At 44.6% G+C, this 288,358-nt stretch overlaps 1 protein-coding gene across 1 annotated transcript; it reads left to right on the top strand.

The window, feature by feature from the left end:
- The first annotated feature begins 86,057 nt into the window (after positions 1 to 86,057).
- On the top strand, positions 86,058 to 273,805 carry DNMT3L (DNA methyltransferase 3 like). The gene is made up of 12 exons (XM_085646967.1): positions 86,058 to 86,124; positions 104,792 to 104,884; positions 112,266 to 112,310; positions 113,990 to 114,069; positions 123,283 to 123,395; positions 123,847 to 124,018; positions 135,325 to 135,409; positions 146,186 to 146,274; positions 172,364 to 172,439; positions 247,725 to 247,867; positions 253,811 to 253,896; positions 273,477 to 273,805. Coding segments are annotated over exons 1-12 (1,134 nt in total). The 5' UTR covers positions 86,058 to 86,123; the 3' UTR covers positions 273,628 to 273,805.
- The last annotated feature ends 14,553 nt before the right edge of the window (positions 273,806 to 288,358 follow it).

The following is a 288,358-nucleotide window of genomic DNA, read 5'->3' as shown; positions in this document are numbered from 1 at the left end:
ATCAAATCTAAAGCTTGCATCACGTAAGTGTTTTTGTGTTACATCGTATTTTACCTCGAATCCTATACATGGGTTTTAGTTCGTTTTCGCTCACATTTTCTTGCTTATTAATGCACTTGTGACTTTTTTTACCCGTCTATCCACCTTTTCCCTCACATTTACAATTCTGACAGTTTATGCACTCGCTCGTAGATTAACATCCCGCACGTATCTTTAAACTCACCGTGCGCTGACGCACAACGGTTTTCATTTGTTTCTTTTTTCTCATATATCTTTTCTTGTTCTAACTGCACTTTTGAACACCTTCTCTGTTATACGTGACTACTTCCTTATTTTCATCCTACGATATTACCAAATACACACTATATACACTATTCTTTTAAAAAAAACGGCACCTTATCTTCATCACCAGCAATACCATCCTGTTTTCACTAATCATTTTATTCACTTTGAATATACCAATCCAATTTTCACTTACAGTTGTTCATTGTTGATATTTACCATATTGATTAAAGCTGCTTCCTTGTATCCTCCAATTCTAGTGCTGCCCCTGACGAAGGGCCACACTGGCCCGAAATGCATTGGGCTACATCGAGTTATGACATTTAATACACTCGTTGTGATGCTGAAACATTATGAAAACCTCTTCCTCTAAAGGATTTATTGAATGGATTTACTTGAATAAAAATTTCTTCGAATCACAGAACTTATCCTCGCTTGATTAATTTCTCCGTCGGAGTGCAATTCGAGTGACACGCTCTTGGCTAGAACGTGCTTTCGACTGATTACTATCCCTACTCAGGGGGATCTTCTCGTCTGCACCCATACCCTGTTATACTAGAACTACCCCGCTTGAACCGGAGTGCGCCTAATCTCTATTTCAATTTACTTAGGCAGTCAAGTCACCCCATCTTGGATTCCCCTGGGTGTCTAGTTTTCAAAAATGTATAGGTTTGCTAGGTTTCCTAAGGTGCCCGCAGAGCAAGGGTTCAAAAATTACAGCTAGACATTTTGCCAAAAAAGGGTCATTTTTCACTGCGAAATTGAGGTTTGACCACGTTGTGTTTTGCGCCGTTTCCTGTCGCGGGCACTAGGCCGACCCACACAAGTGAGGAACCGTTTTTCTCGTAAGACTTTGGGGAACGCGAGGTGGGTGGAAATTTGTGGATCCACGCAGATTCCAGAACTTTCCACGACAGAAATGTGGGGAAAATGTGTTTTTTTGACAATTTTTTAGGTTTGCAAGGGATTCTGGGTAACAGACCCTGGTGGGAAGCAGTCAAGTCACCCCATCCTGGATTCCCCTGGGTGTCTAGTTTTCAAAAATGTATAGGTTTGCTAGGTTTCCCAAGGTGCCCGCAGAGCTAGGGTTAAAAAACTAGAGCTAGGCACTTTGCCAAAAAAGGGTAAATTTTCACTGCAATATTAAGTTGTGACTAGGCCTGGAGCAAAGCACTACGCTACGCTCACGAAGTTTGCGAAGTTCGCGCTACTTCGCACTACGCGAATTGCACGTAGCACAGTGCGAACACGCGTAGCGTAGTCTTGCGTAGTGCTGCGGTCATTTTTTACTTGCTCGCGGTCCTCAACGTCAAGTTGGCGACCGCGAGCAAGCAAAATGACATCCCGGCGAGACTTTTTCCTTGTTCGCGATCAGCAACATCAAGTTGGCGATCGCGAACAAGGAAAATAAACCTCCCGGCGAGATTCCCAACGCGAGGAGGTCAGGTTTCTCATTGCGAGGGGTCGCGTATGCTTGCGACTGCTCGCGATGAGAAACTACCAGTTCGCGTTGAGAAAGCTGCAGCTCAAGTAAAAATCTCCTCGAGCAGCAGAAAACTACAGCTCGCACTGTGCAAGATGCCATTTTCAATGATTGCACAGTGCCGGTTGCTTGTCCGCACTGTGCAATCATTGAAAACAACATCTTGCACAGTGCGAACATGTTACTACGCAGTTCGCGAAGTGCTACGCGAAGCTCGCGTAGTGCGAACTTCACTTTGCGTAGCTTCGCAAAGTGCTACTTCGCGAACTACGCCCACCCTTAGTTGTGACCACGTGCCATTTTGCGCCGTTTCCTGTCGCGGGCACTATGCCTACACACACAAGTGAGGTACCATTTTTATCGGGAGACTTAGGGTAATTCAGATTTGTAAAGAAACTGTTATTATCTTTTGACTTTCGATGCATTTCTGCCTTCCAAATGAAAGACATTGTGTAAAAAATAAGTCATTCTAAAAAATGACTGATAATTCTCATGCTAGTATGAGTATTCCCAATTTCAGAAATGTGCAAATATCTACTGTTTCTAAACTCTATATTTTGTTCCCATTTCAGAAATACATAGGTGTCTTTCATACCGATTTTTCCATGTACACATTTTTATAGAATAATTACTATGTACCCGGTACATAATAAAAAACCATTGCAAGTTGCTGCTCAGTTTTTGGCTCTGGGCTCGTCGGGTTCTTGGTGAACCTACAAGTCCTATATATCCCCACAACCAGTAATGTCCAGCGGATGCAATGGTATATTGCTTTCAAAGAGCTGTCATAATTAGAAGAAGTTACAGGTGAAAACGTTGACACAAAAGACTGTTTTTTTCAACTAATTTTCAATTTATCCTATATATTTAACTGTTTGTTTCTATAAAAAAACCTTGATGGATCTACACAAATGACCCCTTGCTGAATTCAGAATGTTGTCTTCTTCCCGAAAATGTATAGCTTTCCAGGATCCATCATTGCTTTTGTACCCATTTCTGCCATTAACTGGAAGGAGGTCAAAAGCACAAAAAATAGCAAAAATAGGCTATGTCCCAGAAAAATGCCAAAACTGTGTAAAACATTTTGTGTTTCTGACAAAAGTCTGGCATCCCCAAAAAGCTGGGAAAATGGTGGTTTCAACCCCACAAGCCCTTTTTTGATAACATTTGCAGGGAAAAACCCAGATGCTTTCATTTGCAGCCTGTTTTTCCAATTTTTCCGAAAAAAAAAAATTAGCTGTATTTTGGCTCATTTCTGTGACCCCTCCAGGGGAATCCACAAACCCTGAGTACCTTTAGAATCCCCATGATGTTGGAAGAAAAGGACGCAAATTTGGCGTGGATACCTAATGTGGTCAAAAAGTTACAGGGGCCTAAGCGCGCACTACGCCAAATAGCCAAAAAAAGGCTTGGCACATGAGGGGGAAAAGGCCTGGCAGCGAAGGGGTTAATATATGATGATATAAACTGAAAAACGCCTAAAATGTTAAATCTCCATTACTTGAACAAAAATCACAAAGATGGAATTATCCCCAACTCGGTCTCGAACTCACGAATTTCCAAATTTTCACAATGTGTAAAACAAAGTATTCCACACCTACAATTTGCGCCACTAGTCCAACTTAGCTGATTCTCAAAAACATGCTAAATCTATTAGCTAAACTCAACTTATGTACTCAATTATTTAAAACATGTATATCGACTGCCCAGTAGCGCCCTAATTACTATACCAGTCTAGAACTCACGACCTCCAAATTTGTATTAACACCATATTATCTCAAGGAGCTAACACGCACCACATGATCTAAGCCTGCTCTTACAAAAACTATTATAACAAATGCCCGACAACAATATTCCATTCAGACTGTGATATCACATAGGCTTCTAATTCTCATGAATAAGATCTAACACATATCTTAACTACATTTTTATCATTAATTACTTTATAAAAAATATATATAGCAACTGAAATAGCACACTAGAAATAATTACTATTAGCATCTCCTTGAGATAATATGGTGTCAATACAAATTTGGAGGTCGCGAGTTCTAGACCGGCATAGTAATTGTGGCGCTACTGGGCAGTCGATATACAACGCGAGATGCTAATAGTAATTATTTCCAGTGTGTTATTTCAGTTGGTATATATATTTTTTATAAAGTAATTAATGATAAAAATTTAGTTAAGATATGTGTTAGATCTTATTCATGAGAATTAGAAGCCTATGTGATATCACGGTCTGAATGGAATATTGTTGTCGGGCCTTTGTTATAATAGATTTTTTAAGAGCATGCTTAGATTGTGTGGTGTGTGTTAGCTCCTTGAGATAATATGGTGTTAATACAAATTTGGAGGTCGTGAGTTCTAGACTGGTATAGTAATTAGGGCGCTACTGGGCAGTTGATATACATGTTTTAAATAATTGAGTACATAAGTTGAGTTTAGCTAATAGATTTAGCATGTTTTTGAGAATCAGATAAGTCGGACTAGTGGCGCAAATGGTAGGTGTGGAATACTTTGCTTGACACATTGTGAATCTTTGGAAATTCGTGAGTTCGAGACCGAGTTGGGGATAATTCCATCTTTGTGATTTTTGTTCAAGTAATGGAGATTTAACATTTTAGGTGTTTTTCAGTTTATATCATCATATATTAAAGGTTTTTTAATGTTGTAGATTGATATTAATGATGTAGTTTGTAAAAGGTATCTATTAGGCTGGTTCACGATGGCTGACCAGAATGGAAGCAGTAGTATGGTAATCAGTGGGATAGTATTCATAGAGTGTGATTGGCTCAAATTTCATTGCTTTAATGTGATTGGTCAGTAAACAGGTTTAAATAGGGAGTAGCATCCAGAGACGATTACCGCTTGGGATTTATCGGGCCCGCGGCAGGAGAGAGGATCGCTGTGAAATAAGATTGATAGGTGAGTAAGATTATGGGAAGGTCGACTGCTAGTAGTTTTTGTTAGGGGATATCTTGAACTCATAACAGCAAAATATAACATTATCTTTATTAAAAGTGGAGGGACTAATAGTCTTTCTTTGGTACTTTGTGCTTTTTTTTCGCAGAGTGAAAGATTTTGAACTTAGTGAAAGGAGGAGGACTGAAGGATTTCAGAAAAATAATTGATTATTTTCAAGGTATGTTTCGAACTCTTGACTGTCAGTTAACAGATTGAGTATGTTTTTGAGAATAAAATGTTGATGGGATATTTCAACCATGAACTGACTAGTGGATAAGTCTGATCAGTGGCGTAATTGGTAGGTGTGGAAAAATATTGTCTTACACCTTGTGAAAAATTTGGAAGTTTGGGTGTTCGAGACAGAGTTGGGGATAATTCCATTCCAGAGAAATAGTAATTGATTATTTTTAAGATATGTTTTGAAATCTCGAATGACAGTAATTGAGGTAATGGATGACTTTAGCTAAAAACAGTCTAGTTGAATAATATTTTTGGGTGGCAGTATTGTGATTAATTATCTGGTTCTTGGATTTAGATTTTTTACACAGTGATTATCTTTTGAACATAGTGAAAAGAGGAGTATTGAAGAAATTATGGGAAATAAGAATTGATGGAATTCAAGGTAGGTTTGAGCTTTCCCATTGTTCACCTCCCGATTTTAGTAAATACTGCTAGGTATTAATTCAATGGGGACCTTTTGTTTTCTTATTATTTTTTAGAGACTTAATAAGGAATTAGGTGTGAGACGTTTCTATTTCAAAGATCAATTTAGGTTAGTCCGACCTTTGTTAATATGAAAGTAAGGAGTTCTTGAGTAGCCTTAATTGGAAACTATCAATGATATTAATGTTTAAGACAGGTATTATTCCTCATCCATCACAGAGATTTGGGGGCACGCTGTTAATTAGGGACCAGTAATATTTCATTTTCAGAACAAGAAGAGGGATCTTTATAATAAGAACATAATAATTATGTATGTATTTATGTAGACATAAGTTCATATATCAGGTTACACTGGTTCAATGAGTAACTTTAGGGAATGTGATTTTCTAACATGTAAGAAAGGGAGATGGATGAATTATTTTAAAGTAAATGGAGAAGAGAATTTTCAATACATGTTTCATTTCCCATTGACTACAGATATCTGGTTGCGCGCCGCAAATTTATGACACAAAGTATTCGATGTTTAGAAAAAGAAGAGAATTCTTCTCTCTAAAATACAAGGTGTGTGAAATTTAACAATCATTACTATAGTTTATTGGAAGCTGTTAATTTATTAAGTTTATAGAAGTCACTGTTGCCTTTTTCATTTGGTGAGGGGTGCTATATATCATTAGTATAGGAAGTGTCTGTATTAGAATCAGGTAATTTAAACTAAATGTTTGTTGCATCACATGGTTTTGGTATATTGTGAAAATCCGGTGTAAATTGTATGTTTATTTGTTTAATATTACAGCCCTGATGAAGTCCTAAGGGAAGGACGAAACGCGTAGGCAGAAAGGCTGTTGATCTATAGAAAATGCAACTGTGATCTACAAATCGATTTTGTATTGTCAATTGAAGCAACTCGTTAAAGAATCAGCAAATTTGAAATAAGAAAAAAATAAAAGGTTACTGAAACCTGATGGAAAGATTTCATGGACTCTATTTTCTGATGTTCCTTCCTAACTGTACTCTCAGTTACTTAACTGCCTTTATGTCCCATGAACTTGCAAACAAACCTGAAATGATGATGTAATTCAAAGAAAATTTAAAAACTTCAGTTGGACCCATACGTTGATAGGGAACTATTTTCTAAACAATACACTCAAGCACAGGATGTGCTGCGATATTAACAGCATGATGACTCCGTTTGGTTCTGTGAGAAGAAGAATGCAGTTGTAGTTCCTGAATCACAGGAGATGGTGTAATATTTTCGGGAATGCAATTTCCACGTACCAATAATAAAATAATGCTTTTAGTTATGAGCCACACATGAACGTATATTATTGTGATTGCATCCCAGAAATTTGACAATGGCGGAGAAATATATCTGTCGTAGAACCATCAACAAGCAAGAAGCCATTTGTAACGTTGGCTCTTTGGAGGAATAACCAGCACCTTACTCTGACAAATTTGGCATACTTGGTCCATTTGGAGATGGAGGGCTTGCCAGACTCAGCAATTGCTTCAAGCAAACAGCTTCCAGCTCATCTGTGACCATCCAACTCAAGGGTGTACCTCGAGGAGGGGATCTGGTTCTGATATCTGGTCACCCAGGAGGGTGAAAAGCTGATAAGCCAGATAGCTTTCCTCCCAGTGGTCCAAGCAGAGTAGATGGAGCAGGTGGTGGTAGCCCCGGATGCTGTCTGGTGGTCTAGGACACGTATGCCATGCTGTTGCTCTTCTACACCCGGTGTATTTCGGCAGCAGCTCGGAATGATCATTTGGTGGGGGGCCCTAACCACCTAATATAATGGTGCATCTCAGCCCGAAAAGGTTGTCTGGGATGGGCACGAGTCTTCCTACACCTCCCCTGGGGGCAACTACCTGGATGATCCTTTATATGTGTGCCTCAAAGAATAAAAAAAGCACTGGGTATAATGCTTGAATAAATCTCAGCAACTGCTAATTACTAGGAGGACATTTCCGTCCATCATTATTTTTCATATCGTACCATCTCAGTTTGGACCCAGCCATATGCAAATCAGTCTTGACCTTTCTCCAATAGGAACAGACTAGCCTGAACTGACAGGTCAGGTCCTCCCAGAATCGGAACAAAAGCAACACATGAACAGTTTCGCCCTGATTTCGTCTCTTCAGTCCGGTCTAGCTTGACTCCAGTGGCAAAATGAGCACTGGACCAACATCATACCCATCCAACTTAGGGTATTGCACTGAAGTATTAAAAAAAAAAGATGGGTTGAAAGCTTGAAATATTTTCAGGCACTGGCAATTATTTGGGTTTGCATACCAGTTAATCTTTATTTTGCTCACCATGCTCTTTCAGTATGGACCCAGCCATATGCAAATCATTCTTGTCTCTGCTCCAATAGGAACAGTCCAGCCTGAACTGCTAGGCCAGGTCCTCCCTGAACCTGAACACAAAACCCCAGTACCAGTTTTGCCCTGAATGGTGCTCTTGAGTCAGGTGTAGTAACAAAGATCTATTGGAGTGCAACAAGGTGTCAAGAGCACTGTTAACTGTGACTCCAAAAGTTTGGCTTGTCGCTAAAAGTCTCCCTCCCAGCAGACCCTATTTCTGAATCCCCTTCCCTCACCTGGTCACTCGGTCTCCCCGTGCCTTAAAGGTGTATCCTCAGAGACTCAGAGTTGCCTGGAGATGGGCCCCTTTGAGCATCATGTCACTTCCAAGGATGCCACAAGCTTCACCACAACACATCATGACAGATCGGGTAGAAGATGGCTCTCTGCTTTGATGGAGAGCTTTACAGACCCTAGGCAACATTTTTGCCAGTTCCATGGGTTTAAGTGAGATTTACTGCCTTGATTCGTGTCGTTCGGAAACTGCCTGACTTCTATTGGTTGCTGCACGGATGCATAATGGGGCCCCCGGCTCTTGACACAGCAGTTGATTGTTCTAAATGCACCTCAACAGTGTTGCTCCGTTTGGTGGTTAGCATCAGGTGTCTGTGGTGCTAGCAGTTTCTCACATTTTTGGTCTTTAATAACTTACCAAGGAGTAATGAAAATATGGCCCAAGTGGGCACAGGCAGAAGCATAGAGTGCAAGACGGTCAGCTTCATGGACTGTTCTAAAGCAGTAAATCTACTACAAGATCTATCTGGTATTCAATTGATGCACCTTTACCGACGCATAAGATAGCCCATCTTTTTGACTCAGTTTTCACAAATATGCCTACTGTGATAGTCAATATATGTTTTCCGGTTACATGGTCAGACCATTTTCTGGTTGCAGTTCTATTACCATCTTATAGTACATCCAGTCCCCTCACCACCCCCCCCACAGCCATCAAGTATGGAAAGCTGTTGGTCAAGACTGTACCTGGTTGAATAGAGTGCATGTTTTCTAACACAAAACAGACATAGTCGATGACATCATAGTGGCAGAACAAAGATTCAGAGAATGGGTTACCTCTTCATCAGCTTTAAGTAAGTAAGTAACATATTTGTAAAGTGCAACGTACGCCAAGGCATCTTGGCGCTAAAAGCAATGCTTCTTAGAAACTGGCCAGGGAGAAAGTTACATAGGTTTTGAAAAAAAGAGCCAGGTTTTAAGCTTTTAAGCAATGTCCTGAAAGAAAGTCTATTGGGTTGGAATCTAAGAGAGGAAAGAAAGGTGTTCCAAAGTTTGGCAGCCAGGTAGGAGATGCATCTACCTCCCCATCTGGCATTTCTGATTCTAGCGATGGCGAACAAATAGGCATTGGGTAACCTCAAATCACGTTGGAGGACGTACCAGACAACGTGTTTCTGAAGGCCGCACAGCCCAAATCCATGCAATGCCTTGTAGGCCATGCTTGTATAAAAGCAGAGAGGGTGACAGGTACGTAATTTCCCTAAGTACACCCAAAACATTTTTTAACCCTATCAGGAAGGACCCAGAAATACAAAATAGAGAGGGTACCCTCCTCGAAGTTTTATCTTATTACTGTCTCTGCAAAGTGGATCCCTAGTGTTTTTTCAAAGCATATTTTTGTGCTCCACCCTGTCTGTTGCCCTGCAGCAGGGTGTAGTAGCGGTCCTATGATGAAGCATGCCACTATCTATTGGGTGAAGACAGCATAAACAAACCCTTAGAATTTCCTATGCTCAGACTGAGATAACCAGAATATATGGAAGCTTCCCCTTTTGTGTGTAAATAGATGTATGACATAGGGAGGACTGGGGAAAGCTTTATCCTCTCGTCCCTTTGTTCTAAGTGTGGTGGAACCATTCATAGTGACTTGAATTTTATGCTCTGTTGGACGGGCAGCCAATGGAGGGCCTTGATACTGTTCGATATGGAGCTGAATTTGGGAATTTTCAGCAGCAATTGGGTAGCAGCATTCTGCAGAGACTGAAGTTTGAACTGCAAATGTTTATCTATTCCCAGATAAAGAGCATTGAAATAATCTATTCTGGACAGCATCAAAGCGACTGTTACTGCTTTTTGTATCTCCAATGGAATGAAAGGGAAAAAGAAAATTCAACATCTTTCAAAGGAAAAAACGCGAGGATGTAAGGTAATTAATCTGTTCTGAAAAACAAAGCTGCTCATCAAACAGAACGCCCAGATTTCTCACTTTATTTACTGGGTCAGGACGTAGTTCGGCATCAACTGACCACCAGGAATCCTTTCAGAAGGAGGGCCCACTTCCGTTTTCGCTGTTTTAAGTTTTCATGATTCCAGGTGGTAATATGCACCAGACAGTTGATAAACTGGCTCGCCACGGTGTTTTTATCGGGTGTAATAGATATAACTATAACTGTGTGTCATCCGCATAAGATAAGCAAGAGAAACCGTAAGCACGGATGAGTCTGGTCAGGGAGTGACATAGATGTTGAACAATGTGGGTGATAAGGATGATCCTTGAGGAACCCCACAGGGCAAGGAAAACGTGTCAGAGGCGTACCCTCCCCAAGTCACCTTATGTTTTCTACGCAAAAGGAAAGAGGTGAGTAGGGTTAGAGCAGCGCCTTTGATGCCCACTGTCTCTAGCCGCCTGACTAACACCTGTTGGTTGATAGTTTCAAAGGCGGCCGAGAGATCAAGTAGGATAACGGCAGCTCTCCCTCCCCTATCAACATGCATGCAGCCATAACTGATGCAGACTCTGTGGAGTGAGTGGGACAAAAACCATGTTGCAAAGCATCCAGAAGATCGTTGGACTCCAAAAAAAAACACCACATCGTCATTCTTGTTTCTTTCCAAATTTTTGGCTGGGAGTGGCAGCTAGGATATAGGTCGGTAGTTCTTAATCTCAGTAGGGTCCAAGGACGTTTTATAGGATGAGACGTATGCATGCTTGTTTCCATGCTGTTGGGAAATAGCCTGAAACAAGTACCTTGTTTGAGAGTGGCACGAGACATGTGGCAAAGGTGTCTGGGACCATGTGTAGTACAAAAGGAGGGCATGGATCAGTGAGGTAACCTGACTTAGTAGTTGCAAATAGATTTAAGACTCTTCCTGGAGTTAGAGGGGAGAAATTATCCAATACATTCATAGTATTATGCGACTGATCAGCATTTAATGGTGGAGAGCCTAGTGCTGGGATAGGTGTGTGCCCAGAAAGCTCTTCATGGATGCTATGTACTTTGGACTGGAAAAAATTTGCTATGCCATCACAGAAGGCTTGGTCAGGAGAGAACTGTTTGCCATGTTCCAGCTTAGAAAGCTGAATTTTTTGCCGACCTAATTTTCCTTGAGAAATAGGTGATTTTTTACAGTTATCTTGTATTTGATCTTTTCGTCTATGCTGTAGCCTTGCCTCTAGTGGTGTTCTTGCCATCTACATTTTGACTCAATTGTTCTGAGTTCAACAGAGTACCATGGGGCTGAGGGTTTTTTCCTACGGCCTTTATAGTTTTCTCAGGGTCCAGATAGAGTCACAGCGGAATGAATCCAATGGCCGAAATTAGAAGCAGCAATGTTATTTATTTATTTATTTATTTTTCACAGGTCAATCATTAGGTTTAAAAAAATTACAAATATGTTCAAAATTACAATTGCCAAAACAAGATCAAATCCCTCATAAGAGGACCTAATACAGATTGTCAGTCCAAATCTTCTTTCCACACAATTTGTTGGAGTAGGTCACCAGCACCAAAAGTCCTGCCTATTATGGCAATCTGTGAGAGGCCCTAAAATGACATACCTGACAACAGGCTTTAGCACAGTGCTGTAAAGGTCCACCCTAAAATTCTTTTCTTTTTGTGTGGTAATTCTTTATTATATTTACACAACAAATGCACAGAGGAGATGAAGACATACAATAGGTTTCAGTCAGCTGTGCATTATCTCCAATCTACATGGGTGAGCAGAGGCCTCAGAAGTTTGGTAACTGGCTCATATGAACAGCAAACAGTGCTAACCTGGAGCAGGGGGAGAGGGGAGAGGGGTGGTGGGGGAGGGGCATTAGTGTGCCTGGGGCGTAGGTATAAGGTGGGTGTGTACCTTCTACACTGTGCTGTGTAAATCCTGCATCTGTAGGGCTAGTCTCTGCAGGCGGCGGGTCACATGTCGGAGTCTTTGGGTGCTTCTTGGTGCCTTTGGAAAAATTGTATCTTATCAGGCGAGTTATCCGCGGATGTCCTGTCCAGGCCACTGCATCCTATCAGGATCTAAGGAGAGAGAGGGCGACATCCCGGTAGGGATGAGTATGGGAGGGGGGGGCCTCTCTGAGCATGGTGTCTCACAAGCATTACAGGGGCATTACAGGGGCTACTATGAACAAATCCAGGGGTTAGCTGCCGCAGAAAAGGCTAGATGCCGTGGTACTAAGCTGAGTCAGGTGTCGCCCACAGGGAAGGAGGGTCATCGGGGGTCGGGGGGAGGTGTTCCCTGTCTCTGCCACTGGTATCCTTAGGGGTGCACTTCCACCATAGTGCCATAGTAATCTCTCTTTCCTCAGCAGTCTCCTTCAGTTTTTGGAGATGGGTGAAATAGGTCTGGTCACCATTCAAAGTACAAGAACTGTGAGTGGGGCGGGAGCAGCAATGTTATTGCCAGGGTCTAGTGTGGGGCAATGTTCGTGTAAAGCGGACTCCAGCTCTTAGATTTTTCGCCAGGGCCGAGTTTTTACGACAGTGCTGTTATTAATGGAGAATGATTCTTCAACTGGGACAGCCAGTTCAAAAAAGATACACTGTGATCAGTCCATGTTCTTTGATCAAAGTGATATCGGAGTTATTGGTGACAAATTCCATCTAACGTGTGACTGGCCTTGTGGGTAGGTACAGTTACAATCTGGTTTAGCCCAAAACAGTTAGGACTATCCACCAAGTGATTAGGGTACATTTTTGTCCAAGCTATCAAGTTGAAAATTGAAATCACCTAACAAGGTGGAAGTGGGGGAGTCCGTGCTGGACTCCAGGAAAGTTTAAGAGGACCTTACAATGGATCTCTGGAGCCTGGCGGTCGATATATGAGTCCCACCGCAAAGGTATTAATGTTGCTAAATTTAAAAGTAAACAGTAAGGCTTCTCCTTCTAAATGCGGATACAGGGGAGGGGGGCTTTGATGTAACTGCGATATATGGTCGCTAATCCGCCCCACTTTTTCCGACTCGGTTCACTGAGAATATTTCATAGCCAGATGGAACAGCTTTAATGAAGTCAGGATCAGAGGCTTTGTTTGTCCAGGTTTCTGTTAGAAATACCAGATCTGCGTTGTGGGTCTGTGTGAAGTCCGAGAATTCATATTTGTTTTTAACCAGGGATCTGGTATTTGATAGAACACACATAAGAGCATGCTTGGAGTGCATAGTATTCTGAGTGGTATTCACCTTTACAGAGGCTACGGGGATCGATGGTTCTGTGAACCGAAGCTTAGGAGCGCGTGCAATCCAGACAAAGAAATATATTGTTCTCAGTATTGCAAACAAAGGGGGAGAAACTACATTTCTCGCCTTTGTTAACAGAAAGCAACTGGTCCCTCGAGTAGGCTTGGGGGGGAAAAAAGACCAGTGGTTCTGGCTCACGGCGCATTCCTGCCACGGACGGGTGCATACGGGCTTGCCTTTGGTGTGCCAGCGGCACGCCTGCTGCGCATGTCCGCTAGGCAGTCGCGTCAGCATTTTCATTTATCTCTAGTTTTGAGAAAAGACTCGAGCGGGAGCAAAAAGATGGTGGACCTCCTTTTGCATACGGGCACCAAGAGATGGCAGGAGCAGAGTACAAGAAAAGACAGTACAACCCTTAATGGTGGCAGACAGGTAAGAAACAAAGTATGTTGGGTCCTAAAAAATTATTACCTTGAATTTGATTAAAAATTGCTAAAAATACCTCCGGAGCAGTGCAAGACTACACCCCAACTTAGCAAAGCATAACGTTGACTGCTCTGTTAAAGAAGCGTGTGAATGCCAGACCTAAGGGACCAGCACCTTGGTTCAACCGTTCAACAAGAGTTTTAAAAAAAAGTGTAAATTATTAGAAAGGAAATGGAAGAAACCATATGATACTAGCAGTAAGGGTGCTTATAGGAGAGTACTCATAAAGTATCATAACACTATTAGGAGTACGCAGGCAGCATATTATGCACAAAAAAATGCTAACGCGGCTAATTCAGCCAAAGAGGTGTTTGCAATAGTAAATTCTCTGACTGACCCAGCTGGAAAAGTTACAGTAACAACACTGTCCTTAGTTAATTTCTTCTCTACGAAAATATCGGAAAATTATGCCACCTTCCTAGACCAGATAACTGGATCGGTGCCTGCTGAATCATCATGCCAATCGTGAACTACTATGGAGATCCTTCCAGCTTTGTCTCCTACTCAAGAGGAGGATCTAGTTGCCTTAATTAATAATGTAAATTCAGGCTCACCACTGGATCCTGCTCCTCCTTATAGTTTCAACCAAGGACACAGGCCTACAAGGGATCCTGAATCTCTCCCTTTTGAGCGTAATATTTCCTAAGCCTTAGAAACATGCAGTGGTAAAACCACTATTAAAAAGATCTTCCTTTGATCCTCTACTAGGAGAAAACTACAAGCCTATTTCCCTGCTTCCTTGCCTCAGCAAGAGTTTAGAGTAACGTGAATATTCAATTATCTGGGATTTTGCAAAAGAAAGATCTTTTTCATCCTTCCCAAACTTGACTTTGCCCAGCTTTGAGACAGCTCTTCTGGCAGTCGTAGAGGACCTCAGAATGACATTGGACCAAGGGGGCTCAACGGCTCTGATTTTGCTAGATCTCAGTGCCGTGTTTGACACCGTGTCTCATGCAATCCTGCTGGAGAGATGAGGGAACTCAAGGGTAACTAACCTGGCCTGAAAGTGGTTTGCCTCTTTTCAAGAAGATCGAGGTCTCCAGGTACATAATAAACCTTTCCATTCAGACCCCCTTCCTCTTAAATGTGGAATGCCTCCGGGTTCTCTTTCAGCCCAATGCTGTTCAATCTGTACGCCCGCCCACTTGCAGATATTGTCCAATCATTCTGTCTCTCACTGGATGTCTATGTGGACGATACCCAGATTGTTATCTCTCTAGCACCAGAAGAACATTCTAAATCAGCACAACTTACACCATGTCTTAAATCAGTAGCAAAATGGATGGAAATTAGTAATACCTTAAATTGCTGGACTGCAGATTGCTGGCCAGATTCTTTGGGTTCTCCGCCCCAACCTAAATCTACTGTTAAAAAAATAGTAATGTGGCTGGACAACAAGCTTTCGTTTGAGACGCAGGTAAAGAAACTTGCAACTGGCTGATTTGGTATCTTAAGATCGCTGAGAAAAATTCTAGAAATCCTACCAAAATCTACTCGGAGGACCATTCTCCAGACCTTAGTAACCTCCTGCCTGTGCTACGGGAAAACAATGTACTTGGGAAGTCCATAATATCTACTAAACAGAGTGTGCAAAACTCAGGACGACATCTGTTATTCAGGCTGTCTAGGCATCAATATGCTTCAGGCTCTTTGATCAAACTTCACTGGCTTCCTATAAAAAAAAGATCCAATTCAAAGCACAATTAATTGCATATCAAGCTTATAATAAAAAGGGTCCGAGCCTTTTGCATTATCTGGTACACACTTACAGTCCAGCAAGATCTCTGGAATCTTCCACTTAATCCAAGCAGTGATCCCTAAGTCTCTAAAAGTAGGAGGGAGGTCGGTCCTGTTCCTTCTTGGTTTGCAAACTCTGGAATCCTTTTCCAATGACACTGCGGATGGCTGTACACAAACTCAAATTTAGGACACTGCTTAAGACGAGACTTTGTTTTTGTGTGACTTAGTTATGAGTATTCTGTCTTTTGTGTGACTTACTTATGAGTATTCTGTGTCTGACCTACTTACCCCTGCAAGGCCCAATTCCAGTAGCCATGCACATTATAAGTCGTATACGTTGTACGGAATAAATAGAAAAGAACAGAAAAATACTTTCCAAGGAGGGCTAAAAGGGTCTGGGGGGGTTAATTCTCCATAAAGCTCCATGATTTTGAGACCTGGGTTTCAGAAAATTGGAAGGCAACCCAGGTTGATCGACTGGGCTAGCAGTTCCAGTAAGGGCCAGGGTGTGACCTGTTCCTCAGTGAATGGTATGTAAAGGCTGCCCAGGTCCTTCAGCCTGATCTGCCAAGCTAGGACTCCAGGCTCAGGCAGAAGCTTCCGCAATACATAAGGCAGGCTGTGGCCAGACCAGGGAGGAGTTTCATGCTCCTGCGCAGCTACAGCTTGAATAACCTCCAGTGGGAGCCCCACAAAGGTGGCTGAACTGCCGGGACCGAGTCCCCGGACTAGGGCTCCAGGCAACATGCAGAGGCACATTTCATATCTAAGGTAAGGTGAAGTCCGGCCAACTAGGAGTCTTGTCCTCCTCTTAAGCATTCAGCTCAAAGTAATACCAGTGGGAAATCCATGAACGCTGTCTGGGTGCCTGGGTCTGAGTCACTTGGGCCAGGGTACCAGCACCACACAGGAGGTTTTCCCTACTCAGGGCAGGCTTCCTCCACTCCAGGAGGAGCCTTGCGCTCATCTGGGCGCTCATTTCAAATACGCTTCAGTGGGAACTCTGTGAAGCTTCCCTTGAAATGGACCTGCCCTGACCATAAGGGCTATATGCACCGAGTTGATCCACTTTCCCTACCCTTACCCTGGGCAGCAAACTGTTAGATTGAGGGGGTGCGCACATGCTCCACATGGGTTTTCAGCTTAAAGAGGCACCAGATAGAGCTCTGTACAGGCAGTGGCGGCTGGCATCAACAGGGGGAGGGAGGATATGAGCGCGCTCACATAAAATTAAAAAATATAAGAATAAAAGGGTGCACGCGCACATAAATTTAAAATATATTAGAAGTAAAGTTACGTTATGAGAAGAATTCCTGCTCCAGACTTCTCGCAACTGTAGCCCGGCCACCAGGAAACTCCCTTGACCATTCCTGGCACTGCTCTCATGCTGTGAGAGCAGCACCCTAATTGGAGGGAGTGGCCTCACTCGGTGCTCCACAGCGTTCTGGAAACCTGCACTTGCTCTAATCCAGCTGTCTTAAAACAGCTGGGTTAGAGGTTTCAAAGTGCGCATGTCTGGCTGGCCGTCTCAAGATGGCAGCCCAAAGGGACATGCACACTTGGAAAAGTGCACATACAGCCCACCCTCCTCCCTGCTGCTGCTCTCGCTAAGGCCTACTCCTGTCCTGACGCTCAGTTCAGGACGGGAGGATGAAAAAAGATGGCAATAAATTTCCATTTTATTTTTCATCTTGGGGCTCGGGGGCATTTAAGTGGGGCGACGCACCTTCACTCCAACGGACGAGCTGCCCCTGCCAAGGACACCCGGGTGCCTCGGGCCTGGTACCCAAGGTCAGGGCTCTGGGCACCGGACAGAGGCTTCTCTCCATGCTCAGGGCAGAGTCTCACAAGCCCTTCCAGGTTTGCAAAAATGTAAAAACATTCACCCATGAAGCTTGTCAGCCTTGAAATCATTGTTTGCCCTAAACGTCACCAGTGACGTTTAATTTTCTTGGTGAATCCAGCCAATAGTCAAGTATGAAAATGACAGCTCTTGGTCCCCCTCATGAACCATGCGTTCTTTTTGTATAGAAAACGTCACCAACCAGGAAGTCATAATACATTTCGCATAACCCTAGTGGTAAGTCAAATCTTTTGCAAGAGCAATTTCCTATGTTTCAGTAGGCAGATGGTAAACAGGGCAGCTCCCTTCCTGCACCTTTAAAACACTGAATGGCAAATCGACACATGGTGCAGAGTGCAATCCCACTAATGACAAAAGAGACACAGGTCAATGAGCAGGGAAGGCTTTAGCTAGACCTAAAACAGGACACAAGACCATTTACGCTAGTAGGGGGCTTTAATTTTCATCTGGAGTTGCCCTCGAATGCTGATACAGGCTATCTGGTCGATACTCTCAGCAGCTTCAATTTATCCCAACCGATTGTAGCACCTACACACATAGCCGACCACACGCTGGACGGTATCTGTACAAACAACGCTGAACTAGGCTTTGACAAGATCCTTCCACTCCCATGGTCGGATCACAAGGCCATTTTGTTTTTCATTCACGAATCAGTGCGCCAGAGCTGAATTGAATAGTACAGCTAGGACTATTAAATACCGGCCCTGGAAGGATGTCAAGGTAGATGCTCTCCAGGAGGCTCTTTCCAATTCTGGTCCTGTTCCTGGTACGGGTATTGACGATGCAGTTATTAACTATACCCGCTGGCTGGACACAGCATGTATTAAAGTGGTGCTGGTGAAAACGCTGAAGTGCCATAGGAAGAATCCATCAGCTCCATGGTCCTCACTAGCATTGAAAGCAGCACAGATGAAGTTCAGGCACGATGAGCGCGTTTGGAGGGTTGATTATTCTCCCGGGAAAAAAGCTACATACAAAAAATCCCTTACAGAGTACAAAGAGCTCATTGAAGCAGAGAAAACTAAATTTTTCACAGGAAAAATTAGGCTAGTAAATAATTCCTCCAGGGAACTTTTTAAAAAGGTTAAACGGCTGTCGAATTGGAACACCAGCAACTCTTTTGTCCTGGATGAATCTTTCTGCAATAAGCTGGCTGACTTTTTCCAATGCAAGGTCAACTGTATCTTTATGGTATTCTCCCAGCAGTCACCCAGTACGGACTCTATTTTTAAACTGGAAGAAGCCTCAAATTCGGGCCTTTTCATGGGTCGCGAGGCACCTCCCATTTGTGAGAAGTTCTCTCTTCTCACCTGGGATAAAACAATGACCCTTATGAGCTCCATCAAGTCTGGGGTCCCCTCTGACCCCTGCCCTCCGGGGATCTTTAATAGGCTGGCTAGCCAGGTGCCTGGGCCACTTAAAGTTCTACTGAACCAAATACTGAGTTCAGGGTATTACCCCAGCATCTGGAAGAAGGCCTCCATTCTGCCTTTGGCGAAGAAACCCTGCTTGAACCCAAGCGGGTGGACAGCTACAGGCCAATCTCCGGACTCCCGTTCCCGGCCAAGGTGCTAGAGAAGGCTATGAATGTGGAAATCTTGACATTTCTGGACACCCATCAATTGCTGGACCTCGCTCAATATGGGTTTAGAGCAAACCATTGTACGGAGTCTGCACTGGTGGCCGCATCAGAGGAAATTAGAGCTAGGGTGTTCAAGGGCAGCTGAGCTGCATTAATTTTACTTGATCTCTCGGCCGCCTTTGACACAGTCCACCATGTGCTTCTCATGAAACGCCTGCATTGCCTGGGCTTCAGGAGCACTGCACTAACTCTGCTAGGCTCTTTCCGCAGAAACAGAGAACAGTGGGTCGAGTTGGGAGATGCAAAATCCAGCTCCTTCTCCCTCCCCTGCAGGGTGCCTCAGGGATCGGCACTTAGCCCCACACTTTTCAATGTTTACATCACCTCACTGGTGAAGCTTATTCTGAGCTTCAGCCTGACTGTATTATCCTATGTGGATGACACTCAGGTAGTGGTGTCAATTTCATCCCAGTTTGAAAATGATGCCAACAACTTCTGCAGCTGTATGGCCGCAGTTGCAAGCTGGATGAAGACGAATTGTCTCAAATTAAATTCAGAAAAAACGGAGGTGCTGCTCTTTGGGAAAGAGACTTCCTTCTAGAATGGATTATAGTGGCCTCAGGAGCTGGAAGACCTGCCCAAGCCTGTGTAGACGGCAAAAAAAGTGGGACACCAAACTATGTTTCGATGCTCAGATCAATGCAGTGACCGGGGGTACTTTATGCTTTGGGTTCTCAAAAGAATTCTTCCATTCATTCCAACGGATTTACAGAAGACCATAATGTTGGCCCTTATAGGATCCAAACTGGATTACTGCAATGCCCTTTATCTGGGCACCGCAAAATATCTGGTCAAAGAATTGCAGTACCTACAGAACGTGGTGGCCAGAACCCTCTAGTTTAAACCAGTATCTCACCTGCTATACGGCCTTCATTGGATACCGGTGGAGAAGAGAATCCCTTTTAAGGCTCTATGTCTAATACATAAGGCTCTTCACTGTACCGGCCTGCTCTATTTTCAGGAACATTTCACCTAGTATGTGATCAGTAGGACACTAAAATCTATCTCAGCGCACATGTCCTAATCCCCAGAATCAAATGAGCTAACCGGGGAGGCAGAAGGCTGACCTTTCTGGGGGGAAAGTTATGGAACTCTCTTCCTCTTTCCCTCCGGTCTCAAGCTAGCTTGCAGCTTTTCAGAAAGCAGCTAAAGAACTGGCTCTTTTCCCCTGGTAACAATAAAGTGACTCAGACCTAACTCGGCTTGCTGCCGTGTCCTCTGTCCTTGATCCGCCTAGCGCTTAGACACCTCCGGGTAATGCGCGCTTTATAAATTCACCTCATTCATTCATGTTCACCGCTCCTCAAACCAGGAGCCTTGAAGATTTACACAGCCACATTATATTGAACGCTGCCTCCTTTAATAAATACTGTAGGAGACAGTGGAGATGGATGAAACACGGGGATATGTTGGTTGGCTGAAAGGTTTTTGTAATGAACATTCAACGATTGCTTGGTCAATTAGCGTTTTGTTGCAGAGCTTGTCTGCAGTTGCGGATCTCCACGTGGCACAAGTGCTCAATAGGGGATACCAGTTCACCTCCTCTCGCACCCCTTATTAAGTATACTGAAGAATGCATATTCAGAGAAATTCGTTTATTTTGTGGGGATTACTCTTTCAAATTCAGTGGTTTTTGTTCCCCCTTAAAGAAATTCAATTAATTATCCCCAGAAGAATAATTGTAAAAGAGGACCTGAATGTGAAACATTGGTTGCTTATTCTCAAGGCATTGCTTCTTGTGGTGATGTCATGTAATTAAAGAGTTGCGAGAACTCTCATATGTCATTTAGAGTGTACGGGACCACATGGTTCCAGGTGTTCCAAGAATGACAGTTTCTACCTGTGCCTTGGCTGTAACGGGGGCGATTAAACTTCATTTCAAGTGTACCTGTTTCATCAATCATTATTTCACTTCTTCATACTTCAGCGGTCTGGTATCTTTGAGGAAGCTGTTACATGCTTAACACTTGTGAGATTATTATCAGCTTCATTGGTTCAGCCTTGAACAACGTTCTTAACTTTTGATGGACCAACTCTGCTAATGTTCTTGTTTCCTTATCTCTTTCAATGGTCCGACATTGCTAGTGTTCTTGTTTCTTAATCACTTTTGATGGACCAACGCTGCTAATGTTCTTGTTTCCTAATCTCTTTCGATGGACCAACGCTGCTAATGTTCTTGTTTCCTAATCTCTTTTGATGGTCCAACACTGCTAACGTTCTTGTTTCCTAATCTCTTTCGATGGACCAACGCTGCTAATGTTCTTGTTTCCTTATCTCTTTTGATGGACCAACGCTGCTAATGTTCTTGTTTCCTAATCTCTTTCGATGGACCAACGCTGCTAATGTTCTTGTTTCCTAATCTCTTTTGATGGTCCAACACTGCTAACGTTCTTGTTTCTTTATCTCTTTTGATGGGCCAAAGCTGCTAATGTTGTTTCTTTATCTCTTTCCCAACACTGAAGCTCCTCTTGAAGGTGAAGTGCCTCTATCAGTAAACAGCTAAGTTTACGGTTCATGATTTTTCTTCATATTTTATTTATTCCTTGATTACTTTAGCACCTACCTGGACACAGCCCTTCTAAGCAGATGAGTTCTAATGTTTCCTTGCTCTTAGTTTGGGTCAATTAGAAGCTTTCTTCTCTTCATTTTCTTGTAAGGGAGTCTCACCTTGCTTGGTCAGTTAACATCATGTCACCTGGACATCACTTTTCCAGCTATAGGATTTACCACATATGAAGATGCACATGGTGTAATATGCTATTTACTTCCATGTTTAGTGGAGCTAGGGGCCATGACTCTAAAGTGGGTCATGATGCTCCTCCCCTCATCAACAATGGTAATGAAAAGCAAATTACATTCTGTCTATCAGCATATATGATTTATATTATGGATTTTTTCATCTGCATTTGCTTTCAAAAAAAGGTATATAACCAAAACCAGAGTACAGTGCAAGGGGTACATTTCAGCAGTAGGGTAAAATCATATGTGCCTTTATCAATGCAGTTGCTATAGATAACATTCAGGGCAGGTTTCTTTTTGTTGTGGAGAGCAAAGATTCCTTTTGGAGGCAAAATAGAAAATGCTGCTTTTTTGAACACCCCACGAAGTGTTCCCTCCTCAACGGTTATGCATGAAACTCAAAATATCAAGATCAACTTTATTTGCAAATGAATTATTGGTTGGTCTCTCTTTCAGCTTTGCAACCCTTCCCCAATTATATGAAACCTATGATAACTACATTGGGTTTAAGTTATTACCAGCCTTCCAAATTTCATACATATTTATTAAAGAGCCCCAAAGTTATTAGCACTCGAAACAGTTCTCATCCTTTAAATGTGCATCTCCTTGATGGATCTACCTGAAACTTGCCATACCTGCAGAACACTTAACATGCTACATGTTACCTAATGTTACGTGGATTTGTCTAACGATGTCACAATTATTAGCAATGTTATGCCCCATGACAAATCTGTACATAATTTTAAAAAAACAAGGGTAACTTAAACATTCTGTGTATCTGGCAGATTTTGTGTACATTTATAACTTATGTTATAGGTAAATCAGTAACCTTCGTTTACACTGTCAAGATGCCTCTAAAATGTAAGCTACTCATGCTCAGATTGGGACACCTTTTATGTGCTAAAGTCTTGAAATCTACTGACTGGGTGTTAGACCTGGCATCCTTGGCGTGGTTTTCCCTGACTTTTTGCCTCTACCTCCTGTGTTTTTGATGCTGTGCTGAATTTCGATTTTGCTGGCTTAGATGCTTTGGGCACTTTGCCACTGCTGATCAGTGTCAAAGTGCAAGTGTGCCCCGTGTAAATTGTTAACATGATTGGTTATCCATGATTGGCATATTTGATTTAGCAGTAGGTCCCTGGTTAAGTGCACTAAGTGTGCCAGGGCTGGTAAATCAAATGCTTCTAGTGGGCCTGCAGCACAGATTGTGCCACGTACATGAGTAGCCCTGAAAAGATGTCTCAGGTCTGCCACGCAGTGCCTGGGCGCAGTTTGTTAACTGCCATGCCGACTTGGTAAGTGCACCCATGTGCCTGGCCCTAACCTTCCATTTTCCTATATATCAGAGAGCCCTATGGAAGGCCTAAGGAACCCCCCTGGGCAGGGTGCAGTGTATGTGAAAGGTAGGTCATGTGTTGAAGTGTGTAACATGTCCTTATAGTGAATTACTGCCAATTTTGTTTTTCACTATTGCAAGACTGCCTTTTCCCATAGGACAGAATGGGGAGTTTGTTTGTAACATCATATAAATATAACTGCCCCTGGGAATAAGGTGGGAAAATAAAGTTTAGTATGCCTGAACTCAGAATGCTAAAATGCATCTTTTAGAGCGGGTGATTTGTACATTCTGTGTTTGAAAAAAACACTTTTAGAAAGTAGGTATTTTCTTGTTTAGTCATCCAGTGTGCCACTGCTAGGATGTGGATTGCCTGTCTGGGTTTGGAGTGTCAGGGGCTGGGGAGGAGCAGTAGCTCCAGAGAGCATGATGAGTCAGGGCTGGGCTGAATAGACCTGGGCTGCATTTAGAGTAGGGGGATGAGATTTCCTTTCACCTAAATGGACCTGGTCTGCTTTCCACAATACTGTCTCCACCTCCTGCCATGAAGCTGCACCAGAGAGGACAGAACTGGGCACAGGGCTTCTCTGCTAAAATAGAACAAAGACATTTTGGGGTATGAGTATTAGACCTAAAACCCCTGAACTTTAGATCATTTCTAGAGTTCAAGAGGACCCTTTTCCAAGGAAAAGAGCTGGAGAATCTGAGAAGAAGTACTGTCCTTGCTGTGTGTCTGGGGTTGGCCTGCAGTTGCTGTTTCTGCCAAGGAAAGGAAATGACTTTGCTGTGTGCTGTGTCCCCTGCTTGAACAAGATCTCCAAGGGCCTGTGTGTGCTGGCCTCCTGTTCTGAAGTCTCAGGGACACAAAGACTTCACCCCCAGCTCCTCTGAACTCTGCTGTTGTGAGTTCTGACCTGCCTAGAGGGGCATGTGCCAGTTTTGGGCCTCAGGCGGGTTGTTGCTGCTGTTTGGGAGCTGGAGGAAAGAAGAACGTGAAGAACTGCTAAAATCAATGCATCACTCTTCTTGGGGCTGTTTTTCAACGCATCTCCACTGCGCGTAAACAATTTGCATGCATCGCCGTGCCGCTGCGAGAACCGTCGCAGCGCCTGTCACCGCTGCAAGAATCGACGCATCACGGGATCATGGCTGAAGAGGGCGAAGCAGCGCCGTATCGATCACCGACGCATCCCGGAGATCCACGCATCGTACCTGTGCAGCACCCTTTCCCTACGCATCACCTGCGAACCGGAACCGGCACGAAGAATTGGCGCATCACTCCCCATACAGACTGGAACCGACACAACTCGTCCTCTGCGGACCGCACAATTGTCGCATCGCCTTCCTCAGGTCTCAGGAGTGTCAAATCGCTTAGTTTTCAGAATTTGCAGCTGTCTTTCTTGGGAACTTTTGACGCATCTACAGGTACTTTGGTGAAAAGTCACGCATCCATAGATTTTTATGGTACGAGTTCTTGAAACCTTTTGAAAGTCATATTTTTAACGGTGTATGTTGGATTTTTGTCGTTTTGGTCTTGTTAAGTTTAGATAAAGATACTTTATTTTTCTAAACTGATGTGGTGTCCATTTGTGGTATTTCAACTGTATTACTGTGAGTTTTGGTACAAATACTTTACACATTGCCTTTGGGATAAGCCTGTCTGCTCATACCAAGCTATCAAGGGGGTGAGCAGGGGTTATCTAAAGTGTGTATCCCCCTTACCCTGACTAGAAGCAAGCGTCCCTATTTGGACAAAGGTACCTACCGCTGCCAACTAGAGACCCCCATTTCTAACACTGGGTTTAAGCCAAATCAAGCAAACAGACTTTCTTGTGCAAGGACCAATTTGCTTATCAAGTTTTGTGCAATTCTGTTTAGCCTGTTTTCAGTATCATGGAGCAAAGACTCCTATGGGAGTTAAAATGGTAAATCTCATTGCCTTGCTTGATGTATCTGCACAATACCTGCCGTGAGAAACCCTACTTGGATGTACTTTTATTAAAAGTTTCATGCAGATGTGTCTGACAGGCCAGGACCTCCGTAAACCAGAACACAAGCACCACAATACTGTTTTTGCCCTGAGTGGGGCTCTTCCGTCCGGTATAGCTTAGCTCCAGTGGCATGGGACCCATGTCTGGTCATACCCATTACACTTAGAACAGCGCACTAAGGTCTACAAAAAGGTGATGGTTGGAATGCTTGAATTTATCAGAGCCACTGGTAATTAGCCATGCTGCATCCATCTATATTATATTACACACCATGCTGCCAAAATGTGGGCCTACCTGTTTGCAAATCAGTTTTGACCCACCTCCAGTAGAAACAGACCAGTCCGAACTGTCAGGCATGGTCATGGTCCTTCCTGAACTGGAACACAAGCAATCAAAGACTGGTTTCGCCCTGATTGAGGCTCTTCAGTTGGGTGTAGCTTGACTCCAATGGCACAATGAGCATGGGACCCATGCATCACACTTCAGTATATAAAAATATATAAAATAAGTGACAGGTGGAATGCTTGATGTGATCTCAGTCACCGGTAATTACTCGGGCTGCATCCCAGTCCATTGTTATGTGGCACACCATGGCATCTCAGTTTGGATCCAGTCATTCCCAAATCAGTCTTGAACTTGCTCCAGTAGGATCCACTTCTCAAAGAATAAGCCATGGCTTTGTAAATACACATGATCAGTACAGTTAAAAAGCAAATGTCTCATTAAATTACTTATGTTTTCTTTGATTGCTCAATATGTTACATTTTTAACTGTGGGAATACTCCTGTGACCAGCACCAGGTCACCTGAGAAGATGTCAATATCTGCTTCAGCAGCGAACTCATCTTGAGCCACCTCATTCGGAGCCGTTTCGTGTGAACAGTCAAGACCTTTGGAGAAGTTCAAAACTGTGCAAAAAACAGCTTTATAGTTGTAAAAAAGTGAAGATCATTAACCAACCAGGAGACCCCAATCATGTGGATGTTATTTAGAGTCTGTGTAGACAATGATAGAAAAAGGTCTGTGGCAAATGCTATGTCAGCTTGAACTTGAAATAAGGAGAATACCGGGAAAAGGGGTATGCAAGCCAAAATCCCCAGAATAGTTGAGCTGAAGCCACTATAAGTGGGTCCAAGTATAAATTGGCACCAAGCCCTGACACGCGAGCTAAGTTCTGAAGAACCTGGATCCATTGAGCATGCTCCCAGACAGACCTCTTCTTGGTGAGAAGCTGAAGGCCCCAGTCTGAAGACACTGCATCCTGCAATGAGGGAGTAAGTGAAAGAAAAGAGTTTCGGTTCACGCAGGAGTCCATGTGAGAGATCAAGGAAAGCAGAGAAATTCCAGAAAGTTGGAGGTGTAAAGCAGAGCTTCACGCAGGAGCGAACTAATACCAATGGAAAAAAGAAACGTACCCCAGTTGTTTTTAAGTCTCGCGCCTAGCGTTGCTGTGCGCAGCACTGCTCGCGTGAGACCACTTGAAAGGGCTTTCGAAAGCTAACCACACGCTAGTGCGTGTGGTTTTGCTTTCTGCTGCTGTAATTGGCTTTCGCGTGCTTTTTTTCAATAAATACAGCACACAATTGGCCAAAGGCGGGACAATGTCCCTCCTTTGAAATGCCCATTCCCATTGGTGGCCAGCACGCGCAGCAGCGCGTGTCCGCCTTGCTGTCGCTGCCGCGCTCCCCCCTCCTCTGTGGTGTGCGCGCACCACTAGTTGTTGACACTACGATCGCTTTCAGTGTCGCTTTTTTTTTTAAGAAACTGATTTTCACTGCTATGGAAAGTGCTGGAAAGCACGAGTTTCTTGGAACGCATAAAAAAATATGCTCTGTGAGTATTTTTGCAGTGGAGGAGGTCGATGGTGGGGGTTTGCTTCTGCAACACGACTGTCTCCCAGCTTTGAATACTGCAGGCGTCTGTCTTCAGGATGGCTTTCCGTGCGCCAAGTCCGGTAAGCTTCACTGAGACCAACCCAAAAATGCTCAAAAATGCCTCTGTCTGCGCCTGAGGCCAGATATATTACACAACAAGTAACGTTACATCTACAACATGCCAGAACTATTGTCTTTGTCAATGGCCGTAAATTGCAAAAGATAAATAGGCAACAACTATCACTTCGTTGTATAGGGTATTGAAAATGGTACTCGCTCTTGTGGGCGAGGTTGTGGAGTACGGATAGAGCAGACCAGCTGAGAAAACAGGTCTCGCATTTACACAATTTTAAGCTATTGGCATTGTAAATGACAATGCCTTTTATTTATGTTTTAAAAACCAAAACATAAATAAAATGCACTGTCATTTATAATGCCAATAGCTCAAACTTGCATAAATGCGAGACCTATTGTATTGCCAATGCTTGTTTTATATCAATTGAAGTGTGATCAGGAGATCAGGTGAAATCACAAGAGAAAACCTGGAGAGCTTTTCTTAAAAAGAATAGCAATAGTATTGCAAAACAGAAAAAAGGACATTGTGTGAGGTTCTGTAATGTCAGTAGTCATAGTGTAAGAGTGATCGTGCCTTTGAATGCAAAGACTTTGGTACCTGTTGTCCGTGTGCTGTAATTACACTCTAAACAGAGAGAACTATTCACGGGTATATATGAAAAAAGGAAAGAGAGTGCTTGTGTGAATGTGAAGGTTGTCAATAAGCCCTAAAGAACTGAAGATTCTAATGGGTGTTCGGTTCCTCTCATGTTAAGCCAATAGGAGTAAACACAATTTACACCGTCCCCCATCCTAAAACAACTGATTAGTGGAGAGTCGTTTTCCACAGGTTCTCTTCTTCAAGACATGCAGAGGCTATGAATATATATTTCTTAGATGTAGGAAGCAGCACACCTAATTATGTCTTGGTTTGTTGCTACAGGTCACACTCCCAGCAGACCACATTCCTAAATCCCCTTCCCTCTCTTTGTCTCTTTGTGCCATAAAGGTGTATCCTCAGAGACTCAGGGCTGCCTGGATGTGGGCCCTTTGAGCATCATATGGCAAAAATGAATCGCTAGGCAACATACAGGTGAAACAAATCTGATAACAGACCTTCAAGTTGACATTGTTAAAAGAAAAAAACTCAATGTACCAAGAGAATTCGCAAAAATAGTATTTAATTTTAATTACAAAATCATTAAAAAGGTGGCTAAACATTACAACAAACATTACTTAAAAATGGATAACATGTCGATAACTTCATTTTTCTATACACAGTTTAAATTGCAGCTCAATCATTTCATTCACTATCTGATTTGATGATATTATTCTATAAAGACTGTGTAGATCATTGTTGAATACACAGACAAAATTCAATACAGTTATTAAGACAAAGACGTAGCCACTCTAATATCGATGGACACACATCACATTGAACAAGTAAAAATGTGGTGCTGATTCTTCAAATTATCTCCCTTTGAGCATCATGTCACTTCCGAGAACATTGCATGCTTCACCGCGACACATCATGACAGAAGCCTTTCAGTTGGCATGTTGCTCTCTGCTTTGACGAACACTTTTTCAGACCCCTGGCAGCAGTTTTACCATTTTCACAGGGTTAAGTGAGATTGACCACTAGCGGACCTTTATCGATTACTGCAGGGATGCAGAATGGGGCTCTAGAAACAGATATGAATGTTCTAAATGCATCCTGACAGTGTTGTGCCTTTGGGTGGATAGCGTCACCCACAATATGAGGTGTCTGTGGTGATGTCAGTTTCTCACATTGCTCATATTGAAACACAGACCAAGGAGTAATGACCAGATGCAGATGACCATGCAGAATCACTAGAAGACAGCAGTGCTTCAGGGCCTGGGCCGTCTGGTCAGCAGCTCAAGTCAGCCTGGACACTCCGCTCAGCGGCTCCAGTGAGCCTGAATTAGCTGGTTGGAGGTTAGATGCTCATCTAAGTCAGCGGTTGTCAAAGGCCATCTGGTCAGAGGTTGGCACACCAAATCGTGGAGGTCTGACCAGTGCAGCAATCCTATCAGGTTCCCTACGACCACACTTCATGTGTGCATAATATTTTAAAAAAAATTAATTTATGGAGAGCTAAAAGGGCCTGGGGGATTAAACCTCCATGATTTCCTTGGCCTGGGCTCTAGGAAGATGGAAGGCACCCCAGGTTGTTCAACTGGGCTGGCAGTCTGTTAAAACGAAAAAAGATGAGCAGGCAAGTCTTATGGAACAGGTAGTAGATTTATTCTTAAGATTACTTCTTGGCTACAGGTTACAAGATGTTAGTCTGATCCATTAAAGTGCCCCACCAGGAGCAGCCTCCTCGCTGCTCAGCCCTTCCACACCAACTGATTCTCCCTTCAATACAAACATACTGAACATTCTATATGACCTCATCAGAGGCTGAGCAGAAAGGCAGAGAACTACTGTAGGGAGAGTGCATTGGGCAATAAGTACATTACAACACATCTCTCCCCTTATAATGATCGAAAACAATCAAAATGTATGTAGATGATAAAACACACATGTCAGCAAAGGAGGATGCATTAACGACAAAAGGATAAAACATTAAAACATCACCCCCCCTTAAAATGATCATATACAATAAAGATGCATGAAGATAGTAAAACACACATTTGACAGAAAAGGAGGATGCATAAACACAAAACATTATAACACATCCTTCCCCCTGATAATGATAAATAGACAACAAAGAATGCAAGATAAAGAGATACATTCCTAAAAACAGTGGATGCTATCCACCATAACTCACACTACAAACTGTGGGTACTAAACCACCACACCACACGGAGTACCCATTGCGCCACAAACTAAGGCACAATACTGCAGCAGAACAGGGATCTACAACCCTCTACTGCACATACCAGTCGCAGGACAAGTCTACTTCAAAGAAGAGGAATAAGACTCCACCCACACCAAAATAGGGTAATTATAATCCCAAAACACTCTAGAAGCTAATAATGGGTATCTTTAAACCCTAAATAAATCCAGGGTATCATTTAACCCAAAGTAAATCCAGGGTAACTTTAAACCCTAAGTAAATTCAGGTTATCCTTAAACACAAAACACTCACACAACATACTATGGGTATTCTTAAACCCAAGACAAATTCAGGGCAACCTTAAACCCCAAAACACTCTCGAACATACTATGGGTAACCTTAAGCCCAAGACAAATCCAGGGCATCCTTAAACCCAAAACAAATCCAGGGTATCCTTTAAACCCCAAACACTCTCGCAACATTCTATGGGTATCTTTGAACCCAAAAGAAATCGAGGGTATCTTTAACCCAAAACACTCTAAAAAGGACAGTGATAAGGGCAGAGAAAAACATTAAAGCCTATTGTTGGTAAAGTCATTTACCAACTTCCTAAAATGTCAGTGTAGGCAGAATTCTTTAGAAGTCGTTCCAAATTCCACCACCCCACAACTTTGTACTAAGGCGGAAGACCTACGATCGCACAGCAAAATACATGAGTGTACTACAGACACAGAAATATTAAAGACACAAAATAGGCACAAAAGTAGCATCAAGAAACCACCACACCACAATCAGCACACAGGTATAGGAAACAACAGCAACTGAAAGTCTTTTGCTCCGGTGAGCGATTTCTCACCCGAGATCCTCACCCATACTGAGTCCTTGTCAATGAGCTGCATGTTGCTGTGACCACACAAAATGCTGATGCACATAGTTCAATGCTGACATTTCTCCAAAAGGGCACAGCGACGACACTGAATACCTGCATATGCTTGATCAAGGTTATTGATGTACATGCGATGAGCCCGCATTCTCACGCCGCACTTGCCACATAGAAATAAGCTGGAAAAACGTGGTTGGCAATGTAAAGACTGTACAACAGCTTGGCAATAGCAGCGGCAGCCAAACACAAGATGGCTGCACGCAATGAATGCCATACCAGATGGCTCACGGCACGTTTATGCTGCAGAGTGACTTACCACAGCCGTGTGAAGCATAGAGTCAGCGAAGGTGCTGCGTCACAAGGGATCCTCGAGGAGTAACGTGTGGACAGCAAGAGGTAAGGTTGCTCGTGCTGGCCAGTTGAATTGAAAAGGCTACGCGCGCTCCCAACGGCCCGCACACCCGATCAGCACCCAACATCCAAAAATAAAACCACGGACCAAACTTGCCTCACCGTGGACACAGGGAAGCCTCAGTGTTGGCGCTCTTCAGACGGGTCATGAGCAAATGCAAAGTCACACAGTTGCTGGCACCATAATCAACAACAAACACAGTCTCCACAACTGATGATAGCAGGCTCACAATAAACTATATGTAGAGTGGTAGTAAGAGGCTCTACACTGCAAGCTGTCCAAATCTCGCGCAAATTAGGCACAACAAAAATATAGCCACAGAATGTGGACTGCTGAGTCCACATTCTCCAGTAAGATGTAGGCTGTTTAGGGTACAGCGCACGGTAGGCTGTTGAAAGAATCAAGGATTCAACAGCAGGCAAGAAAAGGGAAAGTCCAACAGCAACTGGCAGGCCCATGTTAGGGCTGACCGTTCACAGGTGATGAGGAACACCAGCAAGAAGTTGTAGGAATGTCAGGAACTTCTGTTAGTCTGGTTACTCATTCGGGGAACACTCACCCAAGTTTAGCAGGCATTGGCATGTCCACGATGGGGCCGACTGGTCTTTTGGTCACTGGTGGGGCTTCAGGAGTGCCAGCAAGCTTCTTCCAATTGCGCTTCTTCAGTTCCTTAGTTACCACTCCATTCAAGGTAGCTCATGTAGGTTCTTTCAGATCGTCGCCAGTGTTAAAACAAAAAAAGATGCACAGGCAAGTCTTAAGGAAAAGGTAGTAGATTTATTCTTAAGATTACTTTTTGGTTACAGGTTACAAGATGTTAGTGTGATCCATTAAACTGCCCCACCAGGAGCATCCTCCTCGCTGCTCAGCCCTTCCACACCAACTGATTCTCCCTTCAGTACAAACATACTGAACATTCTATATGACCTCATCATAGGCGGAGCAGCAAGGCAGAGAACCACTGTAGGGAGAGTGCATTAGGTAATAAGTACATTACAATACAATCCCAGTAATGGCCAGGGTGCGACCAGTTCCAAGAAGCCTTATTGAATGGTCCGTGAAGGCCAGGACTCTGATACCATTCAGTCTTCTTTAATTAGGGCAGGCTGGGGCCAGATCAAGGGATACAGCTTGAAGAGTCCACAGTGGGAGCTGCAGGAATGTGGCCTGGGTGTGAGGCCTGGTCTGCAGACAAGGGCTCTAGGCAACAGACAGACACAATCTCCATACCCAAGGTGATGCCAGGCCATCGTGGTGTCTTGTGCTGCTCTTTAACATTCAGAACAAAGTAAACACAGTGGGGGCTTTGTGAAGGTTGTCTCGGTGCCTGGTCTAGGTACCCTGGGCCAGGGTGCCAGGTACCAGGCAGAGGAATCTTCCCTACTAAGGGAGGCCGCCTCCATATCAGTTCAAGCCTGGTGCTCCTCTGGGGCGTTCAGTTCAAAGAAGCCGCAGTGAGAAATCTGTGAAGGCTTTTTTTGAGACTGGGTCTTACCTCAAGGCTTGAACTCCAGGCACCGAGCAGATCCACTTTCTCTACCTCTACCCAGGGCAGGGTACTGCTAGATCAGGGGGGTATTCCTCTTCTCCAGGGGTTTTCAACTTGATAAGAGCTCTGTGAAGGCAACCTGGGGGCCTCGGGCCCAGTTCTTCAAGTCAGGGATCCAGTCACCAGGCAGAGGCCTCTCTTCCTATCTAGGGAAGAGTCTAGCTAGCCCTTCCAGGTTTAAAAACTTAAAAAACATTCACTAAATGAGGCCTGTCAGCTTTGAAATCATATTTTGCCCAAAACGATACCGGTGATGTTTCATTTGCATGGTGGATTTAGCCAGTTGCCAAATATGGACTGACAACGATTTGTCTTGTTCATGAAACATGTGTTCCTTTTGTGCAGAAAATGTCACCAACAAATAAGATGTTATAAAGTTTGCACACCCTTAATGGTAAATCACTGCTTATGCAAAAGCAAGTTACTTTGTTTTAGAAAGCAGATGTTTAACAGGTGTTAGACATTGGGTTTCTGGTTGGCAGAGGTATGCGTCCTGTCAAGCCAGGGTCCACAGTCCTAGTCAGGGTAGGTCAGATACACTCCATAAATTGACCTGTGTTCACCCTCTGGCAGCTTGGCACAGAGCAGGTAGGCTGAACCTAAGAAGCAATGTGCAACACAACACACAGTAATACAATGAAAACGCCACAAAAAATACCTCACACCAAGTTAGAAAAAATAGATAGGATTTTTATTTTAAAAAAACAAGACCAAAATGACAACAATCGAATGAGTAGTAGTGACATATTCATTTTTAAAGATTAAATGAAAAAAAAACGCTTAAAAGCAATAAGAGCCTATGGGGGTTATTTGGTCGTACTGGACCGGGACAAAGTCAAGAGTTCAGGCTGACCACGATGGCACACAATCCAGATGCAGGAGCCACGAAGACCTGTTGAACAAAGTACCTTAATCCCGCTCACAACAGCGAGATGCGGGTGCCGCTGAGCGATGCATCGCTGTCGATCCCCCAGTTGAGGTAATGCTTCAATTTTCGTCACACAGGGGTGGCAAAGCCAGGTTACGAAGACGATGCGCCTAGCCAAAAGGGGTTGGTTCCATAGACAATGTGCCGGGTTTCTCCATGCAGTCGAGGGGATGCATCAATCTTCCTACACTGCAGGGGCGTGGCTTGGCTCCAGGCAAAATAACTGCAACTTAGAGGAGCCTGACACTCGAGACCCACCATCCGATACAAAATCCTGCTCAGTCGCCACAGTAGTGCCATGGACTAAACCCTTGAAGTGTCCACTGACCCCTGCAGCCCCCTTGGCAGTGCCTGACTGAGAGACAGCTGCCTGCGGAGCCAGGAGGAAAGCGGAGGCCAAGCCGGCCATCTGCGCAGAGGTGATGGATTACTGAGCGGAGGGCAAAGCAATGAGTCCGGAAGGGACCCGGGGAGCAACGGTGGTGGTGAGGTGATCTCTCTCACCCCTACCCCGGGACGACTGGACAGCGGTGGTCAGTGGACTGCACGGGAAGGGGTGCAGCTGCTTGACTTGTGGGCTTGTGAACCGCGGTCCAGAGGCAGCGCACTGTATCAATCTGCGGTCCTGGTCATAGGAGGCCAAACGACCAGGATGTGGCCGTGGAGCCGGGCGGTCACCTAGGGTGCTGCTGGAGACACTGGACAGTTCAGCTGTCCCTGAGGAGGCCTGTAGCGTAGCCTTTTTAGGTTGCGGACCTGCCAAGTACCTGAAGGGGTAGTAAGGCCCTCTGGCGAGCCTTGTGTCCAGGCCCGGGACCCGCACATAAAGTGGAGGCGCCGGCGGTTAGGAGATGCAACACCTCAGGAGGGAGATATAAAAGCAGGCCTGGTTATAGTTTGCGGAGTGACAAAAAACTCTGATGGAGTTCCGCAAGTGGCGGAGTGCAGTGCGAACTGCTGTTCGCTCTGAACTTTCTTCCGCTCCGGTAGAAATTCTACTTACCGTTCGCGAGGGCGAGCTGGGAAACAACTCTGCTGCACTACACAGAGCGGAGTTAACTGCATTACACGCGCCCCGCGAAGCACATAGTGCAGAAAACTCTGCAAACTCCGTAAACTGAGCCTACATAAAAGAAGACAGAAGGGGGCCCTGACGGCCTGTTGGTGACTAAAGGCTGGCTGAAGGAGAGCCGGCGCATGGGTGAGCCTAAGGCGTGAGTGGTAGAGCTGTGGTGGATCCGGGGGCACTCCCGATGGGCACTCCCTGCTCCCTTCGCTGTACAGAGCCAGTGGGGGACCACATTGCGCTGGTGGGGGGAGGTATCCAGGAGTGGACTCCCTGAATAGTGCCCTTGTCGGGCATTCCTGGAAAGTGGGACTGAACTGGTGCAGGGGAGGCCCTTCTGATGACTAACTGGGGGTGACCGGGTGGCGCCTGTGGCAGGGGCCCATCCAGCAGGTGGGGAGTGGAGTTGCGCCCTGGCCACTTTGACCAACTACCATACCCATTGCTATTCCTGGGGGTCATGGTGAAACTTAGGGGCCAATAACCACCTCAATCGAACAAAATGGACAAATACGCGGTTCCAAGGCTGCTTTAGACAGCTATTCGTGACCGCAAGACCTCACTGGAACCCAAAATAACTGGGTCATAATAGATGTCGGCCTTCTGCAGATGGACCTTCAGAAAAAGTAGTGATCCCTGAGTCTAATACTCACACCTTACAATCTGCATACAAGTCATTGGAAGAACAGGTTCGCAGCTTTACGAAACAGCAGGAGATTTTGGCTTCTAAAATCGAGGTCCAGGACGGCAGGGCCCGACAAAATAACATCGGGGTGGTTGGGATCCCAGAGTGGTTGGAGGAACCTAACGTCGACTTCTTTGTGGAAGACCTGATAGTCAATTTTCTTTGTCCTAAGCACCTATCAAAATTAATCTTGGTCGAACTGGCGCACAGGGCGCTGATCCCACCGCCAAAGCTGGGTGCTCCCCCACCCACTGTTATTGCCAGTGTCTACAACTACAGAGACAGCGCAGCTATACTTCAGGCAGCCCACTCACTTGGGGACTTGCAATACGAAAACACAACTTTGCTCTTTTTTCCGGACTTCACATTGCAAATGCAGTGCCGCAGTTTGAGGAGGTTAAGAGGGCACTCCGCGCTAGAGAATTGAAGTACATGATGTTCTTTCCCGCCAAGCAATGCCCTATGGTGGAGGGAAGATCTTGGTTCTATACTTTCCCAGCAGAAGCGTGGGACTAGCTGGAAGACTGTCATCCCTCGGAGAGGCAGCAACATCAGGGGGGCAGGTGAGGGCAGCCCCTAGGTCGACAGGGCAATGATCTCCCAGCACTCAGTAACAGCCAGCAAACCAACGATGTTCCCCCTAATATCTTTCTTCTATGTGCGGCAATAAAGGTTATCTGTACACAGCAGCCAGGCCTGCTTACACCGAAGGCATACAAAAACTCACTATGAAAGTGATCACAGTGCATGAGCTGCCAAAATCAGTAAGTACTTCCATTCAGTTGCATGTAAGAATCATATTTAGCTCAGACGTTTTATACACTAATATTATCATACCAGTTCTCCATAACATTTACTCTATCAGCACCTGCATAAATTGGTAGAGAAATTACAGAACTCACAGGTAGTTACCATTAAGTAAATTTACTTTGAATAGTGTGGGGCAGCATTAAACAGAGCTCTCATGTTTTCCCATGTAAGTCATAAGTTGCTGATCCAGACATGATGTTTCTTGCCATTGCATAACATGTATTTTTCCACCACATTATAACAACAAGAATATAAGCGGTAGAATGCAAAGTGAAAAATAGATTGGATGAGCTACCTATGCCCTGACATTGGACAGTGCTGGATGAGCTACCCATGCCCTGACATTGGACAGCAACAGTTATCTGCCTCTGGTGCCTAAACATACTCTGAATCATGTAAGAAGTGCAGCTTCATGCATGCAAGGAGTGGAAGTCAGAGTCCTTCATGGCAAGAATTTAGGATCACTGCCAGGCCTCCCGCTTTCTACCTTGAGTTTTCATCTCCTGGGGCTGACACTGCATAGTTTGTTGTCTTCACCCAGCTTATACTGGCTCTTTTATCCCCCAGGTTCCTCTGGTGCACCTGAAAGCCCCAAGTCCCCTTGGTGCTTCCAACTAACATTCCACCAGAGACTCTATCTCTGGCCCTGGTCTACCCTGCTCAGACTCTTTGGGACGCTGCCATCTCACTGGCCAAACCTCTTCCTCTGCCAAAGGAACTGGCAGTTCATCCACTGCCAGTGTTCCAGCCACACAGATCTGTTTCAAAATGTGGCACATTTTCAAAAGGTGAAAGCCATTTAGATATCATCCCAATGCCATGCCCAACATTTGAAGGCCTTCACCTTGTGATAAGCGCTTTGGCAGGTTTGAAGAGATATTTGGTTCTTACTCAGATCACATTCAGATGGCCAATATCTTCAACCATGATAATTGTAAAGAAATGGGTAATCTTTTTCCCCTTATTGGCACAGATGTAAGGGACAGGTTGGCTCTGCAGAAAGCAAGTGGCCTGGGCACTTTCCCTGAGGTGGATCTGCTGAGTCCATCAACACAACTCAAGATTTCTGAGGATTCTTTAATGCCTTTGCATGTGAATGAAAACAAAACTAACAACATAGAGATTACGCAGTTGGCTTTCTCTGCTTTGGATCCCCTGCTCTCTTTCAACAAGGCCTTCATAGATCTCATTTTGGTCACATGGAGTAAACAAGTTTTTGCTCAGATGGTAAATCATCAGGTCACCCAACACCTTCATCCTTCACCTCAATCTTCCATGGCTCACTCCTGAAGACTCATAGCAGAATCCTGACTCTCCTCTCTACTCCCTGAGTGGGAATCTAAGAGGATTGAGGCAATGGGGAAGAAGTTGTTCTTTTCAGGGAACCTTGCCCTTTCGCTTCATCAAAGTGACTTCTCTTCTGGCCTGCTTCTCTCATATTATTTAAGAGATTGAGCAAATGTTTTTCCTGAATCTCCCTGATCCCCTTTGGGGCCATTTTGTGAAAGTGTTTCATGATTGTCAGGACACGGCGAAAGAGAACCTCTTCTAGTCTGGCCTAATTACTGTGGAATCGTGGGGAGACCCATGGGCTTCTTTATTGCCATGCATCACTATGCCTGGATGATCTCAACTGGCTGTTTGATGACGAGCAGTTGATTCTTATGAACATTCCAGTTGATTATGCTCATGTTTTTGGAAAGGTGGCTGACTTGCCCGTAGAGCATTTTAAACAGCTTTGTGGCATTGCCCGTTTATTGGCCTGGCTTCCCCTGCTCTTCGCTTCCACAGACAATACTGTAAATTCAGGGATTATTCCCAAGGTATACCCTTCTGGCAGTGCCACCCTTCATAATCTGTGAAGTAGAAGTCCAACCAGCTCTTTCCACAATACAGAACACATGGTGGAACCAAGGGTCGCCATGGACAGCACCAACAGTCCTCCTCTCCAGAACTGTAAAATCACTTTAGATTGCCCTTGAGGGAACACATGTGGCCAGTAAGGGGGGCGGAGGGGATGCCATTTCACTTATATCCCCTAACTGTCCGTTACTATGGAACATTGGTTTCTCCAGTTGAACACACGTCCTTTCCCATTATGCGTTTCCTTTGTCCCCTCCAAGGACCATGCTTTTACTCTCTCTGTCACAATGTTTTTTCCCCTGTGGCTCTATCAGCACTTCATAGAGGTGGGCAAACCATTGGAGGCTCGAGCCAGATGCCTGGCTCTGGCTCACTTTGAGGTCCTTTTAGAATATTAAGACTAAAACGAGCTGAGCTTTTAATTTTTATGTACAACAAGTAAGATAATAAGATACCCATCTAGTGCCAGAACTGGACAATGTGAAAAATCCTGGGACCAAATCTTGGCTTCCCTGCTTGACCAAATTGTGCGATCCTAGGCAAATATTTTATTTACCTGTGCCTCTTTTTTCTTCATTATTGCATAAGAGAGCAATATGTATGATGAGGCTCTGTGTTGTACAAAACATATCTTGTGTTTGATATAATGACTATCATGTTGCTCCACTTACAATACGAATATAGGCCATATATAGGGTGTACATGACAACTAACTGACCTCTTAGTTCACTAATGGCATTGTTATCATAGCAGGAGGCATGACTGTTTCTAAATTCATATTTAAAAACTGTCAGTTTTATTAAATGCTTTTCAAAGCAGTGAAATATTTTGATTTACTAAAGCGAAATGCTTCCATATGTTAAAGAGATATGCTTTCTGTAATTTTAAAGGGACTTTCTCAGATTTTTGTATAATGTTTGTTGCATAATTTACACATCAGACATTATGAGGACTTGGCTTGTGCACAGGCAGTTAGAGCCAAGCCATACCCTTGCCTTCGACCACCCTGTTAATTCGTTGACCCTCACACCAGTTACACTTCAGGGTCAATATCTAGACAGCTGTGTGTGTGTCCTTTGTTCCAAATGGCACAAATGCGACTTTCACTCTGTGTTCTACAGAGAGGCCAAATAATGCATGAGCATGCTTTCTGAACACCATAATGACCCAGTGAGAGACACTAGGAGAAACTCACACTGCTTTCAGACACAATTTTGGAGTGCTCAATCATAACCCCATAATAAACCCCATCCACACCTTGAACTCACCCAAACACTTGGAGGAAATTCAGCTTGCATGATGCCCTGTACACGATTCATAAGCTGAATTGAAAAAATAAGTTACTGAAACACATCTAGTAAAATAAAATACTCTTAGGAAGCAGGATTGGATATACCATGCAAGAACTATCGACACAGCAGCCCCACGAAGACATCATCACAGCCCCAGGACCCGAGGCAGATGTACACACAGTGGAGTCAGCCGAGTAAGTGACAGGAGCCTCATCTGTCACTGACAGCGTGACAGGGCAGGAACAGGAGCAGCTGGAAAGAGGGCAGTGACAGAAGCAGGGCAGGGACAGTGCAGGACCAGCTGGAAGCAGGGCAGGGACAGAAGCAGGGAAAGGACAGCGTTAAGGTGCAAAGCCCAACACCTATTGGTCAACAACTTCTGTTCCCATGGAGATAGGTGTAGGTGTCCATCGAGGTCTTGGGTATATTTCGCGCCCTACAGCCATGCGTGATATTATGTTTCACACCACTACTAGCGTGATGCAGAGCCCAACCCTAGACATATATGGCAAGAACAGATTCTATAGGCGCTACAGAGCCAAACACGGTACCTGAACAACTGCAGGGGCCGGTACCGGTCAATCCTGTACTATTGGCCTATTTCCTCCTGCTCTGTGGACTCTTGAAAGCCTGGGAGCAACGCTCGAAATTCAGCTGAGCACAAGTGTGCGAAGCCGCACTGACCATAAATTTGGTCTGAAGAAGAAGAGCTTCACAAAAACAAGCATTGGCCGCGCGGCCGTGAAAGTGACGCGGCCGCGCGTCCACGAAAGTGAAAGTGATCGTGCGCTCTGGGGTGGGGGAGGGGCGAGCAAGACAGAGAGGCAGAGCAAGGCACGCGCGCGGGAGAGTGAGAGGAAAGCCAGATGGCGCCTCTGCTCGTGCCTGTACGCGTAACCGCACACAGAATGCCACACAAAAAGCTGTGGTAGGACTTTTAAAAGCCTATTAACTAAATGTCTCACCAGAGCAGCGCATGCGCTGGCTCAGGCGAGACCTAAAAAGGACCTGTCCACTCCTACTGATCACTACACAGTATGCTGCTACCACCGCACTTGTGCGGCACAGCTCTTGGTGAAGGTGGTAGTCTTCCACCAGTATGAGGGTAGTGTTTTGGGTGCTCCTCTTGGTCCACAAAGACCTTAATCTATCAGGCGCATAATCCGGGTTTGCCTATGACAACAAAAATCAGCATTAGGGATCCAGACATAGTAGAGTGGGGCACTATGGGCAGGGGTACACGTCTATAAGCTATGCAGATGATTTTTCCAACCCAACAGCTGAATACTGAAGCATGCATAGTCAGATAGGGAACACTGATTTCTACCAAATTTAGTGGGATTTGTTCCCACTAAAAACTTCAAGTTTAGAAATGCCGTTAAAACAATAACATTGATTTCCCCAGAAGAACAACCTTAAAAAGGGAACTGAATAGGAAATATTGTTTGCATATTTCCCAAGGTATTCTTTGTTCATACTTCAGCTGCCTGGTATCTTTGAGGAAGCTGTTACATGCTTCACAGTTGTGAGATAATTATCAACTTCATTGGTTCAGCCTTGAGCAACGTTCTTAACCTTCGATGGACCAACGCTGCTAATGTACTTTTTTCTTTATCTCTTTCACAACACTTAAGCTCCTCTTGAAGGTGTTGGTTTCTATCACTAAACTACCACAGATAAGTTTATACTGGTCATGATTTATCTTCATATTTTATTTATGCTATGGTTACTTTAGCACTGATCTGTATACAGCCCTTCTAAGCAGATAAGTTATAATGTTTGTTTGATCTTATGTTGATTTAATAATTAGCTTTGTTCTTTTCATTTCCTTGTAATGGAATTATAGTGTGCCCATCTCTATATATGACTTAGATTATGGCTTTTTTATCAGTATTTCTTTTTGAAAAAAGTATTTAACAAAAACCATGATTCAAAGATTACATTTCTGCAGTAAGGTCAAATCAGACCTGCCTTTATCATTATAGCTGCTACGGACAGCATTCCAGTCAGGTTTCTCTCTGTAGTGTGGAGTAAAGATTCCTATTGGAGTCAAAATTGAAAATGCAGCTTTTTTGACCACTCCATTAAGTGTTCCCCCCTCTATGGATGTGCATGAAACTCAAAATATCAAAATCAACTTTATTTGCAAATGAATTGACCCCTCCTTTAACTCTGCTACCCCCACCCATGTCATGAAACCTATGATTCCTGCACCCAAGTTCCATACACATTTATTAAAGAGCACCAAAGTTATTAGCACTTGAAACAGTTTTCCCTTTTTTAACTGTCATACACCAACTCACTCACTCACCTATACAGTCACTGACACACCCAATCACTCACTCATACAGTCAGTGACACACAAGCTCACTCACCCATACAGAAATTCACTCACCTACTCACACACCCATAGTCACTGACACAACCACTCAGTCTCCCATACAACTACTAACACACACACTTATTCTCCCATAGATGCACTCACACACCCCCTCACCCACACAGGTACTCACACACCCACTTACACACCGATATGCCAATTGAGTCATCCACTCAGCCACTTACACAGGAACTCACTCACTCATAAACTCACTTTTTTGGTAGTTTTTTTCACTTAAAATTGCAACTGGAAAAAATAAACTTTAAAACAAAATACTCAAAACTAGGGCAACAAGTGTTGTAAAAAAGACAAAATAAACACTTGTGGTTTCTAGCTGCTTCTAGAACTGCAGCAACAGACCATTCTCCAACAGTCAAGACCTTTTTAATATTGGTACAAAATGTCCCACTTTTTTCCAGTTCTGGTGCTTCTTCTATGAGTTGTTGCTGTACCTCATGTGGAAGGGTGTATCCAGGAGCAAATGGCGTTGCAGATGAAGTAGATGCTTCCACTGCATGACGCTGACTCTCCGCCCTTGCCAAGTACCTTGAATGTGTTGTTTTTAAGTGCTTCAGCATGCTTGTGGTCCCACATGGATATTTTTTAGACGTTCCTCCGGAGAGGATCTTATCACACAGGTTAGCCTTCACATGTTTGGTGATTACCTTTTTTCTCCAGAGAGGAAGGTGAAAACTCCCAGTCTATTGACTGATTCTTAGCCTGGTGTTCCTCCTATGAAAAACTGGCATCTCTCTACTCATGCTGTTGTTCTCCATTTCCTCCACCTGCCATTTTAAAGCAAAAAAATTGAAAATGTCAAATAAAGTAATATTAAGTGAAAAACTGGAGCAAAGATATCCTCCAACGTTACCAATGACAGATAAAAGAAATGAAAACTGGGTGGGGACTTCCTTTCTCGAATCATAAAAAGTATTTCATCCAATTAAACATCTTTATTCGGTAGTCATGTGGGATTTGCGAATGCCGACACAATCACGATTCCGGGAACTGTAATAAAGCAATCTTGTAACGTAAATGTACTTATCAAATCTAAGTTTTTATTAGGGGTGGGCGGAATTTGCAAAATTCACTTTCGCAAATTATCGCGAAAATGTTAAAAATCTCCGCAAACACGCGGAAATATCGCGAGGATGCGGAAGTTTTTTTCCCGCCCGTTCGCGGCATTTTCTGCATGGTCGCGGCTCGCCAACTTACCCATGTAGTTGCTCGCGGGCGCGGCCATCTTGTTTTCACTTGTCTCACGGTGCATGATCGCGAGAAGAAAGACATGATCGCGCGACGAATGACGTCACTGCAGGCGCGAACTGTCGCGAGACAGCGCAAATGGCTACCAACAATCCAACATCTCATGGAGAACGCGACCGGATCGAGAAAACCTGTCAGCGAACGCGGGGATTCAGGTAAGGCGATCGCGCGCACGTGAGAATGTAATATTTTACAGCGCGAGCAAGCAAAAAATTTCCGGTAAAATGCGGATTGCGGAAATTTTGACATTTTCGCGCTCTCCGCGGAACTCAAAAATGTCAAATTATCGCAATTTCCGCGACCGGAACGGAATTTTAGCCCAGGCCTAGTTTTTATGCCATTTTAGTAAAGCACTGACCTCGAACTATATGTGTATATATGTTTTTAACTATTCCTAAAAATCCTGACAATTTCACAAACACATGCTGTACCAGAATCGCGACTTTCCGTGATGGATTCACAAATAGAAAAAAAATAGCATCCGGCCACATCTGTTCCTTGCAAGAAAGAATGTGCCTGTAAATTACAAATGATGTTAACTTGCTGGACTTGGCAAAGGTAAAGAAAGTGTGTTTTCTCAGCAATTCCACATTAAAAGTTGATCTGAAATCCTTGGCGGACTTGACTACATCATTGATCTATTGGAGCGCAATATGTAGTGACAGTTCACAAGTGGGTTCTTTCTTGTCCTCTCCTGTTGAGAGCTGAGTCCATGGTTCTCCCCTTAAATTATTGCAAGTATGCAAATATGCAAAATCATCTGGAGGCTTTGACAATTTGGCCCCGCCCTGTCCATCTTAGTAATATACAAAGGTCTTCCCATCTTTTTCCAGGATAATGGATATCTTACAAAAAGGTCCCCAATTGCATTTCCAGCAGATTTTAGTGACGCATTCTTGATGCAGAACAATATAAGGACATCTCCACCAAACAAAGAAGCACCTTATATAGTTAAGAGGAATTACTCTTGTTTGGTGGAGATTCCCCTCTTTTTAGTCTTGTTGTCTTCTCTATGAGAAGATTCATGTTATCACAGAATTCTGGATAAAGATGCATGATGAACAGTCACATTGCGGAAGAGTACACAACGTTACTGGAGACATTTCCTCCAGGTCCATTACACTGCTGTACTGTACAATATGCACTATACATTTACCCAAAGAGGTAGCATTTATTAATTTTGCAGTAGAAAGTACTCTAGTAGGGTAGGCATTTTGTGCAAAGCTGTGGACTCTTGTTGGATAAAGGGGTAGGTGAGGTTACCTTTTGGCCCAGTCACTCACACAGCTACTGACACACCGACACTCAGACACATATTCAGCCACTATCACATCCACTTACAGACCCACAAAGCCACTCACACTCCTTCACACACCCATACCTTCACTCACATACCCACTTGCTGACCTATCCAGCCACTCACATACCAACTCTGAAAGGTTAACGATTAAAGTTAGGAAATTAAATAAAGGTTAGAAATCACTGAAAAAAACAAAGGTTACATAGACATTATAATTAGGAAATAGAAAAAAAAAAGTAGAAATTCACTAAAAAAACAAAGGTTACAGGGACATCATAGTTAGGCTAAGATTTCACTCGCACAAAACCATTGAGATTCAGCAGTTATAGTTACCTGAGCTAACAAACTTTTTCCTCCACAGTGCACTGCTTATGACCCCACATAGTACATCACTCATGACATGGTCAATGACATCACTCATGACATCTCAAATGACAACACTGATGACATCCTCAGAGAACCACTCACTCACACCCCCCTACAGCCTCTCAAACACCCACAGAACCACTCACATACCTATTCATGGACCCATACAGGCAATCACACACCCACTCAGCCATCCATAGAACCCCTCACACACCCACTCACTCACTCACTCAACCATACAGCCACTCACACTGTCACTCACTCACCCATACAGCTACTAACAGATATTCACCCACCCATACAGCCACACACACATCCATTCACTCATCCCCAAAACCACTTATATACCCATTCACACATCCATACAAGCACTCACATGCCCACTCACTCACCTATAGAGCCACTCACACAGACACTTACTGTGCAAAACAGCCTCTCACATACCCACTCACTTACCCATACACCAACTCAAGCAACCACTCACTTTCCCATACACTGATTTATACACCCAGTCAATCACCCATAGAGTCATCTAAACAGCCACTCAGTCACCCATACAGCAAATCACACACCCACTCAACTACCCATGGAGCCACTCACAGTGCTACTCCGTCACCGATACAGCACTCAAAAACACACTACCCAACCGTGCAAGCACTCACAGCCACTCAACCACCAAAACAGCAACTCACACACCCACTTATTTGCCAATACAGCCATTCACACACCAATACAGCCACACAGACAGCCACTCACACACAGATTCCGACAGTCTCTATGCCACTCAGGTGACATGTTAGAAATAGTATCACTCAGTAGTACAGAATAGAAATGTAACTTATGCTATAGCTTAGTACTTATCTTTAAGTCTCAGAAATGTTTATGAAACACCTACAGTCACTGGATTATGTCATGAATGATGTCATTTGAGATGTCACTTACCATGTCATGAGTGATCTAATAAGTGAGGTCATATGCAGTGCATTGCGGGGCGTAAGTTATAGTTAGCTCAGGTACATGTAACTGCAGAATTTCTATAGTTTCGTATGAGTGAAATCCGAGCCTAACTATAAGATCCCTGTAACATTTGTGTTTTTAGTAAATATATATATATATATATATATTCACTGAAAAAACCATAGGTTTCACACACGTTATAGTTAGGAATTAGCATTTAAAAAACCTTGCAAATTCACTGAAAAAAACCATAGGTTTCACACATGTTATAGTTAGCGGAAATTTTACTGATAAAAAACCAATGAAATTCCCCCGTTATAGTTAGTGCAGGCAACTATAACTCACGCGACCGCAATCCTCTGCTGATGCTAATACTGTATTTAGACACTTATTTGCCCATGTCTTCTTCCATACATTTTTAGCTATACATATATTACAAATATTTTTTTTTCATAAAGACACATATGTCATCAGCAGAAGATTGCGGTCGTGTGAGTTATAGTTGCCTGCACTAACTATAACGGGGGAATTTCATTGGTTTTTTATCAGTAAAATTTCCGCTAACTATAACATGTGTGAAACCTATGGTTTTTTTCAGTGAATTTGCAAGGTTTTTTAAATGCTAATTCCTAACTATAACGTGTGTGAAACCTATGGTTTTTTCAGTGAATTTGTACGGTTTTTTAATTGCTAAGTTACTTTACGCCATTCGTGGCATGCGCGCCCACTTAACGCAGTTCGTTCCGTGCGCGCACGGTGCGCTTCGCGCACCGCGCGCCCACTTTACGCAGTTAGTGCTGTGCACGCACGGTGGGAATGCGGTGCGCTATGCGCACCGCGTGCCCACGTTACGCTAGATGGGCCATGTACGCACGATGCGCTTCGCGCACCGTGCGCACATGGAGGACATATGATGCACTTCGTTTTGAAAGGTAATATTTTAATTTTTCGTATATGTTATAAGCCATGCACAAATGGTGCCCTTCGGGCACCATTTGCACACGGGGTGGAGAGAGTGTGGATAATTTTTTTTTAAATTATTTTTTGTATTAATATTTTCGTTTAACTCATCTTTAATAAGCCATGCACAATTGGTGCCCTTCGGGCACGAATTGCACACGGGGTGGGGAGAGTGTGGATAATTTTTATTTTTTTATAATATTTTACCGTACGCGTACGGTAAGCGTAATCGGCGAAATTAGCGAAAAAATAAAAATTCCGTTTTTGGCCTTGGGGGTCTTTGGGGACTCCCTCAACATTGCTATGTGTGTGGGAGCTGTCTAAACAGCCCCTTTACATGTTTTTGTGCTTTATATTTTAAACATCACTCTCAGTGCGAGAGAGAAAATGGCGGCCGCCGCTTCCTGGTTTCGGCCGATTCGAATGTTTACTAAGATCTAAGAGCCAATCAGAATCGCGCTCGCGCACGCCACCGTACGCGTACGGTAAGCGCACCGTAAGCTGGCTCAGATATATATATTGATTTAAAGGCTATTTTCTCAGAATCTACTGAACAGATTTACACCAAACCTACAAAAGGCACTTCCTTGACCTGAGGACTACCTCTCTGCCAAATTTCTAGTAATTCTGTTCAGCCGTTCGGGCTGTAGCCCTGTCTAAAGGTCCTATGGAAAAATGCATGGGAAAAACGCATTTTGGGACCCCCCTTTTATCTCAGCCCCCGCTTGACGAATCCCCCCGAGACTTTCAGGGTAGGAGCGGAGCGTAGCGCCCCACCTATTTTGAAAAATTCGCGAGGATTCGTCGACCGGCGCCAAAGTTATTCAAAATAGAATGTTGCGGATTTCCTATGGAAACGTTGTCCTAACTATAACTACCTACTGGCGACCGCCAGTAGGTAATATATATATATATTTATATATATATATATATATATATATATATATATATTATCTACTGGCGGTCGCCAGTAGATAGTTATAGTTACAACCTAGTTTCCATAGGAAATCTCAAAATTCTATTTTGAATAACTTTGGCGCCGGTTGACGAATCCTCACGAAATTTTCAAAACTAATGGGGCGCTCCGTTCAGCTCCTACCCTGAAAGTCTCGGGGTGATTCAGCAAGCTGGCGCCGAGAAAAAGGGGGGGTCCCAAAACGCGTTTTCCCCATGCATTTTTCCATAGGACCTTTAGACGCAGCTACAGCCCGAACGGCTGAACAGAATTACGTGGAATTTGGCAGAGAGGTAGCCATAAGGTCAAGGAAGTGCCTTTTGCAGGTCTGGTGTAAATCTGTTCAGTATTTCCTGAGAAAATAGCATTTAAAAGCATATCAATATCTATACGCGCGCACCGTGCGTGCACAGTGCGCGCACCCTGCCGTGCGCGAGCGCAATTCTGATTGGTTGTTAGATGTCGGTAAAAATTCGAATCGGTCGAAACCAGGAAGTGTCGGCCGCCATTTTGTCTTTCGCAGTCTGAGGGGGTGAAAAACAAAGGTGGAGAACATAATAAGGGGGCAGAGTGGACAGTTCCTGACCCCCTAGCCTTGATCAGGGGGTCACAGAAGGACCCCCAAGGGGAAAAAAAAAATTTTTTTTTTGTAAAAAAATCGCGAGGTGCGCGCACCCTGCGCGCACTGCGAACCGTGGGCGCACAGTGTAAAACCTGAAAAATAAAAAATAAAATAAAAACATAACATAGCATTTAAAAAACCGTACAAATTCACTGAAAAAACCATAGGTTTCACACACGTTATAGTTACGAATTAGCATTTAAAAAACCTTGCAAATTCACTTAAAAAACCATAGGTTTCACACATGTTATAGTTAGCTGGACATTTCACTCATAAAAAACCAATGAAATTCCCCCGTTATAGTTACTGCAGGCAACTATAACTCACGCGACCGCAATCCTCTGCTGATGACGTCAGATATTACATCACTGATGACATATGTGTCTTTCTGAAAAATAAATATTTGTAATATATGTATAGCTAAAGATTAATGGAAGAAGACATGGGTAAATAAGTGTCGAAATACAGTGATGTAATATCTGACGTCATCAGCAGAGGATTGCGGTCGCGTGAGTTATAGTTGCCTGCAGTAACTATAATGGGGGAATTTCATTGGTTTTTTACGAGTGAAATGTCCAGCTAACTATAACATGTGTGAAACCTATGGTTTTTTAAGTGAATTTGCAAGGTTTTTTAAATGCTAATTCGTAACTATAACGTGTGTGAAACCTATGGTTTTTTCAGTGAATATATATATATATAAAACATAGCAGAATCACAAGGGGGAGATTCAAAAGCAGAAAATACAACGCCAACATAGTGAATAGATGTTGGTAACATGCAAATGATAAATCCAGAGAAGAATGCTTGGCACCTAAAGAGTATAAAGAAGACAGTAATGCTCAGAGAAAAATCAGGCTAATTATGTATTTCTCTCAAGACTCAAAAGCAATGACTGCATTTTTCAGAAAGAACTGGAAGATTTTACAATTGGACAATTCAATAGGTAAATTAATGGGGAACCACCCTATTATAACCTATCGCAGAGCCAAAAATCTAAAGGACTGCCTGATAAACAGTCATTTTAAAGGAAAAGAACAAAAAGAATCTTGCCTACAAACAAAAGGTTTTGTAAAATGTTTTAATTGCAAAGTCTGTAAAATCGCAAAACCAATGACTCAGTTCCAAATGGCAAACAAAAAAAGTTGGAAGATTCAGGAATTAATCACATGTAAGAGCAAGTACACAATCTATGTGATAGAATGCCCTTGTGCCCTCAAATACATTGGAAGTACTACATGTGAGTTGAAGAAAAGAATCCTGGAGCATGTTCGGGCAACAATAAATAAAGACAGAAGCAACGCGGTTGCTAAGCATATGGAAACCACCCACAAAAGTGACAGGATGACTCTTAAATTTTATGGAATTGAAACGTATAATACAAGAGGAGGAAACAGGGAGAAAATTCTCCGGCAAAAAGAATCACAACACATCATAAACATGAGAAGCATGATGCCATTTGGTCTGAACCAATCAAACGTGCTATATATACATTTATAAATAATTGCAATCATATTTTGGCATGAGTGGACTAAAACAAAAATAAAAAGAATGAAGAAATATGGACCCTAATAAAGAACACAAGGAAACAACATTTAAAAGAATTGAAATTAACAAGTGAATCCAATATGGACGTATAATGATAAATAGAGAACTGAACTATTTTGAAAATAAGGGTTCTTTCACCATAAAAAATTGTCTGTAGAATAATGCTGCCAAATTATATAATTGCATATATTTTCTTGTGTGATAAATATAATGGCAAAGAAAAGATTACACATATGAAAAAGTGACACTATAATTTGAATCCACGTTTTCACAAACTGAGTTATTAAGATAATTACATGAAACTACAAGGCCCAAGAGGCTATGGGGTATGAATACACGTATTGGAAGGAAATTATGTAATCATTGTTTTTTCAAAACTTTAAAAAGGTTGAAATCAGTGCGAAATGTATACCGTGAGCAAGGCATTTGTAATGCCGAAACGCGTAGGAATACATCATCTGTAATGCTGAAAGTATCTACTTGATGCTAGACACATAAGGAAAATAAAAAACGTAAATGTGACCTGTGAGGAGTACGGCCCGTTTATCTGGGAAACCAGGATACTTGCAGTGATTAATAGCGGTGTGGGTTTCAACCGCGGGAGCAACGCACCGCATATGAGCGCCACATATGCTGATGTAAAGGAAACTGCTTGGTGGAATATATATATATATTCACTTAAAAAACCATAGGTTTCACACAGGTTATAATTAGGTGTACATTTCACTCGTAAAAAACCAATGAAATTCCACCGTTATAGTTAGTTCAGATAACTATACCTCGCGCGACCGCCACTCTATCAGAAGGATGATGTCATCAGTGATGTCATGAGTGATGCCACTGACCATGTCATGAGTGATGTAATATGTGACGTCATGAGCAGTGGATTGCAAGCGCGAGTTATAGTTATCTGAACTAACTATGACGGTGGAATTTCATTGGTTTTTTACGAGTGAAATGTACACCTAACTATAACCTATGTGAAACCTATGGTTTTTTAAGTGAATTTGCAAGGTTTTTTAAATGCTAATTCCTAACTGTAACGTGTGTGAAACCTATGGTTTTTTAAGTGAATTTGTACGGTTTTTTAAATGCTAAGTTATGTATGTATTATTATGTTTTTAATATATTTATTTTACAATAAACAACGTATTAAATACCTTTTTTTTTAAAAAAATTAAATTTTCACCGCGCGCTCCCCGCGATTTTTCGGGAAAAAAAGTTTTTTTTGCCCTCGGGGTCCTTCAGGGACCCCCTGACAAAGGCTAGGGGGTCAGGGACTCTCTACCCTGCCCCCTTTTCACGTTCGCCACCTCTCTTTTTTCTCTCTCGCATCGAAAACAAACAAAATGACGGCCGACACTTCCTGATTTTGACCGATTCGAACGTTGACTGACATGTAACCACCAATCAGAATTACGCTCGCGCACGTTAGGGTGCGCGCACCGTGCACGTACCGTACACGTACCGTGCGCGCATGGTGCGCGGCTATAGATATGAATGTGCTTTTAACTGCAATTTTCTCAGGAAATACTGAACAGATTGACTCCAGACCTGCAAAAGGCACTTCCCTGACCTGAGGACTACCTCTCTGCCAAATTTCAAGTAATTCTGTTCAGCCGTTCGGGCTGTACCTTCGACTAAAGGTCCTATGGAAAAATGCATGGGGAAAACACGTTTTGGGACCCCCCTCTTTTTTCGGCCCCCGCTTGACGATTCACCCCGAGACTTTCAGGGTAGGAGCTGAGCGGAGCGCCCCATTAGTTTTGACAATTTCGCGAGGATTCGTCAACCGGCGCCAAAGTTATTCAAAATAGAATTTTGAAATATATATATATATATATTATCTACTGGCGATCGCCAGTAGATAGTTATAGTTAGGACCGTGTTTCCATAGGCAATCCGCAACATTCTATTGGGAATAACTTTGGCGCCGGTGAGCAAATCTTCGCGAAATTTTCCAAACTTTTGGCCAGCTCCGCTCCGCTCCTACCCTGAAAGTTTTGTGGTGTTTCGTCAAGCGGGGGCCGAGAAAAAAGGGGGGTCCCAAAACGCGTTTTCTCCATGCAATTTCCCAAAGGATCTGTTTCCTGCAGCTACAGCCCGAACCGCTGAACGGAATGACACCAAATTTGGCAAAGAGGTAGTCCTCAGTTCAGACTCGTGCCTTTTGCATAAATGGTGTGAATCTGTTCAGTGGTTCCTGAGAAAATTAGAGTTAACCGTACATATATATCTATGGCCAGGGAGGATCCGCGCACCCTATGCGCACCCTGAGCGCACCCTCCCCGAACCGAGTGCGCACCCTCCCGATCGCGCGCTGAATGCTAATTGGCTGTCGAGTGTCTATCTACATTCGAAACCAGGAAAAGTTGGCGGCCATTTTCTGCCTCGGTAGAAGCGAGGCTGAAGAAGCAAGGGGAATAAGTGTGTAAAACATATAAAGGGGGCAGAGTGGAAATACTGTGACCCTCTAGAGGGGCTTAGGGGGTCCCAGAAGGACCCCCTGGGGCCCCCCCTTTTTTTTTTCTTAAACGGCAAAATGCGCGCAGGGTGTGCGCATCCTAACGCGTTGGGTGCACAGATTCTCTCGCGTTGGGTGCGCGGATCCAAACACATGGAAAAACAATATGTAAAATAAAGTTTTGAACATAGAGTTAAAAAAATATTTTGAAAAATATAAAAAAATATGTTTGAAAAAGCCATTAAATTCAAATAATATTTTTTAATTTTTAAAAGAATAAAATGAAAAAATAAGTTTAAAACATGGTGATAAAAAAGTATTTAAAAATAAACATAATTAATGAAATTGACACACTGAATTTGAAAAATATAGAAATCCAATCAAAATCATTAAACATGATATCTTTAGAGATAAGTTATAGATAGGAATTAGCATTTAAAAAACCTTTGAAATTCACTGAAAAAACCATAGGTTTCATGCACGTTATAGTTAGGAATTGGCATTTAAAAAACCTTTGAAATTCACTGAAAAAACCAAAGGTTTAAGGGGCGTTATAGTTAGGAATTGGCATTTAAAAAACCTTAGAAATTCACTGAAAAACCATAGGTTTCAGGGGCGTTATAATTAGCTGGACATTTCCCTCGTACAAAACCCTAGAAATTCCCCTGTTATAGTTAGTTCAGCTAACTATAACTCGTGCCATAGATACTCCAATACCAATAACTACATACCCACTCATTAACTCTTAGGTCTACAAACACCTCCACTCACTCACCTGTACAGTCACTCATACTTACAGTCACTCCGTACAAGACTACAATATGCATTTATACACCTATATAGACACTCACACACCGCCAATCATCCATTGAGGTACTGACACACCTAGTCAGTCGTGCAAATAATTAAACACAGTCCAATTTACTCACCTATACAGTTAAACACACTTAAGTTCACTTACTCATAAAAATACCAACAAATTCTGACGCTCTTATACAATTACTAATACAAGCACATACTCATCCATACAGCCACTCCCGCAATCACACACTCTCACGTATAGATAGTTATATACTCTTACACACATATACACTGCGTTTCACATATGTAGTTACTGATACATATACCACTGAGATATACATTCAATCACTAACACAACCATACACACACTCACCCACCCATGCAGTCCATCACAGATGCACTCTTAAAACCATGCACCCATAGAATCACCCCCTCACACATCTATGCACAGAGTCATACACACCCTACCCACACAAACACTCAGGCACCCGTACAGATACTCAGACAACCAATCAATAACCCATATAGACACACATATAGCTATTCTGTCACTGCAGTAAGATACGTTTAATGACTCACTTATAGAGTCAGTCACGCACCTACTAAATCATCCATTCACACACTTATACACCCACTCATTCTTCCATAGGTTTTTCCCTATATATATATTAAACATATTTAAACTTTACAGAAACACAAAGTCACTGGATGACGTCATCAGTGATGTCATCAGTGATGTCACTGACCATGTCATGAGTGATGTAATATGTGACATCATCAGCAGTGCATTGCGGGGGCGCGAGTTATAGTTAGCTGAACTAACTATAACAGGGGATTTTCTAGGGTTTTGTACAAGAAAAATGTCCAGCTAATTATACCGCCCCTGAAACCTATGGTTTTTTCAGTGAATATATATATATATATATATATATTCACTGAAAAAACCATAGGTTTCAGGGGTGTTATAGTTAGGAATTAGCATTTGAAAACTAAAAAAAAAAGGAAAATCTAAGTAAAATGGAAAGGCAAGCAATTGATACCCTCATGAAGAATGAGAAACTTATAATTAAACCCGCCGATAAAGGGGGCAATGTAGTCATCCAAAACAAAACAGACTACATTAAGGAGGCAAGAAGGCAATTGGATGATGAAAAGAACTATGTGAAATTATCTACAAATCCAATTAATGATTTAACATTGAATCTTGAGTCAAGAATCAAAAGGTGGTATGATGAAGGACTACTCACAGAAGAATGTTCCTTAAGAACGAGAGTCCTGTGATGCCTACTATGTACTTCCTACCGAAGATACATAAGACGTTGATCAATCCACCAGCAAGGCCAATTATGTCAAGTTGCAACTCATTGTATGCAAATGTGGATTTCTTTCTGGCACCCATAGTCATGGATTTAAGATCGTATATAAGAGATACAGGGGACTTTTTGAGAATCCTATCCAACACAGGATGGCAGAAAGGTTATTACCTAGCTACAATCGATGTGGTATCGTATTCCTCCATTGACCACGATGTGGGATTACAAGCAATTGGCTATTTTCTAAAACAACGAAATATACAACAACTTTAAACACACAAGAATGTTCTTAGACATGATAGAGATATGTCTTCAGAATAACATCTTCATATTTGACAGTCAAATTTACTCCCAATCGTGCGGAACCGCAATGGGAGTTTCGTTTTCTCCAAGCTACGCCAACCTCACCATGGGTTGGTGGGAAAAACTAGTAGCTTGGAGAGACGAGCACGAATTGTACACTACCAAAACAGAATTATGGCTGAGCTTCATAGACGATCTATTCCTAATCTGGAGTGGCAGCCAGAAGGAATTTGTGAAATATATGAATATTTTAAATAACAATGAAGTGGGTCTACAATTTACGTACAATATCAGCAATAAAGAAATCCAATTTCTGGATGTAGCAGTGTACATAGAAAATGATGAAATTAAGACCAAAATCTATAGAAAACCAACTGCAACTAATAGCATATTGCATGGAAGTAGTTTTCTTCCCCACTATTGAAAAGAAGTATCCCGTATGGGGAATTTTTACGGATGAGACGCAATTGCTCTGATGACACCGAAATGGAGAGAACATTTAAGGAAACAGAAACAAGGTTCCAACAAAGAGGATATCTAAAACAAGACATTAAACAAGGCCAAGAGAGAGCGAGAGCCACCCCAAGAGCTAAAACTTTGAAACGAAAAGAAAAAAAAAGAAGAAAGTGCTATAATTCGAGTGATACTAACGTATAGCAAAGAAAATTACCAAATCGTAAATATCCTCAAGAAACATTGGGACGTTCTGAAGAAAGACCCAGACATTGGGCACATAATTGGCAACAAACCAAGTATCTCCTATCAGAAGGCACCATCTTTAAAGGACAAACTAGTGAAAAGCCATATGACCATAGACAAGAAAGAGAAAACTTGGTTGCAAATCCAAAAAACAGGCTTTGTACACTGTAACACATGCAAAGCATGTAAATATGGCTTGAACATGAAAGAAGTAAAAGATTTTATGGGCAACACCTTCAATATTACAGAAAGAATTACGTGTGAATAAACATATGTTGTATACGTCATTGTCTGTCATTGTGGATTGTGGTACATAGGCAGTACCAGTTGCCCGTTAAAAATGAGAATTCTGGAACACCTACGAGCCATACAGAATGGAGACATCAATTATGCAATTGTAAAACATCTGAACACTCATAAAGATATCAAGAAACAAAATATCAAATATTTTGGATTGACAACCGTGGCCAAAAGTGAACGAGGAAGAAACAGAACAATGAAACTACATAGATTGGAGTCGAGAATGATCATAAGGTTTAAGACAAAGACCCCATTTGGTTTGAACGGAGATGAAAAACTGTACAGCCACTTGTAAATCTTCAGTGCTGCAGAAGAAATAGATAGAAGGATATGGCAACAAATGGGTATAACAAAAGGAAGAGAATCAAGGAATAATCTATAATTAACAACTTCATTGACCTTTAACAGCACTTAGCTAAAATGGATCATGGAATATACAATTTCTCATACATGCACTGAGCAAAGAAAATGCTAATGTAAATATGGCACTGCGCACTTAGCGCTAACAAACTGTAACATTGAGAAATGGCACTGCGCGTGTGGAATATCAACCATGAGTAAAATGCTTGAACAAGTAACCAGCTAACTAACTGTAACATTGAGAAATGGCACTGCGCACTTAGCGCTAACTAACTGTAACATTGAGAAATGTTCCAGCGCGTGTGGAATATCAACCACGAGTAAAATGCGTGAACAAGTAACCATACATCTTAATAATGGGTTACCCACAAAGCGCACTTAAGGAATAAACTGTGCATTGTTAATAAAGTTTTATTGATTTTTTCACCTAAATACAAAATGCCCAAAAAATAACAATAAATAATATCACCGTAGCCACGAGTGATTAATATATCGCTCTACAGAGGAATAAGTGAACTTGAGTGCCGAAAAATGGTATAAGAACTAAGAACTACATCTCCCATAATTCCTCCTAATTGGTTTCAATGGGAATAACTATAAAGAAAGACACAAAAAACGCACTCACATACTGTGAGCAAGACCTATTGTTGGTTGAAACGCTTTGGTGGTGGTTAGTGGTGATTATTTCCACGACAAAATAAACTCCAATAAATTGACGACTTCCTTGGAGTGCGGTGATTTCCTTTTTCAAAGGAACTTTGGTGAAAAATGAATTGCGAGGACTGGCCCGTCCTCGAGACCAGCACCCACTATGGAATAGAGCGCTCTCCTTGGGGCTGTTTGGTGATTATATATATATATATATATTCACTGAAAAAACCATAGGTTTCCAGGGGTGTTATAGTTAGGAATTAGCATTTGAAAAACCTTTGAAATTCACTGAAAAAACCATAGGTTTCAGGCACGTTATAGTTAGAAATTAGCATTTAAAAAACCTTAGAAATTCACTGAAAAAATCATAGGTTTTAGGGAAAGTTATAGTTAGTTGGACATTTCACTTGCACAAAACCAGTGAAATTCCCCCGTCATAGTTAGTTCGGCTAACTATAACTCGCGCCCCCGCAATGCACTGCTGATGACATCACATATTACATCACTCATGAAATGGTCAGTGACATCACTGATGACATCACTGATGACATCACTGATGACATCATCCAGGGAGTGTGTGTTTCTGTAAAGTTGAAATATGTTTAATATATATAGGGAAAGGCGTATTGAAGAATGAGAGGGTGTATAAGTGTCTGAATGGTTGATTTAGTAGGTGCGTGACTGACTCTATAAGTGAGTGATTAAACATCTTACTGAATGCATGGGTTACTGACTAAACTGTGTGAATGTCTGTATCTGTCTGTCTGTTGGTGTGTAAGCGGCTGCATGGGTTTGTGAATAGCTACATGAGTGTCTATATGAGTTATTGATTGGTTGTCTGACTATCTGTATCGGTGCCTGAGTGTTTGTGTGGGTGGGGTGTGTGTGACTCTGTGCATAGATGTGTGAGTGGGTGATTCACTGGGTGCATGGTTTCAAGAGTGCATCTGTGATGGATGAGATGGATGGTATGGGTGGGTGAGTGTGTATATGGGTGTGTTAGTGAGTGAATGTATATCTCAGTAATACATGTGTGAGTAACTACATATGTGAAAGGCAGTATATATATGTGTTAGAGTATATAAATATAAAGTGAGAGTGTGTGATTATGAGAGTAGCTGTATGGATGAGTGTGTGCTTATATCAGTGATTGTATAAGAGCGTAAGAATGTGCTAGTATTTGTATGAGTAAGTGATCTGGTGTGTGTATAACTGTATAGGTGAGTAAATGGGAGTGTGATTAATTATTTGCATGACTGACTAGGTGTGCGAGTACCTCTATGGATGAGTGGCGGTGTGCGAGTGTCTATATAGATGTATGAGTGCATATGATAGTCCTGTACTGAGTGACCGTAAGTATGAGTGATAGTACGGGTGAGTGAGTGGATGTGTGTGTAGACCTAAGAATCAGTGAGTGGGTATGTAGTTATTGGTGTTGGAGTGTCATTGGTTTTGAGAATGGCCATCTGTAATTTAGAGTGGGTGTATCAAAGGTTATATTAGGGCAGAGGTCTTCAAACTTTTGTAAGTTGAGCCCCCCCAGCTGAATTTTTTGAAATGTCGGGCCCCCCACCACCAGACAGAAATTTCTGGACACTGGTACACCACATAATCGACCGCGACCCGTATATCCCGGGCCATATCCGGCAAATAATGTTCACCACAATAAGAGTTTAGTTAACTGTAGGTTTGTGAGTGGGTGTGGTTAAATGACAGATGCTTATTACACAGCTCAAAACACAATTTTCCAAGATAAAATGTGGGCAAATCGTTTTTACTAGGATGCTTTGTTTTACACATGACAGATTGATAATAACACCAACATTAATGTGACGGGTGTGTTGTTTGGTCAATCTGTGGATGGATTTTTGCTACTGCCATCCTCAGGTTGTGCTCCACATCCGGTCTCGAACGGTACTTAGTCTTTAATACCAGAAGTGCTGAGAACCCAATCTCACATAAATAGGACGAGCTGAAAGGCAAGAGAGTTTTGATAGCAGTTTCTCTCAAAGCTGAGTATTCTGCAGACATTTTCAGCCAAAACTCTCCCAGTGAGACTTTGCTGAAATGCATCTGCAGGGTGCGGTCACTTTGGAGATCAATCAGTTCTTCCTGCATACGAATCGGGAGATGGCTTGCCACCTCTGCCAGAAATGGTTGAAAGACCCAGTCATTGAAGTGATCGTTGTACTCAGGAAAATACTTTTGCAAACTGTCCCTGAGAGACGTCAGGTGATTTTTTATTAGCTCAGCAACACTTGGATGTTCATATTCAGTCTCTGCAAGAGCATCTACTAAACATGGAAACTGGCAAACAGGCCATCTTCCACTAGTCTTCTCCATAAATCAAGCTTCTTCTTGAATGCAGTTATTCTTTTATTCATGGTAAAAGATGTCATGTCAGCTCCTTGCAGGGATAGATTCAGGGAATTTAATTTCTCAAAAATGTCAGCAAGGTATGCTAGAAGCACAAGCCAGCGGGGATTGCATAGTTGTTTTGCTTTGCAGGGATCCAAACACAGAAGAAACTGCCGTACTTCATTCCTTAATTCAAAGATGCAAGACAGCACTTTCCCCCGGGATAACCACCGCACTTCTGTATGAAACAGCAAGCCATCATGCTCAGCTCCCATTTCTGCACATAAAATTGCAAATAGACGAGCTCTTGTGGGATGGGTCTTTATAAAATTTACCATTTTTATAGCACAATTCAGCACGTCCTCTAGTTCGCTGTCCATGTTTCGAACAGCAAGGGCTTCCCGGTGTATCATACAGTGGGTCCACAGAATATGTGGAGCCACTTTCAATACGTTAGCTTTTAGGACAGCCCTAGCACCACACATTGAAGGAGCACCATCTGTGCAGATTCCAACACAGTTTTCCCATTTTAAGCCATGGATATTAAGGAAGTCATTGATAATGGCAAACAAATCGGATCCTGTTGCCCGCCCCTTGATTGGCTTGCAAAATAAAAAATCTTCTAATACTAGCATTTCAAAACAGTAACGAACATAAGCAATTAAATGAGCATCTTTGACACATCAGTTGCTTCATCCAGCTGCAAAGCAAACAAACTTGATTTCAACCGGGCTATGAGCTGTCCCTGGATATTTTCTGACATGTCAGAGATGCGGCGGCAAACTGTTGTGTCGGAGATGGGTACACTTTTGAACTTCTCTGCTGCCTTTTCACCAAGCATTGTCCCAGCTACGTAGAGCAATGCTGGGAGAATCACCTTTTCTCCATCTACAAATGGCCTTTTGTTTTTGGCAATGTGGTATGCTATTTGGTATGATGCTTTTAAAGCATTTACAGGAGTATTTGCCACATGTTTCACTGCTTCTTTCTGCTGAGTTATCTCTTGCAACTTCCTGGCAAAAAAATCTCTGCTTTTTCCTGCTAGAGGCTCATGTTTTGTTTCAAAGGGCTTTGCCGGGGCACCGGCGTATGCCAATACATCCATGGCTAAATTTGAATCAGATCATATATACAATGATACTGAATGGACTCACAATTCACTGCTATACTGCAGGTTCATAGACGATATATTCATCTTATGGACAAATACCCAGGATCTTCTTGAGAAAAAAATAAGAGAATTGAACCAAAAAGATGAACATATTTAATTCACACATTCTATCGACCGTTCTAAGATGTCGTACCTTGATGTGACTCTCATAAAAGAAGGAAATAAGTTCAAAACCGAAGTGTTTAAAAAAGAGACAGACGTCAACAGTGCGCTACATTTTCAAAGTTTTCACCCAATCAGTCTAAAACAGAACCTACCATTTTCTCAATTTTTAAGGATCAAAAGGATTTGCTCCAAACCAGAAGACACGGAGAGACATTCTTCACAACAGCAAGAGATGTTCTTGAGAAGGGGATATCCTGAGAACGTGGTAGAATATGCTAAACAACGCTCAATTAAATACACCAGAGAAAGTTTATTAAAAGTACAACCACGCAAACAGACAACGAGACAAGTTTTCGTGTCCAAATTTTCCACTGCCTCAAGCACAATAAAGAAAATAATCAATAAGCGCTGGGAAATGCTTCAAAATGAACCAGATTTCAATAACATCTTTAAAGATACACCAATGTTTGCATATCAACGTTCGAAAAATATCAAAGAAATAATCAACACACCTACTAAACAACAACATACCAACTACAAAGGAATGACCAAATGCCGAAATTGTGTTCAGTGCAATAATGTGATTGTTGGGAACACTTTACATCACCCTCTCACAGGAGAGAAGATCAACCTCCACCACAACTGTGACTGCAATTCATCGAAACTAATTTACTATATCAAATGTCCATGCAGCAAATTGTATGTTGGCAAGACCGAGCGAAAGATAAAAGTTCGAATTTCTGAACATAAGAGTACAATAAGGACACAGAATAAAAACAGCAGTTTAGCCACCCATTGGAATAAGGAGAAACACAACATTGCCCAACTCAAGTTCTCCGTGCTTGAATTAGTGGACCAACATCCAGATACAGATCTTACCAGAAGTCTCCTCCAATGAGAGACATATTGGATTAAGCGTCTGGACACCCTAATTAATAAGGGAATTAATGATAAAATTGATTTTGCATGTTATTTATAAAACATTGTATTTTTTTAGTCTTGACGCATGATCACTGAACGTGGTTTTCCTCTTGACATTTGTGTTTTCTTCTTGACATTAGTGTTCACTTTAGTACACTTCATTTTCTTTACCTATACCTATATTGTGTTTACTACCTTCAGGCTCTTCCTCATACTTTCACGTCTTTTACAGCCATTCCAAGATGGCCGCTTTTCCATCCTCCCATCCACATTTTTTAAGCTGCACACTTCTTCACGCTGTTCGTTTTTCCGTTCCCCTTTCGTGCATAGCAGCTCCCCTAGTCTGTCCTTTAAGTAGTTCCACTCGCGATGAGTTTTCATCCTTTGATCACCTAGCTCTTTATAGATGGCCGCCAAGCTTTTTTTCAGTTCTCACTTGACAGTTTCCCATTATCGCGAGATTTTTGAGCTCACGTTTGCAAACCCGGAAGTATTTCTATCCGCTTTCAGTCCAGGCCCAACATCGTCCGACGAAGACTGCTGTACAGCACCTTCGTCCAACTTCTCGAATAGATTCCAGATCTGAGATCCTGTAGAGTTTCAGCACGTTCTCCGCACGTTCTTCGTAAGTTCACCGCGACTGCTTTTCATTTATTTTCCCTGCTATGATCTCCTCTAGATATGTTCTCAACCTGATTTTTCCTTTTCAGAACGAGTTCTATTCTCCCCCAGTCTAGAACCAGGTATGCAGCTACCGTTTTTTCTTCTGCATGGACACTAACGCCCTTTTCTTTTCATCTACCCTTTCTCCTGACCACTTCTATTTGACATACACTCAGTTGAGTGATTTAACGCATAATACATTGACCAGCATTTATTAATGTATGTACTAATAATGACCCTGACAGACAGGACGCGTTTCATATTATCCATATCACTAAAGTCTATTATTATCTCTATCTTAGAATTCCAAGCCCCTGAAGAAGAGCCGAGTAGGCTCGAAATGCATTGGGCAACTAAATGAACGTATTGATTAACTAAGGAGTTCATCCATTAAAACTACAAGAAATGAACTTTTTTGATATCCAATGAATAAAATTGTGATGTATTGTATACAGAATACCGTTTATGTTTCATTTCAACCACGAATTTAAAGTTCAAGAGCCAACGAACTGAGTGAAGTTTATGATTTTGAAAAGTTGGGAACACCCAGTAGCAACAGTGCGCAGAGATAGGGTCCCATTGACCCCATATTTGTTGTGTATATATTGGCAAGTACTGACTGTCGCTTGCCTTCTCTGTAGCACGCTTTCAAAAAAAACGAACTATTTACAAATCTGAAGTTTCTACATAAAAAAGTGAGTGCCTCCTCTACCTATTTTGTTGTTTCAAAGTGATGCCTCAGTTTGGTTGGCTTCAAGCTGTCGTTAGCTAAGATCACGCCACAAACCACACACTGTGGTCTACTTTCTCCACTAACAACAATGCAGGTGAAACCAATATCCAAATAGGAGGAATCATATTTTCTTGTTTTTGCAGCTTTTCTCTCTCCATCGGTTTCTGTTTCAGCCTTTCGCTTGAGCACTCTACCATCTTTTGGGAGCAGAAAGCGATCCATGTCAAATGCTTGCTTATCCTAAGATACAAAATTTGAAGCTGCATGTTAACGAATAGTAGATGGCTGCAATTTTACAGCTGCATGAGGTACAGCAGGTTTTAAACTTTGTCGTTTAAAAAAAATCTTTTAAAAAAATCTTCTTATGTTGTAAATAAAATAAATTTGGATAAAAGAATCATTCTGTGGTAAGTGGATAAAAAGTAATTCCAGCTCATCCAGGCATTAAGTAGGTGCTCCCAAAAATTGCTACAGTATGTATATGCTGTATACGACTGATTAGGCTCAGCAAGTTACTTGTTCAAAGATTAGGGAGGGCAAACTTCAGCACTGTCCCTTTACCAATCACTCGAAAACAAATGCGTACCTTCTTATTCACTTCCTCAGATGTTTCTTCTGGTTGAACAGGAGTCCTCGGCCTAGCGATCAAGTAGCTTTTTCACTTGCAATGAAGAGAAAATGTTTAAGAAATATTACTTGCATGTTCTCAGTATGTTTTCATGAGACACCATGAAAACTCCCGAGCTCAGAATCCTAGTGATGGGCAAGGGAGTGAATGACATGCCTAGAAGTTACTTGCTGCCTTAGGGCAAATAAAATATGCAATGATCTGCAAGTTATTAGTTGAAGTCCTGATGATTGGTAAGGTAGCCATGATCTGTAAGTTAAGTTTTTGATTTCTGGCAGGGCCACATTAGCTTTCCATTCTTTACAGTTTGTTAAATTGATCTTGCATGTTCTTCCTTGCAGCTCCTTCACTTCAATATCTCCCATACACCCACTCTCCTGTAAGCACAAAGTTTCTTTTACTTCTGCCATGTTAATATTTCAACACCTGCGCAGTTCCTTTTTGCACTTTTGCACAGAATCACAACTGGCACACGTGACTAATGTAATGTGCACTCTGCAGAGAAGCGCAGGATTGGATGAGCATGCATTTGGAACAACTTTAGGACCCAGTGACTGGCCCCTTGAGAAACTTGCACTGCCTCTGATTCTCAACTTCAGAGGTCTTAATTGTTGTTTTTGGACTGTTTAAATATGGACTCATAATTTTCATGGAGTCCTGGACTTTGCTCATAGACCATTGCAATGTTACAGACGGATGGCCAGGGCAAAAAAGCACTGAAAAAAATAACTTATTCTACTGCATCAAAAAGGGCTCATACAACATGTGCAGCTGAATGGCATCTGGAACAGAACAAGGAGGGCTCCTGGGATACTCCGTACCGCCACTCTGTACCATTTGTAAAATTTGTATTCAAAATATAAATCTTTCCTGTGCCAAAGCTAAGACTCCATTGGTTAAGACACCACCTTGGTATATTGGGAAAAATATGTGTCAGTAATTTCTTTAAAAATAATCTCTTTTAACAATTTTACATTGTGCAAACTCAGTTTCCGGGCACTGGAACACTTTAAATGAGCACCAGTTGCATTACACAGGGTCATATTTATTACATTACGCACGGATAAATTAAATTATTTTGTCTAAGATCACAGGATGTAGCGCCAAGACCAGGATCCAAACACGACTCCCTAGTTATCAAGTCAGCAGCTCTGAGTATAAATCACACTCTCTACGCTTCGATGTTGCAGACCAACGTCCTACACACCCAGGTAGCTATGAAGAGTTAGCATTATATGCAAAGAAAGACTAAAATTGCCAGAAAATTTGAATTTTAAGTATGCTTTTTCAGCCCAAATCAATCTTCAAAGTGGAATCACGCTAAATACAATAATGTGTGTGTGATGCTTTGAATCTCTAACTTCTATAGCATAGGCTGGATTGCAGTGCATGTAAATGTGTCCTTTTGTCACTTGGGACGAAAACCTTGATGGGACACGACATGCCCATACTTGTGTGTTCGGGTGCGGGGGGCTAACACTTCCAGACAGGGCTGGCCCTAGCACTGGTCACACACAGTGCAACAGTCTTTTTTGGTGCCCCCTCCGCCATTTCCTCCTCCTCCATGAATTCCCTCACTACCACTCACCAACAATGCACCTCATCTCTCTATAGCACCTTTCTGAGAAACATTTCATTTTTTTTTTGCGCTGCACATAGATTACTCACACTCAGTTCTTTCATCTGCATGTATTTTGTAGCAGGCACATTAACCCTCTGCACTGTGTGGTGGCAGGAGTGCCCATGTGAGTGCATGGTGAGCCATGCGACAGTGAGAGAGTAGGGAAAGAGGAGTGACTGCAGGGTGAGTGAGGTGACCGTATGAATTTGGGTGTGGTGAGCCATGCGACAGTGAGAGAGTAGGAAAAGAGGAGTGACTGCAGGGTGAGTGAGGTGACCGTATGAATTTGGGTGCGGATGTAAGTGCAGAGTGGGACAAAATAATGTATGGTTAGTGATAGGCTTATTAAAGTGAGATTGCAGAGTGAGCAGTGAGGGGGACAGATGAGTGAAGTGTCACATGAGTGCAGGGTGAGTAGTGTGGTTGCATGACTGCAGAGTGAGGTACAAGGTGAACAGCGCAAGTGCATTTTGAGTGCAGAGTGATCACTGTGAGTGCAGGGTGAGCGGGTGACTGGTGTGAGTGCATGGGAACAGTGTGAGGGCATTGTGATCGCTGTGAGTGCAGGGTGAGCATGAAAGTGAAGGGTGTGTTGTCTGAATGTAGGGTGCATTCCCAGACACTTGAAGTATGTCAGCATGTTATTGACGGCGGCGTAGGAATTCACATATAAGTTAAACTATTTCTATTATGGCATTAACCAGGGATCGAGGGTGGAGGAAATAAATAACGTGCTGCTCCTGCAACAAAATTCCAGTTTTATGATTAGGGTTGCCAGCTCCTTATTTTGATGTCCCAGGCTGTACAAAAATAAGCAGTCACCTAAAGCTGTACTTTTAGCACTTATCTGTGCATACTTCAAACAGCAAATATAAATAGAAAGCACTTTAAATTGTGTTCTAGGGCTGCCTGAAAGATCCATGACTAAAAGGTAACAAAGACAGAAAAGTCACATTACAAATGAACATGCTCCGGCCCATTTTAGTATCTCGCAATTATCTACTGGAACCCACTCTGGTCAGATGAACCTTTTTACTTGCCCAATAGCGTGGAGGGAAAAACACAATTATCAAATTTACTGTCCGCAATTTGCCATAATCAAGGACTCGAGACTTAATCTCTTGGCTCTCTGGTTTTTATTATCAGCATAAAGATTTGCAGATACAAAGTCCTCAATACGAGGCACAACAAGTACATAGGCACTAACACAAAAGCTACTCTACGGAGAATCCGCATACGGCTAAAAATAACTAAAAGTACAATCTCTAAAAGCATGAGGTAGAACACCACCAAGCAAATGTCGATACTAGGGACACTGAACCATACCATCTCTGTCCCTACTCTGCACTAGATGACATCCCTACTTAGCAATCCCTTGAGACCCTCATCGAATAAAAGGTGTCAGAGTGAAACTTCATAAGAAGACTTCACTTAGAGAGCTTGGTCTAAGTTGCCCCCTCTATCCCTTCGCCTAGCCTTCCTCTGCTCTGGGCTGCTCTGATCTGCTCCACCCTCGGGGCGCTGTCCCTAATACAGAACCCCAAATCCCAGAACACGCCCTTTGCGCCTCCTCTTCTGCGGGGTCGTCTTTCAGTAAATTTCCACAGAGCGCTGTCCAGTTCCATCGTCCATCGCTTGGCCTTGAGTCTCAGACGCCATCCGCACTAGGAGTTACGATTGGCACATTCCAATACACTCCCATGTCTGGCTTTTACTACATAAGTCAATTTGTGAACAAAGAGCTTCTCTACTAACGAGCAACTGTCCTTGCACCTGGGGTGAGATCATGCAAAGCAGACATTCTTCACATCTTTTAAGTTGCAATTTACTACAGCCTAAAACCTCTACTGGAATAAATCCTTTTTGGCCTATTGCCCTTGGCTAACATAAGAAAATACCAGGCCTTTCGCCTCAACGATATATGCGAATTCTGGCCACTACTTCGGTTACACAAGCAGGTTTAAATCACAGTATTGACATTTACGTCTTTCTTTCATGTGTGGTCAAACTAAACAGTCTACAGACACGAATTCTAATCTACACGTTTTAACATCACATTGTTCAAAAAGGACTAAACTCTATGCATTGCTTCAATATATACATAAGATGCTTGTACATAGCTAACACTTCTATTAAAATCGATATAGGTTATACAATTCGTAATACATTGCACATAAAATACCTGAGCACACATTTGATTATATGCGGGTGCCAACTAACAGTGAATATAACGCACCCCTACAATTTTCAAACTTTTAAGCGCTACATCAGTTCCCCCCTTTGATGACATCCGTCATCACACCATTACATTTCTCTTCTTTAGAACTGATTTAGACCGCGCTAGTCATAACCTTGCCATGTCGAACTCCCTCCAGTTTCTTAAGACTCTCATATTGCTGCTCCTGGAGCTTCGCCATCCTTTTCTCGTTTGCCTTAAGAGCCCTTTCAACCTTGCCTCCTTGATACCACTTCCATGCCTTCACGCATCCCCACAAACAAATCACGCAAACCACAGCAATGATAATCGGCTTCAACACTGATCCCAGAAATCCTCTTCCCAAATTCGCAAACCAAGTTCCCACTCTTCCAAATCCTAATCCAATCTTCTCCCACACATTCTCCTCCGTCAAATCCATAATCTCCTTGTGAATAGTCGTGATGTTGTCTATGTACTTCCCTATCTCCTTCGTGTTGTCTGGAATATATGTGCAGCATTCCTGAACCTTCAATAATTTGCAGACTCCGCCCTCTTTGGCTAATAATACGTCTAAAGCAAGGCGATTCTGCATAACCATATTCCGTATCGACAACATCTCTCCAGCCACCAACAACAAAGATCTCGCCGTGTTCATAGACAACTCATCAACCACAGTCGCCAACCTCCTGATTTTCACATCATTTAACACCACACCCATACTAGGTATCATTGCTCCGTATATGTCCCCAATCACTGCACCTGCGTTCGTAGCCCTACGTTTCCTAGACTGTCGCTTCGTTTCTAACAACTCCAAGTCCTCGGTGTGATAGATCTTCGGGAATATAATGGCCAAATAGCATATGCCATACCAATTCGCAGGTAGCCTGACATAGGCATTCTTCCCACATACATAATATACTGTCGGAATTACCTCTATTGGACCTACCATAAAATTCTTAGCAGAAGCTTCCACTGTGAAGGTCTGAGAACAAGTGCTATGTCCTACTGCGACCTTATCCGTATCGGATTGAGGCCGCCCAATACACAAATTCCCTCTCTGTACCTCATCTAACGCTATTGGTCCATAACTTCCCTTGGATCTGTGAGCCCTCTCCTCGTCTGTCCAATCTACTGGACTATCTCCGGTGTGTCGTGTCTGGGTCAACTGTCTGTATCTGTCCTCTACCTGGTCTATGAATTTCTTCTCTATCTCAGATAACGCACATGTCAGGTTATTCCTGTGAGCATGCGCCGTATCCAACTTCATAGTCGGTCTAAAATACTTCAGGAGTCTGTCCTCTTTCTTGCTAGAATCATATTTGTTCAAATGCTTGATTGCTGGAACTTCAGGAAGTACCGTGTCAAAATTTGAAAAGAAATACTCGAACTGTCTCCTGTCATAAAATAAACTAAGTAATAAACTACAAGAAATCCCATATGTCAATGGGAGATGATGATACTTGATACCCTCATCCACTGAAGCAGGCAACTGCATACACACATAGCAATCCTTCACATCCATCGCATCAACATACTCATACAGCAACCTTGCATACGCGTTAAGCTTAAAATCACCCTTCGACAAATCCATGTGGAGTCTGCGATCATCCCTCAACTTCGATATTTCCTGTTCTCTGATACTGACACCTCTCTGCCCTGGGGTAATAGGTGTGGGTGCTCCCTGAACCTTCCCCTCTTGCCTGTGAGCCACCATGTATGAACTTATCACTACCGCAAATATGGTGATTATCACAACTCCTACCAATGTGCCTACTATCAATTTAGCCCTAAGATGTGGGTTTGCAGGATCTGCCATCTTCGGAATGTACTCAGTGTCCAATACAGTCTCTGAAAGGGTAAGTCTCTTTCTCATCAGTGTCTCTTTCGTGAACTTTAGGCAAACCTCCCTAACTTTTCTTCGTTCTATAACGGAAAAATCCCTAATTTTGTTCTTCTTCCGCTCGGATCTAGGTTATCTTCTTCTCTGCTTGCAACCTTCTCAAATCAATCTAACATAAGCGCTGGTCCCAACAGTTCCAGGACTCCCTGCAATATTTCGAGCTTAAGGATGATCAGTTCTTGTGGGTCTGGCACAGTCGTGAACGTCGGGAACTCCAAATTGTCCAAGATCATACCTCGAATGACACTCAGGAATGGCGGACTCAGAATATGAATCGTCAAAATTCCTTCGATCTCCAGTCCCGGAACCTTCAGCAACACTTCCACCCTCTGGAGCGGGACACTGTTGACCAATGTCATCGACCTCAACCTTCCCGTGCTCGGTAACCCTGGCATCAGTCACTTGATATGCCCACTCGGGTGAAGCGTACTTCCGACTTGGCACCCGAGTTCTCTTGGACCTTCTCACACCACCTTGAGGATTCTCCTCGTCACCTGACTCTTCTTCTGGCTCTTCCGAAACTGGTGCAAGGTCTGTGTCCGGAGCCAACCTCAGGTTTACCCGGTTCTGTCTTGCGGGCCAAACCCTTTCTGCTTCGGTAACACCTCCGGTCTTCTCTTCAATACCCGGTGCACTGACCTCCTCTTCTTCGGCAGAACTTGATTCTGTACTACCCACCGCACCTCTTGCTCTTTCGCCGGTTTCTGGGTCAGTACTCCTTTCACGCTCTTCCCCAATACGATTCAGTGCACCAGCAGCCGCTTCAGCAACCCTTACAGCTTGACTGGCCCTCTCAGGAGGCTCTGTCGGCTCACTGGGATCTTTGTTCTCGAGAGGGGCTGTATCTTCCAAGGGTGCCGGAACTCTACGGGTATGAGAAGCATGCACCCAGTTCGGTAAACCTCCACACTTGACGGCTGTGTTCGTGACAAGAATCACTTGGAAAGGGCCGCGCCACCTAGCATCCAAACAACTCTTCCTCACGTGCTTTCGGACTAGGACCCAATCGCCTGGGTCCAAGTCGTGGCACCGGTCACTCGCAGCTGGAACCGTTGCTGTCTGCACCTGCTGAGACACAGAACGGACCACGTCAGCAAGGCCTTTACAATAGTCCAGGATCATATCATCAGTGATATTTATCAGAGCAGTAGCAGGTATTGCAGGCAAACGCATCGCTCTTCCCGTGAGGATTTCATGGGGTGACAACCCAGTCCTTCTATCAGGCACACTTCGAAGGCTCATAAGGACCAAAGGTAATGCATCAGGCCATTTCAGAGACGTAGACGAACACACTTTCGCCATCCGAGCCTTCAGAGTTCCATTCACCTGCTCCACTATCCCTGAAGCTTCTGGTCTATAGCTACAGTGTAACTTCTGGTCTATATTCAAAGCAGCACAAAGCAACTTCATAACTTCGCTGTGGAAATGAGTTCCTCTGTCCGATTCAAAGGACGTCGGGAACCCGTACCTTGGAATGAGTTCTCTCAATAATAGTTTCGCTACTGTGAGTGTGTCACATCTGCGTGTAGGGTACGCCTCCACCCACCTGGAAAAGACACATACTATCACTAATATGTACCTCAACCCATTACACTTCGGCATTTCGACAAAATCCAACTGCATCCTATTGAAAGGTCCCCCTGACCTCCCTATGTGGCTCAACGTCACAGCGGTTCTTTTCCCCACATTCATCTGTTGACAAGTGACACACCTCTGGCACACAGTTTCAGCCACTGCACGAAACTTCGGGTTGTACCAAGTCTGACGAAACACTCTCATCATGGCATCCCTACCCAGATGTACAGCACCATGTATCAACCTCGCCATGGGATTCAACAAACTTTCCGGCAACACCGCTCGTCCATCATTCGAAACCCATATATCCACATCTCCCTTCTCACATCCCGCTCGTATCCAACTGTCACGTTCCTGATCCGAGACCCCTTCCTGAAGCTGTTTCAGTTCCTCCCATGAGTCTGCCATTGCTAACATCTGACCGTACACCACCTCCTCCCCAGTTTCCTCGACGTGGGTCTCAGTGAAGTTGCATCCCTGTTCTGCGCAAAATCGAGCTACTTCATCAGCGTAGTTGTTTCCCAACGAAACAAAATCACTTCCCCTCGTGTGTGCGGCACATTTAACAACAGCAATTTCATCAGGACCTTGCAATGCTTTTAACAGTTTCCGCACATGTTCACCATTTCTTATAGGAGAACCTGAAGACGTCATAAACCCTCTCTGGGACCATAGCTGTCCGAAGTCATGAACCACACCAAACCCATACTGGCTGTCCGTGTAAATAGTTACACGGATCTTGTCGGCTGCCAAACAGGCACGAGTCAGAGCAATGAGCTCAGCCACCTGCGCGGAGTGTACTCCTTCTAGACAAGCGGCTTCAACCACACCCGTGATGGTGCATACAGCAAACGCTGCTCTCAATCGACTGACACTGTCTCTTAAACATGAACCGTCCACAAAGAAAATCTCATCTGACACTGGGAGTGGTTCATCGACAATGTCAGGTCTCGGTTTGGTGCATAGTTCCGTAACGTCGAGACAATCATGGTCCGCACAATCTTCATTATCATCTATAATTGGAACAGGTAACAATGTAGCAGGATTTAAAACAGCACACCTCTTCAATGTCACATTATCGGCTGCAAGGATAACTTGCTCATAACGAGTCAGCCTATTATTCGTGAGGTGCTGTGTTTTAGTCCTAGTCATCAACAATTCAACAGAGTGTGGCACATGTACAGTAAGAGGATGACCCATCACAATGCTCTCACATCTCTCGATGCTGACACCTGTTGCCGCAACGGATCTGAGACATCCGGGCAACGCAGAAGCTACTGGATCTAAAGTAGCTGAGAAATAGGCAACTGGTCTACGGACACCTCCATGATTCTGGGTTAACACTGCTAATGCGCAACCTTCTCTTTCGCAGCAGAATAATGCAAATGCCTTGTTGTAATCCGGCATTCCCAACGCAGGAGCGCTACATAAGGCTTCTCTCAGCCTCAGAAATGATTTCAAACAGTCGTCGTCCCATGGTACCGGATCACTTACATCCTTTCGCGTCAGCCGCTGTAAAGGCTTCGCTTCAAAGGAAAAGTTTGGGATCCACTGGCGGCAATAGCCCACCATTCCCAAAAACATTCTAACTTCCCTCTGCGTCGAGGGAACTGGCATTCTCAGAATCGCATCAATGCGATCTGGAGACACTTTCCTTTTACCCTTTTCAATCCTGTGCCCCAAATACTGTACCTCAGGTAAACAGTATTGCAACTTGTTTGGAGACACCTTGTGACCATTCTCTCCCAGGAAATTCAACAACGCGATGGTATCGACCCTGCAAGCGTCTTCTGTCTCCGACGCGACAAGCAGGTCGTCAATGTATTGCACCAAAACAGAGTTTTTCGGCAACACAAGACCTTCAAGATTCTTCTTTAAGAGCTGATTAAAAATTGACGGGCTCTCCGTATACCCCTGTGGGATACGACACCATGTTAATATCCGATTCTCTAGCCTAAATGCAAAAAGAAATCTACTCTCTTCATGTAGGGGAATCGAAAAGAATGCCTGACATAAGTCAATCACTGTGAACCATCCAGCTTCGCATGGGATCTGGAACAGTATCACAGATGGATTCGGTACCACTGGACAACATGGAACAACTATGTCGTTTATTTTCCGCAGGTCTTGCACTATCCTGAACTTCCCACTTGGTTTCTGCAATCCCATAATGGGTGAGTTACATGGACTGCCCATGATCTCCACCAGTATTCCCTGCCTAATCATAGACTCAATCACAGGTTTAATCCCTGCAATTGTCTCAGGCGACAGTTTATATTGGGGTGTTCTCGGGAATTCCGAGTTCGGCTTAACCTGTATCTTCACTGGTTCCACTCCCCTGACTAAGCCGATCTCCTCTCCGCTTAGATCCCACACATCGGTCGATACGGACTCCCTCAAATCCGGTGGAAGCTCCTCCACTGTCAAAGCCGGGTACATTTCCACGCACACCCGCTGATTTGCAACCTTAAAGGTCGCGTCATCATCCCTTGTCTGTACCTCTACTCCTTTCGGGGTACAGTAGATTGTGCAATTGAGCTTACACAACAAATCTCTTCCCAACAAACAAACAGGACTAGAATCGCACACCACGAACTGATGTCGATCCCTAAAGTTTCCTATCCTGACTGGAATCGGTTCCGTTAAGGGGCTCACTAGCCTCTTGTTCGCCACTCCAACCACTTGTATGCATTCCCCCGAAAGGGCTACCCCCGGAATTACTGCTGACCTTATAGTTGACCTGGTAGCCCCCGTATCTACCAAAAAGGTAGTAGGGTGTCCATCGAGTTCTGCTTCCACAAAGGGTCCTCTCTGATCTACCTCTAGAATAGCCCTAAGTATGCAATCATCATCCTGACCTAAACTTAGCTGCGCCAGCAAATCTGCATCCCTCTCTACTCCCACTTCGAACATGGGCATCTGCAAATAAGTCCGAGCTCCCTGCTGTATGTTCTGCATCCTGGGTGGCTGGGGAACCTGCACCTGCGAGACGCCGGTCCCCCCTTGCATCATTCTCGGTACAGTCACCGTCTGTACCTGTTCTGCCCCAGGGACCTGACCCATTCCTCCCTCCATCTGCGGCTGATTATAGGGGTTCAAGGGACACTCGCGCCTCCAATGTCCCACCTGGTGACACTGGTGACAAGCTGTCGTCTTCTTCAAGATTGCTACATCTATGCCTGTCCTAGGGTCCACGGGCCTCGGCCTTCCCTGACCCTGCGCGTTCTGATTCCCTGTCTGATAGTTTCCCTGTCTCCGCACCACCGGACCCCCATTCGGCGGTCCCTGAGCAGCTTGCATCTGAATGAGCAATAGGTTGTCCTTCATCTTCTTGTGCTTGGACTCAATCTCATCCGTGCAGTACCTGGCGTACCGCAAGATCTCATCTACAGGCTTATTCTGCCAACAGATCAAATGCTGCTGTATCATAAGACTGACCTCGGGCTTCAAACCCAGCACGAACTTAGACACAAACTGTCCCATGTCCTTCGTTTCCAGCTCATCTAAACCACTGTACTGCTTAAAAGCCTTCAAAAGTCTCTCATAAAATTCATGTACTGTCTCCTTTGGCTCCTGCACTGTCCTGTCTATCTTCACCCAATCGATGTCCTGGAGTGAAACCTTCGATTTCAACCAGGTAATTACCTTATCGTACAGCCTCATTACCACGGGCGACGGACCATTTGTAACCATGTTCCTATCAGGCTCATAGTCCGGCCAATCAACAGCAATTTTACATGCGTTCCACAGATCTCCCGGAACCACGATATCGAATAAGGTGTTCAGATCTATCCACAACACCTTCGAAATTTTAACGAAACGCTCAACTTGCTTGTACCACTCTGCAGGCTTCTCCCTGAGCCTGGGAAAATCATTCGTAAATGATGCCAAATCCCCCCTGCTCCATGGTACATGCACATATCCTCCATTCGCCACCTCTCTCAAGGGAAGGATCTTTACCTCCTGCAAATCTCCTTCAGAGCTCCCTCCTTTCGCTCCCCTAGAATTCCTTTTCCTAGCCCATTTCTCTTGCCATTTGTCAAGCATCAGCCATATTCTCATGGCTACAATCAGTTCCTTAGTATGTGACCTTAGACCAACAACTCTTTTCTCTTCCAATTCCCGCTCGGTACAATGCATCCTATGGTTCCCTTGTAATGCTCTAGTCTTGGACAGATCCACCCCATATTCTCTAGCCAAACCCGCCAGTTTCTCATGTGCCGCTCGTGCTTTACGAGTCACATCTTTTGCTACAAAAAGCAATTAATCTGGAGTATATGTCACTACTCTCTCAAGAGGTAGATTTCCATATATTATTTCATCCGCCTCTGCTTTAAGTCTTACTACATCTATCATTCCTGCCTTCAAGGCCCCTTTCAACATCTGACAACTTGCTCCACGTCCCTCATCATACTCGCATTCCGGTTCCTGCTCTCTCCTTTCTTCTGGTGGTTCTATGGGAGCAGAATGGCTCGTAAAGGCAACTGGGGTTGTCCCCGCTTTGCCCATATTCCAGCTCATTTGCTTCTTTGGCGGTACCCATGACCCTAAATCTGATCTCGACTCCATCAGAGTCCTCGGCCTCACCGGTCTCTCGTCCTCTTCGCCCCTAGATGTGTCTGACACCGCTGCTAATGGTGTACTCCATTGTACAGGGCTTGGAGGTCGGGCCGTTGCCCCTTCCAACTCACTTTCCCCGCTTTCTCTCCTCGTCCTTTCTGCCACTCGTTCTGACCTCTCTCTTTCTTCTGATTCCGGACTGTATATCGACACAATCGGTCCAATGGTGACCGGTACCCTTAAGGCATCCGGTAACCTCATCTCTCTTTCAATCCTCCCACTAGCCTCAGACTGACCCTGTGAACTCGCGGTTTCAAACGAAACCAACCCTTCCACTCGGGTCTCAGGCTGGATTGTTACCCTCCTAGAGTCTCCCCTCTCACCCCACCTATCATCCGCTTCATCTGGATTATAAGGGGGTGGTCTCTCGTCTAGCAATCTTTGCAATACCCCATCATCAGAATCACTATCCTCTTCCTGTGCTTTCCCATGCCTTATCCCCGTCTCCTCCATTAGCGCGGGATACAATTTCGCTTCCTCAATTGTCTGCACTCTCCATCTTTTCTCCGCTGCGTCCCACTTGGCATCCTGAAATGCCCTAATCGACTTCCTCATCCTCTCCTGACTTCTTCCCTTTTCCTTATCATGCGCTGCTCTAATCCACGCATGTAATGCTTCGAACTGTGCTGGTCTTGGCAAAGGTCTTAAGGACCCCATCACCGTCTTCAGTTGGTACAGCACCGCTAGTCTAAATGAGCCATACCTCGGGAAAGCTAGTTCCCCTTCGCCTTGTGTCATCTTGTGCCAATTCTCAATCCAAACTATAGTATGTAACCCCACATTCTGTGCCATGTAATGTGCCGGGGTATCCTCGGGAGGGGCTTCTTCTCCCCCACGAACAACCACATGCTTATCGCCTCTACACAGCTCTCGCAAAGCCCTAAGGCACTTCATAATGAGCAAATTCGATCTCGCGCTCTATTTACTTCTTGTCCTCGAATCCTCCAATAACAGCGCGACTCACACCAACCGGCCTATCACAGCGCGACACTCTCTGACGTCACCTTCCTTCGCTCGCAGCAGTTCCCTTCTCCAAAACTCGTTTTACGCTTACTCACGTCCCATTCACACACTGAAATAACCAATTAAGTTACTTCTCTGGCTGTCCGTCCACAGCCTCTGACTGTTCGTCCACAGTCTCTCGACTTTGTTGACCTCGATTGGCGCCCGTCTGCCCCCGTCCGGCCAGACAGATCGCCTCTGATAGGTTACTAACACTCCGATCTGCACACCACAACCCACGACCAGCGTTAAGTTGCCATACACACACGCATTCGCTCCCCCTATCTCGGTCCAGGTGATCGATGGTACCTCACGATCTCCTATGGGTGGTCAACAAAATCTATCTCAGGTGTCTTCTACACCACAATTCCCGGGCTGCGCGCGCTCACAGCCTGATCTCACAATCACACGACATACACAACAACTCCGCAAGACATCACACAACAAATCAACACCGCAATCTACAACATCTCATTTTCATACTCACTCCTGGAACTGCTGCTTTCGGCCGTGCTGCTACTCGCCGTCGATGCTCATCTGCTGCCGTCTGCTGCTCGCCATCTGATGATTCAGCATCACTTATCGTCTCTTGGGCCTCAAGGGTCACTTATCCTTATCTAATCTTCCCTCGCTATCAGAAAGAAACCATCCTCGTTTGCTACCAACTGCTCCGGCCCATTTTAGTATCTCGCAATTATCTACTGGAACCCACTCTGGTCAGATGAACCTTTTTACTTGCCCAATAGCGTGGAGGGAAAAACACAATTATCAAATTTACTGTCCGCAATTTGCCATAATCAAGGACTCGAGACTTAATCTCTTGGCTCTCTGGTTTTTATTATCAGCATAAAGATTTGCAGATACAAAGTCCTCAATACGAGGCACAACAAGTACATAGGCACTAACACAAAAGCTACTCTACGGAGAATCCGCATACGGCTAAAAATAACTAAAAGTACAATCTCTAAAAGCATGAGGTAGAACACCACCAAGCAAATGTCGATACTAGGGACACTGAACCATACCATCTCTGTCCCTACTCTGCACTAGATGACATCCCTACTTAGCAATCCCTTGAGACCCTCATCGAATAAAAGGTGTCAGAGTGAAACTTCATAAGAAGACTTCACTTAGAGAGCTTGGTCTAAGTTGCCCCCTCTATCCCTTCGCCTAGCCTTCCTCTGCTCTGGGCTGCTCTGATCTGCTCCACCCTCGGGGCGCTGTCCCTAATACAGAACCCCAAATCCCAGAACACGCCCTTTGCGCCTCCTCTTCTGCGGGGTCGTCTTTCAGTAAATTTCCACAGAGCGCTGTCCAGTTCCATCGTCCATCGCTTGGCCTTGAGTCTCAGACGCCATCCGCACTAGGAGTTACGATTGGCACATTCCAATACACTCCCATGTCTGGCTTTTACTACATAAGTCAATTTGTGAACAAAGAGCTTCTCTACTAACGAGCAACTGTCCTTGCACCTGGGGTGAGATCATGCAAAGCAGACATTCTTCACATCTTTTAAGTTGCAATTTACTACAGCCTAAAACCTCTACTGGAATAAATCCTTTTTGGCCTATTGCCCTTGGCTAACATAAGAAAATACCAGGCCTTTCGCCTCAACGATATATGCGAATTCTGGCCACTACTTCGGTTACACAAGCAGGTTTAAATCACAGTATTGACATTTACGTCTTTCTTTCATGTGTGGTCAAACTAAACAGTCTACAGACACGAATTCTAATCTACACGTTTTAACATCACATTGTTCAAAAAGGACTAAACTCTATGCATTGCTTCAATATATACATAAGATGCTTGTACATAGCTAACACTTCTATTAAAATCGATATAGGTTATACAATTCGTAATACATTGCACATAAAATACCTGAGCACACATTTGATTATATGCGGGTGCCAACTAACAGTGAATATAACGCACCCCTACAATTTTCAAACTTTTAAGCGCTACATCAAACACATACTTCTTTATTTATAACCCATATTTAGTGCCAAGACAAGTAATTTGCAGGGTGTATATACACAACACATAGCTGGCATTTTTCTTTTGGCATGAAGCCCTTCTCGCCCTGTAAGTGTTGCTGCCTGCCTGTATAATTCTAAAAGAAACTACGTATTTTCCAGCTTGCCTGCTTTGCTCTTCTGAATGCAGCCTAAGTGCAACATTCCACACAATTGCCTGGGAGGCCTATGTAATAGCTGAACTCCAGTACGGGAATATTTTAAAGAAAGTTAAACATTCCCCAAATATTTACAAACTGGTTTGAAATAGTGTAACTTAGCTTCTCTGTGCAGGTCCAGGGACTGCTGCCCTAAAGGTACCTCTCAAGACAAGAGGCTAGGAATATCTCATAACTCCCCAAAGTACTTCAACCCTCACAGTGAGAAAATAAAAGCACTATATAATTGTGAGTGCAATACAGCTTAGGGAGCTAATACATACTTTACTGCCTGATACCTTTTCTCCTTTCTGGGAAAAGCGAATCCTCCCAGGACGGGGTTAAATTCCTACAGCTGAAATGCTTCAGCTGCAGTGGGAGGCAGGGAGTCTCCTCTGCTAAAACCGAAAGTGAACGAACAGACACGCTTTTGGGTTTAGCAGAGGAGATTCCTTGCTTCCCACTGCAGCTGAAGCATTTCAGCTGTAGGAATTTAACCCTGTGAAATTGCAGAAGCACTTCATGCTCGATCGATTTCTCCTCTCTCCCGCCCCCCCTCCATTATAGCCGAACCTCTGCCCAACATGTCCCCCCTCCCCCCACAGACTTTGAAAAAGCCCTCTTGCCTCCAAAGGAAAGCAGGACGAAAAGGCAGCAAAAGTGGAATGCAGGAGCTTTATGCCCCACAAGTAGCCACCCGGATCTCTTCGGGACTTTACTGGACACACTTCAATCCTCAGTAAAGGCACTCAACTTGCAATCGGATAAGTTAGACATCCAAATAGATCTAATGAATATTACAGCGCTACATATAGCAGGGATAAGCACTAAACTGGATAAACTTAACAAATTAATAACAACGGCACACGCCAAATACACACTAGAGCAAAATCATTGCGCCTGCCGCCCAATCATCGACAAATTGAGTCTTTTACCAACCCTCTTAGAACAAATAATAGCTCTTAGACATCAAAATTCATCATGCATCCAGCTCACAGGAGCTGACAACAAAACACAAACAGTCACCTTCAAACAGGTGTATAAGAAAGAGGAAGACAAAGTTAAAAAAATACAGTCCGAGAAAGAAACAACACCCACTCCAAACTTGAGAGAGAGTACTTTAATTTAGCAAATAAGAAGACAAAAAAAACGCAAAAGGAAGGCCAGTAACAAATTAACAATAAGAGACAACGAGCAAAGAACTAAAATGTACTCAATATTCAGTGCAGCTAGAGAAACAAATGACAAACTCAATGTTACAAGGTCTTCTGAGGGAACAATTGACACCTCAACTGAAAACCACAAGGAGTGGTCCATGGTGACGGTCACTCAGTAGGAAGAAGAGATCCAGGAATAAAGAGAAACTAATACCCACAGTACAGTAGTGCCCGGACCAAGTGGAAAAACAGCAGAACACAATGGGGGGGACTTAGAGCCCCACGTAATAAAAGGCCTAACAATAGGCACACAGCGCAGCGACCCAACCAAGGGAGACTCCGATTCCAGTTCTAGAAAAGGCATCATGGGAAAGCAACAAAGCAGAGTTCAATTCGAAGAGACACAGGACCACGGGAAGAAGCAACAAACAAAAAGGAAGGGCAAGTCACAAATTTGACATCGCAGTGTCATACATCCGAAGTTGAAGGACCAGACAAAAGGAATAACGAACGAGAAAGAAGTATCCAACCCACAGCCAAGCAAAGACATAAAAATTAAGGATCGGACTCTGCTAGGACCTATGGAAAAAGCCCAAGGTAGAACGGCAAACTATGAGCCAGGGTTCAGTGATGACACAGAAACATCCTCTCAAGACTAGGACCGCAAGACCACACCAACCCAGTGACTTAGAATTCTATCTCCCAGATTCACAACAAGGTGTATCCAGCTACAGGAAAAGCTTAGATTCAACATACTCAACCATGAGAACGTAAACCCTTCAGAAGGCAATCAAAGGAAATGGCCAATGGCAGTCATTCGAAAAACCGAGCCGGGATCCCAAGAGGACTTAACTGCAAGAGACATAGAGAGCTACCAGAGTAGCATGCCATTGCTAGTAACTCCAGCACAAGACATCAAAAAGAGTAGTAAGCCCAACCAGGGAAATCATAGATCAAAAAGTCTACTGCAGTGGGAAAAGACCAAGACTTTGGCACTATCTCCAACACCTGGCATTATGGACTACCATCGCAACAAATATTATTAACACCATAGTACGAGTCCCAGGGGGGGCATGACATTTTAAACAGGGGTGATATACTAAAATTACTAACCTCCAACCGCGTTTTAAAGCATCTAGAGTCAACCTACCTTTTGACAGTAGAATTTTGCCAGAAGGGAAATGGTCATCTTAACGAACAAATGCTCACAACATGGCAAACAACGGAAGTTGCCCAACTCATTATGAGTCCAAACCAGCAATTCGACATATGGGGCATAAGGCTTTCCAAACCTGCTATACCACATTACCCTGGCACGCTAGCGGAAAATTCCACCCAGAATGAAAATACAGGGCATAGCCTGGCAATAGAAAGACCACAGGCATACTCAGTCCTCCGGCATGCGAAAGGAAGTAGCCCACCAGAAAAAAAACAACGTAATGAGGCAATCTCAGAAAAAAAGCCTAACAGAGACCCCGACAACGACCACTGGAGCTGGCTCCCAGGAATCCTGAATAAAGTGAAGGCCAACTGACCACCAGGTAAACGGGTGATGAACCACCATGATGGGTCTTTACACCTTATCTCTTGGAACATAGCTGGAGCGAAACAATGGCTAGAAGATGGCAGCCCCCCACAAGATTGGACAACAGGTGACATAATTGCCCTCCAGGAGACGTGGGCACTGGAGGAGTTGCCTCTTGCAAGATTCACACATTTCAGCACACCAGCTCAGAAGCATAGGAGATATGGATGTCCAAAAGGTGGTCTAGCAGTTTATGTGTCAACAGCAATCAATATCCAATCAGAGCAGATAGCCCCCTATGGTCCTGACATTCAATTAATAAAATTTTCGCTACCAGCAAAGAGAAATATCATTACCATTAATGCCCTTTCTTACCCGGTTCGTCATCGAATTTACCACCAAAAGCGACCGCTTGTACCAACATATTTACAATATTTTAAACCTACCATAGCATCAGATCAGCCAGGAAACGGCGGAATGCATCTTCTCAATCAACTTGAAACTGTTGAAATGGACGAAAGAGAACATCGAAGAACTCCAAGCCAAACTACAGAGGCTCAAAATAGAAAGTGAAAATAAGTGGTCTTAACAAGATACAAGAATGGGTAAACTTTACAGAAAAATTAACAACACTCATGACTGGCAAATCAAAACATGCGCCGAGGTACAAAAACAACACGCCCTTACCAATTGACGTCCTCAAACTTAAACGAGAACTGAGAAAAACCCTAAGGAGTCTGAAAAGAACAGAGCTGAGCCCCACATGTTTGGAAGCCATACACAACCTTAGGAAGGAATATAAAAAGAAGATATGGGAACACAAAAGAAGATGTGAGGACAATTTTTGGGTAAACCTATTACATAACGCGAAAAATCAATTCAAGTACATTTTGGGAACCAATAAACAACCTGAATCGGCCCGTTAATTCTTTAGTGTACAAGAACAAGACTAGGAAACATTTCTTACAAAAAGATTTACAGACACCAAACTTCCTGATCTCCCAGCAGACAAGCAGGAGGAGTATGCAAACAATCAGTACCAAGTGGAACTAAAGAACAAGGACACTGTTCCCAGACAGAAAATTAACAGCACCTTGCATCAATACCCAACTACTGTGCTGACGGCAGACGAAGTACAAAGGAATGTAGCCGAGACCTGTGCTTGTGTCTTAGGGGCTAGATCTGAAAGCTTTGGCTATCAAAAGGTTGATGTAAAGAGAATAATCCTGAAAGGACGAGGAAACGGGGCACCGGGGCCAAATGGCACACCTCAAGTAATCTTCAAACTTGCACCGGACTTTTGGTGTAGGAGATTAAAGAATCTGTTCGAAGAAGTTAGGAATATAAAGCAAATTCTGTCAAGCTGGCAAGGATCAATAATCTCACCGATCTATAAAGGGGGCGAAAGAACATGCCCGTCAAATTACAGGTTAATCTCACTACTGGATGTAGACGCAAAATACTATGCTTTGCTGATACTGGAAGATCTGAATACCTGGTCAAACAAGTTCAAGCTGATACCAGTCAGACAGGTTTCAGAAAAGGAATTGGGACAATTACAAATATCTTACCACTTTCGTTGATTGCCGACAAACGGAGGACTCAACAGCTGCACCTCTGTTTTATTGACCTTAAGGCGGCATTCAACAGTGTGGATTGTCACATCCTATGGGTAAAGCTGCAATCTTGGAAAAATCCTGAGAAAATAGTTAGAGGAATATTGCTCCTTTACTCCAACACATGGATGAGAGTTAAGTTGGGAGATGGTTCAAGATTAACAAGGAAGGTGACCACCACAATAGAGCTAAAACAAGGGTGCGTGCTGGCACCACACCTTTTTAATCTCTTTATGGCGGACCTGGCACACAAGCTCAAAACATCAATTTCTACCCACCTCAATTGGGTTTCATTATCGTACCCATCATACCTGGACAATGTAGTCCTGATGAGCCTAACCAAGATCGGCCTTCGCAGGTCACTCACAGGTATGCTGGAATATATAAAAGACAACAAGCTAGAAATAAATACATCGAAAAGCAAGACAATGCTAACTAGAAGAAACCCAATGGCCAAACAGAACATACAACCAGCTAGAGGAAGTCTCTAACTATAAGTACCTGGATTTTTATATAGAGAATAGGCTGAACCATTGAGAACAAAATGCATATATGCTGCAGAGAACAAATGCCCTTTCATTTGCCTTCAGTACTCTAGCAAAAAAACTGAAGGGGCCTTCGTACAAACCCTTGTTAGCAGTAGTAACAGACAAAATGCTACCAACGTTAACATATGGCAGTATTGCGCTAACTGGGAAAGACTCCGACCTTCTAAACAAACTGCAAGTTTCAACATATAAAAGGGTTTTTCAGATACAGCAATCCACGTCTCCAGCCCAGGTGAGACTAGAATTCAGCGTAACTAACGAAACACTAGGGAGGATGTACGCAACCATTATGCAGTGGTACAGACTGAAACAAACATTGCAGATTCAGAACTGATCAAAGCTCTGGGGGCGGAACTAGAAAAGGAAAATAAATCCCCCTACAACCAATATTTACAAAAAGCTTTATTGGCAACTTGTACATTTGAGCTCTGGAACACCAACCTGTCCAACCCATCCTTCAAACAAGACATAAACAAAGCTGCAAAATTCCACTCTTTGTTAATGGACAAAAATATCTTCAGTAGGAGAAAGCATGCTTCGATGGTTATCAACAATTATAAGACCCTCGTCCCAGCACCACACCTAAATATCACATTCTCGGTCTATCGAAAGCAACAACTGATGGCCCTGCGCTTCGGCAAATTATCCTCCATCACGGACCAGCCAACATGGGTCCACAAAGAGCCGAAAGAATGCCGATTATGCGGCAGCGACAAAGAGGACTTCATCCATTTAGTCTGTGTTTGTCCCAAACTTCTAAAAGCATGAGTCACTTTATTAAGTAATACAATGAACACCAGAAGAATAAGGACCTGCAGATCTGCTATTAGAGCTGGGTTGGATCCGACTGACAGCTTAATGTACTGTCAACTGATAAAAGTCCCTTACCTTACATGAGCGGGCATTAAAAACTGAACATCTAGCCATCGCCCAGTAATGCTGAAAAGAGGTTGGCTGGAACTTGAGAGAGATCGTCTGTCAATTTAGAATTATGTCAGTAATGAATCCTTTTAATTTTACAGTGGGAAAATAGACTAACTAATGCTTAGGACCCAGTAATTGTTTACTACACATTCTTGTACATACTTGAATATTATTAATTGATAACAAAAGGTTTATATGGTCTTAAGGAAAATAACAAAAAAATGTAGTCAAACCTTTTACACAGGGGACAAATTGTTACGGTTTTAATTAACTGAAACAATAAACATTGATTGATTGATTGACCATAAGAGGGCGAGACTAGGTCACTGGCATAACCTACTCGCCACATGCCAGAGGGGTGCTGGTCTTACTGGCCCAAAGGGTTGCCATTCAAGATCCAGTACCAGCCAATAAATGATGAAGGCTTACATGAATCGTGGAGGTGAACTATGAACTCTAGAATGTGTATACGCCTCTAACTCCAATCACACAACATTTGTGGACACACTCTCTCCGGAACTCTTATCAGACCCACAGATGACTGATGAACTATATAATAGGGCGATGAACAGTATTTGGGGGATACTTTAGCGATGTGCACAGAATTCAGACCCAGGGAAGTATTTTTTCTGCTTCAGGATAGACATGTTCCTGTGTGCGCAAAAATTGGGTGAACAAATACACCACATGGTGTACCTAGGGTCTGGGCTTTAAGCGGGATAAAAGAAGCTGGGGGGGGGTCTCCCAAAGGAGACGGCCAATGTAATTAAGGGCGTGGCTTAAAAACACAAACTAAAAATCAGTGCTTGGCATAGTGTGCCGCCCGACTTGCATTTTGCTGCTTCTGTCACTGCATCCAGATATATGATACAACAAGTAACATCATACCTACAACAAGAAGTCAGGAATATTGGCTTTTTCAGTGGTTGTTAGTTGCATGAGATAAATAAGCAGGAACTATGGCTTGTATCAGAGGTGCAACTAGAACCGCATTTCAGGGAGGGGATACTAAAAATGTTTGGGGGGGCTAATTCTTCCAGCGATAGTCAGATTGGAGATGCAGGGGCTTTAAGAAGGTGTGGAAAAACATCAAAGCCTGGTTAGCAAGTAAATGGTCTGTGCGGCTGTGTGTGTGCCCGGAAGCTGCCTCAGGCTGGGCTGACACACACGATGGGCGGGGGGAGGGGGCTGAAGCCCTTTAAGCCCAACGGGCGTTGTGCGGCTGGCTTGTAACTAATATTGAAAAACCTTCCACTTAAAGACCTGGTGACTCCACCACAATGCCGCTGCTCCTGAGTTTCAAAAAGAGAAGGGAAATCCAGAGAGAGAATGACTCTCTTTAAAGGATTTCCCTTCCACTACAACGCTCACCTGGCATGACGTCATGCAAAAACAACAGTTGAGGGACAGAATGCAGAACAATGTCATACATTCACCCCAGTACAGAGATCTGGGCCTAAATCCATAGTTTTTGCTGCTCCCCATGCCATTCCAGTTTGAACCCAGCCATATGCAAATCAGTCTTGACCCTGTGCCTCATGGGAACAGTCAAATCCGAACTGCCAGGCCAGGTCCTCCCTGGACTGGAAACAAGCATCCTAGGACCGGTTTCGGGGTTTCACCACCTCATGCCGTAACTTCTCCAGTAGTGAGAAGCGTGAGCACGCGCACATCATGTGCATGCTGTCACTGCAGTCCGGAAAAAAGCGGACCTGGCACAAAACAGAGCACGTTTGAGACCTGTTTTGAGGCCCCCTTTAAAAATCCGCCGGTGCCCAGCACAGATGAGACCCGGCCCACTTAAAGCCTATATAATTGAAATACACGCACGAATATGATTAAAGCCCCTTATTACACCTACTGTGCACCCAGATAGGCTCTCTCATGGCCTCGCCCATGCTACCCTCCTCTTTGCTGTTGTTCCTACTTGCCACCTGCTCCTCCCTAACGCTCTGCTCTCCTCTTTACATTCAGGTGCGGCCTCTACCACTCTCCTCTGCTGCTACCCCTGCCCACGGGTTTCGTCTCTGCCCTCGTCAACAGCTGCTGCTCTCTCTCGCTCGGCCATCCTCCATCTATCTCGCTCTCAGGATTCACATTGAGTGGCCACAGGTGGGCGGGGTCTAGCGGGGCGTGGCATTTTCGATTACGTTCGTGGGCGGGGCCTAGCCGGGCGGGGCTGCAGGTGAGAAGTGCTGCTCTCGGAAGCATAACAGCTGGAAGAGGAGGACCTGTGACGCGGCCGGAAAAAAAGTAAGTCATTTATACAAGAGGCAAGGCTGGCAACACTTTAGGTGTCATTTTACCTTGGATATTTGCTGATGAAGGCACTTTGTAACCGCTGTTCGTTGCCGGTGGCAGTTGAGAGGTGCCGATTGGCGACATGTGAAAGAGAGGCCAAATAATGGAGGGGAGTAGATATCAGAGAGTGTGTGTACTCGAGAAGCTCAGCTAGTTAGGTGCAGCCCTTAGGTGACAGGAGCCTGAAGGCTAAAGGAAGGCCACAGGAAAGCAGTTTTGGTTTACACTCTTGGTGAGAAGAGGGAGCTATGATCACTATCAAGACATTTGCAGACCAAAGGGCCAGGCGCGAAGAGATGGACTACAGGGGCAAAGGGATGACTGGAGAAGAAAGACGCGCAGCCAAGGCCCGGGACACCATCAGCAGCGAGCAGGCCCTGGGGGCCAAGAGGCGGTGGGAGAATGGTTATGAATAATACTGTCCTAGAGCACAGACTGGCGCCATAAATGGCCTCTAGGCGCTGGCAACTGAAGGCCATCTCCGCTGTCTTGCTGCTACCAAGGCTGGAATGAAGTTATTTAAAGATTTAGCCTGTTGAGCTGATGTCCAGGTTTAACAAGTGATGCAGAGCAATGTGCATTGGCACAAATAAGGAACCCTGAGAATCAGTGCCCCACAACATGATGGATTAGCATGGACCAAAGCTCAAGCGCATGAGGGTGACTGACCTCCCAGCCAGACTTTTTATTTAATCATTGGCACTTGAATAAAAAAAAAAAACTAAATATGAGCCCAGGAGGTGTCTAACTGGTGGGTATAATTTAAAATGGTGACAAGAAGGGAAGGATCTTGTCCCGTCAGGGTCAGGCTCCAAGAAGATGCTTGGGGACCAGGCATACAAGAAGGCCAGAGAGGGTGAGGGGACCAGGAGGCAAGAGCGAGCTGTGGACCAGAGGAGAAGCAGACACCACACTGGACTCACGAGCTCTCCTTCTACAACGAGATGCCTGCAGATGATACCAAGTGCTAGAGAGAAGATCTCCAATACAATGGTTAGAGCTGGTTTCTAGGGTGCATGTTACCAGGGCAGACAAAGCAAACAAGGAGCCAACAGTAGGTATCTTAGGGAACTGCTAGTGTCAAGAACCAGCACCTGAGTACTGTAGCAGCATCGGTAGCGGGAGAAACCAGGAAGAAGCCCATGGGTGATATCCAGTTCATTAAGAAAAGCAGTGCTTGGTTTGAGCCAGTGGTTGTCGGTGGGGCCCACCAGCATTCAGTTTTGGGTACCAGCACTTATTTTTCCACATCAGACATTGATGGAGAGCAAGGGAGGGAAGAATACAGAGAGGGGAAAAACAGAGGAAGCGATAGTTGGAAAAACTTTCACAGAGGGAGAAAGCAGGAACATTTCAAGAGAGAGATAATGGGCAGGTGTGTGGTAGTGGATTAAAGAGGCCCGAGATGTATTCAAGACTTCCCAGCCTTGGTATGTGATACGCCAATGTTTAAGATCACCAGCCACGCGCGTTGAAGCAGGACTGCCATTCTTATTCTAATACAAACTAAGCACTGAAAAGATTGTAAGTAAGAGCTTCCCAGAGATAGGTGGCTATCCCTACACCAGGAAACAGTATTTGGAAGACAATACTTTTTTTTACTGTAGAAACGCTCCAATACCATTTTGGGGGAATATATTTAAAAAAATGAAATACAAACTTGCCAACTTGACACAGTAGCGGTCTGGCCAGTGGGTGTGGTGTAATGCAAGGAAGGAAAATGAGTCACAGGGCCACTCTAGCCCCTGTCCACTGGGGCCACAGTACCTGCTGCCTCAATGAGAGCAATACATTACTTACATTTCTCATTCTTCCTGTCTTTATTCTCTCCTTATCCCCATCCCGCTCTCCTCCTCTCTTCCTTTAACTCCTTCCCTTGCCTTTCCACTTGAACTCTGATGACAAGTAAGGAGGGGAGGTGTCAGATCTCCTTCCATAGGGCCACGGGGTATGCAGGAACTACTGAGCCCATCCCCGGTGGCAAAGGAATTTGTACTCCTAATATCCTGGGGCCTGACCGACTATGGACTCCGCTCAACTAGGCCAAGTAGCCCTTCTGCACTGGACGCTCAGTGGTAGCTGTGGTGGGGCAGTCAAGGTTCCCTCTGTTGGATGTGGATTAAGATTCAGCAAACCTGACTCATAACTCAAAGTGCAAACAGTATGAACAATACATTAATATCCAGCTAAATACTATAAGGAAACTAGAATTATATTTATAACTCTGCACAAGCAACGAGGTAATAATAATAATAATAATATGTTTATTGTGCAGTTAATTAAAACCATTACAAAAGTTGGCCATCTCTTATAAACAATAAAACATGAATTTAAAAGGCTGATAGCCACAGTTAAAAACACACATTAAGATTGGTGAAAAGATCCACGCCCCCGGCCTTAGTGACCCATAGTCCTGTTTCTTCATTTTTGTTTGCAGAGATTAGCAGCGGTTCGTGAGATAGAATTACCCCCCTTGTCAGAGTCTTGGCTACAAAGTGAGGGCCGGCAAATAGGTGCAAGTTTAAAGTGCATAGTGCCGCATCAACAGCCATTGATTTGTGCAAAAATATCCTATGGTTAGCCTATTGATGCTTTTCCTTGAGGCTTACATGTGCAACAATGCTTAAAACGTTGTTACGGTTGTTGCGCAAAGGGTTAACAGAACGTCTCCAACTCAGTTCCAGTCAACTTCTTTGATGATCCGGCGGTGTCTGTTTTAATCGGAGCAACGAGGTAAGACATTCAGATGCAACACAATCCCACTTGAGGTCGGGGCACTAGAGGTTGTCAGGGGAATACCTGTTTCACCCTCCTTCGTGTAACGTGTTCAGGGTTATTCCCAGGGGCGGCTCCTCCAGTAAGGCAAAGGAGCGATGCCCTACTGCTCTACGAGCAGAACAAAGTAAAAATAAAATGATAAAAAGAGAACGTTATTATCATTTTATTTTTAGTCTGCCTTTAAGCTCATGTTTGGTCGGGGCTGGGCTCGCGTGACGCCAGCAGGGGGAGGAGTGATGGCTGCACCATAAGTGCGCAAGGCGGTTTGGCCGGCCGTCTTGGGCCAGCCAAACCGTCATGTGCACTGTGCATATTCTCCACCGGCTGTATTGTACAGCCTGGGTGGAGAACATGCCCAGGCTCCCAAAACCACTCTGAGTGCCGAACCACAGCACTCAGACCAATCACAATGCTGCTGTAAGGCCATGATAATTTTATTGGGTGCCGAGAGCGTCCTCAAATTAAAAGAATGTTTGGACATTTTCAAAAACGTAAGGCTCACCGGGATGGAGCACCAAGTTGAGGCAAGCCGTGTTCGCGGCTGATACTGATGACTGCAGTTATCATTGGGACACTCGACCATTTGGCGCGGGAATCCCTTAGAAGTGGTTCACAGGTACGAAGGATGAGCGCAACCCCTTGGTTCAGTGTGATTTACAAGTGAGGTGAAGACTGGTTTCCACATCAACCCCAATGAAGTTGCAGTAAATAGGTTGGCAACGAAACATTTTGGCCTTACGTTTCTGAAAATGGCCAAATATACTCCATTCTTTTAATTTGAGGACGCTCATGGCACCCAATAAAATTATTATGGCCTCGAAAGTCACTCGATGATTATAACAATGGCAAACTGGTGAGTACCAACCAGCAGCTCCCTGGGTGATGCTTACGTGAGGTACTTTCTGACCTTTCTCACATATTTATTAATTATGTCACCAATTTTTTGTGGTTTTCAAATTTCCTTATGACGTGTATGGAATGTGGTTTATTGACGTTTTACAAAAAATTGAACAGTTGGACTTACAGGTTATTGGTAGTGGGCCTGTCCTGTAAGGGAAGTTTAATGTCTTTAAAAACTCTCCCTATGTCCTAAAAAGGAAGAAAAGAGAGTTATCTGTTCAGAGCAAGTCGGGTCCTTTTATGTCTATAAACTACTGAGGGGGGCGAACTGACTGTTTACCGCCTTGTGCTCCTCTCGTGTACTTGGTGAGAGTGACTGACTGGACTGGTGGAACGCTTCCGTGAATGATCAGATGCGTGTCAAGAGACTGCACGACCCCCCTGTGCTTGCCAGAAAGCCCTTGGGGACCCCTTTAGTGTGACCGTCTGTTGCCCTCTGCCGGTTTCTGCTTCACATCCCGAGGGTAAACTTCTCGAGTGGTTGCCAAACTTCTTTTGCCAATTGCCTCCTAATTCACCTTGCTGCCTACCCCCACCTGCTTTCCTGGCACTCTGACTAAGATTTGTTCAGCCGCGTGCGGCCTATTGCCCGGTGGGGAGGACAGGGTGTCTCCAATCCGTGGGTGTAGGATAGTTGGGGTGAGTCGGAGGGAGTCTTGGGGCCACCGGGCATGCAGTGTGTAACCAATTGACCTGCTGGGTATCAGTTGCATCGCATTAGGGTGTTGAGTGTACATGTGTGCGAGTGCTTCCATATGGACTTGTTTAATATCCTTAGCACCGCGTTCATCTGAGTGAGTGCTGTGCCAATGCTTTACGCATTGCCTCTGTGGTAAGCCTGACTGCTCAGTGCCAAGCTACCTAAGGGTGAGCGCACTTTCTTATCACTATAGATTTTACTTTTCTGATGGATCCCCAACCTTTTACTGCCGCCACAATGCCCCCTCATATGGAAATGTACTCGATATCCGTTTTCTCCCACTTCTTCCTGGCTGCCTGCTGCCATTGATTCCTCCGCCACCTCCACTTCTTCGTTGATCCAAACAACAGCACAATAGACATTGTGGAAAAATATTTTAATGTTTAGAATTCCAAGTATTAGGGATTTTCTTCAGTGTGTTGGTCATGCTTTTTGTAAAAGTTTCTGCTTACTTGAAAATCATACTAATTAACTTTTGCCAGCTGCTAACGTCAAATTGTAGGCTGCACATTCTCCTGAATGACAGTAGCCTGTGGATCATAAGTTTTTTTTTAGCAAAAAATAGATCTCAAGGATATTTTTTCCTTGATTTGACTCAGAGCATTAGCCAACTTATAACTCAGATCTGTATGTCTCGATATCTTCTGCCCCACATCATCACTTGCACAAGATCGCAGTGAGCATCATCGCTGGAACGTGTGCTTGCTTCCTTAAATATTAATACGTCTGTGTTCAGTCTCTGGGTGCCTTCTGTCCCCCTCCACCTCCTTTGTCCATCCCTTTGAACCCCCCCACAAGCAAACCTTGGTTCATCACAGTGCAGCGGTACTGGGCACAAGCACAGTGTGAGCCTTGGGGCACCCTGAGAGTCAAACCTGTTTGGTCTGCCATCCCAGCCCCTGAACCAGAGGCCGCCCTGGGGTGCACTAGGCAGGGATAGCTCATAATCAGGGATCAAGCATGGTGCCTTTGTTGCAGTAAATGCACCCGGGCCCGGGAGAGGGGTGATTGTGCGTGCAGGTGGGTGAGAGAACAGTACAGAGGAGGTGGGAGTGCAGCGCCAGGGGAACCAGCATCTGCTGTCCATCATGCGGGAGGGAGCCCGGTGCCGCAGACAGCGGGCATGTGCTGCCCATCACAGGGCCCTAGAGGGCCCGCTGCCTCCACAGGTGCAAGGATGGCCTGCTGACATTTGCAGGGGGGTGGGGCTGACATCTGCTGTTCACCATCACACGGGGAGTTTTAACTACCCTCTCATGAGGGGTGCCTGCTGTCCATCACAGGTGGGTGTGTATGCTACCCCTAACACTGCCCTATACTCAAAATACCCACCCCTACTATCATCCCAAAACTTTACCCCACCTGTATCCCATAGTGCTTACCCCAACACAGTAATGCAATAGGAAGAAGCAGGCTGCTATTCCAGCTGTACGATGCCACGTAGTGACCTGTGCACGTAAAGCCAATACAATTTCACCTTTTTTTTGCTACCTGCTGGAGATTTTATTCTTGAGCGAAAACTATAAATAATGTGGTCATCGTACTAGTCATCTGATTCCACGCTTATTTTGCGAATCGCAAAATACTGGGCAGCCTGATTGAATGTCCATGCCCCCTGTCTCTCCTGTTGTCATTCACATTCATATCTTGCCTTCACTTCTCTCTCACTGACACTCATCCCTTTATCCCATTCGTTACTGGAATGAGCTCCCCCTGCATCTACGTCAGTGCTCCAATCATTTTCAATTTAGGAAGCTGCTCAAGACCACTCTTTTCTCTTGATGATTTTGGCTGCAATTGCATTTTATCTGTGTTCCCCGTCCGAAGCGTAGAGATACTCCTTCGGGAGTCGATTCTGGCGCGATAAACATAAATAAATAAATAAATAAATACCTTGCCCTACCCTAAACCCTAATTTAGTATCCCTGCAGGACACTCCCCTGACCCCAGTCCTAACACGACCCCCGACACTACCCTAAACCCTAAAACACTACCCTACACTACACAAACACCACAACACTACCCTAAACCCTAAAACACTACCCTCAGCACAACCCTCCACCTTCCCCCAGTCCAGTCCGTACACTCAAACACTACCCTGCACGAACCCCCGTCACCACCCTAAATCCTTAAACACTACCCTACACTACACAAACAGCACAACACTACCCTAAACCCTAAAACACTACCCCCAGCAGGACATTCCCCCTTCCCTCAGTACGTTCCCTACTCTCAAACACTACCCTGCAAGACCCCCTGAAATTCCCCTAAACCCTCAAACACTACCCTGCATGACCCCGTACACTAACCTATATCCTAAAACACTACCCTACACTACACAAACACCACGACACTACCCTAAACCCTAAAAAACTACCTCCAACACAACCCTTCCCCTACCCTCATTCCGGTCACTACACTCAAACACTACCCTGCACGACCCCCCCACACTACCCTGAACCCTAAAACACTACACTACACAAACACCACAACACTACCCTAAACCCTAAAACACCACCCACAGCACGATCCTGCCCCTACCCCTGGTCCGGTGCCTACACTCAAACACTACCCTGAACGACCCCCCGACACTACCATAAACTCTAAAACACTACACTACACAAACACCACAACACTACCCTAAAAAGTAAACCCCCCACATGCCCAATCCCCCTTACTTCTCTCTCCTCGTGGTTCCTCTCTCCTGGTTCCTGCGTCTGAGGGGCGGTGCATGGTGGACGTCGTTGTGAGGAAACCGGATGTATGTCGTTACAACGCACACTTTTACAACGCATGCACTTACAACGCATTTTTTACAACGCACAATCCATTACAACGCATGACATTACAACGCATGACACTACAACGCATTTTTAAAAACTACCTTTACAACGCATTCCATTACAACGCATACTACCATTACAACGCATACCATTACAACGCATAATATTAAATTGCATTTAAGGTAAGTATTAGATAGTATAGGGGTAAAAATTACTTTTCTAACTCCAGGGGGTGCAACAGTAGGGTACGTGTTGGATAGTAAAGGGGTAAAAATTACTATTCTAACTCCAGGGGGTGCAACAGTAGGGAAATTGTTGGATAGTATAGGGGTTAAAATTACTATTCTAACTCCAGGGGGTGCAACAGTAGGGTAAGTGTTGGATAGTATAGGGGTTAAAATTACTATTCTAACTCCAGGGGGTGCAACAGTAGGGTAAGTGTTGGATAGTATAGGGGTAAAAATTACTATTCTAACTCCAGGGGGTGCAACAGTAGAGTAAGTGTTGGATAGTATAGGGGTAAAAATTACTATTCTAACTCCAGGGGGTGCAACAGTAGGGTAAGTGTTGGATAGTATAGGGGTAAAAATTACTATTCTAACTCCAGGGGGTGCAACAGTAGGGTAAGTGTTGGATAGTATAGGGGTAAAAATTACTATTCTAACTCCAGGGGGTGCAACAGTAGGGTAAGTGTTGGATAGTATAGGGGTAAAAATTACTATTCTAACTCCAGGGGGTGCAACAGTAGGGAAATTGTTGGATAGTATAGGGGTTAAAATTACTATTCTAACTCCAGGGGGTGCAACAGTAGGGTAAGTGTTGGATAGTATAGGGGTTAAAATTACTATTCTAACTCCAGGGGGTGCAACAGTAGGGTAAGTGTTGGATAGTATAGGGGTAAAAATTACTATTCTAACTCCAGGGGGTGCAACAGTAGGGTAAGTGTTGGATAGTATAGGGGTAAAAATTACTATTCTAACTCCAGGGGGTGCAACAGTAGGGTAAGTGTTAGATAGTATAGGGGTAAAAATTACTATTCTAACTCCAGGGGGTGCAACAGTAGGGTAAGTGTTGGATAGTATAGGGGTAAAAATTACTATTCTAACTCCAGGGGGTACAACAGTAGGGTAAGTGTTGGATAGTATAGGGTTAAAAATTACTATTCTAACTCCAGGGGGTGCAACAGTAGGGTAAGTGTTGCATAGTGTAGTGTAATATTATGCGTTGTAATGGTATGCATTGTAATGGTAGTATGCGTTGTAATGGAATGCGTTGTAAAGGTAGTTTTTAAAAATGCGTTGTAGTGTCATGCGTTGTAATGTCATGCGTTGTAATGGATTGTGCGTTGTAAAAAATGCGTTGTAAGTGTAGTGCGTTGTAAAAGTTGCGTTGTAAAGGTTGTTCCCCGAGGAAACCGAACAGCCTCAGTTTCCTCACAACTAGGTGGATCGCCATTACATCGCATGCGATGTAAAAGCGCATGCGATGTAATGGTATGCGTAGAAATGGCTACGCGTTGTTACATCGCATGCGTTGTAACGCATGCAATCTAATGACTTGCGGGGAAACAGCCGTGTAGTAATGGCCGTTTACCCTATTGGTGCTGTAAATGACAATGGGCCACATGTATCAACATTTGTATTAGCGATTACCTAATTGGGATTTGCATCACAATTAGGTTGTCGCTGTTACAAATGTATGAAACTCATAGAGTTTCATTTAGTGATTCCTAGGGAGTCGCAAATCAACCTACCTCATTAATTATAATGAGGTAGATTGCAATTTGTGACCCCCTAGGAATCTCTAAAATCATGGGGATGGTGGCCTGCTGGGGTCAGCAGACCACCATGTCTGTGATTGCTTTTAAAAAAAGGAATTATTTTTTAAATGCAGCCTGTTTTCCTTTAGGGAAAACAGTTGCATTAAAAAACAAATTGCAGTTTTCTTTAAATTTTTTAAGAGCAAACAGTGTCCATGGGACCACTGCGTGCTCTTAAAAAACGTTTTTACAACCATTCCCAAAGGGGGAGCGGTCCTTGGGAACCCCTTCCCATTTGCGAATGGGTTATCACCAACTTGAAGTTGGTGGTAAATTGCGAACGTTTTGCGACCGCGTTCACGGCCATAAAATATTCATACATACCGCTGCAACTCGCTATTTGGAAGGGATGCCCTAAACATGCCCCTTCCAAATAGCGGATAGCTTACCCATTTTGTGATTCCGTAATAGGTTACCGAATTGCAAAATAGCCTTTTTTGTGTTTACAAACGGGCTGATTTTGTGAATCAACCTGCTTGCGAATGCAAACTAGGTTGATACATGTGGCCCAATGTTTTTTATCCATGTGCTATGGAGTGGAGTGGATGTATGTGGTGTGGAGTGGAATTATGTGGGTTGGATTGGGTTTGTTAGTTGTGGAATTGTGTGGCGTGGAATTGTGTGTTGTGGAGTGGATGTGGGTTTTGGAATTATGTGGCATGGTGTGTAGTGGAATTATGTGGATAGTAATTATGTTGTTTTGAGTGTACTGGAATTATGTATAGTGGGATTGTGTTTCATGGAGTGTAATTATGTGGAATGGTATTTTGTATTGTGTAGTGGTATGTTGTGAAGTTTAATTATGTGATGTGCTGTTGAATTTTGTGGTATGATGTAGTATTCTGTGGTGTGGATTGGATGTATGTGGTGTGTTTTGTAAATGTGTTGTCGAATTGAATTATATGGTCTGGCGCCCAATTATGTGGTGAGGAATGAAAATGTGTTGCGTGGAACTGTGTGGCGTTGAGTGAAATTATACTGATTGGAATTATGCGGCATGAAATGTAGTGTATTTATGTGGATTGTTGCTATGTGGCAGCTGCCAGTGACCTATAGTGGAGTGGGAGGAGTAGAGTGTCATAGACTGGATTTGTTGAAGAAGAGTGTCTTTGAGCAAAGTTGGGGCAGTAGAGAGGAGCATGGTTCAGTGGCAGAGAGTGTCATAGAGTGCAGTGTCACCGAGTGGCGTGGAGTTGGGTGGAAAAGAGTGGAGGGTGTTGGAGAGGATTGAGGTAGCAGGTGGATTGAATTGGGGTAGAGTGGGTTGGATTGGAGTGGTTGGACTGGCTTGGGTCGATTGGGGTGGATTGAAATGGGGTGGGTAGATTGGAGCGTGGTGGATTGGAGTGGTGTGAATTAGATTGGTTTGGGGTGGGGTGTATTGGATTGGGGTGAGTTGGGGTGGATTGCATGAGAGTATGGTGGTTTGGAGTTGGGTGAATTAGAGTGGAGAGGGGTGGACTGAATTAGAGGGCGGTGTAATGAGTTGAAGTGGACTCGACTGAAGTGGGGTCGATTGGATCGAATTGGAGTGGAGTGGAATGGATTGGAGTTTGGTGGTCTGGATGGATTGGACTGACTGGGGTACACTAAACTGGGGTGGGGTGGACTGGAATAGAGTGGGGTGATTGCACTGCTATGGAGTGGATTGGAGTGGGTGAACTGCATGGGGGGATTAGATTGGAGTGGGGTGGATTGGGGTGGGGTGGAGTGGGGTGGAGTGGAGTAGATTGAATTGCAGTAGGGTGGTTTGGATTGAGGGGGATTGGATTGGGGTTGGGTGAACTGGATTGAGGTGGGGTGACCTGGATTGGGGCTGGGATGAATTGGATTGGGGTGGATTGGGTTGGGGTGGGGTAGGTTAGATTTGGCTGGATTGGGGTGAAGTGGTTTGGAATGGGGTGGATTGGGTTGAGGTGGATTGGATTGGGGTGAGGTGGATTGGAGTGAGGTGGTTGGATTGGAGTGGGGCGGTCGGTTTTGGATTGAAGTAGGATTAATTATTTGTGCTCTGATTCATTAGTAGGGCGAGTTGTAAGTGGATCAGTTTGTTTTGGATTGAAGTGGGACAGATTCTTTTGGATTGGATTGGGGCAGTTTGGAGTGGGACAGATTTGTTTGGATTGGAGTCTGGCAGATTGAAGTGGGCAGAATATTTTGGATTAGAGTGGGGCAGATTGGAGTAGGGAAGGCTGTTTCGGATTGGAATGGAGCGCATCTAGAGTGGGGCAGATTGGAATGGAGCGGATTGGAGTAGGACGGATTGGACTGGGCATATGGAAGTGGCAGATTGGAGTAGGGCAGAATGTTTTGGATTGCAGTGGGGCAGATTGGAGTTTGGCGGATTGGAGTAGAGCAGATTGGCATTAGCAGAATGTTTTGCATTAGATTGGGGCGGATTGTTTTGAATTGGAGTGGAACAGATTGGAGTGGGCAGATTGGATTGGGGCACATTGGACTGGAGTAGATTGGACTAGGCAGATTGAAGTGTGTATGGAGCTAAAGTGTATTTCGAAGCTTTGAAAGAACACTGTTAAATATCAAGATGATTTTACATAAAAAATAGGGATGGTGACTAAATGCAGGTTATTCTTTGTTAAACAAAAGTGTTTCTTGAGACCAACTGTTGCTAGGGTCTGTGATGTAAACCAAAGGGCTATCAATGTGTATCAAAAAGTTATGATAGAGCTGTCTGTTGGCTCTTGGACGCTTCTGTGCCTGTATGAGAAGTGTGAGTATACTCAATAAATTCTTAAGCGGACTTCTAAAATTTCAGAGTGACTTGAAGAATCTCTTCTTTCCATCACAATTGCTCTAAGATCGATTTATATAGATGTGCTGCACTTTGCAAACATCTCTAATACATAAAAATTTAATAGATTTTGGTTGTGCCAATTGTGGTTTCTCTACAGTGGAGGAGTAGTGGCAGTAGATGTTTTATGAGCAAGAACCACATCATTAATTGGATAACTCCAGTGTTGGGAAACTGACTTGGTCCATGATATCACATATCAGTGCGTCCATCAGTTATAAAAGTGACAACATGTGAAGCTGAGTGGGTAAGGTGACAAATAGGAAGGAAGTATGTAAATCCTTTAGAGTAAACAAGTAAGGAAAAAGCAACACAGAGGGCCAGCAGCAACACGGACGCCAGGGGTGGTGGAAGCAACACAAAGGACGAGAGTTAAGGGAAGCAAAAGAGATTGCAAAACTGAGTTGAAACTACACGATAAGTATGGGAAACAAGCGGCGATGACAGGTATCAATTAATTTTAATTTTGAGAGACATAAAATCCTGCAAGGTTCCCAGTTTGCAGCATAGTGACGGGACAATATTTTTTTAGTGCAGGCCCAATGACTGTTAGGTCCCAAAATGTACAGCAAGCATAGACAATGAATGCAACAGCTGTCACAGAGAAAGAAGATACCTAGGTGTTGTTGCATACCGAGAACGCCCGTACCCATTGCCCAGGCAGCCTTCAACTCATGCGTCAACAACAAAATCACAAAAGATCATTCACACTAAGAAGTGTCCATGTCACAACTACAGTCAATGAATCTTGGCTCTGCACATGCAGCGGTACCAGGTCCACAGGATATGACCAGGAGTACTACTAGGAGAACATGGGAAGTGGTTACATGGGAACTCCAAATTACTGCATGAGTCACAATGTGTGCAGAAGCCCTTACAGGATCCTGTGATGCATCCAAAGAGGGCAACGGGGGAGGGCAAAAGAGCTACAGCAAAGAGGAAAAAGAACAGAAAATGTTTAGGTGGGAAAAGAGAAGGGGACAATAGAGCAGGGATGAGATGTAGAAGAGAAAACGAGAACAACATAGGGGTGGGAGGGAAAAGGGGGGACTGCGCAAGGTGGGACGGAGAAGAGAAGGGAGAAAAGTGCAGGGGTAGGAGAGGAAAAGTGAGCAAAGGATGGGGAAAACAAGAAAGAGTGCAAGGGCCAGGGAAAGAAAAAAAGGTGTAAGTGCGGGGGAGAGAATGAAGAATGCAACGGCGGGTTAGAGAAGGAAGAGTGCAAGGGTGAGAGAAGGAAGAATGCAAGGGTGGGTGAGGGACAGAAGGGTGTAAGGGTATGCTTGAGAAGGAAGAGTGCAAGAGCGGGTGAGAAAAGGAAGAGTGCTAGGTCGAGAGAATGAAAAGTGCAAGGACGAGAGAAGAAGCTTGCAAGGGCAAAGGAAAGAAGACAAAGTGTAAGCCTGGAGACAAGGTAGACAACAAGGGTGGGGGAGAAGCAGATAGCAATCGGGAATTAGTAAGAGTTTAAGGGAGGAGAAAGGAAGACCGAAATGGTTAAAGAATAAAATAGGGATGGTAAAAAATTGAAGGCATGGGGCAACATGCACATAGTAGGGCAGTGGGAAGGTGTAGGGCAGCAGTACTCAGTGGTGCAGACTTGGTCACCAGCAAACTTTAAATACACTCGACGTCACCTGCACAATCTTCTAACAACGTGCTCGTGTACACACTTGCACCCCGCACCCTTGTGCACGCATCTTTAAGGGCAGTATCTTACTTATGTGCACACTTGTATACACAGCCCAGATGAAGAGCCCCAAGAGCATCTCTGTACGAGAGACATAATGAACCAGGAAAGTGCGTGGTTTCCGAAGGAATCGTTTTCAATACTGGAAGCACTGCTTTGAAATGTTTTCTTTGTTTTTCTAGAGTTGCCTCCTTTGTCAGTTGAAACCAAGCCCATTAGTAATGTTTTGAGTTTCAGTAAGTTCTAGGAGTTCCTCCATTTGTAACAGCCCTGATGTGCAGATGAGCTGGGTGGTGACATCCCTGTGAGTGTGGTGAACTCCTCGTGCTTGTGTGCACTGGTGGACGAAGAAGAGGGGGGAAGTGATCAGTTGCCTCCTGTTATGATGGCTGCGGCTTTGCATGGGGCAGGAAGGGATTGGTGTTTGATGGCATCGGCACTCTATTACACACAATGGAAATTATGAGTTTAACAGGCAAGCTCCTCCCAACTAAAGCGAACCTAGCCTGTGTGGTGAGCTCAGTAAGTGAAACCCATTCCCTGGAAATCTTTGGATGGTGAGAATCTGGTACTGGTTGAGGACACCACTGTCTAGTCTGCTGCTTCGGGTGTTTCTGCCTGCCTGTTAGCACCCAACTTTAGTCCCCCCCCTGGCTACGGGACTACCGAGGCGATTTGGGGCCAGTGGGGGGGCACCGAAGGTTGGGTAATCACGCCGCACTAGTTTCACTCCTCGCAGCTCACAGCTCTCACCTCGAAGATGCGTGTGACGTCACGATCAGATGCAAGCAATTCACTCCAGAGAGTCCGTCTCACATCGGTCGCTGCCACCCAGTGCTTAAGGATGAGTGACTCTTCCTCTGCCGCCTCGGGGCTTTCCGTGCAGCCCACACTCATTGAGGACTCAAAGCTGGGGTAAGTATGTGCTACCCGGGATGAAGTATGGCTGCACACAATTGCTGTTTTTTGCCTTCGCTTGTGCTATCATGGAGATGACTTTCTGATTGGTTTGCATACAGCAAGCTCTTATTGGCTGCAGCTATTGCAGACTCGAGCAAGGAAAGACGGCTCCGCTGGCCCAAAGATTGAGGTGTTTTCACAAAAGGAACGCACACGGAAAGGAAGAAGGTGGTGCAACGGCTAAAGCAGAAAAACAGGATGAGTTTGGCAGAGGGGGAAAATTCTCTCACTTTGAAGTCAGAGAAAGAAAATTAGCTCAGTGCTTGAAAGCGGTGGCGGCAGCGGATGGGGGGAGTGACGAGCACTTCGATACAGCCTCTAACATTTGATCTCGGTCTTTGACAGCACAGCAAATGTAAGGAGATAAGAACATGATTTATAGCCCTGTTTACAGAAACGGACCTCAGAGCCCTGAAAACATCAAGATCTCTGGTAAAATGCTCTTAGAGAAAAGGAAAAGTAGTCCCTAAACAGATATTACTGTGGGGCAAGCGGAAGCCTACAATTCCTGGGACAATGCTCCAGGGGAGTGAACAACTTGGAAAAAGGCAGGACCAGGAAGCCAAATAAATTACCCTTTAGCAAGCAAGGATTTTTACAAGACAGCCGACTAGACAAATCACAAACGATGGGAGGAGTCAAAGCCCACAAAGTACATACAACAGATCATCCTGACAGCGCAAGCACTGTCTAGGCTCTACATTAAAAATAAAGGGCAATGGGTCTCATAAATAAACTGCAGCTGGTGCAAGGCATGCTGGGGCCCCTTTCACACACTGGCCCCTGTGCCACTACACCGGCAGCACCACTGCGATCTATGCTTCTGTTTGGCATTACAGTCTTTACAAGGTGCCCTCACCACTTGCCCGATCCAATTGGCAGGGATCTCTAGAGAGGAACCGTCAACAAACAAATGATGCCTCAAGTTACTAATTTAATTGCATTTATTTATATATATATATATGTATATATATATATTTTTTTTATGAATTAAAATATGTTGTGTGATGTAAACAATTTTAAATAATTTACAATTATATTTATGTTTATGATTACTTTGCGTGTATTGCACACAACGCAAAACCCCATTGTTATTATTGGAGCATGGAACCAGTATAAATATTGAAAAAAGATTTAATTTGATGAGTGTCAGAATTTGGGGTTTTGGATACTTAGACCCTGTCCTGTTGGCGAGGCAAGGCATGTATGTGGGCAGGCTGGACTGTGTGTACAGTGGTCAGATATTGTTACATTTACCGAGTGAAGGCATCATGCAGGGTCTATTAATTCAAAGGGTTAGAACAGGTGTGTCTTACTTCATGTATTTTGAAGGGTTGGATTAGTCTCCAAACCTTAATCCTTAATACATTTTATTTTCCACAGTTTTTTTTTACTTACTATAAATAATTTTGCAGAAATTGTGGGTTCCGAGTTTTTTCCTCTTCATTTTCAAATTGAATTATTTACATTCTTTGTGTTCTTTCCTACATTTTTTTGTATTAAAGTAACATACATCCTTTATATTAAACATTTTAGCAAGTAATTTCACTTACTTTTTAAGTTGAGGCCCAGATTCACAGGTCATCCTGATTGCATGTAATGCAGTGACTGCCCAAGTGACATGCACAGATTGTACCAGATTTTCTCCTCCGCACGGTGATTGTCGTGGCCACATCACTTTGCTACTGAAGACGTGACACTGGCTACCTGTCCAAAAGAGGCTGACCTTGAATGCCATCTTCTTTAGGCATCATGTCTTTCTTGGTTGTAGCTCACTCTATATACCAACAAGTTTCCAAGCTGCACACTTTCTTTGCTTTTTGTCTCTGGTGCTTTCTAGTGTCTGTAAGATACACCAGGCCAGGCCTTTTCAATGATGGTAACCTCACTCTGAAACTCCTTCTCCGTAGCTGTGCACAAGTATGAAAGCCCCTGCCAATCAGAATCAGCAACACAGACTGGCTGTTTCATCAAATCTATACCCGGACTGGGACACATTGGCTTCTTCCAAGTATCCATATTTCTCTTTGATTTAACTCCTGTCTGTTAATATGTGTGCTGCTGGATCTTCCAATTTACCAGGGACCCCAAGTAATATAACTTTACCATAATGTGCAAGTCTTGTTTTGGGTGCCCTTTCCAAACGTGTCAGAAGACACAAGAACTCCATGAAGGTCATCCATAGCATCAATCACACGTCTCAGGATGCATAGCTGGAGTCGTCACAAGAACAGAAGTCTGGCTAACAAGGTTAGGAGGTGTTTTGTCTTTGAAGCATTTATGCAGCTAGACCTGGGTTGACGTCAGATAAGATAGACCCTGCTCATGTATTGTCTCTGATGGAGGCCGTGCAGCCACCTTTGAGTTCATTTGATAAAATCTTTCTCTATAACAGCACTTGGACAATAGACAACACATAAGGATCCCTTCTTAGGAAGACAACAATTGTCCAGCTTTTATTTTCGATAGGATGAGGTCTCTTACGACATGCGCAGGGGTGTAGCTTAGTCAATAAGATTCAGTGGGGTGTGAATCTAAAATTTCCCAACTGAAAAAGCAGTAGGTTGCAGGGTGGAGGGGTGAAACAACCAAGGTTCGGGATGAACTATCTGCATAAGGAACAGGGTCAGTACTGATTTGCATTAGGTGGGACTCTGTGTAGGGTGGCACACTGAGCAAAGTTTTGGAGTGCTCCCCCAAGTGATTTGCAAACATTCATTCCATCACCATTTAGGTGTTTTTATTCTCAGTAGTATGCCTGGAAACCTGAGACTGACACAGCTTTCCAACCCTACTACTGTGAATTACAAAAAAGTACATTTTCACCCATTCAAGGAGGACTTCTATAGTTGCAGATTTATTACTTATTTGATAAACTGGTCACTATCTAATATTAATATCCTGATCCAAAAAGAAACTTGTTGAAACCTGCTAGTGAAATGAGGTGAGAACAAGTAAAACCAATACAGTCATAGCAAACGCAACTCAGGGCCCCTAGACTAAACTACCAAATGAAGAATGCATGCTGTCACACCCCAAACACACACACTGAAGTTGCACCCCTGCCCGTCCCGCCTGGGCCTTGTAGTTCTCCCTGGGAACCTATCACTATGGTCTCATACAACACAAACACATGTAGTATCTGCTCTAGGATCACTTATTATAAATGTATTTTCACTGCACACACTCTTCATCATTTCAGCTACAAAAAGTCTTGATGGTAGAGTTGTTAAATCGGTGTATGTGGGCAGGGATCCATGTTTCTAGTCTTCACCTATCGAAAATCATTTATCAAGTGACTGATGGCCCTATGTTATAAGCCTCAGTCACAAATAGAGGAGGGTGTGCAGGCAAATTAATAAGGCGGGCAGAATCAGAGCTGAGCTACGGGTCTAGCTTGGCTGCATGAGTCAGTGCACAAGTTGAGCCATGAATATATTTGGTATGGATATTGTGCAAAAAACATAATTTAAAAATAAAATGATACAGTTGCTTCAAAATTTAAAAAAGTGTATTTATGGATTATGTGTAAGCATTTCACCATAGCACTTCAGATTATATCAGTAAATAGATAGAAATGTATTAAATGTGAAGTTTTTAGAAACATTCATGGCTTTACCCCCAACAACAATGCCACTGGTTAACTAAGAGGCAAGTCAGAAGTCATGTAAATCCTAAACATGGCCTGAATTCTAATTATAAATGACGCAACATTACTATATGTTAAATCAAATGTAAGAGATTCTTGTACAGCTCATATCCTGAACTCAAATATTTAAAGTGCGCTTGTATGTGATGAGAAAGAAAAAGTAATCTACGTGAAATAAAATATTTGCCAAGGATCACGCAGTTTGCAGAAACAGGGAGGCTGGTATTGATTCCAGGTTAGCTGGTTTGACATTTTGAAATTCAGCCACAAGATTTACATGAAAGGTCACTGTTTTGTCTTCCATCCTCTGCTGGTGACAAGAAAAACCAACGCAGAGATAGCAGAGTGCACACCCAACTACCAAGCAAAGAATGCATTTATTTGAGGAGTGTCAAACCCGAAACACCCCCGAAGCATCGAGCCTGGTCATGCCTTAGATAAGTGGGAGTGAGTGTGTGTTTATTACCGTACGTTTGGTCTTCGCAGCTTTAATTGACATGTTCCATTAACTGCCTTCCTGTTTTTCAGTGTTGTCGGTGGATGAGGACAGCAGCCAATCAGATGTGGTGCTGGTGGAAGTGAGTGTGACACCGGCACTTTCATCTTTGAGACGAAAGAAAGGTAAGGAGGGGTCAAAGAGAGGGAAGGGGAAAGAACCCTGCAGCATTAGGAGGTCTAACGGATACAAATATGGATGATCTTCAGAATGTATGTGGGGGCATCTGTTTGGAAATGTAGAAAAAAGGTGTCTAGATAATGTATGTTGTTATGTTAAATCTTCTGCATAATGGTCTCGTTGGCAACTTTGAAAACCAATGGCCCATGAACTGGGAGCCTCAGGCCGGGAACATCTTGAGCACAGAGCAGGTTCGTGGCCACAGCGAGAGAGACTCTGGGTCCTACATACGCCTGAAGTGTGCCAGCAGAAGGGCGGATGTAGTTCTCCTCATTGTGACACTTTAAGAGGTGTCCTACCAGATAGTTGCCACTACACCGGAGCAGCAATGTAGAGCCATGTTGGGGACTGGAGGCAGGTAATAACCTCCCTGCCGTACCAGTGTCTTCATTGCAACCTGTGATATGGTTGTATTTTTACAACTACTACATTTACTTCCAGTAAATCTTTTTCTACATCTTTACTTCTTTCATCTATCTGAAAAACTGAAAGGAAAATCACTTTATCCCTACCCAAGCCCTAAACTTTACGCTAATGCTGAGTCTTTAGTCTTATTTTCCATTTATTTTATTGACATTTACTTTCATTATTACTACACTTTATTTTAATCACAAATTGAATTAAATTGATTGAAATTATTGAAGTAAAATGGTACCTTATTCTAACACTAACCCTAACCCGAGCTCTATCCGTACCTTCTGATCCTAAATGAAACTCACTATTATTGAAATTATTTTTAACAAAAAATAAATTAAGAGCAATTCTTACCCCAGCGACGTTTCTTCTGACCTATTTAACTAAATTAATAATAATTACAAAAATGATAATGATAATAATAATAACTTATTGTCATTCTAATGCGAACCATACAATGAATTTGATGTAAATGATTAAAATCTAATTTAATGTCTTAAGTTATCACTTTCCATAATTGATTTAAATTAAATTACATATATTACGTATTATAACCCTAATGCTAACCAAGATATTGCTAACCGAAACATTTAAATGTAAGAGATCACATTCAATTGAAAATTAAAGCCATAGACAAAATACATTTACAAGCATATTATTTTGTATGCAGTTACTAATTCCTTGAGAAGCACACGAGATAAGCTCAGGTTTTAGTTTAACATTTTACTTGAAGTACATTGCGGCCATTTTCAAACCTTTAGTCAGCTAATGTTTAGTCCTCTAGAGCTGGTCAACCTCTGGCTTTCTAATGGCTGTAAATCTTATTAGAATAAGGCTCAAGTTGTGTAAAGAAAGGTCTGTCTAAAATACATTTTCTAAGGCGTCAGTGCACCTCAAGCTTCTAATATATCTATGAAGCTATTGTGTCTATGCTCTTATTTTTCAATTGCCCATTTATTTGGCCTGGCACAAGGCCATATCCACACCTAAGCTAATTTGACAAGCAGAATTTCATTGGCCTTGACTGGATGTCACCCCAGGGCAACCAAATTCTTTTACCTTAATTAATTAATTGCATTCAATTCCTTTACTACTAATACCAACCATAACTGTAAATATTACTGAAATATTGTAGATTACATATTATTAAACTGCTAGATTCAATGTTATTCTACAAGTAAATTGCACCCTCAATTGATTTAAATGATATATTTTTAGTTAATTACAGCAATACATTAATAAAAATGAGTTACTGACACTTTAATGGTTTTTTATCCTTGCTAGGAAGAAGTAAAAGGGGGGAGATAAAGATCGGAAGCCATTTGAAGAAAGCAATTGGTATGCAGTAGGCGTTCTCACTACCCTCCAATCAATAGGTGTTTGTTTGTCTACAGTGGCTTTAAAGTGCTTTGTTGTGCTATTGTTCAGGAAGTGATTGGCAAGTAGTAATTGAGAAGTGTCATTGGCAAAGGGAATAGGGGCACCTTCACCTTCCTCATCTTGTAGCATTGATAAGCTGGTCTTTACATTTTCTAGGGCTCTAGTGGACCTCTGTAAAACTGGTCTGGTAAAAGTACAAACAAAAGTATTCACTTAGAGCATAGAAGTATTTGCATTCATTAGGAAAGTGTCCAAGTGTCACAGATTAGTTCATATAGAATAGACACATGGGCTGTTAGGTTTGTTACAGAACTTATGGAGAAACACCCGTAGTGCACCTTGTTTTCCAGATGTTGTAACCTTGCCGTGAGTGAATTTCTTGACCTCAAGTGACTTTATTAATTCACTTGTACTGTGTGTCATTGTCCAACCACCAGGGTCCCAGCTTGTAGGATGCCCCTTTGGTTTGGGTTGGTGGTCAGCCTCGCAATCCAGGATCAAAGCATTATGTGTCCTGTACTTTCGGGGGCTCATGTGTGTCATTATAGGTTAAGGAATTTGCTGGAAGGGTCCTGCATACTAACCATTACCCCCCTTACTGTGGCATCGTGAGCCCAATAATAAATCCATAGGGAAAGTGTCAGCCTAGTGGTATCATTGACATATTAGTATTATTGTCTGGGACATTTCTTTGTGCCTGTCTATGGACCACCCCTTGCTATGTGGCAAAACAAGTAAGTAATGCCCTCGGCATGCTGGACGCACATACTGCCAGTCTCTAGAGCCTGAAAGGCAGCCAGATCAAGAGGTAATAGGACACACTCTGACAGAGCCTGGCAGGGAATACTGCTCCAGTAGTCCAAAGCACAGCATATTATAAATTCAGATACACATATGGTTTTCATCACTTGTCACCTTCTGAGTTGGGTCGTTACCAGTCTTGTTCAACCATTCTTTTAGAGATCACCCACCTACCATGCATGCGGTATGGTCAACTCCCACAATTCAACATTTTCACCCTGCCGAGGCAGAGGCCTGTGCATCCCCTTTGCAGGAACCTGTCATACTTCAAATCAAACATTATAGAAAGCAATTGCGTTGGCCTTTCCTAACGTTATAGCTGTAAAATATGCTGAAAAGTCTATTTGTGGGCTAAACACACATGAAAGCATTGCAATTGTAACATTTGATGTGTTTGGGTATTGCCCTTCTTTACTAGAAGGTTTGTGTTGGAGAATGCCTTGGTGACATTGAAGGGTGTGTGAGGTCTAGGGGACTGGTCGGAGTTAAAGAGACAGGTATAGCTTAAGGCCTAACGGAGGAGGTAATGCCAGAGAGGTGCAAAAAGTGTGAATTGCAGTCAGTGTAAGTGCTAAAAAGCATAAAGAAGTGTAACAGGTAAAGATAATAATGTAGATACAGGTCTAGTGAGTTAAATGGATGACAAAAGCATAGCAGGATAGTAAATGGACTGTTATCATCTAGTCTCTGACTTTACTGGGCACCATTAAGAGCCACATGATGCTGAAATCAGGAATTTAGCATGAAGGTGAATATCCTGGTGGAAATCTGCATGAGAGCAAAGAAGAGAGCAACTCAATCACGCCTCGTGAATCCCAGCCGGGAACAAGCATGAGATGTGAAATGTTTTAAAGAAACATACATGGATTCTTTACTGCCGGATCTGATAACGCTGCACAAATCCCAGCAATATGATGGAGTTTATCAGATTCAGTCAGGAAAGAAACAAAAGAACTCATTCTCTCTGGCATGCAATGCTGTGTCTGGAATTTGGAGTAGGGTTTGATGCTGCCTGTGGATGCCAGTTTGTGTTTAGCTTATTGAGTGGGGTATGCTTTCTTAGACACCGTGAAGTGCCTGCCACATGGTGCAGGGATGTGTACAAACTTCAATTTTTCAGTGGGAGCTTGTGCTGCGGGCAGTTTCTGCTCACCACACAAGCTTCAAGAGAAAAATGGAAGTATCCTACTGCACCATGTGTGGCTGAATCCTAATGGGGTTGTCAGAACCTTCCCACAACGGTGTCACCGACCGACATCATAATTAGGCCCTAAATAGTGTTGGAATAAGTAAGGTGTCCTGGTGGATCCTACATTTCAGAAGCTCGGTCTTGGAGAAAGTAGGTTTTGTCTAGACTGATTGTTCTCAGTCGGAGAGAAATTAGGTCAGCCAATCTAAGGCCACTCCCCTGACACCACAGTTAAGTAGGCATTGTAGGAGGTTGCCGTGAGGGGATAGTATCAAATGACGCTGCTAGATCAAAAAGAATGAGTACGGCATTGTGATTGTGATCTTAGGACAATTTAGGGACTCAGAGATGTCCAGCAACTCAGTTTCAGTATGTGTTGTGAATGGAAAGCTGATTGTGGGAGAGGTGCAAAGGATAGTTAGATTCCAAAAATTGAAAGCAGATGGGATTATTGAGGCATGCTGGGCAAGTGTTATGTAGTAACTTGAGAGTGTGAGTGAGGAGTTTGAATTGTGCTTATTTGTTTTTGGGGAGGCTGTAGAGCTCCACCAAGTGCGGTGTGGGAGGTTAAGAGAGATTCTGGATACAGAGTTCCAAATGGGCTGCAAACTTTGGTGAGTTTTCTGCTGATCCTGGCATAGAAGACATTTCCGTAGTCCTGCTTGCTTGTGATGAGGACATGCCTGATGGTTTTCTGGGTCCTGATTAGAGCTCATCCTGACCGTCTTCAGGGTATGGAAGCATGAGGCATTGACTGCATTGAGTTGGGCAGTCTTGTTGAAGTTGCTGTAGATGACGACCCGAGGTTCTTAGTGTGGGCAGTGGGTGTGGGTCCTAGCTCTGTTGGCCGCTGGGTGCAGTCCCGTGGTGAAGCGCTCTTCCAAAAGATCACAATTTCTGTGTTGTCGGTGTTCAACTTGCGACAGTTGGCCTTCATTCCGTGTACAATTTCAGTCATGCAGGCATGAGTTAGCTGTGTGTTGTCAGTGTAAGAGAGGATGTTGATGTCATGAGAGTGGATGATGCTGACTAGAGGGATCATGTATGTATTGAAGAGGGTTGGACTCAGGGGGGACTCTTTTGGAAATCCACAGATGTGTTTATGGGCATCCGATGTATATGGTGCCAAGATGACTGACTCGTTCCTTCGTTAGGAAGGAGTAGATCCACAATGCAAAGATGTATTTACTTCTATTGGTTCTTGCATTGATCCACTCTGCCAGAGCGGCACATTTGGTGGTGTAGATCATTTGGAGGTAGTGTCTCTAAGAGGATTTGAAAGTGCTCCTGTCTGCATTGCCCTGGCTCATTCTCCTTTTGCACTCTAAATGTTTGTAGGGGTATTTCATCTGTCTGAGTTTATGCGTGTACCAGCTGGCGTGGGGTCTAGTTCTAGATCTTGTTGTATTGATGTCTGAGTTCCTGCATGCACCAGCTGGTGTGGGGTCTAGATCTTGTTGTAGTGCTATGTTTGAGGTGGGCCAAGGAGTCAGCACAGTATGTGATCCAATTGTTGAAATTCTTGATGGATTTGGGAAGGATGTTTCTGTGTTTGGTTCAGTGGGTGTTAATAGCTGTGTTCCAATCCTTGTCAATTATGCTGCTACGGTTTTGGCAGGCTGGTCTGGTGGTGGTGCATGTGTATTGAACTGGGACAGGATTGCTGAACTTGATGAGGGCATGGTCCGTCCAAGAAACTGGTGTGGGCTGTTCAACTGAGATATTGCTAAAGGTGGCGAAAATAGAGTCCAGTAAGTGTTCAGCGATGTGGCTAGATTCCTTTATTAAATTGGTGATTCCTAGACTTCCTAGGACTTTGGTGAGTGCTTTTGAGATGAGGTGGGTGTGTTCTAGGTGAAAGTTCGTTCTCCAAATAGGATGTCATTGCTAGTGTCAAAGGCAAGTAGTGCAACGAAGTCCGAGATGGTGCCAGTGAAGTTGATCGGTGGTCCAGGTGGTCTGAAGAAGAGAATACCACCTAGGGTGAAATTGGCTGTGACATGAAGCTTGAATAAAAGGTGCTCGTAGTTGGAGGAATCAAGTGTCAATTGTGCAGCTGATGATTATGGTGATTCTGCATCTGTGCTTGTGAAGTCCGTCCTGCCTGACGGTCCAGTAACTGGTGGCGGTTTTGGGGAGGGCAGGGGCAATGACAGGTGCAGTTTTAGTGAGGACATTGTCATGCAGCAGGTGCCAGATCTCTGTGGAGTGAGACGTTGGGTGCTGTTGATGTGGATGCAATGTGTTGGATGAGGGAAAATGCATGAAAACTTGCAGGAAGCATAGGAGAACAATCCCTCGGTGTTGTGTTGTGCGATGTGACTGCATAGCGAGCTCCGGCCGGGGTTGAGTGCTCGGAGGGTTTCACCAGGTAGTGATGACAATGGAGAGGGCTGTGGTTCATGATGCTGGGCGCAGTCCAAGTTCAGACAGGCTAAGAAGGGTTTCTGTTTGGCGCAGCAGTAGCACGCCCGAATGCACCTATCCGATGAGCATCCTAGGTGCTGCTGCCATTACGGACATCCTGGGAGGGGGGTGGGGTGATATCTCTTCTTGTGCAAATGGATGACGGAAAATCCAGTAATGTTACGTTCTATGCAGGTTAATGATGTAAATGGCTTCTTCCAAAGACAGTTTGGCAGCAACTCAGTTATGTTACATTATTATTTTTTACATTTTTGTTTATATTCGTTTTTGAAAACTAATTTTAGTATTTACAATTTTTTTTATTAATTTTGTTATTAATTTTTCTTATAGTTTAAATAATGTTTTCATATTTTTAACATATACTTTATGCTTAGTTGAAATTAGTTTTTGTAGTATAATATTTAAATTCGGTTACCTATATTTCTGGTTATTATATATGTTTGTTAATTTTTACTGTTAAGTTAGTGTTAATACTAGAAATTAAGCATATTTAAGAAAAGTGTAAATATTGGTTTTGCATTTTACAATAGTATAGGTAGGTGTATATATACATATATATAAACATATATATATATATGTATATATACACATATATAAATATAATTTATTATTTTATATTATATTATTATTTAATAATTTCATATTTGGAAAAAATACTTATAATTAGATTTTTTATTAAAACACATTATTCTTATCTTTTTTGGCAATATTCTTTCCACAACAGTTTTGTAGTTTACATACAAAGAATGTAAACTCGATATTTTGGTAGCTGATATTTTCGGAATCCTTTTCTCAAATTCACGGGTGACAAGCAGCACACTGCCAATCCACCTTTCATTACAAGTTCTCTATATTTTGTCACACAACTGTTTTTTTAATTTGGTGGGGTATGCATTGTCTGGTATGCAATTCAGTAATTGGTCCTTAGATCCCATGGTCTGATTGTGCCAAAGTTGCCTGCTACTTGGGTGTGTTGGGCTATAGAGTGAGGAAGCCAACAATAAACAGTCAAAACGTCCTACTTCATGATCCATGATTTAACACAACAAATATGCTACCTCAAGCATTAGCATACCAGAAAGGTAAATGACATCTTTGTATGTTGTTTCTTGTAGCAAGTATTGCCCATGAAGTGAACTCCAATCGACGCTCTATTGAAGGTTAGTGTCCAAGAAGTTTTTTCTGGAATTTCTCTGGGGATGGTGTATCACATTTATCACAATATATTTATTCTGCTCATGCATGAATTAGATTACGCTGTAGAATAAAGTGATGGTTTTCCTTTCTGCCTGTACCTTACTTTATATGGGTCGCATTGACTATTTTGTCTTATTTGATAATATTGGGTTGTGGCTGACACAATTGGATTTTTTCTGGTTTTAAGAAAGCAGTTCAGGCTGGACTGTTCCCATGAGGAGGAGGGTCAATGCTGATTTGCATATGACTGATGTACCGCCCTAAGTGGCAAGGGTATGCCCAGACATGGGTCCTCTGACCACTGTGCCACTGTAAGCAAGCTATATCTGGCTGAAGAACCCTTATGAAAGTAAAACTGGTCCTGGCTCAACAGTTCAGGCTGGACTATTCCCATGAGGAGTAGGGTCAAGGCTGAGTTGCGCATGACTGGGTCAAACTGCGGTGGCATGGTGAGCAAAACAATGATGCTACCCCGAGCAATTGCCAGTGGTTAAGCAAATCACAAGCATTCCTCCCATCACCTTTTGTGTGATTAAATAAGCATTTGCCTGCTACAGATAATTCACACCTAATGGAATGTTTTGTTTAATCAGCACTGGGTTGACTTGCAGGCTAGACATTGATCAAGTGTGTGGACACTCTTTACCAGTGTTCAGGCCAGTCTACATAGCATTACCTCTTCTTTCATCATCTCATCAACCTATTTTACTTCAATATCATCTCCTCGTTTTGGCCATTACATTTTCACTGCTTCCTATGCCTAACCATAACCATTGTCATTACTATTAATAATAAATATGTCTTCTTGTATTCATTACGCCGTTACACAGTTCTTCACCAAAAATGTGTAATTAGTTTAATTTTATTTACACCAATTTGAATATTGTAGAACTTAAAATAAGTAAATTTTGATTTGGCTTAGATTGTGAATGTAACCCTATCTAATGATACACGTAGTGTTTTCGTTAATAACATTATATTAAACTCTTAATTTGTATAAGTACGAAACCTTTACCTTAAGCATAATGCTGTACTTGACTCTGACAGTCATTACTGAATTTGATTAATTGAATTAAGCTAAATTAGATTACATGAAAGTAATATTTGAAAAAAAGGAAATCTTATCATAATTGTAACAAAAACCCTAACTAAAATCCTAAAACTTAATTCCTACCAATAATGATTTAACCATAACCCAAACCATTAGTAATTATTGTATTGATAATTATGTTGTATTACACTATGTTAACATAGGATTGCATTCAATCAAATGAAATTCTTCAACAAGGCAACTGTAAAAAAAGGTTATTGCGTTATAAAGATCATTCTGTCTGAGGAATGGTTCAATAGAGGCAATTTTGACGAGGCAATGATATGTTACAAAGACCAACTATATTAAGTGAGGTGATGTGTTTTCATAGTAGTCTGTAAGTATTTGCCAGAGCTTCCTTAAGGCAGTATTGTGCTGTTCTGGAAGCAATCAGTTTTTAGGGAACCGTAGAGAGCCTAAAACAGTTGTCAGAGACAAAATGGCATGCTAAAGAAATGTTGGCACCCTCGGAGGTAAAATGTGCATCCATTAAGGATTAGGAGGGAGAGGTCCTTTATTTCAGTGACTCAGGCCAATGTTTGTATTTTACAGAAATCTGTCTTGGCTGTGGTTGCTTTGAGACAGATGTGCAGCACCCAGTCTTTCACGGAGGTCTCTGCGCTTCATGCAAGGTGAGGAGCTCTTTAGCAATTAATCCACCTATTGTGGGGTCAGTCACCATCTAAATGCTGTATCATAATCAATTATCTTATTACTTTTTACATTAATATTACAGTGTGCACTTGTATCTTAATCTTTACTTCCAGTACTTCTGTGTTACTACATACTCTTGCTGTATACATTTGTTGAATTAGCTTCTTCCGATTGTGGCAATTTATTTCAGTAATTTATATGACAAATGCCAGATGATGCAATAAAAAAATGGCCTCAATTTAAATCCATTTCCATCTGCAGGTCATGGTGAAGAACACAGTCCGGTTGTTACATAATTCCATCAAATGAATTGCTAACATTGAATCCCATTTATACTGTGTCAATGTGCTTCAGTTATTAAACATGGGTTCCTAGTAGGAGTCTCTCTTTGAAGTATCTGGGACTACAGTAAGTAGTGTTCCAGATCCAGTGCATTAGAAACACAACCCAGAGTCCTACAGTCTTTAGGGGGTGCTGCTAACCCGAAAGCTGTTGTTGATCACTTGGATGCCAGGTCTAACTTTTGATGGGAAGAAGAATGGCCTTCCGTTTACTGCCACGTCAGTGCACGAGGAGGTGGCAGTGTGCCTAAGAATATATGCACTGTAAAAACAAGGCAAACAAAGAAAAAAACATCTGCCTAAGCTGTAGTCGCCAAATGCTCATGGGGATCTGTGTGTCCATGGGAGTGTTTGATTACCCGGAATGATCTACAAGGGTGCTGGGGTAAGAGAAGGGCTTGAGTTAGGACAACATAAGAAAAAGAAGAGAGAAAAAACAGGATTCATAATAAAAAGTAACCCGAAAATACAAGAGGCAATCACAGAAAAAACAATCCCTTACACCTGGGATGGTCTGATTTCTTTCATTGTCAATGACAGAGGAGTAACCTTCTGTGTCTTAAAGGTTTGTTCTGCCTTTCATCAATAATCCAATGCTCATATTAAAATATTCATAAAACCTTTTGTAGTTCTATAAATAACAGGTGGAACTAATAATCAACTTAATGGCACTCAATAAAAACTTGAGTCACTAAACCTGAGTGAAACATACGGCAGAGTCGCTCCTGCTGGGATAAAAACCTGTGATCTACAAATTGCACACAGATCTCATCAGCAACTGCTCAGCTCCTTTGTGTGGCTTTACATTTAATGTAGGGTCTACCAGTAGGTATTTACTGGTTGATCATGCATTTTTGCATTCTTAATATTGTCTGAACCTTCCTTTCAAGTAGACAATCAGTTTCCTAAAGGTCAGTGTCAGAAGCTGACCTCTGTGGCTTGCAAAAGGGCCTTCTGTGCACACTTTAGAAAAATGAAAGGCCAATTTACAGATATAGTCGCAAATGTACTCCCAGGGGGTTTGCGTAGGCATGTAGTAAATTTCCCACCTTTCAGGAATTCACAAATAATTTCTTGAGTGTTCAGGGTAATATGTGTCAGCTAAAGATTCCCAGAAGTACTCAGATGCAATAAGGAAATGCAACAGGTGTACATTTTCAGTTGTGGTTACGTGACACTAAAATATATTCAAACAATTCTCTGATTTCTTCTCTGGATTTCGTAGACACCCACCCTTTTACTTACATACATTTTCCAGGTGTTCTTTTTCCATTGACATCCTGAAAATTGAAAGGATTTGCAGAGGCGAAAAGTACCAACAAAAGTTTGTTAGATACATGCATGCTTATGAGGGCTCATCAGCCTTTGCTGTTGTATTCATCCAGGAATGTCCATAAACCCGCTCCTTGCAGAACAGGTGGTCACAAAGAAATTCGATACTGGCAGAATTTATGCAATAGAAAAACCCATTTGCAATGGCAATATACTCCCATTCCTCTAATTCTGAAGTGAGATTTTGCCATTTTAAATAAAATCTTGTAACTAACAACATTTTGAGCACCATGCTCCCTAATTTTCAAAGGATATAAAAACAAGCATGGAACCACAAGGTATGTGCTATATCTTTTAAGTTAGTTATTTGCTATAGCGCCAAGAGACCTGTTGGTGAATGTGCACTCTACAAATTCTCAATAACATACCATAACATATAGGCCTTATTTGGTGGTTGTTACAAACGCATTTCAAGCATGTAGTTCTATGATGAATTCTGTAGTGTGGAATCTTGAAGGTGCCCTGGCCTGGAAGAAGATAGGTGGTTAAGTTACACATTTAATGAATTTATGGAGGAGTCATTAGCTGAACTTACTGCACTGCATCTTATGATTTGTGCCGCTTGTGATTCCGTTCTCTCAGTGTGGGATCCTGTTGTAAGCAAACCTACGTTGCTCTGTGCGGAGTGGCTGTGGTGCAGTGCCTATCATCATGCTATGTTTTACGTGGCGTGCGTCAATGTTGCCGCCATCTTTGTAGTGCCTGGATTTATCCCAGCCTATGATCAGGCAAGGGAGGTTTACGACGCGCACAAGTGGTTTATCTCTCGCGTAGCAGTTATTCACTACCGGTTTCCCTTGTTGTGTATAGAGCAAGGGAATATTGGTATAAGGAAGCCTCCAGTTAAGGTAGCCATTTATTGCTTACTAATTTGGTATATTATTATTTTCCTTGACATTATTTGGATGATATGTAAACTCGAACTGGTAGTAAAATGTTTACCCTGTGGTAGGTTGGCACAAAAGCAGTCAGGCTTAATTTAGAAGCAATGCAGTACAAAAACCATAATAAAGTAGAATCACACACAGGAAAAATCTCACACCAATATTAATAAATTTTAATAAATGATTTGGCACCAAAACAACAAAAATCCAATTAGTTGAATTGGAGTTATGAATTTTTAAAGTTTAAGGTAAAAACAAGCACCTAAAAGATCAAAGAGACAACCGTGGACATATAGTTGCACAATACTGTGTCAAAGTCAGCCATGGCCGCTGCAGGTAAGAGAGGCGGGTCCAGCTGAGGGAGGATTTCGAGAGACGACTATGAGGGAAAAATAAATAAATAATTACGTTTCCCTCATGGTCGTCTCTCGAAATCCCCCCTCACCTGGCACTACCGCTCTTACCTGCAGCAGCTGCAGCTGGTCAAAGTCGATAAATATGGCCTACATCGATGAGGCGTGAGCCAGATTACAAGAAGTGGATTAGGTCGGTTGGCACTTACCTTCAAATTTAGAAGAATGTTTTTTCGGATGTATGATGTTACAACGCATGCTTTTACAACGCATGCTGTTACAACGAAATTTTTACAACGCAAATGCAGTGACAACGCAAGTCTTTACAACGCAAGTCTTTACATCGACTTGCAGTAGATGGCGTGCTAACATTAAAAAAGTGTAATTTACTATTCTAACTCCAGTTCACGTAACAGTAGGGAAGGTGTTTGGATAGTAAACTACACTATTTTTAATGTTAGCACACCATCTAGTGCAAGTCGATGTAAAGACTTGCGTTGTAATGGCATGCGTTGTCAATGCATTTGCGTTGTAACATTTTCGTTGTAATGGTAGTGCGTTGTAAAAGTTGCGTTGTAAAGGTTGTTCCCCTGTTTTTTCTTAAATTTTCTGAGAAGGTGAAGTTCAGTGGGGAAAGGCTTTCCAAGGTTTCCAAGGAGGGAACAAAGTCGTTGGGGAGCCACTGGATGAAGTCGCAGTGAAGATTTCTATGTTCGGACTTAGGACCTGATTACGAGTTTGACGGTGTGGGAGCCTGCCTCCATGCTAACCCCCCGCTCCACTACCCCAAATTTGACTGCTGGCCACTCACCAGATTATGAGTTTCCTCGTTATCAGGCGGGCGATCCTTTGCGGGTCCCACGATGATGCCTATTAGAAAAGCACTTCAATGGGAGCACCAAATCCCGTTGCTGCACAGCATGGACAATGCAGTCCATGCCATGCAGGAAAGGGGGTGCAATCACACAGGGGGGCACAATATGTGCCCCCCTGTATGTATCTCCAGGCCCAGAGGCAAAAGGGGGCCCCGTAGAGCCCCTTAGTTTCTTCACCGCCTGCATTTTCATAGCGTGCACACCGCCATGAGACCTCTGACAGTCAGCAACCTCGTACTATGCTTGGCGGTACTGCAGCAGCACTTCCAAGTATCTTGCGGCCTCAGCCCGCTGCGCCACACCGGCGATTGTGAATCCCTGCCAGTTGTGGAAGTCATATGGTGGCTCGAGTGCCGTATTTATATTACTCCCAACCGCCACCGCACCTCCATGGGTTTGACGGTACGATGGACCGCCAAACTCATAATTAGGCCTGGAATCTCTTTTTAGGAAGTCAAAAAAATGCAGCAGGATGAAGCTGGAGGCAGTAGCCAGTGAGAGATCAAGGCGGCCAGATATCTGTTTGTCAAAGGAATGCTGTACAGGATTTGCTGCTGCTGAGAAGATATTAGCAGGAGTTGCTGCATAGTCAGGCTGACCTACAATGCACCTTGGGCAAAAAGGCAAGATAGTTGGTCTTGGTCTCCCGGCAGTTCTCAGAGCACTTTTTTAGCCAAACATGTTCTAAGTCTCAAGTTTTGGATTTTGTCTATCTGGCCACCTTTAGAAGCACCATCAAAGGTCCAGGACTGGAGGAGCACCTGTTGAGGGGTTAGGACTCGGTCTAGGCCCAGGTGTGGGTTCAAGATGGAGGAAGCCTTTTCTGTCACTGATCCTCTGAATAGTAGGCCAGCAACCTAACTTTAGTAATCCTGGGTGCAGATGATACAACAGGGCTCAAGCCGCAAGGCAAGCTTCTGAGGGTTCAGGGCATGCTCCAGGCTGCAAAGCAGTTCTTCCAGCTGCAGCAAAGCAGTTTTGTAGAGTACACAGTAGGACACAGCAGCAGGCAGTCCTCTGAGAGTCCTTCCGAGGTCCAGAAAGTGAACTGAAAAGTGGGTTTGAGGGTCCCAATTTTATACAGGGTTCTACTTTGATTTAGTAGAACTTTCTGGAGAATTCCCTTTGAAGTGCTTTAAGTTTACTGACTCCCCTGTCCTGACTACAGGCTGGCTGTAGGGGCAATGCAATGGTTATAAGTCCTTTGGGTGAAGTCAGAGCACAGCCTTTTCAGTTGCAAGTCGGGCTGTGCCCATCTCTGTCCCTCCATTCTGCCAGTTAATGGCCCATCCATGCATACCTAATCCCTCTATTGTGTGGCTGCCTGGGAGGAATAAACCTAGTCCACCTGCCAACTACACCCAGTCATGTGGCCCAAGTGAGGTTGCAGGCACCAAATAGTTAAGGATAAAAAATGTCACCTTCCTCAAAGTGACATTTTCAAAATTATAACATAAAATTAAACTTTACTATTTCAGGGAATTTTTCATTACAATTTCTCAGATACCAAACGAAAAGCCTAACTATTCCCAATCAAAAGTTATCACTTATTAAATGTAATAATGCAACCCAATGTCATCCTATGGTAGAGGTAGTCCTCACAGCAGTAAAACATGTAAGTGATTTCCACTACCGGGGCATGTAAAACTTAAAAATACATGTCCAGCCTTTTAATTACAAAGCACCCTGCCCTATGGGCTACCTATGGCCTACCATAGGAGTGACTTATATGTAATAAAAGGGGAGTGTAAGGCTTGGCAAGGGGGTTATATTTCCAAGATGAATTGGCAGTTTAAAACAGCATTCAGGCTGCAATGGCAGCCCTGAAATATGTATTAAGGGGCTACGGAAGTGGGTGGCACAATGCGTGCTGCAGGCCCACTAGTAGAATTTAATTTACAGACGCTTGTTATATGGTATATCACTCTACAAGGGATTTAGTGTAAGTCAATTGTACAATGTTTACAGGAGAGAACACAAACACTTTAGCACTAATTAGCAGTGGTACAAAGTGAACATGGATGGAGGCATAAATACGAAACTCAAGAACGAGTATTATATAAATCTGCCATGGCGAAATATAAAAATCTGCTGATCAAGGAAAAGTCAAAATACTTTACGAACCAAATAGAACAGGATAACAACTCTTATAGGGAACTTTTTAAAGTGATTAATAAACTAACAAAAGTCCCCTCAGCAAAAGGATGTATCAGCAGCCAAAATGTTTGTGATGATTTCGCCTCCTTTTTTAAGAATAAAGTAGAGCTTATCTACAATATTTTTATTTCAGTAGGTAACAGCTCCCCTATGTCATATGAAACCTCAGAAAATGCTACCCCCCTGGCTGATATGTTCAGCTTTAGTCCACTTTCTATAGTGCAAGTCTACCATCTTATCATGGCATCCAAATCTGGATCTCTGAGCGATCCATGTCGTCTTGCTGTGCTCAAACAAATGTACGAGCCCATAACTAAATGTTTAGCTAACATTTTCAATGCCATGTTCCAATCAGGAATTTTTCCTTCAAACTGGAAGAAGACGTGTATTCTTCCACTTCCTATAAAGGCAATGCTCAATCCTGATACTCCGGCCAATTATAGACCCATCTCTAGACTTCCTCTTCTGGCTAAATTTGTCGAAAATATCATGAATGTCCAACTAATGCACTTTTTGAAGGAACATAGCATACTAGACCCTACTCAGTTCAGCTTTAGATCAGAACATAATATGGAGACTGCACTAATCAAAGCTACAAATGAGCTTAAAACTATACTGGATGTGGGGGGAAATGCAGCTCTGATCCTGCTAGATTTATCGGTGGCCTTTGACATGGTGGATCACTCGATCCTTTGTCTTCGTCTCGAGACCATCAGAGTAAAGGGAGTAGCCTTAGACCTACTCAGAACATTCCTGTGTAACAGGGAAAATATTGTGATGTTAGACAAGTTTAAATTCGAACCCTTCTCTCTTCCGTGTGGAGTTCCACAGTTCCCTACTCTCTCCACTTCATGTGCAAAAACAGAACCGTGTACGGATGGGAGATTCATTTGTTTAGGGATTGATGTCGATTGATTGAACATTTTATTTATGTTTTGTACAGCACTGAAAATGTGTATTCAACCTAAGCACCTTATCCCTTCTAGATCACCTTAACACAGATTAACTTACTTTGCGTCGTATTTTAAAGCCATGTTTCTCACTGTGACAGCCTGATTATGTCATTTCTAAAGTTTAATGTATGGAAGATGAATTATTTTTATTAATACAATTTCTTTTGATCATATTAACCCAGGTGTGTTCCCGTTTGTTTCTTGTGCATTCATTCTTGATTAGTTAAAGTAATTATCGTTTCCCCCGACAGACCCTACCTTACTTTAGATTTCAGATACCCAGGTTCTGAGGGTCACAGGGTAACCCCATTATACTTGATGTATCTTAGAGAACTTAACATGGAAAATGTTAAATTTAAAATAGTTGGATTCACAACATAGTGCTTTTGAGTTCATCAAAGCAGAGATTGTTGAAGCACCAACACTGAAACCTTTTAGTATGAACAAGGAATGTATCATTACTCTAGACACTAGTATGTATGGGACAAGAGAAGTACTATCGCAAAAGTGTGGAAAGGATGTGCAGAATGTAGCTTTTGCCTCTTGGACTCTCAGTGACTCTGAAATTAGCAATGCTGTAATACTATTGTTGGTGTGTGTCTGACTATTGAGCAATTCTGGAATTCTATCTGCGGTTCCCGGTTTATTTTGGGATTTATTTTCCTACAGCTGGGAGGAATCCTAATGTCAAGGCTTCAAGAGTGTAATTTAATGGGTTAGCTTGTACCAGGTAAAAGTAATGTGATACCAGATTGTTTGTCCAGGCTGCCACGTAATGCTAACAAGTGTGTTGAGGGAAGAGTTGAAGTTGATATGATAGCCACCTTACCTGATATTGTTTCGGTTACATTTGGTGGTATCAATGAAAAAAAGTGGAAGGAATGTAAAAAGGGCTATTACAGCAGTTGTTTAAGAAGAGACAAATGACGAAGTTTGGGGAACTGGATAAAAACAATATTGGTCTGAGAATAAAGGAAAACCAAGAGAAGGTCAAACAAGCATATGATGCTAAGTGGAAAGTGAGAATACGTAACCCTGGCATTTTGGCCAATGGTATTCATAAAATTAGGAAAGCAGTAAGGGTGGTCAAGGTCTACAACAAAAGTGGGGTCACTCTGGATGGAAAAGAGTGGGATGTGAGGAGGAGTGAAGTGTAAAGGTAGGACGTTTTTTGGTGAATCTAAGTAAATCTCCAGAAAACACCCAAAAATGGGTGATGCTTAGAGCATTTCATTGAAGTTATAGTTGAAGGGAACAATGAAACAAATGATTGTTTCTGTGGCTTTGAGAATTAGAGGAACAAGTCATGATAGGCATCTGCCTGTAAAATATGAAGATTTTGTGTTACATTTTTGGCGATTGTTTGGTTTGATTATTTTTGGATTCTCTCTTATTCCTTTGTTTCATTTTTTATTTCAGGAAGGAGATGTTATATTTTTTATGTTAGTTATTTGTTACAGATCTTATTGAGTGTTTTGTTTGGAACATATTTATGCATGTGCTTCTATGATTTCTAGAATATGAATTATTTAAGGGAGCCCTGCTGAATCAATAAATCTTGCTCTCCGCCTGTGCCTGGAGTCTTATTTATAATTTGTACATGACATTGCTTACTTGGTACAACCAAGTCGTAAAATATGCACACCTGAATCTATGTTCTATAATATTTCCAGACCCTGCGCTGTTGCCTGTGCTAGTGATTCTTTCAAATAAAAATCGACAATACATTCTCCTGTACCATCCCCTCAGTCTCAGTGGAGTTCTCTCATACTGCCTAATAGATTTGATCACCCATTTAGAAACGCAGAAAGACGAATCAGTTGCTGGTTGCAATCTGCAAGTTAAATTGTGTTTGTGCACAAATGGGAGTTTATGCATAGATCTGAAATCATAGTAATGCTGCAATTATAACACCAGACACATTTCTGCTTGGAGATCCTGCTAGTAAAAACTCAGCAAAATATATTGAGGGCAAATGGCCAGAAAAAAATGCAACAAATATGTAAAGCGCTGTGGTGAATATCTGTTCTGCGTTTTATGCTTCTATTCTGAATAGTACGTAACTACTCCAGGACTACTACTATTATGGCATTGCTTTAGTAAAGAAATAAATTGCTCATGGAAAATGCTGTTAGCAAGGTTTTGATCACTCTGTATTGCCATGATCTGTTTATTATTATGTGTTTGTTTTTGTTTCTTGAATGAAAAGATTTGACTTTAAAAAAGCATAGTATTTTGTGCTTCAGTGGGATTGAAGTAAGCCAATGAAACATTTTAATACTTCCCATCTTCACAGGAAATGTTCATGGAGACTTATTTCCTATATGATGACATTGGCTCTGCATCATACTGCTTGATCTGCTCTGCGGGCAAAACAGTAATCATCTGCGATGAGCCATCCTGCAGCAGGTAAGGGCGGGTCTAGGATGCACGCCACATCTTCTGCCATGGAATCCCAGGACAAGCTGTTTCCAATGGGGATGTGCATTGGTAGTGATATGTGTGTGTATTTGTGCATTTGGTAGACATGAGAGAGAATGGGAAAAAGAGAAAGAGAGAGACCCTCATTGAGTTATGCTATAGAATTTAGAGAATAAAATAGATATGTTCATGTCTAATTCTTTATTGATTCACCACCTGGATCTCATCTAGTGAATCCAAAGTTCTACATTCCAGTCATCAGTGGTTGGGTTGGGTTGGGTAGTACTTTCTTTTATGCTGCAGCAGAACTTAATCAAGAAGTTAATGTCTTTACTTTCAGATTAGTGATTTTATATGGTGTATGCCTCATGTGTCTGCCACCGGAAGATGCTGAGTGAGGGTCCTCATCATGCCTCACGCCTCTCCTTCTTCATTCCAGGTCTTACTGCCTGGATTGCCTTGATAACCTGGTGGGTCCCGGAACATCAAGGCAGGCGATGTCCATGAAGAGCTGGCTGTGCTTTCTGTGTTGCCATAGAGCCTCGTATGGCCTGCTTTTAAGGAGGAAAAAGTGGAGATCCCGGCTGAAAGCTCTCTACGACCAGGAAAGTGTAAGTGTTATGTCTCTGTGAGTGCTCCATGGTCGTTGCGCTTTCCATGATGAGCATTGCAGGAGGAACCCTGTGAGGAAGATACAGATGTTGTTCTTAAAGTAGCAGCTTCGGGTCTGGAAGCACTGCTTAACCAGGTGTTGTGCTTATAACATCTAATTGCTGTTGCTGGATGCACTGCTAAAGTTTGGAAGGCAAGACTGTTTATGTCCCAACCTCGTCGCTAGTGTTGAAATACCAGTTCAGAATCGGTTGATGTTAGACCTGGCACCTTGGCGTGAGTTTCCCTTCCACTTTTTGATGGTGTGCCTCGATTGTTTTGCTGGTGTTGTCCGCTCAGGGCACTGCGCCACGGCTAATCCGTGCCGCAGTGCAAGTGCTCCCTCGGTAAAGTGTACCTGTAATTGATGTCCATGATTGGTTTATTGGATTCACTGTCAGTCCCCAGTAGAGTGCACCAGGGGTGCCAGGGCTTGTGAATGCCAATGCTGCTGGTGGGCTTGCAGCGCTGGTTGCGCCACCCACAGAAAGCGGCCTTGTAAAGTGTGTCTAGGGTCTGCCACCGCAGACCCTGTGCGCGGTCCGGGACCGTCGCGCTGACTGCGCAAGTGCCCCCACTTGCCAGTCCCTAAACCTTCCCTTACCTACATATTAGCCACCCCTCTGGTAGGCCCAAGGGCAGGGTGCATTGTAGGCATAAGGTAGGACATGCCCTGATGTGTGTGGCATGTCTTAGTAGTGAATTACAGCCCTTTCCGTTCTTCACTATTGAAGGCTACCTGCTCTCCATAGGCCAGAATGGGCTGCTGGGATCACGCCAACGCTGTGACCCCAGTGGACTCAGAGAGCATGGTAGAGTGTCAAGTTTGGTATGCCTGAACTCAGAATAATAAAATACTTCTTGTAGTCAAGTTTATTTTAATATCCTGGGTTTGTAAATACTACTTTTAGAAAGTTAGTATTTACTGACCTGACCATCTCAGTCCGCCTCTGCTGTGTGTATGTGTTCTGCCTGGCAACAGTAAGGAGCAGGGTTGGGGAATCCCCAGAGACAGGTTGGCTGCCAGGTGGTGGGTAGAGAGGTGACACCTGGATGGGTGGGAGGAGTACACCTTGACTCTTGAATAGACCTGTGCTCTGCCACCACAAAGCCGGCGCCACCCCCTGTGGGGCGGCTGATGTCTCTGCCCTGCTGCTGAAAGGAAAGAGCAGAGTCACCATAAAAAGTGCTCCAGAACTGGACTGAGCCAGGCCTAGGCCCCCTGGCGCTAAAGAACAAAAGAATCATGGTATAAAAGTAGGAGCCTGGCTCCTAAGAAATCAGAATCCTGTTTACCACAAAGAACCTCTGCCCGACTAGAAGGAGAAGGAGACGCTGGAGGAGCTGGCCTGCTGCCTGCCTTGCTGAGAAAGGAGAGGAAGAGACTTACTGAAAAGACTTTGCTACTTTGTGCTTGAACATTCTCCAAGGGCTTGATCTGAGCTTGCCCCCTGAACTGAACCCCAGGAACAGTGGGTTCTCTGTGCTTCTTGCTCCTCCTCCAATTCGAGCCGTGTGGGCATCCCGCTGGAAAAGAGACTGCGCCCCTCATCGCCCCTCCTAGGGCCGTGACACTCAGGAGCTCGCCTGCCGCAATCCCGTGAGAGCCCCGCTCCGTCCGGAGCCGCTCTCTGTCCCCGGGCCAGGCCGCCTGCACCCCTGTCACCGCCTGCCATTGGAGTGCGCTGAACGCGCTATCACCCCTCCTGCCGGAAGCCGTCCGACGACTGTGATCCACGCCGGGTCACCCAGCTGCACTGACCGTGCCCTGTGACCCCGCTTCGCTATCCCCGGACATCTCAGGCCGCGCCGCCCCCGCTGTGGAGACCCTCCTGCACCGCCGTGCTAAAGGGTCGCTGGCCGCGCCTGCCTACGTGCCCACACCTGCTGATTGAGGACCCAAGAACACTTCCCAAGCTGAGAGTCGCCCCGACCTGTGCCGACTCTCCACATCACGAAAGAAGTTCCAGTATCGGGCTCGGGGCCCGCAACGCCTTATTTCCCCGTTCGCAGGAACCGATCTCTGTGAGTACTGGAACTACAAGTAAAGAGACTACGAACTATCCATTTGAAACTACGAACCAAGAACATTTGCCTGCTTTACAACCTGGTGGCCTAGCGAAAACGTTATTGGTCTTGTGATAAGTCTGTTGAGATATATATACCTTATTTTTACATAAAGACTCGTATTTTTATATATATCCAAGTCTGGTGTCCGTTTCTGGGGGGATTGATGTATTTACTGTGTGTATGATTGTAAGTGCTTAACCAACAACGCCTGAGGAATCGCCTTGGCTGCTCACGCCACGCACCTAGAGGGTGAGCAAGGGTCATTCGCGAGGGGTTATCCTGCGCCCTGACGTGGAGGAGAGGGTTCCTGCTTGACACAAGGGCAACCTTGCGCCAACCAGAGATCCCCGACTCTAACATTGTTGGCAGCGGTTGGGATTTCGGATTTGCACTTATAATTTGCATACAGTGAATTATTAATCACCAGATAGTGAGAGCAGACCAAATAACGCAGCCACAGGTTTTCATTTGTTGAACTTTGTTGAGACATCTGCCATTACTGCAACCATGCCTGGCTCACACTCCGCTGGAAGAGCACTCTCTGTGATTTCTGGAATAGATGAGGTGGATTGGGAGAGACTGGAAGGCTACACGATAGAGCAATTGAAAGGCTACAGTGTAAAATTCCGAGTCCCCCATGCTGGATTCAAGAGGAGAACCCAGTACGCCAAGGCGCTGAGAGCCTGGAAGGAGTCACGAGACCCACGGAATGCGGGGGACATCGTTCCACCCGACAACCTTGAGGAGCCCAGCAGGGTCCGGTCGCCAGAGGAGCTGGCAGACAGGGCAGCAGACAGGGCGCATGCAATGGAGATGGCAAAGTTGGCAGGACAGATGGAAATGGAAAAGCAGAAGTTGGCCCTGGAGGCACAACAACGCCAAATGGATCATGATATCAGATTGAAGGAGTTGGAGCTGAAGGCGAAAAGTTTGGACACCGCTCCTTCTGGTGGCAGCACTCCACCAGCGCAGGTAGAGTCCAAGGTGTACATCCCCAAAGATGTAGTAAAGGAGTATTTTAGAAAGGATGACATAGGGCAGTGGTTTAGGGCCTACGAGGTGGCCATGTCCTCACACCGGGTCCCTGAGAAAGACTGGGGAGCGGGGTTGTGGGGAAGGTTCCTTGCTGAAGGGCGTGACACACTGTTAGATTTACCCTTAGATCTCCAAACCTCATACCCCCACATGAAGGAAGCTTTAATGACCAGGTATGGGTTAACTCCGGAGCTATATAGACAGCGGTTCAGGGAGACGAAGAAGATCCCTGAGAGTACGTATGTGGAGTATGTGACCTTTTTCTGCAGAGCGCTGGATGGTTGGGTGAAGGGTAGCAAAGTGAATGATTATCAAGGGCTGCTTGATTTAATTGCATGGGAGCACTTGTCCAGTCAATGTTTTCCTGAGCTACGCCAGCACCTGATTGATAGCAAGCTGTCCAACCCGAGGAAGCTTGCTGAGGAGGCGGACCGCTGGCTCAGCACCAGGGTCCACAAGGGTCAAGTGGGAGACTCCGCCAAAGGTGGGCAGGGTCCCCAGCAGAAGAGTGGGGGGGACAGGGGTAAACAGAAGGGGTTCCAAAAAGGCCCCCAAAGTAATTCCCAAGGGAACCAGCAGAAGGGTTCTCAGCCTCCCCCACCCCCGCAGCAGAACGGGGCCCCGACAGGTAGACCTGTTCCAAAGGGGCCCTTCAATTGTTATAAGTGTGGTGATCCGGGTCACATTGCCTCTGATCCTAAGTGTCGCCTGTTTGGTAAGACCGCACCCACTGGTGCTCCACCCCGGCAAGTAGCTAGTGTTAACTTTGGGGAGGAAGTAGCAGTCCAGGAGGGTGGGGGTCCCGGGCAGATGACCCTAGTCTCGCTAGGAGACAGTGAGATGGTCCCTGTAACCTACCTACCCTCTAACACTAAGAAATATGGGCAGGTGGTGACCATCAATGGAAAGAAGGTTGAGGCTCTTAGAGATACAGGAGCCAGCGTGACCTCGGTGAGGCAACACCTGGTGTCTCAAGAGCAGATTGTACCCAATGCCTACTGTAGGGTTGTCAATGCTGACAACGTAGAGAGTCGTTGTCCAATGGCTCAAGTTCCCTTTGAGTGGGGGGAGGTCTCTGGTACTCTACAAGTCGCTGTGAGAACTGACATGCCTGTAGACTGTCTGCTAGGGAACGACCTGGAGAGTTCCCCTTGGGAAAAGGTGGAGAAGACCACGCATCTGAGGATGGTGGGTCTACCCGACTGGGCGTGCGTGACCACCCGGTCCATGGCAGCCAGTAGGGGTGTTGAGAGGGTCCTGGAACCTGAGGGAGAGGTCCAGGGACCGGCCTTAGGGAGAAGGCGCGGGAGGCGCGGGAAACCGGCCCCCGAAGTTCCCACGGCCCAGGAGGAAGTAGACCCTGAGGGGGATGCTCTGGAGCCTACCGGGGAACAGATTGCCGAACTGGGAGATCTGCCTGAGCTGACCCATTGGCAGCAAGAAGGAGGTCCCTCCAGGGAGGAATTCTGCAGGGAGCAGAAAGAATGCCCTTCTCTCGTAGGTATGCGGCAACAGGCTGCAGACCAGGCCAATGGTGTTCAGGCCAAAACACACTACGTGTACTGGGAGAGTGACCTCCTGTATTCCGAGCCTAAGGCTGCTGAACCTGGGTCAGCCCGTGTGCTGGTGGTACCCCAGAAGTTCAGAACCTTCCTACTGGGGCTGGCTCACGATGTGCCTTTAGCAGGACATTTGGGGATGGACAAGACCTATGACAGGCTTGTCACCCACTTTTACTGGCCCCAAATGCACAAGAATTCCGATTCCTACTGCAGAACCTGTCAGACTTGCCAGGCAAGTGGTAAGAGCGGAGGGAAGCACAAGGCTCCTCTGCAACCTTTCCCTGTGGTCGGTACGCCATTCCAACGAGTGGGTATTGACATTGTGGGGCCTCTGGACCCCAAGACAGCCCTGGGCAACAGGTTCATCCTGGTCTTGGTGGACCATGCCACCCGGTACCCTGAAGCCATCCCTCTGAGGACAGTGACGGCCCCCGTGGTGGGACGGGCACTGATGGGGATTTTCTCCCGAGTGGGATTCCCTCTAGAGGTGGTGAGCGACAGGGGGACCAATTTCATATCCACATATATGAAATCCCTGTGGAAGGAGTGTGGGGTAACTTACAAGTTCACCACTCCTTACCATCCCCAAGGAAATGGGTTGGTTGAGAGATTCAACCGAACCCTCAAAGGCATGATCATGGGCCTGGACGGTCCAATGAGGCGTAAGTGGGACGTCCTCTTGCCATGCCTGCTCTTCGCTTACCGAGAGGTGCCACAGAAGTCTCTAGGGTTCAGCCCCTTTGAGCTTCTGTATGGTCACCCGGTAAGAGGACCTCTGAGTTTGGTGAAGGAAGGCTGGGAGCAATCTCCCAGGAAACCTCCCCAGAATGTATATAGTTACATGCTGGCCTTCCGAAACCAGACTCGGCGTTTCAGGCAACTTGCTGAGGCAAATCTGGAAGCCAGCCAGGAGGAGATGAAGCGGTGGTACGACCGGAATGCCACTCTGGTAGAGCTTCAACCTGGACAAAAGGTGTGGGTCTTGGCCCCAGTGGAGCCGTGTGCACTTCAGGATAAGTGGACAGGTCCATTTGAGGTTGTGGAGCGCAAAAGTCCTATCACCTACTTGGTGGACATGCAGACTCCCAGGAACCCTTTGAGGGTCCTACATGTTAACCGCCTTAAGCCCCACTTAGAGAGGACCGAAGTGGGCATGCTGCTGGCCACTGATGATGGAATAGAAGAGGAGACCGAGCCTCTTCCTGACCTCTTAGTGGCCTCTGAGAAAGATGGGTCAGTGGATGGAGTTAACCTCTCACCCACCCTGACGCCCGAACAACAGGAAGATTGCCGCCACTTGCTGGGACAGTTTTCCGACCGATTCTCCCTGGTTCCTGGTGTCACAGATTGGTGCGTCCATGATGTGGACACAGGAGACAGCTTACCTGTGAAGCACAAGGCTTACAGGGTAACTGACAGGGTCAGAGCCTGCATTAAGGAGGAGGTCTCCAAAATGCTTGCGCTAGGGGTGGTTGAGTCCTCCAGCAGTCCTTGGTCCAGCCCCGTGGTCTTGGTCCCCAAAGCTGCTGCGCCGGGAGCCACACCTGAACTCCGGTTCTGTGTGGACTACAGAGGACTCAATTCAGTCACGAAGACTGACGCGCACCCCATCCCCAGAGCTGATGAGCTCATTGATCGGCTGGGGGCTGCTGGGGTTTGATTTAACGTCTGGGTACTGGCAGATCGCCTTGACCGATGGGGCCAAAGAGAGGTCAGCATTCTCTACACCAGATGGGCACTTCCAGTTCCGAGTCATGCCATTTGGGATGAAGAATGCCCCTGCCACCTTTCAGAGGTTGGTCAACCAGGTACTGGTTGGGCTGGATGCGTTCAGTGCCGCCTACCTGGATGACATCGCAGTGTTCAGTGCCACCTGGCCTGAACACCTGCGCCACCTCTGGGAAGTGTTGATGGCGCTGCGCCGAGCAGGCCTCACGATCAAGGCAAGCAAGTGCCAGATCGGGCAGGGTTCCGTGGTGTACTTGGGACACCAAGTGGGGAGTGGCAAGGTGGCACCCTTGCAACCCAAAATCGAGACCATCCTGGCTTGGGAACCCCCCAAGACGCAGACCGCAGTGAGGGCCTTCCTGGGGCTCACTGGGTACTACAGGAGGTTTGTCAAGGGCTATGGAACGATCGTTGCCCCCTTGACAGAGCTGACTTCGAAGAAGCAGCCCAGGAACGTGATTTGGACTGACACCTGTCAGAAAGCTTTCGACACCCTGAAGACTGCCATGTGCACGGCGCCCGTGCTCTTGGCCCCCGACTTCTCCAAGGAATTCCTAGTCCAGACAGACGCTTCAGAGCATGGTGTAGGGGCTGTTCTCTCACAGATGACTGAGGAGGGCTGGGACCAACCCGTAGCCTTCATCAGTAGGAGGTTACTTCCACGGGAAAGTAGGTGGAGTGCAATTGAGCGAGAAGCATTTGCTGTGGTCTGGGCGCTGAAGAAGCTAAGACCCTACTTGTTTGGGTCTCACTTCCGGGTTCAGACGGACCACAGGCCCCTCAGATGGTTGATGCAAATGAGGGGTGAAAACCCGAAGCTGTTGAGGTGGTCCATCTCCCTACAGGGTATGGACTTTACGGTGGAACACCGTCCTGGTACAGATCACGCCAACGCTGACGGTCTGTCCAGGTATTTCCGCCTTAGTGACGAGGAACCCCCTGGGCAAGGGTAGTTCTCCCCACATTTCAGCTGGAGGGGACACGTGTTAGACCTGGCACCTTGGCGTGAGTTTCCCTTCCACTTTTTGATGGTGTGCCTCGATTGTTTTGCTGGTGTTGTCCGCTCAGGGCACTGCGCCACGGCTAATCCGTGCCGCAGTGCAAGTGCTCCCTCGGTAAAGTGTACCTGTAATTGATGTCCATGATTGGTTTATTGGATTCACTGTCAGTCCCCAGTAGAGTGCACCAGGGGTGCCAGGGCTTGTGAATGCCAATGCTGCTGGTGGGCTTGCAGCGCTGGTTGCGCCACCCACAGAAAGCGGCCTTGTAAAGTGTGTCTAGGGTCTGCCACCGCAGACCCTGTGCGCGGTCCGGGACCGTCGCGCTGACTGCGCAAGTGCCCCCACTTGCCAGTCCCTAAACCTTCCCTTACCTACATATTAGCCACCCCTCTGGTAGGCCCAAGGGCAGGGTGCATTGTAGGCATAAGGTAGGACATGCCCTGATGTGTGTGGCATGTCTTAGTAGTGAATTACAGCCCTTTCCGTTCTTCACTATTGAAGGCTACCTGCTCTCCATAGGCCAGAATGGGCTGCTGGGATCACGCCAACGCTGTGACCCCAGTGGACTCAGAGAGCATGGTAGAGTGTCAAGTTTGGTATGCCTGAACTCAGAATAATAAAATACTTCTTGTAGTCAAGTTTATTTTAATATCCTGGGTTTGTAAATACTACTTTTAGAAAGTTAGTATTTACTGACCTGACCATCTCAGTCCGCCTCTGCTGTGTGTATGTGTTCTGCCTGGCAACAGTAAGGAGCAGGGTTGGGGAATCCCCAGAGACAGGTTGGCTGCCAGGTGGTGGGTAGAGAGGTGACACCTGGATGGGTGGGAGGAGTACACCTTGACTCTTGAATAGACCTGTGCTCTGCCACCACAAAGCCGGCGCCACCCCCTGTGGGGCGGCTGATGTCTCTGCCCTGCTGCTGAAAGGAAAGAGCAGAGTCACCATAAAAAGTGCTCCAGAACTGGACTGAGCCAGGCCTAGGCCCCCTGGCGCTAAAGAACAAAAGAATCATGGTATAAAAGTAGGAGCCTGGCTCCTAAGAAATCAGAATCCTGTTTACCACAAAGAACCTCTGCCCGACTAGAAGGAGAAGGAGACGCTGGAGGAGCTGGCCTGCTGCCTGCCTTGCTGAGAAAGGAGAGGAAGAGACTTACTGAAAAGACTTTGCTACTTTGTGCTTGAACATTCTCCAAGGGCTTGATCTGAGCTTGCCCCCTGAACTGAACCCCAGGAACAGTGGGTTCTCTGTGCTTCTTGCTCCTCCTCCAATTCGAGCCGTGTGGGCATCCCGCTGGAAAAGAGACTGCGCCCCTCATCGCCCCTCCTAGGGCCGTGACACTCAGGAGCTCGCCTGCCGCAATCCCGTGAGAGCCCCGCTCCGTCCGGAGCCGCTCTCTGTCCCCGGGCCAGGCCGCCTGCACCCCTGTCACCGCCTGCCATTGGAGTGCGCTGAACGCGCTATCACCCCTCCTGCCGGAAGCCGTCCGACGACTGTGATCCACGCCGGGTCACCCAGCTGCACTGACCGTGCCCTGTGACCCCGCTTCGCTATCCCCGGACATCTCAGGCCGCGCCGCCCCCGCTGTGGAGACCCTCCTGCACCGCCGTGCTAAAGGGTCGCTGGCCGCGCCTGCCTACGTGCCCACACCTGCTGATTGAGGACCCAAGAACACTTCCCAAGCTGAGAGTCGCCCCGACCTGTGCCGACTCTCCACATCACGAAAGAAGTTCCAGTATCGGGCTCGGGGCCCGCAACGCCTTATTTCCCCGTTCGCAGGAACCGATCTCTGTGAGTACTGGAACTACAAGTAAAGAGACTACGAACTATCCATTTGAAACTACGAACCAAGAACATTTGCCTGCTTTACAACCTGGTGGCCTAGCGAAAACGTTATTGGTCTTGTGATAAGTCTGTTGAGATATATATACCTTATTTTTACATAAAGACTCGTATTTTTATATATATCCAAGTCTGGTGTCCGTTTCTGGGGGGATTGATGTATTTACTGTGTGTATGATTGTAAGTGCTTAACCAACAACGCCTGAGGAATCGCCTTGGCTGCTCACGCCACGCACCTAGAGGGTGAGCAAGGGTCATTCGCGAGGGGTTATCCTGCGCCCTGACGTGGAGGAGAGGGTTCCTGCTTGACACAAGGGCAACCTTGCGCCAACCAGAGATCCCCGACTCTAACAGTTGACTTGCGCAGCCTCTGCTACAGCTGCAGAGACGTAACCGATGGGGTGTTACAATCTCATCCCTGGTACCACCCGAGCATACGCATTAAGGGCGGACTTAACCTCAGTGCGTGACAGTGGGCATGCGCAAACCCCCGCCATTACTCAACCAGGCATCTTTTCCTAGCGATCATTGTCCTCACAAGGACACCGGAAATCGCGCACCTGGCGAGACTTACCCAATTCGCCAATCCACTTAACATCAATCACCACCATTGGCCACACTATATATAGCCTGATGACTCTCTCCTCATTCCTACATCGGCGAAGAACAGGAGCAGTCACCTAGGAGCAACGTGTGAAACTTTCCTTGAGGCAGTAAGAGTGTGTTTGAATGTATAATGACCGTGTTTTTGTCTGACGGACTACTCCAGGTGTAACTGTGATTGTTTGTTTTAAGTCAATTTCCTCAGACCACATTTTCATGCCGAACGTGGTCTATGTTTCTCTTTACAGGGTTTGACAACAGGGGTTTCCCCTCCCCTCCTCCCATGGGGCAAGTAGCTTTGGTATTTAGGATAAGAACAGTGGGATCCTATCTCACTTCATGCTTCTTTGAAATCATGTACACAGATAGAGTGTCACATGTCACACGAGTAGTCACTCACTTATTACTGAATCAGTGCATGTATTGTGTTCAGTACCTCACCGTGACCAAGGGTTGTTGTTATTTGTTCTCTCTTTCAAATTTCTATTACAGGCTTGACCTTGGAAGCCATCCAATAGTGGAGAGTGACACAGGTCACACCCGCACAGTGGCATCTTCTTGCCACCAGTTGGTAAGAACGGAGCCCCCCCCCTTTCACTTAGGTCCTGATGAATGCCCTGGACCCACCTGGGCCAACACGGCAGAAACATGTCGAACGCTTACACTACGGTTAGGGGACAATGATTTCCCCACACACCGTTTATTGGTTTTAATATCATATAGTTACCAACCACATTAAAATATAATTTGATAACTAAAATGATTTTTACTCACACTCACTTTCTCACGGGCCCCCACTTAGTTTAGAAGTGCATCCCTGTCGTTAGGTGTATGCCCGATCTCTATCAAACCAAGGTTTTAGAGGGCGAGGACTGGTCAATGATGAAGCATGACACCAGGTGGTGTGTGAGACCAGTCCGTCACATTTTGTGAGATGCCTTCACTCACAAAATAACCCAAACCCCACAGTGGTCACTATACTAGGAGCAGTTCTTATTGTGGTTAACATTTAGTGTTGGAGGCTGCTAGCTCCTAGAACCCCGCACCTCTTGTTCCCTTATCCACGCACTGTGGAGCTCACGTGTAATTATGTCTCCTAAAGGTACCAAGTACAAGTGATTACAACACATGCCTACTAAAGAGCTGAGGCTACTGCTACAGTAAACCGTCTCTTGGTCTGACACCCCATGGCTGGGGCTGAGATTGGTAGTGGAGTAGATCGGACTCTTTCAGGTTAAGGAAAGCAATGTTCCGCAGAACATGAATTCTTCATGGCAGGAGATGCAAGTGTTTCTCATAACCATTCGATGTGTGGAACCCAAGTCTTACGCAGGATGTTGCAGCTGGTCCTTACCTTGTTACTACTCTGCAGCCATTGTTGAACAGGTGTCTGACTGAGCATCTTCTCTTCTTTCTCCTGATAGAGCCATCTGGAGGTATTTAAACCAGTCGCTGCCTGGGAGCGGAAGCCTCTGCAGGTGCTCTCGCTGTTCAATGACATCTCAAGAGGTCAGTACCAGCTGCTGTCTATGCATTTTGTAGCATTTTGCATGTGTGTGTGTTTATAGGAAATATCTACTGTCCTCCCCAGGGCATCAATCTTTCCAGCACTGCATGAAAATCAGAGCACAGGGGTGGAAATACTTCTAGAATCTGGGGATTGCAATATACGAGACTGCAGTGATAGAAAACGTCTCCTCTTTCATCATCGATTTTCAGGAGCAATATTTATAAATCTTCGGTTGAGTTCAATCATTTATTTCTGAAGATATTTATAGCAGAAGATGAAATTATGAATAAAGTATTCATTTTATGTGTGTACGTCCTTTAAATATGTATTTATAAATAGTAGCAGTATATGAGTTTAGTAAGCTTAATAGTTACCAGTTGGGTTACATTACCCTTTCGTGCACCAGATTTTACAAAAAAGAGAAAATACAGCATTTGAAATAACTGACAAAGAAGTGGAAAATAAATACAAATGGATTGTGCTACTCAGCGCTTAAAAGCAAATAAAAAATAGAAGGCGTAAGACCAGAAACGAAGGAAAGAAAAATATGTCAAATGCGGTCTATAAGCAGTGGAATTTAGAAAGACTACAGTTAGCCCAGTTCATTCATTAGGTATGTTTCAGAACCAGGACTTATTAACAAGTTAATGAAAATTTACAGATTAATGTAGTGTCTTTCAGAATCTTAAATTAGTGCTGGTGCTGTGGCTTCATCATTTGTGGTGTATGATTTGTTCATGGGCAAACAATAGGTTTCAGTGCACACATTTGACTACATTTCTTGTATGCCACAGAATTCAGGGAGATTCCCAGATCAACAGTTGATGATGAAGTCTTTATGTGTCCCTTACCGAGGTATTGATTTGCCACTTAAGTCTATAGGCAAAAGTGGTGCTCTTCAAGCATCTGACAGTATGCTGTGCTGCTTTTGTCAGCAAAACACACAAGATGATGGACGGAATGTTGCACATTGGCAAAACATTCACCCCCAGATCTGGGTTTAATCCATCGTTATCTTGCTCACCACGCCACCCCAGTTCAGACATGGCCATATGCAAATCAGTCTTGACCCTGTGCCTCATGGGAACAGTCCAGCCCGAACTGCCAAGCCATGTCTTCCCTGGACCGTAATCAAGCATCCTAGGACCTGTTTCGGGGTTTCACCCCTCTTCAGCCAGGATAGCTTGACTCCAGTGGCGTAGTGAACACGGGACCTACGTCTGGGCATACCCTTCCCACATAGGGCGAACAGCAAAACACACAAGATGATGGACGGAATGTTTCACATTGGCAAAACATTCACCCCCAGTCACATATCTGGGTTTAATCTATCGTTATTTTGCTCACCACGCCACCCCAGTTCAGACATGGCCATATGCAAATCAGTCTTGACCCTGTGCCTCATGGGAACAGTCCAGCCCGAACTGCCAAGCCTTGATCGAATAGTCCACTTTAGAATACAGCTTGGCACTGGTGTGTTGTGTATCCACCCACATGGCCAAAAACACATTTAATGCTAAGCTGTTTTTATCAATTGCCTTAAAAAAGAAAAAAGAAAAATACAGATATTAATCATACTCAGAAACACATTTAATGCTAAGCTGTTTTTTTCAATTGCCTTAAAAGATAAAAAATAAAAATACAGATATTAATCACACTTAGAACAAGGGAAACATGGGATCCATAGACAGTAGAATACTTGCCAACACCAAAGACATGATAATGCACCATGAAAGTCTGAGTCTGGGGAGTGTCCTATGTTGCCGCAGATATTTCTGCCAAAGTGATCCTGCACTGACCCTGGAGAGTGAATACCCCTTGCATTATAGGCAGTAGAAATGGAAAAATGGATCCCTTTACTCAAGGTTGCAGAAGATGGCCATTTCCATGCCCAAATAAACCAAACGTCCCAAATAAAAACATGTTTTACAAAAAGATGTTCTTTCTGAGTAAATAGAGAGTATCCTATAGACATTTAAAAAGTGCAAATTTTCCTCAGCCGAAGAAGAAGAAGAGAAATACCAGGAAAAAACAAATCATGATTGCAATGAAAAACCAAGGGAATTTTGGGGCCAAAAACTGGAGAAAGGTGAAGTAGCACCCTATCAGGAAAGAACTTCAAACACTGTTATTTAAATCGCATGGCCCGCAAAGAACAATAATCCCAGGAAGGTAGAACGTGTCACAGTTCTTCACTATGAAAACGTAAAGAAAATAGATTTGCTCCAGAGCTTTAGCCATTTTATAGATTACAATGTCCTGAGTAGCTGGATTGGAAAGCCATCTGTGCAGTGAAAACTTGAAACCTCACTGACTTCGCCTAGAATCTAGGTTCTGTTGCTAAGCTTAATTGAGTGGGTTTTTGACATGATATCCACCTTTGTAAATAAAACTATGCACTTACTTCAGTCCACTTAACATTCAACTGGCATTTCACTTGGTTTCTATGAAGTCTTCTGTTTGCTATGATCATAGATATCACTTCATCCTTAACCTCTCTGAAATTTGACTCACTGGCCACCACTTTTCTCTCGGCAGCCCATGGGCCTGTTTATCCGGTCTTTGCCAAGATGTGCATGAAATCTGAGTACAATGATTACTTTTTCTGCATTGATGACAGAATATTCAATTGAACATACAGGCATTTATGCAGCATCACTGTCTTGGTCTGTGATCACTAGAGTGACGCTTGGGGAAATTACATGGTCTTACACACACATGCTTCACTTCCTGATGTGACTTCCAATGGTTCTGCGAGAGAGCTCTCAAACTCCTCTGCCCCTTCTCTGTGTAGTATTATTTGTTTTACCTCCAAAAGTGCATTAAAATGCAAGGTTGTTGGCTACCTCTTCAGTGTAATAAAATGTAGGGTTATGTGTTAACTTCTGTAGTGTAATAAAAGTGCAGGAGTTGTTTGATAACTTCTGCTTCAAATTCAAGTACAGTGCTGTGTGTATTACAGTGCACCCAATACAATGTATTATCATCTCCCTGCTGAAGTGTGATAAATTGAGTTATTACCTGCTATATGGTATTGGAGGACGATGTTTTCTCATCACGTTTAATAATCTACTAACGTGCAGGGATTGTGTAATGGGTTGTTGCCAGTCTGGGGTCTAGTGACAGTTGTGTGCTCTCTGTTCGTAGTTGGAAGTCAAACTATTCTAGGAATGTGTTGGTAAGTAGTGCCAAGTACTGTCCTTGTTAGTATACATTAAATCAGGCTCCCCGTTAGACTTGGCCCCCCCTTTCATTATGTCAGATCTTGCACCGGCCTTGTCTTACTCTGTCATGGAACTCTATAATATTTATTTAGCTACGGCTATGTTTCCTTCTAAATGGAAGAAGGGGCACATTAAGCCATTATTGAAGAAACCATCAGCTGATCCCTCAGATTTACAGAACTACAGACCTATCTCCCTTCTCCCGTGCTGCTCAAAAATTATGGAGACTCTGATTAATAAACAACTCTCGGATTACTTGGAACAAAATAACCTTCTTGATCATTCCCAGTGAGGTTTTCGTGCTTGCTATAGCACCGAGTCCGCACTGACCGAAGTAACTGACTCGATAAGGATGTCACTGGACATTGGCATTCCCACGATCTTAGTTCTCCTTGATCTGTCAGCAGCTTTTGACACCATCTCTCATAGAATCCTTCTGGATATGCTACAAGAGATTGGTGTCAGAGGAATGGCCTTGAAATGGCTGCAAAGTTTCCTGACCGATAGAACACAATGTGTCCAATTGGACACTTTTGTGTCAGAGACCACAGTAGTGGACAAGGCGGTACCTCAGGGTTCCATCTTGAGCCCCACCTTGTTCAATATCTATGTGTCCTCCTTGACAACCATTATCAAATCTTGTGGGTTTGAGACAATCTCATATGCGGACGACACTCAGGTGATAGTCCCCATAGAGACAGATCTGGCTCTGACTAGAGAAAATTTTAAGAGCTGTATGCTAAAAATAGCCACTTAGATGAGGAAGAATTTTCTACAACTGAACTCCAATAAAACGGAGATTCTGCTGTTTGGCAAAGCAGAGGAGTTATGAACCTCTGATTGGTGGCCTGTAGAACTCGGGGTAGCCCCTACACCAAAAAAGTGGGCGAAAAATCTGGGCATCGCAATTGATGACAGACTTTCCATTGAGGAGCATGTAAAAACTATCTCAGGCACTTGCTTCGGCATGATGCGAATGCTGAGAAAAATCTTCCCGTGGATTCCCCGCTCTGCCAGAAAGGCCCTCATACAGGCGCTTCTAGTCAGTAGAATAGATTATGGAAACTCGCTACTGGTAGGAATTAGGGAGGATTTATTATCAAAGTTGCAAGTTGTCCAAAATACAGCTGCGCACCTAGCCCTCAACAAACCTTCTCGAACACCTTCACTACCTCTTCTGCGTCAACTGCATTGGCTTCCTATTAGGAAAAGAGCAGTCTTTAAGCTCTTGTGCCTAGTGTTTAAATCACTTCAGTGGAAGGGCCCGCCTACCTAAGAAAGAAATTAGATCCTATATTCCCGTGCACCAACTGAGATCGAGTAGTCGTAACCTGCTCTGCACGCCGAGAATCAGGAAAGTCAAAATGGGCCGTCGTGCTTTTTCTCATCTAGCCCCTGTCCACTGGAACAGACTGCCAGATATTCGAGCCTGCCCTAATTTGGCCCAGTTCAAGAAACTGCCTCAAACCTGGCTGTTTTAATGAGCACTTTAATATGTTGCCTGCTACCCAGGCGCCGAGAGATCCCCTTGGGGATGATTCGCTGCGCCTTACAAATAATAATAATAATAATAATAAAATAATAATATTATTCCATGGGCATTATTCAGAGAGGCCTTCATCTATTTGGTCAACTCCAGCGCTGGGCACTTTCTTACCATCAAGCAGTATCCCTTGCTTTCATATGGTTAATTTGGAGAAAAGCCTACAGTGAAACCCACACACATCTGGAGGCCTGTCTTATAACCTATCTCACGGAGCCTCTTTGACACCCTCCTCCTAAGGAGCTAAGTTGAGCAGTGACTGGGAGCTCCATTCACGTCTCTGCTGTTTTGTGGGTGGTGTACCAGCATTTCGATAGTAAAGGTCCATCAGTGCTTGAGATCGGGCAGTGGAAATGGACTGCACTGGGGAGCACCAGTCCACCCGTTTCAAATGTCATTCAGGCAGATTTCATGCATTTCAAGCATCTGATTTCTCCAAGATGTTGCAAAGAGATGCAAGTGCAAGCAACACATTACACCTCACATGTGTGGGAGACATCTTCAGGCTTTGTGCTGCAGAGCATTTAGCAACATTTAATCAGAGTTACATCTAGTGCCATGTGTCTTGTTGGACAGCCATTTAGACTTAAGGCCTAATTATGAGTTTGCTTGTTCGATGGACTGCCAAACCCACAGTGGAGGTGCGACTACTGCCGCATCTGCGGTCTGACCACCCTGTTACAAGATTGGCAGTTAGACCACCATGGGACCACTGTTACCACAGGGATCCGTGATCCCTGGTGGTAACAGGGAGTGCCCGAGTGCCAGGGAGTGCCCCCGGTGCCTCGGTGCCAGGATGCATGCAGAAGGGCACATAGTGTGCCCCCCTGTATGCATGCACCCCAGGTTCTGCAGGGCAAGGACTTTATAGTCCAGACCCTGCATGACGAACGTGCAATGGTGTTCCCATTGCGGTGCCTTGCGAAGGCTCTTGTAAGAGTCTTAGTACAGCACCATCATGGGCCAGCCGCCACCAGACCGCCCAGCCTGAATTCTAGTCGGAATCCAGCAGGCGGTCTCATTATGGGTTTGGTGGTGTGGTAGCGGGGCACTGGCGTGGCAGTCCACTCCCACACCGCCACACTCATAATAAGGCCCTTAGACTTAGGTACACCTAACATTCAATTTCATTGAAGCAGTGTAGCCTGGTTGTAAAGCCATACCAAACTGTAGTGGTTTTCTATTGCGGATTGGTTGATTGATTGCTTATAGGCTTTTTCTGGGTGTCCTGGTGCTGTCATCTATGTAGAAGCAGAGCCATGCAGTCAAGGAATTAATGCGTCTTCAAGGATTTGCAAAATGTCCGAAAGTTTTCTGGTCTACAAAGTGCGAGAAGTAGAAGTTCTCATTGCTTGGGTGCATTGTGAGAGAAGGCACGGCTTCCAGTTCTGGCGTTATATATATGTGGAATGGAGAGAAGATTGAAAGAGGAGGAACGCAGAAGTATACCACCTGATTTTATTCTTGAGATAATGAGGACCCCAATAATAGTAGGCCCAATGGCAGTAATGAAGGAATATGAACAAGGCACCCTGAAAACTTGGTAGCCAATAAAGCTTGTTTAGAAACTGAAATGTTTTGTGGCAGGTTGTAAATAGGGCATTTGTGGTGTTCTGGATAATATGTAGTTGAGAAAAGAGGTTTTCAGGGAGCCCACAGTAAAAGTCATTGCCATAATCATGTCAGGAGAGGACAACTGCTTGAACCACAGTTTTTCTGAGCACAAACGGAGGAAGAGGAACAATGTTCTGATGTGCCACATGTGATGACATCAATTGGTGGATATTTTCCAAATTTGAGGATCAAGCCTGAGAGAGCACTGTCACATTTAAAGCCAAGATTGTGAACAGGAGGTGAAAGGACGATCCTAAGGAAAAAGGCCCCCCACTATCATTCCCACTATTATTTAAATGTTCAATTGAAGCAAATTGGATTTTATCGAAGTAGATACATCTGGAAGGCATTACTGGTAATTGGTTTGACAGAGCATGAGGTTATCATCAAGCTTAAGAAGAATTTGCATTCAAAACCATAGGACATTCATTTGAGACCGTAAGATTTGATGATTTTTGGTAGATGGTAACAAATTTTGAAGAGCCTAAGGGTATCAAGGACAAGGCCTGAGGTACCCGACAGGTAATGATTTTGAAAATGGTTTGATGTGGAACCAAGAAAGCAGCTTGTGTGTGGGTAGAAGGAAAAGAAACAAACCATGCCATGGCTTTTCTATGGATCCCAAGTTCAGTAAGGCAAAAGAGAAGGATAGGATCAGAGGCAGTAGTAAAGGCCACAGACAAAGCCAAAAGGATGAGGGTAGCAGAGCCACCTTGGATAAAACCAAGGTTGTCAGATAGTTAAAAAAGTGTTCCATACTGGGCCAGAATACTTGATTGAGAAGAATCATAAAGAATTGGTGTTTTTCAGAAACAAAGAAAGTTGGCTATTGTCAGGTTTCTCTAAGATTTTTGACAGGTAGCGTAGGCGAGCGAAAGGGCGGTCACTACTTAGGGTCGAAGGGTCAAGGGGTCGACAGCTGATTTTTTTTAGTAGTGTTACCACAAGAGTGGAATACCACTTGGAGGGTACCGAGGTCGCAGTGATGGAGGAATTACATAATCCAAGTGGCTGGTAAATATGGGGGTTTTGACAATGGGCAGAGCATTGAAGGGAGAAACGGATTTGATTGAAGACATGATTCTGGGAATTTGAGCCAGGGTAAAGTAAGGAAAACTGGCTATAGAAGAAAAGCTCATTAGAGAGGAGAGTAAATGATTAGCAATAGTAGGAGGTGGGAGTGTAGGAAGAGGGAAGTTGTTGCGATTTTATTGTGAAAGAAGTCAGAGAGAGCATCACAGAGGTATAGAAAGAGAGTAATGGCTGATTAATTGTAAGGGGAGAATGAGATCCCACACTGTCTTGAAAACTTCCTGGGTAGAGGTACATGCCTCTTGAATTTTAATACATTAGTAGAGAGAGCCTACCTTATGGATTTGTTTCTTATATTACCTCGGAGAAGATTCTATAGATGAAACAACAGTCTTTCTAAAGTTTTGCAGTGGTGCTGGGTGGTAGTGAGCGCAGCAGAGTATATTGTAGGAGGAAGGTGGGTGAGGAAGGAGCATTTAGGCTGATTGGGAATGGTAGCATCCAGAGCTGTTGATAACAACTGTTGTAGTTCTGAGTAAAATATCTCTGGGTCATGCTAGGAACACTGAGATGATATTTGACAGCCGCAGAGATGAGAGCAAGCTGTAAAGGGCCTCTGCATCCTGAGAGACAGATGCTGGAAGAAGGTGGGGGAGTTCACAAGACCATCGTTGACAAGAGTTCAAACTGATCGAGGAGGTGGTCCATCCAGACATGCAGATAATTATGAAGCTGTTTATGAGCAGTGGTTTGCAAAGTTGATAACATTACTTTTGTTATTGTACTGTTCTTGGTAGCATTTTTTAGGTTTATATTGCATAACAGAGCTGATTTTGTACAGCAATCCAGTTTTAGAAACAGTTAAGGAAAAGTATTTGGGTTATCATCAACATCATTACCTATTGGTACCTAATAGTACTGGTACTGATACTGTGACCATGTATATTTTTTCTGAGTTTGGCTCATTGTGTTTATTCAGCATGTAAACTATTACAGTGACAATATTCTTTATGAGACTGTGCTAGAGAACATCCACATCAAGACTAGGTCATCTATCACTGTCGTCTCTTGTCTTAGATAATGCGGAAACACAGTTGCTAATTTGCTGTCTAAAATCTGTCCTACACAGAATCATAACAAGAGTTCCTCCTATTTTTCCACCTCTCACTCCAGTGCAAGCTGGATACCAACCTCCTGTATCCTTTAAAGCTGTAAGGTTTTTCTTCCACACTGTTGTAAGATGTGGAATGCCTCTCCTTCCCATCATATTCTCTCTTAGTGCACATCAACAATGTGACTAAAGCTGCAAGTTTCTTCCTCCACTCCCTCAGAAAAGTAGAACACTGAACAATTGTAGTCCACCCATGCTGATCTACAGACTCAATTTTGACAACTTGGTTATTCTGGATTGAGGTCCTCAATCATATCTTGCTTCAATCAAACCCATTCTCTCTCTGGAGTGGGTTCCTCTTCTAAGAGATGAAGCTACATTTCCCACATTTTCCAGGAATTACACTGGCTTTTTCTAACTACAAGGATCACTTTTATGTTTTGCTGCCTCGTCTATAAAGTAATACCTATGAATAGCTATTGCTGTTACTCTGCTCTCCTACCTATCTCTGGAGAACTAATAAACCTTTGATGTTGGGTTTAGGGTCTTTCTTACCAGTCTCGAGGCATTGGGACGGTTCTCGGCTTCAGTTCTTGTAAGTCCTGGTTTGGCCGAGATAGGGGCGACCCTTTCCGGTAGCCACGGTGCTGCCAACAATGAAAGCCTAAGCAGCCAGTGCCCTCCAGAAGGAGTCCCGAGAGGAAAAACCCCGGAGAGAAAAAACCTCTGATGTTGATAATGAGACTCCAGGAATGAATGAGAAGACAAGGAGCTAGAAAACACTGGAAAACCAGTTGCCCAAAAAGGAACCAGGAGAAGCCTGGAAGACAAGTTGGAACAGAAGGCGCATTGGAAAAATAAGAGCCAACAGAAGGAAGGAATCAATCACCAAAAGAGGAGCCACGGAACCAACAGGAGCGAGGACACACCAGCAGGAACCAACAGGAGCGAGGACACACCAGCAGAAACAAGAAGTGTTGCAACGCAAGGAAGGAAAGGTTCTGATCCTTTAAATACAGAAAAAAACAGTAAGTAACATACAGGAACAGGAAGTGACATACAGGAAGTGACATACAGGAACAGGAAGTGACAAAATAGGAAGGAGAGGTGTCGCCATCTTGAATATGGAAAAGAGTGAAGTGCAATAATATGGCCCCCAAGGAAGGCAGATCATCAGACGCCCTCACCAGGTGAATGTAATGTCAAAAGGTGCCTCCGGAAGAAGATGTGCCGCTGTGCAAGTATGCGGTGTGCCCAAAAACCAACAGGCATTGCGGGTGCTTTCCGCAATGACGTTGAAATGGCAACAGCGGGCAGTGATGCTGTACCGCGGCGCCCCCGAAGAGGAGGGAGGGGCGCCGCGGGCGGCACCGCGGTTGGCGGAGAGGAAACAGGTAGCGCCGTGGATCGCGAGTCGGGCCGCGGCGTAACATTTGAAATCAGACTACCCTTTGGATTGAGGTATACAAGTCTAAAACTGTGTCTTCCCTTAATTGCTCCTGCACTGAAGAGGTGACCTCCATCTTGAACTCTCTTCCAGTTAGCATCAGAAACCAACCCTCTCCTTTCCCTCAGAAATTGGCTACTGATTTAACTTTTTTGTCCTGTCCTGGACTAATCTAAGGCCTCCCTTTGAGACATATATCTTCACTTTTTGCTGCTTTCTTTTGTCACTTCTGTCTGTCTTTCTTCCTTATTCACTGTGAATGTTGTTATACACTTCATGAAGTGGTAATCTTTGTTAAATTCCCTCTTTGTAGTTCACTCCCATCCTGACGTATGTATTTAAGTTTAGTTAGATGAAAATAACCTAATTGCTTCCTTCTGCTGGTACACTGTAAAGAGGTGAAAAAAATAAAGTTGATCATAAATATGTGGTAAGTACAGCAAGTAGGTCTCAGTCTGGTAATCCTGTTTGCAAGAGAGGTGACAAGGGAATTCAGCTTCATCAAACGAATATCCATAGATCACATTCTGTAAAAAGGTGTCCCAAGTGGAGGGATGAATATGTATTTTTTTTACTGTTATAGTTCATTGTTGTTTAAAAAAGGAAGATGTGTTATGTATTGGTGCCAGTCTGGGGCAGTCTGTGAGTTTGAGTGTTTTCAGGTATAATTAAAGCTGCTGTGGATAGGCGTCCTTTTGAATTTATGTCCCATATTCCATAGTGAGATTGAGAGCCCTGTGTCTCTTTGTTATGTTCTTGGGGTGTACTTTTATTACCATTGTCATTTGTTTTTTTCCAAAACAGAACTGACAGAGCTCGGGTTCCTGGGCCCTGGGGCTGGTGAAGGACGAATCACCTATGTACGTGAAGTCTCCGACATAAAGAGAACAGATGTAAGTGCTGTTTCATCTCCGCCGAGAATTCCTGATACACTCACTGATGACCTGATGAAAAGGCAAGCACTCGTGTAGATCTAGAAAAGACCTTGCTGTCCTTTGGCATTTGTCAGTACCATGGATAATGCTAGAAGAGTAACTAAAGTGGATTTCTACTACACAAGAATACCACTGCTGATGACACAAAATGCATGCTGGGCCGGACTGTTCTTTTTTTTTTTTAGTTCTTTTATCAGGCATTTCCCTATTAGGTCGAAGACTTTGGAGACTGGTTTTGAAGGGAGCGGGCCACTGGTGCTACCTTGATCCTGCTCCTTCGGTTAATTACAGCAGTCATTAGAGAGGAAAAAGAGGAAAGCGAGAGGGGACAAAGAAAGAATAGGAGAGGGAGATATATGAAAGAGGGGCAAAGGAGCAGGGGCTGGCTTGAACATGTTTGCCAGGGCTGCTTTTGACTGTCAGTCCTTCCCTGAGTGCATGGTGAAATTTTTTAACTATTGGGTAGGGAAGGGCTTGGATAATTTCAGAGAAGGCATGCATGATAATGATTGCAGGATGTGCCCCAACAAACTTAAACTTAACCCCTGAAGTTCTGGTTGTAGTCCATCATCTGAGAAATGGCTGTTTGACCTGCTATCTAGGCAATGCCTTTGTATTTACTCAGGTGAAGAATCTAAGGGCCAGATTTACTAATTTTCCATACAGTGTAGTGTAGCAGCTGCTAATGTTGTGCTGCGCTGCGTGAGAAGGAGATAGCAGGAGAGCCCCAATTTTACTGAAATCTGGCACTGGCCTTCTCCCTGGTGCCAGCACAGAAAAAAACTGCAGTGCAGTACACCACGGAGACGCCTTTGCACACATGCAAAGTCGGAAAATAAAGGAGAAAAAAGTGTTTCTCCTTCATAGCAGCTGGTTGAAGGCTGCGTTGTTTTCTATAGCTAAACCCAGTCTACTTTATTTAGTAATTTGTGTTTAGTGTAGGAAACCTTGGATGGTTTCATGGAAAGGCCCATGCACAACCCATGGTACACCCCATTGGCACTAAGTAATGGAAAGCAGCAATGTGCGCTGCTTCGCGTTTCTTTCATGTTATATATAGCGATAAATATGTTGAGCGCTGGAAAGCCAATCAGACAAAAAGACCCAAACAGCGTGAAATCTTTGTAAATCTACCCCTAGGTGTCCTCTTGTCCTGGAGCCATTCTTGGAACTGGGTGTCATAGTAGTAGTCTACAGTGGCCACTTTTTTTGTGTAATGGATTCTTTTTCCCTACTTTGCCTGTTGCCAAAGGATTTACTGTGTCATCATCATCATCAAAATTACTTTATTCGATTAATACAAGTTAATCATAAAAGTATATATATACATCACAGTTAAAAATGTTAAAAGAAGCAATTCATCAGTATCATTCAATAAATGATTTCCTGGATTTGAGACACATACATAAAAAAGAGGCAACACTGTAACAGGTTTGCGGATCAGGCAGCATACGTAAACAAGCATTTGCAATGCAATAGGTCTCACATTTACGCAAGTTTAAGCTATTGGCATTGTAAATGACAATGCCTTTTATTTATGTTTTAAAAACCAAAATATAAATAAAAGGCATTGTCATTTACAATGCCAATAGTTCAAACTCACGTAAATTCTAGACCTATTGCATTGCAAATGCTTGTTCCCCACGCAGGCTGGTAATGCAGAGAGACATGCCCTGCAGGTCCCAGCAGGATGATAGCCTGCCATGAACAGACACAAGAGTGTGATGCTATTGAATCGAGCACACTGGCTCCTCACCAATAGAGGCCCAGATGTCTATTGACAATTTAATGACGAAAAGTCTGTCTACCTTGGAATTATTTACTTAATATGTTTCTTGTTGTTTATCCAATGGGTTCTCGAGTTCCTACTCAATAATTTATTTTGACCCTTTGGTTCATTCAGCCGTTTTACAATTAAAATATCACCTTGACACTTGCATTTTTATTTGTATGGGAAGTGTGTGTGCATAGTGGTGCTAATGGACAGAGGAGCTATGCAGAGATCTGTGTTGGGATACAGCAGCGCGCATAGAGGCCATGTGCAAAGCTTCCTTGTACGTATAGGGGTATTTGCAGAGCGGGCAATTGTAAGAAAACGTGTAACCGGTGCCAATCGCAGCGATGTGTGTGGATGCAAGATTGGGCAGGGGACACAAACATTGCCAACAGTAATAGAGATCCTCCGGTCAGCCTGCAAGGACGCTCCCAGGGCCACATGCACTACAAACAAGGAAGACATTTAAATTACATACGCACGCCCCTCCCCCAGAAAAGCAAACACTATCGGCAGACATACCAGCCATGACCTCATTAGAAAGAACTGCGCCCGGGTGGGGGCCGAGGGTGCTTACTCTTGTCCCATACAACAGCTATGCCCGGTTCTGTTCCAATAGTTTTATTTGGGTATGAAATAAGCGTCAAAAATTCAGAAAAGTCATAACACATGAGCAAATATGAGCAGTATGGTAATGCACAATGAGAACAAAAAGTGCAGGTGCTCCATATTTAATCTGAAACATGTAAAGACTACCAGCCAGCGCTAAAATGCATTATTGACATGCACATTTCACTCTAGCCCTGGCCACCTAAAATCGGCTACAGTAAAACACAAACACCGATTACTACTTGATTTTATTTGTATGAACACTTATAGCTGGTTTCAGCTAAACAGGCAGCTTGAAACGTCAATGCAAATGAAGACCAACAGCATAAATACAACATTTTAATATTTTAGTGCAAGATTTATTATTGTCCATGTCTAAATATACTGATCCTTAACCCCTCCCCTGCTCATGACGGAGCCATTCCGTCATGAGCCACGGTTGCCGTGTGCTCATGACGGAGTGGTTCCGTCATGCCGCGACCGTTGGCGGGCGCTCCGCCCACGCGGCACTGTTTCCCCGCCTGTGCGGGGGGACAATGCAACTGGGCGGAGTCATGACGGAACCACTCCGTCATGAGCACAGCTCAACCGTGGCTCATGACGGAGTGGCTCCGTCATGAGCACAGCGCCACCGTGCTGCCCCCCAACCCCCCCCAGCGCTGCGGCGGAATTCCCGCTGCAGCGAAAGAGTTAATGGAAATAGTAAAATTATTTATGTTTTAAAAACCAAAATATAAATAAAAGGCATTGTCATTTACAATGCCAATAGTTCAGACTCGCGTAAATTCGAGACCAAAGGGTCAAAATAAATTATTGAGTAGGAACTCGAGCCCCCATTGGATAAACAACAAGAAACATATTAAGTAAATAATTCCAAGGTAGACAGACTTTTTGTCATTAAATTGTCAATAGACATCTAGGCCTCTATTGGTGAGGAGCCGGTGTGCTCGATTCAATAGCATCACACTCTTGTGTCTGTTCATGAAGACCAACAGCATACATACAACATTTCAATATTTTAGTGCAAGATTTATTATTGTCCATGCTAATTCTGTCTAAATATACTGATCCTTAATGGAAATAGTAAAACGCTTTTCACAAATCATCCGAGATGATAACATTTCGGTGTATAGGGCCTTTTTGAAGCAAATATATGACAGCTTAAAAATATCACAGAGCACACACGCGTGTATTTATCAAATCAGAATTTGAGGGTTTTTGTCATCTGGTAACTGATATCGAAATTAACATTAAAGATCTAATGAAGGAAATCAAATGAAAATGTCAAACTGTAAGCAGACAGCGTGCGTCTATCGGTGATGCCGTCAGTTGCCTGGCCTTGTAGGTGTCGCACTCTTGCTCCTGAGAACTATGTTCAGCCATTGTAAAACTTTATAAACACACACCACCAGCAACACACACCCCTGAACTCAACATATAGCAGCCTAAGGGAACTATAGGCGTGGGTGGTACACAAAATGCAAATCTGATGGGCGAGATAGTGCAGGGCGCCGAAGATGGTGGGGTTAGGTAGTGTGGGGTAAACAAGAGCCACCCAGCAGCATGTGAGCGGGAGGCACCACTTGTAGGGGTGGATGTGAAGAGAACTCGTCCCTGTGCAAGCGAAAGTGAAAGCCGCTGCCCCATCAAAAGTGTGCACATTTAAAATACATACTGCAACGAAGCAGAGCATCAAAAAGAAAAACGCAGTTGCTCTAGTACGTTGCAGTGTGTATTTTAAACGTGCACACTTTTGATGTGTAATGTATTTCAAATGCGCGCACACTTTGAGTGCCGATACCCCTGAGCATGGTGTTGTCCTGCCGCAGGCGCTTGGGGTCTTTTGGCAGGCGGAGAGCGGCTAAGCATGTGGAAGCAAGAGGGTGAGCGCCAGATAAACAGTCGAGCAGGGGGAAAAGCGTGACCCGCCGCTCTGATAAATAAAGCCTATAATTGTTTAAACAAGTAGTCCCTAAACATGACATACCAACAGCTGCAGCGCAATGAAACTGTAGTTGGTCGGTGCAGGTTCTGATAAAAACGGTAGTGATGCAGCGGACCAGCAACCAGTAGGGAGGCCGGAAATCGTAAATAAGACAATTGCAAGCAGCAGGCAAGTAGCAGATGGGATTGCCCTCGCTATACGGATTACGCGAGACCTAAAAATACAGGGCCAGACGACATTGTCTGAAATTGTGCTTACGTAAAAGCGGAATTCAAAACCTTTTCCGTTGGTTACAATAAAATTTACACACAAAAAAGATGTGCAAAACAGACTGTCGTGAAGTGTCATCACATGGGCAACACAGGAGATAGTTTGAAGAAAAGATACCAGCAGGGTGGCCCAACATGCAAGAGATATAATTGAGCCGAAACCTTAGCAAAATAAACCTGTGCCGTGGAATTGTTACAAAGTCGAGATGGGGGATATCCTGCAATGGCTTTCAATATATTCTCTAACGGTATGTTTATTACGCTGTGCATTCAATCTCCCTTCTGATACAGCGATCATAAAACAGGTCTTTAGTGCTTGTTTCGAGACAGAGCCACATTTTTCTGGCGATTCAAATAAGCGACCTAAATCAAGAGCGTATACAGTATCTTTCACATACTTTAGCCATAAAATGTTCTCCTTGTACTCAAGGAACAGGCAATCCTATATTATTTGTTGGGTCAATGACACTGTGGGGACCATTAGGATGTAGGGCGGTGGGACCACCGCGGCGCTGGCGGTGCGTAAAAATGCCTTTTTCCTTCCGCCAGCAGCGGACATCCCGCCCGCCATATTAGTATGGTCAAACATAGGCCAATTTCTGACCACCACCGTGCAACGTGCACCGCCATCAAAGTGAACCGGCCACCGCGGTGGTGGGAGCCAATGGATATCATCTGCCATGCAGAATGACGTCCGCCCTGCTCCACAAATTAGGATGACTCAAGCAAGCAGACGCACTGCAGTGGAGACACCGCCCAAGCAGAGACGGTGAAAACTCGACAGCGGAGCGCGAAAGCAGAGTCCCGGTCACGACCGCCATGGACCCAGCTCTACACGTCTTTCCGGTGCTGTACCTGCTACATCACCAGGAACTCATGGACCGCCGGGGATGACGCCGCAGGTACGCAATAACACAACACACAACCCACGGCCTGACACAGGGTCCAAATCCACATCAGACACCCTAGGGGGGACAGGGACACATCCACAAGGGCACCCACACATCACCCACCTGCCACAAAGTCACCCCGCTGCATCCTGGACACACAGCTACCGCCACCATGAAGCAATGTCCCGGTCACGTCACTGCAGCGGCGAACACAAGCAAATACATGTGCACAATGCAGAAGGCAGGGCCAGTGCCAGGCATGGGCAAGGTACAAAAACCACAGGGACACACCCACTCCCACCACACACTAGCACACCTTATGCCATGTGCCTCCACTGTGCATCCCATGCACAACAACAAGCCAGGGCAAAACATACCCTTCACCACACAACAAACAATCAACAAACAATCATGGAGACACACAATGCAGGAGTGGCTGCACAGGAACACACAACACACAGCACAGTAGCACAGGACCAGGGAAACACACACAATGCCACACTCAGGGAAAAGCCAATGAGGACAAGCAACAAATGAACACACACAAGGAATCAACATCCAAATGGACACACAGCCTGCACAGTCACACATACATATCACAGACTGACACACACACATACACACCCCACATGCCAACAGCAATGGAGCACAACAAATAGGGAAACCAAAGTGGGCTGCACACAAATGAAAGGCCATGGAGACACACAACAAGCATGTGTACATCACATCAACACAAGGAACAGAGCACAACACCCTCACACCATCAAAGCACACATGGCTGGCACAGTCAGTGAAATCAAACCACAGACAGCCCAGTGCAACAACACAGAGAGGCAGCAAGGCAAACCATGCATAGGCACAAGGATGAAAGGAAGGCCCTGAAGTCAAACTGGGAACCGCCACACATACATACAATTACTTCACAGGAGTACACCAGCAGCACTACACACAGGGACATCTACATACCTCAGGGCTGACAAACACTTGTAAGAATCTACACACATACCCCCCTCACACCAGCAGCACACAACACCAGTGCCAAACACACTGAAGGCTGGCAATACTTGACAGGCAATATACACACAAATGACCACACACCCTGGGCACAGCCACAAACATCGCACACAGACACAGGTATGCCACCACAAATGTGGAAACAAATACAACAGACAAACACATAACCCAACAGAAACAGCACAGAGCCACAACAACAAAAAACATACATGCCCTGTGCAGCTAAACTGGGGAAAGGCAATGGGAGCACAGACACAACAGGAGTGCACAACCACATCACTCAGAAACAATGCACAGACAACATACCACAACACACACAAGAAGTGCACCATCACAGAACAACACAGCCACAGCAAACAAACAACAGATGCACAGGCAGAACAATCACATAGCAAACATAGCACGACATCAGGGGATGCACACCAGGCAATCACAAGGCAACATACACACACAGCACTGCATGCACAACAAGCTGTGTGTGCACACCAAGCATACCAGACACACACAGAGATCAGTGACAGAACAGCAACCCACACAACACCATACAGCACACCATAAAGACAACAGCACACCCAGAAAGTGAAGCAATAACACAAACAACACACATACATCCAACACAACACCCAATAGATGCACACGTCTGGGACACAAAGGTGGAAACAGCTTGACCACAGGACTGGGCAGCACACACAGTTGAACTGCATATCAGCAACCATGACTGGCAAACAGGACCAGAACATTACACATGACCCATTGGCCCTGGACAAAGAACTGCACCACAAAGCACAGTGGCACAAATGAAGTCATGGGGAGGCACGCACACATACAAACCAAGGGGATAGCTCACACCAAAGTGAAGTGTACTGCATGTCAGTAGGGGACATGGCAGGAGTGTACCACACACAAAGAGAGGGAGTGCAGACCCACAATGGGTAGGCAGCTGAAGCACAGATAGGGGATGGCATGACAACACACACAACATGCCACATTGGAAGCAAGAAGGCACCATGGGACAGCAAGGCATGAGAAAACACAACCACAATGGCAGTGTGGAGCAGCAGGTCTGCACAGACCCCACAAACAGCCACCAGACACATGGATGTGCAACAAAACAAAACACTGAATTGCCAGTAACACCCTCTGCATACTCACAAGTGACAACAACAACAAGTAGGAGTTAGACAGAACTGCAAGGACACACCAACACACTGCACAGTGCACAACATACAACTCACATATGGGCATACAACCACATCCACAGGGATGAACAATCAAAACAACAGGCACACAACTCCTGGGTGACACATGTGTGCAGTTGACATTGCAGAGGCATGAACACATCAACACTCCCCACAAACTCACCCCCTTCACACTGCACACTACCCGGCCATCCAAGAGCACAAATGGAAAGTAAGCCATGAGACTAAGATGACTGACCATCACAAGATGACCACACACATACACCACTGAGCAGACATATAGGAAGAACACACACATGATGACCCTGGACAGCCTGCCTGCAATACCGTGTGCAGAAACCCACCCTGCGCTGACAGTGCCCCCCAACCTGACATGTGTACAATAGAGCCAACATGAACTAATCAAGTAAATGACTACTGCTAACCATTCGAAATTGACACCATTGCCACCACAAGTATCTGGTCCAAGAAGAACTGAAGACCCTGTCACCGCTGAAGAAAAGAGAGCAAGTGAGCTCAAAATGTGACCATGTTGCAGTGCCACACAGACCATGTGGCACAGTAAACCATTTACACACAGCAAAATAACTTTATTCAGTAAGGACACTGACAAAATAGACAACTGGAGCAACTGTCTTTATTCACACGTTGCACAGACAGGCACCATGAGAAGAGAAGAGTAAGGCACAAAATGCAGAGCATGTCCATGAGAAGCTGCACAGGCAAGGGCAAAACAGCAGTGAACAACAAGGCCAGTGGCCAGGGCAGAGTGCAGAGTATGTCCATGAGAAGCTGCACAGGCAAGGGCAAAACAGCAATGAACAGCAAGGCCAGTGGCCAGGGCAGAGTGCAGAGTATGTCCATGAGAAGATGCACAGGCAAGGGCAAAACAGCAGTGAACAACAAGGCTAGTGGACAGGGCAGAGTGCAGAGTATATCGATGAGAAGCTGCACAAGCAAGGGCAAAACAGCCGTGAACAGCAAGGCCAGTGGCCAGGGCAGAGTGCAGAGTATGTCCATGAGAAGCTGCACAGGCAAGGGCAAAGCAGCAAGGCCAGTGGCCAGGGCAGAGTGCAGAGTATGTCCATGAGAAGCTGCACAGGCAAGGGCAAAACAGCAGTGAACAACAAGGCCAGTGCAGAGTGCAGAGCATGTCCATGAGAAACTGCACAGGCAAGGGCATAACAGCAAGCCCAGTAGCCAGGGCAGAGTACAGAGCATGTCCATGAGAAGCTGCACAGGGAATGCGTGTGACTGTACCTTTCCATGGTCAGCAACACAGTCGGAGCAACAATGTGCAGTACAGGCTCACCTGTGTGAGACACAGGTGTGTGAGGGTGATTACCACTCAGACTTGGCTGTCAGGTGGACTGGGAGCTGGCTGTGTCTCGGGGACTGTCGGGGCACTTGACGGGGGAGAGAGCGGAACAGCTGAGGTAGAACTATCAGTGGCTTGGCAAGCTGGAGGGCTGTTTGGACCAGGTGGTGTAGCGGCATGTGGAGGTGGAGTCATGCAGACGGGAGTCACAGTGTGGCTGGGAGATTGTGGAGGTGTGCCCTTCCACTTCTTGGGGATCCTAAATGGCTTGCCTGACTGTGGATCAATGGGTAGTGGTGTGGGCATAACAGGCACACTCACCACCAATGCTGCAGTAGGTGCAGGCGCTGGCAGCCCCTCTGGTGATGTGCTGGACCCAGCGGAATGCTTTGCCTTGCTTCGCCTCTGCCCACCCTACCCCTGTTTACTAGGTGTTACCCCTACAGTGCCCTCCGGCCCTTGTTTCACTGGGCTTGGAATGGGAGTCGAGGTGGTTGGTGATACTGCCTTTGAGCCCTTCCTAGGTGTACCCTTGGCATGCACCAACTCCTTGGTGGGCACAGACACTGTACGAGTATCTTTGCACGATGATTTAGGAGCAGGAGAGCCCTTGGATGGGGATGCCACTGAGTCATGTGTGCCTGAGGTCTGCTGCTTTGCTAATTGTCCACTGGTGTCGCCTGACGGGCTTTTCTCCCTGCGCTCTGAGGTGCCTTTGGTCTTTTGTGGAGATGGTGTCTGTGCCCAGGACCGCTTGAGTTGCTGCTGCTGTGTGCTCCGTGTGCTGTATCGCAACTTCGATGTATGTGGACTGTGGTCACTATCGTCAGACGTGGCCACTGCCCGGGGGTGGACAAAGGAACTGGAGCTGGACTGTGAGAATGTGCCTGTTGCAGGGCAGACGTCACTGTTGATGATAAAGCCTGGACTGTCCGGTGCAGGCCACCCACGTCCGAATGTATGCCCTCCATGAAAGCAACCACCTGGGCCAATTTCTTGTCGTGGTCAATGAAGGCATTGAGGAGAGCTTTCTGGGCTACACACAGCTGGCGCAAAAGGTCCACAGACTCAGCACTGATGGCAGCAGGGGGGACAGGGGCAGCGGTGCCAGGGGTAAAGGGCACTCTTCCCCTCTTACTGAGGTGGACACGGGCAGCACCAGAGGAAGTGGCTGGGAGGGTGGGCAATGGCCGCTGCATGGAGGAAGTCGATGCAGAGTCCCTGTTCTCTGTGCCCTCCAACATGGATGCATCCCCGCTGGCATCAGATGATGTGGTGCTTTGCGTCTCAGGCTGGGACTCCTCCAGCAGACTCCTGCCGCCCTCTGAGGCACTGGTCACATCTGTGTCACTGGGCTCCTGGGCAGTGTGGTGCTAGTTTAACCCCCATTGGTGTCCGTCTCCTGTCCCTCCATAACCACAGGTGATGCTGCGTGGGAGAGAGAGATGTAGGGTCAGGTCAGTGGCAAAAACAGAACAAACATATGCAAGCAATGCATGACAAAAGTTGAGCAAATCTACATGTTGCACACCACCCTGTGCAATCACATCGTGCCAACTCACTACATAGACTCGAACAGTGGAAACTGGAAACTCAGGCATGAGTGAGCCATGTGATGACCACACAGCACAACACCCTGCTTGTGGCTCTGTTCAAACAGACACAACTAGTTCTGAGCACACCTAGGGACATGATGGGGGCACACTACTTGTTGCCAATGACAGAACTGGATGGAACAGGAGGGGACAACACAGACCCAGACTACAACATGACAGTCCACAATGGACATTAGCCCATGCCACCCACCATGTCGTACCTTGGGGACAATAGAATGCTGTACATTGCTGTAAGAAGTCTAGCCCTCCCCAAATGGGTGCATGCAATGGACGCATTGATGTACGCACAGTCAGATTGGGCACACTGCCGTTCCTTCCCATCGGATTCCCTAGACTACACCAATGCAGAAGAAACCTGAAGAGCACAACTCAAAATGTAACGTGAAGGCACAGCATCCGAATCACCTTTGTAAGTATAGGTAGTGTAAATGCAAGCCACAGGCCCCCAGGCCAGCAGCCATTTACATGCCACAGCATCACACTGCCAACATCACAGTTGCCAGTGCTGGCACAGTCTCTGTACACATGCAGCCACTCCCAGCCAAAGTCAGACTCCCCAAATGCTCACCCCTGGCTTGCTGCTGATGCTCCTTCAAACGTGCATCCAGCTCAGGCTATGTCACTGCCAAGATGCGCCCCATTAGTGGTGTCATACTGCGCCGTGCCAGACGCCCAGTGCGAGGAAGCAGCCCCAGGGTCATCTCCGCCACATTCTTTGCCAGTCGGCTGATGTCGTCCCATCTCTTGTGGCAGTGGGTGCGCCATTGGTTAGAGACCCCCCGGGCTCGCACCTTCGCTGCAATGGCCCTCCACACGGCCTTACGCTGGTGTACCTTGAGCTGCAGGCATGGGAGACAAGAGGGAGAAATGATCAGGGACACATTGTCATGTACCGACATCTATCAGTACATCAGCAAGATACAAAATCATCACATATCCAACGATAGGTCAATCAGAGACAATAGGACAGCCCACATGGGACCCCTGCATGGGAAAAGCTGATGTTAAAGCATGCAGGTGTGAGGGGGAACACAGTCCATGCACATCTCACACACATGCAGGATGCCAGCACTGAAACACTCATGTAGCCTTCCCACATCTCCAGCCCATTGTTGGCTTGAGCAACACATACATCACATGTCAACCTGTGTTTGGGGGTGGACTCACTGTGTCCAAGACTGCGCAGCCATCAATGTCTCTGTCCTGTGAATCTTTGAATGTATCATGGTGGTCACATTGATGGACATGCTATCACACATACAAAATGCCAATCACAAGGGCAGTTGTGTGCAAACTACAGTGCTGAGATGGACCATAGCTGAAGTGCAATGTGACAAGACTGATGTCCTCCTCTGTAAGTTCAGTGAGTTGTCCTTGTCTTTGTAGGCGGGGACTGTGCAGACCAGCTGGGCTCACACTGAGATGGACTACAGGGGCACACACAGCCATCCAGCCAAGCAATCACTGTCCTGACTACAGCATGAACAACCTTCTGTGTCACTGTATGGCTGACAACACAACACAGGTCACTCATACATGCAGGGAGGGAAAGCTGTGGCATTGGGTACACACACCCTCCCACTGGAGACAGCATGTCAGGCAATGCATGACACTACCCCACACTCCCATGCACATACTACATCAGACGCAATGTGATGCATCGCCTCACAAGACTCTGCATTGGAACTACAGCACAGGGCATCCTCAACGCAACACTTCACATCGCACCCCCGCAACTCATGGGAACCGCCGCTGGATGATGCAGGACCTCTCATTGCAGCCCATAGCCCCCTCGGAACATCATGAAGGATCGCAACCGCAGCACCTCGGACTCGCTGCTATGCCAAACACCTTTTTGCCAGACATCGATCCACCTACCACAGTCCATCAGAGCCTCTATTGCGCGATACATCTCCGACGCAAGGACTCTCATCATTACTGCAGTGTGACTCATCCTCAACACGGGAGTCCTCATCACTTCGCAACTAGGATTTAAGTTAGTCTGTTCAGCGGACCCAACTTGGAACTTTGTATCCAACCTTCACTCCATTGCGGGTGGCCTGAACTTGTGACTTTGAGCTGGCCCGGTGGGACCAAATAACCTCAGTTGGCACTTAGGGGCCTATTAGCATAGCGGGCGGATCACCACCGCCTGCCCTGCGGTGACGATCCGGCCGCCAAATGACCCATCTTTACCCCCCACCATATTAGCATGGCGAGGGGCACCGCGGCGGATGGAAAGACCGTCCGCCGCTTTTCCGCCGGTCGGATTCCCGGCCAGGTGGAAAACACGTTCAATATGGTGGCGGTGCCTTGCAGGCTGCGTGGTGCCTGCCAATGCACAACATGCATATATTGCATTGTGGCGGGTGCTGCTTACAGCACCGCCCGCCGCAATGCAATATATATGCAGGTTGCCACCGTGGCGGTGGCATCCTAATTTCCTTGGCGGTCAGTCCCATGTACCGTTACGGTGGCGGGCCTGCCATCGTAATGGACCCCTTAGTGTTTTTTGCCACTCTATTTACCTGCATCTTTAAAATTGTATATCCCCCTTTCTATTGATTGGATATTTGTCGTTTTGGCATTTTACTCTGTTTTTCCAAGTTGGTGTGCAATTTTTCTTGTGTTGTGTTTTCACTCTATTACTATTTGAAATGCTGCATAAATACTTTACATATTGCCTTGAAGTTAAGCCTGACTGCTTTAGTGTCAAGCTCTCAGAGAGTGAAGTACGGGTTAATATGGGGCTTGCTTTCAGTTTCAACCTAGCAGAGAATGTGTTTCCTGCCTGAGTAAGGTTTCACCCCCCTCAACTAGTAACCAATTTCCAACATTTCCATTCTTACATTTTGCATTACAGCATGCTGTCGTCCACACGCTTGTTCTGTCCTGGTTTCAGCTATTCCACTTCTCTTTATCGAGGCCTGCCCCTTAAGCTATTCTCTCGACCTCAGTGTGTTTAAAACACAGTGGTTCACCTAAGCTTTGCCCTCCTTCAGCCTTTCACCATAAATTTCAAGTCCCACCTATCTAGCATCAAAGAGGGGGAGGACGTTGCCATATTTGGCACCAAAATATTGGGACTAATTACTAGTCAATCTCTTGGGGCCAGATGTACGACCCTTACATTTTGCGACTCGCAAATTGCGGCGCTTTGCGACTTGCAATTTGCGACTCGCAAAATGCAATGTACAACAGTGTCACAGACACTGTTAGCGATTCCCAATGGGGTCGCAAATTGCACGCCTCATCAATATTCATGAGGCAAGGGCAATTTTTGACCCCATTGGAAATGGCCTGCACTCCCAGGAATGGTGGCCTGCTGGGGTCAGCAGACCACCATGTCTGGCACTGCTTTCTAAATAAAGCAGTTTTTTTTAAAAAAAATGCAGCCTGTTTTCATTAAAGGAAAACGGGATGCATTTAAATAGGAAAAATTTTACTTTTTAGTTTCATTTTTTAAGGGCGGGCCGTGGTGCCTAGGACCATTGCTTGCTCTTAAAAAATATTTTCTCACACACTCACAAAGGGGACCCCTTCCAGTTTGTGAGTGGTTTACCACCTACTGGAAGTAGGTGGTAAACTGCGGGTGTTTTGTGGCCGCAAATGCGGTCATAAAACAATAGTACATGGCAGTAAATGTCGCTAGTTGGAAGGGACGCCCCTTCCAAATAGCGAGAGTTGCAAACGCTCTTTTGCGAGTCAGTGACTCGCAAAATAGCATTTGTACATGTCATTAACCTTTTTTGCGGTCACAAACGGGTCAATCTCTCGTTTGCGAGCACAAAAATCGGTCGTACACCTGACCCTTGATTCTTAAGCTTCTGTCCTGCTTTCCTTAACTGGCCATTAGCGGCAGGATACTCTTATGGTTGATAGCCGCAATCTACACAAATGTTTAAATTCGATTAGATTGTAGTTTACATATGCCTCGAACATTAAGAACAAAACAGTTGCCAAGCATCATTCACAACATATTACAAGAGCTGCAGTTCAGAGGTCTTTCAGAGCAGGCTCAGGAGCTGCTCAAGGAGTCTTAGGCACCAGGAACTAGGAAAAGGTATGTTGGAGCATGGAAGAAATTGGTTTGTTAGTGCATGGAAAGGAGTTTGGATCCCGTGGAGGCATCTGCCATAGAATTATAAACGGTTTTATCAACTTTGTTTCAGAAGGGCTTAAGTTACAGAACTATTAATTGTTATAGGTTTGCAATTGCTGCAGGTCATGGTTTGGTAGGAGGTTGTTCTATAGGTAGAGGACCGCTAGTCTGTAGGGTTGTGAAAGGAATTGCGAACACCACCAAGACCTAGATACTATTGCTTGTGGGATGTCAACAAACTTCTTCATTTATTTGAGGGGTGGTCTATGAGTATGTTTTTGAGTCTGAAGCAGTTGTCAGGTAAGTTGGCAACGTTAATGTGTTTTATTTCTTTTAGGAGAGTTTCTGAGGTACGAGCATTGCATGTTAGTAGCGAATGTTATAATACAGATAGGGTAGTATTTAAAATGACTTGGAGGATTAAGTGCATGTCTTGCCTGATATTTTATCCTAAATTTGGGGAACATCCAAAGTTGTGTGTAGTTAGATGCATAAGATAGTATGAGAACAGATTATGCGAGTTCAGGAGGCATGGTAACAATCAGTTGTTGATTTCGTATGTGAAGCCTTTTAGACCGGTTACTTCAGCAACTATTGCTAGATGGGTAAAGTGCTGTATGCTTGAGGCAGGTGTAAGTCTGCAGGAGTATGGTGTCCATTCGGTGAGAGGTGCAATGGCAAGTAAGGTCTTCATGTCAGGTGGACGTTTAGAGGAAATTTTGCATGCAGCATATTGGTCTAATGCTGATGCGTTTGCAAAGTTTTATTTGAAACCAATGGGTGATGTGTCATCTGTGCTTTTATCACAGCTTTGAACATGCATAATGCTAGCCTCTGGTCTTGTCATGAAATGTAGATTCTCCAATTTTTTGAAGAGAGAATCTGTATTTCATTAAAAACACAGAGGCTAGCATTACCACTCCCACCCTCCCAGGTAAGAGACTGGAGGGGGAGTGGAATTATGAATTTTTGTTTTGTATATTTACAAATATTTATGAAGGAACAATTACATTTAAGATTTATTGTTTATTTCACATTGCCAATAAAAGATGGCAAGAGGATTATGTTCATCGTTTGAATAAATTAAAGGTTGCGAGTTATGGGACCGGAGCAGCTTGAAAGAGGAAGATGGCTGCTTTGACAGAGTTTATATATGTTTGGGACAGTCTAAAGTTCTGGGATTGTGTGATGGTGATGTCATTCTTTGAAGTGCTGCAAGGAGCTGGTAATAAAAGTTAATTCATAATGCTAGCCTTTGTCTTTAATGAAATCCAGATTCTCTCTACACAAACTTGGAGAATCTACATTCTCTCCTAATGTTCGGTTGGAGGAACTGGACAGCATATTGTGTATTTATTCTTTCCCCAAGGGTGCTGGTGCACTGTATTGGTGCCGTCTCTGAGAGCAGATTGCTTTTTGTGCCATTCTGTAAGAACTGCCTGACGTAAGACAGTGGTATTCAGAAAAATAAATTAGGTTTTTGGTGGACATACTCTGCTGATACTTGGTAAGTGGGACACATTTATTTCTTCATCATTGTAATGCGAGGTGCAAATTGGTATTAGATCCAAATGCATTTGCAGAATTATGTGCGCAGAGCATGCCACCTGCTACTGAAGTCTTTAGTCCTCCACTAGTTCAATGATGAGCCATGTATGTTATATATTCCTGCCTCCACAGTGGAAAACAAGCAGACCCAAGAACTCAGTTCCAGAGCCTGTCTTACCTCAGTGGGGTGAAGTGGGTCGGTTCTAAAGGGGATAGTGGTCTCTCCCTTTGTTTAATCACTAGAGCCAGATCATCAAAGACCCTGAGGTTCGCCCCTTGATCAAGTACTGACACATTGCCCCCCTACTGCTCTTCCTTCTATGACACCTATTTCTTTCACCTAGAAGAGATCTGTCACAGCTTTTATTTCCATTTTTCCAGTTGGAAAAATGAGTCATTGCATTGTTTTGAATATGTGACTCTTCAACATGTTTGACCCAAAAATTATTCTGGCACTCCCAGGTCACTCACACCGCTATACTGTGTTGTGAGTAGTCAGCAAATAAAAGTAAAGTCATACTAGATCCGTCAGGTACCTGCACCTATTTGCAACTTTTGATCTGGAGTTGCAGTTCCTTTCAGAAGAGTGGGGTCCATGATCAGCAGAAGGTCCTGCCTTTACTGCTGAATGTTGCTCACACGTTTTAAGGAGTCATGCCATTACTTGCAGCCTGCTAGAGGTGAGGTGTTATCCACACACCCTTCCTTGGTGAATGTCTAGTGATTGGTCTTCTTCCCCATGATACTCTAGACCAGTGGTTCTTAACCATGGTCCGGGGACCCATGAGGGTCTGTGAAGCCTACTCAGTGGGTCCACAACTGCTTTGAAAATTATAATATTAGCAGATGAGCCCATTGTAGTAATAGGATTTGTGGCCATACATCAGGGATTCTACCGACCGATGATCAATTGAAGCTTTTCAATTACCGATTTCTGCACGCCACTTTGAATGTTTTAGTAGTACAAAGCTTTATTTCGATAATTGATATCATAAAAGCACATTTACAGGTTGAAACACAGTTAATAAAAAAAGTCATTAAGAAATACGTCATTTAAAACCTTTCTGTTACAATAAATAGTTAAAATAGTATTAAACTTTAGGAGCTTTCTAAATGTTAAGAAAGATTTAGTAAAAATTTATCACATAGCCTTCCTCCTAATCAGCCATGCCCAACTTAAGAATTTAGCCACCCCGCAGACTGAGGTTGTACTAACGTCAGCCTTGAGTATTCTAAGTGCAACAGAGTGGTCCCTAGTTCCAAGCTGCAGACACACAGGTTTTAGCCATTTTAGTCTGGGTTTCGAATAAGCTGGGCATGCAAAAAGAAACTGGGGAATATTTTCAGTAACACCTAAGCAATTTGGGCAATCCACAGGGGTTTGATGCGGTGGCTTCCACTTACTAGTGCGATCACGAAGAGGAAGGGTGCCCAACCTAAACTGAATAAAAAGGGATCTATCCCTAGGTTTCGTAATGAAATCTAGATAGGGCTCCAGGCGGGGCGTAGACTTATGCTGCCAAAATCCCTCAGTCAACCTACCTTGATTTGGGTCCCTCTGTTCTTGGTTATCAACCCATGCCCAAAAAGCTCTCTTAATTTCTGCCTTAGATAACGGTGCCCCAGACTCCCAAGCAATTGCAAGGCCTATTGCCAGAAGAAGCTTCTTTATATTAACTAGCCATCCAATTTTGTGAGCTTCTTGGAGATTCATAACCTCTCTTAAGCCATCAGCGTATCTAGAGAGCTCTAGAGTATGCCATAACCGCGCCCAATATAAAAGAGGACGCATAGTGACTAGGTCTTTAATAGAACGCCGACCCAAGTCACTCAGGAGTGGCTTGGTTGGGGTGCCCCTCGGGAGCGATACAAGCTCCCTAAAAAACATATTTTCTGAGGTGACTAGCACATCTACACAACCAAAGCCCCAAAGTTCGTCACCATAGAGGGCGCTGCCTACAGCTTTTGCAGCGTAAATTTCCAGAGCAGGAGCAATGGGCTTGGTGGTAGAGGCACGAAGTTCCCTCCCTAATACTCCTATTAATCGCTTATGATTTAGCGCCATTTTATTAATGTGAGGCTGCCATTTAAATTTATCCGAGATTCTAATCCCCAAATAGTCAAACTCTTTGACGCGCTCTAATGGCATCCCGTCGAGAATCATAGTAGATTTAGACGATTTACTCGGGTTGAAATAAATAAGCTTAGTTTTAGAGGTATTGATGGCAAGGCCCCTCAGCTTACAAAACAGAGAGAAACGGTCCAACAGCTTCTGTAAACCTGACGGAGTTTTCGATACTAACAACGTATCGTCCGCAAAAAGTAGTGCGGGGACTTTATCACCCGCCAGGACCGGGGCGTCGGCATTGACTTCGAGCAAAAAAGAAACTACACCGTTCACAAATAGCGTGAAGAGTGTAGGAGCCAATACACATCCTTGGCGGACCCCTCTATTCACAGGAATTTTAGCAGTTTTTTGCTCCTGCGACCCCCATCTAATGCGAGCATAATTACCATCATGTATACGAACCAGGCGGTTCAAGATGGGCGGGGGGATCCCCATCTCCTGCAGGACCAGCCATAGGCGGTCACGGGGGACCAAGTCAAAGGCGGTCTTCAGGTCAATAAATGCCAAGTAAAGACCGCCCTTGCCAATGGTAACCACCTTCCAATATAAAAGCGCCAGCCTAAATACCTGGTCAATCGTGCTTGTACAGGCCCTGAAGCCCGCCTGGAACTGTGAGATAATGTTATTTTCATCCGCCCATGAGAGGACCCTCTCCAGGAGAACCCTGCCAACCAACTTCTGCCCAGCGTCTATGACACTAATTGGGCGGTAGTTGGCGGGGTCCCCCCTTGGGCCCCTCTTATAAATAGGGATTACTTCAGCCCCTTTCCAAGAATTCGGGACCGGTGAGCCTTCCAGCAGAGCATTAATGAGAATCACAAAATAAGAGGCCCATCTCTCAGTATTAGCTTTAAATAAATCACCCGGAATACCATCTTGTCCCGGAGCCTTAGCGGGTACAATCTTATTTATAGCGGCCTCCACCTCTTTCTTCTCTATCCTATTGAATGAAACCTGAGCAGGATCGGTGGCTGTGGTTCCACTAAGAGGCCCTGGGCCACCTGATTGCTCAACCCCTACATACAATTTCCTAAAGTGCTCAAACCAGTCCCTATCCGTTATATGGTTCGGAATTTGGTCCAAATCGCGGCCATTGGATCTTCTCACTATAGTCCAAAAAAGCTCGCCGTTCTTAGACTGGCTCGCAGTTTTTAGACTATCTCAATATAGTTCTTCCCATTCCCTCTTAGCATCTACGATGCCTGCCTGTATTGCAGTCTTGCCAGCCGGACATCACCCGGGATGTTAGATTTAATAGCAAGGACCAAACTGGCTTTTTTCAGTCTGCAATTCCTATTGAACCACTTATGTGGTGGCTTAGCATTTATCAAGCGTTTTTTACTAGGATCTAAAAACAGGCTACCAATCAAATCTATAGTGTCCTCATAAATTGTTACTGCAGCGACAGGCCCAGCCCTATCCTTACATGCTGCAGAAAGCCTGAGAGTCTGGTCACTAAGGATTTCTTCTAGGGTACTTAATCTTAGCTCATTCAAAATGAACTTGGGCCATTTGAGAAATCTATTGCAATTGGATGGTAAGACTGTCCTAGTTAGCATTCTTGATCCAGTAATAGAGGTGTGCTCCTTCCTATGCCACATTTCCAACATTGTAAGGGACAAGGGGTTATGATCACTACTTACTGATGGTATAATGACCATATCATCCACAAACTTCCATGCCCTCCTGTCAATCATTATATAGTCAATTCTACTTTGGCAGGGGACCCTATTATATGTAGTTGCTCCCATAGCATCGGAAGTCGTATGCCCATTTGCAGCTCTTAACCCAAACTCTAACATTAGGGCATTCAATTGAATGACAACCGGTAACCATCTCTTCACTGGCTTAAGCGACAGAGAAGGGATGCCCCATCTGGCATCCTCATCATAGATTCCCAGAGCATCATCTGCTGCTAAAGGCTCAAAAGAGCAATTAAGGTCGACAGCAACCAAAATAAAGGAATCAGAGGGACAGGAAAGGAGCATATCAGAAAGAGCAGAGATGGTAGAGGATTTTCCCCCCCTTGGGTACCTCTAGCATATATGTTAAAAAGTTCCCAGGTATTATTACTCTTCGTACCCTTAAGAGAGAGTCTCAGTACATCTAGCGTAGGACAAGAATGGTGAGTGATCTTAAGGTTAAGTTCTGCCCTAACCCATACCATAAGTCCTCCAGACGGACGTCCTTGGCCTACCGAGGTAGCTGGTACATGGAAACAGGAAAAACCAGGCTTATACAGGGGTTCTAGACTCCAGGTTTCCTGGAATAAACACAAATCGTACCCATCAATAAAGTCATTCCAGTCCGGTAGAGAAAGCTTATTTCGTAGGCCCGCCACATTCCACGAAACAAGCTTAAAATGGCAGGAAAGACCATCACGGGAGATTAAGGGACTTGGAGAATGGACCGAGTATCTGCCAGCAATGATGTTAGTTCTCTGTGGTACACTGGCAGGAGTTGATAATTCGGAACCCAAAAGCTGGAGTAGTGCAGAAGGACTAGTAATGCAACAGCCTAAGGGGAACAAGGGGGTAGTCGGTACTCCTACTCTATCCTGGAGTCAATCAACAGCCTCCAAACTGCTAAATCGATTTTGAATGGGGGTCACATCTATGGGTAGTAAGGGCCAAAGCCGACCCCCATGCGGCGGCCCCCTCCCATTCCGTTGTACTAGTGTCCACCCATCCGCTAAAGATGAAAAGTGACCTGGGGGATAAAAATAAGTCAATGGAAGGGAGCGAATAGTTGCTCCCAGGCTGGGTTGTCTCCAGTTACAAATATACTCGACTATTTTAGGGTCATTGAAGTTATTCAAAATGCAATCCCCTCTTATGTTCTTGGGCAGGTGTCCTATCCATGGGACCCTCCTAACCATAAGTATTTTACACACTATATGTGGTGCCACTGGTCTATTTTGATTTAACCAATGGACAATCCTGTTCCTCAAAGTTGCAGGAGATTCAACTTCATGCTTACTCAATTCAGGGACCCCTGCTAGGATTACCACAAACGAACAGGCTTCCGGGGGTAAATTTAAGATATTTTTCCCCCTAGGAACCTGGTCTATAGAGGCTCGACCTCCCTCACTAGGCTGGGGTGTGTTATCCTGATAAGATTTACTGCCAGCAGCCGCAGATATACTCTTATTAGCTTCGATTAGGACCTGATGATCTATGGTCAATGCTGAATGATCTTTCGGAACAGCCGGGACAGCTGGAGCATTTTCTCCTCTAACTTTATCCAGTGATTGGGAAACCCAGGAGTGAGCATCCTTTTTTAGGGAATCAATGATTCCCACAAAGTCATGCTCAATCCTTGATAAGTGCTGTTCAATTTTACTTAATCTATCCTCTACTGGACGAAGGAGAAGTCTAAATATATCACACATATGAGTCAACTCGGGGGCCATCCCTTCTGCCCTGTCAGCTTGGCATGTCCCCCCGCTTGCAGCCTGACATGGTGTTCTGATGGATGATGGGTGAGCTAAAGGTGCATTTATATTTGTTGTAGTATCCATATTAGGCTGCTCCAATATGGCAGGGATTATCCTAGTGTTTCTAGTGTGCCTCGCGGCTTTCCTTTTCTTCCCGCCATTATTGTTAGACAACCCTTACTTGTGCTTAGGAATAGCCCCTGGGTGTCTCTCCCGCAGTTGCCTGGTGTTGTTCTCCGTAACTATACTGGGATAGGACGGCAACATATGGGGAGATGTCAATAATGAATCTGAAGCCATGGAATGTTCCCCCAAGGCATCATGAGATGTACCACAGGGTGATGAATGTGTAATCAGGGGTTCTGAGACTGGTAATACAGGAATACCACTACATTGGCCTTGATGGACAGGAGACCGCACATTAGCAATGTGTCCCATTGAAGACCTCCTGGCCATCGCGAGGTCCTGGGAAACTCGACGTTCCATTATCGTGATCTCCTGATCTATGACACTATTTACCTTAGTGATAAACTGGTCCATAGTTCCTGTGAGGTTAACATTAACCGCTCTCCCTCTGGCCTCCTTTGGGGGCATGACAAGACCAGCTAATCAATAGAAAAAGTAGGATGCAATGTACTCACAAATCGATCCCCCAACCGTAACGAAAAAGGGATGGCCCGTCCCGTCCTTGCACGTTCTTGAACAGGCTTAAACGGGCCCGCTCTTGGCCCGGGCTTAGCCCGGCGCCGCCCGCGCGCGTCCCGCGATGTGGTAGGGGCGTTGTCGCTTTAAAGTTCCGGTGTGGGAGGGAGGGGCCGCTGTTGATGACGCTGCCCCTCTACCTCCTGGTACTTGAAGTCCTCCGGTGGCACGGTGATTATTTATCCCCCACTGCTGGCTCCTCTAACGCTGCGCGTCCCGCGAAGCGGGAGGTGTGAGGTTCCTTTGAAGTTCTGGTGCGGGAGGGAGGGGCCACTGTTGATGACGCTGCCCCTCTACCTCCTGGTACGTGAAGTCCTCCGGTGGCACGGTGATTATTTAGCCCCCACTGCTGGCTCCTCTAACGCTGCGCGTCCCGTGAAGTGGGAGGCGCGAGGTTCCTTTGAAGTTCCGGTGCGGGAGCGAGGGGCCGCTGTTGATGACGCTGCCCCTCTACCTCCTGGTACGTGAAGTCCTCCGGTGGCACGGTGATTATTTAGCCCCCACTGCTGGCTCCTCTAATGCCGTGCGTCCCGCGAAGCGGGAGGCGCGAGGTTCCTTTGAAGTTCCAGTGCGGGAGGGAGGGGCCGCTGTTGATGACGCTGCCCCTCTACCTCCTGGTACGTGAAGTCCTCCGGTGGCACGGTGATTATTTAGCCCCCACTGCTGGCTCCTCTAACGCTGCGCGTCCCCTTTGAATGCTTGGCAGTCTGACTTTTTTTGGAAAATATTCAACTTACATCCTCGCTAATTTGTTTTTGCTCAGAATTTCAAACGCAAACCATTCACTTTTTGTATGCTATGCGAATGGCTAATTACCTCCACTTAAAATTCTGAGATTATTCCAAGATTATCTCTCCTTTCTTTGCTTCCCAACGACAACTCTTTACTCTGTAGTTGGTGTTGGTATATAACACGACTGATCAATTTTTTCAATCTTTATCCTGATCTTTTGCATCAACCACCTGTCACTCAGAGGAAAACAGTAGAATTCTTGCGTTGTTTTGCAGTTGCTCACAGTTGTTTGTTTGTACTGAAACACACACACGACATGGCTTGTTCTGCACACATTTTCTTGTCAATACATAAATTCAAATAAATTCATTCCTGATTTATCTTTATGTTCATGATCTTTCCTAACCTTGAAAAGGCCCAAGCCTGCGCCATCACAGGGCAAAACAGGTGTTGGCTGTTATTGCGTGTTCTGAAGAAAACGGAATAAACTTATTTTACTCTCTGTCACCTATTTATCTCCCTATAGAAAATTAATGTTTCTTCTGCCAAATGCTAGACGCATGCCAGCCATTAGGTGGGATCATAGTGACAGTGAATTACATAATTGTGTGGAAACAAATCCCCGAGATTTGAAATAACCTTGTTGAATCATATTGTGAGTGGTGAGGGATCCGGCTGTCAAGGGGATTTGCACACATCTCTTAGATTACTACCCCGATACAGCATTATTTCAGTTCGAAGATCCGAAGACCCCTTATATAGGTTTTTCTCAGAAAAATAATAATAAAATGGACTTTAGGTTGTGTATGGATCTCACAGTCTGTCTGGTCCTCCAGCAGATTTATTTTCATGTGTGTTAGACACAACACAGGTAACCAGTTCTCTAAAGCTTTCTTTTCTCACTGGATTAATAACTGCAGCCTGGAGTGTCATTGGTTGTCATTCTGAATGGCCCAGAGGACACTGACTCCCCAGCAGTAAAGTCCAAGGCAGCTTTTCTTATCAATTTTATTTCAGTTGTTTTTTAATAACACGTTCATGAGAACTGCAAACAAACCATGAATGCCACGTCACAATCCTCTTGGAAACAGGGTGAAATATATTGTAGCACTGTGTACTGTGATCTGTGTACTTCTTGTCTTACAGTGCCCTTACCTCTAAAAGATATTACGTCAGATGTATGCACAACTTATCTATGGACACAGGCCAAGTCAACGATGTGAGGATCTTCCTGGTGGATCCAAGCCCTAGCTTGACTGTTCATGTTCCCAGGCTTCCAAAGTTGTGTTTACGGCTGCACCAACAAATCCTCTGGTGCTGCTTGAGTATGGAGAAGATGCCCCTCTGGTCTAGATATGGGGTGTAGGATTGGATACACATGCATTTGTAGAGCTATCTAGCTTGCACATGTTCAGAAAGATCCACAGCGTCAATAGACAAAGCACCCCTGTAGTTATGTGGCACTCAGGTCGAGGGGAAAGACGTTTGCAGCGTTTCGCCACAGCGATTACCCGAGATTTCTATACTGGAGGGATGGGTGCTGTTGTGGCACTATTTTTACCAACATTTTCAAACTTTCTTCACTTGGAAATCTTGCCCCTTTCTCCAAGTACTGTTTGCAAAAATAAGTTAGTTTATCAGTGTTCAACGGTCTGTTTAGATGCTGGCATGTTGCCCTCCAAATCTATGCTCACTGCTTAATATTCTGTGCAAAGTGCATCAATCCGCGAACCATGTAAAGTAATAAGTTACTTTCCTGCAACATCTTGTACTTTTTTTTCCTGCCAACAGCACATTTAGATGCACTTTTACAAAAACAAATGTCTATCCATACAGATACAGTTAACTTCTTAGAGGATGATGTGCCTAAATTCCATGGTTAAACTGTGGAAGCTGTTTTATTTTTTATGAAGTTCAAATACTTTTAAGCATTAAATACTGGTAGGAAGTGACTTTGACAGTAGCTACATTTGTTTCCATACACAATGGCCCAGCTATCCACTTTTCATGTCTTGGAAACAAAATAGAAGGAAAAGCATCAATTGAGATTTATAAAAGGAGACATCGGAGTACAGGGATTTAGGGCAGACTTGGAGACATAAGACTGAACTAAAAGGAGGCCAGTAATATTAAAAACAGTTGGCAACTCAGAAGGAAGGGATGTTGTATACCCACTGCATTCTGTGAGAGGTTCTGAGTTACTGGCTCTTGCTTCACCAAGGTTTCTTTCATCACTTTTTCTAAAGAAAGGCCACACCTGAAGTATCAGTTATACTTAATAATATTGAACGCACACAAAATATTTATGCGATAAAATGTTTGGCAATCCTGATTTTTAAATCATACACATGTTTGGAAGATACTCACTGAACAACTATAGTTATAGTAAGTAACCTTTTTCAGCTTTTGAGTAGTTGTATTTCTGTGTTAGGCTACATGTGTTTGCTGTAATGTATGTGTGAAGAGCTGTGCATGATGACTTTTCAGCGCATGATAAACTGTCTATGACATAGTGTGTTGAACAATATGTTCGTTTTTGTTATAAAGAATTTGGTGTCTGTGTACAGTCACTTTTATGTGATAGACTGTGCTTCCTATGGCCTAGGTGTTGTGTGTGTATTACACATGTGTGTACCCAAATCTTTCAGTAATTTTCAGCTACCTAAAATGTATAGCTAATCACTTGTGCTATACAAATACAGTGGAATGTTTATTGATTAGTCACTCAATTCCCTGATTTCTATTATGCATGTTTTTATTCACAGGTGCAACATTATGGTCCTGTGGACTTTGTCTTTGGTGCCACACCACGGAATGGCACAATCTTCCCTCACTGCTCGGGTAAGAGATGCCGGTTATTAAACCCTAAACTTACTCCACTGTCATTTACTTGCATAGACCCTTGGTGATGGACTAGACTGAGAATCCTAGATTATTCTGGTAAGTGATGCTTTGCATCACCTTGCAGACATTGGCAGTTTTCAGTCACGACAGTGGCGGCCAGAGATTCCTAAAATCAAATTCCATGCACAATTTGCAATGGAAATGCTCCAGCAGAGGGGATGTGGGCCCTTTTATTGTCCCCTCCAGGCTGATCTTTTTAGGGAGCTTGAGGGGTAAAGAGGTAGGTATTAATTCAAGATCGCAATTACAATACAAATGTCAGGTTAAGTATGTGTAGATTTATTAAACATCACATAACAATACAAAATTATCAAAGGACTTCCAGCTCTACGAACAAAGTTAATTCTCAATAACAAATAACCAATGAGAATCTCAGTTGCAATGGTACAGATCAAGAGGAAAACTGCTTGATGAGGAGCTTGAGAGTTCTGATCTTCCTGTGTTATGATGCATTTAAGTTTCTAATATCTACTCTAAAGAATACTAAACTAATCCCATAAATATTCATAAGGTGAAGAAAGGTGTCAGCTAGAAAACTTCAGTAAACGTTTTCTAAAATAAGGATTTGCACAGCATATAGCAACACAACCAAATAAAGCATAGAATGCAAAGATCTAAACATCTGCTACCCTAGAGAGTATCAGAAGGAATCAGCATCTGCCACTGTGTTAGAGTCTGCTCCTGAATCTATTCTGAGATCTGCTTTCTGAATCTGGAAACAACACCTAGTTATACCCCAGATACACTCCTAAATCAGGACCAGGGTCCCAATTAATTCTTCTACGAACAACATTCTCTCTGGTAAGTGGCCATAATTCTTCGTCCATCAAAAACAACACTATAACTCTTCGCCTTTGATGCACATTCTTGAAGGCACCCTTGAATCTTGGTCTTTCATTCCACATGGACAGCAGACTTCCCTTCGACCATTAATGTCATTCACACTTGACTCCCTGCACGTTCTTATCTATTTGAACACTAAGAGCCCTTTTTCCCATGTTAGGTCATCGTTCCAGGCACCTGGAGAGGGTAAAAGAACACTTTATCCAAGAGAACGTTTAAGTCGAAGGTTAAGGATTGTGAAATCCAGTGTTTAAAGCCTCAGGTCAAGTTAATGAAATTCAGATTTTCAATACACACAAAGGGCCCGATTCACAGAACTAACTTAAGACAAAAGCCTAAACTTACTACCATTTTGGTATTCACAGAAGGCACTTACTCATTTTGGTATTCACAGAAGGCACTTACTCATTTCGGTATTCACAGAAGTTAGGAGTCCTATCTTTAGGACTCCTAAATGCCTTCTGTGAATACCGAAAGTCTTAAAATTAGGATTTTTCTCAGTTTAGTAGTAGTATAGTTAGGACTCCTAACTTTAGGACTCCTAAATGCCTTCTGAGAATACCGAAAGTCTTAAAATTAGGATTTTTCTCAATTTAGTAGTCCTAAGTTTAGGACTCCTAACTTTAGGACTCCTAAATGCCTTCTGTGAATACCGAAAGTCTTAAAATTAGGATTTTTCTCAGTTTAGTAGTAGTATAGTTAGGACTCCTAACTTTAGGACTCCTAAATGCCTTCTGTGAATACCGAAAGTCTTAAAATTAGGATTTTTCTCAATTTAGTAGTCCTAAGTTTAGACTTAGGACTACTAAATTGAGAAAAATCCTAATTTTAAGACTTTCGGTATTCACAGAAGGCATTTAGGAGTCCTAAAGTTAGGAGTCCTAACTATACTACTACTAAACTGAGAAAAATCCTAATTTTAAGACTTTCGGTATTCACAGAAGGCATTTAGGAGTCCTAAAGTTAGGACTCCTAACTTCTGTGAATACCGAAATGAGTAAGTGCCTTCTGTGAATACCAAAATGGTTGTAAGTTTAGGATTTTGTCTTAAGTTAGTTCTGTGAATCGGGCCCAATAAATGCATAAATACTAGCACATAAATAGACATGTCATAAAAATTAAATCAACTTTCATTAATACACGTTCCATTATATATCGAAAGCAAACATTTCCATATAAATGCATACAATCTGGAACTCTTTGCTATTGAAAAATAGAAGCATAAGTAAACACATGTTTAAAATGTTGTGATTACAAAGCATGTGCACTTCGTATGTAGCTTTAAGTGCACTTTTCTCTGTTGGGTTACATTACATTTCACAAATACATAAGGCTTTAATACACATATGCAGCATCGTCAATAATAATGAAGGTAGAGCCAATTTTATGCTGCTTCAGAAACAATTATATTAGCAAATGTGAACGTGAAACCTTTCCGTCGAAAACGTAATGAAAGGTGCAAGTCCCACTTACCCACTACTTCAAGTTTCAAGATATGTTTTATTCGATTTAAAACTATTAAATCTTAAAAAGCACAATACATTACAATAAGCAAAAATATATCAATTCATGTAGATAAAATTTGACAATATATTAAAAATTACATCAGTTAAGAATTACAAAGAGAAGAACTGTAAACTGATTTCCGTGCGCAGCCATGACATACATAAAAACCAAAAACATTTAGGGGCCGATTGCGATCCGGGTCGGAAGGGCACCGAATGCGATCCGGCCGGAAAAACTACGAGCCGTATGCGTGTTTTCCGCCCGACTCGTACAGCTGTACGAGCGAGCCAGTACGATGCGAGCTACATGAAATTCACCGTTGGATTCGTTTCCGGGTCCGAACCGCTCTGTACGTCTCGGTCGTAAGCTAACTGCGGCGTGCAATGGATGCGATTCACGACCAAGCCAGTACGATGCACGCGTCAGACAGCCTGTGCGAGCAGGAGTTTCCGGGTCACGAAAGCTCCCAGAGTCGGACTTCGGGGGTCTGCGTCGGACCCCCCAACACCTGCAGACGTACGACTCGCACACAGGGGGAGACACATGGTTCTCCCCCACACAGGCATGTGCGGCGCGGATGGCACCGACGTGTACCCACTGTAGGGGGCGCACACATTCGAGACGTACCCATTCAGTCAATGGGAGCGCATGTACGCGTCGTACAACTGGCTCCCATTAACTTCTATGGAAGTTCGACAGAACCGAGTCCGACATCATACGTGCGCATCGTACTCGCTCGGATGGACTGTAGGGGTCCGACTCATTAGGAAAACACTCCGGATCCGACTCGGTCGGAGTGCTTTCCGACCCGGATCAGAATCGGCCCCTTAGTAGAAAGAGGGACCATGCATAGTTTTCCTAGTTCTAACCACCCCTATCAGATATTTTGCAATGTGGTCCGTAAATATTTCATAATCTAGAAATTGTAGCTTGATAAAAGCAGGTCAGAATAATATCAATCCTTGCATTTAAAAAAAAGACAGAATACATCTTTTCCTGATTAAAATATAAAATTTGCAGAATAAAATAATATGGATTGTAGACTGTGCAGATATTTTGTCGCATGGACATGGGCCTAGGGAGCGTGACCAGTCATTTATCTGATGGAATGTGACCAAGTTATGGAAGTTGCCTAGGTGTAGGCGCATCAATAACAACCTGGCATAGTTGCCTGGAGTGAATAGTAGATAAGGTTGTATCCCCGGTTGCGTCAAGAGCAATTGATTGGCTCTGACTGATGTTTTCATAATATTAGAGGACAATCTAATCGTCTCCAAGTGGTTGATACATAATAACTTTAATTCCTTCCTCGTAATAATAGACAGACTGTCGGGGTTGACAAAGTACTCGGAACGATCTAAATCATGCATAAAGATTTTAACGTATGCGAGCCAAGGAATACATTGTACCCGTTGCGAATTCAAGCAGTCTTTTATCACATCCCGATTGAGACCAGTAGTAACACCAAGTCCAAACCTTATGTCATAATAGAATCGGCTGGATTTTAATTAGGTCGGACAGGTATGACAGTCCCAGTTCGGCCTGACACATATACGTAGCTGTACTATTTGGGACAGCTAGAAGATATTTTAAAAACCTATTCTCGACTCGCTGGAAGGACTTTACGTTTGCATGACCCCAGATACCAGCTCCATACAGAGCAGTTGAATTGCATTTGGCTTTGTTAATTGTTGGCAAATCGTTAATAGGACGCTTTCCTAACTTCCTGGCAAAGTTGATCAAAGCTCCCATGGCTTTGGCAAACAGCAATTTTCTAGAATTGGTGGCTTTAACCCATTCTATCGAAAACAATTCCCAAATATGAAAAGTCGTTAGCAAAATCAAGTTTTTTATTGTTTATAAAGATGTCACGGCACTTGACGCTGGGCTTGCTACATTTCATAGTGAACGTTTTGGTAATATTTAAATTAAGGGCTAAGCTTGACATGTAAGATGCAAAGCACAACATAATTTTCTGCAAGCGATCGGAGTCCGGGCTAACAAGACCGCATCATCAGCGTATAACAGTGCACCAATTGGCCGTTTGAATATACTAGGTAGATCTTGGCATTCCCTCAATGAAGTGTTACCCAAACTATTTATGTAGAGGGTAAAGAGGAGTGGAGCTAGCACACACCCCTGCCTTACCCCGTTCCTGACAGGGAAGTTGTGACTAAGTTCACCAGTTCTCCCGTAGCGGACCCTAGTCCGAGCATCTAGGTACGACTGTTTTAAAAAATTGATGACCTCTAAAATGTGCAACAGCTTCTGGTGGTTGACACAGTCAAAAGCCGAGCTCAGGTCGACGAAACACAAATAAATGCTCCGCTTTTTGCCTGAGTATATTTTCCCAGTATAAGACTCAGGTTCAAACTCTGCTCCACAGTACCTAAACCTTGACGGAATCCATACTGTAACTCAGAGATGACACCTGTATCCTCTGCCCACAACTGCAGTATATTTAAAATAAAGCGCCCGGCCACTTTCACAAAGGAGTCCAGTAGTGATATAGGTCTGTTGCAGGCCGGGTTCTTGCAGTGGCCTTTCTTAAACAAGCATTTTCAATGCAATAGGTCTTGCATGTTTTTTAGAGTTAGATTTGTTGGCATTGTAAATGGCAATGTTTTTTACCTATGAGATTTGGTGGGGAGTGTAGTGGATGTATGAGTATAGATGGAACTGCAGCACTGTCTAGAGGACTTAGAATGTAGAATTACCAATGAGACCAGAGAGGCAGCTAGCGGCGCTATTGGGAGGACTTAGAACAAGGAATTACCAAGGAGACCAGAGAAGCAGCTGCAGCACTGACTAGTGGACTTAGAAGAGGAATTACCACTGGGTCCAGAGAAGTATCTGCAGCACTGTCTAGAGCACTAAGAATGAAGAATTACCAATGAGACCAGAGAAGCAGCTAGCAGCACTGTCTAGAGGACTCCTCCAAACAACCAACGGCATTGTGCTACTTTTAAGAACTGCGTCGAAGACTGCTCATTTCAAACAAAGTGCTGCACTTAAATTGTTTCACAGACTTAGACTTTAAAAGCTCCCATTTAAAGAAATCCCAATTTGCAGTTTCTCTCTAAAAGCCAGTCGTGCGGGGCTTTTAAATTCAAAGGGATCTCCGAATGCAGATTTCCTCATGCACAGTCTCTTTAACAGGAAATCGCTCCCGGCCCCTCCTATGTGATCCTTTCAAACAGACCAGCGCCTGCTGGTACTTTGGTAAAATCCTCCATAGTGTGTTCGGATTGTCTGCATCCTGCAGCCTTTTTAAAATATAAAACTGAATTCATACGCGATTCCTTAAAAACATGTGAGGGGCAAGTAAAGGTTGCTGGTCTGAGTGCGGCACAGATGGCTGCAGGGGACACCATGGAGCCACCAGGTACTCTGCGGAGGAGGCGTGCCTCTCAAGGCCCGGGGGGTGGGATCACCTCAGGGCCTGGGCCACACCTTGGGCGTACAGGGGCCAAATCCGTCCTCGCACTGGTATGTGCAAAGGAGATGAAGAACCTGCTCCCTGAGAGTTACAATGGGACAAGACGGAGCAGTGCTTCACAGCAAAGCTGGAAGGGTTAGCTAAGACCCACACCCATTTCATATTTCTGTAAACAGTTAATGGTCATTGTGTTCCTGATGGCGGCAAGCACATTTAAAATAAAATAATCATCCGGTGATGGTTTCAGATGAAGTCAGGTTAAAGACGACAACCTTCCGTTAGCAGCTGAACCGCTGTGTTCACACGTGGTCCCTTGTTCTGCAAATAACATCCGCACGGAGGGGGCGGAGCTTGGCTCGCAAAGAAGATGGCCGCTTGAGCTCGGAGCTCCGGCGAGTCACGATCAATATCCATCAATAATCCTGACCCCGATGAACCCCAGAGCACGGTCGGCCCCAGCGGAACGTACCGGGGTGCCGGACAGTTGAACGCCGCGATCTCTGGCCCGATCGGGCGACCCCTGGAGCCGGCGACACGAGCGGCGTCCTAGGCCGCGGATCCCCGACCTCGGGTGGAGGAGACAGCCGACGACGTCAGGAGGCGTGTGGCCAGCGGGCCTGAGACGCGTGGCGGAGGACAGCGGCGATTCGAGGCGGGGTCCGCCGGTGCACCCAGAGGCAACGGACGGCACTGAGAGTGAGGCGCCGATCTGCTGGGAGTGCGATCGGCACGCGGAGAGGCCCGGGTCGCATCCCACGGCGCCCGCAGCGCGGAGGATCGGTGATACCCCCATCACGCCCTAAGACAGAGAGACTGGTGGCGAGGCGCGTTTGGGGCGCTCCTGGGCGCTGGTGAGCCCTGCAGCGGAGGTGCGGAGGAGGCAACGGGTCGGGAGTCACCACGGGCGAGACGCCTCCGAGGCTGTGCTGAGCGCGGACGCCACGAACTTGGCAGCCTTGCGGCCGGGACGGGGCGGACGGCCTGCTGGACACCTGGAGCGGACGTTAGGTGATTGGTGCGCCGGGTGAGGACGGAAGGAGCTACTTGAACCCCCGAGACGCCTGAGGTGGGCTGCCTGCGACTGTGCCACGGCTGGGCGGGGACGGGGGACTTGCCAGGCCAAACAGCGGCGCGCTTAGCGGAGTGGGGGCACAAGATGGGCAAGGCTGATAAAACGCAGTCGAAATTAAAGTTCGAGCAGCGGCGCCCCCAGCCGCAAACACCCATGGAGGGTGCTACGGGAGGCGGGCCTGACCCCGCGGAAGACGACCGGGACTTGAGGGGCCTCTTGTTGTCCATGGAGAAGGGGCTGCAGAGCGGCATTACTGCCCTAGGCGCCAAAATCGACGCGCTCTCCTACCGAATGGACCGCATGGGAGAGCGCCTGGACAGGCATGCGGAGCGCCTAGACCAGGCTGACAGCCGCATATCAGAGGTGGAGGGCGCGCAGACCGCACTAGACAGCGACCACAAGAAGCTCGAGCGCCAAATGCAGATGCTGCAGGACAAGACAGAGGACTTAGAGGCCCGTTCTCGGCGCTGTAACTTGCGCATCACTGGCCTGCCGGAACCCACCGCCACAGGCCGCATGGAGACCTTTGTGGAGACATTGTTGGTTGCGCTGCTGGGGAAGGAAGTGTTCTCCGGGATGTTCGTGGTAGAGAGAGCGCACAGGTCCCTGGGCCCAAGGCCCCCGCCAGGAGCACCGCCCCGACCGGTCATAGCTAAACTTCTGAACTATAGAGACCGGGATGCGGCGCTGAGAGTGGCCCGGGAAAAGAAGACACTGTTCTACGAAGGGTCGCCCATCTCGCTCTACCCGGACTTCACGGCCCGGGTGCAGGAGGCCAGACGACAGTTTGCCCCAGCCAAAAAACAGCTTCGGGAGCTCGGAGTGGACTATGCCATGCTGTACCCGGCTAAGCTACGAGTCAACCGACAGGGCAAGTCACACATATTCCAGGACCCTAAAGCACTTCAAAAGGCGCTGAAGGACTGGGCGAAGGAGCAGCGTCGGAGCCCGGCGACGTCACCGCGAGGGGACGAGAGAGATGGCGCCCTGGACGCACAGGACTGACCAAGAGGACAGGACTCCGCCAGTTGGTATTTTGTCGGGACATGAGTGGCTGCAGGGAGGTAGGAGTTGAGGGACACGGGTGGGGAGCGGCTGGACGATATGGTGATGGGGTACTGTACAATGTGAGATGCACTCCCCACCGGCCTAGTCGCAACAGGGAGGCCCGTGGACAGTGCCTTATCCCCCTGTTGCTTAACTTCTTTATAGGATTATAGAGTATGCTGCTGGGGCCTACCACTTGAGAACGCGGTTAAGAAGTTGTATCAAAGTGCTGGGAGGGGTCGAGAGACACCGTAGTGGCTCGCTGGTCCGGGCGGCGGCTGTTGGGTGCTGGGTGCTTCCACACTAACGTGTGAGCGCAGAGCGACCTCCGCCCGCGTGTGCGTTCCACTGCGTTGAGAGTTCGATAGTTGAGGGTGGGGAGGCGGGAGGTATGGGGTGCCCAAGTTTGGGAATCTGCAAGGCCGAGTTGGGGAGGGTCTGCTGTGGGCGGGGGGGAAGGGGGGGTCTGAGTTCCGGGGGTTTGAGGTCACTAGGTTGGGGTGCGAGTTTAGCAATACTAGTATGCTCCTGCGCTTGGAGGCGCGCTCAATTGAGGGATTTGCGCCCAAGAGAAAGCTATGGCGAACACCGAAGCGGCCATGCCTGAGAAGCGCGATGCACTAAGAATCCTCTCTTGGAATGTACGGGGACTGAATGATTACCGAAAAGCCCGTAAAGTGCTGCACTACCTTAAGAGGCATGAGATAGATATTGCACTCCTGCAGGAGACGCATCTTCCCACTAACAGCCCTATCCTGCGCACCAGGGACCTGAGGGAGGCACATGCAGCGGGGTTCACTACACACTCTAGAGGGGTGCTTACATGGGTCAGCGCGCGGGTGGAACACAGATTGCAGTGCATTGCCACAGACAACGCGGGCAGGTATGCACTCACGCGCTTTCAGGGAAAGGGCATGGATTTACTACTGGTTAATTGTTATGGGCCGAATTATGACTGCCCTGAGTTTTTCACAGCGCTGGCGGGAGCGGTGGGGGATACCGGCGCGCGGCAGGTACTATGGGGAGGCGACTTTAATGTAGTGCTCGACCCGGAGCTGGATAGATCAGGAGGCCCGAGCCGAGCGCCACCTGCTGCAGCGAGGGCGATCACTCGGGGTATGCTATGTTTGGACCTGGTGGACTTGTGGCGCACTCGTAACCCGGCAAAGGGAGGCTACACGCATTACTCGGCGTACCATAACCTGCATACGCGGATAGACTACTGGTTACTATCTGCGCCCCTCACTTCGCAAATTCGCGAGTGCGCGGTACTCCCACGAACGCTTTCTGACCACTCGCCGATACTGCTCTCCCTGGCGACGCCCAGAAAGGCCCCCCCGCCGTTCCTTTGGCGATTTCCCCCTTACTCGCTGCTGGATCCTCTGTTCAAGGAGGAGCTACTGGCTGCGATCGAACAATTCTTTACCACTAATTTGGGCTCCGTGGAGGATTTCCAGACTGTCTGGGAGACCTTCAAGGTCCACATCCGCGGAGTGGCGATGGCTAAACACTCGGGGGTACTCCGGAGTATCCGGCGCCGCCTTGCGACGCAGGAGTGTAATCTGGCGGCGTTGGAGACAAAACTGCTAGAGGCGGGCGGAGATGACACTACTGAGGAGATTAAGGCTCTACTGGCAGAATATCACGAAACGGCTGATGCAGAGGTGTTACACCTGGGGAAGTACGCTACGGCCAGGGTGTATGGTGAGGGGGACAGACCGGGGTCGGTGTTAGCTAACCTGCTCAAGGCTCGCAGGCGCAGGACCGCCGTCACGCAGGTCAAGGCAGCGGATGGCTCCCTGCTCACAGAAGAGGAGGACGTGGTGGAGCGATTTCGGTCGTACTACGCTGGACTCTATGCTTCTAAACAAACCGGCATGGAGGACGACATAGGGGACTATCTGGATCATATAAAGTTGCCGTTCCTACCGAACGAACACAGGGAGTTTCTCTCACTACCTATCGAGAGGGATGAAATTCTAGAGGCCCTGGCGGGCATGAAGGCGCAGAGTGCCCCTGGAGCTGATGGCCTCACCGTCGCGTTCTACCGAGCTTTCATAGACCAGCTCTTACCACACATGTCGACGCTGTTTGACGACATGTGCACGAGGGGGCTTATGCCACCGTCCATGCGCGAAGCACTCTTAGTCGCTATACCGAAGCCAGGCAAACCGCCCGAGGAGTGCAGCTCCTATCGACCGCTGTCGCTGCTCAACGTGGATACGAAATTATTCGCCAAGATCCTTGCCACGCGGCTGGCCCTTCTCGCTCCTGAGCTAGTCGCCCCAGAGCAAGCGGGATTCATGCCGGGCAGGAACCTCACGTATAATTTGCGGACGGTGTTTGGCGTCATGCAACACGTTCGCCCAGAGGCGCGAGCGCTCGCTGTGTTTCTCGACATGGAGAAGGCATTTGACTCTGTCGAGTGGCCATTCATGCGGCAGGTCCTGACGCGCATGGGGCTCGGTCCGATCTTCCTGCAAATGATAGGAACACTATATAATGGCCCCACGGCGCGCATACGTTTGGGCGACCGAGTCACGGACCCGATAACAATTACGAGAGGAACGCGGCAGGGGTGCCCCCTGTCGCCGTTGTTGTATGCCCTGGTGGCAGAACCGCTGGCGTGCGCTATGCGGGAATACCACAGTCTTCGAGGCATAAATTTCCCTACTTACAAGATAATGATATCCACGTATGCAGACGACACCCTGCTATATGTCAGGGAACCGGAAAATAACCTAGCTCCAGTGTTGAGGGAGGTAGTCCACTTTGGGGCGCTCTCCGGGCTGACGGTGAACTGGGATAAATCGATCGTGTTCCCGCTGACGCCAGTCACGACCCCCTTTGCTATGGAGTACCCGTTGCACTGGTCTGAGGAGCCGGTTCGGTACCTGGGGATCCAGCTCCATAGGGACTCCGAGGTGGTGCTCTCTGAGAATTACGGACGGGCCATAAGTAAATTGGAAGAAGACGTGGAGACCTGGATCAAGCTGCCCCTTTCGTTATTGGGTCGCATATCCATTATGAAGATGGTGGTGCTCCCTCGGTTCCTGTTTCTTTTTATGAACATCCCCATGGTACTCTCGCGTGCTTTCTTCGCGCGGCTACAGGCGTCGTTGCTACGGCTGGCGTGGGCTGGCAAGCAGGCGCGGACCAGCTGGAAGGTACTGACGCTACCTTACCAGATGGGTGGCCTTGGGGCACCCGACATGGAGCTGTACTACCGGGTGGCACAGGGAGCTCAGGCGCATAGTTGGATACACGGGGGCGAAGCTGTCCCGTATCTCAGACTGGAAACATTGTTTGCGGCGCCGTTGCCGCTCCCAGCGGTAATTTTTGAGCACCCGGACCGCCGCACGGGATTTCTAGATTCCTTGAACTCCACTAGGCATGCCTGGAACTGTATACTACAGCGCGACTCTGGGGCACAGCTGTATTCACCGGCAATGCCCACTGCCTGGGCGGTGTGGCTGGCCCCTTGCAAAGAGGAGGGAGTGCGGAGAGCGCTTACGGAGATGGGAGTACACACCATGGGGGACATGTTTGCTGACGGCAAAGTCAAGACGTGGGCGGCGGTGGCAGCCTCGGGCGCGGAGAGCACGCAATTGCAGCGTTTTCAGTATTACAGAGTCAGGCAGGCCTGGAGACAGTTGTTAGGGAGTGATATGGAGGAGCCGGCAGAGGTTCAGGAACTGACATATATAATTAAGAATGACAGCCCCCGCGGGTTGATCTCTAAGCTGTACAGAATGGCGCAATCTCATAGGGTGCACGAGTTCGCAAAATGCAGACTGGACTGGCAGAGGGACTTAGGGATTACCATTGACGATGCAATGTGGGCATACTGCTGCACGGGGATTAGACGCATCTCTCTGCATGGCAGACACCGGCTGGTACATTTCAAATTCCTCAACAGGTACTACTACACGCCGGAGCGCTTGCATAGATACGGGCTGCGTGAAGACTCTGTATGCGAACGTTGCAGGCACCCGACGGCTGACTTCCTACACCTGGCGTGGCAATGCCCGGACATATATAAATATTGGGTGGCGGTCTGCCACCAGATAGTGGGGGTGACGGGGGTGGAGCTAGCTCCGGACCCGGCAGTGGCACTATTGGGGCATTCAAGAGGTGTACCAAGGGCGGCCAGACGCCTGGTTGATATGGGGATGCTAGTGGCGAAACGGCGAGTGGCGATGAGCTGGATGCGTGGACCTGTGCCCACGGTGGAGCAGTGGAAACGCGATGTGCTGTACTGCTGCACCCAAGCGGAGAGGTTCAGCGAGTTGCTGCCGCCGCGTAGCAGGCCTAAAAACTTCTGGGAACTGTATGAGGACTACCTGAGCGGGCGGGGGGCTGCAGCAGGAAGCCCAGATGGGAGCCCTGACACGGAGGTTGCAGAAGAGGGAGCTCCCGTAGGAAGGGTTCGGGCGGGTGACGCTAGTTGAGGACGAGTGGCGGCTGAGTGCGGGATGCGAGCGATACTGCGACTGACTTAGGACCTCAGGGGTTTGGTTGGGGAGGGTGGGTTAGGGGAGTTGGGGGGAAGCGTGAGGGGAGGGAGGGTGTTTGGAGCTCTATAGCCATAAAAAAGAGTGACTGTCCCCTAAGCTTTGGTGAAAGGAGCGCGTTAAAGCCTGACCGCAGACAGGGGGTCTGCCCCGCATGCCGGAGATGGGCTGGAGGGACACTCGGGAGGCATTAGGTGGTTACTCAGTTTAGCACGGTGATGCCCGGCCTCCGGGATGTGGGACAGCCGATATAATCGATTGCGAGATGAGACAAAAGGGTGGGCATAGGGTTGATGGCTCCTGGATTTGTATTTCACTGTTCCTTGTATGCAGTCAATAAACACATTTAAAAAAAAAAAAAAAAAAAAAACATCCGCACGGAGGAGGGCTAAGTGTCTGGCAATGTGATTCCTGCGATAACTGAGTTCCTTAATGTTGTGTCCACATAAAAGCACTGAAACTGTGAGGGCACAGCGTGTGCGTCCCCGCGGCAATTCTCCATGGAAGTTAACTTCTAAGGAAAGGTGGGGCATGAAACACCCATCAGCCATTACCGTACTCACATTTTGAAAGGACAGACAGATAAGCCAATCATAAGCAAAGGAGGAGTCAGACTCCACAAAGTAAAGATAACAGATCGCCTACAGCGCAAGGGGATGTGTGCCTGGTGTCTGTGTGTGGGGGCGGTAATTCCTACTAAGACCATTTTTTTAATGGAATTAAGTGGTTTGGTTTAACAGGATATATTTACTTCAAAATCTTGAATGAAAAGTGATCACAATGAGGCATTTTGCTGCACAAGTGCCAAGAAACATTAGAGGGATGCCAGGAAATACCCCAAGCATAAAACTGGTATGTTAGCAAAATGCTCTACGACCCCCAAAACAAGCACAACCACTCACCCGCAAAAATAGGCACCACAAGTGTTTCCTACCTGTAAAGCATCTCTGCCAAAACAGCCAAGGGCCAAACAGGGGGTGACATCATACATGCTAAATACTGAAAAAATGAAATGCCGAAACATAGATCCATCCATTGCAATTCACATTTACACTTCTGTATTAGACAAAGACATACCAATAATATTTCAGCAAAGCAAGGCCCGATCCATACCAGGGACCCTCATGATAACACTGATGTTAGGAGCTATGTTCATGCCCCTACTGCAGAGAAATATGGGTACAACTACCACGCCATGTGTTCACAACATGACCGGCTTGCTCTGCAGTGCCACAGTTGGAAATAATGCTTCAAAACAACCAATAGAGAAATTTTTTGACTCACAAATTGCCCCATGTTAATAGGGTGAGTATGAGTCAGACCTTCTGGGCCAGGCTTTGTAGTTTCATAAGTAAGGCACTACAAGTCCCACCCAGCCAAGTATGAATGGCTGAAAACGCAGAAATTGCTGAACATCAACCTCATGGAACCATTTCACAGGTACACAATTTAGTTGGTGGGAATCAAATTTGTGACCAATGAGTTAGACACACGAAAACTGCAGCAGGTGCATTAGCCCACCTCCATTGCTCTTTCATAGGGTCCACAGCACTGATTCCCTTCATTGTCCACAATTCAATTTTGTAATTACTTTTTACTGGTTCAGGAAACACATCAATTCCTGTTTCTCAGATAAGTACTTTTATTCTTGTGATTTTCCCTATTTTCTGACGTATGGTTTGCCTGATAAAACAGCAATTTTGGATACAGAATAACATGCATACATATTATGCAGTGGACTTCATATGGGCAGCATTCTTATATTTAGCCTGTTCAAATGATATAATAAATGTTGTAAAATGTTTGGAAGCATCCCTGCTGCTGCTTGGAAATCTGTAGCTATAGGACAGCCATACCGTAGTGATACTGTATTATCAGCTTAAAAAAAATATAACACATGAAAAAGCCATCTAGATTTTCACTCTGGCTTTTTGCAAACAGCTCTCATGCCGTTCTGTAGGATTCATTTCCTGTTTGTGATGTGCAGGCCTTTGCATCACAATATATGCACGCTTCAGGCTGCTTAACTGTACACAACAGGGAACTTCGAGTTCACTTTCTGAGCCTATCTTTTACTTCAAAGCTGCTTTTGCTGAGAATATGCTTATTGGAAAATTAAAAGGCACTATTTTCTTTTGCAGGTTTATATAGTCTGGGCATGTTTTATTTGTAGAGTTTGCTGCTTCGTGGTATTTTCATCCCATGCACACGTGGCAACAGTTACACACTTCCACCAATACATATTAATTGTTAACACATGTTTCATGTTTACACTCTGCCATCTTCATGTAACACATGTTCAATAAGTGAGGCATGTCCAAAAAAGGGACAGTTATCTACAGCACACATCTGAAAACAGATGTGCTTCCTAAATGCATGTTTCATGTCAGCAGCATGCCAAATGTGCTTCCTTTGTTGTGGCATATCCTTGCTCATGTTTGAGTCACTCATGTGACAGAACAAAGGTAGGCAAGAATGGTTGACTTTAATTCAAAGTAATTATACATACCGAATATTCACGTTTTCCCTGGTGCTAATTCCGACTTCATCCTGCACGTGCAGCCCCACACGCATTACAAAGGATTTAGTGAAACATGAACATTTCAATACAATATGAACGACGTCAATCTAATCAGTGTCGGTTGATATGGCCGGAAAATTATGTATGATGAAGCACAGCTCTGCGAGATGCTCACACCTGAGATTTAAGACAATGAGAGATGTCTGCTGTGCAGTGCCCAGCACCAAGGCGAGATGGTCACGAGTGCGCCGTGCAGGCAGTTTTTGTTTATTATATATAAAGCTATAGTGCAAACTCAAAGCGCTTTACACGGGGACCCTGACGGTTACAGTACACAAGGTTTGGTTGATTTCTTTTGGGGGTGAGGGTGGGGGTTACAGGAGATTAAGTGGGTGGCCAAGAATCATGGGACGTTCAGCAGCATTGATCTGTTAGTTGAACGCTTTCTCACCTCCTGCCCCGAGAACTCCCTCCCCCTCCTCCACCGATGCAGACAAGACGAAAGAGGGAAAAAAAACAACAAAAGAAAGCAGGGCTTCCTGGCCATGTACCTAGACAGCGCCCCATAAAGTAACCATTTCGGCATTTTCATTAATTAGGGAAACTAAACAAAAACAAAAATGACCTGTCAGGCGTAAAGGAGAAGTGATGCTTGTCGTGCGTACGTCATCACTACCAAAATCTTGCCCCCAGCCCATGTCATACAAAGGGTGTTTAGTGGCAGCGTGCATGTGGTGTCTTTATTCATGAGGCAGAGGGAAATAAACAAAGCCTTAATTTGCTGTGGAGTTCAGCTTGCCTGGGGTATGACTCCAGTTACAACCCGAACAGCAAAGAGGAGCAGCAGGGAGTGCACGCCGGGATGTTGCGTCCTATGGGTTCAGCTTGCCTGAGGCATGGAAGTCTTAGTGCCAAACGTAAACGCGGAGTCTGGGAGGCTCGGATCAAAAAATAAATGTGGCACCACTGACAGAAAAGTGATGGCTCCTTTAAAAGCCATCACCTAAAGGAAAACAAATGGAAAGCTGCTGCATTCAGAAAACCAGAAACCAGAAGGAGGGACAAAGACGGGGGATTGCCTATCGGGAATCAACCATTTCTAAATGACACTAACCAGGACAAATAAAAAGCAACCAGCGAGTTCATCTACTAAAGCATACACAATAGGTTGCTAAGCGACAGCGCAATCGCTGTACGCTCGACCTAAAAAGGGGACAAGAATGGACTCCATCCAAGTCGGTGTGAAACCTTGCGTACAACATGCCCTTAAAACCAAAGCTAGAAGTGGGACCCAGAGCAGAGGGCAGGATTTATATAGATCTACTGGTATGCTGTCTAGCCACGGTGCTTTTCCACCTATGCTTGCGTTAATGGCCAAGATTACTGCATCTACATCAAAATCAATGCCGATTGGGAGGTAGCTTAAGGCGCCTGATCTAAGGTCCTCATGGATGTGGGAGTCTACATTGTTACAATATAATCTGGAAAGTGGGTCACCCATTGATCCTCCCCATCCATGATTTCAATGCTGGGTGGGTTTTTGGGGCTCCAAGAACGGGGCGATGACAGCCTTCCAAAAGCCTTTTATGTCCTTTGTAACAGATGCTTTCTTAAGGGCCTGCTACAGTTCAGATCTTAAACATGTAAATAAACCTCGGCACTCCAATCAGTTCAGTATTGATTCATAAGTAAAATATTGTTTGCTGGTGTGTCCAAATTGATTTGGATAGAAAATTACTTATGAATCAATACTGAACTGATTGGAGTGCCGAGGTTTATTTACATGTTTTGACATTTACACTGGGTTCTTTTGAGCCACAGTGGGCTGACACCTTAGGTAGTGGGGTGTAGATTCTTAACCTTGAGGGGCACCAATACTGTAATGTCAATGTATAATGCACACAGAGAGTGATGTGCTACCAACAAGACCACCACTACCATTTGTAAATATTATACTGTTCCGATCTTCTGGCCTCTTTTCGTTCTTTGAGGGACGCTTTGTACGCTGCCCTAGCCCTTTCTGGAGCTTCCTGATCTCTCGTAGGCTTGTGTAGGGCGGTTTTTAAGGCTGCATGCGATTTGCTACACTTGGAGTCAAACCAGCTTAGATTACCCAATACTTATAAATACTTTAAACCAATCCTCTAACCCAATATTACCTTAGGGATACTCATACGTCTACTTCGAGTTGTAGAAAGTATCCAAGGACCCTACCCGAGCAAGACTACTCCATTTTTTCCGGGTAATTCTTTATTCTAGTTTGAGGTAGAAAGAATAAATCTGTGTAGCCAGCATAGTATCACAGAATAAGTTGCAATTAGCATTCGGCAGGCAGCTACTTAAGATATTTACTCAGTGAGTACTCAAACAAAAAGGGGAAAAACAACAAGAAGCAATGAGAAAGGCAGCAAAAAACAAAGATATAATTAGGCCACACAGTTTTCCTTTGTTACTGATTTTTACACATAAATATAGACAGAAAACTATCTGTTTTCCTGTCTGTATTTATTTTTAAATATGGAAACAAGGAAAATAGGTCTTCCTGAATGATTCTCACTATTGTCAATCATGAATGCAATGTCAGTAGGTGTGCAGACTAATAGGTAGGGAAGTTTAAAAAAACAGTAAAGAATTACCTAATGAGCTCAAATTAGTGCTGATAATAAGTTGCTTACGCTGTTCTGCACTGAAGATGTTTTCCCATTACTCTATTGCACTGTATACCACAAAAACCTGTTGGCCATTCAGATGTCAATTAAATAAACATGAAAATGTACCCATTGTAGTTTCATTTATACACTAAACATAAATTCAAAATAGATTAAAATAAGCGTAAAATAAATATGGATAAATACAGAAAGACAGGTCTAAATATTAGATACCAGAGTGCCCAGAGCCCTATATATAATTCATAAATCATTAACAGCACTGTATTCAACAAAGGGAGTACACATCGTAACTCAGCTATATAATACCATACAATGTGTGAACATTTAGTGGGACAGCACTGTTATCTCAGATATTACACATGCATGTCCTGCAGTAACTCCAGAACACTATCCTTTGCATTATGCACACTCAAGAGGAGCCTAGCCAGGGTAGCCAAAGCGTTATCATACCTCTCACGTGCAAGCCAAACTGAGTCAATCCAACATGCTTTGGGACACAACCGATATTTCTGATCTTATTGTACTCTCAATATCAATATGAGCATTCCTCACATTGGAATTTATCTCCAATGTTGCGAGGTGTCTGTCCAGTATCATGCCCACGCCCCACCCCACCCCATTTTGTATAGTTTATGTAGTGGATCCACTTCAGCGGTGGCCCATTTCCTCAAGTCTCTGAGCGATCTGACTATATCTCGAGGATTGAGTGATATCTAAGCCATGGAAATACGTTTAACCAAAATAAATGCTAGGTCTACAAATTTTGACACATATTTATTTTTCTTGGTCCTGGGCCCAGCAGATATATTGAGGTTTCAGGGGCCATTTATTGACCTGTGGTAAATAATTTAATTACCGGTACTTAATTTGATGCGGAAAATCTATAACAATAGCTCAGTAAAATAAGAGGCAGAATCCGTGGTATTAGAGGTTCGGAACGGGCTTTATTCCTATACAAGGAACATAATTCGAATTATGGGCCTTCTATTCCATCACCACGAGAGTTCAGGAAGGAAGGAGCAATACATTATTGACAGGTAATCATTTTTATAGAAAAGGCATTACAGTGAAACAGATGCAGGAGGCGTAACAGTTGATATCAGAGATAAAAGCATACATACGTAACTAAAATGGGTGTAACTAGGCGTAACTAAAGAACGTCATTAGATATGATGTCATAAATGGGTGGTTCCATGAAAGAATTTCGCAATGTCAGCAAAAATACTTGGCAGAGATGCGCGCGCAGCAGCATGACGTGTGATTGACGTGTAACTAGAGGGTGAAAGGGACTTGACATTTAGCTCTACATGTGGAGACAAAAGTCTGGGGTTATGTCAACCTAATCCCAAATCATATCTAATATTCTATGTTTAAAGAACTGTGTTATCCAAAAAGAGAGGTCTCTTAGGATAGAATCTTATTCTATACTGACTATACTGACTGTTAGTGCGTGTACAAGCGTCTAAGTGTCTACACTAGATGCGAGGGGGTAGGAATATTCCATGGTAACAGGGCTATGAATTACTTGCATGAGGGCAGCGAGGCCTGGTCCTTTGCACGGTAGCTGGAGGAATGTTTACCTAAACTACTAGACAGGAATGCATCGGATGAGGAGCGGAGCAGAGCAGATAATCTTGAAGGTGAAATACAGTTTTCGGCAGGCAGACAGGCCGAGTCAGGCACCGTTAGCCGCGCAGGGAGTAAGACAAAGTTCATGGTCACAGATGCAGGCTCAGACTGGAGCTTTCAGAGGCAGAAGGCAGAAAAAGGCTTAATGGCAGAATCAGGGCCTACTCGCCTGGACTGTAAAATGGGATAAATGAACCATATAAAGCCGGTGGCCTTTCATACTTAGGAATAGAATATCCGGCCCATTCATGGCGGATCTGAAAGAGGACATGTTGACGGTGGACGCACATGTGTTTGCGTCTTCATAACTGGAACTGGAGGGAACATACATGTACTTGTGATTTATACACGAAACCGTTGGGGTCCAAGATAGGGGACATGACCGACCATAAACATCCATATTTCCACATTCCCTCCTTGTCCCCTACTTGCCCTTAGGAGATATCAATCTTCATCAATCCATCGATCTGTTCATATAACATCATTTGTTCTTCTTTCTTCTTCCGGGATCTTGAACGAAAACTTGGATGTGGGATACACGAGGTGGCACATAGACCACAAATCGCTGGCCCACATTGTAGACATAAGCAGCAACTGAATAGTATGAGAAAGCCAATACCTAGGAAGGAGAGCATTCTCCATCCCCAGGCTGACAACACGCCCCAGAACCAACTGGACCAAGTCCAGGTGCCTGGACTCTGGTGTATCTGGCTTACAATCTTATGAAGGCGGGTTATGGCTTTATATACTGACGGTGAATTTTCTGGTATGAAAATGCAACAACTTGATCCGATGACCCTACAAGCTCCGCCCCTATCGGCCAGGATGACGTCAAGGACAAGACGATTTTGAAGCACAACAATCCGCATAGCAGACTGCTCTTCTGTTAAATTGCCTAAGGCGGAAATAGTTTCGTTCACTACTGCTTCAAGGGTTCTGGTTAATCTACGTATCAACTTACTATTAGTGACTGTACCTATATAGGGAAAGAAACCTTTATTGAAATCTGTGTATTTTTCCCATGCTGTTTCAGTGTAATCGACTATTGGGAGATCTCTCTGCTGTCTATTGTGTACTAAATGAGTATTTCTATGATAATCAGGAGGAGCTAGGAAAACAGGTGGTAGAAGGAATGCTATGTAACAGGTACCATCCCAATCTAAAGGTAGGCGTATATATGCGGTCTGTCCACATATAAAGTAGGAATGACGAGAAGCTCTAAATGTAGACTTGCCTTGATCACTGAATTTTATCACAGTGGTGCATTTACTATGGCCCATGTGTATGGAGCCATTCTTTCTTATGCATAGTTCCCCTTTAACTGGGAATACGGACATGGCGGACAAGATTGGTGTAGCTTCAGATTCAACGTTCAGGATCATGAGGTTAAGTGTAAAATTACCTAATCCATATACCTCATTTTCTAGATCAGTTCCTGTTCTTTTGGGAAGTCCCTCCTTGTTAGGGTAGCAGACTTTAAGCAAAACTAAGTTCAGGTTTCCCCATACCCAGTTGTCTTGATAAACTGCTGAGTTTGTATCTAAGGAATTAATTAAACTAAACCATGCTCCACAGGAGCCATTGTGTGTGAATGGATATGGAAAGAGAGGCAGAATTCCCTTATAGTTCTGATAGGGAGGGAGTCGGCCACATATCCAACAATTTGTAGCATTGCTAGTCTGATGGGAATGATGTAACATACTAATAAAAGTGTTGTTGCGCAGCACAAATCTATATGACAACTCATGCGGGGGTAATTCACTAAAAGAATGTTCAGCAGTAACATTGTAAACATGTTTAAAAATAGGATAATACGTGTGCAACAATATACTTGCAGCGATTATTAAAAGACATAAGAAAAACAAAATTAATAACGTCACTGTGCAATGACTACGCAGTGATTTACAGTACGCATGTTTTTTCAACTGCATTTGATTATTTCTTTCTCTATTCCGGTCCAGAGGATACATGTCAGAGACAAATTCAACCGATTCACCTTGGAGAGGACTTAAACAATCAAATTGTCTGACTTATTGGACCTCAATTTGAGTCTATATAGTTCTGAGTTCGTTTGCTCAACCAAAGGGAGCTTTGAATCTGTCTTTGAGGAAATACAGGGTTTAGTCTCTATATCGGATGGTAGTCCATGAAATTTCTTGATATGACTTGAATGTATCCAACCTTTGCGACCTTCGATCTTCACGGCTGTCCTCGTGGTGAGCAGTACAAGTTGAGGCGATTTCCACCTCGGATCCAGCTGAGTCTTCCGGTCAAAATTCCGCACTAACACCAAGTCCCCGGGAACTACGTCGTGGGGTTTCACCTCGGTGTTGTCGGGAAAGGCTGCAGCTACCTGTGAACGACAAGATTGTAGTGCAGACATCAAGGAAGCCAGGTAATCTGTCAGCATATTACAGTCAACGTCAGTGATTTTACGAGGTATAGGCGTCCCCCACATATTTGGTGGTCTACCGAAGATCACCTCATAAGGGGATAGCCCTGTTCGAGAATGTGCTACCATTCTCATGTAAAAGAGTGCAACTGGTAAGGCTACTACCCAGTCGACACCTTTCTCTCTACATATTTTGGACAATCTAATTTTCAGAGTTTGATTATGTCGTTCCACGAGACCTGCTGCCTCGGGGTGTCGGACACAGTGAAATCTCCATTGATAACCTAACAAAAGTGAAACGTGTTTCATTAGTTCGGATGAGAACGGCTGGCCGTTATCTGAGTAGACAGCACGTGGTAAACCGTACCGTGGGAAGAATTCTCGAACCAACTGTTTGGCAGTAGTCGGGGCAGTGTAATCTGAAACCGGGTATGCCTCTGTCCAACGGGAAAGAGCACAAACAACTACAAGAACATATTTGAATCCTCGACATCGTTCCATCTGGATATAATCCATCTGGAGGACTTCAAAAGGGTGATCAGGAGGCTGAAATCCACCCTGTTCTACGGGAATGCTTTTACCTGGGTTAAACTGACAACAGATCATACAGGTACGAACTTTTTGTTTAGCTGCTGCTCGTAAATGTTTGTTGAACCAAATGTGTTGAATGCTGTCTAGCATAGCTTTTTCTCCTAGGTGGGCTGGACTATGTATTGTATTAATGATAACTTGGACCATTGAGTCAGGAAGAAACCATATATATTTTTCCTTCGTCATCCATCCCTGATCGGTTTGGATCCCTCCTAATTCAGTCCATTTCTTTATTTCTTCTGGTGTAGCATGTGTCTGTATGTCAATTACGTCAAGAGCGGGATCCTTAACCATCATGCAGTGTGTTGGTGTAGGAACTATTGTCTTTGTCATGTCAGATGTGTGAGTTTGAGCAGTCTGTTTAGCTGTTCTGTCAGCTAGATCATTGCCTTGGGAAATTATATCAGTAACTTTCGTATGAGCTTTACATTTCATAATTGATATTGCAGTGGGTAGATGTATTGCATCTAATAAGGCATGAATGAGGGGTCCGTGCTGAATGTGGGCACCGTGAGAAGTTAAATAACCTCTCTCTCGCCACAGCACGCCGAAGTCATGTACAACTCCGAATGCATAACGTGAATCAGTGTATATGTTGACTTTCTTATTTGTGGCTTGAATACAGGCTTGTGTCAGAGCGATGAGCTCTGCTGCTTGAGCTGACAAGGTATCGATACAATTTGTTTCAATAATTTCAGTGTCTGTTGTGACTGCATACGCGGCCACTAGCTCTCCTGTACTTGTTCTCATACATGAACCATCTACATACAACGTCAGGTCTGGATCTGTCAATGGGACGTCTGTCAAGTCTTGTCTGGGTTTCGTCGTGATAGTAATAACTTCAATACAATCATGTGCTAGTGGGTCTGTTCCGTTTACTGGCAAAAGTGTGGCAGGATTCAATGTACTACAACGTCTGATTTCTATGTGTGGCTGAAACAATGTCAGTTCGTAACCGGTGAGTCTCGCTATAGTCAAGTGTTGTGTTTGCGTGCGGTTCAAGAGAACCTCTACTGCGTGTGGTACTTGTACTGTCAATTGATGTCCTAACACTATGGCATCGCTTTGTCTGATTGCTAAAGCTGTCGCTGCCACTGATTTCAGGCACGCAGGCAGAGCCTGAGCTACGGGATCTAATGTACTAGAAAAATAAGCACATGGTTTGTGTGATCCTGCTTGTTCCTGTGTGAGTACTGACAAGGCAGTACCTTCGCGTTCTGTAACAAAGAGTGTAAACTGTTTACTGTAACATGGTGTTGCTAGGACAGGTGCTTGACATAAAGCTTTCTTTAAACTTTCAAAGGCGTGTGTATGTTCTTGAGTCCAAGGGAGGACAGTCGATGTGGCTGCCTCCTGTGTTGTCAACTGAATGAGTGGTTTTGCTAGAAATGCATACTGAGGGATCCACTGCCTACAATATGAAGTGAGGCCTATAAAAGCCCGCACCTCCTTTTGTGTCTTGGGTACTGACATGTTATCAATTAACTGTATGCGGTCGGGTGTAAGCTGCCTTCCCTCCTTGGACAGCGAGTGCCCAAGGTAAACAACTCGCTGGACACAGAATTGCAGCTTAGTAGGGGACACCTTGTGCCCCTTTTCGGCCAAAAATTGTAAAACCGTCAGTGAAGCTTTTTCACATTCAGGTTCGCTTCTAGCGGTGATCAGCAGATCATCGACATATTGAAGCAGGGCAGTGTTGACTGGCATGTGGATACTGTCAAGTTCTCGTTTCAGTGCTTGGCTATAGATGCTGGGGCTTTCTGTGAATCCTTGAGGTGCGCGTGTGAATTTAAAGCTTCGTCCATTTAAACTAAATCCGAACAAGTATTGGCTTTCCGGATCTATTGGGACGCTGAAAAAGGCATTCTTGAGATCAATTACAGTAAAGAATGTTGCTTCGGAATCAATGGCTGTCAGTAATGAAGAAATGTCTGGAACTACGGGGTATTGTGGTACAATACATTTATTTAATTCGCGCAGATCAATAACCAATCGATATACTGGCGGGGCTTTTGGATCAGTTCGTTTAAGAATCGGAATTATCGGGGAATTACATACATTGGAGCCGGTTTCCACAACCACTCCTTGGGTAATAAGCTCGTCAATGATTTGTAGTAAAGCCACTACAGCATCTGGTGGTAACTTGTATTGTCGCATTCGTGGTAGTACCACTCCTGTCTTTAGTGTGACTCGATATGGTGTAATGTTCATGCAACCAACATCTGTAGGGCCTTGTGCCCATAAATGTGTGGGTAAAGTCTGCAGTCGGTGATCCATATCTCGGGACACGTAGTGCACTTTGAAATCACGTAAAAACAATCTTACTCCTTCCGGAGAACAACATATTATAGCTCCTAGAGCTTTCAATGTTTTTATACCTAACAGGTTTTCTGGATATGATTTAGTGAGCAATAAATCTGTAGTTCGTGTCAAGGGACCAATCGTAAGTGGAAGAGGCTGTGACACTTCGTTAATGATAGGCTTTCCTGAAAAACCAAGGGAAATATTCTGTGAGCCTGAGAGGGGTGCCCCTGGAACTTCACTACGTTTTATGGTTGTTCGGCTTGCCCCTGTATCAAGTAAAAATTTTCTATCTTGGCCTAATAGTTCACTGTGTACATAAGGTCCTTCTTGATCTATAGGGACCTCGATAAGGGGTAAGCCAACTTCCCTCTCTAGGCTGTTTCATGAGTATCGTTGATAATCAGGATAGTCATACTGTGCAGTCTGGTACATCTGTCGTGTCGTTGTTGGTGTGGCAGCAATAGGCTGCGGTGGTGGAGCTGGCATAGACTGTTGCGGAGCTGGCATGGCCTGTGCATGCTGCGGAGCTCCTTGTTGGTTCTGATCCTGTCTAAGTGGTCGTGGTCTTTCTTTTGTATTACCTATGGCGATATTATGTTTTAAAACTGGACAATCGTGTACATAATGACCTGTCTGTTTACAATAGTTGCATGTCCCCTTTACAGAACCTGCTGAAACACTGGACTGTGTCATACCCTTTTTATGACCGTCAGCTGGAACTGTCTGGGAAACTAGCATTTTCATTTTCGTGTCTTTCATGCGTCTTTGTTCATGTTCTTGTTCCTCTCTAATTCTATTGTGATGGTACTGTAGCATTTGTAACATTTGTGACGGAGTGTTACCTTGCCAGGTACTCTCGAATTTCAATACTCTATTCTTAACTTGGGGCAGGGCATTTTCAACTAATTTTGTCACAAACAGATGTGGATACGATTCGCTACTTGCTTTTATTCCACTATTTATACCAAAACATTTTTCGAATCGGGCATAAAAATCACTAGTGTCTTCATCTTGCTTTTGTTTACAGGCTGAGATTGCACCCCAGTCTTCCTTTTTCGTAGTTAATAAACGTGGCAGTACCTGTACTAGTAAACCTGGTAGTATTTTGGTCTTGTCCCCAAGCCCTAAACCTGGACCTCGAGCTGTTTCTTCGTTTTCTAATGCTGTCCAATCTATCTTTTGGTCTCCCACCTCCCAATCCTTTTCTTTCAGTTTTTCATAAATGCCCGCAGGCATTAATACCTTTAATATTTTCATAATGTCGGGATAGGTATACTCTCCCATGAGCAACATGTCTTTAATTTCACGGTGGAAACCCGCTGGGTCTTTGTCATGACTGGGTACCACTTTCTTCATTTCTAATAGTTCCATTTTAGATATGGGTGTGTATACAAACACACGTTTAAACTGATTGTCATCACCTTTTATCGGGTGGACTTCGCGTAAGGGATTCTGTCTATCCATATAATACGTCGTTCTTTCCTTGATGGGCGGTGAGACATGTTCGGGGCATACAAAAAGAATATACTGCTTTCTGGATTCTAGTATTTCTCTAATTAACTCAGTACCTGAACCTCTCCATTTATTCGTGAGTAATTCAGTCAATATATCAGGTAAGGGACCAGGATCGGAGTGTTGGCTTTTATATAATGTAAGGAGTTGTTGAATCATGTAGATACCAGCTAAACGCTGTTCATCTGGGTTGAGGTTCAAAAACGTGTGTGCTAGTGTATCATCACTATATTTTCCGGGACTGTCAACCCAGTGAACGGCTGACCTGGCTAATTCTTGTTCGTCCATAGAATCGAGTATATGATAACCCCTTCGTTCTCGGAGTAATTTGTCAGCGGCTTGGAACGAATGTTCGGGGGACCTTATATTTATTATAGGTGTTTGGAAATTTCTGTTATTATCTGGACGTATCGGACGTATCGGATCAGTAAAGCATCTAGTATTATTGCAAGATCTTCCTCTACCTACATAGGCCATTGTTTCTAACTGTCCTGTGGGCAGTTCTAATTCTTCCTCCTCTTCGGTTTGTTCAGACTGGTCTACTGCTAATCTTTCTTCGTGTATTCGTTCTACTTCTTTGCGGATTTTTCGGCACATAGCTATTATACTTAATCGTTTATCATGTCTCCCTTCTGATATATTCCGACTCCATGTGGTAAGAATTTGCATTTCTTCCGGATTTACCCCTGGTCGGTCTTGATTTCTGACCACACAATTTATGAGGAAACGTAACAGTTCTCCCTGTATCTCCACTTTCTGGTACTCCATGGCTCTATTAATACTTTCAGAATCTCGCCCTGACTGGACAAAATGATATATATTTTCTAAATGTGTAGTCATTCCTGGTAGCCTCCCTAAATATATTGCAGCTCATCGGATACGTAATGAGGCCAGCAGCATTTCATCCTTTTTGCCGGGCACAGGGTCATATCTACAATCTATTAGAAGTTCCTTAAGCGTGTCTGGAGTTACTAGTTTGGGCGTACGTTGGTGAGCTAATTCTTGAAAGGAAAGTTTATTTACTCTGGGTGGCGTGGAAAAAATGTTTGTTGTACCTCCTGTAGCACCGCCTGGGGTGCTGGGTGTGAAAGGATTCGTTGAACGTGATATAGCAACCATAGGTGTGGGTACAGCTGTAGAAACAGATGTGCTTGCCGGAACTTGTGTCGGAATTTGTTGTTGCGGAGGTACAGACGGAGGGTCTTGGCGTTGAACCCCCTCGGCAGGCGGTCTATGTGGTGCAGTATTAGCATACTCGGGAGCTGCGTCGTCTAAATAAGAGGAAAGGAAAACATCTTCTGCGGTTCTGGGATGCCCTTTGGGATGTGCTTTTATCGGAAACAATGGGGGTGGCAAGTCTTTGGGTATCTCTAGAGTAGCCTTAGGTAACCCTTCGGCCAGAAGAGGATACATACCATTCATAAGGGCATTTCTTTGTCTGTCTACTTGTTCTGCTTTTGCTCGGGTACCTTCTTCAATTAATAGATTCTCTCGAACTTTATCTGAATTCTCCTTACTCTTCTCTTCCTGTCTACGTGCTTTTTCTGTACGTCTATACGATTCTTTACGCCATAATTCAATGGCATCTTTCTGTGATTGTCTAGCTTTCTTTTTCCATAATTCTTCCTCTACTTTCATGATGCAATCTGCATCCCAGGTCCCAGCTGCGGGCCACCTCTGACTTTCTGGGAATTCCTTGGTATAGTCTACCCATAAATCAAGAAATAATATGGCGTCTAGGCCATGTTTATGATACATGAAGTACCCTGGAGTGTCCCTAGGAGGAATGGGAACAGCTTCTTCGAGTACCCCTTTTCTAGTTTTGATCTGTCTTAATTTCGAAAAGAGCGGCATATTGAAAACTGATCTGATACCTAATTCTGAACACGTTTAATACAACAAAACACAATAATGAACAGTCATTCACACCACAATATGCAGAACGTATTTAAAACATTTAACATTTAATGAACAACAATGATGGCCATTTAGGGAACTAGTCACTAAGCATGATACTCGACACTAACTAGGTAATTCTGAATTATATACTAGACATACTAGATATACTGCTAAACAGTACAGATACACTGCTGAAACAGTGCAGACCGGATTTGTGTACCCAAACCCGTCTTGACCGGCACAACCTATGTGCACGTCAGAACGCCTCCCCGACAATGGTACTCACCGGGTAGCTCGGAACGGAAGGCCTCGGAACTGAACTGAACTGGACTCGGACCAGACTGGACTCGACTCGAAACTGCGGAACTTCGGAACCTGGTGGGCCTCTGTATACCTCGGATCTTGCTCTCTCAGCTAGGCTCTGGTCGGGATACTTCGCACTTCTCACCGCCTCGTCTGGGTGTTGATCGCAGCCTCAGTTACCCCCGCTCGGCAGGAGGGAGATACAGGAAATCCTGTGGGTACGCGTTGTTGTCCGTCCAGCTGTGGCAGGAGACCGGGCCTGCAACGCACCTCCGGCGCGTGAGATGAGAAAGTGTCCCTGTTCGGGCGCCATACATGTGGTAAATAATTTAATTACCGGTACTTAATTTGATGCGGAAAATCTATAACAATAGCTCAGTAAAATAAGAGGCAGAATCCGTGGTATTAGAGGTTCGGAACGGGCTTTATTCCTATACAAGGAACATAATTCGAATTATAGGCCTTCTATTCCATCACCACGAGAGTTCAGGAAGGAAGGAGCAATACATTATTGACAGGTAATCATTTTTATAGAAAAGGCATTACAGTGAAACAGATGCAGGAGGCGTAACAGTTGATATCAGAGATAAAAGCATACATACGTAACTAAAATGGGTGTAACTAGGCGTAACTAAAGAACGTCATTAGATATGATGTCATAAATGGGTGGTTCCATGAAAGAATTTCGCAATGCCAGCAAAAATACTTGGCAGAGATGCGCGCGCAGCAGCATGACGTGTGATTGACGTGTAACTAGAGGGTGAAAGGGACTTGACATTTAGCTCTACATGTGGAGACAAAAGTCTGGGGTTATGTCAACCTAATCCCAAATCATATCTAATATCCTATGTTTAAAGAACTGTGTTATCCAAAAAGAGAGGTCTCTTAGGATAGAATCTTATTCTATACTGACTATACTGACTGTTAGTGCGTGTACAAGCGTCTGAGGGCCTCATGTAGGTAGCGAAATACCGGTCGGTAACGGCCGATTTTCGGTAAATATGCCGTTACCGACCGGTATTCAGACAAGTGAGATGTAGGAGTCCAAAAACCACTTTTCGGTAAATATGAGGCGGTAAATACCGATTCATAGTTACCGAATTCCAAAATACCGATTCATGTTTACCGAATACATAATTAACGAATCGGTAAATATGAAGTGGTAAATATGAAGTGGTAAAAATTTAAAATGACATGTAGGAGCAGGCGGTAATTAAGAAATCCAGGAAAATCGGTAAATAAGAGTCGGTAATTAACACGGATTGAAAGCAGGTGGTAACCATCAACAATGCACATAAGCAATCCCAAAATGCAACAGCGTGGACAACATGGCCGCCATGTACGTCATTGCAAGGCGCCTACGTCTACAGGCAGCAGGACTGAGGGTGTGGCGACGGGAGGAACAAATCTACAGACAGCGCATCACACTATTACAGCTGACTGATGCAGAGATACATGAGAGGTACAGGCTACACCCCGAAACCATCATGGACCTGATAAGGGACCTGCACCCACTCCTGGACCAGCCAACAAGAAGGGCGCACGCCATACCACCACATGTGCAGGTGCTCTGCAGCCTACATCTACTGGCATCCGGCAGTTATCAGGTGGTGATAGCTGCGGTGGGTGGTGTATCCCAGAGTTGCCTGTCCCGTTTCTTCAGGAAGTTTCTGGATGCCATGATGCAGAGAATGCACCACTACATAAGCTTCCCAAACACACAGGCTGCACTGCAGAAAACAAAAACAGACTTTTATCACATGGCACAGTTCCCCCATGTCATCGGCTGTATTGATGGTACACACATCCCAATCTGTCCACCAGCTGATACAGAGCACATCTACAGGAACAGGAAGTCCACCCACTCCATCAATGTGCAGGTGATCTGTGATGCAGGGAACATCATCACAGATATTGTTGCAAAGTTTCCTGGGAGCACCCACGACTCTTACATCTTCCAGAATAGTGGGATCTACACACGACTGAGTGCCGGCGAATTCGGAGAGGGATACCTGCTGGGTAAGTAACAGTGACGCCCCTTGAAACCTGCAAATCAGAGTGTATAGAGGCATGTAACTGATGGTTCCCTCTTACTCATCCAGGCGACAGTGCATATGCATGCCGTTCATTCATCCTCACTCCCTACCTACACCCAGCAACCCAGAGTGAGAGACGATACAACGTGGCCCACAAAACAACACGCAATGTGGTGGAGCGCACGTTTGGACTACTGAAGAGCAGGTTCCGCTGCCTCCACAAGAGCGGAGGCGCACGCCAGTACAAACCCATCACCTGCTGCAAGATTATTGCCACTTGTGCAATGCTGCACAACCTTGCCACGAAAAAAGGTACAGATGTGGAACTAACATATGTTGAGGACAACGAGGATGAGTCAGGCCAGCCAGAGGGCAGCGCAGCTAGAGTGCCAACTGCAATCGATGGGAGAGAGAGACGGGCAGAGATCACATGCAACTATTTCTGAGTAAGTGAGGGGACACAGCGAGTTGTGTGAATTCATGACGTAGTTTAATGTGGCACCACGCCATGAACCCATGAACAGGCCAATCTGGCAATATACCATCTATACAAGGAGTATGTCCAGGGTTACGTCACCCAATGGGAAGTGGCTAAGCAGGGCCACATCAATGTTTGCGCATACGCGCTGCAGTGGTGGATTGCACGGCCTGTGCATCCTCACTAGAGCCAACCCCAAGCCGCCTGCTGCTCCTGCGTGCTTCTGGGACGGGGGGTGTGATGCTGCTGCTGGTGTCGATGCGCTCCGCAGCATCCCCTGCAGCAGTTGTCGACGCCTGACTAGTCAATAGCACCCCTAGTGCACTTGTCACCTGCACCATCCCCCGAGACAGGTCGCTGCAGCACTGTGTTAGGCCCTCCTGCATCGTCACAGAGCGCCGGCAAAGTAGGGAAGTCGCAGTTGCCAGACGGTTGAGTGCCCTGCTGGTAGTGTCCCTTCTCTGGCGTTCCCGGCGCCGTGCTTCGATGTCAGCATCTAATTTGCTGCACAACTGCTGGATTGACTGGGACATGTCCCGAATGCCCGCAGCCATGCCGCCAATGTTTGTGTCCATGTTGACTAAGCTTGTCTTCATCACCCGCATGTGCCTCTGGACTGACATAACTGCCTTTGATTGCAGGCGCCGTTGCTTCAACATTTGGCCCTCGAGCCCCAAGAAGACACCATGGCCGTCAGTGGGTGCTGGTGGACTCTGGACACGCGACCTGCGGCGCCCTCTTGCTCCCGTCTGTGCTGCCTGTGAGGTGTGGGGCACAGTGGGATGGCTCCCTTCCTGGTGCCCGGTGCGGTCTTCTGGGCCCATGCTGTCGTCTGACGAGGTGTCGAAGGCTCGTAGCCTGGCTGCTGGACGCCTCCTCATTCTCACACCTGCAAGCGGAGATGTGGCCGGTGATTCGAACATGAGTGGCGATGCTGGCTGTGGTTGTGGTGATGCTGGCTCTCGGTGAGGTGATGCTGGCTCTGTGTGCGGCGAGGCTGGCTGTGTTGGTGGTGCGGCTGCCAGTGGGCCTGCTCCCTGGTCTGAACTCGTGCTGGCTAGAGGTGATTTTTGTGGCAGGTGTGCCGTCTCCCCTGCAGCATGCCCTGTACTGCATGATGTCACATCTGTGGACAGAAAAACAACATTGGCTCAGTGTCCCCGAAGGGCTGCATTGCAAGCGTCACAATAAATCATTTCACATTCCAATCTGTCCTCTGTCTCCTTGTGCCTCGAGTGCGTGACATGCCCTGTTGCCCTGTGACATTTACGTCATGGTTAGTGTTGCCCTGACTACATCTCCCGGAATGCATTGCCTGTCTGCACTGACACGTGTGGACTGCAGTGTGATTCTCGTTTCACAATGGGGGATGTGGGATAGGGGTAGGGGGGGCTACATTGCTGTGCTTTCGTCTTACCTTGGTGTGTTGCGGCTCTGGCAGAGCTGTCGGCGTCCCCAAGACCCACGACGCTCTCTTGCTCGATTGTGGCCGCCACCAGCTCCTCCAGTTCGGTGAGGGCAGGTGCCCTGTTGGTTCCACCTCCGGTCTGGCTGGCCTCCTTCTGGATGTCGCCCATCTTCCTCTTGGTCACAATCCTCAGGTCATACCAGCGCTTTTTGAGGACCTCAATGTCCCTGTGGGTCACTCCCACAGCATTGACCTGCGCCTGGATGGCCAGCCATATGTTGCGCTTTTCGGCCTCAGGCACTTGCAGGGATTGCCTCCCAAACAGCTTCTGGTGCTGCTTCACCACCTCCTCCACCAGCACCTGGAGTTCCTTGGGGCTGAATTTGAGCTTCCTCCTCCTTTCCCCTCCGTCTTTCTGTGTTCTCTGGCTGGACATGCTGTTCGTTTCCCGCTCGCACATGCAACTGCTCCCTGCCTCTCCTCTGCACTCCAAGCCTCTCCAGGGTCGGCTAATTATGTACACCTGCCTGGGTGTGGCCACGTCGGCTAATTGTGTACACCTGCCTGGGTGTGGGCAGTTCCTGGTTGGGTGGGCTGTCGTTGCACAGGATTAGCTGTTTCGTCAAGTCATGTGATGTTATTTACCGAATCCGTACATACCGATTCGGTATTTTCCGATTCGGTGGATACCACCTCGGTATTTTCCGAATCGGTAGATACCACCTCGGTATTTTCCGATTCGGTAATTATCACCTCGGTATTTACCGATTCGGTGAATTCCGATTCGTATTTACCGAATGTTACCGAATCGGTAACTGTTACCGAATTTTTACCTACATATAACTTACCGATTCTAATTTACCGATTCGGTACGGCTCGGTATTTAAGAACCGGTAAAATTTATTTACCTACATGAGGCCCTAAGTGTCTACACTAGATGCGAGGGGGTAGGAATATTCCATGGTAACAGGGCTATGAATTACTTGCATGAGGGCAGCGAGGCCTGGTCCTTTGCACGGTAGCTGGAGGAATGTTTACCTAAACTACTAGACAGGAATGCATCGGATGAGGAGCGGAGCAGAGCAGATAATCTTGAAGGTGAAATACAGTTTTTGGCAGGCAGACAGGCCGAGTCAGGCACCGTTAGCCGCGCAGGGAGTAAGACAAAGTTCATGGTCACAGATGCAGGCTCAGACTGGAGCTTTCAGAGGCAGAAGGCAGAAAAAGGCTTAATGGCAGAATCAGGGCCTACTCGCCTGGACTGTAAAATGGGATAAATGAACCATATAAAGCCGGTGGCCTTTCATACTTAGGAATAGAATATCCGGCCCATTCATGGCGGAACTGAAAGAGGACATGTTGACGGTGGACGCACATGTGTTTGCGTCTTCATAACTGGAACTGGAGGGAACATACATGTACTTGTGATTTATACACGAAACCGTTGGGGTCCAAGATAGGGGACATGACCGACCATAAAAATCCATATTTCCACAGACCAGTGAGTTCCAACACTTCACCCACCGTCCTGGTCCAGAATTAGGGGTGGGCAGAATTTGCGGAAGCGACTTTCGCAAATTATCGCGAAAATGTTAAAAAACTCCGCAAACAAGCGGAAATATCGCGAAGATGCGGAAGTTTTTTTCCCACCCGTTCGCGATATTTTCTGCATGGTTGCGGGTCGCTAACTTACCCCTGCGGTTGCTCGCGGGCGCGGCCATCTTGTTTTCAGTTGTCTCGCGGTGCATGATCGCGAGAAGAAAGACGTGATCGCGCGACGCATGACGTCACTGCGGACGCGAACTCTCGCGAGACAGCGCAAATGGCTAAAACAATACAACATCTCATGGAGAACGCGACCGGATCGGGAAAACTTGTCGGCGAACGCGGGGATTCAGGTAAGGCGATCGCGTGCGCGCGAGAATGTATTATTTTACAGCGCGAGCAAGAACCAAATTATCGCAAAGCTGCGGAATGCGGAAATTTTGACATTTCCGCGCTCTCCGCGGAACGCGGAAATGCCAAATTATCGCAAATTCCGCGAACGGAACGGAAATTTTGCCCAGGCCTATCCAGAATCATGCTACCTCAGACATAACCACACCATGTGATAAGAATCTGCCTCTGAATGACCACATCTGGGGTACTCTGATGAGGCACCGAAAAACATCAGCGTACACACTTTTGAGTAAGGTAAATTTGGTGGAGATAGTTGATCTTGTAAGGTACTCAGGTAGGGAACTGCTAGACCTCGCTCCCAAGATTTCTATCCCTGTTTGCTGTTACTTCAGTTTGGTCAATGATCTCTTATTAGAAAATCAGAGCTGTGCATGTGGTTTCTATCTTCCGGCAGAACAGTTGGTCAGGGCATGTCAGCCCGCATACACGAGGTCTAATGTGAATTGCCTAGATGCCGCTGTTCTGGCCGACCTATGCTGCGGTCTTATCAATGTTAGATCCCTAGCTAAACATAAATATGAAATAGCGGACCTCATCTCCCAGTATAATCTGGATGTGCTATTTCTAACTGAAACCTGGGCCGTCGCAGCGTCCGACCCGGATTTTGTGACAACGTACCTTCTGGATTTTTATCTTTCAGGGTGGACAGACCCATTAAGAGGGGAGGTGGCCTAGCTATAATCTATTGTGAGACTCTCAGAGCTACTTTTTTGTTATCTCCGAACCCTCTCTGTGAAGCACTTCATTTTGCCCTAGAAATAAATCCGAAAAAAAGCCCTTCAGAGGCATCCTCCAGTATCGCCCCCCCTCCCCCAGGATCAAGAAGCAGTTTTTTTTGTAACTTAGATTTTCTTCTTGAGTCCATTTTCATCACAAATGAGTTTAGAATTCTGGGCAATTTTAATGTCTGTTTAGAAGACTATCTTGATAAAGATGCAGTTACTCTTTTAGATACCTTAGCGCTGCTACGACTGTCACAAATACACTCATGAGGCAGGACACACGCTAGATGGTATACTACATCATAACCAACTCTGGCAGTAAAAGATATTTATCCTCTCATTTGGACAGATCACTCCATAATTCTGTTTAATCATACTATCCCAAAAACACCAGTAGTAGTAGCTGCTAGAGCACACCAAACCCTCTACAATGCCTGGAATAAAAATGATGAGAATAGCCTTCTGACTCAGCTGGATATGCCTTTTTCCATGTTAAGTGCAAATCCAGACTCGGCAGCCAGGGAATATATAAATTGGCCCAATGAAGCGTTTAATGCCATGGTTCCCATTTGTAAACACTCAGGTAACTGTAAACTACCCTCTGCTCCCTGGTTCACAAAGGCACTGCGAAAAGAAAAACAAAAGTGCTGCAGACTAGAAAGACGCTAGAGAGTAAAATTTGACAAATGGAAAAAAGCAACTATAAATCTGCAGTGGTTAAATACAAAACCATGCTAAACAATGGGAAAGGGGCTTTTTTCACCAAGCACATAGAGAGAACTAAGAACTCAACTAAAGAACTGTTTGGGGTACTTAATATGCTCACCACCCTGCGACCATAGATAGCAATCAATGCTTCTGCGACGATATTGCTAACACCTTTAGGAATAAAGTCAATAACATCTATGACCTATTTGAGGCTACCTCCTTGCATGAGTTAACTGAGGAAACCCCTAATATTGACTCTGGTAAAAATTTGCTTTTGGGCTTCTCCCAGGTATCTAGCGAGCAAGTGGAAAAATGTATTAAGGAAATTAAATCTGGGTCTCCTTTGGACCTTGGTCCTTCTGCAGTACTGAGAGGCATAGTCAATAAAGTATGTCCTATAAATTGTATGCTGGAAATCAGTAGTTGGATGAGCAAGCATTGCCTCAAACTTAATTCGGATAAACCGAGATAGTGGTTTTTGGTAACCTTCAACCTAAATGGGACGACTTCTAGTGGCCTATTGAAATGGGAGGACTACCAAAACCATTAGCAAAGGCTAAAAATCTAGGGTTACTGTTTGATAATAAGCTATCTTACTCACAGCAAACTAATGCTATTGTTTCTGCTGCTTTTCATTTGATCATGAAACTGTAGAAGGTTCTTCCGTACATTCCTACAGAGTCTAGGAGGATGGTTGTGACTGCACTTGTGCTATGAAAACTAGACTACTGCAATGGACTTTATTAGAATATGGTACAAAATGCAGCTGCAAAACTCCTATTAAATCCGCCTTAATACAAGTCAGTTTCTAGGCTCATGATGGTTTACAGGATTCGCACCTCAAGTTGGGGGGCTGTAGCATTCATTATGGTACGTCCAAACTATGGAATACGCGCCCAATACATATTAGGTCAGCAAGTCCGCTATCCTCCTTTACAAAGATTCTTGAAACCTGGCTGTTCCAGAACTAGATCTCGATCTCCTGGGCATACTTTTAGTCTCAGTGCCAAGACACCTCCAGGTATTCACACGCTCAATAAGTTAAATTAACATAAACACAACTGTGTGTATTTTAGCCTGATGTTTCTGGAGACCTTTGTGAAGAATTCCAGTGAAGCAACACACAACTTATCTGACCTACACACTTCAACCACTGACCTTTAACATCTGGGCATTTGCGTGTGTTGTGAGGCTAATTAACTATTTGATAAAGTAATTGTTTTTCTCCCACAACCATCTTTACTAGAAGGGCAGGACCTCTGACATCTGTGGTTCATTCTGAACCTGTCCCCAAACATGCCCTATTGTTCTTGGAAGGGTGTTGTACATCAAACACTGACCCGGACACATCCCATACACTTCCTGTAGGAGAGTAGGATCTGCACTTATGTTGCCCCCACTTTTTTTCTGATGTTAACAGTGGTTTCTGGCTATAGTCTGGCTGGGTCCCTGCTAATCAGGGCCCCAGTCTCTCTGTTCTCTCTAAACAACTTGGAGTGCATATTAGATGCACTAGTGGTTGGATACTGTGGTACCTTATGAGCCCCTAGTATATGGTACCTTAGGTACCAAGGGCTTCACAGGCCTACCAGGGGCTGAAGCATGTATTATGCTACCCCTGGGAAGCAGACTAAATCTGACACCACATGCCTGCTACTGCAGCCTGGGTGAGGTAGTGTTAGCACTCCTCAGTGAGGTATAGGTTCCTATATCTCACCATACACACACATATAAACCTATCAGTCACCCCTAAGGCAGGCCCTATCAATCTTGAGGGCAGGGTGCTTGGTTTACAATGTGAGGGGGTGCCTCTGCATGAGCAGGACCTCTCTGCAGCTGGCAGAGTCTATTCTCTGTGGCTGTTTGTGGATGCGGTTAAACCATATACTCTTAAGTGCATTATAACCTCCCGGTAAATGCTAACTTTGGAATGACTGCATCAAAACATGCCGTGTTTGGTGTCAAACAACTTGGAATCATACTCCCACACCAGTAACTGGTGTGGGAGTAACTGGTGTGGGAGTATGATCCAACCCTTCTAGAGGGGACGACATATACCCACTGTGGAAACACGGTAGAAATCTGAAAGAGCCCTGGCGTCACAAAATGGATGCCACCAGCACAGACACTGGGCTGCCCTCCTTCTGTTGACTGAAACTCGCAGTGGAGCAGGCCCAACAATAGGCATCCTGTCACAGGGAGGTGTCACCACCTTCCAGACAGGATTTAGTGTATTGGGGCTGGGTGGGTGCACTCCTACAGTGCTTTGAAGTCCTGCACTGGGGGAGCAGTAGGCTCCTCTGTGCATATGCCAGCTCAAACCGGTTCAGGGGCTACCTGTCCCTGCTCTGGTGCGAAACTGGACAAAGAGAAGTGGGTGTAACTACCCTCTACCCTGACCCTCCCAGAGGAGTGGTCATAGAGCCAGTCCCTCCCTTTCTTTTCATATAAGATAGGGAACCCTTGCCATTGCAAGTTAGATATTCCTGGACGATGCCTTACAAGAAGAATCCTGGTCCTTCGACGTTCCACTACCTTTGGAAGATGGAAGAATCTCCCTTGGAGTCAAGGAGTGACTCTCCTGCTTGGCAGGCACCAAAAACTTGAATCAACGGTCACAAACTTTCCCGCTCCCCCCGGAGTCCGAAGTATCTGTAGCCCTGGAAGTGGATTTCCTGACTTCTTGACGGCCATTGTGAGTCCCCAGCAGAGCTGAGGCGAGTGGACCCCACGAGTGACGAGGAACAGCAATACCCGGGTACCGTGCACTATTGTCTAGTGCAACCCTTTCACGACATTCTACGAACTTGTGCATTGGACCATTTGTGGCCCAAGCCTCCAGCAGGTTGTGTACTGAAAATCGGAGGCCTACCCCATCCCGAGTGACTGTGGGCTCCTGTAAAGCATTTCCTCACAAGGCGTCTTTGCGATCCCTTGCCCATAGACTTGTGGGTCCCCAGAAGACTTTCTTATCAAACCAAAGGGTTTCCCTGGTTGCTCCAGGCTTGCCCTCCCTCACCCTTGCTGGGTGAGTCCCTCAGACCTTGCTGGTCTGCACCACTGACTTTATTCACTTTCCACAAGACTTGTGTTGCCAAGGCTTGTTGGCTCCAATCTGGTTGCCAACACCTCAGTAAGTTGCAGACTTTGTGTTGCACTCTGAATCCAGCTGCTGGTCATCGTCGATGCCTTCTGGATCTCGTGGGTGAAGAGTCAAAACACCCTTGATCACCTGAAATCACCCAACTTCCGTGGGCATCCATCTTCCTGGCCCCGGGTCACTGGAAAGTGACTGTGAACACTGTCGCTTCTGCTTTCAAGGTCATCCTCATCTTGAATCCTGCCTTGGATTCCACCGGATACTTCTCCAGTCTTCGCAAACAGCAAATCTTCTTTGGCTTCCATAGAAAACAGCGACACGACCCGACACCAAAAGACACCTATGCACCCGGCTTCCCTGGGTGAGGTAACTCGTACACTCTGGTGCCCTAGTGTGTGTTGGCCCTCGAATTACTTACCTTGTAAGTGGCTTGCTTGTAGTAACCTAAAACTTTAAAAATCCAACCGCGACTTGCTCCATTGAAATAAATAGGGAACCGCGGCTCTGTTCTCACACTGCACGCGTCTCCCGTGGGTCTTTTACTTACCTGCCTTGGGTAGATTAGTGAAGCCCCAGCGATTCTACAGGCCCTAGGCATTGTCCCTCTGCAAGTCGACTTTCCTAAACCTCTTTTTTAGTATATGGTCTCGTACGCCCCTAGGGCCCCAGCCATATTTGTGCTTAACTTATTGTGAAACGTTGATATTTGAATGTGTTCCTGACTTCTAATCTCATAAAGAGATTATTAGAGTGTGTCTAGTAATAAATACATATATATTTGATATATACCTGTGTGGTGTCCTTTCATTTGGTGATTAAAGAGATTATAAGGTAAAACAAACTGCTTTACATTCCTCTGAGACTTAGCCTGAAGGCTGCTCTCCACAGCTAGCACTAGGATAGCTTTCATTAAAAGGTTGTCTTAAACCTATCTACCATAAGAGTCGAATTGGACTGGTGCAAGGTGGCCACTATAACTAGTGACCAGCATATGCCAGGCCAACTTCTCACACTTCCCTAATGTCCTGCAACATGCACAGAATACCATGTACAAACATATCACCAATTGAGGTCAGGGCTTCCTCCGACCATAGTTGCTTGTAATGTGACGTTTATGAATTCAGGGAGTGTCCACAATTGCCTGGTGCCTCTGCTGATTCTGAAGCCTTCAGAAATTACTTGACCTCCATGCACCTTTGCCATTGGGTCTATACATAGAAGCCGTGCCCATAGCTGAAATTCTGTGCCCATCCTTCTGTTCCTAAGAACCATCCTAAGGTACTGCCTACCTTCGGTATCCTGGGCCTTTTCAGTATCAAGAGATGCAGCTAGTATCAGTGCATCAGATGAAGTACCCTACTCCATTTGGCAAAATAAGCAACACAAATTATGGAAGGTGTTTCTACAATAGATGAATCAGTTTTGGTCCAGATATATCACAGTTTCAACTTCCGCTAGTAATCTGTTGGCCAGTATGTTCACTAGGAGGCCGATTCACAGAACTAACTTAAGACAAAATCCTAAACTTACAACTTTTGGTATTCACAAAAGTTAGGATTTTGTCTTAAGTTTGACTTAAGACAAACTTAAGACAGACTTAAGACAGACTTAAGACAGACTTAAGACAAACTTAAGGCAAACTTAAGACAAACTTAAGACAAACTTAAGACAAAATCCTAACTTCTGTGAATATCAAAAGTAGTAAGTTTAGGATTTTGTCTTAAGCTAGTTCTGTGAATCGGGTCCTAGAATCTTATAATCTAGTTTAATAATGATAAGGGCCAGTAGGAGTGCAGATTCAAAGGATCCCTTCCCTGCTTGGGAAGGAACAGTGTCAGCACCTCCCTCATTGATGTGATAGTTTTCTTACTTGCCTGCCAGCTTTATACATATTTAATCTTCAAAACTCCCTGAGGCTTCTATATTTCATAAAACTCCACAGGAAGTTCATCCGTTCCCCGAATCTTATTCTGAGCCATTTGATCTATGGTGATGCGTATTGGGTCAAATCTGGGGGCGGTAATGGCATCCATGTCGGCTTGCAATAGAGACCTTTCTGTCTCATGCAGAGGTATATACACTGTTTTGTAATATTCTGCAAAAGTAAAATTGATGCCTTCATGTGTGTTCAGTATTTCACCTTGCATTGTACTAATGGCTTTAATAGGGGCTATAGGGTATCCACGGTTAGCAGCCTGGGAAACAGTTTGCCCTTTCTATTTTTTTCAATTTTTTTTCTCAATTTATTTCTTTATTCTACAGAGTTTTATATAGTGCAAACTTGACCCGAATCGGATATCAGAGCACTTTACATAGCACCAATTGCATTGCATTATTTTTTGTTAGGCACGGGGAGATTAAGTGATTTGCCCAGAATTACAGGATTTTCAGCGTCACTGCCGAGACTCAAACCCAGTTCCCCAGATTCGAGGTCGACCGCATTAGCCATTAGGCCAACTCCTCCACCCATCTATTTCTGAATACTGAAGCACTATATAATCCCTATAGTCTACTTTATCCAACATGTCAACTAAATCAGTGTGTTTCTTCGTTAGTTCTTTGATATGCTTTGCTGATTCTGGATTACTGATGGATGAGATTTCAGTCTCAAGAAAGTTGCAAAAGGAAGCGGGCAGCAAACAGATACACCTGTAGAAATAATTCTCCGGTGGGATGATGGAGGGGATGAGGGTCATAGACGCTTGAGAGACGTACAAAGCCGAGAGCAGGAAAAACATCAATGCTTCAACTGGGAATGGCTAGCAATATCATTAAACCAGCACTCCTAATAGGGATGGAAAAGAAGGTTCTCCTACAGGCTACGCAGATAAAGTTGTTCTTTTAGAATTCATGAGGGATTTTAGGGAGGGACAATAAAAAAGGGATTTAGACAAACCAGCTGTGAACGACGTCCCCTGCCTGCAAGAGACCTGGCTGCTGTAAGCAGAGCCTCTCCAAGATTACATATACATTTGCCATCCCAAACCTGCTCCTTCTGCTTGGAGGCTGCCAGAGTAGTGGGTTGTCCTTACAAATAAAAAATGATTTGGTGGTAAATGCAATAAAAATCTGGGCATGAAAGGTTATGTTATGGTATTTTAATTTATAGCGCGCACGGATACTCACGAGTGTCCCGGCGCGAGATGATGATGATATTCTTCTTAAAATGTAACCAGTGCAGAGCCATTCCAGGGGGATACAGCAAACCTTACTCATTGGGAATATATATTTACATTCGTCTATGATGCAGAAACGTGAGTCGCTAGGACCTTGGTGGGGAAACTTGAAGGTCTAAAGATAGAGTATTCAAACGCTCTGCTACTGATTGAAGGTGACTCTAATATGAAATAACTACGGTCTAGTAACTCCGAAGAATGAAAAGACTTAGAGAATTCATATTGGAATATCCACCGAGTTAAGCGGCAACCCCAGAAAAAAGAGGTCATTGGAGAACAATTTGTAAATTTGTTTGAAGCTCTGTGAATGTGATGGCTAAATGCCAGGGTTAAAAGTGACAGCCAGGCGGACTTTACACACATTTCCCCATATAGATTGGCAAGGCTTGACTATATATATGGACCTCTATAGACCATTTTCACAGCATACAGTACTTCCACATAAGCCAAAAAATCTCAAGTGGTCATGCAGCATTGTCATGTAAGATCATCACAACTTGGAGGGACAACCCTAAATCGCTCTCATGGGCTTACAAAGTGTAATGTCCCCACTCAATCAAATGACTGGAAGAGTCTCATATAAGCAAAAGAAATGGAGTAAGTCAGTTGAATATATTAGGGGAGGAATTACAGGATAATAGTGATGGTAAGGAAAGCTGGAACATATTGATAAGCTATATATCCCAAAAGAAGAGGGACCAGGAGTTCTTATAGGTGCAGCATACGTGCTTCTAAGAATCAAGTCCATTAACAAAGGTATGCAGTTCCTTGAGGAAGGAAAGGAGAATATGTGGTCAGTTAGTTTCCAAGTAGATGGACCGGAGGTCCGTTACTTTAGTAACCGGAGCCCTCACACACCCAGATGGGTGTCATGTTTCATCAATGGGCATGCTTGTCATTGGGCAGGCGCTGCAATGCCTGACAGCAACCGGAGAAGAAGCTCTTTATCAGAGATCTTTTGTTCCAGTGCCATATGTGAAGTGTATCCGTAGGGTCTTTGGGGTAGATAGATATAGTGAAGTGTGAGTGCGTGGGGTGGTGTATTAAAATAGAGTAAGCAGTACTCTAAGTCAAGTTTTCATTAGTGAATCTACTTGTCTAATTAAAAACTGGTGGCCAACAGTAGAGGCAATGGTCTCTGGTAGTTCAGTAAAGTGAAAGGGTTGATATGTTTCTTGCCGTAATAGAAGTCAATAATGATCAGGAGGTAATTCGTCAGGACTGTCAATTTTTTATCTTCACAGTGGTTGAACCTGGGATGGTAACAAGTGTAATCCAAACACAAATAAACCTTCATCTGGTGTACCTTTAATCAGTGTATCCTAAAAAAATCGACCCAACTAGGGTAGTACTACTGCCTCCTCGAAAAGGAGCAGAGGGAGGGCTAATTTAGTATGAGAGTTGTGGTGTCACTTTCACAGGCTGACCTATCCCATCTCTGCTGCTTCAAGAGTGGGAAGAGTCTCCTATAAGGAAAAGAAATACAGTAAGTCAGTTGAATAAATTGGGAGAGGAATTGGGGTGTAACAGTGATGGTAATTCAGGATGGCATAGATTGATAAGCACCTTACAAAGCAGCGCGGAGGGAAGTCGCAACAGAGTGACTCTGGAAATTGCATATAGAGCAGAACCCTCAACCTTGTGGGGACAAGAAGCCCAGAGACTAAGGACAGAGCTAAATAAAACACTGCAAAGTCAGAGTAACAATTGTGTACCCTCAAAGCACCTGAAAGAAAAAATGAAAACCTTGAGGTGAGCGCACAGACAGCACTGATAAATGAAAAAAGTATGAGATAAACTTGGGTAAACTTTACGCGGCCTTCAAGTCAAAAGATCCTAGGAAACTCTGGGGTCTTGCAAACAAGCTTACTCAAAACGAAAAAAACGATAAACTGTAACATTTCTCTGAAGCAGTGGACTGAATATATACAACAATTTTATTATGTGGGTCTCATGACATTTTTACCAGCTTAAATAAATATGATGCGCTCAAGGTCAAACAAACCCACAGGAGCACCTGTTGAACCACAAACTGTTGACTACCTCTGAAGGTCAGTTAAAGGCAACGGGCTTTCAAGGCCACAGGACTTTCTAGTTGCATCACACATGGCAATCGAACTCTTCATTCAGCTGCAACGTTCCAAACCCTTCCAAAATGATAGCTAAATGAACAAATTGAAGTATCCTCATGGCCCAATAACTCAAGGGTAAGCAAGGCACTAAGGGCCATATGTATGAAACTTTGGTTTTGCGATTCTTAAATAGCGATTTTTAGAGAATCGCTATTTGAGAATCGCAAAATGCTATGTATGTAGGATTTGCAAATAATTTTCCGAATCCTACATATTCCTTAATTGCGAATCACAAATTGCAATTCGCAATTAAGGAATACCTCCCCATTCATTCCTATGGGCCTAGAGGCCAATAGGAATGAATGGGAAGACATTCTCAATTTGCGATTCTCAATTAGAGAATCACAAATTGAGTATGTAATTAATGTGCCTGGGTTTTAAAAGGACACCCTGTTGCACCCCTGAAATGTACATTTGTGCACATGTGGCACACATACATCCCCATAGGGCATGTATGTGTGCCAAATGGCACTTTGAAAAATGCAAAAAAGTGCAAAGAAATCGCAAATTACCACCAACTTGAAGTTGGTGGTAATTTGCGATTCCTTAAGGCCAAATTGCACTTTTTCTGGGCCTCTTACATTGCATTTAAGGAATCGCAATTTGCGATTTCTTAAATGCATTCGCAACATAAGGAATCGCAAATTTTGCGATTCCTTATTTTGCGAGGCTGTTTTCCTTTCATACATCCCACTTAGCTAAATTGCGATCGCAAACGCCGAAATTCTGCGAATTTCGGCATTTGCGATCGCAATTTTGAATGATACATATGGCCCTAAGTAAGCTAAGATGAGCATGCGTCCATGGTCCAAATAGCCTGCCAGCAGCACTACCAAAATATGAGTTCTACTTGTTGATGCCGATCTTAACCACAGTCTTCGCAGACTGTTTCCTCACCAGCTGTGTCCCAGATAGCTGGAGAGGGTCCATCTTGGTCCCAATACATAAGAAGGGAAGCAGACGGCATCTGGGAAACTTTTGAATGACAGCGTTGCTGAATATAGAAGGGAAGGGCTATGCCCATCTACTAAATGAGATGTTGGAATTTTTAGCTAAAGAGAAACAGCTGATCCCATTGTTCCAAACTGGGTTTAAAAGAAATTGTAACATTGAGATTATTTTGTTAACTTTGACCTGTTTAAGCCATGAAGCTTTTTCTTCAAAATCTCTTCCACTGTATGCAGCTTTTATCGACTGCACAAACATATTTGATCCCAAGAGGCAGGCTCTAACAAAGCTAGTTAGATGGGGAATTCCACCTCCAATACTAAATGCTATTGAGACACTTTATAGTGAGACATGGGTAAAGATCAATATAGCATCAACCTGGGCCATCTCAGAAAAGATTTCCCACCAATGTAGGATGAAAACAAAGTTGTCTTCTTGCCCCCCCCATTTATTCAATCTGTACATGACACATATGGAAAGCAGTCTGGGCATTCACCAGGAGTTTCCCCCCATGCTAGGAGCAAAATACAAATCCTCCAATATGCGGATGATATGGTCTTACTGGATTGTACTAGAATAGGCCTTTAATGGTCACTCATAGCTCTTTGTTGCTACTGCAGGGACAATGCCATCATCATTAACTTAGCTAAAACAAAAACAATGATATCTGGAAGAAAATTGATCAAAGGGCGCTTGGTATATTGAGGGATCCCGCTTAGAAAGAGCAAAACGCTTTAAATACTTGGTTGTTCACCGTGATGAAAGGGGAGGTAAACAGGTGCAAAAAGATGCTCTAAAGGCAACTGCCAAACACCTGATGTGTACGACGGGATGCCTAAAAAAAGAACTTTGCCTTTCAAAACATCAGAGCCCTACTTTTGTGTAGTTCCCACTAATCCAAAGGACCTGTGCTTTTGTTGGACAACATAAACTTTGACATATTGACAGGATATGTTGGCCTACAGACCAGCTAGCTCACAGTGCCACCTTAAGCCCCATAACCTAACCAGGTGGTTAATGGTTTCTTGCAGCTACTGAACATGACAACCCTGGCTCCTCATGGGATCGTGGTAACAGATCAGAACCCTCTCGCTCAGTAACTCTTGCTTACTTGTTCTCAGCGAAATATACAGACACTACACACCGGGGCATTTTCAATATATTTATTGAACCAACGTTATTCTTGTATAGAATACATGTGCTGCAATAAGCAGTAGACAGAAGCAGATGAAAGTGATTACATGCACCAAGAATAAATAGCATATATATTTCCACCTTGGTGCTAAGACAATGTACATTTGCAGGCATAAAATACAAGGTAGAAATCAGGCGTAATCCTACTATGCAATCCCTACTATGTCTAGAGTGTGTGTAGGTGTAGAGCCAAGAATCCACCCAAAGGATGATCCAACCCATTGCCTGGCGGGAAAGAATGTAGGATCCCGTGGACAGCCATGGCCCGTGAAGGTAAGAGCAGTGGAGCCGAGTGGAAGGGGGGGGGATTTCGGCAGAAGATGACGAGGGAAAATTAAATAATTAATTTTACCTCGTCATCGTCCGTCAAAATCCCTCACTCACACCGCTTCACCGCTCTTAACTGCAGGGGCTGCGGCTGGAACTGGACACCCCTCACGGAGAAGTCAGACTGATGCTTGGTGAAGTCTCAGCATGCAGGGACTCTCGGTGTCATCTGAAGTGCCTTCTTTGCTAATCTTTTGGGATGCTCATTATTTATAATAAAAAGCATCCTTGTGATGTACATGTAGATTTGCAATGTTATGGATATCTAGATAGCCCTGTCGCCCCGTGGATGAAGATAGAACAAAATTTGTACATTGTGTGTAAAAAGGCCTTGTACATGGTGTACGAGGCATCGTCATAATGTCGTGAAAAGCCAGATGTTGAAACAGAAGTAGTTTCAGAGAAACTAATACAACATTATCAATCACCTGAATATGAATATATGAATATGTTATTATGTGTAATTAAGACAATGTAAGAAAATGTTCAGCTTCGCTACTTGGGCCTAACTCAGGCCCATAACATTACTAGCAGTAGTCGCCTTTAAATTGATAATCCACAATCTTGTATGGAGCGATTTTGTGTAAAGATCAACTGTTTGAATAGATCGATAAACAGCAATATGCAAGTTATCGCAGACTATTTGTCCTTCCAGATTGTGCCAGCCGAGCACGGACCAGGTTGGAATTCCACCTAACCAAACAGGATCTAGTGCTCTGTGCAAAGTATGTATCATACTGTTTAAAATTAAAATATTCTGCAATGACACAATGGAACAACATGTTTTGGAGAAAATTCAGGAGCGATACTTGATGTAGGGGTCCCAATTACTAAACTTCATCAAAATCTTGAAGGCGGAGGAGATCATCATAGGAAATCTATCCAGTAAACTGACAAAAAATTGCTAATGATAAATGCAAAAAGAATATCAGTTGACTATGACTTACGGGATTAAAAGACCAAGGTACGTGGTAGTTGGGCTGTAGATCCCAGGCCCTCTCCCAGGCTACTTGAGCCAGCCTATCCTAATCAGTCCAAATACAATCTCACAAGACTTTGTTTTGGCCTGATCCCATTAAGATTATGTGATCAAGAGAATGAGACATTGATCCCATGCGTCATGTATCTGTGAAAGGCTAAAACCTCTGCAGCAGTTCTGGTTATGAACAATGTTCCGAGTATTAAATATGAGATCGTGCAAGGCTGCGGCTCTGTGCTTCCTAAAGGGGGATTTGTGGCAGCTATCAGCGTAGTTTCTAAACTTCATGAAAGTGGCAGCAGAAGAACTGCAACAGGTTGCCTACTGGGTCTGCTTGGCAGGCTTAACATTGGCCCTTAACACTTCCACCACCTTTTCCCCAAATCCCATCAATGGTACTGTCATTCTAAGTGTAGACAGTCATATGAGAGGAAAAGCGGAGGCAGTCTCGAGCCCTTTCAAGAGTATTAAAATAATTTTGGAACAGATGAACTAATCCTGTGTTTGGAGTGAGTATGCCATTAATGAAGCTATGGGGAAACAGGAGGTGAGGTATTCATGTATTTGCTGCTTTTTGGAATGCTTTCAATTAACAAAACATTAATAAATATACTTACTTACTTTACTTATTTATTTCATCCCCCTGTATTCCCTACTCTGATATCTTTAGTGCAATATTTGGTCTTAATATAGCGTCCTTGGACAGATACTTTAAATTAACACTGGATGGGGAACTCCGCTCCGACAGCAGAGTTTGTGGCGTTTTGCTACTGCTGGGAGTGCGAAGTTGACAAATAAACTCCGACTCCGCCATGTGGCAAAGTTTCCTCCTGCCACCCACCTTTAGCCCATGCCCGAGTCCTCCCCTTACCTGTATCCTGGCACGAGGCATTGTTTGTGCCCGGGCTGCCTCCTTGGCGCAGGAGGATTCTTCTTCTTCTCCAGTGGTCTCCAAAATGGAAACCCCCTCCTGCAGGACTCGCAAGGACCGCGCAGGCATGTGAATGCATCGCCACTCTCCATGCGCAAACCCACTGGAGGGGAAGAAGAATTCTCCTGCGCTGAGGAGGCAGCTCAGAGTCAAGAAGGACTGCCGGCAGAAGTAAGTTCGGTGTTGCCTAGGACGGAGTGTAATTCCACTGAGTTTTTAGGTAACTCCACTGCATTCCACGTAGTGCCGCTCAGCCAACTCCTCCCATCCTTACTTTAAATGCATCCCACTGCGGTGTCTTATCTGTGGCTATTACCTCATTTTCAGTAAAATACTGTGTATTACATTTACTGATAGTGTCTCTGAATGGGGTGTCAAGCAGGGCCTCAATGTGCACTCTCCATGTGGGAATCTGGCCACATTCCCCGCCCTACACTATTACCATTCTGAGAGGATTATGGTTGGAGAGAGTGTGACCTGAGTATTATGTGCCTATTACTTTTGAACTCAACACCACATTACAACGTAAATCCAGTCTAGTGTCCAATTGACGAACAGGAGAGTGTAATGATCATTACTTGTTAACTGTGGGGAAAGGATGTAGACTTATCGGCTCGAACTGTTGACCTCGAAGCTGGGGAACTGGGTTCGAGGCTCGGCATGGACGCTCAACATCCTGTGATTCTGGGCAAATCACTTAATATCCCCACGCCTAACAAAAATGAATGTGTCCGTCTGTAACGAAACTGGTGCTCATGTAAAGCGCTCTGATACCCAATACCTCCGGGTCAAGTTTGCGCTATATAAAACTCTAAAAATAAAATTTAAAAAAAGCATTCACACATCTTGCTAGTACCTACTGTCCAACCATTTCTTTAAGTGTTGGTGTAGACTGGTGCCTCTGGATTGTGGAACACTGCATTTGTGAGTATGTCCATGAATGTGGTATGATTGCTATTCGAGGCATAGATGGCTGTCAAGGTCATGGGTCCCTATCTAGTATTTTTCAAACACCACCTATCTGTCGTCTGGATCAATGCCCCTGTGTGGTCCAAACAGAACCCGCAAGAAACACCCACATCAGAATTTCTCTCGCATATCTGAATATGAAGGGCCTCTCCATATTTTGATCAGTTTCTGCAATTCTGTACCCATCAGGTGTAGGTAAGCTTTGTGTGTTTGCCTGCATGTCAAGTATACTTAAATCATGGGTCACCTCATAGGAATGGACATGCCCCTTTCACTCCATGGTAAAATGTTACACTTATTGCGTGTGCTTCTCCTGAAGTTTACAATAATCTATTTACATATATTCCATTTTAAAGTGTGCCATGTTTAATGGAGCCACAGCTTTAAACATGTACTCAAATGACACCAAGAATGCAGCCTTGACATGTATCCCTCTCCAAAACAAGCCCAAGGAACAACAAATACTATGCCAACACAAACCAACAATTGAGATAAGAAACATCTGCCCATTTCGGAAATCTATTCCAATACTCATGTGTCATATTTTATATTGCTTCAGATCGATCCCCACTGTTCCACTCCACCCTGTTACCCCGGCTCCCACCCAGTCCTGACTCATACACAGACAGGAAATTAATCAAGCAGAGATGCTGGCAGTGTTGTCCTTTTACTTCGAGCTAAATGATGATGTATGATGTCCCGGTGGTCAGAACAGGGTCAGATCACTGCCCCAAGTCTTAGTCACTAGAATCTGCATCCCCAGATTCTGTTGCTACTTCTTGCTCAGACATATGTGTGCTTGTATTGGGGTTGACTCTTAAGCAACACAATTGCCACCACCTGTGCTCTTTCTCTTTCTCTGCTGTTATGGATCTTTCTCGTGCATGCCTACGGGTCTGTCTGGTTTGTTGTTCTATCAACTCTCACAAGGGTTGTGTTTATCTATTTGTGTAATCTTGACTGCGCTTCTGTTTAGGTTCCAAGGTGTTTTAGTTCTGAAGATATGCATGATCAACTCCCTATCTCTGTAGTTGAAAAATGTGGCTACTATTGGCCTCGGCGCTGCCATGGTGCAGTAGAGCTCGTCGGTACTCGTTGCAACCTTTCTATGGAGAACAACTTAGAAACCTTGCCAGCCAACAATGTCATTGTGAACACTCTTAAAGGAACAATTCTACGTTTGATCATTCTGGAATGCCTATGATCACAATTTTGTAGCACCTCAAGAGGCCTTCAGCATCTTCCACTCATCTCTTCCTTCAGGGTGCTAAGTTGAGTTTGCATCTCCAATTCAGTTGTTCTCAATGATGTAAAAGCTGATACATTGTTTTCAATCCAGTTGACTAGCTTCCTGGGGTCATACTTTAGATTATTTCCTCTAGAGTATTTTTCAAATCTAGAATTGCATGGGTCGATTCTACAGAGGGCCAGTTGAGTTGGAGACATGTGTTAACATTTCCGTGGATCTTGTAGTTCGTGCCAACGTGGCATTTTTGGGTTTCACCATGGTGTGACCCTATTGCATATACTATATCCTGCAGAGCCCATTCTGCAGGGCCCCCCAGATATTCAGTTTCACTCTTCCATCCACAGGTGGGCTTGTTTAGAGACAGCGTTCACAATATAGGGTGACCCCATGACATCCAGCCAATCTGTAGCGTCTCTGTCCATATGCAGGGGCCTCGATTGCTGCAGTCCCTCCAGCAAATCACGCCCCCACAAAATCATCTCTAGAGTGAGGGCAACACAAGACCAGTGGGGTCCCAAGTGTGGGCAGTCTAGGTGTGCCCCTTCTCACTGCTTAGTGTGCATATAACTTTTGTGGAGTAAAATGCACCCCCGTGACGCCGTCTCTACGTAAACCTTCACGCAGGTTCAGTCCTCTGTTAGATGTCTCGCCATATTGAGAACTTATTATAATCTTGCGCAGATAGTCATCAATGTTGGCATTTCAGGTGGCCTCATTGGCTGATGAACCTGCACCCCCCCCCCGAAGAGAATTCTTCATGTGCAAATACACAACTGCAGACAAACTCTGCATCAAGAAGGGAGACAAGTAATATTCTTAATGGCATGATGGCAGAATAGGTACCCTGGCAGGTGCACATGAACCCTGGCAAGAATCACAGCCACTAAAATTGTCACTCTAGACTGTGAAGTCTGGGGCAAGCCTACTTGCAAAGCCTTTGCAACCAGAGCCAGGTACCTCTGAGCCCCATTGCCTTTCAATAACGCTCTGTTGGACCCAATCCTGGCAGCTTCTCAGGGCTGTTCTCATCTCAAGCAGGGATTCACCTCAATGGAATATGTCACAGACCAGCACCAGGTAACCATAAGGCTTGACACAGCATCTGACTCCTGAGGCTTATGTTGTATGGCTCTGTGAATAAAGTGAGTAAAGGTAACCTGCATTATTTTCCAAACACTCCACAAGACAGGGAATCGAAAAGAATTGTTGCGAGAATAGTCTTCTCTCCTGCTAATTTTGCTTTGCACATTCTGAACGCAGTTTGCCTACTGGGTCGTTACACACATGCCATTTGGAGCGTGTCTTGCGAGGTGTCGCAAGCCATGCCGGAAGAGGTGTGCAGTGCCTCTGCTCATGCAGTGCAAGATGGACAGGATGTTGCAAATATATTTTCTGCTTTTTGGCTTTGGCCCTACTAAGCCCGTTGACTAGGGTCATTATCAGGAGGCGAGACAGGATGTGTTCACATGCATCTCTGAGGGCGTGCAGACCTCTTTCAGGACATGACCTTTGATGGATTTAGGGACATCCTTCTCATAGGCAGAGGTGGTGACAAAGGCCAAGGTCAGCACTAGCACCAGCTCCACTTATCATTCTTTGCCTGGCACTGCTGCTAAACCTCTTTAATAGGGCCGCCTGCCCACTGTTGCAGCCAGTGGGTGGAAGTATTCAGCGCTGCCTGGCTGGGCCTAGTGCTGAGAAGTACCGAAGGAGCACATTGGCCACCAACCTGCCTCCAAACCCTATTCTCAAAAACAAAATAAAAGCTTGCTATAACTGGTGTTGATGTCCTGAGGTGTTTTCAAACACCTTAACGGACGTGGGCAGGTCAAAGCACAGGAAAATCAGTATTTTCAGTGGTTTTCAGCCTTGTTTTCCCTGCCAACCTGTGATATCGGCTTACCTCCGGGTGACCGTGTAATGGAAGTTGATATTGTGTGTCACACTGTGGCACTGTGTTAGTTGGCAGGTCTGTAATTCAAGTATCCCCTTCCCGTCTACGGTCTGGCTGGACAGCACAACTGTCGCCAGACAATTATTTATGAATCACTAGGACAGGGGCTTTGGCTCAGCCCACGTGTTGGAAGCTGCATACATCATATGATTGGACAGTTGCATGCTTGTTCAACACTAAGGGGGCGATTCCGATTTCACTCGGAAGGGCTCTGAACGCGATCCGGACGGAAAAAGTACAAGCCGTACGCGTGTTTACCAACAGCTGTACGACCGAGCCAGTACGATCCACGATTCGGACAGCCTGATTGAGTCAGAGCCTCTGACACGTAAACACACAGGGAAGCGGACTTCGAGGGTCTGCGCCGGACCCCCCTTCACCTGTAGCCTTCCGAATTGGTCACAGGGGGAGACCCAAGCGTCCCCCCTACATATGCATGTATGGTGCGGATGGCACCAATGCGTACACACTACAGGGGGTGCCTTGGTTCGCAACGTACCCATTCAGTCAATGGCAGCTTGTGTAAATCGTCGTACGACCAGCACCCATTGACTTCAAAGCAACCCGAGTCTGTCAGCATACGGCTGCATCGTACTCGCTTGGTCGGACTCCAGGGGCGCGGCTCGGTCAGAAAACCCTCCAGATCCGACGGAGGGCTTTCCCAACTAAATCGGAATCGGCCCCTAAGTGTTTCCTGTTTCTGTGGTGGAGCACCAGGGATTTAAGTGGCTAGGCCCTGCAGGTGCTCAGCACCAGCAGTTCTTAAAAGCAGGTGCTGGGACGAGTACGAATCGGGCCTCGCTATTTTGTCCCTCACCAACAGGGTGGAAAAGAATCTAAACTCTGCAGCAGTACCACTGCTCAAAGCCTTTGATACAACTTCAAAGAGACTCGTTTTAGTTTTCTCACATTCTCATAATTTCAGAACTGAAGCATTTTCAATATTATATACAACAAAGCCATAGTTGTTGCTTATTTATATTTGGCAACAAACAAACATTGACAAAGCCAATAGTCCTGACTTCTTGTTGGTATAATGTTACTTATATTATATATCTGGATACAACAACAGAAACAGCAAAATACCAGTTGAGCAACACTCTATGCTAAGCACAAAATTTTAGCTTATGTGTTTTTAAGGCACGCCCTTAATTACATTGGATACTCCCCTTTGAGAGACCCACCTTCCCCAGTTTTTTCGTCCCACTTAAAGCCTGGAGGAGCACTTAAACCTCAGTGCGTGGAGACCCATTGATAAGCATCCCTTAGGTGTGATCAACAGACAGTGGTAGGACACACCTGGCCTCCAGCTCGAGAGGCACTTAGCTGAAAGATAAAACATATCACTGACATTGAGCTCAGAACCTCTAAGTTTTGATTTGGCATTTTCGTATCTCTTAAACATGCCTTCTGCTTACATCTTCTCGCCATCCAAGGTAGTGCCTTGGCTTTATGCCGACACGCACTTGTTTTTTAGGTTGAACCTTGGCAACGCATGTACTGCTCTGCGAGCCATGCTGTATTGGAGTATGGACTTGAAGCCCCGCCCACTCTCTGCCCAAATTTGCTATTTGCTTGTGGCATTGTCCTTCATTTTTGCTGGCTTCTCATTCGTTAATAGGCTTGTTAGTCCCTCCTTAGTACCGCCTTGTCTTTATTTGTAAGCTCCCATGAGAACTGGCCCTTTTACTTCGGTTATTACACGACACGTCTTATTTACTTTGTAAGAACTATTTTATTTATTGGTTTCTCCTACTGCAGAAACTACATGCTTTCCTGCAACATTCAGCGCGCCATGCGGTCTTTCACGGGGTGGTTTTATAAAAAGGAAGCATTTGTTTGTCAACTTGACAAACAAATGTTTTTTTTTTTGTGAAACCACCCCATACCACGATTTGACTTTAATAGCATCCGCGGACCTTATTTTAGACACAGGGGGCCCGATTCACAGAACTGACTTAAGACAAAATCCTAAACTTACTACTTTTGGTATTCACAGAAGTTAGGATTTTGTCTTAAGTTTGTCTTAAGTCTGTCTTAAGTCTGTCTTAAGTCTGTGTTAAGTTTGTCTTAAGTTTGTCTTAAGTTTGTCTTAAGTTTGTCTTAAGTCTGTCTTAAGTTTGTCTTAAGTCAAACTTAGGACAAAATCCTAACTTCTGTGAATACCATAAGTAGTAAATTTAGGATTTTGTCTTAAGTTAGTTCTGTGAATCGGGCCCAGCTCGTCTAAAGAAAGGGGCGCAGCCTGTAGTGAAAGGACAGCATGGGGCGCTTGTAAACAACAAGCATTTGCAATGCAATAGGTCTCGCATTTTAGAAACTTTGACCTATTGGTATTGTAAATAACAATGCCTTTTATTATTGCAGTTTTTTTAAACACAAATAAAAGGCATTGGGCCCGATTCACAGAACTAACTTAAGACAAAATCCTAAACTTACTACCATTTTGGTATTCACAGAAGGCACTTACTCATTTTGGTATTCACAGAAGGCACTTACTCATTTCGGTATTCACAGAAGTTAGGAGTCCTAACTTTAGGACTCCTAAATGCCTTCTGTGACTACCGAAAGCCTTAAAATTAGGATTTTTCTCAGTTTAGTAGTAGTATAGTTAGGACTCCTAACTTTAGGACTCCTAAATGCCTTCTGTGAATACCGAAAGTCTTAAAATTAGGATTTTTCTCAATTTAGTAGTCCTAAATCTAAAGTTTGTGCAGCACTTTCTAACTAAAGTGCACAGTTTGAGACTCTTGATTAAGAAAGGTGCACCGTTTTTGTGGAATTAGGAATGTCAGATGACTTTTGATAGCATAAAAGCAGACATAACTAAGGCAGTGGCTCTCAAGCCTTATGATCCTCACATCAAATCCATCTTCGTAGTGGATGCCAGTGCGTATGGTTTGGGCGCAGTACTCATGCAAAGGAAAGATGGAATGGGTGGTAGTTTTCACTTCACAGGGGCAAAGCTACTTACTCCATCATGGAAAAAGAGGCACTAGCTTGTTGGTGGGGTGTCAATTATTTTAGGATGTACATATGGGGAATAAATTTCAAGTTGTGAACTGATCACAGACCGTTAATTGACTTCTTCACCACGAAGGGGTCTGGAAAGGCTACACCCAGGATAGCAAAATGGTTGTACCGGGTGCAAGAATATGACTTTCAGTTGAGATATGTGCCAGGTCATAAAATCATCAGTGCGGATTGTTTATCTCGATTGCCTTTATCAGGGCATGAGGAATATGATGTTAGGGAGGAGGAAGAAGAATCGGCTGGTGGCTACGGTGGATGAGTCATGCAAGTGTGCTGTGAGTGAGGAAGAGTGGAAACAGGTAGTTTCTAAAAGACGCAGTTTTGCAACAATTAATCTCGTTCTTATCTGATAACACCGGACAGAGTACGTTGATTAAAGAAGAACTCTCCGATTTCAGAATGGTGTGGCCAGATGTATCAGTGGAGAGCGGCATTATCAGGAAAGTAGACAAATTAGTAGTACCGGTTGCTCTGCTTACCAGGTTGTTGAAATTACTACATGAAGGAAACAGTGGTATGTCGGGTATGCAGAGGAGAGCCAGGTGTGATTTCTGGTGGCCTGGTATGGACAAAGACATAGAGAGATGTGTACGCAATTGTGTGGCATGCATGTGTAGCGACAAATCACACAAGTCTCAGGAATCCACCATTTTGCCCACCAGTACACCGGACAAACCCCGGCAAAAACTGGCACTGGACACAAGGAGTTCTCAGACAGAGAGCGGCAGAGAGATGTAGAAGACGGAGGGAGAGGGAGGGAGGGAGACAGGGAGCGAGACAGAGGGGGGGAGACAGAGAGAGGGAACAGAGGGAGAGAGGGAGGGAGACAGCGAGAGGGAGGGAGACAGAGAGAGAGAGAGAGAGACTGAGAGGGAGGGAGACAGAGAGAGAGACTGAGAGGGAGGGAGACAGAGGGAGGGAGAGAGGGAGGGAGACAGAGGGGGAGGGAGACAGAGGGGGAGGGAGACAGAGGGGGAGGGAGACAGAGGTACACAGAGGGAGACAGCGAGACAAAGAGGGAGACGGGGAGAGAGAGAGGGAGACAGGGAGAGAGAGAGGAAGACAGGGAGAGAGAGAGGGAGAGAGAGGGAGACAGGGAGAGAGAGGGAGACAGGGAGAGAGAGAGGGAGACAGGGAGAGAGAGTGTTCAACCTCATGGTCAGTTTTTTTTTGTTGCTCTAGCCCCGCCCCCTCCACCACTGACCACGCCCCCACCGGTGCGGCCCTCGGCCACAAACCACACTGTAAATTTGGCCCCCGAGAGAAAGTTTGTGAGTACCCCTGGTCTAAATGGTCCAAACCAAACAGGTGATGAAGGTTGTAAGTAACAAGGTGTGGTTAGATGATGGAAGGAGGTGGAATATGCGGAAGGTTACAATGTGTAATAGGTGGGTGGGAACGTGATGTCTGGTTGAAGGAAGAAAACGATCCTGGTACTGCTGTCTCTTGACTTTGTATTCTGCTCATACAATGTTTTCTTTGATGTTTCCATGGGTTTATGGAATACGTTTAAGCTGTCTTTTTCTTGTCATTTGTGTTAAAGGGGGGGATATATTGTGTGTCTATGTCGTATCCTAGCAACAGAAAGAGCAGGCAGTTGCTGATGAAGGAGGACCTTTGGGGTTGTTGTACCTTGAGAATAAAACTTTCTAACCAACTCTGCGTGGCTCCTGTGGACTTAAAATATATAGCGTTGGGGGCCGGGAATACTGTGAACTGTCACATGTGTAGGAGTGTGATGGTTAGTAGTTGTGCTGGTGCTGCTACTGGCAGTGCTGGCAGGTGCAATGGGCTGTGAAGGCTGCAGTGGCCTCCTGGCGAGGGCCCTGGCACTTATTTTTATTTTTTACAAATGAAGCCCTATTCAGCTGAATCATCTGTAGGGCACTTTGGAGCATTTCTACCTATTGTTAGGGTTTATCCCATGTTTAGTAAAGATAGATCAGAAGCAGAAACCTTCCTTTCCACGGTTTAACGAAATCTGAAAAAGAAGAACTTGCAAGTACAACAAGCAGGAAGGAAATGGCGCTCTCACGAACTGCAAACAATCACAAGATTGCAAGCAAGATAAATGTATCGCCAAATCTCTTTTTAAACACGAAAGCTGGAGCTTCTTTCAATCCGGCAAAGGATCTCTGTAAGTTATTTAAAACGTCTATATATTCCCAATGTTCAAAACTTAAAATCTCACCAAATCATGCCATTTGTGGTGAGGTGGCAGATTATTTTAGTACTAAAACAAAAAAATTATGAGATTAAAAAATGTTGAAGTCTACATGTTCTCGACTCTCCAGTCCAACTGAAGGGGAAAAAACCCCAGATCTGCTGCGATTTTAAACTTCCAGATTGTCAGTAGATGAAACTCAGAAACAAATTAAATCTGGTTCGTCAGATGTCTCATAGCTCCAGTACTGACAGAAACATCAATAGCTTCTTATGGAATTAGGAAGTAAGTTGGAAGCAACAAATACTATTCTAAAGAGATGTAAATATTGGAAAAAACGAAATATAACCTATTCACTCTACATACCCATCTGTTTAAATTGTAAACTTTTACTCATGCATTTAAATTAAGAAAGGAATCAGACGAGGAGGGGCCGTTGCTTTCTTGCATGGATTTCCAAAGGTGGAATGCACACTTGCTGAGTCTGACAAGAGATGCAGCCATGGCCTTCAACTCTGCACACTTGCTGAGTCTGACAAGAGATGCAGCCATGGCCTTCAACTCTGCACACTTGCTGAGTCTGACAAGAGATGCAGCCATGGCCTTCAACTCCGCACACTTGCTGAGTCTGACAAGAGATGCAGCCATGGCCTTCAACTCCGCACACTTGCTGAGTCTGACAAGAGATGCAGCCATGGCCTTCAACTCCGCACACTTGCTGAATCTGACAAGAGATGCAGCCATGGCCTTCAACTCCGCACACTTGCTGAGTCTGACAAGAGATGCAGCCATGGCCTTCAACTCCGCACACTTGCTGAATCTGACAAGAGATGCAGCCATGGCCTTCAACTCCGCACACTTGCTGAATCTGACAAGAGATGCAGCCATGGCCTTCAACTCCGCACACTTGCTGAATCTGACAAGAGATGCAGCCATGGCCTTCAACTCCGCACACTTGCTGAATCTGACAAGAGATGCAGCCATGGCCTTCAACTCCGCACACTTGCTGAGTCTGACAAGAGATGCAGCCATGGCCTTCAACTCCGCACACTTGCTGAGTCTGACAAGAGATGCAGCCATGGCCTTCAACTCTGCACACTTGCTGAGTCTGACAAGAGATGCAGCCATGGCCTTCAACTCCGCACACTTGCTGAGTCTGACAAGAGATGCAGCCATGGCCTTCAACTCTGCACACTTGCTGAATCTGACAAGAGATGCAGCCATGGCCTTCAACTCCGCACACTTGCTGAGTCTGACAAGAGATGCAGCCATGACCTTCAACTCCGCACACTTGCTGAGTCTGACAAGAGATGCAGCCATGGCCTTCAACTCTGCACACTTGCTGAGTCTGACAAGAGATGCAGCCATGGCCTTCAACTCCGCACACTTGCTGAGTCTGACAAGAGATGCAGCCATGGCCTTCAACTCTGCACACTTGCTGAGTCTGACAAGAGATGCAGCCATGGCCTTCAACTCTGCACACTTGCTGAACCTGACAAGAGATGCAGCCATGGCCTTCAACTCCGCACACTTGCTGAATCTGACAAGAGATGCAGCCATGGCCTTCAACTCTGCACACTTGCTGAATCTGACAAGAGATGCAGCCATGGCCTTCAACTCCGCACACTTGCTGAGTCTGACAAGAGATGCAGCCATGGCCTTCAACTCTGCACACTTGCTGAATCTGACAAGAGATGCAGCCATGGCCTTCAACTCCGCACACTTGCTGAATCTGACAAGAGATGCAGCCATGGCCTTCAACTCCGCACACTTGCTGAGTCTGACAAGAGATGCAGCCATGGCCTTCAACTCCGCACACTTGCTGAGTCTGACAAGAGATGCAGCCATGGCCTTCAACTCTGCACACTTGCTGAGTCTGACAAGAGATGCAGCCATGGCCTTCAACTCTGCACACTTGCTGTTTTTCTTTTCGTGTACTGCAACAGATAACACATAATTATGATTTAACTTAGTAGAACTAATTTGAACAACGCTATTTCATATATTACATGACCAGTTGTTTGCAAATAAAGTGATTTCTGCTTTATTTCTGAATTTGTGTTATCTTGATTAAAAAAAAAGAAAAACGCCCGCACAACATATCGTTTCTAGCATATAAATGTTGACAGCAAAATTTGCCACCGCATTTTAGAGCCACTCATTTAACATTAAATCAAAAGCACAACACAGGATCATATCTAGACACGTCTGAGAACAGGCAGCAAAGATGCACTGACAGAGAACAGTACATGCTTGCCGGGTTTGGTGTGCTCGGTTTTACTGTTCTTTGTAATTTTTGGGAGGAAATTTGTGTATTCATTGTTGGAATGGAAGGGTGTTACTTGACTTGTGATAGCCCATTAGCAAAGATAGCTGACCCCATCCTGCAATAGTAGGGAATGCTTTTAGTTGAGACTGAGTTGCACTGGATGTCACAAGAATGTCCTAGTGAGAGGAGATCAGAGAATGATCAGGCAGGATTAGGAGATGCCTTCTGATGTGCTGGAGAGCTGCTTTGTGGAATGGTGTGGTTTATTTTTTTATTTTGTTTATTATTGAGCAGAACAGGGATAGTAACAAACAATCAGGAAAAATTCTCCATATACAAATCAGTCATAATCCTTATAATCTACCACCTGAGACCATAAGACATTGATGTACTACACTACTATGATAAAAAAAAAAAAACCCAAGAGAGGGGCTAAAGATATTTTAACATAAAGTCTAATGCTACTTACAAAAAATATCGCAATACAATACATATAAGTTTTAAAACAGTATTTGCTGCATAATACTAACTCCATATTAAATCAATACACAGAACTGGATAACATTCATAGTTGCATTATCGTAGAACATTAAACCCTCTTTCCTGCTAATCCTATACATAGAAGTTCTTTTACTACAGTGGAGCAATGTTTTAAAATATTGTGTGCTGGAAGGAGTCTACTTAAAGAGTGTACATAGTACCGTTGTCAAATAACTGCCAGATCTTAAGAAATGTACTTGTTGCTCCCACCCTCATAGCATACGCTTCCTCAAAGCCCCTCGGACGCTTCATTTTATTGACCCATTTCGTAAAAGAGGGGATCTCTAGCGACCTCCAGTTTTTAAGAATTAAAGAACGTGCCATCACTGAACAAATCATCACATATGCTTCTTCATATTTGGTCAGTCCTGGTTTAACTCTGGAGATTCCGAATAAGGCAATTTCGGCTTCAGGATCTACCGGCTTTTGGAGGGCCTGACTTATAGCTGTAAAGATATTTCCCCAAAATTCATTAAGATTAGGACAGGTGTAGAAAATGGGAAGCCAATTTCCTTCCTCCTCGGCCTGACAACGAAAGCATCTATTTTCTACATCTGGATATCGTTTACTCAAGGTCTTGGGGGTATAGTATGCTAGCCATCTATTTAAAAAAGCCATCCGTTTAAAATTAGCCGCTCTCAGAGCCTTATGGCCGAGCCAAGCTTGAAGTTGCCATTCTTGACCGGACAATGCACACCCCGTTTCACGCTCAACCTTCCCCAAAAACATACGTAGGATAGGGCTCTCACTATCTTTCCGGAGCAAAGTGTACCATTTTCCTATGCCTTTTACTTTGGTTTTATAGAGCAGGGAAGCCAAATTCATCATCGCGGAAGGGGTGGGAAAATTGGCCTTTTTCAGAAAATTGATGGCCTGCAAGTAGTCAAGGAAATTGGGTATAGTTTGATCTATAAGCTTGGTTTGGACCTCCTGCCACGAGATCACCTTATTATTCGTATAGAAATGACCCAGTTCCTCGATACCAATCTCCTTCCACTTCGAAATTCGTGAGGGATGAAGTAATAAGCCTAAGGTCTTGCATTCCTGGAGCCTTAAATAAACCCAGCCCGGAGAAGTATGCTGTTTAAATAACAATTGAAGTCTAGATGACAGATCACGTAGTGTCTTATATCTTGTGTTTTTTGGCAGGTTCACCTGCCTCCTGAACCATTCGATTTAAAAAAAAATTATCTTGTAAATTATTGAAATCCAATAAGCGAGCTACTATATCGAGGATTGCAGCCTCGTAATAAGTACGAATTTTTGGAAGTGCTAGCCCCCCTTTATCTACCTCCAATTGCAACGCTTCAAGTTTCACCCTAGGAGCCTTCTTAGCCCATATAAAGTTCCTGAATAAAGAGACTATTTTCTTTAAAATAGCTCGCATTAATTTTTAGAGGGACGTTACTAAAAAGAAACACCAGAAGAGGGAGGATGGACATTTGTATCTGTGCCACATAGCTGTGTAATTCAGTTAGAAATGAAAATACCCAAATAGCGTATGGGGGCTGACTTAGATGCTTGTTTTTGCAGAATGGGTGGTAAAAAAGAATTATCATTGATATTTAATGTGATGATTTCTGTTTTATTTTGATTAATTTTATACCCCCCTATAGATTCAAAGCTAGTAAACTCGGCTAAAAGCCGCTCTAGATTATATTTATCAGGAAGCAAATAAAGAATAATATCATCCGCGAAGAGTTTCAGTTTCTCCATCCCATCTATAGGCGCTCTAATTTCAGGGTTTTCACGAATTCTAATTGCCAATGGCTCAATAAAAAAAAAAGTGAACAGTAGGGGGGACAGGGGACAACCCTGCCTGGTCCCCCGCCTGATGGATACTGTCCCAATCTGTTCAGCATTCACAACTATTCTGGCTTCAGCCCCCTGATATATATTCCTTAGCATGTGAATGACAGAGAGCGGAAATCCGAATTTATTGAGCCCAGTAAATAATGCCTCCCTGTTTACGAGGTCAAAAGCCTTCTCGGCATCGACCATCATAAACATTGAGGGGATTTTATTGCAAGTGAGATAATCAAGGGCTTGGATTAAAAATCCAGTATTTGATGACATGAAACGGCCAGCTACAAAGCCAGATTGATCACTATGAATTAGCTCTTGAGCGGCTGGTGTAATCCGCTGAGCCCATATTTTCATCAGAATTTTATAGTCAACGTTGAGCAAGCTAATGGGACGGTAGGAATTCACGTCCTTTGGATTTTTGCCCTTCTTGACAAAGCTGACAATCACGGACTCTTTAAAGCCAGAGGAAATATCGGAACCGTTTTTAATAGCATTGAACAGCATTGTCAGGAAGGGAGTCAATTCATTTAATTTTTTTTTATAAAGTTCAGCAGGAAAGCCATCGGCCCCACACGCCTTAGCTCCTGCAATAGATTTTATTGCTTGCGAGACCTCCAATTCCGTAATCTGTTGACCCATTTGCTCAAATCGAACTTCTGAAAGGCACGGCAAAGCAACTCCCTCAAAATAACTAATTATCTGCTCCGGGGGTAGCTCGTAGTTTGTGGCATATAGTTTTAAATAATGCTCGATAAAAACCTTATCTATTCCTTCCTTTTCGTCCGTTATATTCCCGGTTTGAGGATCAATAATCTCAGACACGAGTGCCGCTTCCTGCTTAAATTTCGTCGCCCCAGCTAACAATTTACCTACCATCTGGCTTTCCTCATACACCCTCTGTTGGAAGGTTTTACTGCTATTAATCTCTTCTATTAGAAAAAATTCCTGAAGAGATTGTTTAGCCCTCTCAAGTAAACACTCCACATTAGTAGAACCTTGTGGACTATTTCGAAGCTGAAGAGCGTTTTCAACTGCCCGTTGGAGTTTATCAATTTTGTCCCGGCGTAGTTTGTTCTGGGCTGCAGAGTAGGCTATTAGCTGAACTCGCAATGTTGTGGTTTATGTTATGTTATCTTTTGTTTTAATGAAATTTATACCGCGCTCAAATACTCAGGAGTGTCCTGGCACGAACAGTTACCAAAACCTGATGGAGCAGAGAGTTAAATCGGCTGATTAAAAAGAAAAGTCCTGGATAGACTGTAATTCCAAAGAAAGGGAATTCCATGCTGTGGCTCCTTTAACAGAAAGGGACTGCCCCCCCAGCCGCATCCTGCGGAATTGGTGGATCGCCATCCGTCGTTGGGTGGCCGAGCGCAGAGATCGACTGGGGACATAAAAAGCAAAACGATTTCTGATATACATTGGTCCAAGACCGTGCAGGGCTCTATAGGCCAAGGTGAGAGCCTTAAATTGCACTCTATGGGCCACAGGAAGCCAATGCAGATCTTTTAAATGCTGTCTCACGCTTGATCTTCCTGATATGTTAAACAAAAGTCTAGCCGCGGCATTCTGTATGGTCTGTAATTTTTTTAGTAAATATCCCGGGATGCCAATGTACAGAGCATTGGCATAGTCAATGCGGGAGAGAATGAGAGCGCGGGCGACCATCTCCTTAGCAGACCTTGGAAGCATGGGGAAGAACCTTCTTAATGATTTAAGAGTGCCAAAGCAAACTCCAGTGAGTTTCTTGATTTGCACCGAGAACCGAAGGTCTTCTCCAAACCAGACCCCTAAGTTCTTTGCTGGAACACCCTCTAACTTGGATCGAGGGAAGTCTGGTGGCCACAGGGTTTCTATAAAGGCAGGCAGAAACTGACCATATAAAAGGACCTCCGATTTGTCCTCGTTGCACTTTAGTTGGGCATGTGCAAGCCACTGAAACACTGATGCAAGACATTTCTGGGCAGTTTCTATCAACAAGTCGGAGTCCTTCCAGGTAAATAGGAGCTGGTTGTCATCGGCGTAAGCTATTATTTTTGCTCCCAGCTCCTCTGCCAGATAAATCAAAGGAGTCAGATAGATATTAAAAAGCAGAGGGCTCAGGGTAGAACCCTGTGGGACTTCAGTAGACATTTTCCTAGCAGCCGATGAAAAAGGAGGCATCCAGACCTGCTGAGTGCGTTCTTCCAGAAAGGATTTAATCCAATCCCAGGCGGGGCCCCCGATGCCAATGTCCGAGAGTCGGGTGAGAAGTAATTGATGGGGCACCGTATCGAAGGCAGCAGAGAGGTCGAGCAAAATCAAGGCCGTCCTGCCACCCGCGTCCAAGCATTCCCTAATCGCCTCAGCCATTTCCACCAAGGCGGTCTCGGTGCTATATGATGCCCTAAAACCAGATTGCGCCGGTTGGAGAACACCGGATGTTTCAACATACGCCTCAAGCTGACGGAAAACCACCTTTTCACAGACCTTAGTCAATGCCGGGAGGAGAGAGATGGGACGATAACTCGCAAGTTTAAGCGGATCTAAGGAAGATTTTTTCAAAAGCGGCAGAAGCTTTGCCTGTTTCCAGTTCAGAGGTACAGTAGCAGTCTGTAGAGATAGATTGATAATCGTGTTTACCTCTAGATAGACCACCTCAGCAACCCCCGCCAGAACTCTAGCTGGAACTGGGTCTGGCGGAGAACCCGACTTAAGTGATTGGAGGATTGTCAATATATCTGACCCAGCTATGGGCAGAAACTTCATAAATGAAGAGGCCGATGGAGTAGGGGCAAGAGATGGCATGAGAGAGGGATCACTCGACACCCGGGAACCCGTCCCCAGGCTATCTTGGATGTTCCATATTTTTTCAATAAAAAAAGAAGATAGCTCCTCACACCATTGCGATGAGGCTGGAAGGGCCGATTGTTCCGCGCAGGGTGCCAGAAAGCTTCTAACAATGGAGAAAATCTCCTTACTGTTATTATCAGCCTTGGCAATCCGCTCCGCATAAAAGCTGCTTTTTGCCTCCCCAATGGCTGCATAGTACTCTCTCTGGGCTTTGTGAAGAGCACTTTTGGCCAAGGGACAGTACTCCTGACGCCATCGTCGTTCCAGTTTTTTACATCCCAATTTAAGGTCTCTAAGAGTGCCAGAGAACCAAGGTTGAGATGGAATCCGTCTCGATCTCCTATTAGAAAGGAGTTTAGAAGCGGAGTCAACCCCTTGACTGATCCAGGTGGTAAAGCTATCAACCGCTCCTTCGAGATCATGGGCTGCCGACGGGCGTGAAAGTAGAAGGGCCTTAGAAAGGGCCAGGATGTCTATCTTCCGTACCGGCATGTTTTGGGCTGAGGCTGTAGAGGAAGGGGACTGCCCTATCATCCAGGAAAACGGGACCAAATAATGGTCTGACCAAGTGACCTGGAGGGGGTCAGTGACGGACAAGGCAAAGTTGGAGCACACCAAGTCAATCGTGTGTCCTCCTTTGTGAGAGGGAGACTTGATCCACTGGGTCAGTTGTGCCAGATCAAACAAATCCATTAATTCCCTAGAGTCAGAAGCCTCCGGGCAATCTAAATAAATGTTGAAGTCGCCCAAGAGAAGGAAGTTGGAAAACCGAAGGGCACGGGGGACGATGACATCACCCAGGGCTGTCAAAAAAGCTCCGGGAGGGCCAGGGGGACGGTATACCAGGGTGCCACCCAGCGTGTAATGCGTCGACATGGCGATGCTAAAATCAAGAGCCTCCTCATCCACTAACCCCACAGATACCTCGCTAGAAAAAAAACAAGTGTCCCTGAACACCACTGCAATCCTGCCCCCTCTCCCTGATTTACAGTCCACTCAAGCCAATTTGTAGCTCGAGGGAATGGCCAGCTCAACTACTGGGGCGCAGGACTCATCAAGCCAAGTTTCAGTTAAAAATAACACATCTAAGTGTTCATCTGAGATAAGCTTGTGTCAGTCAGTCAGTCAGAAACAGCTTTATTCGATTTTAAAACAAAACCATAAAAGCATACACATAGGTAAATACATTTTTAAAAGAAAAAACAAACATCGGGTATTTTAAAAGTACAGAATTAAAACAAAAAGATCTAATTCATGGAGATCCTAAATCTCAAAACTGCTTTAAGAAATTGGGACACAGAAAAAATAAGAAATTCATTGTCTAGCATTTGCAGTTTGACTAGTGCAACTCTACATTGCCTCAGCCCTAGTTTTATTAAAGCGGGTCGGAGCAAGTTTTTCCTTGGAGTAGAATAATATTTGCAAAAAAGAATACAGTGAAGGGATGATTGGGGAGATACCTGATCGCAGGGGCAAGGAATGAGGTCCTTTGACCAGCAATTAATATCAGGAAAAGTGACTAATCTAAAGAAGACATTTAACCTAAAACGGGTCAGGAGCATACGAGAGTAGCAGCTGGGGACTATATTCAAGTACAGCTGTAATCCTCGATTTTGGATAAGTAATTGATTGGCCATAACAGTGCTCTTAGATTTCTCTGCTTGCCAGCGTTTTTCTATTAAGAAATGCAGGCAAGATTTTTTTAAGGTTCTTTCTTGACACGTCCGCTAGATTTTCTGGGGAGTCGAAGAATTCTGGGTGACCCAGTTCAGTAAAAAAGGATTGAGATAGTTAAACCATGGAATCTTTTAGGCCCCATCAAGACTCAAACAGTCCTTGATTATATCCCTGTTCAAGCCTGTCGCAGTACCAGACCACACCTTGTGCCACAACAGAATAGGCTCCAACTTAATAAGATCCGAGATGTATAGTATACCCAGTTCTTGGTGACAAACATAAGAGGAGGTAGTCCTGGGCACAGCCAATAAGAAGCGGAGAAAGGCATTCTGGCAAGTCTGGATCCTTGAAGTATTTACGATCCCCCAAACTCCTGCACCATACAGTGCTGTCGATACGCATTTGGATCTAAATATATCTAACAACACTGGTACAGGACGGCCTCCTACCTTGTGTGAGAAATGCTTGACGGCCCCTCTGGCTCGTGAAAAAGCTAGTTTTCGCGATTCCCCTGCTGCTATCCAAGTGCCCTTTTTATCAAAATTAATGCCCAAATAGGAGAAAGTATTGACAGTCAGAATTTTTGTATTGGACAAAAAGGAGTTGCAATAGAGATTATTCTTTTTAGTACAACACATAGTAAATGTTTTGCTTATGTTGATCTTTAGACCTCTATTGCCCATATAATCTGAGAAATTAGTAATCGATCTTTGAAGGCCAATTTGGGTCCGAGCCATAATAACAGCATCATCTGCGTATAAGAGGATGGGGATGTAGGAGTTACCTATTTTTGGATAATCCTGTTTGTCTTCCAAGAGGTGGGATGCGGCTGAGTTAATATATAAATTAAACAAAAAAGGGGCTAAAATACAGCCTTGTCTCACTCCCTTACCTATGGGAAATTTGGAAGTACAGTCCCCCCGATCCCCAAAACGAACCCTGGCGCCTGCATCTCGATATAATTCTCTAATGAATATTAAAAGATTTGGGTCTACTCCCATGTCCTGCATAATTTGCCATAATTTATTATGATTAATGCAGTCAAAAGCCGAGCTTAAGTCTACAAATGTGAGAAATAAATTCTCATTTTTGGCCTCGACATATTTGGCTGCCAATAATGCTAAATTCAAACCTTGCTCCGTCGTCCCCAAACCTTCCCTAAAACCATATTGGAATTGGGAGAGAATGCCACTTTCGTCTGCCCAAGTTTGCAATTTACTGAGGATAGCTCTTCCAGCGATCTTCATGAAGGAGTCGAGTAAGGAGATCGGTCTGTAGCACTTAGGTGCATTACGATCTCCTTTCTTAAAAATGGGCACCACAATGGCTTCTTGCCATGTCTTTGGAAAGCCCAAGTTTGTGAAGCTGCTAAGGACATTGGTTAAAAGAGGGGCCCATAGCTTAGTATTGGCTTTAAAAATGTCCACCGGTATTCCATCCGGTCCCGGTGCCTTACCTGCTGGGCTCTTATTAATGGCTGTCGTGATTTCATCCAAGGAAAAATCTACTTTAATAGGATAGGGCAAAGCATCCTGGGATCTTAAATTGTTTCCCCCATCTAGAACTACCTTGGGGTCTTCTTGATAAAGCTCCCGAAAGTAGGTCACCCATGTCTCTTCCGAGATGGCAATTTCAATGCATGCTGATTCCTTTTCAGTGAAAAAGGGGGCATTCACTGCTTTCCAAAAAGCAGTGTTGTTTTTTGTATAACATGCTTCCAGTAGGGTGTGCCAAGCATCTTGTTTAATTTGTTTTTTCCTTTTTTTGACTGCCTGTTGATAGGCTAGTCTAGCGGATCTAACCTCGGCCTTATCCCTAGGGACTTGCTTAAGTTGGGACATTAAGAGTGCATGAGTCTTACTGCATTCTCTGTCGAACCATCTCCTATTTCTATTAGTCCTAGGATGTGAGGATTTTGTAAGTAGCTTTCCAATTTCCTCAGTAATATTAAGGAAAGCATCGATCACTTTTGAAAATTCTGCATTCTCGGTAAGGCAGGTATTAAATTCCACTTCCTTGGAACGAATTAAGGTTCCTAAGAAGGTTGCTGGTTCCACTTTGTCCCATTTTAGGGTGTAACCATTCTTTGTGGCAAGTTCTAATCTATAGTTATATAGGTTCTGTACTATAGAATCAGTGGTACTTTTACCCATCGGGATAGTAAAGGACATACTGAGTGGTAAGTGGTCACTCATTGCTATCTCGCATCGTTCATATGCACAGATGCGATGTGAGTATCGTTTAGATACTAAGAGAAAATCAATGACTGAGTTGCAGCCTCTTCCTATGAAGGTAGAATTGAACGGCACTGGTGGTGAGCAGAGTTCATTTGCAAAGCCTAAATCCAGGGAAAACAATATTTCATTCAGTTGGTTTCCCCGGGAGGTGTGAGGGAAATGCGATGAAAAGGAATCTTCCCTCTCCCCCATGTCACATATATTATGATCGCTAAATGGGCACAAAGAAAAATTAAAATCACCAAGCCAGATCACGCAGGTATCTAAGGGTGCGTTTTCGTCTATAACATTTAGGGACTCGTATAATTCTTTTAAGGTAGGGGCCCATAGGTCTTTTGGAATATTGTTATAAAAATTAATCAAGTTAATATGTATTTTGCGCCCGATCGTTATGGATAAAACTTGATAAAAAGCTGAGACTGGTGAAAAGGATATCTTTAGTTCCTTTAAGCTATTAGACACGTAGGTGCATAGACCCCCTTTGTTTCTTCCTCTAAGGGTATGTATTGCTGGCGTATGGTAAGTGTGGTATCCGTTCATATGTATGGGTTCTACAGACCAGCATTCCTGGAGACAAATGATCGAGTACTTTTTTAAGAAAGACATACAATGTGTATCTCTTAACCTAAGAGACAAACCGGCAATGTTCCAAGACAAGAAAGTAAGAGCAAGCCCGGAAACACCCTCTGTCAGTAAGGAGGCAGGAATAATTTCGCAGGGAAGGGCCCTTGCTAAATTGTCTGTGTTTGGTGGAAAAAAATTAGTTTGTGTCTTGTCACCCATGGTACTTATGAAGGTGGTTTCAAGATTGTCCCCAGGGGGGTCTGGCAGTTGTACGGGCCTTTGATCGGACATGGATGATGAAGCATCATCATGGACGGCCTCCCTTGAGGACTCAAGATCATAGGGTTTTGAGAACAGTCAATCGACCATGTCCAAGCAACTATACCTGTTAGTTCTTGGGAAAGAGTCCAACCAGCCCTGTTCTATCGGTGCAAGGCTACCTCTTTCATGATTAGTGCTAGGGTTGCCTCTCCCTACCCTAATCCACATATCATTGTTTACTTGATAAGGATAGAAATGTGCAAGGGGTAGTGGGATGATATTAGTGTGATGCAAAAAAGGGCGTACCTGTAAGATGTGCCTTACGGCCTGCGTGTTGTTAAAATTGACAACTATGCAATCCCCTGATGAATCTTTATTTGTTCTGCCCTCCCAACTAACTCTCCGGGCAAACAAGATCTTAGCGTGAGTACAGGGGGGGAGTGGACAATTGGTATTGAGCCAATGCATTGTTTTGTTTTTTAGCTCATGGTAGGACTCGGTGTTTTTTCCTTCCAGGCTAGGTACCCCCGACAATACAGCTACATATGGTGCAGATTCTGGTGGGAGATCTATAATAGGTAGTTTATGAGTGTTACAGTGGGAAGGCTCAGGTCTGTTCACCTTTGCATTTATGTTCTGTGACGGGACATGATCGGCTAGAACATTAATAGTGGAGGATTTCCGCGGGGATGTAACTCCTGTAGTTAAATTTTGTGTACCGCTCATATTTATAGTGTTGCTATTACAAGCGATGCCCTCACCATTTCCCTGAGGTATTCCTAACAGAGGGGAAATAGTTTTCCCTTTTGGGTTACTTGCAGTATTAACAAGTGGGGGCTGTTTACTATGCTCTCTGAGAATATCTGTTTTCATCAATTGATTGAGTTCAAGATTAGTCAGAGCGGTTTGTTCTATTTTCTTAAGACGCTCCTCTATCTTGGTCAATCTTTCGAGAAACGGGCGGGTTGAATGTTCAAGAGCCTCCCTTATTTTTAAGTAGAAACCATCATCTAGTTGTCTAGGGGGAACTGCACTCGCTTCAGTCAATGAGGGGTCAGTTATTCCCGATGTGTAATTAAGTGGGAGTTTGGCATTTTTTAATTTAATCAATCGTGACTGCTTCCCCTTTTTCCCACGGGGGGCAGCCTTCTGTTTAGGCTTAGCCCCTAGAGTTGGGGCAGGGGAAGATGGAATAACCTCAGATGTTACTTGTGTTTGGGCTCTTGTAAGTACTCCATCTGGATGATTAGGAACAACATCAACAGCGGTAGAGACAGTCCTGTTGTTACTTCTAGTGCCTATAACCCTTTTCTTTTCCATAATTATATCCATAGAGGAGTCGATACTTTCTCCTTCACTAAACGTACAATTTGTTGAGGTACAGTTTGCATATTCAACCACGGGTGTGGAAACATGAGCAATTTTCCCCAAGGAAGAACGTTTGTCAATTAGGGGGTCCAGTGAGAGACGTCGCTCTGTGTGATCAATTTCACGAGCTAGTAAGTTAGTAGCTCTTACAATAAAATTGTCTAGAGTTCCAGCTATGGAGGTGCCAGCGGCGATGTTCTTAGTCCTGGGCATTCCTCCCGTAGATTTCAGCATAGATGACTCTTGCTGGTAATTTAAACAGATACACGGGGGGCGGCCCAGCCCAGCCTAGCCTCTCCAGACTCGAACGGCCTCAAACGGCCCGCTCTTTGCCCGGTCTTAGCCCCGTGCTAAGACCCGCGCGCGTCCCGCTGGCGCGTGTAGTCAATGAGGTGTTCATATAGTGAAGGGCAACGATATTGGGGGAGGAGTCAGGAAGAGGACCAGGTGCGGCTGTTCAGCTTCACGCGCAGCACCCTGGTCCTCGCAGTCCCGAATACGCCGGTCTTTCGCAGCGACGCGAACCAAACCAGCAGCGTCCCCTCAGCAACCGGTGACACGATGCAAAGGAAATAACACCAACAGTGCTCCAGACAGCGAGAGTCAAAGTCCCAGTCCCTCGAGCGGCTCCCGCGAAGCGGGGGCCGCGAGGCGTGGTAGTGAGTGCAAAGAGCTGAAATAAGATTCCAAACAGACCCAGCAGCGGCTAGCAACACAGGCCAGTTTCTCAAGACGGAGCCCGTGGTACAAGGGCTACACCGCCTGTTTAAGCAGTTGGGGGAGGAGTCAGGAAGAGGACCAGGTGCGGCTGTTCAGCTTCACGCGCAGCACCCTGGTCCTCGCAGTCCCGAATACGCCGGTCTTTCGCAGCGACGCGAACCAAACCAGCAGCGTCCCCTCAGCAACCGGTGACACGATGCAAAGGAAATAACACCAACAGTGCTCCAGACAGCGAGAGTCAAAGTCCCAGTCCCTCGAGCGGCTCCCGCGAAGCGGGGGCCGCGAGGCGTGGTGGTGAGTGCAAAGAGCTGAAATAAGATTCCAATCAGACCCAGCAGCGGCTAGCAACACAGGCCAGTTTCTCAAGACGGAGCCCGTGGTACAAGGGCTACACCGCCTGTTTAAGCAGTTGGGGGAGGAGTCAGGAAGAGGACCAGGTGCGGCTGTTCAGCTTCACGCGCAGCACCCTGGTCCTCGCAGTCCCGAATACGCCGGTCTTTCGCAGCGACGCGAACCAAACCAGCAGCGTCCCCTCAGCAACCGGTGACACGATGCAAAGGAAATAACACCAACAGTGCTCCAGACAGCGAGAGTCAAAGTCCCAGTCCCTCGAGCGGCTCCCGCGAAGCGGGGGCCGCGAGGCGTGGTGGTGAGTGCAAAGAGCTGAAATAAGATTCCAAACAGACCCAGCAGCGGCTAGCAACACAGGCCAGTTTCTCAAGACGGATAAGCTTGTGAATATCAGGGGCATGTTTGACCATTGAACGAGAGTTAATAAGACCAGCCCGAATCCTGTTCACCTGCCCACTTCTCGGAGCAGGGGCTGTCCGCTTAGTTTCAAAGCTAAATTGGCATGTGGGACATGTCCTAGAGAGGCTATGAAGGACTGCCCACTGATCCCCCCTTACACTGAGCGTTATCAAGCACCAGAAGTTTCTTATGACTAAAGGACCTCCAACCACCCTGCTCCTCAGACATGTACCGGGCAGCGTGGCTGGCGCTGGACACTACCGGGGTGCGGACGGGTTTGCCTTTGGCGCGCCTTTGGCGCACCGGTGTCGCGCTCGCGCCAGCTTCACAATCTATACTATGTCCGCACTGACAGGGAATCAGGTGTGAGAGCTGGCAAAGCCTAGTCTGCTCACCCTGACTCAACCCAAGATGGCGGTTCGACACCACGGAGCGTGAGGCAGCTTCCGGGAGCCGATATCGAGCCTTCCATGTAAAGTGCAATTTTGATTAACTGTTAACTAATCTAAAAACAGGTCACATCATATTTAATACACTTTTTTAAAAAACAGAGCTTGTGCAAAATACAGCGGAGAAATCAGTGCAATTGTAAAACAGAGCTTGTGCAAAATAGGGCAGAGAGATCAGAGCAAATAGCGAGAACTTCAAATGAATCCCAGATGGCCAATCACACCAAGCTATCTCCCGGCTCACGCCTCATTATAGTATGGGTTGTGTGCTACAGCCTGAATGGATGTGCTCTTCTGCGGTGTGGTTGTCTCAGTTGATAGATGGATCCCACAGTAATCTCGCTTTGGAAATCTAGGAAATGTGGCACCATTACCTCTGATTACCGTTACCCTGATTTCCTCTTAAGGTCAACGGATCTTTGCCACCGTTTATGACCAGAGAGCTCCTACATAAACATGAGCAATTCATAAAATGCAAATAAACATTTTAGCCAATAATGAGAGTTATAAGCAGTTTTAAAGGGATTTATTTTCCAATCAAAATTTAAGGATCATTGAGTAGTCAGGTATCAATCAGGTTACAGAATTGATAACAGAAAAATTAAGTTAGCACAAAGCATCATAATTTGCAAATAGCACGTTCCATAAAGGAAGAAATTTCTATTCTAAGACAATGGGCCTCAAATGATGTTAGTCAGGACTCCTGAAAAGTTCCAGAAGCAAGAGTGAGTTAGCATAAGCCATATCAATCATTAATAACTGCAGAATCTCCCATGAAGGGAAACAAAGCATAGAGCAAATAAGCCTTGGCAAAGCTAATTAGTCAAAGCAAAATCAGAATGGAACTAAACCTACATCTAATCTGCCTATGTTCTGCTCTCCATCAAAGGTCTGCCCTCTCCTTCACTGCATCTGCAAATCACTTCTGCCCTCTTCCCTTCATTTCTGCGTCGGAGTCTGAAACTCCTCTGCAGCCTTGCGTCTCTAAATCTCTCTCTGTCTGTCTCTCTCAAAGGGCTCCGAAAGTCTTCCTGCATGTGTTCTGGAAAGCGTCCTCTCTCCTCTCCCTAACTAGGAATGCGTTTATCAAATAATAATGTTAAAAAGCATGTGGTGTGACTTTCTCTTCCTCCAACTGGAATCCAGCATTCTCCAAAAGGATGCCTCCACCTCCTGGCGGACATTGTTGAAGCGTACCGTCAAGGGCTATATGATTCTAAATAGAAAGAGTAGTGAGTGTTCTAGGTCATTTTGGAAGTGTTGTTAGTAGAGTTGTGTTTATATTTATATTTAGAAATGTTTGGGTAGCAGGATGTGCGTGTGATTGCCACTATTTAGGTTGTTGCACGTGGTGCAGATCAGTAAGGAAGCATATCTAGTATCTTTGTGTGTGATTCTCCATAAATTACAGTTGCAGTGAGGCAGAGGTCTCACTGGGGGGGAGGGGGGTGTGCCTGTTCGATTTTAACTTGAATCTTAATATTTGTGTCATAGTGTATGTGTAGTTACAGGAGAAGATGTCCTTGATAGGGTTGTATTGGATTCACAAAGTGTGCATTGTTGGTGGTAAGTGCAGATCGCAGGAATTGTGTTCCACATATGTTTGTCTGGGATTCTCAGTATTTGGGTAGTAGTGGGTGTAGCAGGTTACAGTGGGGATGTAGCAGGTAGACTTGTGTGTGGCTCTTAGTATTTGAATAATACAGGGTGGTTCAGGTGAGGGTGGAGGTGTCTAGTAGAGCTGTGTTTTTTCTGTAGTAGTTTATGAGTAGAGAGTGGTGTAGATTACAGCAAAGATGTGTGTGGTAAAATAGTGTACAATTGCCAGTATTTGCACAATGATGGTGGCACAGTCAGAATGGGGGCGGCATCCGATCGTTCGCTTGGCATGGGGTGCATTTGTAGATCCCTGGGGTGAGCTTTGTAAACTCTCTGCCCTTGCTACAACTGCTGCACGGTCCCTCACTTACTACTGATTGCTGCTGTTTGCTTCCAGCTCTCTCTTATTTTGACCACAGTCCTCCATCTTGTGTTTCCACAGCTTGGTATTTCTATCAGTACCATCGCCTCCTCAGCTATGCCCGCCCTGCAAAAGGCAGCCAAAAGCCGTTCTTCTGGATGTTTGTGGATAACTTGGTGCTGGAAGACGAAGTCTCAGATGCTGCCACCTTCCGCTTCTTCGAGGTAGGTAGCCTCACAATCTATGTATATGTAGGTATGTATGTATGTATGTATGCATATTGTATTTCTATAGAGCATGAATCTAGCCAAATGTTAGCAGACAAAGGTCTACCAGGACGATGGAGGAGGACGTACAGATCTTCTCTTGAAAGATAGAATCACGGTTAGGGAAAGGGACAGAGTGCTGAGTTTGAAGACATGCATTTGTATCACTTTTCTTTCATATGGACAGAGACCCCGGCACTTGATTGGCTTAGATGGCTGTCATTCCATAACGGTTTGGGATGGGTAGAGATCCCCGTTTACAGCAGAACATTATGGTTTGTGCGTGGATGAGTGATGTCTAACCCAGAATTATGTTTAAGACTCTGAACCAGTGCCGTTAGCCTCATTGATTGTTGACAGGTCCAAGTTTGAAAAGGGGTATTTAATTTTTCTTGAAGCTTTTTTTTTTTAAACTAAGCCAGAAAATTCCTGCTGATGTAACTCAGTGTTCATTGTCAAGCTAACACATCAGTGAATAGGTGCATTTTAAAGCATAGTTTGACGCGCGGATAGAACAACACAAGATATGTTTCAGAGGTAACATCAGAGACATATTTAGGAGTGCTTTGCCTAGAGTTGCCCTTTAATAAAGAGCTCAGTGCTTCGCGTTTCTTATTAGAGGGGAATTTCAGTCAAATCCTTAATTCTAAAAATGTCCCTCTGTAAAGAGTCTTGTGTTTTACCTACAAGTGGCAGTTGTCCTACTATATTTGACTAGTTGTGTTATAGCAGAGATCTTATTGAAAAATTTGTTTTCCATAGTAGAAGTGTTGGATTCATTAAGGTTTCGCTTATGATGCGCTGTACTCGACCACGCCTTCAGGATGGTCATCCACATTCCCTCTCTCTCCCGGGCAACTAATTCAAACAGTTGCGCAGCCCTTCTTCCTTCCAGCATCTCGCAACCACCATTGTGGCTGCTGGTAATAACCAAAATATCAGAGTCCAATCAGCCTCTGGAAGGATCACCAAGGTGGACGCTTCAGGGATGGAGTACCCAAGGATATGTCTTATGCCAGCCAGTTCCTCTTTCTAAACTGCACACATTTCAGGGTGCACCCACCATGTCTGAAGCACTGGCCTCCACTTCCCGGAGGACATGTAACATTTGTTCATGGAAACATGGCATGAAATGTATCTCCTGTCAGATGCCAGTCTAGTAATATTGTATATGGCATCTCCAGGTTTCGTGCTGAATGTTTAGTTTTATGATGTCTTTCCAGAAGACAGTCCACTGCTCCTGCACAAGATCACACTTGAGGCTCTTTTCTCACTTCACCATATAAGCCACTTTTTGGTTCTGTTTGGTGCGCAACGGATCTTAGAGTTTCATGAGGATAACCCACGTGTGCTTTCAGCAAAGAGTACAAATGTTTAAAAGAGTGCTGTGGATCTTGTGGCAGCTAAATGTATGTTAGTTTCATAGGCTCAGTGGGGCTCTTAGGTGTCTCTTATGTGTGAACTGGTGTTTCGAGGCCCCATCAGTCTTGAAAATATCCCCTAATGCACTTTAATTTATAAGGAGGTCATTGGAGCTTGCACCACCTATTACACCTACCAGCGCTTCCAAAGACAGCACCATTGTAACTTTTAACTATTACACCCCTACAATTGAGACCATTCCAGGACCCTTAACCTATAAGAACTGCTGGGGCAGCAGGTATTAGTCATTTTTAATACATGTTGAATTAAAAAAACTGTTTTCTACACATCTCTAATTAGATCAACAGCACCACTATGTGGCAGACTGTTTAAGTACCAGTGTTGACACTTAAGTGCCGGTGCTGAGTGCTGGAAACCACCTGTTCAAAATAAGCACTGCCTATCTTGGTTGTAGTGGATTGGGAGGAGGGAAGGCGGGAACCTATTGAGTCACATTTTAAGATGTATTCTCTTCCATATTACCCAAAGAGTGCTGGTCAACTGCGTGTAGTACAAATTATAGAGCCACCATGTAACACTCTGTCTCTTGGTGGGACCAGTTCATTCACTTCTGAAAAAAGTAAGACCCCAGCATGGGAATTGGTGGCCGCTTCAGAGCACTGATTGCAAAAATGCAAACAGTTACATAATGTACACAAATATAAACATTCTTTGCATGCATACATATTCACACAGACATAATTTACAGAGTTACAAATGGTCTTTGCAACATCATCCGGGTCCTTCCCTTGGAACAGCTGTTATTGTGCTTTACATCGTACATCATTAGAGATCACAATCACTTTACATCTTAACCAAAAAGACAATAAATATATTAAGCTCAGGATCATCAAGTAGCTAGCTGCTAAACATAAAGGCGATGTGGTTTTCAAGTGAGTATTTCAGAATTCAGAAAGGGGGTGAAGTGCATGTAGCACTTTAGCTTCCAGGTGCTCACTCGTAGACTTCTTTAGGCTCAAGTCACTCCAGAGTATTTCACTTCCAGTCACACCCAGAAATTTACTTCAATAAAACATCATTGGTAGTATCAGGATTTCTTGATATATTGGGCTTTAGCCTAAATTATATTTTCTAGGGGCATAGTGGGCCCCAGTACTCCAATACTTGGTGTGCTTAAACCTCTTCCACTAACCTTTGTGAATGGTAGGATCACATATCCTTGTTTCAAATATTAAACACAAACTCCTTGGACCTCTCCACCTCTTGTGAAGTATGATCTTTTATCTTTCCTTTTCTAGGAAAAATAAAAAAATACTGGTCAGACTACAGACAGTAATCTTAGAGTGTAAGCAAGATTAACAGTCCTAGATCCAGCATTCATAGAGTACGAGATTTTCCTCCTCTTCCTGTCTCACTTTCTTCCTTTGATAACACACTTTGACTGTCCTGTCTTGTTTCCCTCTCTGCAAAACCTCGCTGAATGCTGATCCCGTAGGCAGGGTGAGCATCTGTGCATCTGTGCATCCTGAGGGTTATAGCTTAAAGAAGACCCTTGAACTCCCTGAGGATGTAGCTCTTTGCCCTAGGTTTATCATTTATTCCTACTTCCTCTCACTTCCTACCTCTCTTCTCCACCATCTAGAAATTGCCAACAACCTTGACATCTCTCCTGCTAAAGATGCAAAATCCCTGGCCTTCTGCGTTGATGCAAAACCCCACCTTAACGTTCCATAAGCAGTGGCGGCTTGCACTGGTAAACGTGGTGAGGCAGTCAGGGGGGGCAGGCCGGGCAGGGTGGGGGTAGTGGAATTTGGCATACAACGGGATAGTGAGAAGTAAATAAATAAATAAGACCACTTACCTTGCGCTTGCCGTATCGAAGAGTCGGTCATGTGGCGAGTGCAAGGTAAGTGGTTTTATTTATTTACTTTTGACTATCCCGTTGTATATCAAATTCCACTACCCCCACCACGTCTTGCCTGTATCACTGCCCACCATGTTTATCTGTGTGAGCCACCACTGTGCATGCGAAATATTGCTGCAGTTGAGCTTTTTCAGTTATGTCTCCCTAGCTACAAGTAGTACTTCCTTCCTAAACAGGAATGCAAGCACTGTTCATGCTAACTCTTTAATCTCTGGTCTTCCATCTGTGAGACGGATGGCTCTAAGAGTATTAGTGGATGCTGACCTAAGGCTGGTATCCAGTTCTTATTGGTTTTTATTTTTTTATTTTTATGAGTGACTGATTGGAGTCCGTATTTATTCCTAGATTCCTCAGTTAGGCTCAGCTCTACCTACTGAGGCCATATTGTGGATGGGCGGTGTTTGATCCATTTACTGCTTATGGATATTACGATTTCTGACGTGTTTATTTTGCTGTGGTTAGATACCATACATTATTTGACTATGAGATATTGTTTGATTGGGTATGAGTCAAAGTCAGGTAAGTTTTCATACTTGTTTTTTTTTTACACAACACGTTTTTTGTATTATACTTGTTATTCTTTTTACAGTAGGAATTCCTTTCTTTGTTTAACTTTAAACTTTTAGGAGCATAACCTAAAACAAAATAAAAGAAGAAAAATCAAACATCCCTCAACCCCTCCCCCCCACCGACCAGCTTCCATATGTCGGAGTTAAGTATGTTATTTGCTATTATAAGTTTTCTTCAAAAAATTATCCCCTTAAAACTAAGATTCAATACCTAGGGGCCTTGTGGAATAGTGATGGTTTGTCTTTCCTGGCTATGAGAGGTCTATGTGTCTCGCTGTTCGTCTTCCCTGGGTCTAGCTGCGATGCCTGGGGAGTGGCTGTCAGTTCCGGTACCATCATTCCCCAGGCTAATAGAACCTCCGGCGGTTTCTCATCCCGTCTGTTTTTTCTCATATGATCCTGTTCTGCTGTCGCCCAATTCTTAACGTCTGTCTTCCATTTTTCAATGGATGGGGCCTTTGGAGTCAGCCAGTGTAATGCTATCCGTCTCTTTGCTATAGTAAGTCCCAATATCATAAATCGTCTTGTCGTTTTGCGTTTGGGATTACTGGGTATCAGACCCAAAAGGCACGTTCTGATTTCTACTGCAATCTGCCAGCCTGTCACCCTGTTTAGTTGGTCAAGTATTGCCGACCAGTACACCTGTATTCGTGGGCACTTCCAAGCCATGTGCACAAAGTCAGCTTGCGAGTGAGCACATCTTGGACAATGTGGGCTTTGTACTGCATTAATCATGTGTAGCCGCCTGGGAGAAAGATATGTCATATGTATTACATTATACCGTATTAGTTTAAATCTGGCACAGACAGACACTTTACGCGGCCCCTCATGTATTTTTTTCCACTCAACAGGTGATATTGGATGATCCATCACCTCCCCGGTGCTTATTGTTATGAACACATACATTTTATGATCACTAAACCATCTCCTTATTAAAGGCAGGAGTTGCTCCAAGACTAAAAGCCTGATTTACAAAGTTACTTACATGTTAGCTAAACATCCAAAGTGGTGAACATACATTAAGGAGCAAAGATCTCTCCCTCTTCTAAATCTAATGCTCTAAAAAATAAAAACTTTCTCACTCATCGTGTGGGTGTGCCCTGTAGATTGGGAACTCACCCCTCCTAAACGTGTATTAAATCTAACATTTGCATTCATTCCCTTGCTCTTTCCTTCAAAATTTCATAGACATCATACAGATTATCCTCAAAATGAATAATATAATGACCAAGCAACATTGAACATGCGTAAGGGCATCCTACCACCTTCCTTGCGGATGAACTATTAAAATAATGCTTTGTTGCAACTTATACTGCACCCCTTGACTTTTCACTGGCTGCTCTATTTCAGGTCAGCATCCCCTAACACTACAGATATTACCAAATCTGAGAGCACATGTGGAAGTCAACTTTATCCTAACGTCATTACATGACTTAACCTGCTTTCTTCATCCACGGACTCTGAGCAGAATATTCAGGAACGAACTTAAATCTTAAATCTTCACTAATGCTCACATTGATGTCAATCAACCCCTCTTCAGCTTCAGTTCAGATCTTCATTAACTTTAGATATACATTCAGTTTTAGCCAGCTACTATGTTTTAAATGATGTTAACTATTCTTTTTTATATTGGTTTCACCCAGCGTCAACCTTTACTATTTTCCATTCATCAAGACTTCTGCACTCTCCTCAATAACTACTTACTTGTTTAGAAAGTTGTTAGCCAGTCTCCCCAACTACTGTTAAATCTCTGCCTATTCTTGACCTAAACCCTCTTCCGTGGCTTGGTATACGCTTATGCATCTGATCTGAAATGTTTCTATCTATCTCCAGGGCTGAAGTCTGCAAGAATGTTGTATGAAAAGATTCCAACATCATAGCTCATGTCATTTATTCAGGAGACAACATCATAAAACATTGTCTTTTTTTAGAACATTTAGTCCTCTGATGCTCATAAGGTGTGGCTGCGCTTTACAAAACGGTATAACTAAACAAATAAATGCATCCCTTGCTATTCTTTTTCAGACAAATCCATTGATTGTGTATGATGTGCAAAATGGAACGGTCGTGAGTGCTGTGCAAGTCTGGGGCAACATACCATCCATCAACAGGTGAGGATAAGATTGCTTCTCCTGTCTATTGTCTGCATGAGGGAGGCATCTTGATTTCCTATTCTGAACTAAAATCTGGTACTCAGAAGGCAAACAACAATAATACATGTTGTCATACTTATCATTTACATATTCACGCCCATGAACCGAAGAGTCAGGCAAGTGTTGCTACTCCAGTGTAACGCCACCACCATCCACGCAATACCTTCTTTCTCATAAGCACCAGTAGACTCTCACACCTTCATCCCAGACTTCTTTGGTGTTATTAAATAAATGGGACTCTGCAAACAAGCCTTCAACCCTTTCTCTTCCTTAGCACCTAGTACCCATCAGCGTAAACAACTCTAAAAAGCACTGCCCAATCCAGAGGACACACCTTAGATGCCATCTGCAGCTCTGATTGGCTTCCACACCAGGCGAAGGTTGAATAATTCAAAGCAAATAGTCCTTTTCTATTCTGCTCTAATCCCTTTGCTCTCTTCTGCTCATGGGGATCTACAGAGCTCAGCTCCCTAGCAGCTGACAAAATGTCTCTCAGCAATATACTCAGTGATCTGTTAAGAACCAGAGATATTGTCGACAAATTGATCATGCTTGAGAAACGTATCGCTTCTCAAGGGAAAACATGAAAACAATTATTTTCCTAAAACCTGTTCATGGGAATGGACCATAATGGCTCCCTCAAAAGTAATGGCCTGTGTAATACAAACTCCCCAAGATAGACTTACCAACTAGTCATCTGAGAAACTTCCAAGCCGCAGTTTGTTAAGCCAAAGCCCCAATGTCTGCCTACTGCCCCTAGAAGAAATAATTACAATTATGGTTGCATTAGCAAAGCAGACACTGCACCAGCAAAATCATGTCCCAAAACTATTCATATATGACAAATGCTACCAGCGCTTCCCATTCAAAATTGGCAATGTTAGCCAAAGAAATACAAAAAATTCTCTCCAACCCTCGCAGAATTTATGGAAGGGCACCAACTGCTCCATGCTCGCCAGGCAGGTTTTAGTGCCCATCACAGTACGGAACTCATGTTGCTTTCAGTACTGGATGAACTCAGGCTGGTGGCTAATGGTAACAAGCCCTCCATGGAGATCCTAATGGATCTGACAGCCGTATTCAACGCGGTTAACCATCTAGTGTTGATGGATCGATTACGGGTGCAGGGGATCACAGGTTCCGCCTTTCGGTGGATCTTATCCTTTCTGAAGGACTGGTCACAGAAGATACAGCTGGGTGACTATGTGTCTGGAGAAAGAGTACTCCCATGTGGGGTTCCCCAGGAATCTGCTCTGTCCCCACTTTTATTTAATATCTATCTCCAGCATTTGGTGGTGGCACTAGCACAGTTAGACTGCCGACTGTTTAATTATGCAGATGACATCCAGTTGATCCGGCAGATTGATAACTCTAAGAAAGTGCAATTGAACGCACAGAATATCCTTAGGTTTATGATGAACTGGATGACAGTTCATTCGCTCAAAGTGAACCCAGATATGACAGAGGTCTTGGCAATCACCACCGATGGTAATTTTTGGTTAGATGGTTTTTTGGCCCCAGGAGTGAGGTGTTACCCTGACATCTGGGCCTGGGGATTAAGTAGGATAAGAAGCTGGCAATGCCCGGGCAGGTGATGTCAGTGGTGGGAAGCTGCGTGGGCCTCCTTAGGCAGCTTCAGAAACTGTTGCCTCTTCTATCTTTGTCAATGATGCGAACAGTGGTGGCAGCACTGATTGTGTCACTGCTAGACTATGGCAACACATTATACACTGGGCTCCCTGACAAGCTTCTGGGTAAGCTCCAAGTGGTTATGAACGATGCATCCTGATTAATATATAATCTACTGAGACAGACGCATGTCTTGCCGCTGCTGCAACAATTGCACTGGCTACCAGTAAAGCAGAGGGCCAGGGTAAAGGTGTTATGCATTGCTCATAAGACCCTTTATGGGATGGAACCAGTGTACATTAAGGATCGTCTAAGGCGATATGTACCAGGACACTGTCTTCACTCTTCTGGGGCAACTTTGCTGACCTATCCACCTTTGAACAAATCGACCATGGGTGGTCGTGCTTTCTCAGTCCAGATACCTCAGCAATGGAACAGGCTCCCGGAAAGCTTGCAAAGAGAAAACACTCTCCTCCTATTTTCGGAAAAGATTGAAAACCTTTTTGTTTGCACAGGACTTTGGTGGAGTCTGCTAAACATTAGTTGGTGAGAGGTGGTTAACAAGCGATAAGAGACCGATGGTAATCAGGCGCTATCTAAGTGTTACTAACATAACATAACTCTTTCAAACTAGTGATATGCCCATGCCTCCATCCGCCAACATTACATTCATACCCAATCCTACTACCAGCATGAAATCACTTATCCGCAGCCCTTCACTAATCTTCTTTGCTTTCTTCCCCCCTGCCTGTTCCAGATAACAATAATGAATTCCAAAAGATGCAGACTGTGGACATACTGACTCATCTATTCCTATCCATTGTCAATGCATCTCAGTCTCACTGAGCTACACTCCAGTAGTATGCTAGGCCTCCCCCAAAGACCTCTCTCAGAACCCTGCCCCAGACAAAGTATTCTTGCGAATGCGAGACCTTAACAGAAAGACCCATAATTCTTCCATCAGTCTTGGACGACATAAAGGTGACAAATCAGGAGCTAGGGAATTGCTCCTGTTTTACCTCTGAGCAGCAATCAAAATGTTCAGCTGTGACATACTCACAGGCAGACTCCGTACAATGGAAATATGCAACATCGCCTTATCATGGGTGAGTTACTTCCGTAAAAACTCATCACAATGAGAAGCAGTGCCCTGTTCGTCTCCCTAGCCGCTTCCCTGCAGCGTCTATAAAGATCCATCCTCTCTCCCCTACTTCTCAACACCACCTGACCCCCTGGCAAACTGGATTAATTCCCTTGGTCTCTCCATCACAATTTCATAAGCATGATACAGATTATCCTCAAAATTAATAATATACTGATTGACCATACACTGAACCTGGGCAAGGGCATCCTACCACCTCTCCTGTGGATGAACTATTGAAATAATGCTGTGTGGCCGCTTCTACTGCACCCCGTTACTATTTGAGGTCAACAGCCCTTTACTGCTCCTTCTCATGGCTGCCCATTCCTCCCAGGGTCTGCAGGTAAAGTATTTTCCTGCCTGAGGGTGTTTCGGGTGTGAGATGCGTTGAATGACGTGTTGTTAGGTATCGCTTTAAGCAAACCCTTATCTGATAGGACAAATTGCAAATGTTGAAAGTTACAAATGTTACTTGTCCATAGCTACAGCATCCTGGAAATCCCTAAACTGATTTATTTTCAGACGAAAATATCCTGCTTCATCTGTTCCTCATTCTGCCCTTTGCAGCCTGTGCTCAGGGGTTACAACGGCAATACCAAGGGTGGCAGGGGCCGACTGAACCCTAAATGACATCCATGTAAGTGAGGAAGGTAGTTAGATTTTAAATTATGTAAAGCAAAATTATACACAATTTTGGTCTTCGACTGTGCGCATATATATATAAATATATATATAGTATATATATATTTCACAATCCCTTGCTGACGCCGCCGCGCTGCAAGGATAGCCCGCACTCCAGGTTATTCCAAAAGATACTTTATTTCACTGACGCTTTTCGACCGGGCGGTCTTTCTCAAAGCTGGGGACACATTGTGGCAGTGTTCTCTATATAGTCAGAGAGACACTGTTGCAAAATTAATGAACATAGGAAAAAGACTTAGGCACTGTTACATAAATTATGCTCATCAGTACTTGGAAAACAGACTCAATGCATCCAACATAAACATGTTTCATCCCTTAAAATAAATAAACATGGTATTTTGTCATGTATGTAAAGAAATAATTTTAAACCAAATTGTAAAAAATAAAACAGTAAATTTTTCAGTTCATGAAGAAATCCATATACCATGCAAGTGCATGTGTTTTGTAGTACAACAGTACTTTTCATAAGAGCCCAGATCGGAGTACAGAGATGTGGAGTGTCGGTCCAGTGACCTGGGGAACAGATCAGGGGATGCGGGGAGGTCAAAGTATTTGTATATATATATATATTTTCCGAATCGTATTAAAACATATTCACTAACCTTTCTCACCAACTAGGCTAGTCTTACAAAGCCTTTCTTGAGTCGATTTCATAGCCCTCAAAAATATCCTTAAGATATGTCATATAGTCAACTGTTGGTCTGTTAAACGGAATTTGTAAAACATGGTATGAGAGGCTCTTGCACAGTTTGTAACCCTATAGGGGAACGAGGCCGAAGGACGAGTTTAGTTATAAGATTATGTAACTCTGAGTTGACTTGTAATATCCTTATCATGTATGCCAGGAGGTACTTTATCCCATATAATACATGGTTACACCATCAACTTTGCCAGAAACCACCTAAAACTTGGTCCATAGCTCTTTCATATGAAAGAGAAAGTAATGTTTGTAAACATGCAGAATAAAAATAGAACCTCTACAGAATTAAATAAATCAAAAACCTGTTGGATAGTTGTTGCAAAAAGATATTGGAAGCAGTTCAATACAAGTCAGTTTAAAAAAACAAAAGCTACAATAGCTCAGAATTTGTAAAAACATGCAGAAAGTTTCTAACTTTTCTATAATTACCTAAGGAATGCAAACAATAATCATGTTGTTTATTCTAGTCACTGTAAGCTAGAAATATAGAGCTTCAGACAGCTGCTCCATGACCTGACCTGTCTTTCACCTCTACCGCTGGCTCTGGCAGCAGGCATTGTCAAATCAGAACTTATTACAGTGGAGTTCTTACGTCTTTTCTATATAATTGGTGACTGAGTGCATCACAAAACAGGCGTGTATACAGGAATTGCAAAACCTTATGTATTATAAATTTATAACTGTGAACTTGAAGGCATCTATTTGGAGTCAAAGCGCCATTCCAGCCAGTGCAAGGATTTTGAAGAAGACGAAGGCTTTACAGCAAAATTTGTGTATTATTGTCCAGGAACCTGCTGGTGAGGCATTAACCCCTTCAGTGCCCGCCCCTTTCCCTGCCCAGTGCCGGCCGTTGCATTAGCGGGCGGGGTCTATGACGAGCTGGACTCGTCATGGGCACAGCGCCACCGCGGCCCATGACGAGTCCAGCTCGTCATGGGCACTGAAGGCGTTAAAGTGGTAATGCACCACAAAGAAACACAGAGCCATAAGCCATACGGAACTATAAAGCTAAAGGCAGCAACAGCCAGGAACAAAGTAGCGCTAAAAGAAAGAATATTCAGATGATGAATGTTGAGAAAAAAGCTCAGTCTGGAGTGTGTATTCATGGCTGCAAGAGCCAAGGAACGTGCAGAACGACACGTTGCCTGAGGAGCCCAGAGTGAGTCAGCAATGGCCATGAAAGTAAGCAAAAGGTTGAGGGCCACAAAGTAATGTCTCCAAAGACAAACTGTGCTTCAGATGCAGATTTTCTTTTCCACATGAAGGTCAATGTCTAGCCATTGTACAATTATACAACGGTTGTGGGAAGGAGAAAGGGTTGGGGAAAGGATGTGGCCTAACGGCTAGGGCAATCGACTTCAAATCTGGGGAACCGGGTCCGAGTTTCGGCAATGACACTCAACACATGTGATTCTGGACAAATCACTTAATCTCCCTGTGCCTAACAAAAATCAATGGGTCCTTTTGTAATGCATCTGATGCTCATGTAAAACACTCTGATACCTTCAGGTCAAGTTTGCGCTATATAAAACTCCGAAAAAAAATAAGAAACCATCTTGCGACGGTTTGCAAAGCGAAGGAAAAACGAAGTGCATCACGTCGGGAAAACAAATTGATGCCCGAATGTTCCAAAAGCAACGTTCTACTCACGCCCAGAATGCCAAGCAGTCTCATCAGTTGAGGAAAATGGAAACTAAACTAAGTTGTTCGACATCAAAATATTCTTCCAAACTTTCAACATCATTGTCAAGCGACAGTAAAGAAGATGGATGTGCAATGTCGATGTCAACTAAAGATAAACGTGCTCATGTCGTATTGCCCGCTTGCAAGGAAAAATGCAAGTCAAAGAAAGATCGACAAGTGAATTCACAGAATTCATGTAGACGCTGTCCTAAAATCACACTAAGGCCCTAATTAGGAGTCTGCCGGTCCGAGGACTGCCAAACTCAAGGGGTGCGGCGTTCTGACCACCTCAATACGAGTTGGGTCGTCAGACCACTCTAGGACCACCGGCACTGCCAGGGAACCGCCGTTCCCTGGAGGGGGCATGGCGGTCAGGTGGCTGCAATATGCTTGGTGGCAATGCCAGTTTCCTCTCCTCTAGGAAACAGGGTTTACATGGAGGTTCTGACTCCATGTAAACCAAGGAGGAGAGGAAACAAAGGGGTCCCTACAGCAGCCTCTGTGCCTCCTGTGTTTGTGGATATACACAGGGGGCATAACATGTACCCCCCTCTGTGCATGCACAACAGTTCCTGCACGGCATTGACTTTTGAGTCCATGCCATACAGGAATCTTGTGAGGCATTCCCATTGTGGTGCGTTTTTCAAAGGCACCGCCACCTTTATATGATGCACCCCCCCAGGGACCACCACTCTACCCGTCCGCCAGAGTACTTAAAAGTCATATTCTGCCAGGTGGTGGCGACCTTTGGTGGAGAGGTGGCGCGGCGGTTTGCACCACCGCTCCACCAAAAGTCATAATCAGGCCCTAAAAGTGAATGGCTGTTCCATACATTTTATCATAGACAGTGGTGCAGCGATAAACATTATGCTGGAGGAGAAGTACAATAAACTGTCTCCAGTGCACCGTCTCACACCGTCAAAGTCTCAAGTGTATATATGGGCTGCATCGATGCCATTAAAAAATCAAGGTACATTTGTAGCAACCATGAAGCACAAAAAGATGAAAGGTGCTTCAAGGTACATCGGTAAGAGCTTGTTTACTCCGTTTCAGTACTGCTGCTGAAATAGAACTGATATCTGTAAATTACAATATAAATCCTCATCACGAAATAGTGAGTCAGTTTTCATCGTTGTTTCATGGATTAAGAAAAGTCAAGACAACAAAAGTGCAACTGCATATTATTGAGGACATTTGTCCTGTTGCTCAGCGACATCGTCAAATTGCATTTCAGTTACAGGAAACTGTTGAAAACGAACTTGAGACATTACTAAAGCATGACATCATTGAGCTATCTACTGATCCTACACCATGGGTTTCAACCATAGTGGTAGTGCCTAAAAAGGACAGTGAAGGAGCTGTACACATCTTTGTTGATATGCAGCAAGCTAACAAGGCAATTGAAAGAAAACATCGAGGTCCACACATTGACACCATTTGCCAAAGTCTTCTCTCACCTTTTTTTGAACAAAGGACATCATCAATTGAAACTAGAAAAAATTGCAGGTACGTCGCTACCTTTTCTACCCATATTGGTTTGCTCACAGATGAAAGATTATGTTTCGGCATGTAATCAACTGTAGAGCTTTTTCAGGATGTAATTTTATGCCTAATACAGCCTGTCATGCATGCTTCCAATTACAGTGATGATATATTGGTCTCTGGGGCCACACGAAAGGAACATAATAAAGCTCTTACACAAGTGTACCGTTTACTTGCTGATGCATGTTTCACTTTGAATCAGAGAAGTGTGAGTTCCACAAAACAAAACTCATATTTGGCCATATTTTCTCTGATGGGGGAAGGACTCCAGATCCTGCGAAAGAATAGGTTTTGTCAGCCACCTGCCCCCCACAAGATGTTTCCATGGTACACTCTTTTCTTGGCATGGCAGACTGCTGTTCTAGGTACATCCATGATTTCACCACAGTATGCGCCCCATTGAGGGACTTAATTAAACAAAATGATTTATTTCAATAAACACATGAATGTGAACAAAGTTTCAATAAAATCAAATATGGAATTGAGAACGCCACTGAAATGGCCCACTTTTATCCAAACCTACATTCAAAGTTGTTGTTGATGCAAGCCCAGTAGGATTGGGCACAATTCTTGCCCAACACAATGTATATCCAAATGCTTGAAGGCATATTGTGGCTTATGCTTGCAGAAGCTGAACAAGAAAACCTGGCTGGGGTGTGCACTTGTGAACATTTCTACATGTTTCCATGTCACATTTCACTCTTGCCACAGAAGCATTCCTTGCTAACTTTGGGAATCCAAAAGCCAAGATGCAACTTCGCATTGAGATGTGGGGCTTGCAACTGCAGGAGTATGACTACACTGTTGCACCGACCAGGTAAAGCTCAAAACCCTGTTGACTTATTTTCATGAGTGGTACACGAGGGTCATAGTACCACTTCCAAAATGGCTGAAGCCTACATTAAATTCATCGTAAAGTCCAGTACACCTGCTGCTATGCCAGTGGAACAAATCATTGCTACCAAGAGCACAGACAGTGATATATGCTAATACTCAAAGACATTATTGCACATCGATCCTGGAAAGAGCACACTCGACCTCTTACTAATGACAATGAATATCAGAAATTGAAAGATTAACTTTCCATGACCTAAGACGGTATCATCCTACGATGTTCGAGAATTGTCATACTGGGGTGTCTGAGATAGCAAGTCATGGAAGTGGCACATGAGGGACAACGTCGAATTGTTGCCACTAAGCGAGCTCTCTAGGACCTAGTTTTGTTTCCTTTTCTTGATGAAAGAGTTGGAAGGGAATTAAAGGCCGGTCATTTGTTTACCTCCCAAAACAACCCAGGATCCATTGAACATGTCTGATCTTCCAAAGTATTTGTGTGGGAGATTATTGCTGTTGACTTCTTTGGACCCCTGACAATAATGGTAATGTTTGATAAGTATTCTCATTTTCCCTTGGTAGAAGACCCTTCGTCGATCATTCAGGAAAAAGTTTTCAAGAGGCTAGATGGTATTTTTGCAACATGGGACGTTCCTTTAGTTCTGAAGTCCGACAATGGTCCATCTTTCAACAGTCGAGAATTCAAGATTTTCTTACTCGTCTTAATGTCAAGCATCAGAAAAGCACACCTCTTCGGCCACAAGCAAACAGCTGACCCGCTGATTGTTGTGACTAGTGAAGTACACAGGGTGACTGCTCACCATCCTGGAATGTCCATTACGCGAGATTATGCTCATTTCAAGCACCTGCCTTGACATTCGCCGACTTCAGATGTCAGACGTGAGACTTCTCCACCTGAGAATCCTCAGAGCTCAATAACTGCACCTGTATCTCTGTCTCCAGTGCCAGTCATGGAATCCTCTGTATCTCTGCAGCCTCACAACAAGATCCTATGATTTATATACGTAATATTTGTATTCTTTATGTAACAAAGGGGGAAATGTAGTATCTTGTTAGTTAGAGAATTATGGGACCCTTTTGTTTCCTGACGGACCCGTAGATCAGTGACGTAAGTGCTTGAATATGGTGATAGAATTCATGATTTAGAATGTTCAGTTAACAATTATACTCTGAGGACTAAGGAAGTGTAATACCAAGCTCCTTGTTTGGCGTAATCATGCATATGCTCCGAAGCTGGGGAGGACGCTACAGCCAATGTATCACCTGGGATACTAATGGAGATCATGCTTCTTGCACCCGCATCTGTGTCTTGGCAATTGTAAACCAAACATCAATGTGTAATACCATGCACATAGTTATGGCATTGCAGTGCCTCAACGAGGTGCCAAGCTCTGTATGAATGCCATCCACCTGGTGTGGCATGTCACTTTCTAAAGACGCAACAAGGAGCATTCCTGTCCTTTCCTAGTGCTGGTGCACATGTGGCTGCCTAGCACCAACACTGGTAGCCTTGCCTCATGGTGCAAGCGTCCTGCTTTGTAGGCGGATTTTTTTTGCACAGAAAGGGACACCCTCTTGCACAAAAACACTCTTCAGCATGGTTTTCTACTTTCTGTGTGTACTGCAGAATGCTTTAGAGAATTTTTTTGTTCTGTTTTGCTACATGATTATTCCCTGCCTTCTTCTCCAATCATATCTAGTTAGTCAGGGACCTTCACCATTATCCTGAAGTTCACACAGAAAGAGAAAACATAGCAAACCATACGGAGAAATTAAGGAGAAATTAAGATAGTTCTCCTTGTTACTCCTCCCCTGTTGAGGCGTAGAATTTGGACACATTCCCAGATCTTCCAAACTCCATGGGTGTATGCATTCAAACACCCACGCTCCACCCATAGAACCCTCCCTGGGGCTGAGTAATGCAAGGCAGCAATTTGTTACTCCAGATTTATCAAGCCATGCAGGGCTACACAAGGTGGCCGTGCATGGCTTGATAAATCTGACTTTAGTGTTATGTCACCCTTGCGGTCATGCAATTAGGGGCACCTGTGTAAATATGTCAGACTGTACATGGCGGTGAAGCAATTGAATTATACACTCCCTGTGGCAAATGATGCTGCCTCATGGAAAGCAGCTATCAGTAGATGAAGGTGAACTTTCAGAATATGACTTGAAAGGGAGCTCCTGACATGAGAAAACGAAGGTTCATTCAGCCCAAAGTTCCATGTCATATGGGTGGGGATTTTCTGTGAAAGTGCACCTATTGACATCATGGTAGCACTTTCAGTGAAATTGCTCAACATGTGCCAACCTGCCATTTTATGGCAGTCATTTGGATTGGTCAACAATCTATTTGATTTTCAGAGTCACACCCCGAAGCAGGGGCTTTTTTGAAAACAAATGTCCCTAATGGCTGTGAGATTTCTCCCAATGTGATCTGGGACATTGTTCTTTTTTTTCTTGCCCTTGACGAAAATTAACAGTATGATGGTTCCAGGACAAGAAATAGTGCTGGAAGGCCCACCATAAAAGAGGGAGCCTATCCGATCTATTGGGATAGGCGTCCTGTATTGTCTACACTGTTGTGGAGATGTTTCCAACTCAAATAAGGAATCGTAGTGGTGGAGGGTGGTCACACACTGGACTCATGTGTCATCTGCTGCGTTTCTGCTCTGTTACCGCCGTCCTCAAGATCAGTCCCAAATCTTTTCTCATGTGTGATGCATAAATATTCAGTGCAGTCAATGTTCTCAGGATGACAGTCAAATATGTTACATGAGCCTGACTAAGACTGGACCGGGATGTTGCAATGAGTTTGAGGGATTAGTAAAAACTTGGGGGCAGATTTACTATAATTTTGTGGTGCAGCCCAACGTTAAATCAAATTTTGGCATTTACTAAGCCGTGCAAAACCTCCTTGCATGGCTTTGCATTGTTCAGTAAATACAAAGGGGCAGATTTATGAGGTTTTGCCGTAGGGAAGCGCGGAAGGAAATCCTGCTGCGCTTCCCTACGGCAAAAGAAAAGGGCAGGGATGCGTCGTATCTATAAAATGCGGCGCATTCCTGTCCTTTTACCCTGCGCCGGCGCACAATGGGCTGCCTGCGCCAACGCAGGCACCTCTGCACCATGGTGCAAGGGTGCCTGCGTTGCGGAGATGAATATTTTTGTACAGGAAGGGAAACCTTTCTGTACAAAAATAATCACAAGAGGTTTTTCCTCTTTGTATGGGTGCTGCAGAATGCAGCACACATAAAAAAAGGAAAAACGAGGAGAAATAAAGATATTTCTCCCCGTTGCGCCTCCCTTACGCCTCCCCTGGGGAGGTGGAAGTTTTTGGCGCTGCCTCAGATTTACGATTTCTCGTAAATCTGGGGCAGTGTCAAAAGTCCATGGATGTTGCAGGGAACGCCCCCAGCAACACCCATTGCACGCCTCTTTAACGCAGAACACTGCGTTAAAGGGACTGATATTTATGAGGCGCATTAAGCCAAAATAAGTGGCTCAGTGCTGCCTGATAAATATCACGCAGGCTTCTGCGCCACGGAACGTCACAAAAAGTGACGTTCCGATGGCACAACGGGCCTCATAAATCTGCCCCAAAGTATCTGGTAGGCTTTACATGGGTTGAGCATGGTCATTCCCATGCATTCATCCACATTTTGACGCAAATCCAGATTTACAAAAGACTTGTGACAATGAGTTTGTGACAAAATGATGGGCCTAGAGTGTCACTTGCTGCTGAGGAGGTGCATTCCCTCGCTGTCACCCAAGAAGGGGCTGCCTGCTACCGCTATTGCCTACAAGGAGTCGAGGAGGGCTGAAGCACGACGCGGGACTCTGTGTCCCAGGAGCCCGTGCTCTCTAACACCTGTGCTCTCTCCCCGCCCACCCGACCTGGACTGTACTTAAGACCTCGCGGAACCCGCTGGCACGGGTCCCGCTTCGCCTGGAGTGTCACTTGCTGCTGAGGAGGTGCGTTCCCTCGCTGTCACCCAAGAAGGGGCTGCCTGCTACCGCTATTGCCTACAAGGAGTCGAGGAGGGCTGAAGCACGACGCGGGACTCTGTGTCCCAGGAGCCCGTGCTCTCTAACACCTGTGCTCTCTCCCCGCCCACCCGACCTGGACTGTACTTAAGACCTCGCGGAACCCGCTGGCGCGGGTCCCGCTTCGCCTGGAGTGTCACTTGCTGCTGAGGAGGTGCATTCCCTCGCTGTCACCCAAGAAGGGGCTGCCTGCTACCGCTATTGCCTACAAGGAGTCGAGGAGGGCTGAAGCACGACGCAGGACTCTGTGTCCCAGGAGCCCGTGCTCTCTAACACCTGTGCTCTCTCCCCGCCCACCCGACCTGGACTGTACTTAAGACCTCGCGGAACCCGCTGGCGCGGGTCCCGCTTCGCCTGGAGTGTCACTTGCTGCTGAGGAGGTGCATTCCCTCGCTGTCACCCAAGAAGGGGCTGCCTGCTACCGCTATTGCCTACAAGGAGTCGAGGAGGGCTGAAGCACGACGCGGGACTCTGTGTCCCAGGAGCCCGTGCTCTCTAACACCTGTGCTCTCTCCCCGCCCACCCGACCTAGCCATCCCACCCCCCATAAAGGAGGAGGTGCCATCCGCTACGCGGGACGCGAGCGGGACGCGCCGGACGAAGCCCGGACAAAGGGCGGGCCGTCTGAGGCCGTTCGAGGTCGAGCGAGGACGGGACGGGCCACACCATTGCCGTCCGTGACACTGAGCTACCTTTTTGGGACTGCAACAAAACAGGTACTGTTACTGATGAACACATCTATTGTTTAGGGTTACCACTTCCAGATTTATCTGCAGACAGTCGCCACATATGGATACAATGTCCAAAGCAAGGAACTCTACAATGACTAACACTATGGACAATTATTTGGTCCAGATTGTCAGTAAAATTAACAACGATAGGAGGACTTCATTGGGGCTAATATGTTCTCCTAGCTCTCCACCACTGATTCCTTTGTCTGGTTTACCGTTGGGTTCTCCTTTACAGGCAACAAGTAGTATGTCCCTAGATCTAATGAGTGTAGATAGTGACATACCTGATTCTTGTCCGCCTTTAGCTCCTAAGTCGCCACTAGAAACTGTATTAGATATAGATGAGGCGGCTACAGGAGCTGACTCGCAGTCGCCCGCTCTTCCCTTGAGAAGTAGGCTAGTTAGAGCATGCAGAAAGTCCCAGTTTAAAAGTAATGGGTCTCGTACAGGGAGGAAAAGGGCTACTATTGTGAATAAAAGTATTAGCAAAGAAGATGCATCAGGGTCAGTCTCCAACATAAATCCTGATACTGAGCTCTCTGAAAAGATCAGAGATATGATCGATACTAAAATAGGAGGTATTATAACCCCATTGGTAGCCAAAATCGATCATCTTATGGCAGAGATAGCTAGGTTGAACGCCATAATAAACAGACCTGTGGATGAAGTCGCTAGAACTATACCTATATCCCCAAATGTACGTATTTTAAATGGGGTACCTCCGAACGGAGGGCAAAGAACAATAAGAAATGTAAAAGCGAACATCCCAATCCAGCCACCTGGAACTAATAAAAATCTCCCGAAGGCAAGCACAGATACCCCAAAGGCACTAACAGTGGCAAATAACCAATTTCAATGTATTTCCCAGGCAGAACCTCTTACATTGGTTCTTGCCAATGTTCCTGCTTTGACTACTGACAAATCGGAAACTACATCTTCTCTGATCAGTAAATCTTTGTATTGGCTGGTGAATAACATGAAGATGTCTCCTTGGGGTAAGCAGAAACTAGCCAGGGAAATTATTATGGCAAGAAGGGTCCAATGGCTAGGGCATCACCCGAAAAAATTTAAAGGGGATTGTGTGGTTTTAAATCTTTCCAATCCTGATGTCCTCCCAGATATCTTGGCCAATATAAACCCCCCGCAACGAAGACAAGGTGTCATCATCCCGTTAACCCTCAAATATTTTTATTATATGAGAAATCGAGGCATTCACAAAGGATTACCAAGATCAGGGTGGACACCGTCTCCAAGTAAAGGGGGTAGGAGCGTCTCCACCAGCAATTGGAACATTAGCCTGGAGAATAGGTTTGAGGTGTTGTCGGGCTTAAATGATTGCGATTGACTCAAAGATAGAACTAATGTGGTGAATACGGATAAAGGGCTGGCCGTAACTGTGGCAGACCCCATTCCTTTTGCTAGCTTTAGAGTTACTGAGACATTAGGGAATTATCAAAGAATTCAGACTGATGTCATTGACCCATTGGGGTCTAAATCTTTAAATAATCTTGGTGGGATGTGTTTAGCATTCGATCCATTGGAAAGTGCTTTACCAGCTAATCTAAGTGCTACTATTGATTGTCTGGGTAAGATAACAGGTGAGATACAGGATCCACTGACCAATAATTTATTTGATTCCCTAGCATTTGATTCATTGGTAAATGTCGCATCAGATATCTTAAGTCCCGCTAGTGATTGCCAGGATAGGGAAACTGGTGAGACCATAGGACCATTGATCAATCACCCTTTCTATCCTCCTGAAACTGATCCAGGGCTGTCTATTTTATCCTGGAATATTGCAGGTATAAATAACAAGCTGCATTCCGGTGTATGGAGTAGTTTTGTGGATCAATTTGATATTATTTTATTCCAAGAATCTTGGTCTGTGGCCCCAGTTTTTCGCCCTGGATTCCTTAACTTTTGTATACCTGCCACTAAAAAAGCTAAAGGCCGACCACTTGGTGGCTTGATAATATGGGTACGTCAGTCACTATGTTGTAAAATCACCCAACTTAATCTCCCATCGCTAGATATTTTGTCTTTAATCCTAAATTGGCCCAACAATAAGAGTATGGCTATTTTTAATATTTATGCTCGAGGGATGGTTGGGGGTACTTCGCCAGATGTGATAAATGTCTTGGACCACCAGCTTACAGTGCTCCCCCCTGAAATGATAAAAATTGTTGGAGGAGACTTTAATACAACCTTTGAGCCTCTTGGTCCGGAGGACCAATTCCTAGCTATTGAAGAGGACAATAGGTGGGGTATTCCCCAGTTGGACCTTCCCCCAGTCAAGAGATGGTCCGCTGCAGCCATTCAACTCAAAGCCCTTTGTTTAGAAAGAGGGCTTAGAGCTGCTAATGGGCGCACTAAATCAGATCGGCAGGGCGCAAGCACATTTGATAACGGAAGGTCTACTAGTCGAATCGATTACTTCCTGGTGGATATTAGAGTTTGGAGCAGTCTGAATGACATGTCCGTAATCACACGGGATGAAAGTGATCATAATCCCTTGTGTCTAGAGTTACATCTATCAAATACCCCTAGAGAATCTAAAACTGAGGGGGGGAAAGTAACTCTGGATATCGTTACATCAAACAATATGCAACATGTCAAATGGGATAGATTCATTGAGAAGGTGGAAATCTTGGATGACCTCAAGAAAACTATTATTTGTGAGGTGGCCAATTTAGGCCCTAAATCAACTAACTCCGACTTCCATCTAGTTATGCTCGAGGCCCATAACATCTTTTTCACTAAACTGCAAGGGTTTTTTATGAAACCCCCTAGTAGTGGGAAAATCATCAAAGGTTGTCCACCTGAAGAGGGATGGTTTAACAAATCCTGTAAAATAGCCCGCAAGAACTTGAGTGTTGCTCTGAGATCAGGAGTAGCGGAAGATGTGAGATCAGCCAGGAAGCTTTATAGGCAAGTTCAGGTAACAGCTAAGAAGGACTGGGATGAGAACCAGTGGCAGGATCTGAAACACGCATGCTTGGCTAAAGACCAAAAACGATTTTGGGCCACATTAAAGTGGGGTAGAGGCGGCTCTGCACCCTCCCCACAAAACCATGTGGCAAAAAACCAATGGGTTGATTTTTTTAAACCACAGTATGCTTCTGTCCCATCCGCAGAAGAGCAACCACTTCCTCCCACTGTTTATTTCCAAACACAGGTGTTTTCAATTAAAGAGGTTAACCTAGCTTTGGATAGTATAACAGCGGGCCGTGCACCTGGAATGGATGGGATACCTGCGGATGTGTTTTTAACTGATAGATTATCTTGGTGCCAATACTTTCAATGGCTAGCTAACTCAGTGGCCATGGGTGCACCCATTCCTTCTTCATGGAAAGGGGCAGAAATAATCCCGGTTCATAAAAAGGGTGACAAATCACTCCCAAGTAATTATAGACCTATTAGTCTTATAGACTCAGCACAAAAACTAATAGGTCGGTTGGTACAAAATAAACTCCAATCTTGGGTTGAGGATAATAACATCTTGTCACCATACCAAGCCGGGTTTAGACCTTGCACCAGCTCTATTGACCAAGTTTTTTACTTCCTAGCTCTTTACTGGAGGAACGTGAAGTTGTCCAAAGGGCCCCTTTATGCAGTCTTTATTGACCTGCGATCAGCCTTCGACCTGGTGCCTCGCTCTAAACTTTGGAAGGTTCTCGCCCAAGTAGGTATGGCCCCGGAATTACTAACCTTACTTGTCCGCCTACATCAGAACAATTATGCACAAATTAGATGGGGAAGCCAGGGGGAGGTGACGGACCCATTTCCCGTTGAACGTGGTGTTCGGCAGGGATGCGTCCTGGCACCGACATTGTTTTCTTTATACATAAATGGGATAGTCGATTACCTTGGCAGCTCCCCTACTGATGCCCCTATTCTGGCAGGATCCAGAGTGCCTGTTCTCATGTTCGCGGACGACACGTTGTTGGTTTCACGAACCCCAAGCGGATTGCAGAAAGCGTTAAACATATTCGCTGAATTTTGTCAGGACCGGGGTCTCGAGATAAATACCTCTAAAACTAAATTCATGTGTCTAAACCAACGACAAAATTTTAGAGGAGTAATAAAATATAATGGTATTCCATTGGAGCAGGTTGAGGCTTTTACATATTTAGGAATATCGCTTCAGCATAATATGAAATGGTCAAATCACATTGACATGACTGTCTTAAAATTCCACCAGCTTGCAGGTGCAATTATTTCCAAGCACAGATCTTCATTGACTAAGCCAATTAGGCCTGCCTTGGAAATCTATAATATGAAAGTTATTAGTGCATCGCTGTATGGTTCGGAGCTATGGGGGTTTGCAAATCTAAGTGGCTTACGGCTGGCTGAAAATAAGTTCCTACGCAGCCTAACAGGTGTTCCCCAAAGTACCCCAATGATCCCATTAAAATACGATCTAGGGAGGAAAAAAATTGAGGATCTGGCACAATTACGTCCACTTCTGTGTTGGCGGCGGATCATGACAACGCCGGAACTTGAACATTATGCTAGTGCCCTGAAGGACATAATTAGGGCTGATTGTTTTCATTCCATCACTTGGCTTAAAGAAATTAAGAACTTGCTTATAAAACTGGAGCTAGGGTATTTATGGAATGATATAAACAGTTCAAGTATTCCATCAAAGTCAATCCTCAAGAAATTGTATTGGGATATGACCCTGACATCTGCCTCTCGTGCTGGCCAAGGCTCTAACTTGACTGGCCGTTTCTTTGATATTAAATTTTTACCATCTTACGAGGCATATTGGGATATCATAGAGAGGCCCATGGACAGGAAACTGTATTTCCAGTTCAGAATCGGGTCTCTCCCTGTAAAAGCTTTTACCCACAAATGGTCAATCTCCAAGGATGATAAATGTCACCACTGTTTAGACTTGATTGAGGATGCTGGTCATTTGTTGTTTGTGTGTCCGCTATACACTGCCCCCCGCCGTAGATGGATAAAGCCAGTATGCCTAAATTTGGGAACACGTAGCTACAAGGAAGCTTTAAGAATTTTAGAATCTGATTGCACCCCCTGTTTGGTAATCGCTGTTGCTAAATTTCTGGGGTGGGCTTGGATATTACGCCTTCGTGCTTTGAAATCCACTGAAGCTGATCAATGAGTGTTTTGCCACCAAGAAATGTCTATTAATTTTATTCAATGTTTGATCTTTTAAGATCTTTTATCTATTGATGATGTTTTTATCTGATGTTATCCGCCAGCATAATGATTTAATGTATTTTTAAGCTATTTTACCTTAGTATTTATGGAATTGTTAGGATGTATTTGCTTTTATGACATGCTGTCGAATAAAGCTTTTAAAACTTGATGGGCCTACCCGACAGAGGGGTAATGAGGAGAAATATCTTAGTTTCTCCTCGTTGCTTCGTTTTTCTATGCATGCTACATTCTGCATATTCCTCTTATGCGGCATGCATAAAAAGAGGAATATGCCTCTTTGGAGGGTTTTTGTGCTTTAAATTTCCTTCCCGCACAAAAAACTGTCCTAATCACAACACAATCTCTCTGCACTATGGTGCAAGATGCCTGTGTCGGCAGCCTCAAGTGGACCAGCTCAGAGAGAGATCTAAAGAGCATCATATGTTAGTACATTTGGCGCTTTTCAGCTCTATCTCATTCACAAAACCCAGTACAGCCACTTGCCATGCTGCACTGCGTTGCATTAATTCTTAATAAATCTCAGTCTTTAGAGGTAGTGTCATGCAATGGAGGGTCATCCATTCACTTCACTACTTGATATAATTGACTTGGCCCAAGCCGTACTAAGCACTTAGAGTTACTGGGAATTTTCAGATTTCATTATCCAAGTGCTCCTGTTTTTGAAGAATCCATAGGTTAAGAGGGAGCTCTTGAGCCGCAGTTTCTGCCTTTGGTATAATTATCATATTCTTACACAGGAGAAGGTATCCCGGCTTCCGATTCCTGACTCTCAGTACACACAGGTGCCTCCTGAATCTCATTGAGATTATTTATAGGCATTCTCTTTGGAATATCATAAGTACATTGATGTTTCATCAGCATCCTGTTGTCTGTGTTCAGGCCTGAAAGTTTCAAGTGATAGCCTGCATGGACAACATCATTACCATCTACAGTGGAGGATGGCATAAAAAGAAAAGGCTTTCCAAACTTATTTGGCCACCACAGGCAGATTATATGAATAGTGTTACATAAAAACTGGAGAACTGGAAAACTGCTTGATGTGCAAAAAAAGAACAGTAATAATAGATGCACCAAGCCCTGCAGACCCTGCACATAGAGCACGTATGGAATTCAGGACAAGAAGCATCACTTGTTTGAGGTAGAAGTCTATGATTGGGGAACGGCTATGACTAAATATTTCATTCTTCATTAGCTCCTGTTGATAGAATGTAATGTTATCCTCTATGTGTTTCTGAGCAGTACACACATTATAAGGTCCCGCTTCCTTGCACAGTGTTTTTTTCCATATCTGCTTCTAATGTGACTCCTTTGTCTCTTTCAGCAAGTACTCGGCCCCTCTGTGGACCGTGGACCTGGTCCAGCTTCGGGAAAAGCTCAGCAACAGTAACTTTGTGGGCACCAGGCTGGCCAAACTGCTCAAAAAGTTCTTCGTCCCAATGAAGGAATATTTCAGATGTCTCACTCCCTCCTAAGGTTGAAACCCTGGCTTGTGCCCCAAGCCCCTAATCTTTTAAGGAAGAAAATGTTCATGTTTTGTTTGGATTTTTACAATTTTAATTACATGTTTTTATATATAACATGGTTTTATTGAGAGTATGCGATTCTGAGTGTTTCTGTATTATGCGAGAATTAAAAGCAGGTTTGAATGACTTCTGGATGTAGTGTTTACACATCTGTTTGCTATTGAGAGTGTAACAGGTGCAGCGCAGCGCATCCTACTGAAGGCTGGTGTTGGAGTGCATCTCCCCATGCGGTTCTGTTCTAGTTTCATCATTGTTGCACATTGTGGCCTAATTACAGCACGCCTGTGTCTTATGTGGTTGTATGACAGAAGCACTCATGGCTAAACCATTGTGCGGTTCTGTTCTAGTTTCATCATTGTTGCACATTGTGGCCGAATTAGAGCACGCCTGTGTCTTATGTGGTTGTATGACAGAAGCACTCATGGCTAAACCATGTGTGCCTTAACAACACGGTCCCAACAACATGTGCATTCCTTTACCATGAATTCCTTTACCACGCATGCCTTTACCACGCAATTTCATTGTAAAGGCATGATTGGTAAAGGAATGCGTGGTTAAGGCACATGCGCCCTAAAACTGCCCCCAGCCCTGAAAATTGTCCCGACCCCCTTCTGCCCTGAGCCCTATTTTTTTTTTTTTATTTTGAAAAGTTTTATAAAGCGCGAACATGAACCTTAGGGGTATCAGAGTGCTGTACAGAGTGACAAAAGCAAGAATAAAACAATGCAGTGGAACAAATACGTTTGTTCACTAATCACACGGAAAACCAGAGGGGGGAATAATCCGGTCAAGGGGGAGGAGAGTAAGCCCAATCAGAGGGGCCGATACAGTTTCAGCAGGACCATAGAACAAGATAAGTAAAAAGAAAGCAAAAATTCAAACAACACACTATGAAAGAAGTATCAAATCCTGGGGAAGGTAAGTCAGGTTAATGCTGTTGATGTTCACTCAAGATTAGCCATTTGACCTGTTTCTTGAAAGATGCAGTGGATGGGTTTGATCTGATCTCTGGAGGAAGAGCATTCCAAATTCTTGAAGGAAGACCAGTGAAAGCACGATTGTAAGTTATTTTCTTTTTGAATTTGGGGGGTTTCAAAAATAGGGTGGTCGAGCTTCTTAAGGTCTGACTCGATCCAGATAGCTCAAGCTTTTTAGCCAAGTAACTCGGGGTGTTGTAGTGGATATCTTTGTGCGTTGAGCGAGCTATCTTGAAACGTATCCTTTCTTCTATAGACAGCCAATTTAGTTGAATTAGGTCAGGCGTGATGTGGTCATGTTTTCTGGAGCCTGTGATGAGCCTGGGTGATGCATTTAGGGTGGCTCTGAGCGGCACTAAGCTAGCTTTGGGAAGCCCTGCAAGGGGCACGAACCCATATTTCAAATGGGAGATAACCAGGTATTGAACTGCCGGCCGGATGTCCTCAGACGGAAAGAAAGGCTTGATTTTCTTGAGGATGCTGAGCTGGAAATTGGCTCCCCTGGTAGTTGCGCTAATGTGTGTTTGTATATTTAGGTATTTGTCCAAGGTAATACCTAATGGTTTAGCAGAGTCAACAACATGCGGAGTGCAGTTAAGAGCAGTGAGTTGGTTAAGCCAGTCCAGGGTAGGTGCAGAGGGGTTGCGGGGGGTAATCAGAAGGAATTCTGTTTTGAGAGTGAAACTCGCCCCTACATCTTAAAAACAACCCTGACCCCAACCCCCTGCCCTGAGCCCTAAAACTGCCCCAGCCCTGAAAACTCTCCCTTCCCCACCTGCCTTGAGCCCTAAATCTCGGCCCCCAGCCCTATAAACCTCCCCGACCCCAGCACCCCACTCTGGTCCCAAAAACTGACCCTGCCACCTCTGAAAACAACCACGTCCCCCAGCTGCCCTTAGCCCTAAAACCCAGCCCCCAAAACTATCCTGCACTAAAACCAGCCCCCAGCTTTAAAAACTATCCCCCACGCCCCTGCCCCACTTACCAGACTGCATAGCTTCCTGTCCTGATCCTTTCTGTACCTCTCCTCGCCCATACGCACATCTAGACCATGCACTGCTTTAACCACGCACACGCCTGGTTAAGGCAAGTGTGGTTCTGCTTGCGGGGAAACAGCACGTGTTGCTCAGCCCGCGTTGTAAAGGACGTTTCCTGTCCTATGTCACAGATGCCCCTACCAACTAAGCACCTTGGTAAGAGTAGCAACAGGACTGTAGTAATAACTGCTGTGTGCACCAGTCTGTCAAATGTAGGTCTCAGCAATCTGACCCTACTATGGAAAGGGAACTTGCAGCATGGGTGGGAAGAGAATATAATAGGGCATTGGCAGGATGGGTGGGGAGGGTACACTCAGCAACATGTCGAGCAGTAGTCACCGGAGGATAGGTGCTCCCCTAAGCTTGACAGCATGTGCCCTGGGAACAAACAACCCCACTTGGCAGACCCTCCAGGATTTCGGGATTTCTCGATTTGTAAACAAATCGAAAATCAGCAGTTTTGTAAAAAGGCCACGCTTTTTACAAAACTGCCAGTGAAATATGGAGAAAATGTGTCATATTTAAAAGCGTAATAGATATTAACAAAGGACTACTCGCCATGTTCAAAGGACATTAAAGACATACAAAGCAACTTCACATACACTCCTGATAACAAATAATGTAGTCTAAAATTGTGACTGGAAACCATAAGGAAAAGACAACGAAATACCATATCTTAAATCAATACTTGAAAACGTTCAAATGCATAAAACATGGCTAATTTCATAGACATCTCTTTTAACTATGAGCTATTTGTTGAGCCTGTCACTTTCAATGTAAATGGAGTCATCCATCCCTGTTAAATTCAAAGTATCCCATATTAACAAGAGCACTGCGTTTGCAGAGAAGCACTGGGCAGCGTGGTTGAGCCGCAGAGACGATATACCTGTTTGCTCATGCAAACGAGAGCCGAAGACTGGTACCATGGATGCCTATTACCGGGAGCGCCATCCATGCAATGAGTGCCTTGCAGGATCGGACACCCCTGCTGCAGGCTGACACAGAAGTGTACACATGTAGAGGCTGACACTTGAAGAAATCATTACATGTTTGATGAAGAAGAGGAGGGGTCTCTTTTTGAATACTAACGTGAACAACTGGTTATGACCAAGAACGAATAACCTGCACTGCCCAGAGTTTAAGTGCAGAACGTGGCAAAAATTGGAAGATCCCTCCAAATTGTTAATTTGACTAAATGGTGGCTTATTGTACAGGTGGCTGATCGGGCGATGACTACGGAGTGCCCCGCCTCCGGCTAGTCAGGTGTCCGTAACCCTCCACGCCCAACCCCCGGAAATGGCGGTTCGTGAACGCCAGTGCTGACGGCGTTAGCGGTGTCTCTTTTTGGATTCAGCAGCGCGCTTCTGCATTTATCGAGTGATGTTACCATCTGTGACCCGCAGAGCGCTCCGTGAGACAGTGAGAAAAGTGTGAAAGTGAAGTTGCTGCAACTGCTGCAACCTGTCCTCGGAGGAGACCGGAGCCCGGGGCTAACGAGCTAACGAGGCAAGGAAATACTGAAAAATGACGGGATGAAAACAGCGCACGAGTCAGGAGCCAGGAGCTTTCAGACCCACTTTAGTGTCGCAGCAGCCTCAACATCAAGATCGAGGGAGTCAGTGAGTAATGGCTCGTCTTTGCTAAAGTGTGGTCCTGAGCACTTTACCCGAACTGCATTGGCATTTGCATTGGCCTCATATTATAATTACAACAATATGCGTAATTATATGATTTAGCCTCCACCTTTATTTGCCTATTTGCCTATATTTTGCTAGCAAAACGCTAGCAAAACGCTAGTAAACGCCTCATAACGTCATATCGAACCTAAGGTTTAGCAAGACCTGATTTCAAGATATCTCTGTTTGGCAAAAGTATGGGTAAACCCTTAAAAAGCAGCGGGGGAGCCAAAAACGACAGCACTGCCCGCCAAAAAAAAATTAAAACTCGCCTTGCCCAAGTGAAGGAAGCGAGGCAGACTGCCAGCCTGCTCCAAAAGGGCGATGAGCCTGCACTCATTCCATCCCAAGACAGCACCTTTGAGAGCTCTGAAGAGGAGCTGACTTCGGCAACATTGTTAAAAACTAAGGAGCTTCAGGCACCTCATATGGTAGACGAACTTGAGCAGTGCAGTGAGCCCGGTAGTGTAGGTACAGACACGGATGGCCCTAATGATAAAATCAACCTTTCCAAGCAATTTCCGCTATTTTTCAAAAAAGCAACCTTGCCACCTCCGGTCTCCTGCTCTAGCCCACCAATAAGGACCACAACCAAAGGCGATTTAACGGACTGGGGCCAGACAATGGAACCACTAGGTACCCTACCCACAAGACAGGAGCTATCCCCTAAAAACCATTCTACAGTAGGGGGGGGAGACTTGGCTTCTGCTCAAGCGCAAAGAAGAGTTTTAAAGCTAAATCATGCACAAGAAAAAGATCAAAAGTCGAATCAGGTCACTATTGTGCACAACGGCCGCGAGATGTTTACTTCAACAGCTGCTGAAAAATTAAATGGAGGCCCACTAACAGCAATTGCCCCACACCATGACTCTTTCGAAGCTCCTGTATCACTATTAGTACCAGTACCTGTATTAGTTCAAGGGGAGACCACATCTCTGACTACATCCCCCAAAGTTACTGAGCCCACTGAGCCCACTGTTTCTCAGCTTCACTCCATCATAAGCTTGGAGAAATGTGAGAACAGCGATGCAAGGCAATTAGACATCAAAGACCTTCTTAATCTTATTCTAGATGAAATTCGCGAAATGAAGAGGGCCCAGAAAATTGAGACCGCATCACTGCACCAACGTCTGGGGAAAATCGAAGAGGTGATGCAGGGTCTCCCCATTAGACTCCAGGAAGCAGAAGCCAGAGTCTCACTTCTCGAGGATCAGATTCTTTCTGTGTCCAAAGAGATGAAAGCAGTTACAATCAAGGAGAGACATCTTGAAAATAAGCTTGAGGAACTCGAAAATCATTCACGGAGGTCAAATCTACGGATAGTCGGAGTTCCAGAGGGAATTGAAAAGTCACAGCCTCTGCAATGGGTGGAATCCTTTATTAAACAAACTGTTCTCCCGGAATTTGAAGGAGACCTCACAATTGCAAGGGCTCACCGTGTACCAGCACAACCTTTTCCGAACTCTCCAATTCCACGAACAATTTTGGTGAACTTTATGGACTTTCGAATAAAAGAAAGAAACATAACAAGAGCAATTCAGCAGAGGCAGTTCTCTTTAAATGCCACAACCAAGTGTCGTATTTTCTCTGCTGCTCGTAAAAGGAAAGAATTTGTTAAGCTCTTACAGCTCTTTAAAACGTATGGTGCCCAAGCCTCAATCGCACAACAGTCCAAGTTAAAAGTCCTTGTTAAGGGCAAGTTCTTTTTGTTCTCAGATCTGGACGAGGCCCAGGCACTACTAAAGGAAATTTCTAAGGGAGTTTAAATTTATCAGAAATTCCCGCCATGATACATAACCTACAGGCAGGGTTGGGATGGGCGTGGGGGATGTAGGACACTCAGGGTGTAAGGTCAAGACACCCTAGGGTTTTTGTAGGGGCGGGTGAAATGTGGTTAGCGGGGTCCGTAGGGATCATCCACATTCTAGGGTGGGGGGGTCTTTTTTCCTTTGGGGTGGGTGGGACAGTGGGCGTTGTGTATTCACTTACGGTAAAGAGGGAAAAAATAGAGCAAGAGGTTTTTTTGAGTAAGGCTACAATTAGGACATTTATAGCTAGACAAGGTAGAGATTTGGTCATAATTAAACGCATAGATGGTTAGGGAGTTCAATAAATGCAAGATTCTATCTGCCAACGTAAACGGTATATTGAAAAAAAAAAAATATGGCGCCTTAATCAGATGGCTAGCTTCATTGCGTCCCCAAATCCTGTTTCTTCAAGAAACCCATTTAAAATCCAACTCCCCCAAACTGTTTATACCCAGAACTTTCTCGAAAGTTTTTTTTGCATCCTCAGGTTTAGCAGCAAGGGGTGTTGCAATCTATCTTTCAAATAAATTTCCCTGGGAGGTCATAGAAGTTCAAAGAGATTCGAAGGGGAGATGGATCTGGGTTGCAGTAAAGCTGTATGGGAAGAGGCTTAACTTGGTTAATTACTATGGCCCCATAGTTGACGATGAGGGACCACTGATTCAAGTTTACAATCTATTATCTGGTGCTCCGGGGCAGATAATACTCGGAGGAGACTTTAATTTTATATTAGATCCAAGCAAAGATACGACAAATAAACAGAGGGGTCAATTAAAACCTAACACTAAAAAAGTTTTGGAGACTATTATAGAGAGCTTCCAATTGGTGGACAGCTGGAGGGATAGGAATCCAGAGAAAGAATTTTTTACTTTTTATTCTCATCGATTTCACACGGCATCTAGATTAGATTTCTTCCTTAGCTCTAGGTCTCTTCAGACCCTTGAATTGGGCATAGGATGCAACCCTTTCTCTGACCATGCCTATATCAATCTGGAAATTAAAATCAATGAAGTAAATAGGGAGAGATCCAGGTGGCAGCTGGACCGCTTTCTTTTGCAGAATGAGGAATGGGTAAAAGATTTCAGGATCTGAATTGGGGAATACTTCAGGATCAACCATAACACTGCTTCTCCCTTCTCTGTTTGGGAAGGTTTTAAATCGACAGCCCGGGGCCTTATAATTGCTTATACTACTGCCCAATCCAAGGACCGAAGGAACAAGATAGCTCAACTACAGTTAGACCTTGAGCGGGAGTACGCCCTTCAACTACAGTCTCTTCCCAACGAATATCTCCAAGCCAAAATGGCATTGAAACACTTTTTTACCATCGAAGAGGTTTGTAACTCCCAACTGTTCCAACAGAGGGTCTACGAGGAGAGTCAGTTGATCGGCAGATTCCTGGCAAACTCTACAAGAAAGAAACAGGAATCAGCCTCAATGACAAAAATATCAGATCCCTCTACCGGTTTGGAAACAGTCGATAGCTCTAGAATTGCCCAACTTTTTCAGAATCACTATACCCGGCTTTATTCTACCGAATATAAAATTCAGAATAACTCAATTGAAGAGTGTTTCTCAACTCTAGATCTCCCCCAGTTATCCCCAGAGCGGGTTCTCAAGTTGGAAAGCCAAGTGGAGGAAGGCGAAATTTTGGCAGCCATTAAATCAACCCCAGGATCAAAAGCTTGTGGGCAAGATGGCTTCCCGATTGAGTTTTTCAAAGTGTTTGCAGAGCAACTACTTGCTCCCCTGAGAAACCTGTTTAACTTTATAAGAGAAGGAGGCCAGGTCCCGTGTGAATTCAAAGAAGCGATCATAATTTCATTCGTTAAAAAAGATAAAAATCCTGATGACATGAACTCATATCGGCCTATAAGTCTTTTAAATTCCGATTATAAATTATTAATGAAAGTCTGGGCCGATCGCTTATTACCAGCCGCTCAGGAGGTCATCCATAGAGACCAAACGGGTTTTATTGCGGGTAGATCTATGGCTGCTAATACCCAATTTTTAATACACGCATTGGAGTATTTTAATATAAACCATATCCCCGCAAGTATAATAATGGTCGATGCGGAAAAGGCCTTCCACCGTGTAAATTGGAAAACTTTATTTTTTACTCTAGTTCAATTTGGTTTCCCCCTTAATGTGGTAGAAATGTTAAACAATATCTATCAGGACGCCACAGCTAAACTTGTAATAAATGCTACCTGCGCAGGAATGATACGAATTAAGCGGGGAACGAGACAAGGCTGCCCTCTTTTCCCTTTACTTTTTACTTTTTTTATAGAACCCCTGGCTTCAAGAATCCGCATCAATGCTGCTATCCATCCCCCAATTCCAGATATGCCCAAACTTAAGTTATTTGCCGATGATATTATTTTATATCTGGCCCCTAATTGGATAAATTTCGAGGAGGTCTTGGGTGAATTCTCTCAGTTTGAAAAAACAGGTGGCTATAAAATCAATGCAAACAAAACTGAAGTTCTTGCCTTGAACACGGATATCGATATATTCCCCAACTCTTTAAAATCACAGGCAGCCAGGACTAATCCCATAAGAGATCTCGGGATCTATGTCTCCTCACAGTTTTCCCAACTTTATGATCTAAATTACTTAAGAATGAAGATAAAAATAACTAAATTACTGGATCAATGGTCACTTCTTCCATTATCAATAGTTGGGCGAGTATCTCTGATTAAGATGTCGATACTTCCCCTTTTGATTTTTTTATTCTCGAACCTCCCCTTTAAAATTAATCAGGTATTTTTTAGGGAAATAGATACGCTTTTTAGGCAATTTATATGGGAGAAGAAAGCCCCCCCGAGTTAAATTAAACATCTTACAACTACCAATAGATCAGGGGGGACTCGCACTCCCACATATTAAATCTTACTATGAAGCCACCCTCCTCGATTTGGTATCTAGACTGCTAGGATCTTGTTTCTGTAGAGATACTTTTTTTATCGATAGAATGTTGTTAGAAATCGGTTCATCCACTCCAGTGTTTTTAAAGACTGCCAAACTTCCAAAGAAAAGCCGATATAAAACTTTAAAGGACTTCCTTTTTAGACTACAGGCAATTTTTAGGGACATGAATTTGACGGGTTTTCCATACCTCAAACTAAAAGAATGTGCCGCCCTCGGTCTCCAGTTACAAGCTGGTCATATTATTCTTTGGGAGAATTTCGGTTTAACCCAATTGAGACATTTTATAATACAGAATAGACCCATTTCCTGGCAGGAAATATTGGCCAGGTTAGGGGCTCGTTGGAAACCGGCTTATTTTGAATACCTCCGCTTAGTCTCCTGGTTGAGAAGTTATGGAGGTATAAATGAATCTCCCAACCAGCTGTCAACTGCCCTTTATGGAGCTATACTACGAGGGATAGGCAACTGGTATAAGCTGATTCATAAACAACTGCATCCTCCCATAATCCAGAAACAACTGGAAAAAATACTTCGGGAGACTGACTGCAGTTTATCCGAGAGGGAGTGGGAGTGGGTCAGCCACTCTGGTGGCAGAGCACTCCGTGCCGCCAATTACAAGAGGATGGCCTTTCTTTCCAGGTGGCTGGCCTATTTGACACCCTCTACCTTGAGCAAAAGGTTTCCCAATGTCGAAGATAGGTGTTTTCGATGCGCTAAACTTGGGGAAGGCGGATGGCATCATACATTTTTTGTGTGCCCTGGTCTGAGGCCTTTTTGGGAAGCCATCTTTTTGGACATCGAGCGTGCAATCGGGAGTACCGTTCCGATTGCAGCTGAGACTGTATTATTTGGCTACTGCAAGGGAGACTTACAATTGTCTAACCCAGAAAGAGTTTTTATTTTTATTGCCTGTGCGGTAGCCCGTTCTTCAATCTTGCAAAATTGGAGATCAAATGAAGCCCCCTCCCATTTGAAATGGATTAACAAAATGAAAAGGGTTAAAAAATTCGAGGAGGCCTATGCTAGGAGGGTTGGAGCCATAAAAAAATATGAGCGAAATTGGAAGTTTTTTGAAAAATTGGAGAAGACTTAATAGTAAAATCCAATTTTGGAAGTGATGTATCTAGCGGTCCTCTCCATTTCCGATCCGCTCGTTGAAACTCTATTCCCCCCCCCCTTTTTTTTTTTTCCCTTAATAATGCATTGGCACTTTGTTCGGCAACTGTTTTTAAAAGCATTGGTAGTGGTGAATCGTTTAAATTAGCTTTTTATTGTGGTTACCATGATGTTGAATTCGTTTGACTACAATTCTCTTGTAATCCGCCTTGTCTTACACTTGCACTTTAATGGTTTAAAGTACTGTATTTTGCTATTTTGCACTTAGCATATTGCACTCTCATCCTGAAGTGATTTACAATTTTGATGGGTCTCCTTCGGGAATGTATTCAGCACTTTATAGATTTTATACCACTGAAGTGGCGATATTTCTAAATGTATGCTTCTATATTGACCATTAGTTGTCAACGAAGAAAATTATTATTTTTATTTTTTTTCTTTCTTTTTTTTTATCACAATACTATTGCTATTACTTATGCTTAGCACTTGCACTTTAGTGGTTTTCCCCGTATATGTACTCTTGCTGTTATATACTAGGTACATTGTACTTTCCACAAGTGTTTCTCTTTCATTGCACTTTTTACACTTTTAAGCCATATTATCTATGTAACAAACGCTAATTGTACTCTGCAATGTCTCGTTTTATCAACCTCTTGCTCTTCTCAATAAATAAAATAAAAAAAATAAAAAAAATTTTGACTAAATGGTGGGAAAGCACTTCCCATCTAAAATATTGTAAGGATGGCAGGGTCCACTGTGGGCTCAGTAAAAACAAGCATTGGCATAGCCAATAGGTCTCGCCTTTGGGATCTTATAAGTGTTTAGCCAGAGCTATTGGCTTTGCCAATGTGTTTAGGTTTTGTTGTAGGGCAGTGTGGCTGCTGTGCAGCATGTTCAAAACTTATAATGAAGTGATATAAGCTCAGCTCAGCTCATCTCTTCTAATCCCCTCGGATCTAACTGCAGCACTACGTCCTAAGCGCAGAGATACCCCTTTGGGGTGATTAAGCGCTATATAAATTAATGAATTTAAATTAAATTAAGCATTTTTGTTACCTTATATATAACCAAGTAAACATTATGTACAAATGAACGACCCTATCAAAAAAATAATTAACATATACAATGTCTTCCAGTTGGTCTGCCCTGGTGCCGAGGTGGTGTTGTGCTGATGCTCAGGTGATGCGGAGTTATAATGACATGGTGCTGAGGTGGTGGTGTGTGGAGGTGGTGCTCAGTGATGCGGAGTTCGTGCTGTGCTGGTGATGCGCTGATGCTGATGTGGTGCTGCATTGGTGCTGAGGTGGTGCTGTGCTAATGCTTTGATGGGGCTGCGCTGGTGCAGAGTTGGTGCTTTGCTGGTGGTGGTGATGCACTGATGCGAAGGTGGTGCTGTGCTCATGCAGAAGTGGTGCAGTGGTGGTGTTGAGTGATGCTGAGGAGATTCTTCGCTGGTGCTGAGGTGGTGCTGATCGATGCTGCGGTGGCGCTGAGTGAATCTGTGCTGGTGCTGCGCTGTTCCGGAGGTGGTGGTGCTGCACTGATTCCAAGGTAGTGCTGCACTGGTAGTGAGGTGGTGCTGCACTGGTGCTGTGCTGGGGATGTGCTGGCCCTGAGGTGGTGCTGCGCTGGTGCTGAGGTCATGTTGAGTTAAACTGACGTAGTGCTAAGGTGTGGTGTGCTTGTGCAGAGGTGGTGCTGACTGATGCTGAGGTGTTGTTCAGTAATAGTGAGGTGGTGCTGAGTGATGCTTTGGTGGTGCTTTGGTAATGCTGTATTGGTGCTCAGGTGGTGCTGAGTGATGCTGAGGTGGTGCTGTGGTGGTGCTGAGTGATGCTTTGGTGGTGCTTTGGTAATGCTGTATTGGTGCTCAGGTGGTGCTGAGTGATGCTGAGGTGGTGCTGTGGTGGTGCTGAGTGATGCTTTGGTGGTGCTTTGGTAATGCTGTATTGGTGCTCAGGTGGTGCTGAGTGATGCTGAGGTGGTGCTGTGGTGGTGCTGAGTGATGCTTTGGTGGTGCTTTGGTAATGCTGTATTGGTGCTCAGGTGGTGCCGAGTGATGCTGAGGTGGTGCTGTGGTGGTGTTGAGTGATGCTGAAGAGATGCTGGCGCTGAGGTGGTGGTGCTGCACTGGTGCTGAGGTAGTGCTGTGTTGGCAGTCAGGAGGTGCTGCACGGGTGCTGTGCTAGTGTTGAGGTAGTCGTGCGCTATCTATGGTGAATTGGTGCGGATGGGGAAAGGCGAACATTAATAGCAGGAAGAGGGCAGGACAGGGCACTAACATGAGGTACAGCGGGATACAGACATCAAACTTGAGAAGGTAAAAAACAAGAGGCAGAAAAAGGGCGGAAGCGGGCATCAAGGTGAACCTTTTAAATATTGTTTTGTCTTTAAATGTGAAATCAGGCTATTATTTTGTATTTAAATCCTGCTTCTTTATTCTGCTGTTTGTGATAACAGACCAGTGCCAAGAATAACATGGGCGGTATATTCAAACACGCAGTGTCCTATGTGGTTTTTTTAAGTATTATAATTGTTTGTCGACAGTATGGGGAGAGATATAGACATGCTGCTGCGGGATTGAAAAAAGCTCATGGCGATAAAAGCTCACAGGGAAAGAGGGGGTCCACACCGGGACGACAGTGCCCTGCAATAAATTACATGCAGTCTAAAACAACCTAGAGACCCTCTGTGTGTAACCATTCCCAGGGCAGGGGGCTGGACAAACATTACAGAAATAGCTGATTGATTGATGGTGCCCAACGAGTGCTAAAGAACGCTAACTAAACTACGAGGCATGTCTCGTACGAATGCTTTAGCCAGGTTACCAATTACAGTTTATCACTAAAAATGCAGTACTTTTGTCCCTTTATTCTATAGCAATGCATGCTGGTACTTGTAGTCTTGCTGCTCATGAACGGATTGTATTCCACAAGAGCCACCGGAATTCAAATTACCATTAATTACGTATTTAAATTCAGCAGGTGAAGATTTTAGTCTACAGCAAACTGGCTTATAGTTGCGACCTACTAAAAATGTATTTACATCCGTGTCCGTGGCGCGATTAATTAAGCTTGGTGAATGCGTTCACCGACTAGTCTGCATTTTAAATTTGCAGTAGCATAACGTTTTCTGGCTCGCGCGATCGGATGAGATCTCTAGTATATTGTCAATATTCTTTGCATTAACTTTGTAAAAGGCAAACACAGTTACAAAGACATGGCGAAGTTTGCCGCTCCCTTTCCGCCCACTGCCTAAGCTACGGCAGCCACTTACATTGCTTCTGTTCAGATTATAGAAGCATTTAAAAATTATGATATGGCAGAGTACATTTTCTTTTTACAGAATGTGTGTTCCATGCCAGGGAGGGCGATCACCTCTGGTATCCAGGGATTCTGACAGCCTGTCCAAGAGACACGCTGCCACGCACCATCAGGGCTCTGGTCCCGCCCCGCATAGCTAAACGGAAAATAATTTATCTTTACATACCAGCCGGCGCAAAATGAGCACAATGGAACAATTAAGATCTGCTAGCATTAACAACTCATCTGATGGAGGAGTGGGGGGGAACAAGACAAGTGAAGGTTTATTTGGGTATTTTTTTTATAACTTTGTTGCCTAAAGACGGATAATTAATGTTCATATTTTATCTGACCGCGGTCTCCTTGGTCTACTTTTGCTTTCTGCTAATGTTGTCCTGTTACAGTATTTGCATTCAGCATTGGTAAAAGAGCAGGGTGGGGGAGGAGAAAACTGACACAGACAAAAGAAATGCATACCGCCGCAATACTTAGAGATGAGGCCGGTGCGGCCGTCGCACTGATTATAATTAAAATGTTACCTGCGGGGTTAAGGTTGAATTGAGTTGCAGCGTTGTTATAAAAGGAAGCGCACGAACTTGCACAAACAGCTGTTTAAAACAACGAACCAAAGCAGACAGAAAAAGGAGTGCAGGGAGACAATGAGAAATACACAAATAAGCCATAATAAAAGTAACAGAGCCAGTCGCCAGCGGCAAGAACCACCCACGGGAAGGAGGGACAAATGTAAGCAATTAGCCACAGAAAGGCAAAGAATTTTTAAAAAGCACAGACAGGAACAAATAGCAAGCAAGGAGCGTTATCAATGCCCCAAGAGGAGATACTGTCTCTCATGGCAGCACATGCGCGCTGACTCTAGGCTCGACCTAAAAAGCTGTGCAAGAGATTCAGGAAATAACAAGCATTTGCAATGCAAATAGGTCTCCCATTTGTGAATTAGTGCTATTGACATTGTAAATGGCAATGTTTTTTACCTACACGTTTTATTTTTGGATTGAATGTATGTAGTGTGCAAAATCCCACGGAAAGGTCCTGCACTTCATAAAAAATAAATTGAAAAAGACGCAAAGTGTAGATTGTGTCAACAATTGCTTGGCACGTACCTCATGGGGGAAGTGTCGCCACACATTCACACCGTGGTGCTTTACTAATGTGCAACTCATTAATAAAAGCAGTGCTTACAGACTAACCAATGCAATCAGGATCGGAGCATGTGAATCCAAATCCTGGCTTCTCTTTCATTTTCTAGACTATTTGACTCACTCACCTGCGTCTTGAATATCCCCCAAACACTGGGAGGCAATGACACGTGCCAAGGGGGCGGGGGTCAGGGGAGCTTCGGGGGTACATGAAAATGTATTCATTGCCTAGTTGTCAAAGGTCGCCCGATGCTATTAGTTAAAAGTGTGCAGATTTCATTAAGATAGTAAGAGTACTTTACTCGCATCTATGAGAAAATCGACATTAACTAAACAAAGTGCCAGAATGTGTGTCAGTTTTCACAGTGTTTTAGACAGTACTGGTAGCTTAGTTTAATTGCATTAATTTTTGTATTTACTCTTTTACACAGCATCCAAAGTAGGTTACCTAACCCCAAAGCCCCGAGTTGTTAAATGACCCATAGAAGGGAGTGTTTTACAGTTGAGCAAATGTGTCCAAATGTAATTTTGGTAGTGCCATGGAATGATCTGCCTTTGAGGTACTCGATGAGCAGGTATTTAACTACATGTTCAAAACGTACGGTATTGTGGCTGTTGTTTGTTTGTACACAACCACCTCTCTGAATGTGTTTATTAACACAGAGCTTCATCTACC

This window comes from Triturus cristatus, chromosome 3_2 (assembly GCF_964204655.1).
Source record: "Triturus cristatus chromosome 3_2, aTriCri1.1, whole genome shotgun sequence".
Taxonomy (NCBI): domain Eukaryota; kingdom Metazoa; phylum Chordata; class Amphibia; order Caudata; family Salamandridae; genus Triturus; species Triturus cristatus.
This window is presented reverse-complemented; position numbering and strand designations above follow the sequence as displayed.

Excerpts from the sequence above, each read along its gene's own strand:
- DNMT3L (XM_085646967.1), top strand. Across the intron at positions 104,885-112,265 it reads ATCTTTGAGACGAAAGAAAG|CAAGTATTGCCCATGAAGTG; the intron begins GTAAGGAGGGGT and ends TGTTTCTTGTAG. Across the intron at positions 124,019-135,324 it reads CTCTCTACGACCAGGAAAGT|AGCCATCTGGAGGTATTTAA; the intron begins GTAAGTGTTATG and ends TTCTCCTGATAG.